This window comes from Lepus europaeus, chromosome 17, assembly GCF_033115175.1.
Source record: "Lepus europaeus isolate LE1 chromosome 17, mLepTim1.pri, whole genome shotgun sequence".
NCBI lineage: Eukaryota > Metazoa > Chordata > Mammalia > Lagomorpha > Leporidae > Lepus > Lepus europaeus.
The window spans coordinates 29,344,856-29,602,073 of record NC_084843.1 but is presented as its reverse complement, the minus strand read 5'-3'; the positions used below and the strand labels follow the sequence as shown (position 1 = coordinate 29,602,073).

Below are 257,218 nucleotides of genomic sequence, written 5' to 3'. Positions count from 1 at the left end.
CTCCCCAAATGGACACAACAGTTGGGACTGGCCAGATTGAAGCCAGGAGCTGAGAACTCCATCTGGGTCTCATACGGTGGGTGACAGGAGACCAAGTATCTTCTGCCACTTTCCCAGGTGCATTAGCAGGGAGCTGGATTAGAGATAGAACAGCTGGGACTTGAACCGGTGCTCATATAGGATGCCAACACTGCAAGTGGCGGCTTAACCTGTTATGCAACAATGCTGGCCCCTCCAATCATTATTTTATTGGCTCTTTCATGACACTGAATTTTTCCTGTTTGAAAATACTTTCCCTTCTTGGCATCCACATTACCATTTTTCCTTTTATTTCTCTTGTTACTTTTTCTTGGTGTCTTCTTACACTCCATGGGCAAAATTATCTCTTTCATTTCGGTTCTCCCTTGGGCAATTGCACCCACTTCCCCAGCTTCAACTAGTGGCATTTGGTTGTTGACTTTTTAGATTCCTGGAGTCATATCCCCAAGGGTTGTACCTTTTTCCTAAGCACTTGCCTTGTGTATCCAATTGCTTGTTATTGTTGTTGTTGTTGTTTTTCCTCAACTGCTTACTGAATTTCCCCATTATTTGGGCTGAGAATGGGAAATGGATCTCCTAGTTTCCAGAAGAAATACATAAAGATCAACCACAGGAGACAGGAAAAAGTAATCGCTGTTTATGCAACAGTCAGACGTTACTCACGATAAAATAGCCAATGTAAAAAGGCACCATGAAAACCAGGGTCAGCCGAATTACACACAGGTTCATTTTCCAGTGAACATAACGGGAGCTGCTATTCAATGCTCTTAACATTTCAAAGATGATGAGCTCAGACATGGTGCAGGAAAATGCAAGTGTGACAGAGAAGATCACCTGTACAACATACTGTCCCACCTCATAGTCTTTAAACACTTGGTGTATGAAGAAATGCCACCCAAATCCAAAAAAAAGTATCTGGGAGGTAATCATAATGTTGGAGTCGATCTAGAAACTCATGGCAAAGCGTAAGGAGGGCTCATGCCTCCACTTCCAACGCTCCAAGGCCACCGCACGCTGGGGTCATCGGTCCCCTCTCACAGGCAGCCTTTGCCTGGGGGCCGACACCTGGACAGAGCGGCTCTCCTGCCCGATGCCATCAAGCTGCACCCCAGGACTGTTTTAAAGCATTCTTGTGATGCTAGTTTGCAGAGTACAATTGGTTCACCCCCTGAATGCCCACAACAGCCAGGGCTGGGCCAGGCTGAAGCCAAGAGCCAGGAACCCCATCTGGGTCTCCCACGTGAGTGGCAGGGGCTCTGGTACTGGGGCCATCATGTGCTGCCACTCAGAGTGCATGAGGAGGAGGCTGGATCAGAAGCACGCAGCAGCTGGGACTCGAATGGGTGCTCTGACAGGGGAGTGGGCACCCCAAGCTGTGGCTTCCCCTGTGTAACACCTGCCCCAACTAAACTTTTTTTTTTTAATTTCATATTGTTTGAAAACACCATAAGTAAAATATTGACAAAATGCACGAAAGAATAAATAGTAAAATACTCCATTTTCACAGCTTTCCTTTCACTTTTTTTTTTTTAAGATTTTATTTATTTATTTGAGAGGTAGGGTTACAGTGAGAGGGAAAGACAGAAAGAAAGGTCTTCCCTCCTTTGGTTCACTCCCTGGATGACCGCAATGGCCAGAGCTGCACTGATCCGAAGCCAGGAGCCGGGAGCTTCCTCCCAGCCTTCCACATGGGTGCAGGGGCCCAAGGAGTTGGGCCATCCTCTACTGCTATCCCAGGCCACAGCAGAGAGCTGGATTGGAAGAGGAGCAGCCGGGACCAGAACCGGCGCACATATGGGATGCTGGCGACGCAGGCGGAGAATTAACCCCCACTTTTTTTTTTTTTTAAAGATTTATTTACTTATTTATTTGAAAGTCAGAGTTAACAGGGAGAGAGAACTTCCATCTGCTGGCTCACTGCCCCAAGTGGCTGAAACAGTAGGGGTTGTGCCAGGCTGAAACCAGGAGCTTCTGGGGTCTCCCACGTGGGTGCAGAGGACCAAGCACTTGGGCCATCCTCCCCTGCTTTCCCAGGCCATTAGCAGGGATCTGGATCTGAAGTGGAGCAGCCAGGACTCGAACCAGTGCTCATACGGGATGCCGGCACCACAGGTGGAGGCCCCGCTGCAAGTGAAGTTTATTCGGACACAGCCACGCCCCTTTGCTTCTATTATCTACTCCTGCTTCCCTGCTGCAGTGCAGAGCTGGGCAGTTGTGACAAACTGCACGGCCCCGTGTCTGAAATCCTTTACTTCTGACCCTTCACAAAAAAAGGTTTGCTGCCTCCTGCTGCACAGCCATCAGCGCAGTCTGGACCAGGTCGTGTTCCCATTCCCAGAAAGATCATCTGCCTCCAAACACCGTGGCCCCACACTCAGGAGAAACTGAATAGTGGTCCTCAAGCCGCGCCCTAATCCCCAGAACCTGTAACTGCCTCGTTCTCCGCTCTCCGGGGCGAAAAGGAGCCGCAGCTGTGAGTCAGTTAAGGCCCTCGAGCCGGGGGAGGAGCCTGGGTTGTCCAGGTGGGCCCAGTGCAGTCCTGATGAGGTCTGTATTTATTTATTTATTTATTATTTATTTATTGACAGAGTGGACAGTGAGAGAGAGAGACAGAGAGAAAGGTCTTCCTTTGCCGTTGGTTCACCCTCCAGTGGCCGCCGCGGCCGGCACACCGCGCTGATCCAGAGCCAGGAGCCAGGTGCCGGCGGGGATAGGCGGGGGATTAGCCTGTTGAGCCGCGGAGCCGGCCATGAGGTCTTTATAAGAGCGAGGCAGGAAGGCCGGAGCTAGGGCGGCGGTAGGAGGGCGGCCCCAGGGAGGCTCGGGAGGCGACGCTGCTGGCTTTGAGGTCCGGGAAAGGGCCTGCTGCCTCTGGAAGTCGGGGAGGCTGAGGACACGGCTCCTGCCCTGCGAGCCCCGGACTGCACGTCGCGGAGCTGCTGGTGCGCCTCGGACCTCGGTGCGCGTTGGAGCGCTGAGCCCGGAAAAGCAGCAGTGGCACAGAGCAGCTCCGAGCGGACGGTCGCCGGTCGCTGGCTGAAGTCTGATCCCTCCGAATCCTGCTACAGCCGGCGCTGGGGGAGACCAGGCGGCCTCCGGAGCCAGGTAGGAGTTGGCGGCGAGGCTCCTGGCTGGCCGCGCTCTGCCGTGCGACTCCCTTGGCCCGCTCGGCCTGCTCTCTCTGGGAGGTGACCTGTTCTGGGTCTCAGGTGTTGATTCCAGCAGTGGCCCACGGAGAATCTCTCAGTCGGCTGCCCTGAGCCCGCACCCGACGGTTGGCTGCCGTGGGGAGGCCTTGGGGTTTGGCTCGTTTTGGGTGGCTCCTAGGCGTCTAGGCCTGGCAGTGCACAAGCCTGGCTCTGAGCCATGGCCCTGCTGTGTCGCCGGAGTCCCGCAGGCCTGGGTGAACACGCTGCTGCTCCGCGGGCCCCCGGACGGTGACTTCCTTGGAGCAAGCACCCCTCTGTCTGAGGGCCGTCTCTGGAGGGGTGGGAAGGCTCGGTTTCCCTGGGTGTGCTTTGTGATAGGAAACATTGTTGACTTGAGCAAAATACTCCTCCCGCTCTTGACTGACAGCTGCAGAAAGCCGCTAGGGGGCGGTGTGAACCAAGGCAGGGGCTCAAGTTGGAGGTTACTGTGTGTCCTTGCTCTGTGTGTCCTGCCACACCAAACCGAGAAGAAACAGTACGAACTTTATCAACAGATGTGTGCCAGGGGTGGGTGTTTGGTGCGGTGGTTAAGATGGCGCTTCTTGGGACATCCGCATCCAACTACTGGGGTGTCTGGGTTCGAGTCCCGGCTCCACTTCCCATTGCAGTGTCTGGCTAATGTGCACCCTGGAAGACAGCAGTGATGGCAGAAGTACTTAGGTCTCTGAATTCGGGGCTCCTGGATCAGCCCCGCAGTTGGGGCCATTTGAGGAGCGGATCAGCAAATGGAAGATGCCTGTCTCTTTCAAATAAAATGAAAATAAATTTTTTTTGACAGGCAGAGTTAGAGAGAGAGAGACAGAGACAGAGAGAAAGGTCTTCCTTTTCCATTGGTTCACCCCTCAAACGGCGCTACGCTGCACCCATCCGAAGCCAGGAGCCAGGTACTTCCTCCTGGTCTCCCATGCGGGTGCAGGGCCTAAGCACTTGGGCCATCCTCCACTGCCTTCCTGGGCCACAGCAGAGAGCTGGACTGGAAGAGGAGCAACCGGGACAGAATCCGGCACCCCAACCAGGACTAGAACCCGGGAGTCGGCGCCACAGGCGGAGGATTAGCCTACTGAGCTGTGGCGCTGGCCGAAAATAAATAAAATTTGATAAGTGCTTAAAAACATGCTAATAGGTGAAAGTTTTTCATCCCATAAATGAGTTGTGTGGTGACTAGAGAGATTTAAAATAAAGTATTTAAATCTTGAAGTTTCTTCGTCCTAAAGCATGTTAAAGAGAATTTTTGCAAAGCCATGGTTTTGAGCACCTGCCCTAGGCTCCAGCAGACCCAATTAGTAGAGTGTAAGCATAGTAATTAACTCTGCTTTGTTGCAGGAGGCTCTGTAGCCAACTGAGCTCTGGCCAGTCAAGGTGGCCCAATCGGCTGGCTGACTAGACTATAGCCAGTTAAGCTGTAGCAACTGTAAAACTTCAGGTTTTCTGTAAATGCTTCAGATCTCATGGTTGAAGATCTCAGAATGTGGCTGTGGGTCTGGAAGCTGACCGGTGTGTACATGAGTCTTTGTGTTTTTCCTCTGCTCAAATGCACTGTTGGATTGATGGGTCTAAAGAATTTGCCTTTTAACAGGCCTGAGGTTCTGCAAGTGAAACACAGCTGTGTTCTGGGGCGTGTTGGTCTCCCTGACCCTGGCTTCAGAGTAGGAGCAGAGGGGCGCACAACTCAATCCTCGCGGAAACTTCAGACTTCCGAAAGTTTGCAGACATCACCTTGTTGGATTCTTAAGTAACTTCCAACAGGCCCTCAGGTCATGCAGAGGGTAATGCCGCTGGCCTGGAGACCACATGCTTTGGAGCAGCAGCTACAAGACATCTACTCATACCGGCATTCATCTCTTCACGAACATACAATTATCTCCCTTTTGCCAGTGGTCTGCTATTTCAATTTCTTTTCCTATACAGGATATCTCTTTCCCAAAGAAACCTTCTGAGGAATATAGACTTCATGTACTTCATAAGTACCTTAGGGCTCTAGTGATTCTTCACCATACCTGCTCTCCCACCCCTCTTCCTTCCTCTCCATTCCCAGTCCTATTCTCTATAAATATATTTTTCAATTTTATACCTAGAAGACCAATGCTACACTAAGAGTTCAACAATTTGCATGAAAAAACAAACTGTTCCTCAACAGTCGAGATGAAGGCTGTTCAAAGTCATTGCATCTTGAAGTTAAGTCTCTTTAATTTTTCTTTTCTTAAAGAAGCACCCAGGAATAATCTTTCTTGCGAGCACTAAGACATAACTATAAATTACGAGACCCAAGAATATCTTCCACTTAAACATTAAAACTGAAGGACTCTTATTAAGGAAGCACCTAAGAAAACAAGCAATGGAGTTGGACACTTAGGCATAACTAAAACTTGAGACACAAGATTACCTTCCACTAAATACATTAAAGAGAAATCTTCGAGAACAAGTTTTACTGTTCATTCTCATAAGACTCTGAGGACTTGGCCAGTGCCGCAGCTCACTTGGCTAATCCTCCGCCTGTGGCACTGGCACCCCGGGTTCTAGTCCCAGTTGGGGCGCCGGTTCTGTCCCAGTTGCCCCTCTTCCAGTCCAGCTTTCTGCTGTGGCCCGGGAGTGCAGTGGAGGATGGCCCAAGTGCTTGGGCCCTGTACCCGCATGGGAGACCAGGAGAAAGCACCTGGCTCCTGGCTTCGGATTGGCGCAGTGTGCCGGCCGTGGCAACCATTTAGCGGGGTGAACCAACGGAAGGAAGACCTTTCTGTCTCTCTCTCTCACCGTCTAACTCTGCTTGTCAAAAAAAAAAAAGACTCTGAGGACAGAGGTCCTGCATGGGGGGTGGGGGGGTTGGTGCACAGTGACTCCTGTTGTTAATTTAATAATTAACACTCCTATGTATGATGTCAGTGACCACCAAGGCTCTTGATGAGGGCTTCCTAGGCTATGGGAGCCTTCTGGGTCCACAAACTCCACCCATATTTAGACGAAGCCATAAGCAAAGTGGAAGTTTTCTCCTTCCTTCAGAGAAAAGTACCTCCTTATTTGATGACCACTTCTTTCCACTGGAGTGTCATCTAGGGGGTCTTCCATACAGGGACACTTTTTACGTGAGTACCCTGGATTTCCATGCCAGAAATGCTCTCATGGGCTTTCCAGCTAGACCAAAGTATCTTATGTGCTGACTCTGGTCAGAGTGCCACTTAAAGCGATTGTCATTTTATAAGTCTACTGTGTGGACTGCTTCCCATGTTGGAGTGTTCACTCCTTTTTAATTCTATTATCATTACCAAACACTTAATCCTATTTATGTGATCACTTTAACACTTAAAATTTATTTTTACCACCCAGCTTAGGGAGATTTGGGGTCCCATGGCAAGTTTTTACACTTAGAAGTAAGTCCATAGGCAGGTATGCAGAACTATACAGCTTTACTGTGACAAACTGCTTACACTTCATAATTACAACTTTAGGAACATTGTGATTCTTCCATTCAACCCACGCTTCCACCCCTCCTCTTCCTCCCTCTCTTATTTCCACTCTCATTTTTAATAAGATCTATTTTCAATTAAGTTAATTACATGTATATAAAGAGTTCAAAAGGTATTAAAAATGTTCAAAGTCATTGCTTCTCAAAGTGTCAATTTCACTTCTACAGATTGCCTTTTAGGTGCTATATTATTGCAGGGAGAACATATGGTATTTGTCCCTTTAGGACTGCCTTATTCACTAAGTATGATGTTTTCCAGATTCACCCATTTTGTTGAAAATGACCAGATTTCATTTTTTGCTGCTGAATACTGTGGTGTACATATCCCATAACTTCTTTATTTTTTTAAGGAATACAAGTTTCATAAGTACAACTTTAGGAATATAGTTATTCTTTCCACCATATCTACCTACCTACCCCTCCTTCTTCCTCTCCCCTTCCAAGTCCCGTTCTCCATTAAGATTCATTTTCAATTAACTTGATATACAGAAGACCAATTCTGTACTATAAAGATCTAACAATTCGTAGATGTGCGTACCCACACACAAACTGAGAACTAGTTTTACAGTTAACTTTCATAATACAGCTCACTGAGGACAGATATCCTACATGGGGAGTTAGTGCACAGTGACTCCTGTTAATTTAACAATTAACACTCTTATGTATGACATCGGTGACCACCCAAGGCTCTTGACATGAGCTGCCTAGGCTACGAAGCCTTTAGGGTCCACAAATTCCATCAGTATTTAGACAAGGCCATAAGCAAAGTGGAAGTTCTCTCTTCCCTTTAGAGAAAAGTACATCCTTCTTTGATGGCCACTTCTTCCCACTGGGGTCTCAGATCTTTCATGTAGAACATTTTTTCCACAGTATCTTGGCTTTCCATGCCTGAAAAACTCTTTTCAGCCACCAGGAAGACTTACGGGCTGATTTTTTTTTTTTTTTTGTTAAAGATTGATTTATTTTGAAAGAGTTACGCAGACAGAAGGAGAGGCAGAAAGAGGTCTTCAATTTGCTGTTTCACTCCCTAGATGGCCACAATGACTGGAGCTGCGCCAATCTGAAGCCAGCAGCTTCTTCTGGGTCTCCCACGTGGGTGCAGGGGCCAAGGACTTGGGCCATCTTCTGCTTTCCCAGGGCATAGCAGAGAAGAGGATCAGAAGAAGAGCATCTGGGATTCGAACTGAAGCCCATATGCGATGCCGGCACCAAAGGTGTCAGCTTTACCTGCTACACCACAGCGCCGCTCCAGGGCTGATTCTGAGGTCAGAGTGTTACTTAAAGCGATTGTTATTCTATGAATTTGCTGTGTGGACTGCTTCCCATTTTGGAATTTTCTCTCCTTTTTAATTCTATTATTACCAGGCACTTGATCCTATCTATATGTTCACTTTAACACTTAATATGATCACTTTAACAATTAGATGACATTTTTACCACCAAGCTTAATGGGACTTGGAGTCCCATGACAGGTTTTTAAACTCTACCCTTAGAAGTAAGTCTGGGGGCTGGCGTTGTGGTGCAGTGGGTTAATGCCCTGGCCTGAAGTGCTAGCATCCCATATGGGCACTGGTTTGAGACCCAGCTGCTCCACTTCCAATCCAGCTCTCTGCTGTGGCCTGGGAAGGCAGTAGAAGATGGCCCAAGTCCTTGGGCCCCTGCACCCACATGGGAGACTTGGAGGAAGCTCCTGGCTTCAGATTGGCACAGCTCCAGCCGAGTGGGGAGTGAACCATAGGATGGAAAACCTCCTTCCTTGCCTCTCTCTCTCTCTCTCTCTCTTTCTCTGCCTCTTTGTCTCTTTGCCTCTTTGCCTCTCTCTCTGCCTCTCCTCTGTGTAACTCTGACTTTCAAATAAATCTTAAAGAAGTCTGTAGGAATGTATGCAGAACTATACAGATTCACAATAACAAACTTCCTTCTCCTATTCCCATTATTTTTTTTTACAGAGATCCATCCTCAATTGACTTTATTCATAGGTTAACTCTGTTAAGAGTTCAACAAATAGTATAAGAAGAAAAAATGAAAAAACTGTTCCTCCACAGTCAAGACAAGAGCAGCTCAAGTCATCCCCTCTTGAAGTGTCAATTTCACTTCTACAGGTTTCATTTTAGGTGCTCTGTTATCACAGATCAGGGAGAACATATTGTATTTGTCCCTTTGGGACTGACTTATTTCACTAAGTGATGTTTCCAGATTCATCCATTTTGTTGCAAATGACTGGATTTCATTTTTTTAATGCTGTGTAGTATTCCATAGTGTACATATCACATAATTTCTTTATCCAGTCTTCGGTTTTTGAGCATTTAGGTTGATTCCATATCTTAGCTATTGTGAATTGAGCTGCAGTAAACATGGAGGTGCAGATAACTCTTGTCTACTGATTTCATTTCCCTTGGGTAAATTCCCAGGCGTGGGATGGTCATATGGTAGGTCTATATTCATATTTCTGAGTTATCCCCATATTGTCTTCCATAGTGGCTTTATCAGTTTACATTCCCACCAACAGTGGATTAGGGTAGCTTTTTCCCCATGTTCTCTCCAGCATTTGTTGTTTTTTCATTTCTGTATGAAAGTCATTCTAATGGGGGTGAAAAGTGAAAACTTCATTGTGGTTTTGATTTACATTTCCCTGACAGCAATTGATCCTGAGCAATTTTCTCATGTGTCTGTTAGCCATTTGGTTTCTTCTTTTGGAAAAAAAAAAAAAAAGTAAGTCCTTTGCCCATTTCCTAACTGGGTTGTTTATTTTGTTGTTGTTGATTTTCTTGATATCTATATATTCTGATTATTAATCCTTTATCAGTTGTATAGTTTGCAACTTCTCCCATTTTTGTCACTTGCCTCTTCACTTTGCTAAGTATTTCTTTTTCTCAATTTGATGTAATCCCAGTTGTCAAATTTGGCTTTTCCAAGAATTCTATGCCTATACCAATGTCTTACTGGGTTTCCCCAAGGTTCTCTATAACTTGGTTTCAGGTTGTAGATTTAAGTCTTTAATCCATTTTGAGCGGGCTTTTGTATAAGCTGTAAGGTAGGGTTCTTGCTTCATACTTCTGCATGTGGAGATCTAATTTTCCCAGCACCATTTGTTGAAGACTGCCCTTGCTCCAGGGATTGATTTTAGCTTCTTTGTCAAAGATAAGTTGGTTGTAGATGCTTGGATTGAATTTTGGCATTTCTTTTCTGTTTCATTGGTCTATACATCTCTTTTTGAACCAGTACCAGACTGTTTTGATTATAATTGCCCTGTAGTATGTCTTGAAATCCAGCACTGTGATGCCTCTGGCTTTATTTTTGTCATATAAGATTGCTTTAGCTATTCAGGGTCTCCTGTGTTTCCATATAAATTTCAGCATTATTTTTTTCTATATCTAAGAAGAATGTCCTTGGTATTTTGATTGGTATCACATTCAATCTGCAAATTGATTTTGGAAGTATGGACATTTTGATGACATTGATTCTTCCAATCCATGAACATGGGTGATTTTTCCTCTTTTTTGTATCTTCTATTTATTTGATGTCTTGTAATTCTCACTGTAGAGATCTTTGACATCCTTGGTTAAATGTATTCCAACATATTTGATTTTTTTGTAGCTATTGTGAATGACATTGGTCTTAGAATTTCTTTCTAGGCCATGGCATTGTCTGTATTCAAAGGCTGTAGATTTTTGTGTATTGATTTTATATCCTTCCACATTACCAACCTCTTTGAGTTCCAATAATCAGTCTCTCTTTTAAAGATTTATTTATTTATTTGAAAGGCAGAGTTACAGAGAGGCAGAGAGAGAGGTCTACCATCCGCTGGTTCACTTCCCAGATAGCCACAACAGCTGGAGCTGTGCTGATACAAAGCCAGGAGCTTCTGCGTCTTCCATGTGGGTTCAGGGGCCCAAGGACTTGGGCCATCTTCTGCTTTCCCAGGCCATAGCAGAGAACTGGATTGGAAGTAGAGCAGCTGAGACTCTAACCGATGCCCATATGGGATACTGGCACTGCAGGTGGTGGCTTTATCCACTGCGACACAATGCCTCCCCCCAATAGTCTCAGTGGAGTCTTTTGGATCCCCTTTGTATAGAATCACGTCACCTGCAAACAGGGATACTTTGACTTCCTCCTTCCCAATTTGTATCCCTTTGATTTCTTTTTTTTTTTTTTTTTTTTTTTTTTTACCTAGTGGCTCTGGCTAAAACTTCCAGGACTATATTGTTTTTTTTTTTAATTAATTAATTAATTAATTTTGACAGGCAGAGTGGACAGTGAGAGAGAGACAGAGAGAAAGGTCTTCCTTTGCCGTTGGTTCACCCTCCAATGGCCGCCGCGGCCACCGCGCTGCAGCCGGTGCACCGCACTGATCCGAAGCCAGGAGCCAGTTGCTTCTCCTGGTCTCCCATGCAGGTGCAGGGCCCAAGCACTTGGGCCATCCTCCACTGCCTTCCCTGGCCACAGCAGAGAGCTGGACTGGAAGAGGGGCAACCAGGACAGAATCCGGCACCTCGACCGGTTCTAGAACCCGGTGTGCCGGCGCCGCTAGGTGGAGGATTAGCCTATTGAGCCACGACACCGGCCATCCAGGACTATATTGAATAGCAATGGTGAGAGTGGGCATCCTTGGCTGGTTCCAGATCACAGTGGGAATGCTTCTAACTTTTCCCCATTCAGTAGGACATGGATGTGGGTTTGTCATAAATTGCCTTGATTGTGTTGAGGAATATTACTTCTATACCCAATTTGCTTAGAGTTTTCATCATGAAAGGGTATTGTTTTTATCAAATGCTTTCTCTGCTTCTATTGAGATAATCATATGGTTTTTGTCCTTCACTTTTTTAAAAAAGATTTATTTGAAAGTCAGAGTTACACAGAGAGAAGGAGAGGCAGAGAGAGGTCTTTCATCCACTGGTTCACTCCCCAATTGGCTGCACCGGCTGGAGCTGTGCCGACCTGAAGCTAGGAGCTTCTTCCAGGTCTCCCATGTGGGTGCAGGGGCCCAAGGACTTGGGCCATCTTCTGCTTTCCCAGGCCATAGCAGAGAGCTGGATCAGAAGTGGAGTAGCCAGATCTCAAACCAGCACCCACATGGGATGCCGGTGCTTCAGGCCAGGGCATTAACCCACTGCACCACAGTGCCAGCCCCTGTTCTTTGTTAATGTGATGTATCACATTGAATTGTGAATGTTGAGCCATTCCTGCATACCAGGGATAAATCCCACTTAGTCTGGGTGAGTGATCTATCTGATGTGTTGGATTCAATTGGCTGGAATTTTGTTGAGGATTTTTGCATCTGTGTTCATCAGGTGAATTGGCCTATAGTTCTCTTTGTTGTATCTTTTTCAGGTTTAGGAATTAAGGTGATGTTGGCTTCATAGAAGGAGTTTGGGAGGATTCCCTCCCTTTCAGTTGTTCTGAATATCTTGAGAAGAATTGAAGTTAGTTGTTCTCTAAATGTCTGGTAGAATTCAGCGGTGAAGCCATCCAGTCCTGGGCCTTTATTTGTTGGGAGGGTCTTTATTACTGATTCAATTTCCAACTTGGTTTTTGGTCTGTTTAGATTTTCTGTGTCTTCATGGCTCAACTTACCTAGGTTGTATGTGTCCTGGAATCTATCCATTCTTCTAGGTTTCCTGGTTTGTTGTCATACAGCTCTTTGTAGTGATTTCTAAAGATTCTTTTATTTCTGTGGTGTCCATTGTTAGATTGCTTTTTTCATCTCTAATTTTATCAGTTTGGGTGGTCTTCCTCCTTTTTGTGGTTAGTTGGGCCAATGGTGTGTTAATTTTGTGTATATTTAAAAAAAACAGCTCTTTGTTTTGCTGATCTTTTGTATTTTTTTGTTTAAATTTTGTTTTCTCTAATTTTAATTCATTTTGCCTATTAGTATTGGGTTTGGTTTGCTGTTTTTCTAGGTTCTTGAGATGCATTGATAGCTCACTTATTTGGTGCTTTTCCAGTTTCTTAATGTAGGCACCAATTGCCATAAACTTTCCTCTTAACTCTGCTTTTTGCTGTATCCCATAAGTTTTGATATGTTGTATTGCCACCCTCATTTGTTTCCAGAAATTTTATTTCTTCAGTGACCCACTGTCCATTCAGGAGCATGTTCGGTCTCCATGTGTTTGCATATGTTCTAGAGATTCCTGAGTTGCTGATTTCCAGCTTCATTCCATTGTAGTCCAAGATAATGCATGGTATGATTTTGACTTTTTTGAATTTGCTAAGACTTGCTTTATTGCCTAGCATGTGGTCAATCCTAGAAAACATTCCATGCACTGGTGAAAAGAATGTATATTCTGTGGCTGTAGGATGAAAAATTCTGTAGATGTCTGTTAGGTCCATTTGGTTTGTATTGTCAATTAACTCTGTTTCTTTGCTAATTTTCTGTCTGGTTGATCTGTCCATTGCTGAAAGTGGGGGTATTGAAGTCCCCCATTACTATTGTATTTGAGTCTGTTCCCTTTAGATCCCTTAACATTTCTTTTAAATAGCCAGGTACCCTGTAATTAGGTGCATATACTTTTATAATAGTTACATCTTCCTGTTGAATTGAGCCCTTAATCATTAGATAGTGCCCCTCTTGGTCTCTTAACAGTTTTTGTGTTAGTCTATTTTGCTGGATATTGGGATGGCTACACCTGATCTACTTTGGTTCCTGTTAACATGGAATATCTTTTTCCATCCTTTCACTTTCAGTCTGCCTGCATCTTTGTTGATGAGATATGTTTCTTGTAGGCAGCAAATGGGGGCCGGCACTGTAGCACACTAGGTTAACCCTCCACCTGCGGTGCCGGCATCCCATATGGACGCCGGTTCTAGTCCCAGTTGTTCTTCCAGTCCAGCTCTCTGCTGTGGCCTGGGAAAGCAGAGGAGGATGGCCCAAGTTCTTGGGCCCCTACACCCAGGTGGGAGACCAGGAAGAAGCTCCTGTCTCCTGGCTTCAGATCGGCACAGCTCCAGCCATAGCAGCCATTTGGGGAGTGAACCAACGGAAGGAGGACCTTTCTCTCTGTCTCTCCCACTGTCTGTAACTCTACCTGTCAAATAAATAAAAATCTTAAAAAAAAATCTTGTAGGCAGCAAATACATGAGTTTTGTTTATTAATGCATTCTGCCAATCTGTGTCTTTTAACTGGAGAGTGGAAGCCAATTACATGCAAGGTGACTATTGATAAGTAATGACTTGGACCTGCCGTTTTCTCGTAAATATTCCTATATATATATTTTTACTTTGGATTTCATTTATACTTCTACTGGGAGATTTTCTGCCTTCACTTTCTTTCATAGTGGTGACCACGTTTTTGTATGCTTAAGCATCTTTTGCAAGGCTGGATGAGTGGTGACAAATTCTTACAATTTCTACTTGTTATGGAAGGTCTTTATTTCATCTTCATAAATGTGAACTTTGCAGGGTATAGTATTCTGGGTTGACAGTTTTTTCTTGAGACTTGGAATATATCTTGCCATCCTCTCCTAGCCTGTAGGGCTTCTGATGAGAAGTCCACTATGAGTCTAATTGGAGATCTCTGAGAGTAATCTGGTGTTTCTCTCATGCACGTTTTAGAATCTTTTCTCTGGTTTTACTGTGCTGAGTTTGATTACAATGTGTCATGGTGAAGGTCTTTTCTAGTCATGCCTGTTAGATGTTCTATGTGTTTCTTGTATTTGGATATCTTTCTCCAAATGAGGGAAGTTTTCTATTTCGCTAAAAAGGACTTTTCGTTTTGTTTTGACAGGCAGAGTGGATAGTGAGAGAGAAAGGTCTTCCTTTACCATTGGTTCACCCTCCAATGGCCACTGCAGCTGGCACATCGTGCTGATCTGAAGCCAGGAGCCAGGTGCTTCTCCTGGTCTCCCATGGGGTGCAGGGCCCAAGAACTTGGGCCATCCTCCACTGCCTTCCCGGGCCACAGCAGAGAGCTGGCCTGGAAGAGGGGCAACCGGGACAGAATCCGGTGCCCCAACCAGGACTAGAACCCGGTGTGCCAGTGCTGCAAGGCAGGGGATTAGCCTATTGAGCCGCAGCGCTGGCCTCACTAAAAAGGACTTCTAATCTTTTCTCCTTTTGCACACCTTCAGGAACTTCTAGACTCCATATGTTGGGTTGTTTGATAGTATCCAGTAGATTCCCAATGGTGTTTATTTTTCTAATTTCTTCTTGATTTTGATCTGATTGTATAATTTCCTATGATTGTCTTCTAAGTCAGATTCTTTCTTCTGCTTCACCAATTCTGTTAAGGCTTTCCACTGCATTTTTTACATTCTGTTGAATTCTTCATTTCCAAGATTTTATTTTGATTTCTCTTTAAGATTTCAATTTTGTGGGAGAAATTCTTTCATGTCATGTACAGATTTCATTAGTTTGTTCCTTTGCTTCTGATTACTTCTAAATAATTCTATGATCAATTTTTTAAATTCTATTTCTGGCATTTCTTCAGTCTCTTAATTTTACAGATTGGTATTGAAGTGTTGTGTTCTTTTGGGGGTGTAATATTGTCTTCCTTATTCTTGTTTCTTGAGTTGTTGCATATATTATCTGGCATCTGTTTTTTTCCTTGTGGTGGCTCTTATCTTTGGACTATGCCTTTGTGGATCAGTGAATTGCCTGTTTTTTCAGTGAATATCTAAAGATGTGTGGTAGGTGTGACCAGGGAGCTCTCAGTGCCACAGGGTGAAGGGAGTGTCCAAGGCGACATTTGGGTTGGGTATGATAAATTTTTTTTTTTTTTTAATCATAGGGGAGGTTTGTTCTCTGTTGGCATAGTCTCAGATCATCTCTTATCAAAGGAGACCAGTGCCTGGGCACTCTAGCCCCAGTGGGTATAATATTTGTCTGTGCTCCCACAAGAACCACACAAAGGATCTGTGTAGTCCTTGGTGTAAGCACAGATTCCACAGCAATGACCCTCATCAGGGAATCAGGGATCCCTGAGCATGTTGAGCCTCCCACATTGACTGTCCAAAGCCTCAACCACACTGAGTGCCCCCACGCAGCCTCAGTGTTTTCACAGTCCTGGCACACAAGCTTCCCACAGTCATGAGCCACCAGGCTCCTGTCAGTTCTCCCCGTAAGACTTGCGTGGCTCCACTCCTCTGGTTGCTGGGTGCACAGACACCAGCTGGCACAGCTGTTAACTTATGTCCAAAATAGTGCATGCCTTCTATTGGGTTGTTATAGGGTGCTGTTGCAGGGTGATCAGGAAGAGAAGCATGTTGCCCCCCCCCCCCCTTTTCCTCCTCTAGTTTGGCAGGTACACTGTCTCCCACAGGGCTCCAAGCCAGACTCCCACCAGGCTCTTCCCCTAGCTTTATCGCCAGTGGCTTGGGCCGCTCCAGACTGGTCTCGCCTCACTCCGGAGCTAGCGCTGAGGTTCTTGGCTGCTGGGGTCCTGAGTTGTGTGTACACACCCTCCACAGTGTCCCTCTAATTTGTGTGGAGTTTCCTCTGCCATTTTCCTCCCTAACTCTTCCCTAAGACTGCACTCTCTCTACTTTTTAAAAATGATCTTCTCCTCGACTAGAGCAGTGAGCTTCCTCTCTATTCGGCCATCTTAATCTCTTATAGGATATTATTTTTTCCCATTCTCAATAAGTCTATGCCCAAGTAAATTAATCTTTAAAAAAAAAAAGATTTATTTATTTATTTGAAAGTCAGAGTTACACAGAAAGAGGAGAGGCAAAGAGAGAATAAGGTCTTCCATCCAGTGGTTCACTCCCCAATTGGTCACAATGGCCAGACCGTGATGATCTGAAGCCAGGAGCCAGGATCCTCTCTTGGGTCCCCCTCGGGTGCAGGGGTCCAAGGACCCGAACTATCCTCCACCGCCCTCCCAGGCCGCAGCAGAGAGCTGGATCGGAAGTGGAGTAAATTAATCTTATTTTCCCCGATAATCGGCTTTTCTTTCATTTGGATCTCTTCTCTCTGCATCATCTCATTGGCGTTCAGCTGTCCTGAAACAGGCATTCCCTTGGTCGACAGGGACTTCAGACCTCGACCATCAGACCTCAAGGCCTGGATTTGGCCTCCAGGGATCTCCAACCTTTTCATTCCTGCAGGTGTGCATCAGGCAATAGTCCAGCCTTCTTTGTTTTAATGAGCAAATTGTATGTTGTCTACAGCATGTTTTTTACAATTTATTTGAAAAGCAGAGTGATAGAAAGGCAGAGAGACAGAGACCTTTGTCCACTGGTTCACTCCCAAAGGACTGAAACAGCCAGGGCTGGTCCAGGCCAAAGCCAGAAGCCAGGAGTTTAATCTAGTTCTCCCATGTGGGTACAAGGGCTCATGCAGTGGCTTAACCCACTATGCTACAATAGTCCCTAACATGTCTGTCCTCTCTCTGATTTTATTTATTTGAAAGGGTTAGAAGGAGAAACAGAGAAAGATCTTCCATATGCTGCTGCAATCCACCAGATGGCCTCAACAGCCAGAGCTGGGCCAGGCCAAAGTCAGGAGCTTCATCCAGGTTTCCCTTAAGGATGGCAGTGGCCTAAACACTTGGGCCATCTCCCAGTGCTTTTCTCATACACATTAGCAGGGAGCTGCATCAGGAGTGGAGAAGCCAGGACACGAAGCAGTACCCATATGGGATGCCAGCATTGTAGGCAGTGGCTTTACCTGCTATAGAACTATGCCAGCCCTATGTTTTAAAATACGTGTGCGTTGTGGAATGCCTAGGGTGAGTTAATACATGTGCATTACCTCACATCCTGATGATTTTGGGGTAGTGGACACTTAAAGTTTTTGATTCAACATTTTTAAAAAAACTATTTGAGAGGTAGAGTTACAGACAGAGAGAAAGGTCTTCTATCTGCTGGTTCACTCCTCAAGTGGCTGCAATGGCCAGAGCTGGACCTGTCCAAAGCCAGGAGCTTCCTCCAGGTCTCCCATGTGGGTGCAGGGGCCCAAGCACTTAGGCCATCTTCTGCTTTCCTGGGCCAGAGCAGAAAGCAGGATCGGAAGAGGAGCAGCCAGGACTAGAACTGGTACCCATATGGGATGCTGGCACCGCAGGCAGAGGATTAACCTACTGCACCACAGCACTGGACCCCTCAACATTGTTAACTGTGGTCACCATGTGGTGCAATTGGCCTCTTGAACTTATTCCTCCTACGTCTTCTGTGACCCACATCTCCCCAACTCCTCCTTGCCTCTCCACCAGTCCCTGGTGTAATCACCCTTCCACTCTCCTCCTCCATGAATTCGACATTTTTAGGTGCAGAGATGTCGTCATGTGATTTTTTTGTTCTGTGTATGGCTTGTTTCACCTAGTGTGACATCCTGTAGGTTCAATCATGCTGTGGCAAATGACAGCGCCTTCTTTAAGGCTATGTGGTGTGTGTGTGTGTGTGTGTAAGAGAGAGAGAGAGAAAGAGAGAGAGAGAGAGAGAGAGAGAGGGAGATTTTAATCCATTCAATCTTTAGACTGTTCCCTTAGAAAACTTATTTAAAAGACAGAGTGGGCCGGCACTGTGGCACAGTGGGTTAACACCCTGGCCTGAAGTGCCGGCATCCCATATGGGCACCGGTTTGAGACCCAGCTGCTCCACTTCCAATCCAGCTCTCTGCTATGGCCTAGGAAAGCAGTAGAAGATGCCCAAGTCCTTGGACCCCTGCACCTCTGTTGGAGACTGGGAAGAAGCTCCTGGCTTCTGATCGTCACAGCTCCGGCCGTTGCAGCCAACTGGGGAGTGAAGCAGTGGATGGAAGACCTCCCTCTCTGCCCCTCCCCTCTCTCTCCCTCTCTGCCCCTCCTCTCTCTCTCTCTCTCTCTCTCTGCCCCTCCTCTCTCTCTGCGCCCCTCCTCTCTCTCTCTCTCTCTCTGCCCCTCCTCTCTCTCTCTCTCTCTGCCCCTCCTCTCTCTCTCTGCCCCTCCTCTCTCTCTCTCTGCCCCTCCTCTCTCCTTCTCTCTGCCCCTCCTCTCTCCCTCTCTCTGCCCCTCCTCCCTCTCTCTGCCCCTCCTCTCTCTCTCTGCCCCTCCTCTCTCTCTCTCTCTCCCCCTCTCTCTGCCCCTCCTCTCCCCCTCTCTCTGCCCCTCCTCTCTCCCTCTCTCTGCCCCTCCTCTCTCCTTCTCTCTGCCCCTCCTCTCTCTCTCTCTCTCTCTCTCTCTGCCCCCCCTCTCTGTGTAACTCTTTCAAATAAATAAATCTTAAAAAAAAAAAGACGAAGTGACTGACAGACATGGAGAGGGGAGGAGAGGAAGGAGAAGGAAAGGGAGAGATCTTCCAACCAGGGGTTCACTCCCCCAAGTAGCCACAACAGCTTGGATTGGGTCAGGCTGAAGCCAGGAGCCAGGACCTCGGGAAGCAGAGTATCCGGGTCTCTGCATGGTGCTCCAATATGCGATGCCGGCATCACAAGCAGCAGCTTGACCCACTGGACCAAAACGCTGGCCCTGAGATTGATCCCTTATCTCGACTATGAACAATGCTGACATAGGAGGAAAGATGTCTCTTCCTGTGCTGATTTCATTTCCTCTGGACAGGAGTATACCCAGTAGTAGGTCTCTTGGTCCATATGGTATTTAAGTTTTTAACAGATTCAATACAGTTCATAGATACAGTTCTTCTCCTCCTCCCACCCTCTCTCCCTCTCCTTTCATTTTTGAGATGACATTTTTGATATTTTTGATCTACATTATGGTCAAGGACTCAATGCTGTACCAAATAAAAGTTTACCAGTAAAAGCAAAAAGACCCTAGTTTAGCAGGAATGCAAGCAAAAGCTATAAACAATAGTCAAATGGAAAGATGACCATTTCACCCATATGTGGTAAATGTTAAAGTAATCACAGATTGTTAAAACTAGTAGTATATCGGGGCCAGTGCTGTGGCTCACTTGGTTAATCCTCTGCCTGCGGCGCTGGCATCCCATATGGGCACTGGGTTCTAGCCTTGGTTGCTCCTCTTCCAGTCCAGCTCTCTGCTGTGGCCTGGGAGGGCAGTGGAGGATGGCCCAAGTGCTTGGGCTTCTGCACCCACATGGGAGACCAGGAGGAAGCACCTGGCTCCTGGCTTCAGATCGGCACAGTGCCGGCCGTGGTGGCCATTTTGGGGGGTGAACCAATGGAAGGAAGACCTTTCTCTCTGTTCTCTCACTGTTTATAACTCTACCTGTCAAATTAAAAAAAAAAAACTAAAACTAATAGTATAACATTCTTAACCGTTGGTTTGACAAAGGTGTAAAACAAAGCTTGACAAAACTCTTTGCAGCAATTGTCGCGAGCGCCTACTGTCACGCAGCTCGACAGCAGCAAGTGCGACGTACGACTTGTCAGTCACGGGGAAGAAAGGAACACCAGGACATAAGACCGCTTTTCCAATGAGAGATTTTATTGCTTACACACCAGGGGTTTTTTTTTTTATCACACTACTCATCAGCATGCTCATTGAGGTCAATACACTTATCAGTACCAATATACTTATCGATCTAAACTATTTAATACACTTAATAAACTTACCATCACTACTTAATCATGACTTCTACTTAGCTACTTAGCTTAATGTAACTACTTAGCTTAACTACTTAAGTAATTATGTTAAGTTAGGTGATTAAGCTAACACATTTATCAATATCACTAATATCACTATCAATAATGTCAATAATATCACTTATCATAAATTATAGCTAAGTTAACACACTGAATCATTTAGCTTAACATAACTACTTATCATCTACTTAACTTACTTACTATAATACTTAACTTTCAGAGTAACACTATTTCCTTAATGACTAGAGGACTCAATATCGATAATACTACTTGAACTTATTCATTAATCCATAGATCACAGTATACAGTGTTAAAGTAATTTTAAGGGCTATCTAATTATAATAGTACATGTACATCAAGGTCTCCAGCATTATTTACAGATACCTTGCATAGGGTCAAAGCATAGTTATATTACACATGACTAACACTATTTGTAAAAGCTGCGTTTTCAAGGCTCGTATCACGGTCACAAAAAAGAGTGTCAGTGTTCAAGGTTCAGAGCTCCATGTCTCAGCAGAGACGGATCTCGGATCAGTCACTTACAGGCAGGGAGTCGTGGGAAGGCTGACACTCCAGGCAGTAGGCTCAAAGTTCCCAGGTGGACTGCCAGGCGAGAAGTTGGAGAGGTCCCCTGCTGAGAGGCCTGGTCTGGCTTCAGGGTCAGGTCTGGCAGCAGGCTGATAAGGACTCCAGGCAAGGCGGTGAGACGGCATCGTGGCTGGTCAGCTCCACTGGCCTCTTGATCCCGTCGTCGCCTTGTGCCGCGTACCAAAAGCTAGCAGGCCGGCTCTTCAAATGTGAGGAGATCCAGAGGTTTGCTCGCACTGGGCCATGCACACACACCCACACTCACACAGACAGTGGGGTTACAACTCAGGGACAGCTCTGCAGGTCGGCTTGTGCTGCTACCTGCTCCGTGCAGAGTAGCGGGCTGCCACTTCAGCTCCGGATGTGTGGAGATCCAGAGGTTCACACACACCGGGCCATGATCCCCGAGAGGACGAAGAGTGGTGCAAGGGCTCCCTTTTTATCCTCATTTTCGGCAGTTCTCCAGCTTGCCATCCTCCAACTTGTCCAATCAATGCTGTTTCCTCCTTGCTTATGTTTGAACTGTCCGGTCAGCGTGGGTAGGAGGGTATTGTCCACAGCACACTGTTATCTGGCTGACCAGAGGTGTCTGCTTGCTATGATTAGGAGCGTGTCCCTAACAGCCGTAGGCATTGCCTTAGCTCCTGACTTATAACTCCACTTTACTTTTATTTTGTGGCTAGTGGTACTTCTTAACTCAATGTTTTACTGTGTTTCCACAGTTCATCTCCTTTTCAGGTAAGCAGCGATCCGTGGCCCTTTTTGAGATTCCTGTGGGATTCCCTACAGCAATACTGATAGTTTTATGACTTTAAATTTTAGCTCCCACACAAGGGAAAGCATGCAATATTTCTTTGTGTCCAGCTTATTTCACTCAACATTATGTTCTCTAGTTGCGTCCATTTTGTTGCAAAAGGTAGAATTTTTTTTATCTAATTCCATTGTATATATACACTATATTTTCTTTCTTTCTTTTTTTTTTTTTGTAAGGCGAAGAGTTTATTGGGGGAAACCCGACAGACCAGAGGGAAGGGGTGGAGAAGGAAAAGGGGGAGAAGGAGAACATGAGAGACAGAGAGGTCAGGAGGAGAGAAACATGTTCAAGAGCAGGTCCTTTTAAAACTTTGCCGGGGGAAGGGGGGGCAGGCAGGGAAATAGGAGCAGTGAATCCCATTAGGATGGGGGTGGGACTGACACTGATGGTTGGGCCTTGGGCCACCTGGCTTCCAGCAATGGCGGCGTGGGTTAGAGCCTAGGATGGTGTCAGGGTGTAGATCGTACCATAGACAAGACTGTGCCTTCCATCCACTGGTTCACTCCCTAAATGACCACAATAGCCAGGGCTGTGCCAGGCTGAAGCCAGGACCTTCTTCTGGGTCTTTCATATGGGTGCAGGGGCCCAAAGACTTGGAGCAGTCAGGACTCAAACTGGTGCCCGTGTAGGTCCAGCATTGCAGAGGGCAACTTAATGCACTGTGCCACAATGCTGCCTCCTAATGTAAGCACTTACTGTTATAAACTTCCCTCTTAATACTGCTTTTGCTGCATCCTACAGGCTTTGATATGTTGTGTTTTCATTTTCATTTATTTCAAGAAAGTTTATTTCCTTTTTGATTTCTTCAATGAAATCACTTGATCACTCAGTTGATCACTCAGTTGCATGTTGGTTAATTTCCATTTATTTATGAATGTTCTATTGTTAACTTCTAGGTTTGTGTTTTAAGATACATTGTATGATTTCAATTTTCTTTAACTTTACTGAGACTTGATTTGTGGCATAATATGTGATCTATCCTGGAAAATGTTCCATGTGCTGATGAGAAGACTGTATTCTATAGCTGTTAGGTGGAATGTCTTGCAGGTGTCTGTTAGATCCATTTGCTCAACAGTATGTTTCAACTATGATGTTGCTTTATTGTTCTTTCTTTTCTGTCTGGATGATCTGTCCATTGATGAGAGTGGGGTGTTGAAGTCAACCACTAGTATTGTATTGGAGTCTCTCTCTCCTTTTAGATCTCCTATTTGCTGTATATGTCTGGATGGTATTGTGTTGTGTATATTATATATTTGGTTGCTATGTCTTCATGCTGAATTGAACCTTTTATCAATATATACTGGTTTTGTCTTTATTTAAAATCTGTTTTATCTGACATGAGGATACCTACTCCTGCTGGTTTCTTGGCTTCCATTTGCCTGGTGTACTTTTTGCAATCCTTCATTTTCAGTCTATGTATCTTTGTGAAGTGAGTTTCTTGTAGGCAGCATATTGGCTGAATGGATAAAAAAACTGAGTCTTTTACACTCAAGATTAGCATTGATAAGAAGTGACATCTGGCATTTTCTTGTTCGGATACTGATTCTACCTGCTCTGTTAGGGAATTAGGCGGTGTCATGCATTTTCATGTTTACTTCTAACGCAGAATGCCCGTCAGAATTTCTTAAGGCCAGTCTAGTGGTGGTGAATTCTCTGTTTTTGCTTATCTGGAAAATATCTTCTCTCTCCACTGTGGGTTATTTTAAGATTTATTTGAGAGACAGAGGTACATACAGAGGAACAGACAGAAGTCTTGCATCCACTGGTTCATCCCCCAAATGGCTGAGCCAAAGCCAGGAGCTTCTTCCCGGTCTCCCACACGGGTGCAGGGGCCTAAGCACTTAGGCCATCTTCCACTGTTTTTCCAAGCGATAGCAGAGAACAGGATCAGAAATGGAGCAGCCAAGACTTGAACCAGCACCCATATGGGATAACGGCACTGCGAGGCAGCTTTACCTGCTACGCCATGGCGCCAGCCCCTCTCCTTTACTTTTAAAGAATAGCTTCACTGAATATAATATTCTTGGTTGGAAGGTTTTTTCTTTTAAGACCTTGACTATGTCAGCCCCCTCTCTTCTGGCCTGTAGGGTTTCTGCTGAGAAGTCTAGTGTTGATCTACCTGGTTTCCCTTTACATGTAACTTGATGCTTTTCTCCCACTGCTCTTAGGATTCTCTCATCATCCTTCACTTGTGACAATTTGATGACAAAGTGCTTTGAGAAGATCTTTTTGGTTGAGTCAGCTTGGGATCTTGGAACTTCTGTATCTGGATGTCCATGTCCTTTTAAGACCTGGGAAATTGTAACTATTTCACTTAGCAGTTTCTCAATGCTTTTTTTCTGTCTCTTCTCCTTCAGGAATACCTATAATAAAATATTTGATCCTTTATTTATTTTTTTTTTAATTTTTTTTTTGACAGGCAGAGTGGACAGTAGAGGGAGACAGAGAGAAAGGTCTTCCTTTTTGCCGTTGGTTCACCCTCCAATGGCCGCCGCGGTAGGCGCGCTGCGGCCGGCGCACTGCGCTGATCCGATGGCAGGAGCCAGGTGCTTCTCCTGGTCTCCCATGGGGTGCAGGGCCCAAGCACTTGGGCCATCCTCCACTGCCCTCCTGGGCCATAGCAGAGAGCTGGCCTGGAAGAGGGGCAACTGGGACAGAATCCGACGCCCCGACCGGGACTAGAACCCTGGTGTGCTGGTGCTGCAAGGCGGAGGATTAGCCTGTTGAGCCACGGTGCCGGCCTAAAATATTTGATCCTTTAATGGTATTATATATTTCATGTAGACTTTTTAATTCCCCTTTATAGTTTGTCTGACTGGGTTATTTCAAGTCTTGTCCTTGAGGCCAGAAACTCTTTCCTCCACTTGGTCTGTTCTGCTGTTAAAATTCTCAATCATATTTATTTCACTAAGTGAAGATTTCATCTCCAAAGTTTCTATTTGGTTATTTTTTTTTTCTTTGACAGGCAGAGCGGACAGTGAGAGAGAGGCAGAGAGAAAGGTCTTCCTTTGCCGTTGGTTCACCCTCCAATGGCTGCCATGGCTGGCACACCACACTGATCCGAAGCCAGGAGCTTCTCCTGGTCTCCCATGCTGGTGCAGGGCTCAAGCACTTGGGCCATCCTCCACTGTACTCCCGGGCCACAGCAGAGAGCTGGACTGGAAGAGGGGCAACCGGGATAGAATCCAGCGCCCCAACCGGGACTAGAACCCAGTGTGCCGGTGCCGCAGGCAGAGGATTAGCCTAGTGAGTTGCGGCGCCGGCTTCTATTTGGTTCTTAATGATTTCTACCTCCTTCATGATATTTTCACTTATGTCACTCATTGATTTCCTCATGTCTTTAATCTGTTCTTCATTGCACTGAGTTTCCTTACAATCACTGTTTTACATCCATTCTGGCCTTTGCTAGATTCCCTTCAGTTCAAGATCTAGTTCTGGAGGACTACTGTGTTCTTTTAGGCATTGTGCTACCTCTGCTCATCTGGTGTAACTGTCCTTTCTCCTTTATGGAGTAGGTTTTATTGGAAGAGTGTATGGTTTTGCTGGAATGCAGGGTATCACTTTTGCTTGGGCAGCAGGTGAGCCGAGTGTGCTCTGAGTGATGTTTTAATCCCTGTCAGTTGCATTTATAAGTGACAGTGTTCTAATCTGCAGCTCTTAGGGGTAGAAGTGTGGCTTGGACATGCATGTGGGTTTCCTAGGTTCTGCATCTTCAGTCCATAGAGTTCAGTCCCCTGGGGATGGCCAGGACCTTGTTTTTGGTGCTGAGGGAGGTAAAGGTGGCTGTGCCTTTGCCCTACTGAGTGATGCGGAGGCTTGTGGCACCAACCGCCATGCCCCTGGGGCTGTACTATGTGGACGGGCCCTTCCTCAGGGCCTGCTAGGAGAGAGAAGCTGGAGCTGAGGTTTAGAAGAGCAGTCCCTAGTGCTGGGACTGGGGCGTGTGAGCCACACCCCGCTCCAGCCACACGGTGACAAGGTGTACAGGGCATTCGGCTCCGCAGATGTGAATCTCGAGAAGTGGAATACAGGCGGACTGTCCTCTACGCCCACCGGGCAGGTTCCAGTGGGACTGAGGGAGTTAGAACAATTGCTGTAGTCGTGGTGTTGCCAGGTACCGTAGGGTCATTACCCAGATCTTCCAGGTGGGAGTGGGCTTTTTCTAGGCTAATGCTGGTACTAGCCCCCAGAAGCTAAGGGGGAGCTCCCCTGGCTCACACAGAGGGAGTGAGAGAGCTCTAGGGTCGATGACCGATACCTCCCACAGATACAGGGTACAGGGGATCTGTCCCTGGCCCTACGAGGTGCTCTGACACGGCTGGATTCTGATAGCAGCAGAACAGGGGACTGCTGTGTGACCACAGCTGGGTCTGATGCCGTGGGGAGACGAGAGGGGTGGAAAGCAACATGGCCTCGCTTGGTTATATTGGAGTAAGGGCATGTTAACATTTTCCAACCTGTAAACATGGCCTGTTTCTCCGCGCGTGCGCGCGCGCGCGCGTGTGTGTGTGTGTGTGAGAGAGAGAGAGAGAGAGAGAGAGAGAGAGATCATCAATTTCCTTCATTCCTCTTTTGCAGGTTTCACCATAGAAATCTTTCACATTCAGGGTCACATTGATTCCAAAGTGTTTGCGTGGATTTTTTTTTTTTTATTGACATGCATTTGAAAGTCAGAGCTGGAGGCAGATCTGCTCTTCACTCCCCAGATGTCTGCAACAGCTGGAACCGAGCCAGGCCGAAGCCAGGAGCCTTTTCTAGGTCTCCCACGTGGGTGCAGGAGGTCCAAACACTTGGGCCATCTTCAACTGCTTTGCCCTGGCCATTAGCAGGGAGCTGGATGAAAAGTGGTGCAGCCGGGACTCAAACTGGCACCCATATGGGATGCTGGCACTGCAGGTGATGGCTTAACCTGCCACACCACAATGCCAGCTCATATGTAGCCTATTTTTGTAGCTAGGGTGAATGAGATGTTCTTTTAATTTCTTTCTTAGTTCATTTATCAGTGTGTTAATATGTTCCTAATTTTTAAAACCTTTTAAATGAGAAAGAGTGAGGGAGCTCTCCCACCGACTGATTCACTTCCAAATGCTGGAGATGACTAGAGAGGCTGACACTGCGAACCCAGGGTTTGGGGGGATAGAGTGCTGGGAGAGAGGGCAGGACAGGGGAGGGTGGGGGAATGGAGTGGGAGTGGGAGAGAGAGAGAGAAGGTAGGGAAGAGGGGAGGGCAGAGGGAGGGAAGGGGGGATGGGGAAGTGGGGGTGATGGGGAGAGGGACTTGGGGGATGAAGAGTGGAGAACATGGAGGGAGAGGCCGGGACAGAAAGGTGTAGACAGAGGAAGAAGCCTGCTTCATGGGATGAGGGACTCAGGGGCCCAGACGGGGAGACAGGGGTAGGACAGAAGGGTAAGGATGCAGAGAGAGGGAGGATGGTGGGACAGAGGGAGGGACAGGAGATACAAAAAGAAGGGTGACAGACGGGGTGAAAAAGGTGAGAAAAGGGTGAGATGGAAATGGACAGGGAAATGGACAGAGGGGGACAGAGGCGGAGAGAGAAGGTGGGGAAAGAGATGAGGGACAGAGGGAGTGGCCACAAAGGAAAGAGAAGGGGAAAGGGAGGCAGAGAGAGGGGAGCAGCGGAGGTGGGGAGAGCTTCCATGAGCTCACTTACTCTTAAGTGTTGGCAATAATGTGGGTTGGGCCAGGCTGGAGCCAGGAGCTCCTCCCAGGTGTCTCCTGGTAGGGAGCCAAGTACTGGGGCGTCAGCTGCTGCCTCCCAGGCGCCTTGGCAGGGAGCCGGATGGAATGCCTTCCACCCTCTGTCCTGCCCCAGTAACTCGGATATCTGCTCTTCTCTCGACGTCCTAAAGCTCTCCTCTTCCTCTTGGTTCTTTTTTTTCCTCCCCTGACTGTGTATTTTCAAGTAGTCTTGGAGGTCACTCATTCTTTCTTCTCTTTGTTCTATTCTGCTATTGATGCCTTCTAGCAAGTTTTAAATTTTGCCTAATATACTTCTCAGTACAGGATTTCTGCTGGATTTTTTTTTAATTTGACAGACAGAGAAAGGTCTTCCTTCCGTTGGGTCACCCCCTAAATGGCCGCTACGGCCAGTGCTACGCCGATCCGAAGCCAGGAGCCAGGTGCTTCTTCCTGGTCTCCCATGCAGGTGCAGGTGCCCATGCACTTGGGCCATCCTCCATTGCCTTCCCGGGCCACAGAGGAGAGCTGGACTGGAAGAGGAGCAACCGGGACTAGAACCCAGTGCCCATATGGGATGCCGGCGCTGCAGGTGGAGGATTAACCTAGTGCACCACAGCACCAGCCTCTGCTGGATTTTTAAAACATTACTTCCATGTCTCTAAGGTCTCTATGTTAGAATATCAAATTGTTTTCTTGGGATTTTGTTTTCTTAAAACAGCTCTTTTGAATTTCTCACCTGAGTATCTGTGCATGTCAATTGCCATCTGATTCTTTCTAGCACATTTATTTTTTTTTTAGGTAAGGCCATGTATACCTACAAAATTTTAAATACAATTTATTTGAAAGGCAGAGTGAGATACTGGGTTGGAGATCTCTAATCGCTCATCTGTTCACTCCTTAAACAGCCAGCTGGGACTGGGCCAGGTCAAAGCCCAGAGACCAGAGCCCAGGATTCCATCCAAGTGTCCCACGTGGCGGGGACCCAAGTACTTGAGCTACCACCTGCTGCATACCATTAGCAGGAAGCTAAAATTGAAATTGTGGTGCAGAGACTCAAACTTGGTCACTCGGATAATAGGCTGCATATCTTAACTGCTACGCCGAACATCACCCCTCCCTGAGCGTTCTCGATGGTTGTTGGAATCCGGTGTTGTCTGTGCTTTGAAATAGTAGGTGCTTTTTCCAGTCTGTGTAATCCGGCTTTGTGGGTTTCCTTCCCCAAATTCTTACTCTGCTTATTTTCTCCGAACCCGTGGACACGTCTGCTGTTGTAGCACTAGATGGCGCCCTAAATTGAGGTTTGCCGCAATTTGTTGCGGTATTGTTGCTGTTTCAGCACTAGAGGGCGCACCACAGGTGGGTCTCAAATCTGCAGTTGGTGGTGTTCAGAAAGTATCTAAAAAGGGTACTCCATCCCGGCAAACCTCTCCCCAGGGACTGAGGCGGCCCAGGCTGAGTCCTGTGGCCACCAGTGATGCAACGCTAGGTCACAGCTGCCAGCTGCCTCCTGGGGAATTCCCGTGGTGGTACTCAATCCTCTGAATTACTTCTTCTTTTTTTTTTTTTTTTTTTTAATGTGAAGAGAATATATTTCAAGTATTTCATAGATAAGATTCTAAGAATGATACTTCCCACCTTCCTCCTTTATTTCTTTGAATTTTTGCAATAATATAACTTCAATTTATTTTATAATCACGAGCTTAATACACCACTAAATATAGTGTTCAAGTAAAAAGTAGAAAGACTACTGTTCCACAGAAACATAGGAATCTAGGACTACAAACAATCATCAAATGATATCAGTTTTATTCTTACACATTGTTTTTTCTATCTGTATTCTATATATTAGCTATCAGAGACCACTAAACATGATCACCAGTTGCATCCATTTTGCAAAAGGCAAGATTTCATTTTTTATGGCTGAGCAGTATTCCGTAGTGTGTATATGCCACATTTTCTTTATCCAGTCATCAACTGATGGACATCTGGGTTGATTTCATTTCTTAGCTATTGTGGATTGAGCTGCTATAAACATGGGCGTGCAGATTAACTCTTTCCCATGCCAGTTTCATTTCCTTTAGGTAAATTCTCAGGAGTGGGGTAGCTGAGTCATATAGTATCTATCTACAAATTTCTGAGGCATCCCCATACTTTCATAACATTTGTACTAGTTTACATTCCCACCAGCAGTGTGTTAGGGTATCTCTCCACATCCTCTCCAGCATTTGTAACTTTTTAACTTTTGGATGATACTCATTCTAAGGGTGAGATGAAACCTCATTGTGGTTTTTATTTGCGTTTTCCCTGGTGGTTTTCATGTGTCTGTTGGCCATTTGAATTTCACCTTTTGAAAAATGCATGTTCATGTCCTTTGTCCATTTTTTAACTGGATTATTTGTTGAGTTTCTTCAGCTCTTCAGATTCTAGATATTAATCCTTTACCAAGTGATTAGTTGGCAAATATTTTATCCCATTGCTTTGGTTGCCTCTTCAGTCTGTTGACTGTTTGCTATGCAGAAGCTTCTTAGCTTGATATCATCTCATTTGTCTTTTTTGCTTCTATTGTCTGTGCTTCTGAGGCTTACCCGAGAAGTCTTTGTCAATGTCTTGAAGTATTTCCCCTATGTTTTCCTCTATTAATTTGATGATATCAGATCACAGATTTAGATGCTTGACCATTGTGAGTTGATTTTTGTATAGAATGTAAGGGGGGGATCTTGTTTCATACTTCTGCATATAGAGATTGAATTTTTCCGACACTGTTTGTTAAAGAGACTGTTCTTTTCCCAAGGAGTGGTTTGTAGCTCATTCACCAAAGATATTGGCTTAGGTGCTTGGATTTCTGGGGTTTCTATCTGTCCCACTGGCCCACGCGTCTGTTTTTGTGCCTGGCTGTGCTGATTCTAACTGCCCTGGAACCCACCTTTTGTTTTTGCTTTAGCTATTCAGGATCTCTTTTGTGTTTCCCTATGAATTTTAGAATCATTATTTTAAAGATTTATTTTATTTATTTTGAAAGAGTTACAGAGAGAGAGGTAGAGACAGGCTGCAACAAACAGAGCTGCGCCGATCCAAAGCCAGGAGCCAGGAGCTTCTTCCAGTCTCCCACGTGGGTGCAGGGGCCCAAGGACTTGGGCCATCTTCTGCTTTCCCAGGCCATAGCAGAGAGCTGGATGGGAAGTGGAGCAACCGGGTCGTGAACCGGTGCCCATATGGGATGCTGGCGCTTCAGGCCAGGGCTTTAACCTGCTGTGCCACAATGCCAGCCCCATAGAATAATTTTTTTCTAGATCTGAAAACAATGTCATTAGTATTTTGATTGGGATTTTGTTGAATCTGTAAATTGCTTTGGGTAGTGTGGACATTTTGATATTAATTCTTCCAATCCACAATCATGGAATATTTTTCCTTTTGTGTGTGTATTCTATTTCTTAATATTCTACAACTTTCATTGTAGAGAGATTTCATATCCTTGGTTAAATTTATTCCAAGGTATTAAGATTTTTTTTGTGTGTGGCTGTTGTGAATGGGATTGGTCTTATAAATCTCAGCCATGGCATCATTTATGTATTCAAAGGCTACTGATTTTTGTGTATTGATTTTTTTTTTATATCCTGCAACTTTGCCAAACTCTCCTATGCATTCCAATGGACTTTTAATGGAGTCTTTTGGTTCTCCTATATAAAAGATCAAGCCATCTGCAAACAGGGATAACTTAACTTCCTCCTTTCCAATTTGTAGCCCTTTGATTTCTTTTTCTTGATTAATGGCTCTGGCTAAAACTTCCAGAACCATATTGAATAGTAACAGTAAAGAGTGGCCATCCTTGGGGCCGGGGCTGTGGCACAGGAGGCTTCCTCCTGTGATGCCAGCATCCCATGTGGGCACCGGTTTGAGTCCCAGTGACTCCACTTCTGATCTAGCTCTCTGCTATGGCCTGGGAAAGCAGTGGAAGATGGCCCAGGTCTTTGGGCCCCTGCAACTACGTAGGAGACTGGGAAGGAGCCCTTGGCTTCAAATCTAGCTGTTGTGTGGCCCTTTGGGGAGTGAACCAATGGATGGAAGACCTCTCTTTCTCTTTCTGCTTCTGCTTCTCTGTAACTGCCTTTCAAATAAAAAATGCAAAAAAAAAAAAAAAACCCTCTTCATTTCATTGATCTTTTGTATAGTTTTTAAAATTTATTTCTTTTCTCCTAGTTTGGGATTTGATTTTTTTCTTGTTTTTCCAGGTCCTTGAGATGCATTGATAGCTCACTTATTTGGTGCCTTTCCAATTTCTTTTCTCTTATTTTTTTGACAGAGTTAGACAGTGAGAGAGAGACAGAGAGAAAGGTCTTCCTTTTCCGTTGGTTCACCCCCCAAGTGGCTGCTACGGCCAGCGCACTGCAGCTGGCGCCCTGTGCCGATCCGAAGCCAGGAGCCAGGTACTTCCTCCTGATCTCCCATGTGGGTGCAGGGGCCCAAGGACCTGGGCCATCCTCCACTGCACTTCTGGGCCACAGCAGAGAGCTAGACTGGAAGAGGAGCAACAGGGACAGAATCCAGTGCCCCAACTGGGACTAGAACCCGGGGTGCCGGCACTGCAGGTGGAGGATTAGCCTAGTGAGCTGCAGCACCGGCCTCCAATTTCTTGACTTAGGCACTAATTGCTATAAACTTTTGCTGTATCCCGTAAGTGTTGATATGTTGTATTGTTTTCATTTGTTTCCAGAAATTTATTTTCGTTTTGATTTCTTCTAGGATGCCCTATTCAGGAGAATGTTATTCAGTCTCTGTATGTCTGTATATTTTCTAGAGTTTTGTAGGCTGCTAATTTCCAGCCTTGTTCCATTGTGGTCAGCAAGGATGCAGGATATGATTTCAATTTTTGTTTTAACTTGTTGACTTGTTTTATGGCCTGACATGTGGTCTATCCTAGAGAATGTCCCATGCACTGATAAGAGGAATGCGTATTCAACCGTGAGATGAAACGGTCTGTAGGTATCGATTAGATCCATTGGATGATAGTATAGATTAGCTCTGTCTTTCTCTGTTGATTTTTGCCTAGTTAATTGTCCATTAATAAGGGGGTATTGAAGTCCCCCTTATTGGATATCGTGTCTCCCTTGAGATCCACTAACATTTGTTTTAAACAGCCGGGTGCTCGGGCCTGGCACTGTAGCATAGTGGGTAAAGTCGTCCCCTGCAGTGGCATCCCATATGGGTGCCGGTTCGAGTCCCGGCTGCTCCACTTCTGATCCAGCTCTCTGCTATGGCCTGGGAAAGCAGCAGAAGGCCATTGTGGCCACTTGGGGAGTGAACCAACGGATGGAAGACCTCCCCCCTCTGTCTTTCTTCTATGTAACTCTGACTTTCAAATAAATCTTTTAAAAAAATAAATAGCTGTGTCCTTCCATTGGGTGCATATCCACTTACTGTAGTCACATCTTCCTATTGAGTTAATCCTTTAATCACAATTAATGGGCTTCTTTCTCTTTCCAGTTTTTGTGTTATTTTATTTTTTTATTTTTATTTTTTGACAGGCAGAGTGGACAGTGAGAGAGAGACAGAGAGAAAGGTCTTCCTTTGCTGTTGGTTCACCCTCCAATGGCCACCGCACCGCGCTGATCCTAAGCCAGGAGCCAGGTGCTTCTCCTGGTCTCCCATGCGGGTGCAGGGCCCAAGCACTTGGTCCATCCTCCACAGCACTCCTGGGCCATAGCAGAGAGCTGGCCTGGAAGAGGGGCAACTGGGACAGAATCCGGCGCCCCAACCAGGACTAGTACCCGGTGTGCCGGCACCGCAGGCAGAGGATTAGCCAAGTGAGCCACAGCGCCAGCCCAGTTTTTGTGTTAAAGTCTACTTTGTCCGATATTAAGATCGCTCGTCATGGAATCTTTCTTGTTCTTTCACTTTCATTCTATGTGCATCTTTGTTGGTGAGGTGTGTTTCTTATAGGCAGCATATAGACGGGTCTTGTTTTTTTAATTCACTCAACCAACCTGTATCTTTTAATTAGAGAATTTGCTCCATTTACAGTCAAAATTATTATTAAGTAATGGTTTGGTCCTGCCACTTTCTTATGAGTATTCCTTTTGTTTTGGATCTACGTTGTACTTAGTTTTCCTGCCTTTACATTCTTTCATGATGCTAGTTATCTTTCTCTATTTCTGTGTATAGTACATCTTTTTTAAAGTTTTGCAAACCATATATTTTCTTTAAAATTTACTTATTTGAAAGGCAGAGTTACAGAGAGGCAGAGACAGAAAGAGAAAGGTCTTCAATCCACTGGTTCACTCCCCCAGACAGTCGCAACGGCCGGAGCTACACCAATCCAAAGCCAGGAGCCAGGAGCTTTTTCCGGTCTCCCACGAGGGTGCAGAGGCCCAAGGACTTGGGCCATCTTCTGCTTCCCCAGGCCATAGCAGAGAGCTGGCTTGGATGTGGAGCAACCAGGTCTCAAACCAGCGCCCATATGGGATGCCGGTGCTGCAAGGCAGTGGCTTTACCTGCTATGCCACAGTGCCAGCCTCATTTTTTTTTAAAAAGATTTATTTATTTATTTGAAAGGCAGAGTTACAGAGAGGCAGAAGCAGAAAGAAAGAGGTGCTCCACTTCTGATCCAGCTCCCTGCTAATGTGCCTGGAAAAGCAGAAGATGGCACAAGTGCTTGGACCCCTGCACCCACCTGGAGACCAGGATAAAGCTCCCGACTTTGCCCTGGTCCAGCCATGGCTGTGGTCACCATTTGGGGAGTGAACTAGTGGATAGAAGATCTTTCTTCCCCCTCTCCCTCTCCCCCCCCCCCGCCCCACCTCTCCCTCTCCCCCCCCCGCCCCGCCTCTCCCTCTCCCCCCCTGCCCCGCCTCTCCCTCTCCCCCCCTGCCCCGCCTCTCCCTCTCCCCCCCGCCTCTCCCTCTCCCCCCCCCGCCTCTTCCTCCCCCCCCGCCTCTTCCTCCCCCCCGCCTCTTCCTCCCCCCCCGCCTCTTCCTCCCCCCCCCGCCTCTTCCTCCCCCCCCCGCCTCTTCCTCCCTCCCCCGCCTCTCCCTCTCCCCCCCTTCCTCGCCTCTCCCTCTCTCCCCATCTCTGCCTTTCAAATAAGTCTTTACAAATATTTTCTTTAAGGACTTGGACTATATTTCTCCATTCTCTCCTAGACTGTACGGATTCTGATTGGAAATCTGTCGATCTAATTGGAGATCCTTTAAAGATAAATGACATTTCTCTTAGACATTTTAGAATCTTTTCTTTGTTTTACTTTTGACAGTTGGAGTACAGTGTGTCACAGTGAAGATCTTCTCTGGTCATGTCTATTCAGGGTTTTGTGCACTTCCTGTACTTGGATGTCTGTATCTTTTTTTTTTTTTTTTTTTTTTTGACAGGCAGAGTGGATAGTGAGAGAGAGAGAGAGAGAAAGGTCTTCCTTTTTGCCGTTGGTTCACCCTCCAATGGCCACTGCGGCCGGCACATTGCGCTGATCTGAAGCCAGGAGCCAGGTGCTTCTCCTGGTCTCCCATGCAGGTGCAGGGCCCAAGCACTTGGTCCATCCTCCACTGCACTCCCGGGCCATAGCAGAGAGCTGGCCTGGAAGAGGGGCAACTGGGACAGAATCCGGCGCCCCAACTGGGACTAGAACCCGGTGTGCTGGCGCCGCAAGGCGGAAGATTAGCCTGTTGAGCCACGGCGCCGGCCAGATGTGTGTATCTTCAAATCAGGGAAATTTGCTAATGTTTCACTAGATAAGTTTTCTAAGTCATTCTGTTTTTCCATTCCTTCAGGAACTCCTAAGACCCGTCTATTTTGTCATTTGATGGTACATCTGTGTCACTTGAATTTCCTTAATTCCTATAGTTGCCTCTCTGTGTCTTTGAGTAATCTCGCAGTCATTCTTTTGAGTTCCTCCTCAGGGACTTTGTCAGTCTCCTCATCTTCAGAGTCTAATGTTGAAGTGTCGTGTCCCTGTTGAGTCATAGTCTTGTTCATGCTTCTGCATTTCTATATCTATTTTTTTCTTTCTTTAAAGATTTATTTTTTACTTGAGAATCAGTTACACAGAGAGAGGAGAGGTGGGGGGGGCGGGGGAGAGGGAGGTCTTCACCTGTTGGTTCACTCCTCAGTTGGCCGGAACTGTGCGGATTCGAAGCCAGGAGCCAAGAGCTTCTTCTGGGTCTCCCACGCGGGTGCAGGGGCCCAAGGACTTGGGCCATCTTCTGCTATCCCAGGCCATACATAGCAGAGAGCTGGATCGGAAGTGGAGCAGCTGGGACTAGAACCAGCACCCATATGGATGCTGGGGCTTCAGGCCAGGGCGTTAACTTGCTGTGCCACAGCACTGGCCCCTTCTACATCTATTTTTATGCACCTGGGGAGACACTGGCTGGTATCTCCTCTGAAGGCTTTGTTCTAGGGAACGTCCTCTTTGGCTGGGGGAATGCCTTCAGCTTCCCTGCATATCCGTGGTGACGTGTGACCTCCAGTGCCACGGGCCAGCTGCACGGCCAGAGGAGCAGGCTAAGGGCCATCCCTCGCAGGGCAGCCCCTCGGGCGTCACCACCGTCTTGCTGCCTCTGTTCCCTCTGCCTCCAGCACAGCCCTGCAACCCGAAGGCTGACACGTCCACCTGCCACCGTGCCGGCCCAGGCCAGTGTGCACCCCAGCCATGGAAGGAGGCCGGGACGTGGACGCGTGGGTTCCTCCAGTGGCAGGCCTGGCAGGACTGGCCCTGCAGGCCAGCACAGGGTGTCTTCCTCAGGTGTCGGGCCTGCCAGGCTGCTGGTCCTGGGTCGTGGGCCTGAGGCCCCGCAGGCAGAAGCAGACCTGTTTGGGCTTCGGTGGGGGGAGAGGAGGTGTCTCTTCCCCCGGGACATGAGTGGATCACCTGAGGACAACTCGGGGCCCGCCTGTGCTTCGGGAGGCTCTGTGTTGGCTTGGGGCTGAGGTTGCCCAGCTGTCCCCTGTACATCTTGTGAAACTTTCTACGAGGTAGTAACATGTTTAGGTCTTGAAGAGCTCTGCACTCGCCTCTGTCCCCTGGGGTGTCCGTGCGAGACAGATCAGCCGTCCCGTATGTGCTCATCTGAACACACATGCCCTAACGACCCTTCTCTGGACCTGGAGGTTTAGGAGGGGGTGGGTAGGCCTGCAAGGCCCCCGGTCATGTGAGCCGGTGGCTGTGTGGCACAGGAACGTGCAGGGTTTGAAAAGGTCCTGTATCATGAAGAAAGCTCTGGCAAGAGGCCCTGCGAGACACACAGGCATGGGGATTGTGTGGTGTGCCTTTAAGATGGGTAGGGCCCATCCTACTGTAAAGGCCTGCCTAACGACCATGTTCCCCTATGCAGGGTCTCAAGGTCAAGGCCTCTAGCACTACTCTTCCAGGGCCTCGTAGCCCCAGTGGCCCAGGCCTGGACCCCAGACAGATGTCCCATTTCTGCCCAGCAGGAGGCCCCAGGGATGAGGGCCTGCCTGTGGTATGGGACCCTGCCTTCCAAGGTGTATATGCACACTTGCCCTGCCAGGGAGACACAGCCTGTCAGACCTGAACTTGAAGATAGGGAAGCACAGGTGGCCAAGCCCTCTGCCCACCCCCTCCTGGGGAGTTCCTGTGGTGGTCCTCGATCTGACTTCTTTGTCCATCAAGGTCCTGGGTCCAGTGTGCCTGCAAGAAGTTGGTCAGGCCTGAAGTGTGCCTTTAAGGACAGGCTCCAGTGCAGGCTCCCTACTGGTCTCGCCACCTTGCACCAAGTTTGTGGCCAAGTCCTGTCCAGGACCTGCCAGAGAGGCCTTGGTGGTGGGTGGCCTCCAGTGCTATGGGCCAGCTGCAGGGCCTCCAGAGTATTGGCAGAGATGAGTGAAACAGATTCTAGTCTGTGCAAGAAACAATTGAGGCTGGCGCCATGGCTTAACAGGCTAATCCTCCACCCTAGTGGCGCTGGCACACCGGGTTCTAGTCCCGGTTGGGGCACCGGATTCTATCCCGGTTGCCCCTCTTCCAGGCCAGCTCTCTGCTATGGCCCGGGAGTGCAGTGGAGGATGGCCCAAGTCCTTGGGCCCTGCACCTGCATGGGAGACCAGGAGAAGCACCTGGCTCCTGGCTTCGGATCAGCGCAATGAGCCAGCTGCAGTGGCCATTGGAGGGTGAACCAACGGCAAAAAGGAAGACCTTTGTCTCTCTCTCTCACTATCCACTCTGCCTGTCAAAAAACAAAACAAAACAAAAAAACAATTGGGATGTGAGATGCAGGAGTACTGGCCTCAAGGCAGCAAGGTTTGATAGCTGGGCATCTATTGGAATGGATGGGCACCTCTCAGGATGGAATCTTGGTGTCGGCCATTCAGGCTTGGGTAAGAAAGTCATGTAGTTTACTAAAGAGTAAACTATCAGGACGCCTGATAAGCCAGGTGGTTATCTCGAGACAGCACAGTCTGCATTCAGACTGGGATTTATAAAGGAATGGGGTCCAGCTCTTCCGCCGTTTCTCCTCCCCACCTCCCTCTGGTCAAAGGGTCTGCTGGGTGAGCAGGTGAAAACCCTCTCCCCACGGTTTGACTACCCATTGTTAACAGACTGGTAGCCCACTTGGTGTCGGGCACACTTCCCTGGGGTTGCCTGCCTTGGGAAGGCTGTGAAGGTTTTAGTGCCTGATGTTGCCAGGTTGGGCAGAGAGGATTCTCCAGTGGGACCTTTCTGGGGGGGGGAGGCTGGGATCAGCTGTAAAGTTACTGGGCTATGTACAAGACTACGTAGAGTGAAATGCTGGACCGTGTCCATGGTGTGCCTCCAAGATTGCTGCATTGCTTTCCTCTCTGTGGTGCCTGGTTTTCCTTCCGCCTCTCTCACACATGCTACTTTCTAACTTTCTACCTAACATTCCCTCCTCAAGAGAAGTTACCCATAATCATATGGGGTAGGCTGGGTGAAGGTCTCAATTTGATATAAGGACATAACAGGTGTTTATGGGTATTCTTCTATCTGCCCTATGGTGTTTGAAGGTGGCCTTGGAAAAGACTGTCTTCTAGTATCCAGAGGATTGTACTGTCTGACAGGCTAGACGTCCTGCCTCACAACCACCTGGAGCTGGATGGCTTTTATTCTGTTAGGGACAAAATGAGGGCATTAAAGACACGGTACAAAGAGAAGCAGCAAGAACTTGGAAGCTATAGTGCCAAGGAGGGCAACAGCCAGGATTTTCCATGATCATTATTTTTGTTTTTTAAGTAATTTATTTGAAAGAATTAGAGAGGGGAGGGGTCTTCCATCTGCTGCTTCACTCCCCACTTGACTGCAACAGCTGGAGCTGTTGGAAGCCAGGAGCTTCTTCTGGGTCTCCCACATGGGTGCAGGGGCCCAGATACTCAGGCCATCTTCCACTGCTTTCCCAGGTCATAGCAAAGAGCAAGACTGAAAGGGGAGCAGCCAGCACCTGAATCAGTGCCCATAGGGAATGCCAGCACTGCAGGCAGTGGCTTTACCCACAGCACCGGCACCTCCATGACCATTATGATCTGCCCAGGGTTGGGTTTTAGCAGCCCAGCATGGAGTTCTAATATGTAGTCCCTGACTCCCCAGCAGATGGAGAGCCTCATTCTCCACCCCTGCTGACTAGGGTTCTACATGTCAAAGGGGACTTCAAAAAGTCTGGAAAAATTAAGACTATCTTGGTACAGGAAAATTTGAGAATCCATGCCACTTTTTCATGCTACACCTTTCCCACAAGCTTTCTGAAGACGACTCATGTGTGGATCTCAAATTTTTTGTGCCAAAATAAGCTTTTAATTCCACGTCTCCATGAAATTCTGAAGTGTCCTTGTATTAACTCAGCTGATGCTGACAACGCCCTCAGGTGGCTGGGATGACTGTGTCGCTGTAGACACGGAGGAGACGGAAGCATAGGTGAGGTCAGGTGCCCAGGTCACAGAGCTATGTGGGAAGCCAGACGTTTGGGCTGCAGGGCACGCAGGCCCAAGTTTAAACTTGTAATTTGTCAAACTCAACGCAGGACTTGAGAGACACAATGTCTTTGGATTCCATTTTTTTCTAGCCCATAAAAAAAGAGTTGGCCAAGCTGACCTCAAAGTCTCTTTCCCAGTCTACCTAGTCACCCGTGTATTCTACTCCTTGACAGCACTGGGTGACTGCTTCACTGTCGCCCATCACTACTCCTGCCACCACTTCTCTTGCTCCAGCTTTGCCCACACTGCTGCTGTGACCTTGCTCATCTCCAGTGTGCATTTCCACATCGGCAGTATCGGGAGAAGACACATCCCTGAGGGATTTCAGCTGGAGACCTCAGGCCTTTGGTCTGGCACAAGATAGTGTAAAACAGAGAGGCAATCGCCTGCAGCATGGACCTCTGGAGTATCCAGAGATTCTGTTGAAACATTTGACATAGTGATTTTTTTTTAAGATTTATTCATTTGAATGGCAGTTAGATCTTCTATCCACCAGTTCCCTCCCCTAGATGGTTGCAACAGCCAGGGCTGGGCTAGGCCAAAGCCAGGAGCTTCTTTTGGGCCCAAGCACTTGGGCATCCTTCACTGCTTTCCCAGACCACTAGCAGAGAACTGGATCAAAAGTGGAGCAGCTGGGACTCAAACCAGTGCCCATATGGGATGCCAGTGTTGCAGACGGTGGCTTTACCCACTATGCCACAGTGCTGGCCCCAGATAAAATCAACTTTTGACCTGGTAGTCTTATTTGCTTCTCCCATTCTTCCAGAGTACAATTCCAAGAACAAATGTTCAGGCTAAACATGGAAATCAAGAACACATACTCGTGGCCATTAGAAGTGCATTTATTTATAAAATAGCTACTTAAATATAAACATCTCTAAGTAGAAACACTTCACAAAAGGTTGCTCTAGAGCCGTCTCCTGATGGTGACCATCAGACCTGTGGCCACAGTTTACAGATGGCTCCAAATTCGCCAGGGTTTGAAGGCCAAATGGGTACCTGGAGGAGCAGGGGCTTAAGGCTGTTCTCGATTCCCTTTCTGCAAAGACAAAACTCAGTTTCCAGTTCCAAGGCAGGCTTTGTGTCTGGGGAAGGCCTTAAGAATAAGGACCCTGCTAATCTTCGACTACGGGCAGGTCCTACTGGGTGCTCTCGCATCCAGCTCCCGAGCGTCACCTTGGCGTGGAAGGCAGTGGCCCAGGAGAAACTTCTTGGACTGCTTACCCAAATTCAAGTAAGTCACACGGGTCAAGTTCTCTGCATGTGTGGGGGTAACGAAATGGTAGTCATGACCCTGGATGAAGGAACTGATGTTGGGTTATTGTGGCACTGACACCAGCTGGAGGGCTGATCCTGTGGTTGCAGGAAGACCTGCTCCTGAGGCCTGAGAGGGCCAGGACCCCACCGAGGCAGCCTGAGGTTGGGATGACTGTCGGAAAAGTGTAGGTGGACCACACCTAGTGAGGGAACAGAACCTTTCAGATGAAGGGCAAAGGAAAATAAAGACCCTAAACACTCCTTAAAAAGAAAAAGTTGAAGGCTGCCTAACCTACGGGACTTCGAGTGTGCGTCTAAGGCTTCATAACACTGACAGATCCCCTGCCCCGCGCAGAAGCGCAGCCTCCAAGGCCTCTCGGAGCCTCATTCTTTACTTCACCCAGGGAGCTTCTGGTCAGCTGATCATGGAGTACGGGCCAGCCCACACTGTTTGGTTCCAACCGACGCCAACATTCCAAGAGTGACAGCTTGACTTCCTGCGTCCACAGAACACTGGCTTCCGGTTGGACAGCTCTCGACTTCAGAGCTGGAGCCCAGAACTTGCTTTTTTCTCATGGCCAGGGTCCATTTCCGATTCTAGAAATGCTAGTGAACATCAAGTTTTACAACCCAACCGAGGAGAACAAGACTCATCTTGTGTTGCACCAGGCCACAACTATGCAACGTGGCAGGGCCTGTCTCGGGGGCAGTGCCCCCTCTGTGGCCCACCAGAACCTTTCGGCAGGCTAACAGCAAGGCCGCATGGCAGGCAGGAGAGGCTCAGGTGTACTCGGTCTTGCGGATGTAACTGGAGGGCACGTAACCTTTCCTGCCATCGAGCTCAGCTAACCACCACTCTGTGTTTCCCGTGACGTCTTTGAACTCGAGGATCTTGAGTCTCTGATTGGCAGACACGCTCAGCTCATTTGGGTTTCGTGCCGTGAAAGTATAGACAGCAAAATAAACCTGGGTGAGGGAGAGAAAGTGAGTTAATGAGTGGGAAATGGCTCAGGGCACCACGGTCCAGCAGAACCTGGTACAGTGAGGGGTGTTCTGTTCTATATGCGCACTGCCCAGGACGGCAGCCCCTTGCCGCCTGCGGCTACTGAGCCCTTGAAACAGGGCCAGGAAGCCCGAGGATGGAGTTTTCAATCTTGTTTAACTTCTTCTAAAAGATTTTTGTATGTGAAAGAATGAGTGGGAGAGACAGAGTGAGCATCCATCTGCTGGTTCACTCCCCAAATGGCCACAACGACCAGGGCTGGGCAGGCCGAAGCCAGGAGCTTCATCTGCATCTCCCATGTGGGTGCAGAGAGCAAACACTTGGGCCATCTTCCACTGCCTTCCAGGTGCATTAGCAGGGGGCTGGATTGGAAGCAGACCAGCTGGGACTCAAACTGGCACCTGTGTGGGATGCTGGCACTCCAGGCAAGCAGTTCAAACCACTGTGCCACAGCACTGGCCCTATTGATCTTATTTAACTTAAATTTCAGTAGCTATATGTGCCTGGTGGCTACCACAACAGACGGGGCAGATCCAAACAAAACCAAAATTCACAACCTTGTCACTCAGAGTCCCCTTAAGGAAGTGTCAGTCAGTATGAAGACACATGAGACAGGATGGCCTAGCAGGGTGCACAGAAATTCTGAACTAAAACACACAGTCAACAAAGAGGGAAAATGTGCTGTGTCTTTGTGACACCAAGACAAAGTGAGAGGGGTGCTGGGCGATCAGGAGGGAAGCCAAGGGCCCAGGACAGACACCTTGGGGGCTGCGACCTTGTCACATGCAGGAGTTGAGGAGGCTAGAACCGGGCTCCTTGCTGAGCCTCAGAATCTGACAAAGTCCCATCTTCTCCCTCAGTGTGTCCGGGAACAGGCCCCTTGGTGGCTCCAGGCCTGGGCGGTCTGCTCTGGGCTGCGGGTACTAAGAGCAGCGCCAAAGCTGAGCGAGCCTGCACCAAGCTCAGCTGCAGCCCAGGGACTGGCTTGGGAAGCAGGCATCGGCAGGGCTGTGCTCTCCACGAAGTCTGGTGCCAAAGGTGAGCCACAGGGAGATGCACTGCTGCGGGAGAAAGCCAAGCAGCAGAGGCACGAGGCGATTCCTCGGCCGTGAACCTGAGAGTGGCCGTGGCCTGCAGGCCACGAGGCGTGAAGGGGAAGATGAAACTGAAATGGAGCCCAGATTTCATTTCTAAAATCTAATTTCTTATTTCATCTTTATCTTTGGATAAATGGTGGGTTACCCAGCTGCCCATGCTCACGACAGTGGGTGAGGTGGAAGAATGGCTAACGTTTTCACTGACACCTTTGACTGCCCAGGGCCACAAGGAGCCCACGGAGTGATGCTGTGGAAGGCACCGCTTCTCCCTCCTGCAGCGTGGAGTTCCCTGTGTGCGTCCTCTCGGCCCAGGTGAGCCGCTCTCGCCCCCATGGCGCAGGGCTGGGAGGGATGTGGGACTCACCTGGTTGCCTTCCGCCTCCATGCTTGACGGCTCCTCTTTTCTGTCTTCCAGGGCCTGGGCTGCCCTCGCACATCCTTTCGCAAGGTCTCGGCCCTGCCCGTTTCGCCCTGGCAGGGAGTGAGTCACCAGCTCGGGGTGCCCGGGGCTGCGGTAGCTCCTCAGGGTGGCAGCAGGCTGCCTTATGTCTCTGGCCGCCTCCACAGCATCCCCTATCCTGGGCAGGGAGGCAGCGTCTGGTTCTGACAGCCCACCCTCTGAGCCGGCCAGGCTTGGGGGTGCACTGCCAGTTCCTGGGTCCCCTTCCTTGGCCGCAGATGCGTCCTGAGGCTGCTTCTGGCAAGGCCCTGAAGTGAAGGCTACGGCCATGCTGCTGGGGTTGAGGGTCAAGGCACTGCCACTGTTCTGCCGGGCGGCCCGTGGGGAGGCGCTGCTGTGCTCCGACTCGGTGGAGGAGTGGCTGCCCACGGAGGCGTCCGAGTGGCTGCGGCGAGGGTTGTAGGGCTTCAGGAAGGAGCTGTACACGAAGCCTTTGGTGACTGCAGGAGGAAGCACAGCGAGAGCTCTCAGTGGGATGGAAGGGAGCCGGCAGGGCATCACCAGAGAACAAGCCCGGGTTAAAGGAGAGGCTGAGATGCCTGGTGACAGGAGGTGGCCTCCCCCCCATGTGCATCCTTTGGGGAACGTGGGGCCGTGCCCTGCAGCGAAGGGCTGGGCGTGACGTGAGGGTAGGGCCTCTTATGGCTTTTGCACGGGATTGGGTGCTGAGACAGTGAAGGAAATGGTCCCATGAACCTTAAGAAAAAAAGTACAGCATGTGACTGCCCTTTTTGGGGGAGGGGCAGTTTACTGTATCTGTAAGTAATTTTTTATTTATGGAATTGATGCTGGTTTTCCACTTGTGGGTCCACTTGTTTTTTCTCCCCTTAGCAATCACTCCATCAGACAGAGCTGCGTGTGGGAGTGTGACCCTGCTAGGAATCCCAGCGGCCAGGGCCAAGGGCTCCCGGGTGTGGACGAGGTGAGGGTGGGGCCAAGTCTGGATGTGAATTTGTCCTCCCTCCCCCGCTAGCAGTGTAACTGCTGTGTGACTGCAGAACGTGCACGGTGCTCGTGACCCAAGCAGGTAATCTATACTTCCACCTTGTTTGTTTTTTTAAAATCTCTCTGTGGTTTATAATGACTTATTTATTTTATGAAAGCTTATAAAAATGAAAAGATGATTTTGGTTCAAAAAAATCTGCAATCCAGGCACATAACTATCCAGGGACAGTGTATGTTATGAAAATACTACGCATGTTTGCACCCAAATTTCTCTTCCCTTTTCCCACAAGCTTTTAAGTAGAACTGTATTTTGACGCCTTTTTATTTCCTGCACGTGGTCAGCCCTCCATGAACAGGAGCCCCTGGGCACAAGGAATGGGCTGCAGTGTCCAGCACTGGGGCTTCACTTCCAACCTTCATCACGCTGGGTAAGCGGAAGTCTTAAAAAATCTCACAAGACGATTGTCAAGAAACCAAGCCATGTTCTAGGTTCCAGAAAGCGCTTAGGCTCGATGCTTTGGGGTAGGTGGCTATGCTGTTTCCTGACACCCCCCACAGGGTCTGGGGCAGCAAACGGCTCCATGGTAGAGCATGCGGCTCAGCACGCGTGGACTTCAAAATTTCCCTGTCTTCCCATGAACTCCGTAAAGTAGCCTCATTGAATCACAGCAAGAAAGGTAAATTACAATTATGTCTACTTTCATATCACTTAGTTCACATTTTGGCAAATGCAGCCCCCCCCCCCCCCGAGTTGGGAGCTGTTTTTAAAGTTGCTCTCTGAAGAGTTGGACAGTAAAACTGTGTATTGGAGTGGCAATTTTTTCAAAAAGCCCCCAGGTTTTTAATTCCCCCACACAAGACCAATTTGTAGAAACTGGAGGCTTGCTGGGACACAGGGCAAGAGCTTGCAAGGTGAGTACCTGAGTCTGCTCTGGAATTTGTCAAAACAGAAACACAAGCAAACCCTGGCTTTGTTTGCTAATCTGGGAATTACACCCTCTAGAGACAGAGAGAACTTCTAGGGCTTTAATCAAAGACTCTGTTGTGTATTTCTGGCCCAGACAGGATTCGGGTGCAGCCAGAGGCACTTCTTCCACATTCAGCCACATTCCTGCAATGTCTGAACTCTCACCTCCGCTGTCGATCAGCCAGCGGTTCTGACTGCCCATGGGGTCTTTCTTCTTGATCACGCCCACCAGGTCACCTTCCAGCAGCGAGACGTCCAGGTCCTGAGCAGCATTGAAGTTCCGCTCTGCTTGGAAGAGTTTCTCAGGGGGGTACCTGGCCAGGAGTGAGGCCCGGAGCTCTTCTGACTGCAGCACGTACCCGGGCTGGAAGGCGACCAGGACATGCCATCAGCAAAGCCCCGTGTGGCCACCAGCCCAGCCCAAGGTGACTCCCAGGGGCAGGCGGTCTCACCCCTCAACCAGGTAAGAATCATCAAGGCTGTCAGGCGCCTATGTAGCCACAAAGGAAAACTTCACACACAGCTGCTTGGTGACAAAAATGCGACTGAAACATTACCTAGAAATATACTTTTTGAGTTAATCTAGCGAAATGAGAATATCTAGTGAATCAAACAACTGAGACTTCCCCTAACTTGCCTTCTCCATTCGTATGGGGCAAAAATGCTGTAGGCTCCCTGACCGTGAACCTCTTTGATCTGGTGGATCTTAACTCATTTCTTCCCTATTTTAAAAGTTAGGAGCTAACAAAAATTGAAATAAAAGATGCTTTTGTTGCAAAAACTTTTGAAACCCACGCATACTTTTATAACATGTGTTTTCCATGGAATGTTCTAAAGATCTCATATATGCATGGATTTCAAAATTTCTGTACCAAAATGTAAACAGTTCATGGGAAACTGGAGTTAAAAGCACCCTTTCCCCATATGTAATGAAAATAGGGAGGCCTGGCAGAATTACGCTACCCTGTAATCAGCTCCTTTATTTAACAGGTCACTCTGCTGATTCTTTCACTGTGTGGCACCAACACCTACAGAGACTTCTCCCAGGGCAGCCTCAAGTGCATGACCGGCTGTCGGAGCCAGTGGGCACGTTGGGGCTGCTCAGCAAGCACTGCGGTGAGAGCCCTGTCACTCCTCTCCAGGGAGTCGGGAACGCTCAAGCTCCCATTAAACTGTTCACCTGCAGACACAGAGCGGGGCCGCTGGTGTGGCTGACAACACTATTCGCACATTGCTCACTGTGTGCCTGGTGGTTTCTTACCCTTCAGCTGTAGCTAATAGCAGACGAGGGTTAAGCGCTGGATGGGAGGTCTGGCTCCAAAGCATGAGGCTGCGCTACCCTTTCCTGGGTGCCACTCACCAGGCCCAGCAGGGGCTTCCGGGCAGACTGGCGGTCCACTGTTTTCCTCTCAAAGGGCCTCCTGGTGGCGGGCAGAGACTCCGGGAAGAAGGTGAAGACCTGCAGCTGCTGCAGCACCTTGCTGTGCTCCTCGTGGAAGATGGCGATGAGGTTCCCCTCTCTGCCGGAGACTTTGAGTAACTGGAGGCCAGGAGACGAGAAGAGAACACAGATAAAAGATCCCTGGGCCCAAAAACAGCTCCAGGAGAGGATCCCCGCCAGGCGTGACCTGATGCCACCCGACGCTCCCGCGCACTCACAGAGAGCAGAGGCTGCAGCTGCTCCAGCGCCTGCTGCACGAAGTCGCGGTGGGCTTCGGCGTAGCCGTGGATACAGTTAGCGAAGAGGCCCTGGGCACAGCGCTGGAAGCGGGGCAGCTCGTCCAGCAGCTGCGCGTTGAGCGCCTCGTAGTTGTTGCGGGCCGACTGCAGCTCCTCCAGCGTCTTCTTGTCCTTCAGCTTCTCGGCCCGCTCGGTGCAGTTGTAGAAGTCCAGCAGCTTGTCGAAGCGCTTCTGCACCAGCTTGTGGGGCCCCGTAAACATGCTCAGCAGCTGCGTCAGGGGCGCGATGACCAGGCGCTCCGTCCTCTCCTTCTGCAGCACGAGAAAGGCACGTGCTCGGCGGGACTCGCGCAGACGCTCAAGGCTGAGCCGGCTGTGTCCTACGCCACCTGTTTTGCTCCTGGTGCCCAAACTACAGCTCCTGCAGACCTCCCCACCCCAAGCGGTGCCCACTCATGTGGTCCACACAGCCTCTCAACATACTCTAAGCATTTTGGCCCAAGACTCCTCCTTTAAAGAAACTGCTCACCCCAGCTTGGCCCCTCGTGGATTGGTGCTAAGCTATGCACCCCCACATGGTAACATGTGCACATGTCTTGCATTTAACTTCAAATTCAGCTGTTACCAAAGCCTGGGGTAGAGCAAGTTCCACTGCCTCATGATACCTTTCCTAATTGATATTTACCCTCTCCTTCCTGGAAGGATTAGAGAGAGTATTAAAGAAGTACTGCCTAATAACACTTGCCTTTCTAATAGCTGTGAGCTCCCAAGTCTGCACAGTCACACCCCACCCCGTTCTGGTCACAGGTGAATGATCCCAGCTATATCGACTTAGGAAATTCTTTTTTTTTTTTTTTTGACAGGCAGAGTGGACAGTGAGAGAGAGACAGAGAGAAAGGTCTTCCTTTTGCCGTTGGTTCACCCTCCAATGGCCGCTGCACCGCGCTGGTCCGATGGCAGGAGCCAGGTGCTCATCCTGGTCTCCCATGGGGTGCAGGGCCCAAGGACTTGGGCCATCCTCCACTGTACTCCCTGGCCACAGCAGAGAGCTGGCCTGGAAGAGGGGCAACTGGGATAGAATCCAGCGCCCCAACCGGGACTAGAACCGGGTGTGCTGGCGCCGCAAGGCGGAGGATTAGCCTGTTAAGCCACGGCACCGGCCGATAATTCTTATAGTTATCAATGGTAATGCTGGATAAACTTCCCAATTTTCCTTTCCTAGTTTGTGATCAATTTAGTTTCAAACAGTCTGAATCCACGTAGGTCCTACCTGTGTCCTGAATAAAAGCCCTGCTGCTCCCAGCAGGGGGCTGAAGAAAGTACCTTAGGGGGGCCCGCACTGTGGTGTAGCAGGTAAAGCTGCCGCCTGCAATGCTGACATCCTGTATGGGTGCCGGTTCGAGTCCCGGCTGCTCCACTTCCGATCACGCTCTCTGCAGCTGTGGAGAATGGCCCAAGTCCTTGGGCACCTGCACTGGTGTGGGAGACTTGGAAGAAGCTCCTGGCTTCAGATCCGGACACTGTGGCCCTCTGGGGAGTGAACCAATGGACGGAAGACTCTCTAACTCTGCCTTTCAAATAAATGAATAATTTTTTTTTTTTGACAGGCAGAATGGACAGTGAGAGAGAGACAGAGAGAAAGGTCTTCCTTTCCCATTGGTTCACCCCACAATGGCCGCTGCACCACGCTGATCTGAAACCAGGAGTCAGGTGCCTCTCCTGGTCTCCCATGCGGGTGCAGGGCCCAAGCACTTGGGCCATCCTCCACTGCACTCCCGGGCCACAGCAGAGAGCTGGACTGGAAGAGGAGCAACCGGGACAGAATCCGGTGCCCCGACAGGGACTGGAACCTGGGGCGCCGCAGGCGGAGGATTAGCCTAGTGATCCACGGCACCGGCCATGAATAAATCTTTAAGAAAAACTTACGAAGTTTGTGAAGAGCTGGTCACTGATGTAGCGATGCACCTTCTCGAACTGCTCCAGGTCGCGGTGGCCCCTCTCCACGCACACATCCCACATGCTCACGGCAGCCACCACCTTCACACACGCCGATTCCTGGAGCCAGTTCGAAACAAGACACGACTAAGAACAAGCAGTACTTTCTGGCCTTCACTGCACGTTGCAGTCTGGGACAGGGTCCCTGTTACCCATGTGGGAGACCCAGATGGAGTTCCAGACTCCTGGATTTGGCCTGGCCCAGTCCCAGATGTTTTGGCCATCTGGGGAGTAAACCAGAATATGGAAAATCTCTCTCCTTTTCATAGAAATCTTAAAAAGTCTACAGGATTGTGGTGACAATGTCACCTTCAAAGACAACAGCTGTAACTGCCCTATGGACTGTCACAACCCCCCCTCCCCCCGCTCTGATGGTTTGTTCCAGTCCATCCAGGCAATAGTGCCCCGCACAGTGCATTGTGGTTCACCTGTGCTTATTTATCGTCTCCTCCTTCCACCCCAAAGGCAGAGATTTTGTGTCTGTTGTTACTCAGCTATTTACTGAATAACTGAGAGACCACCTGGTAACCTACTTATTAGTGACAGCTTTTTACTCCCAAGCTGGGATAATGCTGAACTTCTGCCTGCTCTAATCTCAGGGAAGGCCTACTATTTTGATAGTGACTCAAAACCTAATTTGTACTAAAAACTCCATTTGTATGTTCTAAAGGGAAAGAAGTTCCCTAAGCAAAATCGACGAGTGTCACGTCTGCTGGTTTGAGTGAGTCCTCTCTGCGTGAGCAGTCAGCTTTGTCAGAAGGAGAAGCTGGGGGAATCGGCTTCCTGTTGAGTGGGAGGACTAACGTGAACCACGATGTCCTACTTTCTTCAAGGAAATACTGCGACGTTCCAGAAGAGCCCCTGTGCCAAGGTAGGTGCCAAAAACTAGGACCACCATCCTTCGGCTTCATGTTCTCACTGGCTTGCTCTCTGATTTGCAAGCTGTTCAACAAGTTCTACTGTTGGCAATTGGAACCAAACAGACTCATTGATCAAATGGCTGTCAATGTTACATATATCATCACCTTAAAATACTATTATCCATTTCCATGGAGACCTGCTACACATCTAGGAGACGGGGTGAGAAACCACCTGAGGGCTATCAATTAGAGTTCTCACGTGGGAAAGAACTAAGGAACTACACTTGACAAGACTAGTATTGGGGCAACTGTCAAGTTTTTCACCTTAGTCAATGTTGTGTATGCATATGTTTTAGATTTATTTCCTTATTTGAAAGGCAGAGTTACAGAGAGGAAGAGACAGATCTTCCACCCACTGGTTCACTCCCCAGATGACTACAACAGCCGGTTCAGGGACATGCCAAAGCTAGGAGCTTCGTCCCAGTCTCCACATGGGTGCAAGGTTCTAGGTACCTGGGCCACCTTCCTCTGCTTTCCCAGGTACATTAGCAGGGAGCTGGCTTGGAAGTGGAACAGCCAGGACTTGAACCAGTGTCCAAATGGGATACTTGCATCACAGGAGGCAGCTTTGCCTTTTATGCCACAAGGCTGGCCTTTGTCAATGTTCTCCTGAGAAGCTATATAGTATTTGATATTTAGAAGAACTGAATTCTAGCTGAATCAATTATTTAAACTTAGAAAGAAAAATAATAGTAACATATGAGATGATAAAATTAGGTTTAGGGGACGGTAAAAATGTGACAGGGTGGGCGATGAAAACAAAGAACTAGGCAAGCTACTTTAAAACTACAACAGGTGCAGTGGGTTAAGCTGTCACTATGACACCAACCCATACTAGTTTGAGACCTGGCCACACTGCTTCTTGATCCAGCTTCTTGCTAATGCACCTGGGAAGGTAACAGAAAATGGCCCAAGTACTTGGTTCCCTGCCAGTCATGTGGGAGACCTGGATGGAGCTCCTGGCAGCCATTGGGGAGTGAATCACCAGATGGAAGATCTCTCTCTGCCATATTTCCTTTCAAATAAGTCATAAAACAATGATCAGTGGAAGGTATTTGGCCTAGCGGTTAAAACAGTTACATGTGCACGTCCCATCAGAATACCTGGTGCTCTGGCTTCTGATTCCAACTTCCTGCTAATGTGGACCCTAAGAGGCACTGGCGATGACCTATGTAACTGGGTTCCCAACAGCCACATGGGAGACTTGAACCGAGTATCAGACTTCAGCCCAGCCACTGCAGAAATTTGGTTGTGAACCGGTAGATGGGAGCTCTGTCTCTTCCTCAGATTAAAAACACTTTCACACATTGAAAAAATTACTATCATGATCTTCTAAATGTTGTTTAACTTTTAAATAATATGTAGGATCCCAATAAAAAATATATCGTGGTAAGATGGTCGTTAGAGTTCAGAGCACTGAGCGTTTGTTACGTAATATGCTACGTGAACAGGAAAACCGAATTGCACCGTACCTGACTCTACCTGGAGGAATGTCCGCACTCACCCGAATATGCTGGAGGTAGAGGGACAGGTCCCGGATAAAAGACTTAATCAATCTTTCCTGCATTCGGAAGTTCTTTTCTGTTTCTTCAAATGCTTCATCTTTTATCTGTTCACAACACGTAAGCGCTGTTAGCAAATCTGGACTCTCTATCTTATTGGCAGATTTTAACATCTTTCATTCAATGCTTAAAACTGCTGTTCCCCTGAGTCGTACTGAATTGGGTTCTAGCACCTCTGCGTGGCCCTGGGAGACCTCGGAGGCTCCTGATGGAAATCCTCAGCGGGAGTCAGGCTGCCTTCTCCACGGCTCCGGGCCAAACCTGTCCCCCGCCTTTAAGTTTCAGATGATCTCTGAAACCAGTACAAAGCTCACGCTCGCCTCTTATTTTCTAGCACCACAGCATTTACAGAACAAAATGCAAAATTTGGCAAATGAATATTTTGGGCTGCATTTTCCACTAAGCACATCGCGTGTATGTGGCAGAGCAGGAAGAAGTCTGGGGACTTCAGTTCTACTAGCATTGTCGCTAAACTGTTCTTCACATTCATTCTCTTACACTTTGCAGTTCCTTGTGGGTAACGTGAGGTGTCCAACTAGGTGATCTCCTCAATCCCTTCCAGCTTTATGTGTCTACAAATTTACTTTTGTCTCCCCAGATTACAAGCTCCTTAGAGGTGCTGAAAACCACAACAATCATGTCAACTGATCTGGCCCCTACTTCGCCTTTGTACGCAGTGGAAGCAGCTCGCCAAGGCACGGACAGTAGGCTGCATGGGAGTCACATAACCAGCAGCAGTGGAGCCGCATCCACCAGCTTGCAGAACCAAGAGGAGGCACAGGCAAGCTGCCCCGCAGAGCACCGGACGCTATCTACGGGGCACTGAGCCCTTGCGGGAGGGGCCTCACCTGAGGAGCAAAGCCAGTGAGGTGCTTCAGGTGACTGCTAACCCGGTTGGATTTCTTGATGATGGAGTGGATGTTCAGTTTGGAAATTTTCTCCATGAGGCTGTCTTCGTCACCCTTACGGTACTTGAGGACTAGAGAGAGAGTCCAGTGAGTCAAGCACTATCCCGAGCCAGTACAGTACCACATGAGCCACAGAACCAGACCAACAGCCGAACTGGAGCTAGCGCTTGTCACCAATGAGCTTATAACTGAGCAGACAAAACAGTCATCCAAGTGGCCACTTGTGTACACTCAATGAGGTCCCTGGAAAACAGAATGCAGGCAGCTGGGAGAAGGTCGAGACAGGGAGGAAAGCCAGCCAAGATACAATGAAAAGAACCCAAGGTTTGGAGTTGAGAAAATTTCTGTGTCCAACGCCTGGGTCTGTCAATTAAGGTACAACATTAATAAGTCATTAGACTTATTGGAAAGGAAAATGAGGCTTGAAGAAAATGTAAAAAGCAATAATACTGGCCTTATAGGACCATCTTACAGTAAAATGCGATTCAGAGGTTACATGATTAACTACTGTGCTGTACATCAGGTACAAGCTGCAGGAGAGCCTAGAGGCAACAGAAGGGTAGCACAGGGAAGGTAGGGTGGCAGCAAGGAGAGAGACTCTGTAGCTGTAGAAGACGAAGAGTGGGGTCAGCATTTGGTGCAGCAGTTGTCACTGCCTGGGATCCCGCATCCCACAGACTGCCTGGCTTGAGTGCTGGCTGCTCCCTTCCCATGCACCCTCCTCCTAGCTCAGGTGCACTCTGGACGGTGGCAGACAATGGCTTAAGTACTTGGGTCTCTGCCACCCACACGGGAGACCCAGACTGAATTGTGGGCTGCTGGCTTCAGCTTGGCCTAGCCCTGGCTGTTGCAAGTATTTGGGGAATGAACCAGCAGATGAAAGATCTCTCTCCATCTGTCTCTCTTCCTTTCAAATACAAGGAAATATTTAAAAACTTAATAAAAAAAATACTTAGACTATGTTACATTGGGAGATAAGAACCAAGAGAAAGGCCAGCTGGCAGAGTTTCAAAAGCCACCATCAAGTAGGCATTGTGGTACGGCTGCTTGTGATGCCAGCACCCATATCAGAGTGCTGGTTCCAGTCCTGACTCCCTGTCTCCCATCCATCACCCTCCTAATGCACCCAGGAAGCATCAGGTTATGGCTCAAGTACTCAGTCCCTGCCTACCCACATGGGGCTCCCAGGTTCTCGATTTCAGCCTGGCTCAGCCCCAGCTGTTGTGGGCAGTTGAGGTGTGAATCACTGGATGAGAGGTATCTGTTTCTGTCACTCTGCCTTTCAAATAAATAAATAGATCTTTAAAAAAAAAAGCCACAGTCAATACTGTATTTACTACATACTAATATAAGTGATGTGGTTGAAATAGAAGACAGGGAAAATGATTTTAGGTAACTATATATTTTGTCATTTTATTTCTGTAAAGTATGGAGAATAGAGAAAAAGGCAAAAAGCTTATACTATATTACAGGTTCTTTGAGGATACAAATAATAAATCAATGTAGCAGAGGCCGGCGCCGTGGCTTAACAGGCTAATCCTCTGCCCTGCGGCGCCGGCACACTGGGTTCTAGTCCCGGTTGGGGCGCCGGATTCTATCCCGGTTGCCCCTCTTCCAGGCCAGCTCTCTGCTATGGCCCGGGAAGGCAGTGGAGGATGGCCCAAGTCCTTGGGCCCTGCACCCACACAGAAGACCAGAAGCACCTGGCTCCTGGCTTCGGATCAGCGAGATGCGCCGGCCGCAGTGGCCATTGGAGGGTGAACCAACGGCAAAAAGGAAGACCTTTCTCTCACTATCCACTCTGCCTGTCAAAAAAAAAAAAAAAATCTTAAAAAAACCAAAAAACAACAATGTAGCAGAGCCAACATGCTATATTTATTTAGTGTTCAAGTTAGGACTTCAATAAGAAATTTGATGGAAGAGAAAAGGGTTCAGTCCATTCTGTATTGTAAAGGAGTAGGTATTCAGGCACCAGCATTAGGAGGGGAGAGAAGGTCGCTGGGTGTGGGTGGGAATGAAGAAACCCAGAGGGAGGGGCAGAACAGAGTTTTCTGGAGACAACCAATCAGACATGCAGGGACAATAAGGCTTCACACAGACGGAAAAGGCCTGCCTTCCTCAGGTGGGCGAGGCGGGAGTTTCCCGTGCTGGGAGAACTCTTCCAGCCCACCAGGCTCCTTTCTACCCTCACAGCTCCCAGGGAGACTCTGATCACAGATGCCTCTCTCCAATGTTCCAAATGGTGCTTTCACTGTTTACCCAGTTCTCCCATTTCCTCCCCACCCTGGGAAGGAAAGGCCTTCTCAAAGGGCCTCGCTTTCCTCACCCAGGTCCTTTCGCCGTTTGTATTCGTTGATGTTCACGTTGATCTCCTTGACGGCTAGGACGGCAGTGGTTAAAGGCACTTTATCTGGGTGGGATTCTGGCGTGGAATTCAGCAGCTCCATTAGCAGCAGTGGGTAACGCATCACCCTCTGGACCGGCTTGATGAGGAAGGAGCCCAGGTTAATGTAGTTTGTGCACCCCCTGTAGGAGAAGGGAGAGAAGACATCAATCAACTGTCAGCCAGAGTGCCTATGGGCGGCGTTTGCTGTTCCTAAACGTAGCTGTTCTTTTATTTTTCCTTCCAATTCCACGCATTCAACAAATACGAGCTGAGCACCAGTCTGGGTGCTGGAGATTTCACAGTGACCAAAACAAGTTCTTGGCTTGGTGAGAGGATAGGCAAGAAAGAAACCTGTAAATGATGGGTGTGTGGTGGGTGCTATCAAGAAAATATAGCAAGGAGAGTTTACTTCTAGGTTTCTACCAATAAAGGAAGAAAAAGTCAAGTCCATCTTTTAAAGGTTAGAAAACACACTGAAGAAAGGGGCTCACACACCAAGTACCAAGGGAACTTACCATTCATTGTACAGGCTCCTGCGGGGCAGCAGGCATGAAAAGAAGAAGAGAGCTCGTTAGCGAGATGCGGCTGGTCCCACATGCTTCTCAGAGCACACACACTTGCTGGGCAGGCAAGAATCTCACGGGATAGAAAGGAGGTAGCATCTACCTTCACTCTGATCTACTTACTCATCTGCCTTATTCTTGACCTCCACGGTCTTAAGGAGGCAAAGTAAAAATAGTGCTTGGTCTTCTTACCTACACTCTTGTTTATCTGGACCAAACTATCGTCCTGGTTGATCTTTACCTAAAAACGCTCACTTGATGCTTCGTATTTATAGATCAAAGTTTAAGCAGGAAGCCACTTAAAACAGGAGAAAGGCAGCTACATGGCAGGATCTATAGTAATGTATCATTTAAGTTCAAAATAGGATAGGCAGATGTCATAAAAGTCCAACTACAAGGGAGTGACTTCTGGGAGGGAACACGGGGGGTCAGTGACGGATGGGAAGTGGTCAGGATTCCTACTTCAGATCTGCCAAGGCGTCCTGAAGATGCCTCTGGATCTTCTCATCCTTCTCATAGACCTCCAGCAGAGAGATGGCCTCATCGTGGTTCTGGCAGTAGACCTTGTAGGTCCCCTCAAGGTCATCCCGCTGATCAAGGAACACAGGCCCTTTGGAACATACACACACACACAGAGGGCTTTGAGCAAAACTGCAGTATCATTAAATCATACATAAGAAATGATAAGACTACCATCAAATTATCAAGAAACTTCCATGACATAACCTAAGTCCATTATTTTTAAAGCTGACTGTTTAGAAGCCTGGTATCCATGTGTTTACTTTTCAGCACACATGCACAGTTTGTCCCTGAGACACAGCCTCCGGTCCCTTTCCAGGCAGGCGGAGCGAGGCAGCTGTCGGCACTCCCCAGGCGGGGAATGTGGTCAGAAGCCTGCAAGCATCCTCTTGCTCTCATCTTCAAGAAAATCTCCACAAGGGTGGAGAAATCTTCCCATGGCAGTAGTTTCTAACTTTGTGCATAAATTCAATACATAAGACTACAAATGAAACACTATTTTAAAATAATTATCATGTAAGACAAACAAGGGGCCGGTGCTGTGGTGCAGCGGGTTAATACCCTGGTCTGCAGAGCCGGCATCCCTCATGGACGCCGGTTTGAGACCCGGCTACTCCACTTCTGATCCAGCTCTCTGCTATGGCCTGGGAAAGCAGAAGATGGCCCAAGTCCTTGGGCTCCTGCACCTGCATGGGAGACCCGGAAGAAACTCCTGGTTCCTGGCTTTGGATCAGCGCAGCTCCGGCTGTTGTAGCCACTTGGAAAGTGAACCAGCAGATAGAAGACCGCCCCCTGCTCTCTGCCTCTCCTCTCTCTGTATATCTGATTTTCAAATACATAAATAAATCTTTAAAAACAAACAAACAAAACAAACCCACCCCATCTGTGATATGCATTTCTTTGTGAGGCCCTAAATAACAAGGTGAAGCAGTGAGTCTGGCCGAGGATGGTGACCGACATAAGAATCTGGTGACATTGGTGGCTTCTGCTTGAGTAGTGGTGAAATTTCAAGTTCTCTATAGCTCCCTAATGTGACAAACTCACAGGTGCTAAGACTTTGAGGCCCGAGGCAGGATGACAGAAGGACCTGAGTCTGAAGACCATCCCCATCGACTCCCTGCCATTGGGCAAATCACTTCCCCTCAGTCCATTTCCTCTTCTGTAGGAGAGGAGTGGGGGCAACCTTGTGGTGCAGCAGGTGGGGCTGCAGCCTGCAATGCTGACGTCCCATCTGGGCGCCAGTTCAATCCAGCTCCCTGCTAATAGGCCTGGGAAAGCAGCAGAAGGGGGCCCAAGTCCTTGTCCCCCTGCCACCTATGTGGGAGACCCAGATGGAGTTTCAGTCTCCTCATCTGGCCTGGTGTAGCCCCAGATATTGGCCATTTGGGGAGGGAACCAGAGGATGGAAGCTTTCTCTCCCTCTGTATAACTCTGCCTATCAAATAAATAATTTTTTTGAAGATTAAGAGTAACTAGACCTCACAGGGTTGTCGTAGGGAACCACTGAGATCCAGTCTGGCATACATGAGAGGGTGTGTGATGTACCACAAGCACTCAGGAAACATTAACAACCCTGCACCACCTGTTAACATCCACAGTCCGTTCCCCTTCCTTCCAGGGACAGAGCCCTAATTTTGTTCCTAGCTCCTTCTCTTCTAGCTAAGTCAGATACAGAGCCCGGTCTAAGCCAACACCAGGACCCCATGCCCCCTTCTAGTGATCAGTTTAGATGTACGCAGGTGACCCGATTCTGCCAATGAAAAATAAGGAGAAGTCGGATGGGGGAGCTCTGGAAGGCACATGCAGACTTAAAGCAACAAAGGGTTGCTTCTTCCTCGTGCTGGATGTTGTCAGGTGTGTGGCGAGACGGCTGGAGCCGTGGTGCCATCTTGTAACTATGATCGCAACGAAACAGCAAAGGCTAGGACATCCCCTCCCGCATTGCACCGGGCCGGCGGAAGTGATGATATGTCATTTCTGAGACCAAATCATAAAAGATACTGCGACTCCTGTCTCAGGCTTCCTCCCTTACCTGGATCACTGCTCTGGGTGGCTCCTGACTCAGCCATGTCGAGAGGAGAGGCTCAAATGGAAGGAAACGAGCCCTGAGGAGTTGGGTGAGCTTCCCTGGAAGCGGATCTCTGAGCCTCAGAGGACGGCCAAGAGCCAGACTGCAGCCTCACACAGGGCCTGACCTCCAGCTAAGCCACTTACAGGTTCCTGACTCACAGAAACTGTGGGATGTCTATTTTAAGCTGCTACGTTTCAGGGCGAGTGATTACACAGCAATAGATAACTAATAAATTCCCTTGTTTCTAAGAACTAGACGGGGTGGAGGCGGGACATTGTGGTACAGCGGGTTAAACTGCCACCTGTGATGCTGGCATCCCATATGAGCGCTGGTTCAAGCCCCAGCTGCTGGGCTTCCATTCTAGTTCCCTGCTGGTGTGTGCTGGAAAACAGTGGAAGATTGCTCAAGTGCTCAGGCCCCTGCAGCCTACTTTGGAGACCCAGATGTAATTTCTGGCTCCTGGCTTTGGCCTAGCCCAGCCCTTGTTATTTGTAGCAAACTAGTGGATGGAAGATGTCTATCTTTCCCTTTGTCTATGTGGCTCTGCCTTCCAAATAAATAAATAAATCTTTAAAAAAATGAATAAATAAACCTAGATGAATGTTTTCCAAACATTTTTGATAATGACCCACATAAATAAGTTTAAATCATAACTCTTTATACATACACATAAAATGGAAATAGTAGTTGCTACTTACGGTACAATTTGATATTTCTTTTATGTTTTAATGAAAAATATATACTAGGTACAATCTACTAAATGGATCTCATGACCCACTAGGGGTCTGCTACTACCAGTTTGAAAAACATTGTACCGTATGACATCTACAACTTCACCTGGAAGCAGGATGAGATAAAAGGAGAAGCAGGGGTCAAATAACCTCTGAACTAAGTAACTGAGACGTCATCTTCCTAACACAACTACTCAGTATCAGAACGGCCCGTGCCCCCTGCTGCCAGGAAGCTAAGGCAGGAGCGCGTACCTACAGCGTCGCTGATTTCCAGAGCAGCCAGCAATTGCTTTGAGACTTTGATCACCATCTGCATATTTCCAAAAAGTCCCTCAAAATCAATGTTTGGTACCTGAGAAAGGGAAACAAAACACGAAGATGAGTGGAGATGAAATCAGTAACATATCACTCATATTAGGGACATTCCTTCAAGAATTATACAAAAGCTACTCAAGGTCGCTTTCTTCATTCACTTTCATGAAGTTTCCGGAATAAAAACATGCAGCATTATCTTTAGTGTCACCCTTTAGTCTCAATTCACCTACCCTCTGCTCCTTCCTCCGCCACCTCAGTAAGGTGACTATGGGACCAATATAGTCAAAAATTATACTGGGACACAAATTCTCACCTGGCATCCAAACTGCTGGCCCGGCCCACTTCCTGTTGGTGTTTGGGTGTGAATGCCCTAAGAGTGCAACCCCAGGCCAAGCCCAGGGACCAAGCAACAAGAAATGAGGACTGGAAATCCTCGGGACATCATTCCCTTTTTCTTACTACCCACAACATCCACGCCAGTACTAACACAGTGTTCCTGGGATAAACTGTGTGGGCAGCTGTTACAGCCAGGTAACCCATCACGCCACACTTCGCTGCAGTCACACACCCTTCCCAGTGCAACCACGATTCAGGCTCCCTGGAACTGCTCTTAGGAGCCACAGAAACAGGAAATGTCCTGGGAGGCAGTGTGGTAAGCACGGCAGGTTAAGAACGGACCTGCTAAGCGACAGGATGCTGGAGGCTTCAGCGGACAACACGCCAGTACGTTCTGCCCTTGCATTGAGAGCAGCAGCAAAAGCTGCCGGAACCTCTACGGCAAACACGGTAATTCTCTGGGGTGAAAGCTCCCACTTCTCAGTGCTTCAGGCTCGGGGACCACTTTCAAGGTCAAGCTAACTCTCCCAAGGTCAAGCTAACTCTCCCAGAGCTCCCACCTGGGCTTGCTGCAGGGGTACCATGATGTGCTCAATGCACATTTCCAGATCACGGATGTAGTCTCTTTCTGTCTGAAGAAGTTCTTCTACCACCTTGGCTCGCTTCTCCAGCATCCGCTGCTCTGGGTTTTCAGTGGACACAGACGCAGCAGGGGCCACCAGTGAAGACTGGGAGGAGAGCAGTGTCATTTCTGGAGGAGAAGAGAGAAGTGCTCAGAGCTCTGCTGTCCAAGGGGGACTCTCACAGTCTGAGTTGAAAAGAACACACTGCTCGAGAACCAGAGGCCTGACTATTGTCAGTCACCAGGAAATCCAATTGCATGGTCAGTTCTAGACAGACCAGGCGCTCAGAGAGCCGTCTGTGCAGAACCATTTCAAGAATTATCCTGGGGCCGCTGCTATGGTGTACAAGGTTAAGCCTCCACCTGTGGCACTAGCATCCAAAATGGGTCCAGTTCGAGTCTCAGCTGCTCCTCTTCCAATCCAGCTCTCTGCTTATAGCCTGGGAAAGCAATGGAAGATGGCCCAAGTGCTTGGGCCCCTGCATGCACACGGGAGACCTGCAAGAAGCTCCTGGATCCTGGCTTTGGATCCCAGTTCCAACCCTTATGGCCATTTGGGGAATGAATCAGCAGATGGAAGACCTTTCTCTTTTTCTCTCCTCTCTAACTCTACTTCTCCAATTAAAAAAAAAAAAAAAAAAAAAAAGAATTGCCCTACATAGGGCCAGCACCGTGGCACAGTGGGTAAGGTAACCGCCTGCAATGCCAGCGTCCCACGTGGGCCCTGGTTCAAGTCTAGGCTGTTCCACATTGATCCAGCTCCTTGCTGATGGACTGGGAAAGCAACAGAAGATGGCCCAAGAGCTTGGGTCCCTGACACCCACGTGGGAGACCCCAGTGGAGCTCCTGGCTTTGGCCTGGCCTAGCCCCAGTTGTTGCAGTCATCCGGGGGCATGAACCAGCAGATGGAAGATCTCTGTGTGTGTGTGTGTGTGTCTCTGTAACTCTAAAATAATTAAATAAATTAAAAAAAAATACAAACAAAAAAGACTTGTCCTACAAAGGAGCAGCTGGCCACTTCAGGATACCACAGTGTGCGTGGGCTCCTCTAGGAAGAGGTTGGAGGGGTGCTCCGATTAACAGCTGCTTTCACTTCAGCAGACGGAAAACCTGTTGCAAGACCGCAGCAGCAGACAGGCCAAGCTGGGAATTAAACCATCGCCACCTCAACAAGAGGACCGTGGTGGCGGGCATAATCATGCTGGCTCGCCGAGGGGCAGGCAAAGATTGGGAAGGATCCATCTGATGCTGGGGGGCCTCCAGGACCTGCCACTTCCCAGCCCTTCCCAGTGGATCAAAGGGGGCCTCCAGGAAGTCCTTGGAAGAGGCGCAGCATCTTTTAGTTCCACTTCCCTTGGACTTGAGCTTTGTGCTGCTCCCTCGCATAGTTAAAGATGAGAAAAACAGATTCTCCCTGCCAACACATCCATCAGGAGTCACAGCAGGTCCGTCACTAGAAGGTACTCAAAGATAGCTACAAAATGTAAACATGAAGTTCTCTAATGGTATTTGCAATAAAACATCTGTACATTAGAGTGCATGACTCTAGAAATGAAAAGAAATATACACCTTGTATCATTAGCTTCTGTAATTACCTGTTACTTAGACACAAAGGATGAGCGAGTTATAAAGATCAGAAAGCATTTGTTCACTTAAAATGAACGTTACATAGGAAACATTCAGCAGTGGCACAATCTGCTTAGTGTCTTTCAGATTCCTTAAGATCCACTTAAACAATCATAAATCTACTAAGTAAATACACTAGTAACCCTGAGTGGGGTTAGAAGAATATGTTTACCCAGATCTAAGAAGCAAAAGCTCAAGTTTCCAAACTGTTTATGGAGAGGCAGGCTTTCAGAGCGGATCTCATGCTCCAAAATTGTTCCCACTGTTCTCACTCTAAGAATTTAGGAATTTTAATGTTTACAAAAACCCTTTTCAGTAAAAGGAAGTGGGAGTCTTTGGAGAGGTGGGCAATTCCAGGCCCGGAATGCGTGGATAAGGTATGCGCAAGCCTGAAAGTCTGCGGCAGAGGAAGGACCCGAGGGCCAGCTGCAAGAGGCTGCATCTGGCACAATCTGAGACTCAAAATACGTAAGCACTGCAATGGATTATAATCCACTGGGTGACGTAAGAATCCATATCACACTGACAGTATACAAATACATAAGTAGGGGAGAGAAGAAAGCTCCTTCTTATGGTAGAATGTCAACTCATAAATAGAAATGAGAGGGAGAAAATCATCCACTTCCCAACCACGAGGTGCAAATCACCAACAGGTGGTGATAAGAGTTTGACATGTGCTTTGCTGAATTACAACCAAGCAATCAAAATTAAACATCAACAAGAAGGAGCAAACAACCCCACATGCTTCTCAATGTCATGTCTCATGACACTGCCCCATACAGCTTCCCAGTCAAAAATAAATATAAAATGAGGGCCCCTGCACCCACGTGGGAGACCTGGAAGCTCTTGGCTCCTGGATTCAGATCGCCACAGCTCTGGCCATGGCGGCCATCTGGGGAGTGAACCAGCAGGTGGAAGACCTCTCTCTCTCTGCTTCTCCTCTCTGTATAACTGTGACTTTCAAGTAAAATAAATCTTTAAAAAAAGTATATATAAAATGAACCCTGAGGAAACATCAGACAAACCCAAACTGAGGATTTATAACCTTAAAAAGGTCAATGTCACACAAGACAAAAACACCCGAGGAGGAGTTCCCGAAGAAATATAACTGGACATCCTGTGTCACTGTGTCCTGGATCCCAGTTTAGAGGGAAATTTACTACAAAAAAATAAGGGCAGGGGCTGGCGTTGTGGTGTACTGGGTAAAGCTGCCACCTGCAGTGCCAGCATACCATATGTCCCAGCTGCTCCACTTCTGATGTAGCTCCCTGCTAATGTGCCTGGCAAAGCAGTGGAGGTTGAACCCAGTGCTTGGGACCCTGTACCCACGTGAGAGACCTGGAAGAAGCTCCTGGCTCCTGGCTCCAGTGGTTGCAGCCATCTGGGGAGTGAACCAAGTGGAAGATCTCCCTCCCTCCCACACTCTCTAACTCTGCCTTTCAACTGAACAAAATAAATCTTTAAAAAAAGAAAAGAAAAGAAAAAAGGGGCAAAACTGGAATCTATATTGCAACTCTTAAACATGTAAACACAACTTTGAACTTCCTGAACTGGCAAACAACCGTGCTCAGGCAAGAGAACACCCACGCTATACAAAATACACAGTGGCACTAAGGGGCTTGATACCTGCAGTATACTCTGAAGGTTCAGGGGAAGAAAACCTACACTCACACATGGTGGAAGAGGGAGAGAATGAAAATGAAAACATCAAAATTTAAACACCGGTGAATTCAAGGAAGACTTTTGAACTATTGCAATTTTCTGTAAATTTATAATTATTCCAAATAAAATTTAGGGAGGTATAATGGAAAAATCTTTCTTAAACTTTCTTTTTTGCTAGAATGAATGGCAAAATGTCAAGCATCACAGCGCTGAATTCTGACTCTAAATTACATTTGTGTGCTTTGTAAGGATGGCGCAAGTCCTGCAGGTCCACGCTCTTGTTTCCACACACTCCGATGGCTGGGCCATTACTAGGTGCTATGATCTCATGAGACTACTGCTGGGTACGTGGGGCCACTCCCACAAAATGCAGTCCATAACTGACCAAAATGTTGTTACATGGCAAGTGTGACCCATGTAAAATTTATTTTTCACTGCGGCACTGTTTTTAATTTCCTTTGCGACTGCAAAGCAATAGTATCAGTTGCGGTATGGGCTCATTGGTGGCAAGTTGAAAGAAACCTATTTATTGAATTCCCACCAAAAGCCACATACTTTCCATATTACATAGCTGAACTCCTTTAATGCACCACAACGTTGAAGCAGGTATTACCACTCATAATTAACAGATAAGAAAACCTAGGCTTTGAGAGGCTGCCTAACTTGTTTGAGGTTATACACCGAGTAAATTGGCAGCTCTCGAATTACAACCTACATATAAATACAAATCCCATGTACTTAATTCCGCACCATCAAATCTACTCCAAGTCTTAAAAGTTCCCTAGAAACCATTCTCTCCTGGGAACCAAAGTTCTATTAATTACAGCCGAGGAGGGCACGAAGTACTAGTAGGCATGCACTTACCAACCCGAAGCCAGCAGCCCACGCCAAGAATCCAATATGATCTTTTGTTTACGTTAGGGAGAAAGAAATGGTGAAACTCATTTTAAGCTGTCAGCCTTCCCTTTTTTGGCAGATGGGATTTATGAACTGTTGGAGAGCCTTTGAGAACCAAAGGCTTAGGTGTGATGAGAAACCCCTGTGGGGAGTGTGTCCAGGACACCACCTCTGAGATTGATTCAGCAAATCTAGGTGGGACCCAGGTAAATGCGATTTTAACAAAACCCCTGGAGTTTTGGAAGCTGCGGTTGACCTTTGGGCTCCACATATTAATTAACACTTAGAGAGTTTTCAAACATTAAGTCCAATAAAAAGTATCTGGCTTCAGGTACTAGTGCATTATCACCAGGCACATTTCCCAAAGTTCTAAGGAAGAGTCAGTTACCCCCACCCCACGCCCCTGCAACTCCAGCACACTCCAGAGCAGAGCTGAAAGGCAAAGCTGTGCCCTGCTCCCTCGGTGGTGTTTTGGCGGGTGTTCCTGCTCTCCACACTACCGATTAGGTCCTGAGCCACCCCAGGGCAGGGACCCAGAGGCTGCCCGCTCTGCCCCCCCCCCACAGCCCTGGAGGTACCTGCAGCCCCAGTCTGCAGCGGGCGGACGTGCGGGCCTGAGGGTCAGCACGCAGGGCATTAGCTTCCCAGAGCTCTGGAATGCTCCACAACCCCCTAAAATCCTTTGAATAGGGTCGGTATTTCCCCCAGGCTTCCCCTATTTGCATATGAATCGCCCCGAGTCACCCAGGCTATCGCCGCTGGGCTGGTTCCAAAGGATGGAGCTGGAATCCTCGAGTGCTGGACTGAGAGGCGCACACCCTCCTCTCCGCCTGTTTTCCTTCCCTTGTCCTAACACCCACAGTGGTCTCGATCTGAGATCATCGTCTTAATTTCTGTCCCCCTGCTAAGCTTCGTTGTTGTTGCTGCTGCTGTTGTTTTTGGGGGGTGGGGTGGGGGAAGATGCCCTTTTCAGGGAAGAATTGCCATGGCCAATCCACAAAGTGGCAGCACCCGCCCGCTCGGTCTGCGCCAGGCCAGGCCTCTTCCCGCAGTCCCTCTCCCTGGCCAGGTGCAGCTCTCCCTTTGCCAGAGGCTTTGCCAAAGGACCCAGGTTCCTGCCATGAAAGTCATCACAACACAGCAGATCTGACCCTCACTGGGCCTGGGAATCCCGCTCACAGCGTGCAAATATTTGCATTTTAAAGGAATCTGAGGAAAAGAAAGTTGTGCAACAATGAATCATTTTTGTAAGAAAATGAAGGGAAACAGAGGGAACATGACAGAAAGGAAAGCCTGCTAACAGCCATAAATGTTTCCACGCATGCAAGTGCTACGGCAGTGTGCAGAAAGGACTGGAAAGGGAATGAAACCACCTCATTAGGGTTTGCAAGGAAGGAGCTGGGATTTGGGGTGGGGTTGAGCCATCACCTGCTGCCTCCTAGGGGGCACATTAGTGGGATGCTGGCATGGGTGGCAGAGCTGGGGATTCAAAGCCAGGCAATCTGATTCAATATAGGGATGTCCCAAATAGCAACTTAAATAAAACAATTATTCATTTATTTTCATTTTATTTAAAAGGCAGGGACACACACACACACACACACAGATTCCTATCTGCTAATCCACTCTCCAAATGCCTACAATAGCAGGACAAAGCCAGGAATCCAGAATTCAATCCAGGTCTCCCAGGTGGTAGCAGGGATCCAAGTACCTGAGCCAGAACCTGCTGCTTCTCAGGGTACACATTAGTGGGGAGCTGGAACTGGGTGCAGAGCCAGGACTCAAACCAAGGTACTTCTATATCGTGTGCAGGTGCCCAACATCAACCCCAAAATGCATGTATTTTAAAAGGAAAAAGTGTTGAAGGAGATAGAAATAGTGTTTCTCTCCCCCTTTCTTTTCACTTATTCTCTAATATTTCTATGGTGAGCATGTAGTATTATATGACAAAGAATAATAAAGCGGAAAACCACACACTACAAAATGAGGATATTCTAACAGTCTGCTCTCACTTATCCTATAATCCATTTCAAACTCTTTCTTCACTCTTTAATGATCTGAGGCTTCCTTCAGGACCTAATCCCTTTAAAATGATGGGGGGAAAGAAAAAAACGGTAACAAACTACTGTTAAAATCATTTGCATAAAAAAAGAAAAGGAAGGGAAGAAGGAAGGGGAGGCAGAAACCCAACTTCCTGGGAGGCAATCGATCTGGAAGCCAGTTTTGCACAGCAGGCCCTGAGAGGAGGCAGTGTTTTTGTAAATTAGCCCATCTTCTCTCCAGACTGGCCTGAAGGAGCCATAAATCCTGGTTTTCCATATTCCCACAGGGATTTGGCCAGCCCTCCCTGCCCCCACTCCTCCCCTAGCACCTCCTCAAGTCCGAAGGGAAGGTTTATCCGGCTCCTCATGCTGGGGCACCCGCTTTCTTGCCTCGCTGCAGATTCCTGGATCACAAACCCCAGGGGTGAATGGCTAAGATTTAAAGGGCAAATGAAAAATCTCCCTTGGCTCAGGGCCACCTGCGCCTCCTGCAAGTGGCCTGGAGTAAAACCCCAGTGGGAAGGATTCCACCCAGGAGACCTACTGCTAAGCTTCCCACCAGCTTTCTTTCCCAGGTTCCCATCTAGGGGTCAGAAAACTCAAGTGCCCAAACCTAGAGGGGGCTTCAAAGCTTTGGTGAAAAAATGGAACTGGGGGCTGTAGTGCTGTGGTATAGCAATGCTGGCATCCCATATGAGCAAGAGTTGGTGTCCTGGTTTCTCCATCTCTGATCCAGCTCCGTGCTAACGGCCTGGGAAAAGCAGTGGAATATGGCCCAAGTGTTTGGGCCCAACACTCACATGGGAGACTTGGTTAGAGTTCCAGGCTCCTGGCTTCTGCGTAGCCCAGCTGTGGCTATTTGGGGAGTGACCAGTGGATGGAAGATTTCTGTCCCTTTCCCCTTTCTGTCGCTCTGCCTTCCAAATAAATAAACACACCTTTAAAGAGAAAAGAAAACCCAGCGGTAGCGCCTCCCCCATCTCCCTGTCCAGGTGTGCTCTGGGTAAGGTGAGCTCGACTACTTCCTAACAAAAGTACTATGGGAAGTTTCAAAACTTGCTTGTCTGCATGACTCTGGCTGTTTTTCCATCCTACTCTAGAAAACCAGATTTTACTTCAGTTTATGGTAGGTGGTTTACTTTTTATTCCTTCCACTTGCTCTCATCACATTTTAAAGTGTTTTCATTGACACATAACAGCTTCATATGCGTGGGGTGAGTGACAAAGGCATAATGATCAAATCAGGCAGTTAGCCCATCACCTCAAACATCGCTTCTTTGTGTCGGAAACATTCAAAATCCTTGCTTTAGCTATCCTGAAATATATAATAATTTAAAAAATTATTCTAAAGGCGAAGTAAAGAGAGAGAAGAGACAGAGAGATATCTTCCGCCCACTGGTTCACTGCCCAAATGGCTGCAAACACTGGGACTGGGCCAGGCTAAAGCCAGGAGCCAGGAACTCTATCCTGGCCTCCCATGTGGCGGCAGGGCCCAAGCACTCGGATCAGCACCTACTGCCTTCCCAGATGCATTAGCAGGAAGCTGGATCCGAAGTGGAGCAGCCTGGACTCAAACCTGCACTCTGACATGGGATGCCAGCCTTGCACTGGCCCCTCAACAATAATTTATTGTTAACTACAATCACCCTACTGTTCAGATAGCACCAGAACTTACTCCTCTCACCTACCTTTATTTTTGTACCTGGTAACTCTGTCCCATCAGCTGGGCCCTTTCCATTCCCAGGCTCCGGTCACACTCGCTCATAACATTTTATGGATTCTCTAGAACTGTTCACTTTCCACTGCAGGAGATGATCTGCATTAGAATCCTATTTTAAGTTTTAATTAGGGCCCGGCTTTGTGGCATAACAGTTTAAGCCGCTGCCTACAATGCCAGCAGCCCATATGGATACCAGTTCGAGTCCAGGCTGCTCCACTTCTGATCCAGCTCTCTGCTAATGGCCTGGGAAAGCAGAAGATGGCCCAAGTGCTTGGGCACCTGCACCCACATGGGAGACCCAAAAGAAGCTCCTGGTTCCTGGCTTTGGCTTGGTCCAGCCCAAGCTGTTGCAGCTACCTGGGGAGAGAAACAGCAGATAGAAGACCTATCTCTCCCTCTTTCTTTCTTCTCTCTGTAACTCTGCCTTTCAAATAAATACAGGGCACAGGATGGCCAAAGTCTCCCCTCAAAGCTGTTTTTGAGTCACAAGCAAGGCGTTTCACCTTCTTGGACTTTAGCAGCAGTAAAACAAATGGGATTAAACTAGATGGTCTTTAAAGTTACATGCATGGAGATGGCACTGTGGCGTGGTGGGTAAAGCTGCCGCCTGCAGTGCCAGCATCCATATGGGCACTGGTTCGAGTCCTGGCTGTTCCACTTCCTATCCAGCTCTCTGCTATGGCCTAAGAAAGCAGTAGAAGATGGCCCAAGTCCTTGGGCCCCTGCACTCGCATGGAGACATGGAAGAATCTCCTGGCTTCAGAACAGCGCAGCTCCAGTCATTGTGGCCAGCTGAGTAGTGGACCAGTGGATGGAAGACTCATTGCCTCTCCTCTCTCTGTGTAACTCTGACTTCCAAATAAATAAATAAATCTTTAAAAAAAATAAAGTTACATGCATGTGAATGAATGAATCTAGATAAATAAGCAAGAGATCAATCTATGAAACAAAACAAGAATACAAAACAAAATTAACTTAAGTAGTGTTTTGGTTATATTTAAATAAGTAGACCTACTCTCTCAAAATAAGGATATTCCCAAGTGGCAATCACTAATAATTTATTTATAATTATTTTATAAAAACTATTTTTTCCTGTTATTTTTCTTCCATTGCTGAAATCCTCTTGGGTAGGCTTGTGGCTCAATAGATTAAGCTGCTGCTTTTGAAGTCCACATCCAATATCAGAGTGCAGGTTCAATTCCCCACTATTCCACTTTCAATCCAGTATCCTACTAATGAGCCTGGGAAGGCAGATGGTGATGGCCCAAGTGGTTTTGCCACCCACATGGGAGACCTGGATGGAGTTCCAGGCTTCTGTCTGCAGCCTAGCCCAGCCTTAGCTGCTGTGAGCATGTGGGGAGTAAACCAGCAGAAAAGATTCTGTTTCTCTGTCTCTCCTGTCACTGTGCTTTTTAAATAAATAAGTCTATCTTAAAAACAATGACAACAAAAACCTTTTACGTGCATTTCCAAGTGAGACCCAATTATTTTGATGGTAAAATTTTATAAAACCTAGGATATAGGTGAAGTGACTTCATTTCCTGGCTCTGATTTCTGGGGCTACAGGTAGAGCTGCTGCCAGATCGTGAGAAGGCAGCAGGTGCAGTGAATAAACCACTTCAGGGGAGGGCACGTGGCCTAGTGGTTAAGATACCATTGAGACGTCCACACCCCATGTTGCAAGCCTAGGTTCAAGTTCCAGCTCTGTTCTAATTCTAGCTTTCTGCACCCTGGGAGGCAGCAGGTGATGGTTCAAGTGGTTGGGTCCCTGCCACCCACACAAACCTGGATCCTGGCTTGGTCCTGGTCCACCCTAATCATCGTAGGAATGGGCGGAGTGAATCAGCAGATAGGAGCTCTATCTGTCTCTGTCTCTCTCTCTGCTTCCCAGATAAATAAGGTTTTGTAAAAGAATAAAGCAAAAGATCTGAGCTCTCACCCTGCCTCCTTCGTACCTGTGTGATCTTGAACATCCTAGTTTGGGGACCAGAATGTGCGTATCAAAAGATAAATATTGGGGCCAGCACTGTGGCGCAGCAGGTTAAGCCACTTCGTGTGACACCAGCATCTCATACTGGAGCAACAATTCTGAGTCCCAGCTGCTCTGCTTCCAATCCAGCTCTCTGCTAATGCCACTGTTTTCATGAGTATTTAACAAAGTGGACCCCTTTGTTTACTTCCAGTTCTGAAATCCCAACCTTTGACTTCACTTTGTCCACTCAGTTTGGTATGAGTTATTAGCTGCTAACTGGTTCCACAGGGAGCATCACTTAGCAGGTGAGGCCCCTCTGGACTCACCAGCTCGTCATTTCCTCTCCGTAAGTCCAGAGAGCCATGCACTTGCTGCTCTTCTGAAACCAGAAACAGCACAGTTTAAAGCTCTGCTCCCTTGTCATTCCTTGAACATGACAAGCCCCACTGTCTCTGTGCCTTCCCATCCTTGCTGCCCACCTACTATCTTTTTCAAGATCTGGCTTCTCTGGTCCTTGGATTACTCTCTTCCTTTAAACTTCACTTCTTGACTGGCAACACAAAACAACCCTTGCTATTTACATTTTTTAAAAGAAATTATTTTATTTATTTGAGAGGCAGATTGACAGAGAGGGAGGGAGGGAGAGAGATCATCTATCTGCTGGTTCATTCCCCAAATGGCTGCAACCACTGGGGCTGAGCCAGGCCAAAGCCAGGAGCCAGGAACTCTATTCTGCTCTCCCACGTGGGTGGCAAGGATCCAAATACTTGGGTCATCGCCCACTGTTTTCCTGCGTGCATTAGCAGGGAGGTGGATTGGAAGTAGAGCAGCTGGGACTCCGACTGTTGCTCCAAAATGGGATGCTGACATCACAAGAAGTGATTTAACCTGCTGTGTCACAATGCTGGCCCTGCTATTTACCTTTTGATACACACATTCTGGTCCCCAAAATAGAATATTCTGCTTGAAACAAATAGTTTGAGCATCTGTTATATTGCCAAATACCACATTAGATTCTGGAAACTCTAACTGTCATCATGGAGCTTGAAGTTAACAGATCTGGCCCATATACCTAGTGTATCCCTAATCTATAGTTAGCACTATGACCGGCATTTGTTAATCGGCAGCAATTAGCATGTGATAGGAGACACTACATTAAAAATTTTTAAAGAATCATTAAATAATTCTAAGTTTTGTCTGCCTTAACTACTTAGCTGCCACATCTACTTGGAATTTTAGACCAATGCACTGGACTAAATCAGGATTTCCATCTAGGGGAGACAGGTAGGGGCTGGAGAACAAAGGAACCCGAGTTCCCTGTCCACAGCTCGCAGCGGAAGGAGCCAGAGCAGTGCCACAGTATTTTTTGACTAAGTATCGCTGTATGTCAGTGGTAATCCAAAACATCCCCACATTTCAACAGATTCTAAAATGCACATTTCTCCCTCATATCCTAACATCTCTGAAATTAACAGCATGTCCTAGTTTAATTAGCAATCCTTCTTCCCATGGTGCATAAAACCATACAGTGTTTTGGATTCAATGAAATGCAATGCACTTTACTGATCTGTTTCCTCTCAGTTTGTGATTAGAAGACGGGGTGTCTTATTATACCGGACTGCTGTGGAACCTAAGGATGTCTCTTCCCCGGGGGGTGACACACCTCTCTAGTCTGACTGCCTGATGTTTTTGCCATGGGCACTTCCTGGTTTCTCAGTAACCACTAGCTTGTAAAACCCTGAGGTACCAGGGTGGGTGTGTCAGGTTTCCGAGTTCCCACGGGGACACGCCATGACACTGCAAATCAGCTGCCGTAATTGATCTCTCCTCCACTGACCCCCTTGACCGCCTCAGGCCTGGAGGAAGAGCCCAGAAGACCACATCGTCCTGGCCAATGCCCTCTCAGCATCTCCCCTTCCTTTGATACTTCTTGCTTTTACAGGGACCTGGGAAAGCCCCGACCAGTGTTCCTCAGTGTGGGTGGAACACCATGCAAAAATAAGTAGAGAAGGAAAAAGGGAAAAGAGTACAACTCATGACCCCTAGAAGCAAGGTCCTTGGGTTGGATGAGAGTTGGCCAGGCTGGAGCATTCTAATCTCAGCAGGGGAATGCCTTGTGTCTCAAAAGCTTCAAGTACCTCCCAATGTGGAAGCAATACGGCCCTAAATTTACCACCTCTTGCCTCCTACCCACCTATTTATCTTCAAACACTGAAATCCTCTTTTAAATAAGCACGTGGAAGTGTGGTTCAGCTGTGTGCTCCCTTCGCCTATGTCAACTCTCTCCCACTTTGCACAAAAGGTACCAACAGTGGGTCCTGTGTCTGTCCTCTGTGACCTCATCCCCAGCTTTCCTCCTAAGTCTTTTGCAAGTAATTGTGTTCTTGCTCAGTCCACAGCCTCCTCAACAAATCCAATGGTATTATCCTTGATCTCTACCCCCGAGTCCAAAGTGTCGGCCACTCTGAACCCTCTCTCTCTCTCTCTCTCTCTCTCTCTCGACCTCCTCAAACGCTCTTGCCCTGTCTTCCTCCTCCTGCCCATAACAGTGGCCAACTCCCCAGCTCCGTTCTCAGCCGCCTGCTCTTTCCCTCAGGAAAGGCAGCTGCTCACAGTTCCCGTGCTTCCATCCAACGGGGTGACCCACCACGCCCAGGTCCAGCTCTGACTGCTCCAAACTCCCATCTGGTTTCTAAGACTTCAATGCTCTCATTCTCCCGCCAAAACTGTGCTCCTCGCCTCCTTCCACACTCCCCTGTGCCACCACAACTCTCTCTTTGCTCACACAGGTCCCCCAAACAGGAAAGCACCCCCCACCACACCCCCACTATTCCTTTAAGTTTCAGCCAAGTTCAAATATCTTCCTGAAAGTTCTTCTAATAATTCAAATAAAAACTGATTTTCCTCCCTTCTGATTGTTCATAGCACTTACTGCCTACGCTGTATACTTCCATACTTAATTGTTCATCTTTTACATTAATCTCATCACCTAATCTGTAAACCCTTGCACATGCAGGGAGAAGGAGTAGCCTTCTTTGTAGACCCCAATGCTTGGCATAGTACCAAGCAAGCATGGATCACTGGTTGAGAGACACCTGCTGAGATACAAGGAAAGGGGAGATGGGACCTACACACTGGTATAATGATAGTAAGCTTGAAGACAGACCATGGCCACTGAGACACCACGTCCACATGTTTGCAATGAAAGGAAACCTTGAATATCAGAGTCCTGAAAACTCTGAGCTGACAGTAACACTATCGGATGTGCCTTCAGACCCGTGTGGGCTTTGCTTTTCCTGGGAGAAAAACAACACAGAAGAGCTTGGATTGTGCGGCTCCACTGCAATCACCATGAGAACGTGTAAGGAACTGCTCGTATCCCTTCTCTCCAGACCCCTGCTCTGCGCCTCTGCGGCAGCAAATGCCAGCTCTCTCCTGGCTCCTAGGCCCTCTGCATCTCTGCTGTGTGCACCCTCTGCCGCTCCTGTCTGACTTCCCTAACACAACATGTTCTGCTCTTCTTGGTTCATTTATGTGGAATGAATCTCTGGCTGCGCTTCTGGCTTCAAGTGTGGCGATTCAGCAAAAGCACTGGTCTGGCATCAAGAGATCCAGATTCTATTCCTGACCTAACGCTTGGGTGAGTTACCCTGCACACACATTTCAACTTCTCTGAGCTCTGTCTTCATTTGTAAGACAAAGGGGTTGGATTTAAACTTTTTTTCTTTTTAACTGTAACCCATACTCTGCAGTGTAACACAGTACATTTGAGAGTACTTCAAAAAGTTTGTGGGGACCGGTGCTGTGGTGTAGTAGGTTAAGCATCTGTCTGCAGCACTGTCATCCCATATGGGCTCCGGTTCGAGTTCCGGCTGCTCCATTTCCAATCCAGCTCCCTGCTAATGTGCCTGAGAAAACATCAAAAGATGGCCCAAGTGCTTGGGCCCCTGCACCCATGTAGGAGACCAGGAAGAAGCTCCTGGATGCTGGCTTTGGATCGGCCCAGCTCCAAAGTGAGCCAGCAGATGAAGACCTCTCTCTCTCTGTCACTTCTATGTCTCTTTTTCTCTCTCTGTAACTATGCCTCCCAAGTAAATAAATAAATCGCTGTTGCAAAGTAGACAGCGAGAGACTTTTTTCTGGCAGGCAGGATTATCTCTCCCTTTAAAAAAAAGTTTGTGGCCGGTGCCGCGGCTCACTAGGCTAATCCTCCGCCTTGCGGCACCGGCACACCGGGTTCTAGTCCTGGTTGGGGCACCGGATTCTGTCCCGGTTGCCCCTCTTCCAGGCCAGCTCTCTGCTGTGGCCAGGGAGTGCAGTGGAGGATGGCCCAAGTGCTTGGGCCCTGCACCCCATGGGAGACCAGGAGAAACACCTGGCTCCTGCCATCGGATCAGCGTGGTGCACCGGCCGCAGCGCACCAGCCACGGCGGCCATTGGAGGGTGAACCAACGGCAGAAGGAAGACCTTTCTCTCTGTCTCTCTCTCTGTCCACTCTGCCTGTCAAAAATAAAAATAAAAAAGTTTGTGGTGGCTGGCGCCGTGGCTTAACAGGCTAATCCTCCGCCTTGCGGTGCTGGCACACAGGGTTCTAGTCCCGGTTGGGGCGCCGGATTCTATCCCGGTTGCCCCTCTTCCAGGCCAGCTCTCTGCTATGGCCTGGGAAGGCAGTGGAGGATGGCCCAAGTCCTTGGGCCCTGCACCCGCATGGGAGACCAGAAGCACCTGGCTCCTGGCTTCAGATCAGCGCGATGCGCCGGCCGCAGTGGCCATTGGAGGGTGAACCAACGACAAAAAGGAAGACCTTTCTCTCTGTCTCTCTCTCACTATCCATACTGCCTGTCCAAAAAAAAAAAAAAAAGTTTGTGGGAAAATGAAATGAAAAGATATGTCTATTTTGTGCACCTTCCCACCACAGTGATTCGTTATTAGCAAATGCAAAACCTTGGTGCCAACTCTTGGCACTACTTATATTGTAGTGACCTCCCTGCTGATAACTACAAACTGGGTAAGATCTTAAAACAGTAACTATATTCAGGTATTGGGAAGCAATCAAAACCAGGCAGAAACTGGAGAGGATATGACCCAAAACAAAAGAACCAAACTAGATAGGGTCCATATTTATCCAATTTCCCCCCAGGGCAACCAATCCCTTGTCCTCTGGCGTGCAGGGGAATAAGGCAAAAGGCAGCAGCCCACAAGGGGGCGATCTTACTGGGCTGTGGAGCCGAAGGTTTGAGTCTAGGGCTCTGAGGGGACTAGATATTGGGGAGATGTCCTGGGGAAGAAGATGCCACAGAGAGGAGAGCTCCAAAAACCTGTGCAGAAACTCCCCTCAAACCCTTGAACTGCGTGTGCCCGTGTTAAGCCTCCCAGGGGTCCAGCAGATGCTGAGCCCTGTCTGCTGCTGGAAGACGCCTCTGCAATCTGAGCCCCTCTAAGTTAGAAGGTTCAGTCAGCATTTCCAGTTTTCTATGAAACCTCAGAAGAGCCACACCTCAGGAGCAGGAGCCATCTCTGGGGAGTGGGGTCACACCCTAGGACTAAGGGCAAAACCATAACAGACCTGCCCTCATAAGACCTAAGATGGCAACCTCCAGAGGAGATCGACCTGATAAGAGTTGAAGGGGAGACAGCCTAGGAGAAAGGCTTGGTTTCTAGCCTGGGTGACAGGCAGGAGAGTTGCCACCATCAGGGTTTTGTTTGTTGGCTGGAGGAAGAGGAAGAGCAGGAGAGGGGGCAGAGAGAAAGGAATGAGGTGGGCCACTCGGATAATTAGCTCGAGGTGCTGGGAGGTCCAGGGGCAGACCTTGAATGGGGAGCAGTAGATAGCAGTCTGCACTGGGGATGGGGCATCACGGAGTTAGTTACAGCTTGGTGGCGCAACAGGGGAAGCGGGGAAGGGTTGAGAGGAAAAAACACAAAGTAATGGCTATTAGTGAGCACCTACAATGTCGCAGACATGTGATTCAGTATTTATACCTTCTCACTATGCAACACATACCACCATCTTCATTTTCCAACAGGGAATCTAAAGCTCAGAGAGGTTAAGTCATTTGTCTAAAGTGACATCTCTGGTGCATGGTAGAGCTGAGACTGTAACTCAAGGCAGCCAACTCCAACACTCGCGTCTTTTCTGGAATTACATGTTACCGTGACATCAGCCAGGACAGTGGCTCGTATCCTTATTGTGTGATGGCTAAAAGAGATGTCAAAGAAACAAAGATTTCTAGTAAAGACTAAGATTTAATACAAGTCAAGGAGGAAATCAGGAGTATTAAAGGGGTGCCAACTAACCTAATGCAAATCTACTTTCAATGCATCCGTTGAGACCGCAAATATAAACAAAGACAGTTGTAAAGTGAAAATGTTACTGGGTGGACCTGAGCTGGGTGCAGAGATCACAGGGCACAGGCTCGTTACAACACCCCAGGGAGAAGGGCCAGGCTGCTGTTAAGCCAAACAGAATAAACACACTTGGATTCCAGGTAGGAGGCTTAATACAATAAGGAACTAAAGATAGGAAACAAAGTTCACTGGAGAACAGGTGTGGGGGAAGGGAAGCCGAAAAACAAGACTGGAAGGAATTTAAAAGTCACTTAATCCTCGTGGTTTCAGAGAAAAGGCACCTTGGGGAAAAACACAGCTGAATACTTCAGCCTCCCAAATAAAGCTGGGTCTGGTTTCACTCTTATCTTGTGAGTGCAAGTGCAGAGCCAAAATGGTATCCTGGAGATCAGCGCTCAACTGGGCTCCGCTGGATGACCGCTGGGTGCCACTGCGGGCTCCGGGCTCCCAGCAGGGGCTGTTCAGGCTGGGACGGCCCCCAGCACAAATGTGAGCAGCCCCTGTTCTGAAGAGATCTCCGTGAGAAACCTGCCACGTAGGAGGAAGGGGCGCGAGATGGGTTTTCCCAGCCCCTTCCTGCTCCCTGACTCTCACCCTTATCCTCCCCCACGGATGGACTTGGACGGACGACCAGAACAAGGACTGTCGGGCATGAGGACAGCACACAACACTGAGCCCAGCGGTCATAAAACAGCCCGGCACAAATAAAGAAAGTTCACTACAGAGAATTACAAAGTGAAGACAACAACAGCAGGAAATAATCTCTTCATGACAAAAAGGCTCCTAATATTCCCATTTTACGGATAACTTAAAGCCCATTGAGATGAAGTGATCTGAATACCTACCATGTAACAAAGAACCATGCAGAACAGAAATAATCTGAATTCACAAGATTTTCCATATTCATTCCTTTAATGTCAAGGGATTGAAGGTCAAGGGATGAATAATCTATAGGCTGAGCCTTCCCCACCGATGACTAAAGAGTAAGGAGAGACAGCAAGGAGCACGCTAGGGAGGTCATCTTCTCGGATAATGAACTTGCCTCCCCCACAAGACGAAGAAGAATACTAAAACATGGAGAGATATCTGACATTAGAGAGAGAGCAGACAGAACGAGAGTTAAGGAAAGCTCCCATGAGAACGCTGTGTGCCTCTGAGAGCCAGTTACACATTTATACCATCATCCAGGCTCCCAGAGGAATCGGGTCTGCCAAGGAGTCCTCGCTCCAGCTACTCTGGATAAGGACTTCAGGCACCAGCTCCCTCACATACCCCAGTGCCCTTGCTACCCGGGTAACCTTTCTTTCAATCTATGCTCACGCTTTACCCTACCAGGGGGCTTGCTGGGTTCCTACCTTGAGGTTTCTTTCTGTTCTGCACAAACTCTGAGCGCCTAAGGGTGCTGGGTGCAGTGCGGCGGAAGCAGCTATTCCTTCTCCAACTCTCCGAGCCGTTTACAGTTCTCTCCGCCTCAAAGTGCCAGGTGTTCTCGAATGAAGGGCTCTGAGAAATCCCAGAATGATGTTCTCCTGGGTCTTCCCTAACAGATGTCTTCTGCAGACCACCTGCGCTGACCACTCTGCCCCCAAGTTCCATCACTCCTTTGTCAATGCCATTATACTCCAAATTCTCCTCTCTGTGGAGAGGATCTGCTCCTTTGTAATTAGATTTGTACTCAGAGTTTACAAGGAAAGCACCATAGCCTTTATTTTCTGTATCAAAATGATCCTGATCCATAGTACGAGTCTTTGCTATGGGATAGATTTTATCATTTTGATAAACATTTCTATCCCCTTCATAGGATTTGATGAATTCTTTGCCTTCATTGACACCACTCAAATCTGTAAAGTCCACAGAGTGACCATTAGAGTAACTCCCAGGAACATGACAGAAACCACTGAGCTCTCCACCATACAAAGGAGCTTCTTCACAACCCTCAAGATGAGCACTCAGATTCCTGTAGTCCAAATACCAGTTTTGAGGTCGACCCAGTGCATCATCCAAGCCCCCATAGCTAGTCCATTTTTCAGTTCTCTTCAGGTCCTTGGGATTATAATTCAGACCTTTACATTCGATGTAGCCATTAGTCCTCCCACAGCCGCCAGCTCTCCAGGGCACAGCTGGGCTTCCTGTAAACCAGTCACCCCTCCTCCCAGGGCTGGGACTCCTAGAGCCTACACTTTCTGGATTTCTGTAACCATCACCACTTCCTGGGAACACGCAGTCCTTTCCATGTCTGTAGTCTTCCCTGAGGTCCACATACCTTGGTTCACTCTGCTCAAAATCCCAGTATCCACAATCCCTTTTTCTGTAGGGCCGATTCCGCCCCTTGGCCCGGGATCTGGAATCCAAATCATTTTCTCCGTAAAGCCCATCCAGCTCTGTGAGTTTGCTTTTTCGTAGGCTCCTGTAGTCTGAATGCTCCCAGGTGGAGCCCCAGGGCCCTTTCTTTTCCACTTCTCTTTCTTTTCTAATCTCTTGGGTTTCACACATGTTCAATGTGCTTGAAGACAGCAGTTTCGCTTCTCTCTTCCATGGGCCTGGGCTGGGCTGAAATGCAGGCAGGTGCAGTCTAGCCTAAGGCTGGCTCACCCCTAAAGATGTCTCCCAAAGCACTCAGCCACTCCTCTTGTGGTTCTGCCCAGAGAGAGATGTGGAGCTATTTCCACCTTCGGATCCAATGAGTGAGCTACTCTACCTTTCCCCCAGAGGCCAGAGGATAATTAGTAACCAGAGTTCATGTGATTGGAGCTGGCAGCTCCGTTTGGTGCTTCCCAGGAGCTGGTCAGACTGGCTGGGCTGCTTTACCTGCTGAAGGGAGAAGCACTCTGCTTTTGCTGAAAAAGCAGTGTGAAAGAGAAAGTCCCCTTTAAGAGCGCGGGTAAGGTCCTGTTACCAGTCTCACCTGCTTTCTCCTGAAGCTCGGAGTGGTCCCTACCCCCACCCTCCAGGTCCAGCTTCCTAATCCATGGCCATCCTGAACTCTGGGGACTTCGCCCACTTTATGCAGAGGCATTTGAGTGCTTTGCTTTTATGGGATTTGAGTTGGCTGGGTCGCGAACGCTCAGTCATAAACCGTTCGAGCTCCACCTGTTGAGACGTTAGATTCCGCGCTGAGGGCAGCTCTGCCGTGCAGGTGACTGTATAGTAAAGACTTTCCCCGTAAGAACAGAGTTGCAACGCTTTCACACTTCCTACATACCTGGCATGCTAGGGAAGTATCGAAACCAGGCACTGCTAAATCTCTTCTTTAGCCAATTCATGCAGCATATTTCACAACTGGAGAAAGGCTAAAATCACAAAGGCTAGTAGAAAAATATCTATTTGAGGGGGCCGGCGCTGTGGTGCAGTGCTGGCATCCCATAACGCCACCGGTTTGAATCCTGGCTGCTCCACAACTGGGAAAGCAGTGGAAGATGACCCAAGTGCTTGGGCCCCTGCATCCATGTAGGAGCCCCGATGAAGCTCCTGGCTCCAGTCTGGCTCACCCCTGGTTGTTGTGGCCATTTGGGGAGTGAATCAACAGATGGAAAATCCCTCTCCTCTCTAACTCTGACTTTCAAATATATTTTTTAAAAATTCTATTTGAATTCAACAAAATGAGAGAGACAGCCATATATAAGGCATTGTGGAAGAGAAAAAGATAAGCAAATTAGTCCCTGCCTCCTGCAGCGCAGGGTAAGAGCAAGGGTGATCATTGCTTTCAAACAAACCTGGGTCATGGCAACCAGGGGCAGGCCTGGTGCGGCAAGAGGAGCTTTCCAGAACATGGTGCCTCTGCCACCTGTGTGGGAGACCCAGATAATCTCCTGGATCCTGACTTTGGCCTGGTCCAGTCTCTGCAGTTGCAGCCATCTGGGGAGTGAATTAGCTGCCTTTCAAATTAAAAAAAAAAAAAGAGTAAGCAGGGAGGGGCCGGTGTTGTGACATAGCAGCTTCCTATATGATTGCAAGTTGGAGTCTCAGCTATTTCCACTTCAGATCCAGCTCCCTGCTAATGCACCTGGGAAAGCAGCAGGAGATGGCCCAAGGGCTTGGGCTACTGCCACCCACGTGGGAGACCCAGATGGACTCTGGGATCCTGGCTTCAGCCTGGCCCAGCCCTGGCCCTTGTAGCCATTTGGCAGAGTGAACAAGCAGATGGGAAAATCTCTGTCTCTCTGTAACTCTGCCTTTCAATAAAGAAATAAATATGTGTGTGTGTGTGTGTGTGTGTGTGTGTATATATATATATATATATATATTTAAAGCAGGGCTCCAGAGACTTTCTACATAGGGAGAATTAAAAGAAATAAGTAATGGTTTGAAGGATACAATATGTGCGGAGAGTAATGATAGAAGGCTGATGGGCAGGTCCTAAGGTACCCGAGTGCCATTTATTTTATTCAATGGATGGAGAAGAGTCATTGGAGGGTTCTGAGGAGGGGACCAACATGATGAGACAGGCCTTAATCTGAGTACCACTTCAGCATCTGGTCATTGATTGGATGTGCAGAAATGATTCCTCCAATACTCATCCACTCTCCATTTATGAAATCGTATAAATACCCCGAGACCAGGATTGTATGTTTTGTCCATAATTATACATTTATTCCTGGACAAACAACTTATTTTCTCTGGGACTCAATCTACCCATCTATAAAATTGGGGCAGTTGGGCTCAATGACTTCTCTGCTTCCTCCAAGTTTAACAACCCATGATTTTATTTTTCCTTTTCTTCCTCGAACACCTAATGTGCTATCAAGTACCCTTAGGATTCTCTCCTAATAGTACTGAATGAACCTCTAGCTTGTCAAACTTCTGCTGTTCATGCAAGGGTTCTTGTCTCATCCTCTTCTCTGATACCTTCCAAATCAACAGCAGAAGCAGCCCCAGGAGCGTCTGTGTTTCTAGTGTGCATCACGTGCTATCGTCAGCACTAGCAAAACGACGTCAAGTTTCTTTCTGATCTTCACTGCTTTGCAAGGAGGGTACATATTATCCTTTATCTTTTACCCAGATAAAGAAAGCACTGAGAGTTTGAACAACTGGCCAAGATCACATAAGCTAGTACACGGCAGGGCCGCAATTCCTATCACACTTCACGGCACGAGACTAAGGGGACTATCTGAAAATAAAGCCTTCATCTCTGACCAACTGAACAAACAAGCTAACCCTATCATCCTAACTCCACTCTTGGATGGCCCAATTGCAACAGTGCTGCTCTCAACACCCAGCGTGGCCCAGGAACACACAGGCCTGCCCAGTGCCAACTGACTCAGCAGCTTCCCAAGATGACCTAGGCATTTGCACGGTGCTCTGGAAAACAGCAAGAGCTGCTACAAGGAGAGAGCCCTGAGGCAGAGCCTGGAAAGTGGGGGGAGTGGGGTGGCCCATCAGATGACTGGGATCCAGTTTACTCAGCCCACGGGAGGGTGACATCATTTGGGAGGACGTCTTGCACTGTGAGCTGTGACAGAGCTGAGCAATTGGGAGATGCAGAGAGGTTGCCAGGCTTCTAGAAGTGCGAAGGCTGCCACTAACAGCTGAAGCTGCTCTTACCCTCTGCCAGTGTGAAGCGAGGAAGCTGACGGTGCCTCTGCCACTCTACATCTAACATGCTTTGACCTCGCTTAAAAGGGAAGATTAATCTTCCTCAACTATTTTAGAAAACAAAGCTCTCTTGAGCAACTATCCTTGATAAAGCTAGCATGATAAGAAAGACAAATGAACCAAGAGAAGAGATACAAAGAGGACTAAATTATAGGTAAGAGAGACAATGGTCAGAAACTGAGCCAGAGACTGTGTGAGGCTAACTGAAATCCCTGCAGGAGTGGAGTGAGTGGCAGGTTCTAACCTGAGGCTCCTCCCACTTCTCCTTTTCTAAGTCCTAGTGCCTTTAGGGCCTTCAAGATGCAGTTGGCATAAAGACGGAAACTGTCTCCGTTTTACCTCCACACTGGAGGACCTGGAACTCACTACGGCCTTGACTGGGCTGCCAGCCTGACGGCTACTCCTCCTCAGGATCTGGGCTCTGCTCTGGGCCAGTCCCATCCTGTGCTCCTTGCCCCTGTGGCCTCATTGTACTTCTTATCTCCCTTTGTTACTGGAAAGCTTGCAGCTGCTTCAGGGTGAGGACCTCATCTACATACCTTCCCATCTCCAGCACAGCTCCATAGATGGCAAGCACAGTAGGTACACAGTAGGTACTTAAATGTTTAATGAATCAATGCTCGTACTATGGAGGGCATTCCCCTTCGAGGTTAAGAGCACAGAACTTGGCCTGCGCTGCGGCTCATTAGGCTAATCCTCTGCCTACGACACCAGCACCCTGGGTTCTAGTCCCGGTCGGGGCACTGGATTCTGTCCCAGTTGCTCCTCTTCCAGGCCAGCTCTCTGCTGTGGCCCGGGAGTGCAGTGGAGGATGGCCCAACTGCTTGGGCCCTGCACCCGCATGGGAGATCCGGAGAGGCACCTGGCTCCTACTTTGGATCAGCGCAGCACACCAGCCACAGCACACTGGCTGTAGAGGCCATTTGGGGGGTGAACCAACAGAAGGAAGACCTTTCTCTCTGTCTCTTTCTCTCTCTCTCTCTCTCTCTCTCTCTCTCTCTCTCTCTCTCTCTCTCGCACTAACTTTGCCTGTCAAAAAAAAAAAGAACTTGATTGTCCTGGGTTTGAATCCTGACCTTCCCACCCAGTAGCTCTATAATCTTGGAGAAAAGACTTAATCTCTCTAAGCTAATCTGAATGCTACCTTTATCTGTACCCATTTGCTCTGCCTCCTCCTTTTATCTGATCTGGAAGAAATGCCTCTGCTTTGATCCCAGACCAAGCTCTCTCTGGTTCACAGGACCCTTCCTCTTCCTGACCCTCGGAGGCCTTCCGCTTCACTTGAGCAGTAGGCCCCTCCCTTCTGCTTCTTCAATGTTGCAGTGGGCGGTCCCATGAGCTACGAACAAGTGTGTGGTTTCCCATCTCGCAGACAACTTCTGTGGGCCCGTCCATCCAAGGCCGCCTCCAGCTATCATGCTTTCTTTTATAGGAAAATGCTCTGAAAGACTTCCGAGCTCGCCAAACACCCAATGCCTGCTTCTTCTCATTCTCTCTTTCTTTTTAAAAGATTTATTCATTTATTTGAAAGTCAGAGTTACAGGTTGGGGTGGGGGGACTGGGAGAGAGAAAGGATCTTCCCTCTGCTGGTTCACTCCCCAGTGGCTGAAACGGCCGAGGCTGGGCCAGGCTGAAGCCAGGAGCTTCCTCCTGGACTCCCATGTGGATGCAGTGGCCAAAGCACTTGGGCCATCCTCTGCTGCTTTTCTAGGTGCAGTAGTAGGGAGCTGGATCAGAAGTGGAGCAGCCGAGACTGGAACTGGCACCCAAAAGGGGTGCTGGTCTTGCAGGCGGAGGCTAATCTACTGTGCCACAGCACTGCCCTCCCCTCTTAAGTTTTAGTTTATTTAGTTGAAAAGCAGAGTGATAGAGAAAGGGAGAGACACAGAGAGATCTTCCATCCACTGGTTCTCTCCAAATGGCTGCAACAGTCAGGTCTGGGCCAGCCCAAAGCCAGGTCTCCCATACGGGTGGCAGCGGCCCTAGGACTTGGACCATCTTCTGCTACTTTCCCAGGCACATCAGCAGGGAGCTGGATCAGAAGTAGAGCAGCCAGGACTCAAATCTGCACCCATGTAGGGTACTAGGTGCTGGCCCCTTCTCATCTCTCTTTAACCTGCTCCAATAGGACTTGCTTCCATCATCATCATCTTCACTTCATTGAAACAGCTCTTGACAGAGTTAGCAAATTCTATGGTCAAGGAATTCAATCTTCCTTGGATTCTCAGGGGCCTCTGACCCTGCCATTCTCTTTCCTTCTTGGGCTTGGCTCCTCCCGCTCCTTTGCAGGCTCACCTCCTCCATCTTCCACATTCCTGAACAGTGCCTTCACCATCTCGGTGAACGGCAACTCCAATCCTTCCAGCCGCTCAGCCGCAGGGTCTTTGCATCTCGTACCCACCGCAAGGCCCACTGGCTTGAACTCAAAATATCCTAGAGCTGAGCATGTGTCCTCTCCACTGCTGCTGTTCCTGGTGCACACAGCTGGCATCTCTTGACCGGATCACCATAGCTACCTCCTCCAGGGTCTCTTCCTCTGTGTCTCTTCTGTCCGCTTCCAACACCCAGCGCCTCTGTTAAATCCAAAGTCAGGATCTATTACTCAAAACCTTCACGTGGCTTCTCTCACTCTGCGTGGGGAACTACCATGCCTGTACCGCCGCTCTGGCTGATCTGGCCTCCATGCTACTCCTTGCACTCCATACCCTCTCTTGGACTTGGACTTGTCCTCCGATCTGCCAGGCACACTTGCCCTCTACTCCCCAGAATGGTGTGGTTGGCTCCCTACAATCTCACTCAGACATCACCTTGCAAGAGGTCTTCTCTGATTTCTCTGCCCCATAAATACCTTCGCCTTCCAACACACAAAATAATTATGGTTTTACTTATTGTCTCTTCCAAGGAGGGCAGAGAGCACTTCCTGCACCAGGGCCGAAGCTCAACAGTCCCGGCTGAATGATGGCTGCCCTGTCTTTTAGGGCTCGCTGCTGTTGGTGAAGTGGGTGTAGAAGGAGGTGGCACACTGGCACGCTTACGTAGGGGTGTGATGGCATGAACGGTTGCACAGAGGGTCTGAGGCTAACTGAAGAGAAGTTCTTTCACTGTGTGCTGTGAGGCCTCGGGGAGAAATGCGAAACCAACACGCGAAGTACCTGGATCTCTTCCAGCGTCTCCACCCCTGTGTCTGCAGCTGAGAGCGAAGAAGTGTTCCCAAAGCCACACCACAGACTGCTAAGAGGAGCGGCTCACGGGTCAGTTGTAACTGAGTGGACCTCACTCTAGGCTATGTTTCTCAACATACATGAAACTGTCTACCCTAAAAGCAGAAGCTAGTTTCTGTCCTGAATGAACAACAGACTACTGACAGGTTCTGATCAGAATTGCTGTTTTGCACCCAGATAAAATCCTTGAGAAGTAACTGAGCTAATCTGCGGAGAGCCAGCACCCTCCGCCAGAGGTCACCCACGTCGAGGACACTTGCTTTCTTCCCACATTCTGATGAACTGGAAAAGAAGATGATCCTTTCCTGCACATAAACTTCCATTATCTCTTACTAGTTTGGAAACAAGTCTGACACCGAGGCGCTCCAGGAAGTCTTCAGACAGACATCGTTTCTGTGCTTGGAAGAACTACGCTTTGGAACTGTAAACATCGGGGTATCGTGTATCACTTTAGGGGATGGGGCTATGTTCCAAATCCCCCAGCTTGTTACCCTGCTTGCTGTCTTTAGTGAGCCTTGGAGTCTTCCCAACATCTGTAGAAAACAGTACCTCCCTGAAAAACATGTTCTGATTTGAGGTCAACCCTCCTCTTGGCATTGTCCGAAAGGCTGGGGAAAGAAGCGCTTGGGAGCAAGGTTCCTAATGTGGGAGAAGCTGATTCACTCCACAGCACTGCACACTACACTGACTTACAACGGCTGGGTCCAAGCACTGACAGACTGCTGAATACCACGGCTGTGATTCACGGCAGCAGGACACACAGCACGATCAGCTACAGAGGCCAACATCAGCATGATCACCAGAGTTTCAAAAACACAAATATGAATCTGTTAGCACTCTTTATTAATCACTGGGTAGCTAGTGCATGGCTCATAGTATGTGCTCAGGAAACATCTGCTGAGTAGAGAAATGCACACCCCAACTACTTGTCGCACTCAGGCACTAGAGAACTCCTGAGGGGGAAAGGAAACTGGGTTAACCCTTGAGCACCGGCAGTGGGGGTCTGATACCAGTCACTGTAGCTATCAGGTACATTTACGCCTCAACAATGGTGTAAGTTGGACCTGGGCTGAGAACGACTGCTGTTTCTGTGTGCAAATTCCTTCTCAGCATTTCATGGGAAATGTATGTCTTTTCAAATCCTAAGAAAAATCAGCTGATAAATCTGGAAAACAAGAGAAAGTACTAGAATCCTCTCGTGAGAATAAAGCCTAACAACCACTGTAGAAATGTTCCAGATGTAAGGAACCTCCCCGTGGCAGGCTGCCAGCCAGAGTGGGGATACTGACCCACGGAGTAGAAGACCACAGTGGACATGACCAGCGACCAGGACAGGAGAGGGCAGGAGGCGGGCAGGGCGGAATCCGCTCGTCTTGCTCGCACTGTGGCCGTGCTGCCCATGTGTTTTTAACGATGTGTGCTCAAGGCCCTGTGCACTGCAGTGAGTCATTCTCTAAAACAAAGTAAATACTAAAAAGCCCACGTGCACAGCAGAACTTCCACAAATCCTATGGTGATGTCCAAGAACTATCACGTTTTGGAAGCAGTCGTTACATTGGCAATTCTGACATATGTTCTCTGCAGTGCTGCTGGGTCTCACCCACAGGTGGATGTTTCATTTTTTCAATACTTCTCAATGTTTGCCAAGCATTTTCCAATTCAATATTTGTTACAGGTTATGGTTCTCTGTAAATATTTTAACAGAAGAAATGCAAAGAGAAATATCCCTACACAATCAGAAACTTATCTAACATTTGATTAGCAAAAGCAATATAAATTTCGAAGACAAAATCAGCAAGAACAGAGAAAATACTTTCAGTGTTGGGGCCAGCATTGTGGTACAGCAGGTTAAGCAGCCACCTGCAACGCTGGCAGCTCATGTGAGTGCCGGTTCAACTCCTGGCTGCTCTACTTCTGATCCTGCTGCCTACTGATGCTCCCGGAAAAACAGGAACAGATGACCCTGCCACACACGTGGAGACCCAGACGAAATTCCAGGCTCCTGGCTTTGACCTGGCCCAGTCCCAGCCACTGTGGCCATTCGGGTAGTGAACCAGTAGATGGGAAGATCTTTCTCTGTAACTCTGCCTTTCAAAGAAATAAATCTTAAAATACTTTCATTCTTAAGAAAGAAAATGAGGGGTGAGCATTGAGCACAGAGGTTAAGTCACCACTTAGGACACCTGTGTCCCGTACTTGGAGTGCCTGATTCCAGTCCCAGCTCCCCTGCTTCCAATTCCAGCTTCCTGCTAATGTCCACCTTGAAAGGCAACAGGTGATGATGGCTCAAGTACTTGGGTTCCAGCCACCCATGTGGAAGACCTGGATTGAGTTTCAGGCCCCTGGCTTCAGCCTGGCCCAGCCCTGGTTGTTAGTATTTGGGGTATGAAGCAAAATGAAAACTTTTTTCTAGGCCTGGGATATCGGTCATGAAACAAAAATCAAAAACTATTAGGGCAACTGGTGTTTTTGAATTTAAAAATCTTATTTTAAGAATAATTTTTTAAAATATATATTTATTTGAAAGGCAGAGTACACAGAGAGAAAGATAGAAAGAGAGAGAGAATCTTTTATCCACTGATTCACTACCCAAATGGCCACAATGGCCAGGGCTGGGCCAGGTCTCCTATTTATGTGGATGGCAGGGATCTAAGCACTTGGGCCATCTTCCACTGCTTTCCTAGGCACATTAGCAGGAGCTGGATCAGAAGTGAAGCAGCTTGGACTGAAACTGATGCTCATATGGGCTACTGTTGTCACAGGCAGGAGTTCAACCCACTGTACTATAATGCTGGCCCCAAGAATAATTATTTTTTTCCAAGAATAATTTTAAAATACTCAATATTTGTGGTAATACCTTTTACTTTTTGAAATCTTTTTATTTGATATTTATTTTATAATAATGTTCTCATCTTTAGTCTTTTATAATATCAAATAACATTGTGGTGATTTTCTGAATTTGGTAAATATTCTATCGTTATATAAGATGTTAAGGTTGGGAAGGCTGAATGAATAGTATATGCAAGTTTTCTAAAAATTGAAAAAAAATTTTTTTTTGACAGGCAGAGTGGACAGTGAGAGAGAGAGAGAGAGAGAGAGAGAGAGAGAGACAGAGAGAAAGGTCTTCCTTTGCCGTTGGTTCACCCCCCAGTGGCTGCTGCGGCCGGCACACTGCGCCACGCCAATCCAAAGTCAGGAGCCAGGTGCTTCTCCTGGTCTCCCATGCGGGTGCAGGGCCCAAGCACTTGGGCCATCCTCCACTGCCTTCCCGGGCCACAGCAGAGAGCTGGACTGGAAGAGGAGCAACTGGGACAGAATCCGGTGCCCCAACAGAGACTAGAACCTGGTGTGCCGGCGCCACAGGCAGAGGATTAGCCCATTGAGCCACGGTGCCGGCCCAAAAATTATTTTAAAATAAAAATATTTCAAAAATGTTAAAAATGGGGAAAGCTGTGCATGTGCTATATGGAATTTCTCTCAGTTGTGCTGTAAACCTAAAATTGCTCTAAAAACATCAAGTCTTTAAATTAAAAAGTCTATTCTTATCAAGCAGAGAACATTTTAACCTGTTATTAAAAGATGTAATCATATCACAACATTTTAATTCACAATAAGAACAAACCAGGCACTTATTTCATACATATGTATATGTACGTATACATATGAGGGTACTTTGAAAAGTGTGTAGAAAAATGGAATTACAAGTATGTATGTTAAGTTTACAAGTATATAAACTACTAAATATTGACTAGCATTAGATATATGCTAAATTGAAAGTGCAGAAATATTTTGAAATCCTTGTCTTTTTGCCATAACACACATTTTCAGAAACTTTTTGAAGTACTCTCACATAAATCACTTTTGAAAACTTAAGTGTATTCCTATCACAGGATAATTACTCACTGTTGATTATGACAGTCACAACCTCTATTATTTAAGAGCAAGGCCAAGAAGCTTAATTTTTTTTTTTCTTTTCAATTTGAGTGGCTGAGAGACAGATTTAAGAGACTTCCTATCCACTGGTTCACTCCCCAAATGCCTACAATGGCCAGGACTGAGCCAGGGCTGCAGCCAGGAGCCAAGAACTCAGTCCAGGTCTCCCACGTGGGTGGCAGGGACACAATGATTTGAGCCATCATGGTGTTCAAACATGGAAACATCCCTACAACACGCGGGTCGCCTGTTACTGGGACTGGCAGTGTTGGGATACAGTACATAGTGTACTATTCCCTCATCACTTACCTCTGAGATGCTGGAGCTCCATATTCAAACTTTCAATGTTACTCTCGTAGAACTCGAGATTCTCAAGGGTCTCGGCCCTTAACGACTCGTCTTGCTTCTCCTGCAGCATTAAGGTGAGCTCCTCCTGAGCCCTGCTGTACATGTCCAAGTCCCGCTCCACTTCCTGGATTCTCACCAAGACGAAGGGGCACGGGGAGGTGGGGTCCAGACTCCCCTGCACATGTTCAGAGCGCTCCTCACCCAGGGTGTCACAGCTGGGATGGTGACAGGTCAGGAGCTTGGGGGACCCCGTGTTCGTCCTCTGCTGTGCTGAGGGAGGTAGGGGAGCTGGGCGAGAGGGTCGCATGGCCAAGGGAGGTGCGGGTGTCTGGCTCTGGTCAACGAGCAGATGGGGAGAAGTGGGTGCTGGGGTGCAGGGACGGGGTGGTGGTGGCCTTAGTGCCCTCCTCCTGTCCGGCAGCTCCTGTGGGGTGGCTGACTTGGAGGAGCCTCGGACGATATCCTTCTCAGAGTTAAAGTCCATGATGGAAAAGTGGCGGAAGATTCTATCTGGCCCAGTGCCAGGGCCTGCCAAACTCTTCTCAAACTCTATCAGCTGTTGGGTCAACTTAGAATCCAGGTCAATGCTGCCCTCGCCATGGGGAGGTGCTAGGACTTCCAGAGCGGGCCGTTTGCCTTGTGGATCACGCTTCAGCTCTGATCTCTCCAGCATGGAGTCAAAGCTGCGAGCATTTTCTTGGGATGCACGGTGCTTCTTAGCAGCCCTAGCCGGGCCCTGCAGCTGAGGACTCCAGGTACTGGGCCTGACTCCCCGGGAGGCTGGGAGGGAAGATCCTCTGTGCAGGGCAGGCAGTGGCGCTGGTCGAGTTCTCAGCTGAGAACCCGTTCTGCTGGGAGGTAGGCTGGAGTAGTCTCTAGTCCTGGCTGCCGGAGGAAGGTCAGAGTACCATGTTGAGCCCTGGGGGCCCCCTCCTGCTGTGGGATAACACTGGCTTCTCTGCAGTTTCGGGTGGAGAGGTCCCTGCGGTTGGGAGGAAAGGCCATTGACCACCCCTGCGGGACCTGCTGTGGGTGAGTCTCGGGCAGGAGGCCTCTCGTGCTCCCCAGCCGGGCTGCTCAGGGGCCCTCCCAAGGTGCCCTCATCCTGGTAAGATGTTTCATACTCAGAAGCCAGACTGTCGTGGGCAGAAGCGGATGTTTCAGAAACATCCCAGTTGGACTTCTCGGCTTCACACTCACGAGGTTCCCACCTTGGCTCCTCCACCGCTAAGGGATTCTCCAAAAAATCCGTGGAGCTCTCCGGGATCTTGGGATGGCCACCTTCCTGGGGCAGGGGCAGGGTCTCCTCCACCTGCCTGTCAGGATACAACTTCACGAACCGGTAAGGAAATATGCCTGTCCTGCCTTTCAGGGAGCCTTCTAGCCAGCCATCCTCCAAGGTGGCCAGAATTCGGATTTTATCCCCGACATCGAAATCCAGCTCATTTGGCTCCAGGGCCTGGAATCTGTAGAGTGCAATTCCGTAGGTCCCTGGCTGCTCCTCTTCCTCGCCTGGCCCGCTCTCCTCTTCTCCCACGGGAGCATCCACTTCACCGTTACCAATGCAGTCATCCTGATTTCCAGAACCTACCAACTCATCCACAGTCCTCAGCGGTCCCAGAAGCTCTACAAAGCCTTCGGGGAAGATGCCTCTTCGACCCTCCAACTCCCCTTCAAACCAGCCCGGTTCGGGAACTCCAACAATAGTAATCACATCCCCTTCCCTGAAGTCCAGTTCCTCATCCAGCTGGGCAGAGAGCCCCATTAGGGCCCGGGCTTGTCCCATGGAATATTCAGGAATCCGAAGCAGAGTGCTCTGTGAGTGCCACTGCCTGCTCTGTGAGGAGAGGCAGAGCTCGCGGACACATGAGGACGGGAAGAAGCCCCGGGCACCCCAGCAGCTTCGGCCCTGCAGCCAGCCTGCCACGGGAGCGCCGTCGAGAACCACCAGGTCACCTGGAAAGAAAGAAGCCAAGGTGAGGACCCACACATCACCCCAGCAGAGGACTACCGTAACCAACAGAGCAGCTCATCATTCCAGACATCCACCAAGTTCAAGGCAACGTGCCTGGAGTTTTAAGAGCAAGAATGCGTGTGACAATTTCCTGGCTTGAAACATTCCGGTAAACCTGTGGTTTTCACAGAGCCATCCACGGAACCCAGGCAGTGTGTTCCTGGGAGCCTTTGCCAGGCCCTTTTCACAGTTAACACTAAGATGTTATGGTCACTTTTTCACCTGCTGACACTTGCAACAGCTGTGCAAAAGCATCAGTGGGTGAAACTGCTAGTAACAAAAACCAAGGCAGTGGCACCAAATTACACAGACGGTCACTGTCTGCTCCTTGTAGTCTCTGCCATGCCAGACTGTTTTTTAAGGCTGCTTTCAGCTAAGAACATCTTTGATGAAGCAATACAAAGCATTTTGTTGCAGTAAGTCTCAACCCTTGGGAATACTTCTTTTGTAAAATCCTGAGCTATGATACAGGAATTACCCTGAAGTCTGGTTCCCGGTTGTTTCCAGGAAAAACACTCGAGTGATGGAATTACAAACTTGAACCAGCCACTCTTCTCCACAGTACATTGTTATATGTGAAATAACGATGGACAGACAACTCTGGTTATTCGGCGTGGGCTACTAGGCAGATGTTTTCTCCAAAATGAAAGAAGTCAGTCTGTAACTTCAAGGAAAGCAAGCAACAGCATGTGTTGCCAATGATAAATTTTCAACTTCCAAGCAAAAATTATAATTCTGAAAAATGAGACAGGCATTATGGCACAGCAGGTAAAGTCCTGGCTGCTCCACTTCCAATCCAGCTCCCTGCTACTGCTCCTGGGAAAGCAGCAGAGCATGACTCACGGGCTTGGGCCCCTGCACCCATGTGGGAGACAAAGAAGCTCCTGGCCTCAGTCTGGCCCAGCCCTTGCTGTTGTGGCCATTTGGGGAGTGAACCAGCAGGTGGAAGACTGCTCTGTCTCTCCCTCTCTGTAACTGTGCTTTTCAAACAAACAAAATAAATATTTAAAAATTGTTTTGGAAAACTTGTGTCTCCTACCATGAGCTTGATACCTTTCTCATGTTAATATTTTTCTAATGAGCTCACTAGAGATATTAACAAATGCCATTTTTTAATATTGTATGTCATTCAAATACTAATAAGTCCTGATCTATTTTTTTATACTATATAATGAAATGGTTAACATTTGGAAAAAATGGAATAACTCACTGAATCAGTGACCAGTGTATAATATTACAAGTTCATTCATGGCTAAAAGAGTTATTCCAAAATCAAGATAGACAATGGATTTCACTATAATAATATGAAAAGTTTACTGATATAGTTTCACATCCTATACTGGTGTTGTGGTGCAAGGGGTTAAGCCTCCACCTGCAACACCGGCATCCCATACTGGAGTGCCATTTGAGACCTAGGTGTGCCACCTCAGATCCAGCTCCTTGCTAATGCTCATAGGAAAGCAGTGGACCATGGCCCAAGTACTTATGCCCCTGCCACCCTCATGGGGACCCAGATGAAGTTCCTGGCTCCTGGCTTCAGCCTGGCCCAGCCAGCTCCATTTCAGCCATCTGGGTAATGAACTAGTAGATAAAAGATCTCTCTCTCTCTCAAAAGATAGATTTAATTAATTAATTAATTTGAAAGACAGCATTACAGAGAAGCAGAGGCAGAAAGAGAGAAAGAGAGAAAGAGAGGAGAGAGGGAGAGAGAGAAGGAGGCTTCCATGTGCTGGTTCACTCCCCAGATGGCTGCAGCAGCCAGGGCTGGGCTAGGCTGAAGTCAGAAGCCAGGAGCTTGTTCTGGGTCTCCTATGTGGTACAGGGAACCAAGCACTTGAGCCATCCTTCACTGCTTTCCCAGGCTATTAGCAGGGAGCTGGATCAGAAGTGGAGCTGCTGGGACTTGAACCAGTGCCCACATGGGATGATAGCACTGCGTGCAGAGGCTTAACTTTCTATGCCATAACACTAGCCCTAAAAGATCTCTTTCTGTTTCTCCCTCTCCTGTTACTCTGCCTTTCAAATAAGTAAACTTTTTACTTATTAAAAAAGAAACTACCACTTGTTGCATTTTGATCTTGGTATCAAAGAAGAATACACACTACTACCTGACAAGACTACTGAAACCCTCCTCCTGTATCTGCATGAGGCAGGACATTTTTCTTTTTTTCTTTTTGACAGGCAGAGTGGATAGTGAGAGAAAGAGACAGAGAGAAAGGTCTTCCTTTTTGCCATTGGTTCACCCTCCAATGGCCACTGCGGCCGGCGCATCTTGCTGATCCGAAGCCAGGAGCCAGGTGCTTCTCCTGGTCTCCTACGCGGGTGCAGGGCCGAAGGACTTGGGCCATCCTCCACTGCCTTCCCTGGCCATAGCAGAGAGCTGGCCTGGAAGAGGGGCAACCGGGATAGAATCCGGCGCCCCAACCGGGACTAGAACCCGGTGTGCCGGCGCCACAAGGCGGAGGATAGCCTTTTTTCATTACTTCAACCAAGACTACAGATTGAATACAGATGCAGATATGAGAATCCGGGTGTCTTCTATTAAGCCAAACATTTAAAAGACTTTATAAAATGTACAATGGGGCTGGCACTGTGGCACAGCAGGTAAAGCCACTGCCTGAAGTGCTGCTATCCCATATGGATGCTGGTTTGAGACCCGGCTGCTCCACTTCTGATCCAGATCTCTGCTATGGCCTGGGAAAGCAGTAGAAGATGGCCCAAGTCCTTGGGCCTCTGCACCCGCTTGGAAGACCTGGAAGAAGCTCCTGGCTCCTGGCTTCAGATCAGCTCAGCTCCAGCTGTTGTGGCCATTTGGGGAGTGATCCAGCAGATAGAAGACTTTTCTCTCTGTCTCTCGCTCTGTCTGTAACTGTACCTCTCAAATAAATAAAATCTTTAAAAAATAATAAAATGTACAATGGGAAAGCTATAGTTATTTTTCAGAAAAACATGTAATTCATGCTAAATATGTGATGAGTTTTTAAATGAATTGATATTTTTTCAAATTCCCAGTTTTAATAGTTAATATATCAACCAATATAGCCAAAAGCAGAAGCTCTCTCTGGGGTCTCAATAACTTCTCAGGACACACAGAGATCCTGAAATCCAACAGTTTAATACATAAGTGTTGGTATAAACAACGTTATTACAGCCCATGCTACTATAAGTGACCAAGGAGTATGTGAGGTCCAGTATAGATAGCCCTTTGGACAGGGCTCCCCATTGACCTAATTTCCCACACTACATCTCCTTCACCATCACAACTGCGCAGTAAGAAGTCTGCAGGAGCGGGCTCTTGGTTGGAAGCGCACAGTATGGGCAATACGCTCTTCCTTCATTTTCCCCAGAGGGCTTCTTGAACTATCCCTATCCTGAAAAGACATTATGAGATATTAAAGTCAGTTTCCAGAAATTAGAAATTTGGCCTTTGAAAATAACCAATAGCGCAGGCTTTCTTTACAAAATATAAGCTAACCAGGTAGCATCTGTCTTATGTTGAAGAAGCTGAGGTGAAGAAAGGTTAACGCTGGGGTGGCATTTGGTGTGGCGCTTGAGATGCTTGCGTACCATGTTGGGAAGCCTGGTTCAAGTTCCTGCTCCTCCACTTCTGCTCCAGCTTCCTGCTGATGGTGTGCCCTGGGAGACGACAGGTGATGGCTCAGGTACTTGGGTCCCTGCCACTTTCGTGGGAAACCTGGATTGAGTTCCAGGATCCTGACTTTGGCCTGACAGCCCTAGTTATTTGGGGAGTAAACAAGCAGATGGAAACTCTCTCTGCCTTTCAAACAAAAAAATACATTTTTAAGAAAGGATAAGAGCTGTTTCTAGGGGCTGGTGCTGTGGCTCTGCAGGAAGTAAGCAAGGAATAAGAGGACAGCAGCAGAAGAAAACTTAGGAGAGTGATATATATATATATATAAAAGCGGTGAAAGAGAAGTTCAACAAAGATTAGAAGTGAGCTATAGTTGTTTTACACTTTGTGCAGGAGCCAGCGCTGTAGCATATCAGGTAAAGCTGCCCCAGTGCTGGCATCCCATGTGGGTGCTGATTTGAGTCCTGGTTGCTCCACATTTTTTTTTTTTTAAGATTTATTTTATTTTACTTGAAAATCACAGTTAAACAGAGAGAGGAGAGGCGGAGAGAGGGAGAGAGAGGTCTTCCATCCACTGGTTCACTAACCAGATGGCTGCAACAGCTGGAGCTGCACTGATCCGAAGCCAGGAGCTTCTTCCTGGTCTCCCATGCAGGTGCAGGGGTCCAGGGACTCGGGCCATCTTCTACTGCTTTCTCAGGCCACAGCAGAGAACTGGATCGGAAGAGGAGCAGCTGGGACTCAAACCGGGGCCCATATGGGATGCCAGCACTGCAGGCCGAGGCTTTACCTGCTACGCCATAGCGCCGGCCCCTGTTCCATGTCTGATCCAGCTCACTGCTAATGCACCTGGGAAAGCCATGGAAGATGACCCAAGTCCTTAGGCCCCTGCACCCACGTGGGAGACCTGGATGAAGCTCCTGGCTTTGGCCTGGTCCAGCCCTGGCTGTTGCGGCCATTTGGGGAGTGAACCAGCAGATGGATCTCTTTCCGTGTCTTTCCTTCTCTCTCTTTCTATGTCTGCCTTTCAAGTAAATAAATAAATCATTAAAAATATATCTATTTCTGGGAAAATAAAATTAACATTCAATCTTATATGATTTTCCTCAATTGAAACATTATGATTGTGTATCTATTGTTTTATTTTTAAAACTGAATTATCTAATTACAGCCTATTCATTTTGTCCATCACCTACTTTAAGATTTTATTTATTTATTTGAAATTCAGAGTAACACAGAGAGAAAGAGAAGGCAGAGAGAGAGAGAGGTCTTTCATCTGCTGGTTTACTCCCCAGATGGCTGCAGCGGCCAGAGCTGTGCTGATCCAAAGCCAGGAGCCAGGAGCTTCCTCCAGGTCTCCCATGTGGGTGCAGGGGCCTACTGCTTTCCCAGGCCATAGCAGAGAGCTGGATCGGAAGAAGAGCAGCTGGGACTTGAACCAGTGCCCATATCCCTCATCTACTTTGACCTTATTTTTAACTTCTCACTTGGTACTGGAGTCAACTTTCCTCTCATGAGCAGAATTGTTCAGGGAATGCAACTAACCCAAGTGAAATGGATCAGAAGCAGCAAAACACCTAGCAAAATCATACGAGTCATTACAGTAAAGTGCATTGTAAATTTGGGCTTTTTTGCTCGATTTCCTAAAAAATTCTGTCCTATCTTTCCAAGTGGGTAATAGGTTCTTTAGTGGCAGAAACCACTTCTCTTGTGTTTCAACAGTTTGTAATGTCTTTTGCACAGCAAGCACTCAATGTCCTTTTTTTCTTTCTTTCTTTTTTTTTTTTTTAAGATTTCTCAGAGAAAGAGAGAACATGTGCTTCCATCTGCTGGTTCACTTCACAAATGGCTGCAACATCCGGGGCTGGGCCAGGCTGAAGCCAGGAGTCAGGAACATCATCTGGGTCTTTCTTAAAACCCTACAGGTCTCCCAGGTAGCAGGGGGCAAGTACTTGGGCCATCACCCTCTACCTTCTCAGGCACATTGACAGAAAGCTGGAGTGGAAGCGGAGCAGCCAGGACAGGAATGAGTGCTCTGATGAGGGATGTTGGCATCACAGGTAGTGGCTCCACCCAGTGTACCTTAACACCAGGCTCCAATAACCCTATTCTTATTACCCAGAATACATTAAAAAAATGTTTGCTTTGGACACTCTCAGAAGAAGTTTACTTACAAAGCTACCAAAAGGCTATTCCATTCTTCCCACCCCAATGCAAGCTGGCATGCATGATTATCCAGTCACAACTTCTCCTCTTCCCCAACTATCCCATGTGATCTATGACATGAGACCCTCTTCCACACAAGAACTTCTGTTGTGTCCCACATAAAGCCCTGTCATTATTCATTCCAAACGTTTACTCATGCTGTACTCTCTCTCCATCCAAAACCTTAGCATGCTTCTCTAAAAACCTTCAAAGCACACATTCACTTTGGCTATCTGCAGCCCAATGATCACTTTCTCCCTACTTCTGACACTCGTATTCTGTACACACTACACAACACTAATGCAGAGTTGTAGACTTACTGATAGGTACCCAATATATTTTCACTGACTTGGTATTATTTTGCTGAGATGTTCCTGAAAAATAGAGTCTTGGTCTTATGCTTCTATAATCCTTTCATTTACAGTTAAATATCCTGGGGTCAGTGCTTGAGACCCTGAGAATGATGGTGTTTTAAACTCTCCCTGCCCACAAGTCCTAACACAGGGAACTCCCTGGTGACTGACAGTTCAGACACAAGGGCCTCTTGCTGCACAGGAAGAATAAAGCATGCCTAACTCCCACACTACTGGCTTTGAAATGAACTGGCTTTCTTAAAGTTGCAGAATTATGGTATTTTCTTTGTTTGGCCAGATCTCCATGAACTCATACAAAAGGGCTTGTTTTCCTATCTATTTTCAGAGGGAGACTGTTTGATAAGTGTTATTACCTGGCAGTCGGTCATTCTTTGGTTATTTCCAATTAATAAAGTTGAATTTTTGAAAATCACAGCTTAAGCCCTAAAAAGCACTGTAGAGACTGTTTATCTCAAGACTTCATTTTATAATTTCTGACTGTTACTGAGTTTTCCCCATGAGTCCCACTGCCATCAGGATGAGGCACGTGAGCTGTTCCCGGGGAGCCCAGTGGATTCCTTAGGGACAGAGGTAACCTAGTGGTCACCCACAGATTTCTGAAACACAGTTTGAGGGGCTCCTGGAATAGCCAGGCCAGATTTTGAGAACAGAAATCAGGAACTGTGGTGACCCTGAGGGAGCCCTTGGCTCATGCAGTTGATCCTGGCAACAGTGCCGTCTCCTCTGGTGGGACAGGTTCTATTAGAACAGGAAGTGTGTTGGGAATAAAATCATAAGAATGAGTGCAGCCTGATATAAGCTGACCCTGCAGTATTTGGTTCCTCACTGATTCCTCCTGTGCCTCTCTGAACCCAGGAAACTATTTTATTTAGGTTTCCATTTGCGCCACATCAGAACTTGAATCCTGGGGCAGCACTGTGGCACACTGGGTTAACGCCCTGGCCTGAAGCACCAGCATCCCATATGGGCGCCAGTTCTAGTCCTGGCTGCTCCACTTCCCATCCAGCTCTCTGCTATGGTGGCCTGGGAAAGAAGTAGAAGATGGCCCACCCACGTGGGAGACCCGGAAGAAGCTCCTGGCTCCCGGCTTCGGATCAGTGCAGCTCCGACTGTTGCGGCCATCTGGGGAGTGAACCATCGGACAGAAGACCTCTCTCTCTCTGCCTCTTCTCTCTCTGTGTAACTCTGCCTTTCAAATAAATAAATAAATCTTTTTTTTTAAAAAAAAAAAAAAGAACTTTAATCCTGAGCTCTCACGTGCACGCACTGCAAATTTATGACACACGTGCTCTGACCGGTAAACACCATTTAACAACTTACTGATAAATCAACTTACCAACTTATTTGTTATTGGCCCTTTGTTTTGGAGCAGGGGGTTGTGGCCTAGACACAAGTTCTAGACGGGGCATAAGTATTCTGTGTTATGTGGGACAATTATTGTGATCCCTGTACAACACATTAATTCTGTCCATCTCTTCTTTCTCTGTCCTTTCCTTGTCATACTCTATTGTTTCTGCTTGTTGCTTTTGCCCCCCTGTCACTTTTCTTTTATTAGGTCAGTGGCATGACCACCTCTAGGGATCCTTCTTCCAGGAAGGTCCAAAACAACGGGTGGCTTTAGGAAAAGGAAGAAGGGTGACACCTGCTGGAAAAACCACTGGTGGTTCTGACTCCAGCTCGAATCCCCCTGGAAATATATATATATAAATATATATATGTATAATATATACACTATATATATTATACATATATATTATATACATATATATTATATATATGTATACACACACACATATATATATAATATATGTATACACACACACACATAACCTTCTCAGAATTATCGGGGAAACAATGTCCACAGAGTCCAACAAGGAACTCTGGAATCCTGGACAAGACCAGGAAAAACAACTAATGTTTACTGAGCGCTAACCTTTGCCACATGGTTTACAAGTGTTACCTCTGTTAAACCTCACAACTACTTTGAAATATGCATTATTACTCCAATTTTCAGACATGAAAATAGGCTTCAGCCCAAGGTCGTAACTATTTATAGGTGGCATTGTATTTAAATCTAGGGCTATCAGAATTCTTATCCCCTAAGCCATAATGCCTGCTCTTAAGATGAGGGTACTTCAAAAAACTCAAGGGATAATGGAATTAAAGATAAGATTATTTTGGGCCTGCGTTGTGGCTCACTTGGCTAATCCTCCACCTGCGGTGCTGGCACCCCGGGTTGTGGTCCCAGTTGGGGCGCCGGATTCTGTCCTGATTGTTCCTCTTCCAGTCCAGCTCTCTGCTGTGGCCAGGGAGTGGAGGATGGCTCAAGTGCCTGGGCCCTGTACCCGCATGGGAGACTGGGAGGAAGTACCTGGCTCCTGGCTTCGGATCGGCGCAGCGCCAGCCGTGGTGGCCATTAGGGGAGTGAATCAACGGAAAGAAGACCCCTCTCTCTCTCTCTCTGTCATTGTCTATAACTCTCTCTCTATCTGTCTCTCTCACTAACTCTGCCTGGCCAAAAAAAAAAAAAAGATAAGATTATTTTGGTGTAAAAAAATCTGAAAAAGAAAGGTCTTCAAAAAGTTCATGGAAAATGCACATTATAGAAACTAACTGTGGTGGATGTTCAGCCTAACAGTTAAGACCCCAGTTAGGAAGACTGCATCCCGTATCAGTGCCTGGATTCAAATCCCAGCTCCAGCTCTCCATTTCAATTTCCAGTTTCAGGCAGACCCTGGGAAGCAGCTGGTGATGGCTGAAGTGGCTGAGTCCCTGCCTCCCCCATAGGACACCTAAATGCAGTTCCTGACTTCTGGTTTTGGCCTGGTCCTGCCTCTCCCACCCACTGAGGGCATGTGGTGAGTGAACTAATGGAAGAGAGTGCTCTCTTGCTTTCTCTCAAACAGAAGGAAAGAAAGAGGGGCTGGCATAGTGGGTGAGGCCGCTGCCTGCAGTGCCGGCATTCCATATGGGCACTGGTTCGAATCCCAGCTGCTCCATTCCCGATGCAGCTCTCTGGTATGGCCTGGGAAAGCAGCAGAAGATGGTTCAAGAGCTTGGGCCCCGGCACCCGTGTGGGAGACCCCGAGGAAGCTCCTGGCTTCAGGTCAGCACAGCTCTAGCCATTGTGGCTGTCTGGGGAGTGAACTAGCAGATAGAAGACCTCTCACTCTCTCTGCCTCTGCCTCTCTGTAACTCTGCCTTTCAAGTGAATAAATAAATATTTTTAAAAAATAAAGAGAAAGGAAGGAAGCAAGGAAGGAAGAAACAAAGAGGCAGGCGTGGATATCAATTTTTTTCTACCAAAGTAAAATATATCTTTTAATTCCATTTTCCACAAACTTCTTAAAACATCCTCACACAAATGTATGTATGTATATAAATTATATTCATTTGTGTGTGTATAATTTTCCTCTTATGAACGCTAATTATATATCTTAAAGGTAAATATATAACAACTGATTAAAAAGGCGGTGTGGCAAACCAAACCGTAACAGATCTCAAACATTATCCCACAAACTCCTGAGGTTTCCAAATCCCTCCCTGACATCTTCCCAAAGTTGTTTACACAGAAGAGAAGCTACACTGAGGGTTACTAAGCAGAGATAAAGAAACAACAGGCATCAGGATTAACAGTGCTAGAGAACAGGAAGGAAGGAATGTATGCTACTCAGGAGTTGACATGCTGAGCTAATGGAAAAACACTTTTCAGTCTAATAAGCAAAAGCACAAGTTTAATAAACTATATGTGGTATAAAACAATATTTCCATTTTATAGTGATTTTGTTTTCAACTAAGAAAATTAATTAATGCCTGTTGAGGTGGCCTGCCATGTACAGAAAGAGGAATTAGAATTATTGCTGTGGCTCAAGCTAAGCTTCCCAGGAAAAAAGACAAACTATGTTGGCAAACCTAACTTGCCTCTCCTCAAAGGCCTGTGTTTTCAAATCAGAAGACACGCAGCCCTAGAAGACATAGGACAGGGCCGAGTGGCGTGTGTGCTTACCGGCAGTGCCAAGTATCACAGAGAAGAGAACAAGCCAACACCACCGACAGGCTCTGCTTCCTTACCTACGCCCCTGCTCCACATTGTCTCCTTGTGGACTCACACGTGGAAGCTTATTAGACTTAACTGGTTAACCAGTCATCCAGATGAGATCCATGGATTCGAGGACTCAGCCTGACCTTGAGTCAGTCTCGGCACAGGTGATGCACAGCTGAAAGGCTGATGCCAGGTGCTCCCTGAGAATTTCTCAGTTGACCCTGGGACGCCCCAGGTGAATTTGAACTTCAAAGCAAGCTAGGACAGATTACATTAGATCAGTCTTCCCAGGGCGGGCACTTGAGCCGTTGTCTGCTGCTTTCCCAGGCACGTTATTAGGGAGCTGGATTCGAAGTGGAGCAGCTGGGCCTCGAGCCAGCAGAGGCTTTTCCTGCTAAGCCATCGTGGTGACCCACACGTGCCCCTCCTCTATGTTACCTGGGGCCTCCTCATGTGGACTCCAGACCTCTGCTGGGAGAGCACAGGTCATAACAGGCCCAGCTATAGTCTCTGCTGCTGCCTCTGTCTGCCTTCTGTCACTGTTTGGCAAGGAGAATACAGAACACAGGCAGAGGTAAGCATAAAATGACACGCAAGAAAGCCTTTTATTTATTTTTTTATTTTTGACAGGCAGAGTGGACAGTGAGAGAGAGAGACAGAAAGGTCTTCCTTCGGCCGGCGCCGTGGCTCAACAGGCTAATCCTCCGCCTTGCAGCGCCGGCACACTGGGTTCTAGTCCCGGTCGGGGCACTGGATTCTGTCCCGGTTGCCCCTCTTCCAGTCCAGCTCTCTGCTGTGGCCAGGGAGTGCAGTGGAGGATGGCCCAAGTGCTTGGGCCCTGCACCCCATGGGAGACCTTTCTCTCTGTCTCTCTCTCTCTCTCCACTCTGCCTGTCAAAAAAAAGTAAAATAAAAGAAAGGTCTTCCTTTGCCTTTGGTTCACCCTCCAATGGCCGCCGCGGCCGACACGCTGCTGCTGGCACACCGCTCTGATCCGAAAGCAGGAGCCAGGTGCTTCTCCTGGTCTCCCATGCGGGTGCAGGGCCCAAGCACTTGGGCCATCCTCCACTGCACTCCCGGGCCATAGCAGAGAGCTGGCCTGGAAGAGGGGCAACCGGGACAGAATCCGGCGCCCCAACCGGGACTAGAACCCTGTGTGCCGGGCCACAAGATGGAGGATTAGCCTGTTGAGCCACGGCGCCGGCGCAAGAAATTCTCCAACTAGGTTTGGAGGATCAAGGTCAAAATACAGTATTCTTGTCTTCTCATTGACCAAGAGGTAAAGACGTTTGCTGTATTTTCTTGTACACGCACACACGAATGGGCATGGTTTAACAAATTAAGCCTCTCCCTTTAGTGCCACACTCTAAAGAGCAAACAACAGAGCTAACACAGGCCTCGGTCTGTGGAATACTACTGGTTTCTGTGAAAATGCACAGACTAGATCAAGTATACTTGTTAAGATGGTTTATCATTAGAAGTTCCAGTGGGGGCTAGCGCTATGGTGTAGCAGGTTAAGCTGCCGCTTGCGATCCCAGCGTCCCATACTGGAGCACTGGTCTAAATCCTGGTTACTTCAGCTTCCTGCTAATGCACCTGGGAAGGGTGTGGAAGATGGTCCAAGTACTTGAGCACCTGCCATTCATGTGGGAGACCTAGATGGAGTTCCTGGCTCCTGGCTTCAGCTTGACCCATACCTAGCTGTTTGCAGCCATTTAGGGAGTGAACCAGTGGATATTAGGTCTCTCTGTCTCTTTCACTCTGCCTTTCAAATAACTTAAAAAAAAGAAGAAGAAGAAGAAGAAGTCCCTATGTACACCAGCGGGCAAGAAGAAATACTTGGAACAGCACTGAGATATGGCTGTGATTACCAGTTTTCAGTCACTCCTTTTAAGCTTGTTCTGATAACTTTTACAACATGATCCAATAGCAGAGTAAGAAGATGGGGCTGCTTGTCTCTTAATTCCCAAATGCTCTGTCCCACCATTGTGGGTTTTTTTGTTTTTTTTTTTTTTTTTTTTTTTTTTTTTGATAGGCAGAGTGGACAGTGAGAGAGAGAGAGACAGAGAGAAAGGTCTTCCTTTGCTGTTGGTTCACCCTTCAATGGCCGCCACGGCCGGCGCACTGCGCTGATCTGAAGCCAGGAGCCAGGTGCTTCTCCTGGTCTCCCATGGGGTGCAGGGCCCAAGCACTTGGGCCATCCTCCACTGCCTTCCCAGGCCACAGCAGAGAACTGGCCTGGAAGAGGGGCAACCGGGACAGAATCTGGTGCCCTGACCGGGACTAGAACCCAGTGTGCCGGCACCGCAAGGCGGAGGATTAGCCTATTGAGCCATGGTGTCGGCCCCCACCATTGTGTATTAATAAACAATAATGTTGATGGCAAAGCCATATCCATTTTTATGGGAAAAAAATAGTCTGAAGAATGGCTACCACATGTGGGCAGTGGAAAGATAGTTCTAGACTTAGAATAAGATAAGTTCACATTGTGAGGCCAAAACTTCATATCTGCAGCTAATGGTCTCTAAATTGCTTTCATTGATAAAATCTAGTTTTAAAAATTTTGTTCATTTTCTTTCAAAGACAAAGATCTTCCATCCTCTGGTTCACTTCCCAAGTGCCTGCAATAGCCAGGGCTGGATCAGGCCAAAGCCAGGAGCCCAGGACTCAATCCAGGTCTCCCATGTAGCTAGCGGGGATCTGAGTACCTGAGCCATCATCTGCTACCTCCCAGGGTGCACACCAATAAGAATCTGGATCAGAATGGCTGGACTTGAACCAGCCATTCTGATATGGGATATGGGCCTCCCAAGTAGCATCCCATGTGCTGTGCCAATTGCCTGTCCCAACATGTGCTTAATGCCTACTCTGCTTTCTCCCAAGTCTGTACTGAAGATAAAATGAGATTATGTTTGTATGGAAATTGTAAAAGGCTACTAAAGCATGTCATTATTAGGGTCAGCACTATCCCTGGTATGGCTGAGGACAGTCCAGAGTTTAGTCACTCATAAAACTTTAAGATCTAGTGGTCCAAATACGCAGGCTTCTCCGATCTCACTTTCAAATGGCCTGCCCTTGGATGATGAGCTTACCTCGGTGGAGGGGAAGACTGTTTAGCTCTTGGGATGTAAATTCACTGATGCAGACAAACAGCCTCTCTCCTTCTTTTAGGCTTGGAATGGTTACAATTTCCACAAAACTGCTAGGGAACTGTCCTGAAAACAAAGCAAACACACGTTGATATTGAATTTTTCTCTTAATATTGAAATTTATTTTTCTGTCTATGAGCACGGACAAAAACTTGTTTCTGAGCCCATTCATAGGCCCTGAATTGAAAATGCACTCCGTATTTACGACCGGAGCCTCTATTATAGAAAAGGTACATACAGCACCCAAAGTAAGATGTGTGCAGAACCCAGAAAACACGATTCGATTCAGCAAGCATTCATCAGGCGCCACCCTATGCAAGACGCACTGCGAAGGGAGATGTGAATAAACAGTCTTCAGGCCAGCGCCGCGGCTCACTAGGCTAATCCTCCGCCTTGCGGCGCCGGCACACCGGGTTCTAGTCCCGGTCGGGGCACCAATCCTGTCCCGGTTGCCCCTCTTCCAGGCCAGCTCTCTGCTGTGGCCAGGGAGTGCAGTGGAGGATGGTCCAAGTGCTTGGGTCCTGCACCCCATGGGAGACCAGGATAAGCACCTGGCTCCTGCCATCGGATCAGCACGGTGCGCTGGCCGCAGCGCGCCTACCGCGGCGGCCATTGGAGGGTGAACCAACGGCAAAAGGAAGATCTTTCTCTCTGTCTCTCTCTCTGTCCACTCTGCCTGTCAAAAAATAAAATAAAATAAAATAAACAGTCTTCAAAGATGTGAAATCTAGTTCACACACACAGTCTGATTCAGAGAGAAGTAATTCAATCTTGAGATCTAGTGTCACAACACACGGACACAAGCTGCTACAGAAGATCAGAGAAGGCAGATAATAGGTCAGAAATAACATAAAAAATATATGAAAGAGACAGCATTTGAGTCTGAAGATGAGTAGGGTTTTAATGGGTGGTGGTAGAAAGGCAGGGCCTGCCAGTTGGAAAGAATAAGAAAGCCTGACTGAGTCTCCCTTCAAAACAACTTCTGTGTCTTTCTGTGTCTGTCCACTCATCCCCAGAGCTGCCCCTTGGTCCAAGCAAGCACCATCTCTCACCTGGACAACCGCATAAGCCCCTGGCCTGCACCCTGCCTTCAGCTCTGCCCCCTCCTCTGGTCCATCAGTCTGCAGCAGTGAGTGCTCTAAGACAAACTGGATGGTGCAGAAATCACTCTCTGAGTTTCTCACTTCCTTAACTTCTCAGCATGGCTTCCTCCCTCCATCTTCCACCATCAGCCTCTGCTCACCACCTCACGCATGCTCAATGACTTACTCAGCTTCCCTCAGCCCCTCCATGTTCTCTTCTGTTTCAGGGCCTTTGAACAAGGGATCCCCTGTGCCTGTCTTCCGCCTTGCCATCTAACTCCTACTCATCAGTTTTGTCTCAGCAGGGATGTCGTGGCTACTGGGAAGTGATCTAATTATCTCCTAACTGTGCTTGAGTGTCAGTGGAGTCTGCTCTCGGGGCTGTTTCACTTCCTCCAACCCAGACTGACATAAATATGTGCAAGTTAAGAACTGGCTTAATACAGCTGCATGAGGTGGCAACACTTACACCTTTCCCTAGGCCAACTGATGAAAGAAACCGATGTTAGCATATATTTTAATGAATGGAAGGCGGCTGGCACCGAGGCTCACTTGGCTAATCCTCCGCCTGTGGCGCCAGCACCCCGGGTTCTAGCCTCGGTTGGGGAGCCGGATTCTGTCCCGGTTGCCCCTCTTCCAGGCCAGCTCTCTGCTGTGGCCCGGGAGTGCAGTGGAGGATGGCCCAAGTCCTTGGGCCCTGCACCCCATGGGAGACCAGGAGGAAGCACCTGGCTCCTGGCTTCGGATGGGCGCGGCACGCTAGCTGCAGCACGCTGGCCATAGCGGCCATTTTGGGGGTGAACCAACAGAAAAGGAAGATTTTTCTCTCTGTCTCTCTCTAACTCTGCCTGTCAAAAAAAAAAAAAAAAAAAAAAAAGAATGGAAGGCAACTGGTGCATGGATGTGGGTAGGCAGGAAGCATATAAGAGTAAAGGGTGAACTGTGGACCTAGGAAGGAGTGACCAAGTTGGCTCCTGTTCCATTAAGAGTGAAAGGAAGGGAAGAAGACAGCTACAGATACAAGGTGGAGAGCACTTTCTGTTTCATAAATCAGAGCTAAGCCTGGTTGTGAAAAGCCAATAGTGGGGGCCAGCACTATGGCATAATGGGTAAAGCTGCCATCTGCAGTCTCAGCATCCCATATGGGCACCAGTTTGAGTCCCAGCTGCTTTACTTCCAATCCAACTCTCTGCTATGGCCTGGGAAAGCAGTGAAAGATGACCCAAGTTTTTGGACCGCTGCACCCACATGGAAGACTCAGAAGCTCCTGGTTCCTGACTTCAGATCAGCCCAGCTCTAGCCATTGCATCCATCTGGGGAGTGAACCAGCTGATGTTAATACCTCTCTCTCTCTCTCTCTCTCTCTCTCTCTGTGCCTCTCCTTTTCAAATAAATAAATCTTAAAAAAAAAAAAAAGCCAATGGTGAATGACAGAAGTCCTGAAGAAAAGAATAATGCATATTCTAAGAAGAGAATCAGCACTGAACATAAAGGACAAGGACCTAGGATGAGAAAGGGAAAGACATGGACAAGAGACTGGGCTGAGAGCAGCTGGTACCTAACCATTCAACCATCTGCAGGAGTTGGTAGGAGAGAGGGAATGAGAGAGACACTACAGTATGAGAAACTTACTGCCTTGGGCTTCTCATTTAACTTTTTTTTGTATAAGCTTTATTTATTTATTCGCTAGACAGAGTGATTAGACCAACAAACACATGCACACACCACACACACACACAGACAGACTACGATCTCACATTCACTCCCCCAAATGCCCACAACTGAGAGTGGGCCCCTTACCTGTAACATCCTCCTTCTTTCCTAGAAGCCAAAATTCATCCAGCACTGCCAGCACCTCAATGATATCTCCCACAAAGAGCGGAAGCTCTTCTGATACACTGGGGCAGAAGTCAAAGATGGCACGAACCACCGAACCAGCCTCCATGTCTTCCAACCTGGAAAGAGTGATCAAAAGAAACAGACAGCATCAATATCTAAGATAGTGACATATAGATCTATCTCTTTTAAAAAATTTTTTACCTTTTATTTTTCCTCTATTTCTTATATTTATTTGAAAGGCAGAGAGAAGGAAAGAGAGAGAGCAAGAGAGCGAGAGATTGAGCTCCCATTAGTTCATTTCCCAAACGTCCTTAACAACCAGGGCTGGGCCAGGTGAAAACCAGGAACGAGAACTCACCCGGGCTCAATCCCCACGTGGGTGGGCAGAGACCCAAACACCTGACCTATGGCCCACTGCTTCCCAGCAGGTGCATTAGCAGGCAGCTGGGCCAGGACTGGAACCCAGGCACTCCAATATGGGATGTGAGCACCCCAAGAGGCATCTTAACCACTGCACTAAACACCTCCCCCCAGATTTATTTCTCAAGAATCATAAATCTTAAGATATAGTTATTTACAGTGAAGTCAAATCTAAGGAAATGTCGGTACTTTACTTTCACGTTTATTTGCTTTAAAATGGTATTTTTCTCATATACTTTTCATTTGATTCTCAAAGTAAATCTGAAATTGAAAGACAAAAAGTGACCTACCTATGAGTGACAGGAAAGATTCAAGTAGGCAAATGTGGGTTTTCTAGAGTGCCTGCAGAGGGCAGTAAGGAGATGAATGTTTTTAAAGCCCCAGATAACATGGTAATTTAACATACAGTATTCAAAAAGCAGGGACTTTAAATATGGCATTTCGTTTATTCCTGATAACCATTTTAAATATTCAGAATACCAAGGCTTGGCAAGCGTTGAAAATTTAATTTGTCCAAGACCACAGAGCTCATAGGAGCAGGCCCAGGACTCGGACTGCGGGCCTTCTCACTCCTACATACTGTGTCTGCACAGAACTAACATGGAGGAGGTCAGGTAACAGGCACCACAATATAGACAGAAGACAAGTAGAGCGTTCTACAGCTCAGCAGGGCGACCATCGTTTATAACCATTCACACGTTTCATGAAAATGAGGAGAGAGGAGTTTGAATGTTCCCAACATCAGGAAATTATAAATGTTTAAGGAACTGGAAACGCCAATTACCTTGATTTGATCACTAGACACTGTATACATGCGTCAGATTATCACACGCTACCCCACAAATGTGTCCAATTATGTATCAACTTAAATTTAAAAATTATGTGGGGATGAGCATTTGGTGCAGTGGTTACGACACCACTTGAGATACACACATCCCGTTGTCCAAGTGCCTGGGTTTCAGTTCGGACTTCCGCTTCCATTTCCAGCTTCCTACTAATGCACACCCTGGGAGCAGCAGGTGATGGCTCAAGCATTTGGGTCTTTGCTCTCAAATGGGAGACCTGGATTCAGTTCTGGCTCCTGGCTTGAGCCTAGCCTCGCCCTGGCCATTGTGAACATTTGGGAAGTGAACCAGTGGATGGAAGATTCTCTCTCTTTCAATCTTGCCATCTCCTTGCCTTTCAAATAAAATAAATTAAATAAATAAATATTGAAAAATACAGTGTTGTGGCATAGAGGTAAAGCCACAGCCTATCACAATGGCATTCCATGTGGGTGCCAGTTTGTGTCCCAGCTGCTCCACTTCTAATCCAGATCCCTGCTAATGGCCTGGGAAAAGTAGTGGGAGATGGCCCAAGTGCTCGGGTTCCTGCCACTCATGTGAGAGACCTAGATGAAGCTCCTGACTCCTGGATTCAGCCTGGCCCAGCCCTGGCTGTTCACTTGGGGAGTGAGCCAACAGACGGAAGATTCTCTCTCTTTTTCTCAAATAAATCTTTGGGGAAAAAAAAACCAAAAGCAATGCAACCTAAAGAACAGCAGCAGGACTACACCTCAAAGGCCACAAAATTTAAGACACAGTGAAAAACAAAATCCATAAAGAGCCAGAAATGGCTAGGTAACCCAAACAGACTGAGTACCCGGTATCAGCTCAAGTATGTGTTTTCAGTTCAAAGGTCTGTGACCCGACCTTGGAGAGTGTTCTGCCCTGTTATGGTGTCTGCTATAAGGAGATGATGTGTCCATCACTGTGATGTGGGTAGCCAGAAGCCTAAGTTTACTTAGGTACTTCAAAAAGTTTACAGATGGGGCCAGCATTGTGGCACAGCACGTTAAGCCACTGCCTGCAGCGCTGACATCCCATATGGGCTCCAGTTCAACTCCCAGCTGCTCCACTTCCCATCCAGCTCTCTGCTAATGCTCCTGGGAAAGCAGTGGAAGATGGCCCAAGTGCTTGGGCCCCTGCACCTGTGTGGGAAATCCAGAAGAAGCTCCTGGCTCCTGGCTTTAGCCTGGACCAGCCCTGGCAGTTGCAGCCATTTGGGTAGTGAACCAGCAGATGAAAGACTTCTCTCTCTGCCTCTGCCTCTCCCTCTCTGTAACTCCACCTTTTGAATAAAGAAATAAATCTTAAAAAAAAAAAAAAAAGTTCATGGACAATGGAATTAAAAGATACTTTAGGGATGAGCATGTGGCACAGCAGCTGGGTCATCGCTTGGGTTGCCTAACTCCGTATCAGAGCGCTTGGTTTGAGTGCTGGATATTCTACTTCCACTCCAGCTTCCGGCTCATGTGCATCCTGTGAAGCTCGAGTGCTTGGGTCCTTCCTACATGGCCTGGCTCCACCCTGCTTATTTTGGGAGTGAAACAGAGGATAGAAGATCTCTCTCTCTCTCTCTCTCTTTGCCTTTCAAATGAAAAATGAATATAAACAAATACATTTTAAAAATTTATTTACTTGAGAGGCAGAGAAAGAGGGAGAGACAGAGAGAAAGGTCTTCCATCTGCTGGTTCATTCCCAAAATGGCCACAACAGCCAAAGCTGAGCAGATCTGAAGCCAGGAGCCAGGAGCTTCTTCTGGGTTTCCCATGCAGGTGCAAGGGCCCAAGCACTTGGGCCATCTTTTACTACCTTCCCAGACCACCAGCAGAGAGCTGGATCAGAAGTGGAGCAAAATAAATAAATAAATAAATAGATAGATAGATAGATAGAAGTGGAGCAGCCAGGACACGAATCGGTGCCCATATGGGATGCCAGTGCCACAGGCAGATGCTTAACCTACTGTGCCACAGTGCCAGCCCCACAAATACATTTTTTAAAAGACATTTATTTGGGTATAAAAATTTTGCATAGTTTTTTTACAATATGCATTTTTCATGAACCCCTTGAAGATCCCCATAGGTGTTTCAGCACTAGAAAGACAGGACGTGAGGAACGTGTCTGTGTCCGCCTGTAAACAGCCCCCATGAGAGCTCACAAGAGCTCCAGGACCCAGGTCTGTTTTTCTTTATTCACTTAAAGTACTCATTTGGTACTGTAGAAAGTGAAGATTCTAATCTCCAACTCACACACAGCTAAGTGAATCAAAAAGCATTAAGTGCCTAACTACAAAAAGAAAAGAAGATTGTAGCACTAAATAATCCAAGAAAATAATGATGTGGTTTAACATATTAGGCATTCAACAAATCAATCAGTATATTAATGTGGAAGATCTTATTTTTAAAAAAATGTTTGTTTATTTCATCTTCTTTAAAGGCAGAGAAAGAGCTATATTCTATCTGCTGATTTCACTCCTTAAACCTGCAACAGTAAGGGCTGGGCTAGGCCGGAAACCAGGAGCCAGAAACTCCATCCAGGTCTCACACATGGATGGCAGGAACCCAAGCACTTGAGCCATCATCTGTTTCCCAGAATGCACTATCAAGGAGCTGGACTGGAAGCAGAGCAGCTGGCTCTCAATCTGGAACTCTGATATGGCATTCAGGCATCTCTAAGGGAGGCTAACTCACTGCACCACAACATCTGCCACCACCTTACAAGATTTTAATAAGGGGCCAGTGTTGTGGCGCAGTGGGTTAAGCCTCTGCCTGTGACACCAGCATCCCATATGGATGCTGGTTCAAGTCCTGGCTACTCCACTTCTGATCCAGCTCCCTGCTGATGTGTCTAGGAAAGCAGCAGAGGGTTGCCCAAGTGCTTGGGCCCCTGCAGTCACTTGGGAGACCCATAGGAAGTTCTTGGCTCCTGGATTTGGTCTGGCCTGGCCTCGGCAGTTGCGGCCATTTGAGGAGTGAACCAGCGGAGGGAAGATATCTCTTTCTCCTTTCTCTGTGTCTTTCAAATAGCTAACTAGATTTTAAAATAAATAAATCTTTTAAAATATATTTAATAAGTCCTGTAATGCAATTAAACAATGCATATTTAATTTGTACTAGTGAGTATAAGTAGTTTATCTTTGTATCACTGGGACTTTTTTTCTATAATGAGATGACTTCGGCCACAACGGAAAAGAGAAGTGAACAGTTAAGAGTTCCCACATCCTGTCTTCTCCTACCACAGATTTTCTTTATGTATTCAAAACAACCCAATTATAAGTACATGCTGAGGCACATGTGAGTGCGAAGCACTTCTGGAGTCAGGGAGACCCAGGTCCGAATCCCAGCCCACTATTTATTAGCTATTAATCTTGGACATATTACTTAACTTCTCTGGGCTTCTGTTTCCTTGCCAGAAAAATGGAGATAATGATAATTTCTTAATGACCATCATGAAGATGATTACAATAATAAAAATAATTATAGAGGCAGGTGTTTGGCACAGTGGGACATCTACATCTTACATTGGAATGCCCGGGTTTGAGTACTTATGTCCTTGCCATCCACGTGGGAGAAGTGGTTCAGTTTCAGCTCTTCGCTTCAGCCTGATCCAGCCCTGGCTCATATGGGCAGCTGAGGAGTGAATCAGTGAGTGGGAGATCTCACTCCTTCTGCCTGAGTCTCTCTTTCTCTTTCAAATAAATAAATACAAACATCTCTAATATTTATTGAGTATTTACGATGTGCCATGCATTGTATTACATACTTCCCTCATTACAGCCTTATATATATATATATATATATATACTTTAAAGATTTTATTTATTTATTTGAAAGGCAGTGTGACAAAGAAAGAGGGAGAGAGGAAGAGCAAAGAGTGAGAGCGAGCGAGCTTCCACCTGCTGGTTCACTACCTGGAAGTCCTTGAGCCATTATCTGCTGCCTCCCGGTGCATTAGCAGGAAGCTGGATCAGAAGCACTGAGTAGCTCACACTCACACCAGGCACTCTGGTGCAGATGTGGGTTCCTCAGTAGTGCCTTCACCCTCTGTGCACAAAGCCTGTCCCCCATCAAATGTTACGGCCTCCACTTTTGCAGACGAGGACAGAGGCTCAGAGAGGTGGTGGATCTATCCAAAGTAACACAGTAAGTCAGAGATGGAATGGGAGCCCAGGTTTCTCCATCTCTAAAACCTTAACCAGTAGACTAACGGGGTGGGAGCACCACCTGCATAATCGATTACAGGCTCAAATCTGTGTCAGGGATATCGCATCACCAGAGAACTGATACTGTAGAGAAAGTGTAGTATTTCAGGTGTATAAACACTGTGGAACTCATTCAGCTTGTCAAAACTTGGTTAATTTTGACATTTAAAACTCAATACACTGGGGCCAGCGCTGTGGTGCAGTGGGTTAACACCCTGGCCTGAAGCGCCGGCATCCCATATGGGAGCTGGTTCGAGACCTGGCTGTTCCACTTCCCATCCAGCTCTCTGCTATGGCCTGGGAAAGCAGTAGAGGATGGCCCAAGTCCTTGGGCCCCTGCACCCATGTGGGAGACCCAGAAGAAGCTCCTGGCTCCTGGCTTCAGACCAGCACAGCTCCAGCCGTTGTGGCCAATTGGGGAGTGAGCCAGCAGATGGAAGACCTCTCTTTCTCTCTTTCTCATTCTCTCTGTGTAACTCTGACTTTCAAATAAATAAATCTTTAAAAAATAAAATAAAATGGGGCCTGTGCTGTGGCGCAGCAGGTTAACGCCCTGGCATTCCATATGGACACTGGTTCAAGTCCCAGCTGCTCCACTTCTGATCCGGCTCTCTGGTATGGCCTAGGATAGCAGAAGATGGCCCAAGTACTGGGGCCCCTGCACCCACGTGGGAGACCCGGAAGAAGCTCTTGGCTCCTGGCTTCGGACTGGTGCAGCTTTGGCTGTTGCAGCCAATTGGGGAGTGAACCAGTGGATTGAAGACCTCTGTGTGTGTGTGTGTGTGTGTAACTCTGACTTTTAGGTAAATAAATAAATTAAAAAAAAATAAGATAAAATAAATACACTGTGGGGCCAGTGTTGTGGTGCAGCAAGTTAAGCTGATGCCTGCAAGGCCAACATCCCACCTAAGCACCGGTTCAAGTCCCAGCTACTCCACTTACAATCCAGCTTCCTGTTAATGTGCCTGGAAAGGCAGCAGAGGATGGCCCAAGTACTTGTTCTTGCTACTCATGTGGGAGACCTGGATGGAGTTCCTGGCTTCTGGCTTCAGCCTATCCCATCCTCAGCCACTGTGACCATTTGGGGAGTGAACCAGCAGACAGAAGATCTCTGTCTCTTCCTCTAACTCTTTCAAATAAATAAATCTTTTTAAAAAAATTGGACACAGTACATACCTCCCTGCTTTCTTCAACAGAAGACCCTGAATTACGATTTACTCTGTGGCTGCCTGGGCCAAGCCCATTGTTCACATGTGTACTACTGTATGATGCTGTAACACATGATAACAGTACTGGGCAACTTTTAGGCCTTCTCTCTTGAGGTCAATCTATCCTCTGCTCCCAGGTCACTTCCTCATCGACATTCCCACCTCGTTGCTAGATTGCTGCTTACAACCTGCCTGCGTTGGGGGAACACACATACTCCACCAAAATTATTAGGAGTTCCCAAAACACAAAAGCAAACAAGTTCTTAATAAGATGCTAACAAGCTCTTCCGGGATGGTAAGAGACGTGCGTTAGTGCTACAGTTTTCCAAGTTACTTTCACATCCTCTGAGGCCTCCTTGTTTTCTGGCCGTCTTCCAGAAGGCTGAAATTGCCAGATGTCACATTTCTGCACAAGGGTGGCGCCTACATACGTTTTTAAAAAGCAAACAACACTTTACAAACCTCTTAGCCGTCTATGTTATTAAAACACCTCTTCAAGGTTGGTCAAGGTTACACTTTTATTGTTTGCCTTCTTATACTACATTTTCTCAAATGTCACTTCTCTATCAGACTAACCGTCCATGTTGTCACACAGAACAACAATGAGCAGAGGCCCAGGTGACTAGAGAGCAGCTCTCCCACATTCCGGGTAACCCCAGGGATCTCAAGAGTTACAGCTTCTGCCTGAGACCGTTACCGTTCGCTCTACCAGAGAATGACTCAGAGCAGAGGAGAATCTGGCACCATGAGCGCTTTTCCTGACCGACCTCCTACCCGGCTGGACGGAGCGTGTAATCGCTGCCAAGTCCACGCCCGCGGCGAGGCCAGACCAAGCCTCGCTGACCGACACCGCTCGCGTGTGCAGACGCCGTGCCGAGCGCCACCTCGGTCCTCCCGGCCCTGCACACCCCATGGACAGCAACTTCCATGACTCACGCGGGGCCTGCGTCAGGGGCCCGAGCAGAGGTTTGGAAACTGAATCAGAGACAGCTTCAGTGAGCTGCTCCACCAACTCCAGCTGGAAGTCAAAGGGACCGTCAGAACAAGGGGAGCGTTTGAGGGGAAACAGAGGAGATGACTGGCCGTGCAGCGTGACTTCCGGGACACCAGAAACGTCTCGGTGCCCTTTTCCCGTCAGGGGCCGGTGCTGCGCTCCCACCTGTAGAGTCACTCTGAATCTGAAGCGCAAAGACCATTCTTCAAACCCTTTTAGAACGCAAAGTCTGTGAGGAAAGAGATTTTTTGCCTGTTTCATTCACTGGTCTACAGCAGTGCCAGCACATACGATTTGTGGTGAACAAATGAATTCCTGAACTTCAGGAAAAAGGACGAGACTCTTCATATCTAAATCTCTAGTTCCATTCCCCTAAAACTAAACTAACCAGCTCTTCACACAGTGTTACCGTCCAGCTTTGTCTGTATACACGACGCTGATGGTGGTGTCCGACACACCTGCCCGGCCAAGCATTAAAACCTGGGACTTGATCCTCCACAGCCGACAGTCCACTAATCACAGCTACCGCCATCTGAGTATACCGTGTGCCAGACAGCGAGTGAAGAGCTGCAGCCAGTGCTTCCTGCACAGTGGATAGCAAGGTTCTAAAGCCAGGGTGCCTGGGGCCAAACCCAGACCATTGCCAGGCAATTTACTCAACCTATTTAGCAGAATCCACAGCTGCTTGACCCAATCAATGCCCATGTCATTCTTATTGCAAACCTTGCTTCCCTTAAATCTAGCTGGTTCTGCCTTTAAAATCTTCCAGATTTGTTTTCTTCTTTGATTCTCCAACATTTTACTAAGAAAATTTTAAAACAGTAAAGTTCAAAGAATTTTACACCCACTCCTAGATTCCACCATTACCATCTTACTGCACTTACTTTATCACATGGCATCCATCCCTTTACCCATTTCTCAATTTGTTATTTTTTATTCATTTCAAATATATATGTGTATGTACATATATATAATGTGTACATATATATGGAGAGAGAAAGCGAGTGACCTGATTCATTTCAAAACAAACCATTTCTTCCCAAACATTTTTTTTTTTTTTTTTAAGATTTATTTAGGGGCCAGTGCCATGGCTCACTTGGTTAATCCTCCGCCTGTGGTGCCGGCATCCCATATGGGCTCTGGGTTCTAGTCCCAGTTGCTCCTCTTCCAGTCCAGCTCTCTGCTGTGGCCCAGGAAGGCAGTGGAGGATGGCCCAGGTGCTTGGGCCCCTGCACCTGGGGAAACCAGGAGGAGGGAAACCAGGAGGAGGCACCTGGCTCCTGGCTTTGAATCCATGCCGGCCATAGCAGCCATTTGGGGGGTGAACCAACGGAAGGAAGACCTTTCTCTCTGTCTCTCTCACTGTCTAACTCTGCCTGTCAAAAAAAGAAAAGATTTATTTATTTATTTATTTATTTGAAAGAGTTCCAGAGAGGCAGAGAGGCAGAGAGAGAGGGAGGGAGGGAGAGAAGGAGAGAGGGAGGGAGGGAGAGACTTCCATCTGCTGATTCACTCCCCAGTTGGAGCTGCGCTAATCTGAAGCCAGGAGCCAGGAGCTTCTTCCGGGTCTCCCATGGCCATAGCAGAGAGCTGGATCAGAAGTGGAGCAGCTGGCCGGCACCGTGGCTTAACAGGCACACCGGGTTCTAGTCCTGGTTGGGGCGCTGGATTCTATCCCGGTTGCCCCTCTTCCAGGCCAGCTCTCTGCTATGGCCGGGGAAGGCAGTGGAGGATGGCCCAAGTGCTTGGGCCCTGCACCCGCATGGGAGACCAGGAGAAGCACCTGGCTCCTGCCTTCAGATCAGCAAGATGCGCCGGCCACAGCGGCCATTGGAGGGTGAACCAATGGCAAAAAGGAAGACCTTTCTCTCTGTCTCTCTCTCTCACTATCCACTCTGCCTGTTAAAAAAATAAAAAATAAAAAAAATAAGTGGAGCATCTGGGACTCAAAGCGGTGCCCATATGGGATGGCAGCACTGCTGGCACCAGCTCCTTTTCCCAAACTTTGACACATATCTATTTCTTATTTTTTTAAAAAAGATTTATTTATTTACTTGAGAGTGAGAGTTACAGAGAGAGAGAAGGAGAGGTAGAGAGACAGTTCTTCCATCCATTGGTTCACTCCCCAGTTGGCCGCAATAGCTGGAGCTGCGCTGATCTGAAGCCAGGAGCTTCTTCTGGGTCTCCCACATGGGTGCAGGGGCCCAAGGACTTGGGCCATCTTCCACTGCTTTCCCAGGCCATAGCAGAGCTGGATCGGAAGTGGGGAGCAGGGACTCAAACCAGCACCCATATGGGATGCTGGCACTGCGGGCAGCAGCTTACCCTCTACGTCACACTGCTGCCCCCCAGTATTTGTTTCAAGTACTTTTCTCCTCTCCTCTTGCCTAAATTTTTCTCCCCACTAAAATGTCAGTGAACCTAATTGATCACTTTTATGTATTGTTTAAGAATTCACAAGTTCTTCCTGATTTCTATAATTCATTCATATATTCAACACATATGTATCAAACCAAATGGAGTCAACCAAATTTCTATGTAGGATACAAATTTGGCTCTGCTGGGTAGACTAATAACCTGAGGGTTCTTTAATCCAACGCTCACGATATATTTATTTAAATATGTAATCCTGCTGGTGGCTGTGACAGTGCATTTAGACCCTCTCTGTTGTCCTGGACAATTCAACTCCTATCCCAGTTGATGGGAGTATGGAAGATAACCCGAGCACTAATCTCTGAAGGATATACTGAGTACTCAGGCTTACCCATCCAAGGAGAGGGGAGGGAGCAGGGAAAAAGGACGGGACTCTTAAGTCTGCAGTGATTTCTTAGTACCACAGGATATTTCAACACTTCCTAAGGGCTAATGCTTTCAACAATTACCTCTTAATCCAACATTGCTCTGATAATATTCCCAGGAACATTCAGTATGTTGTATGGGGAGATAAATTATATTTCCTGCCCTCAAAAACCTTAGCTTAGTCCCAACATTTCCCAGAATATGTTCTGAGGATACTCATCTTCAAGCTCCAAAACTGCACCATGGTTACTACAAACTCAAGGAAGGCTATGAACCCCTCCTCTTGGAGGGGCATAAAAAACACTGGCATACTAAAGACACAGGGCAATCTAGCCAAGAGTCCTTTTAATCCCATGTCTACAAACTTGTATGACCACAGCACACTTTTTCCAGGTCATCTCTTAGACTTTTTTTTAGATTTTTATTTATTTATTTATTTATTTGACAGGCAGAGTGGACAGTGAGAGAGAGAGACAGAGAGAAAGGTCTTCCTTTGCCGTTGGTTCACCCTCCAATGGCCACCGTGGCCGGCACACCACACTGATCCGATGGCAGGAGCCAGGTGCTTATCCTGGTCTCCCATGCGGGTGCAGGGCCCAAGCACTTGGGCCATCCTCCACTGCACTCCAGGCCATAGCAGAGAGCTGGCCTGGAAGAGGGGCAACCGGGACAGGATCCGGTGCCCCAACCAGGACTAGAACCCGGTGTGCCGGCGCTGCAAGGCAGAGGATTAGCCTATTGAGCCACGGTGCTGGCCTTAGACTTTTTTTTAACCTCACCCCTCCCATTTATTCATAAATGGGACTAGGTGCAGTCCTATCCAATCCTAATCACTGCTGCTCCCATGAAGCACTTTCTGCCCAGAGCTGGTTTCTTGGTTTACATGCTGCTTCCTTTATCCACAATGGATTCCCCCATCTTTCCTCACACTTCCATGCTTCCTGCTCCCTACTTCTTCCAAATGATGCCCCCTCTCCTGCTCAAGCCCACTCTACCTTTCATGCTTCAACTCCTATAGCCCTTGCTGTTCTATTTTCTTACAAATTGTGAGACATCAGATTGGACATGTACAAGTTAAAGGCATGAGAGTGACTGTATTAATGAAAACATCTTAAGAATACAATAAGATTTTATGTATATCATGCAACCCAAGTGTCCATAAATGGGAAGATAGGTAAGTAAAATGTGGCACATACATGCAATGGGATATTATTCAGCCTCCAGAAAGAAAAAAACTGTGATGCGTGTTACAACTTGCATAAATCCTGAAGACACTAGCTAGTGAAATAAGCCAAACACCAAACATAAAAGGTCAAATACTATATACTGTCATTTCTGTAAGGTACCCAGGGTGGTCAAATTCATAGAAAGCTGAATGGTGATGGCCAGGGGCTGAGTTGAAGGTAAGCAGGAACAAGGAGTTGGTATCGGATGGGTACAGCATTTCAGCTGGAGGTGGATGGCAGTGATGGCTGCAAAGCAATGTGAATTACTTAATGCTACAGAACTGCAGACTTAAAACAGTTAAAATGGTAAATGTGGAGCAGGCGGATGGCACAGCAAGTAGGATGCGCGTGGAACACCCACAGCCCATATCAGAGTGCCTTGGGTTTGAGTCTCCGCTCTGCTCCAAATTCAGCTTCCCTAGGATGCAGCACAGTTACTCAGGTAGTTGGTCGATGCCCATGTGGGAGACCCAGATTGAATTGCTGGCCTGGCTCAGCTCTAGCTGATCTGAGCCTTTCAGGAATTAATCAGATGAGAGATGTCTGTTCTCATTCTCTGTGTGTGTGTGCATGTGCACATACATGTGTGTATGTATGTATACACATGCCTTTCAAAACAAAAACCCTTACAGAATGGCTAAACTTTTTTACTTCAAAAAGTAGTACATTTTATGTATATTTACCATGATAAAAAATTTTTTTAAAAGTATGTCAGGGCCAGTGCCGTGGCGCAGTGGGTTAAGCCACAGCCTGCAGCACCAGCATCCCCTATGGGTGCTGGTTGGACTCCTGGCTGCTCCACTTCCAATCCCGCTCTTTGCAAATGTACCTGGGAAAGCGGTGGAGGTCAGCCCAAAGTGCTTGGGCCCCTGCACCCACATGGGAGATACAGGGAAGCTCCTGGATCCTGGCTTCCACCTGGTCCAGCCCCTGCCATTATGGCCATTTGGGGAGTAAGCCAGTAGATGGAAGACCTTCCTCTCTGTCTCTCCCTCTCTCTCTTTTTCTGTAATTCTGCCTTTCAAATAAATAAAATAAATCTTTTAAAAAAAATATGTAACAGGGCCAAAGCTGTGAAGCAATTGAAGCTGTCACCTGTACTGCCAGCATCCCATATGGGCACCAATTCACATCCCAGCTGCTCCACTTCCCATCTAGCTCCCTGCTCATGGCCTAAGAAAAGAAGCAGAAAATGGTTCAAGTACTTGGGCCCCTGCCATCCACATGAGAGACCCAGATGAAGTTTCAGGCTCTTCGCTTTGGCCTAGCTCAGCCCTGTTTCCGTCATTTAGGCAGTGAACCAGAGGATGGAAGCTCTTTCTCTGTGCCTCTGCCTCTCTCTCTGTACTCTGCCTTTCAAACACATAAAATAAAGTTTATGATTAAAAGAAACATGAGGCCATGCTGTGACTAGTAAGTTGAGCTGCCACCTGTGACACCAGTATCCCAACAGCACCAGTCCTATTTCTGGCTATCTTGCTTCCAATCCAGCTCCCTGCTAGTGCACCTGGGAAAGCAGCAAAAGATGGCCCCTCAGCCCACAGGGGAAACTGATAAGAAGCTCCTGGCTCCTGGCTTCAGCCTGGCCCAGCCCTAGCCATTGCAGCCATTTGGGGAGTGAACCAACAGATGGAAGATCTCTCCCTCTCTGCCTCTCTCTCTCTCTCTTTCAAATAAATAACATAAACCTTTAAAAATATATAAACAATAATTAGAAAAAGATTCATGCCCAGGTTCCCCCCACTCCCTGCCAAAGAAGCCAGTATATTCTTTCTTTCTTTCTCTCTTTTTTAAAAGATTGATTTATTTATTTGAAAGGCAGAGTTACTGAGAGGCAGAGGTAAAGACAGAAGTCTTCCCTCCGCTGGTTCACTCCTCAAATGGCCGCAACTGCTGATGCGAAGTCAGGAGCCAGGAGCTTCTTCCAGGTCCACCACCCGAGTGCAGGGGCCCAATTACTTGGGCCATCTTCTACTACTTTCCCAGGCCATAGAAGAGAGCTAGATTGAAGTGGAACAGCCAGGATTCGAACCGGTGCCCGTATGGGATGTTAGCACTGCAGGCAGCAGCTTTACCCACTACACCACAGTGCCGGCCCCAACCAGTATATTCTTTCAAAAGTAGGGGCTGGCACTGTGGCACAACGGGTCAGAGCCCCAGCCTGTGATGCTGGCATCCCATGTGGGCACCGGTTCGAGTCCTGGCTGCTCCACTTCCAGTCCAGCTCTCTGCTGTGGCCTGGGAAAGCAGTACAGGATGGCCCAAGTTCTTGGATCCCTGCACCCTTGTGGGAGACCCCAGAGGAGGCTCCTGGCTTCGAATCGGTTCAGCTCTGGCCACTGCAGTCATTTGGGGAGTGAACTAGTGGATGGAAGACCTCTCTCTCTCTATAACTCTTTCAAATAAATAAATCTTAAAAAAAAAAAAAAAAAAACACTGGTAGTATCTTCTCCATTCTTCCTAATATTGCCCAACCCATGATATAAATTTAAATTCTGGGCTCCCAGAACAGCATTTCTGAAGCATCTTCCTGAGCTGAGCGGAAACAGACTGTGACTTTTTTTCATTTGCTCCCTATCAAGGGAGGTCCTGTGTAGCACAGGTACTATCTGCCTACCTGGCAACTGCTGGAGATGCAGCATTTCTTTGTAGGGAACCTCTGAGATGGGTTCCTTCAAAAGAATATTCATCTGTGAACATCTGGAAATTTCCTTATGTCTTAGAGCTGAGCTCTCCAGGAAATATTACCTTTGGGGAATGACAAGGCATTTTAAAAATGTCAAGTCCCAGCGATAAGAAGCAAAAAAACTCAAAAGCAGTTGCAAGGTGCTGGCATCCTACATCAGAGCACCCACTCCAGCTCCTGACTCCAGCTCTCTGCTCACACAGACCCTGCTACCTGTATGGGAGACCTGGATAGCATTCCCAACTCCCAGCCTAGACCTTGGCTGTTGCGGGCAGGCGGCCAGGGAGTGAACAAGTGGCCAGCAGCATTCTTCCTCATTCCCCATTCTTCCAAATAAATAAATAGGTATTTAAAAAAAAAAAAAAGCAGTTGCACATTTCTCTTGTATTTGACAATAAAGGGTGAAAAGAATGGTTTTTTCCCCTTTGCGTGAAAGGATAAGAGGTGTCAGAAAACAGTCTAAATCTGCTTCAGGAAGGAAGGAAATGAGAGAAGCTAGGAAAGCAGTGTTTCCTCCTCTGGTATGTCACTGGAGCTGACTGTGGACAGAAGGCCCGCAGCGAGGCCAGCGAGTCTGCAGAGACAGCAACAGATGAACGGGGAACAGAATCCCAGGGCTGAGAGCGAGGCCTTGCCCTCTGCGCCCTCCTCAGCAGTGTGCCTCCTCCCTCCCCACCTGCTCTCCCAAGACCTCACGATGGGTCTTTCGCAGACTCGGGGATGCTGGGCTCTAAGAACCCAGAACAAATGGAAACCTTGCTCTGACTTGAGTGGGAGGATCACAGGGACTAGGGCAGAAAATAAAACCTGCTGCCATAAACAGTCTTCCAATTTAGACTGCAACACTGTGCTTACTTCACACTTGTCCCTAACTGGGAAGCAACACCACAGAAGGAATGGCACTGGTATGTCAGAGTTTGCACCCATCACGGAAGGGTCTTCTATTCTTCTTGGGACTTAACAAGCACACTTGTCACACTCAAGAACTTGTGTAAAATATGCTTAGACAGAGATGGGCATTGTGGGGTAGTGGGTTAAGCCACTGCCACTTGCAAGGCCAGCATCCAGTATAGGTACTAATTTGGGTTCCAGCTGCTGCACTTCCGATCCAGCTCCCTGCTAATGCACCTGGGAAAGCAGGTCCTTGGGCCCTTGCACCCACATGGGAGACCTGGATGAAGCTCTTGGCTTTGGCCTGGCCCAGCCCTGGCTGTTTCAGCCATTTGAGGAGTGAACTAGCAGATAGAGGATCTCTTTCTCTCTGTATCTCTCCTTTGTAACTCTGCCTTTTGAATAAATAAATTTTTAAAAATTATTTGGAAAAAATAATTTAAATTAATAAATCATCAGGACTGACTTGCATAGCACAGCAGTTTTAAATAATCTAAAGCTTCTATGACACCCCTATCACCTGATACTTTTCCCAGTTTGGTTTTTTTTTTTTTTTTTTTTTTTTTTTTTTTTTTTTTTAACTGGGGCTGGTATAGTGACATAGTGACAAAAACCACTACCTGCTCCAGCCATTGTGGCCATCTGGGGAGTGAACCAGCAGATGGGAGACCTCTCTCTCTCTCTGCCTCTGCCTCTCTGTAACTCTTTTAAATAAATCTTTAAAAAAAGAAAGAAAGAAAAGAAAAGAAACCGTTGCCTGTGATGCCACCATCCCATATGGGTGCCAGTTCAAGTTTTGGCTGTTCCTTCCAATCCAGCTCCCTGAGAGGCCTAGGAAGGCAGATAAAAATGCCCCAAGTTCTTGGACCTCTGCACCATATGGGAGACCCAGTAGTTCCTGGTTCCTGGCTTCAGCCTGGCCCAGCCCCAGCCATTGCAGCCATCCGGGGAATGAACCAGCGGATGGAAGATCGATCGATCGATCTCTCTCTCTCTCTCTCTCTCTCTCTCTCTCTCCCCCTACCCCCTTTTTCAAATACATAAATAAATCTTTTAAAAAATGCTTGTATATCTCTACACTAATTTTCTTTTTGATAAAGCTGTTCTGGTGGAGGAAGACTGCCTGATTAACAGGTCAGGACCTACAGAGTTTGAGGAAATGTAGGTTAAAGAAACATTTCAGGCCAGCGCCGTGGCTTAACAGGCTAATCCTCCACCTTGAGGTGCCGGCGCACCGGGTTCTAGTCCCGGTTGGGGCGCCGGACTCTCCCGGTTGCCCCTCTTCCAGGCCAGCTCTCTGCTATGGCCCGGGAAGGCAGTGGAGGATGGCCCAAGTGCTTGGGCCCTGCACCCGCATGGGAGACCAGGAGAAGCACCTGGCTCCTGGCTTCGGATCGGTGAGATGCACCGGCTGCAGCGGCCATTGGAGGGTGAACCAATGGCAAAAAGGAAGACCTTTCTCCTTGTCTCTCTCTCTCACTATCCACTCTGCCTGTCCAAAAAAAAAAAAAAAAAAGAAACATTTCAAACAGGTTAGCCAGGGAGTTCCTCCAGTATGCTCTCAGATTCACATTTCTTAAATCATGCATGGATCTCAATTATGGGTGGAAATGTAAGAACCACTGACTCATAACAAAATACACAGGACAAGTCTGAGCTGAGCAGCCTAGTGACACATAAAATTAAGAGCACTACCATGCTGTGTCCATGCACAGATGATACACACGATAGAATCTGCAGAGCTGCAGGTTCAGGTGAAGCTGCAAAGTGAAACCTTGGGGTGTGGCTGCCGATAAGGCATACAACAAACATGTGAAAACAGGGTTTTCAAGACAGTTTCCCTGCAATGCTAAGAAAACGTATTAACCCAGTATTCCAAGCTACAAAGACAGGCTACAGAGCTCTGCAAGACAGGCATCTTGTTTCTTTTCCTTATCTGTTTCAAGAACAAGCAGTCTTTCTGCTATAGAACGTTTTTAAAAAGGGAGGAATTTATCTGCCCTTTAACCTATTTTTAAAGAATAATTTGAAAGTTAGAGGACACAAAGAGAGAGACAGAGACAGAGCTCTTCTGTCTGCTGGTTCACTTTCCAAATGCTCACAAGAGCAGGCGCTGGGTCTGGCCACAGCCAAGAGCCTATAACTCATTCCGGGTCTCCAATGTGGGTGGTAGGGACCCAAATACTGAGCCATCACCTACAGCTTCCCAGGGCGTGCAATGCCGGGAAGCTCTTGGAACCAGAAGAAGAGCCAAGACTTGAACTCCAAGCAGCATCTTAACCACTGTACTAGGTGCCATTCCTAAAACAATCTTGCTATTTTTAGAAGAAAGAATCAGGAGCGGAATTAAGAAAACTAAAGATTCTGAGAAAGAAAAGTAGGCAGAAAACAGATTGTCCAACTGGAGTTAAAATAACTGAGATCATGCTTGGGGAAGGTGATTTTATTCTTTTTTTTTTTTAATGTTTAATTTTTTTTTTAATTTGAAAGGCAGAGAAATAGAGAGAAAAAGAGACAACAAGAGAGATCTTCCATTTGTTGGCTCACTTCCCAAATGGCCACAACAGCCTGGGTTGGGCCAGGCCAAAGCTTCTATCTGGGTTTCCCACATGGGTGAGAGGGACTCAGAACGTGAGCCGTCACCTGCTGCATCCCAGGCACATTAGCAGGAATCCAGATGGAAGTGAAGTAGCCATGGCCTGATTCCAGGCACTCTGACATGGGACGTGGGCATCCCAGAGGCATAACATATTGTGCCACACATAGTGCCCGACCCAGGGCAGGTGATTTTAAAGCAATTTAAGGAGCACTAACATCCAAGCACCACGGAAAAGAGGCTAGCTGCTTTATATAAACAAATGACAAAAACCATTACTTGCCTTTAATAGAAACTAGAGCCACTATATTAGAAAATGTATACATAGGGGGCCAGCGCTGTGGCACAGCAGGTTAAAGCTCTAGCCTGAAGTGCTGACATCCCATATGAGTGCAGGTTCTAGTCCCAGCTGCTCCTCTTCTGATACAGCTCTCTGCTATGGCCTGGGAAAGCAGTACAAGACGGCCCAAGTCCTTGGGCCCCTCCTGTACCCACGTGGGAGACCCGGAAGAAGCTCCTGGCTCCTGGCTTCAGACCGGCACAGCTCCAGCCATTGCAGCCATCTGGGGAGTGAACCAGCGATGGAAGACCTCTCTCTCTCTGTCTCTACCTCTAACTCTTTCAAATGAATAAAATAAATATTTTAAAAAATGTATACACAGAATCTTCTGGTAGCTTCTATTTAAGACAAATCAGAGAATATGCCAAGACACACCCAACTCAGTGAGTGGCTGAGTCCTTAGCTAGTGTCCCCAAGGATTTAATGTCCTAAAATAAGGACATTTAAATTCCATCTCCTGCCAAGCCAAAGGACACACACTTTTCTCAACCACTTGAGAAAGCACACAGAAATGTCAGTGAGTGAAGCTGATGTCATTTCAGGGAAAATCTTCAGCCACATTAATTTATTAAAATTCTGATTTAAAATTTTAGTAGTATAGCCCTTAGTAATAACAACACAACACAGAAGGGATCAACAGTACCACAATTATAGGCTATGGTAAAGGACAGTGACTTCTCATAGAAGCAAGGAAGACTACAGTTGGTGACAAATGTGCCAAGATGAATACTGTTATTTAAAGCTGAATTTTTGGGGTCAGGTGTATGGCACAGCAGTTAAGATACTACTTGGGGGGCCAGCACTGTGGCATAGCATATAAAGCCGCCACCTGCCATGCCGGCATCCCACATGGGCACCAGTTCAAGTCCTGGCTGCTCTACTTCCTATCCAGCTCTCTGCTATGGCCTGGGGAAGCAGAAGATGGCCCAAATGCTTGGGCCCCTGCACCCATGTGGGAGACCTAGAAGAAGCTCCGGGCTCCTGGCTTTGGATTGGCACAGCTCTAGCCACTGTGGCCAACTGGGGAGTGAACCAGAGAATCCTTTCTCTCTCTCTCTCTCTCTCTCTCTCTCTCTCTCTCTCTCTGTGTGTGTGTGTAACTCTGACTTTCAAACAAATAAATAAATCTTTAAAAAAAAAAAAGATACTACTTGAGATGTTCACATCCCATAGCCAAATGCCAGGGTTTGAGTCCTGGCTCCACTTCCAATCCAGCTTCCCGCTATTATGCATTCTGAGAAGCAGCAGGTAGCTCAAGTTAAGTTAGGACCCTGCTACTCAAAAAGGAGAACTGGATGCAGTTCTGAGCTCCTAGCTTCGGCTTGGCCCAGTTCTGGCTGTTGTGGGTAGTTAGGCAGAGAACCAGCAGATGAAAGATATCTCTGCCTTTCAAATAAAGAAAACTTAATAAAGAAAAAGAACAAATCCATGTGGAAGCTTATGAATCTGAAAGCAATACATTATGAAATGAAACTGGGAAAAGACTAAGGTAGAAACAGATGGAAGACATCAGATTTCACAAGAGCTAGAGAACAAAGAGGAGGTTTTAATACAAAACTGATACAGAAACAATAGTGTCTGGTAGCTGATATGAAATGGAATGCTGATTCCCTTTAAGAAAAAAAAAAGACTGAGCTGGCATTGTGGCACAGCAGGTTAAGCCACCAACTGTGATGCTGGCATCCCATAGGGGAGTGCTGGTTGGAATCCCGGCTGCTCCACTTCTAATCCAGTTCCCTGATAATGTGCCTGGGAAAACAGTAGAAGAGAGCCTAAGTGCTTGGCACCCTGCCACCCACGTGGGAGACCTAGATGGAGTTTCAGGCTCCTGGCTTCAGGGTGGCCCAGCCCCAGCTGTTGTAGCAATTTGGGAAGTGAACCAGTAGATGAAGAAGATCCCTACCCCCATCCCTCTCTCTAACTCTGCCTTTCAAATAAAAAAAGAGAGAGAATCTTCCATAGCTGATTTACCCTCTAAATGGCTCCAACAGTCAGAGTGTAGCAAGGCTAAAGCCAGGAGCCTGGAACTCCATTCTGATCTTCCACCTGGGTGGCAGAGGCCCAAGTACTTGAGCCAACTCACGCTGCTTTTCCCAGATGCATTAGCAGGGAAATGGATCAAAAGTAGGCAGTCAGGACTCAAACTAACACTGGCACTCCGCTTAACCCACTGTGCCACATGCTGGCCCCCTGGAATACTGATGTCCAACAAAAGAAAATGCATGTAATCACAAGCCAACAAATTCACCATGCCCTAGGGACGCCACAGCCTCATGCTGGACCTTGTAGGCAGCAAACCTCTCTGATCACGGTGATTCCTGCTTTGAGGAGTAGGGGGCAAAGTTCATGACTCTGCTCTAATTCTTTCTTTCTCTCTTTCTCTCTCTCTCTCTTTCTTTCTTTTTCTCTCTCTCTCTCTTTCCCCCTCTCTTTCTTTCTTCTTGTAAGATTGCTGTTCAATGCCTAAAAACACCCCCCTAGGGCAGGTGTTCAGCCTAGTTAAGACACCAGTTAGGACACCTGCGTTCTGTATCAGAGTCCCTCACTCCTGCTTGCTGGTCATGCAGATCGTGGGAGACAGCAGGCAATGGCTCAAGAAATTGGGTTCCTGTCACCAGAACGGGAGGCTCAGATTGAGTTTCCAGCTCCCATCATCGGCCCACCCCATTCTTGGCCCAGCAAACTGAAGCCCTCTGTCTTTCCCTCTGTCTCTGCCTTGCAAATAGATCAAACTATTTCTTTCAAAAAAGCCATTATTAAAAAAATTAAACAAAAGCCATCATCTAATATATTTTTTACAGTCTTGTAGTTCTTTACAATGAAAGTACCAATGCTCCTCAACTTACAATGGTTGTATTTCGATAAACCCATCATAAGTTGATATATATTTATTATACCTCACCTACCATCATAACTCAGCACAACAGTACACTGCAGAGAATCGGTTGTTAGTCCTCAAGACTGTGTGGCTGACATGAAGCTGTGGCTTCTTGCTGCTGCCCCAGTTGCAGGAGGGTAGCATACTGCATACCACTAGTGTTGGGGGGGGGGGTGTCAAAATTCAAGGTATAGTTTCTTCTGAATGCAAATAGCTTTCACACCATTGCAAAGCTGAAAAATCCTAAGTTGAACCATCAGGAACCAGTAGGAGACTGTCTGTGTAGGTCCAATACCAGTTACCATCACAGGCAGAGTATTTCATAGCATTTTTGATTTGCAAATGCTTCATAATATACTCCTCCGGTTTGTAGATCGCAACATGTCTTCGTTTAACTCTGTGAAACCTAAGTTTGTCTACGTGAATGGCAGGTTTTTCCACCATAAAATTAGGAGGCAGCCACCATGCCCTCAGACACAGCTCCTCCTCCAGTTTTCTGGCATCACGCAGACCCAAGGAAGAAAGGCTCCAGTGATGCCTAAAATTAAGTTTTCCAACAGCCGAGTGGAGGAGAGCTTAGAACACGTGAAATATGATTTAGATAAAGAAATATTTAATGCCTTGACACCATACTGTTGTGAATTAAAATTCATACTAGCAATACTGAACTACAACAAATCAAAGGCCAGTGAAGCGGAGGTACACCACAAGTTTGCCCCCACTCACAAGTTGCCCCCACTGCTCTAACAGGATCATGATGTGCCCTGGCAATTCTGAGCCATTCCTACACCATGTCTGCTCACTTCTGTATTCACAACTTGCTCAGCCATTTCTTGTGCTTATAATACATACTTTAGTACTGAACTGCTATTCAATATCTTTACTCTCTCATAATAAAATTATATACTGGCATTCTATGTGTGTAATGGTGCAGTGCCTCTCGCCATGGACAGACTATATTTCCCTGTCACATTCTGTGTGGACTCGGCTGCATGACTTGCTTGGACAATGGAGTATCAGCAGAGAAGACACAAGCCAAGACTTCCCACCATATTTTATCGTGTGGGCTGTCCTCCTGTGTGCTGGCGGCCTGCCATGAGAAGAGCATGACCTGGAAGGGCCCCAACCCTCCAGTCTGAACCCCAGAACGAAGACCAGGAAGAAGACTCCATCCCGGAGGGAAGCCTGTGGGGTCAGCCTGGCCCACTCTCCACCAGGCAAACTGCTGTGCAGTGACTTGTCTATGAAACACACATGTCCCTCTCCTCATCTGTGTAAACTATTATCTTTCAGAGTTAACACAAACGATCCCTCCTCCGTGAGGCCCAGGTCCCCATCTCCAGCTCTCCAGGCAAGGAGTCATCTTCTCTGTTTTATTCACTGATGTCCGACAAGCTCCCAGAGCACTGCCTGATACACGGGAGGTCCTCCAGAAACGTTTGCAGGTCAAATGACCTCCCCCACTGAACCACTTCACCTGATACTTCCCAACACACATTCACAGCCTCAGAGACTATGCAGCTCTTCCCGACCGAGCTGCGCACTCAGGAAGGATGGCTAGAACTGGGATTAGTTGAAAGTAATTGTACATGCCAAATAAAACAAAAGTGTGTGCACACGCACACAGTTTTTCATATGAAGACAAAGATATTCCAAGGAAAATCATTATTTTAAAAAATCATTTTTTAAAAAACATGTTTACTGAGAGACATAATTCACATAGTATACAATTTATCCACAAGTGTACCTGGGTTTTCAGCATATTCAGAGTTGTAACCATTAAAACAAACAATTGTAGAACATTTCAGTACCTCATGCCCACTGCTCCACAGCCCCTCTCCCCTCCAGCCCTAGGCAAACACTCACCTACTCTCTCAATAGTTGTACCAACTCTGGACATTCTAGATGAATGGAATCATTCACTCTGTGGTCTTTGGGATTGGATTCTTGGATTTAGCATAGTGTTTTCTAGATCTTCATATCCTTTTCAAATGAAAATATGATCACCTTAAAACATGTTACATACTTCAAAGCCGTCTACTCCCTGGATTTCCATCCTACCTCCATCCCTTATTAGTTACAAGACTGGGCCTGGGCCATAATTTCCTCACCATCCAGCTCCCTGTCAATGTGCCTGGGAAAACGGTGAAAGGTAGTCCAAGTCCTTGGGCTCCTGCCCACCCCTGTGGAAGACCGGAAGAAGCTCCTGGCTTCGGATAGGCCCAGTTCCAGCTGTTGCAGACATCTGAGGAGTGAACCGGCAAATGGAAGACCTCTCTCTCTCTCTTCTGCCTCTCTGTAACTATGCCTTTCAAATAAATAAATAAATCGTTAAAAAAATAAAAATGGGTTTAATAATAGAATCTACTCATGGGGTTGTAGTGAAATTTGAATTAATGTATGTGAAGTACCTCATAGTTGGAAGTACTACGCAGTTGTTATCTGCTTTAAAGAGAGGAGAGGGGCAGGCATGTGGCCCTGCAGTTTAGACAGACTGTGTCCCACATGTGAGTACCTGGGCTCTATGCCTGGTTCCTTCTCCTGAGTCCAGCTTGCTGCTACTGACAACCCTGGGAGGCAGTGGTGATGGCTGAAATGATCAGGTTCCTGCCACCCATGGAGAAAACCTAGATGTAATTCCTGCCTCCCACCTTCAGCCTCGTCCAGTTCCAGTCATTGTGGGCATTTGAGGAATAAATGAGTGAATGGGAATTGTTTGCCTCTCAAGTAAACAGTTTTTAGAAAGAAAGGAAATGGGGCTGGTGCTGTGGCATAGCAGGTAAAGCTGCCGCCTATACTACTGGCATCCCATATGGGCACTGGTTTGAGACCCGGCTGCTCCATTTCCGATCCAGCTCTCTGCTATGGCTTGGGAAAGCAGCAGAAGATGGCTCAAAATCTGGAAAACACCATGCTGAGTGAAATAAGCCAGTCCCAAAGGGATAAATATCACATGTTCTCCCTGATCTGTGACAACTGAGCACCTATAAGGAAACCTGTAGAAGTGAAACTGACACTGTGAGAAACAATGACTTGATCAGTCCTTGTCCTGACTGTTGAGGAACAGCTTACTATTTTATTCTTTTTAGTATTTTATTTTTCTACTTAATACCATTGGTTGAACTCTTTACTTAACACAGAACTATTCCTAGGTATTTAAATCCAATTGAAAATTGATCCCGGTTAAAAATAAGAGTGGGAAAGGCTGGCGCCACGGCTCACTAGGCTAATCCACCATCTGCGGCACCAGCACACCAGGTTCTAGTCCCAATTGGGACACCGGATTCTGTCCCGGTTGCTCCTCTTCCAGTCCAGCTCTCTGCTGTGGCCAGGGAAGGCAGTGGAGGATGGCCCAAGTGCTTGGCCCCTGCACCCACATGGGAGACCAGGAGGAAGCAACTGGCTCCTGGCTTCAGATCGGTGCAGTGCGCTGGCCATAGCGGCCATTTGTGGGGTGAACCAACGGAAGGAAGACCTTTTTTCCTGTCTCTCTGTCTAATTCTGCCTGTCAAAAAAATAAATAAATATGAGTGGGAATAAGAGAGAGAGGAGATGTACAGTTCTGTACACATTCCCTTGGACTTACCCCTAAGAGTAAAGCTAAAAACTTGCCATGGGACTCCAAATCCCATTAAGCTGGCAGGTACCAATGCCATCTTACTAGTTAATGTGGTCAGTTTAAGTTTATAACTGATCATTAAGATAGGATTAAGTGTCAAAGGGATTACATAAATAAGACCAAGTGTCTGCTAATAATAATTGATATAATTAAAAAGGAGAGAATGATCCAACATGGGAAGCAGGACACACAGCAGACTCATAGAATGACAAATGCCCTAAACAGCACTCTGGCCTCAGAATCAGCCCTTAAGGCATTCAAATCTGGCTAAAAAGCCCATTAGAGCATTTCAGGCATGGAAAGCCAAGACACTGTGGCAAAAAATGACCTACAGGAAAGATCTCTGCGAGTGAGATCCCAGTGGAAAGAGGGGCCATCAAAGAAGGAGGTACCTTTCTCTGAAGTGAGAAGAGAACTTCCACTTGGATTGTGGCTTTGTCTAAATAATGTCGAAGTTTGTGGACTCAAGAGGCTTCCAAAGCCTTGGCAGCTTATGACAAGAGCCTTGGGTGATCACTGACGTCATAAATAAGAGTGTCAATTGTTAAATCAACAACAGGAGTCACTGTGCACTTGCTCCCCATGTAGGACCTCTATCCTTAATGTGTTAATCTATGAGAATTAAAGGTTAAACTAGTCTCCAAGTGGTACTTTATACTTTCTGTGTCTGTGTGGGTGCAAACTGTTGGAATCTTTACTTAGTATAGAATTGATCTTCTGTATATAAAGATAATTAAAAATGAATCTTAATGAAGAATGGGATGGGAGAAGGAGTAGGGGTGGGATGGTTTGGGGGTGGGAGGGCGGGTATGGGAGGAAGAACCGCTACAGTCCAAAAGTTGTATTTATGAAATTTATATTATTAAATAAAAGCCTTCTATTAAAAAAAAAAAGAAGAAGAAGATGGCCCAAGTGCTTGGGCCCCTGCACCCATATGGGAGACCTGGAAGAAGCTCCTGGCTTCAGATTGGCCCAGCTCCAGCCATTGTGGCCTTTTAGGGAGGGAACCAGTGGGTGGACCTCTCTCCCTGCTCTGCCTCTGTCTCTCTGTAGGTCTGGCTTTCAAATAAATAAACAAATCTTTTTTAAAAAAGGGGAGAGAGAGAGGGAGAGGGGGAGAGTGAGGGAGAGAGAGAGAGAGAGATGCAGATAAATATTGAGGAAGCCTTTCCATAGCATTATGTGTTTGGTATTTAATGGGTTTAAGAATGACGGTCTCAGGAGTGCAGAGGGGGTTGACTACCAGTGGGTATGGAGTTTCTAGTGCAGGAAATGAAGACATCTTAGAATCAGTGGTGATGGTTGCACTGAAAACTACTCATACCTTTTAAATGGGTGAATTTTATGGTATGTGAATTATATCTCATTTTTTATAAATAAATGTTTCTCCCACCTTAGAAACATCTGTATTTCAGCAAAATAGTGAAGGCATATGTGAATACTATGCTTTCAGTGAGCTTCCCCATGCTGCCCACAACCCCCACTTCTGCCTATGAAGTTCTCCTCACACTTCATGTTTTAGTGGATATTCTAGACTTTTCTTTTACACCTGCTACAGAATGGGGTGGTGGGTAGGTAGCAAAGTGCTTGATTACATGAACTGACACTATAAAAGAACAAATGTAAAAAGAGAAATCATACTTGCTACAAAACTTGTATCAAATAACAACTACATACATAGTAGTTAAGAGTTCAGACTCTGAAGTCAGAATAGTAGTTTCAATTTCTGCTCTGCAGGTTGAAAAGCTATGTGACCTTGGGCAAATTACCTAAGCCTCTCTCAGCCTTAGTTTCATCTGTAAACTGAAAATAATAGTAATTTACCTCATAGGGTGTTAAAAGGATTAAATCTGATACAATGTGGGTAAAACATTTAATGGCAAATGGCAAGTACTCAGGAGGAAGAGGAGGAGAGGAGGAGGAAGGCTATTATCATTCAGGCCAATTCGGGGCCAACTTCTCAAAACTGCCACTGTCCTCTGGGGGAGGGGGGAGGGTGACTGTGACTGTGGCTGCAGGTCACAAGGACAAAGCAATTAACATGCCCCTCTCCTCTAAAGAGCTGTGTGTTCATAACAACCCACAACAATTTGGCAGTGTATGGATCCAAGGAAAGCTTTGCCAGATGCCTTCCAGGGATAGAAGAGGGATATGAAGTGAATTTATTCACTCTTCTAAAACATAGCCCATACTTCTAGGAAAAACATCGCCACTTTGGCTAAATCCTTTAAGTGCACCCATCTATGACTCTCTCCACCTGTTCTGTGGGACTACTCCTAAATGGTGATCTACTAGCCTCATCTTCTTCTGTCCTATAGTCAACACTGCAGCCAGGATTATCTATTTAAAACCAAAATCTTTGTAGCACACTGAATTAAGCTATCACTCAGGATGCCCACCTCCCATATCAAAGTGTTAACTGGAGTCCAGCTCTTTGGCATCCAATCCAGCTTCCTGCTAATGTGCCTGGAAAGGAAGAGGATGATGGCTCAGGTACCAGGAGACCCAGATGGAGTTTTTGGCTCCCAGCTTCAGCCTTGTCCAGTCCCAGACATTGCAGGCATTTGGGAATGAATACAAGCTCTCCCTCCCTCCCTCCCTCAGTCTGCCTTTGAAATAAATAAATAAATAAATAAATCTTTTTTAAAATAAAGGCGGGCCAGTGCCGTGGCTCACTAGGCTAATCCTCCGCCTGCTGCAGTGCCGGCACACCGGGTTCTAGTCCCAGTTGGGGCGCCGGATTCTCTCCCGGTTGCCCCTCTTCCAGACCAGATCTCTGCTGTGGCCTGGGAGTGCAGTGGAGGATGGCCCAAATGTTTGGGCCCTGCACCCCATGGGAGACCAGGAGAAGCACCTGGCTCCTGCCTTCGGATCAGTGCAGTGCGCCGGCCGCAGCGCACCAGCCGCAGTGGCCATTGGAGGGTGTACCAATGGCAAAGGAAGACCTTTCTCTCTCTCTCTCTCTCTCTCTCTCACTGTCCACTCTGCCTGTCAAAAAGTAAGTAAATAAATAAAATAAAATAAAATAAAATAAAATGGCAAAATCTCATAGTTCCCTACTCCTTGAAGTTCCCTACGGATTCCCCTGACACACTGCTTGTAGGAAGCATCTCAAACTCCTTTGCAGGTCATAAGTTCACCCTCCTGTCCTGACACGTCCTACCATACCATCACCCACTGCCCCTCCCTACCAAGCTCTAGTCTGACCACAACACTGACAAATCTCTGCAATGCCACATGTACCTTTGTACCTGTTCTTTCCTCTGCCCACAGGAAAAGCATCAAATCCAAAAGCAGAACTTTTACACACCAGGGCAATTGTTCCCACTAAGTATAAAGTACAATACCGCACTGCAACACACACTTCTACAATACAGTATGGTTACATCTACAGACTGCTTTTCAAATACATTATCTTTGTACACATAGGTACTACTGCCACCTGTGGTAGGTGTGAACAAGAAGTGCTTATTTTTATTGTTCACTGATTATTGCAAGGAAGAACAATTGGCAAACTAGCAAATCTCCTCTGATTAATGTTTTACTGTGAATAATAATTAATGTTTTGGCACCAATATTGTGGCACAATGGGTTAAGCCACTACCTGTGATGTTGGCATCCCCATGTGAGCACTCGTTAGAGTCTTGGCTGCCCCACTTTTGATCCAGATCCTTGCTAATGCATCTGGGAAAGCAGAAGATGGCACAAGTACCCATGTGGAAGACCCAGGTGGAGTTCCAGGGTCCTGGCTTCAGCCTGGCCCAATCCTGACTGTTGTGACCATTTAGGGAGTGAACCAGTGACAGAAGATTTCTGTATCTTCAACTCACTTTGTAACTTTTCCTTCTAAATAAATAAATCTTTTTAGAAATAATGATAATAGTAATGTTTTAATTTTTAAGATTGGAGTCACAAGAAGAGATTATTGACCAAATCTGAATCCCATCTATGGTATATGAGAATAAAGTTTGAACATACTGGTAAAATCCAACCTAAGGATTTTCATTAATTTACTGTTAACAAATTTTTTAAGGAATTCAATAACACATTAGATTCTCAGGGTAACAGTAAATGCATGATAACTAATACAACACAATTTTCATCAATTTGTTATGCTATTAATCAAAGAAAACTTCTTACTTAAAATAACCAACTAGCCTTTATAATAAAGTATAATTTATAGTAAATTTATTGCATGTCTTCTTCTTCTTCATTAGATTTTAGCTTTGGTTCATTAACCATTTGGCTTTAAAACTAGGTGAAAAAAACTGACATTGAGATTCTTTAGTCTAGCAACCTTCAAATCATTCAATAAATAAACCCAAACATAGCTTCATACTTTCAAAACTTTCATTCTTTTTACTTTATTATTGTCCAGTACCCTACAGAACTGTCAGTTCACTAACAGGTCAAGGAAGCAGAAAGAAGAGAAAAATAAAGCAAAGCTAGATTTCATGTCTAGAATGGTTCAGAAATTATAATTACTGAATGGAAAAAAGGATGGTGGTATTGTATTCCAGTCTCATGGGCACAGGACTGCAACAGGCACTCACAGAGCCTGGTTTTAAGGTAAAGCCACTCTCCTCTTCCTTGACCCCCTAGGGATTCCCTGATAAGCAGCTCTACAAGTAAGACAATAATATCCCAAGGCAGTTCTGGCACGGAGCCCCAGCAATCCTTAAAGCAACAGGCATGGCCTAAAGACAACAGCCCGGGTACTTAGTCCCAGCTCAGTTCTCACCCCTCCCTTCTGGGCTCCTGCCCCATACTCACTGAAGTCATCAAACTCCCCATTGAGGCAGCAGGCTTTTTAAAGAGATGGCTTTGTAGATAAGGCCTTTCCTGACCCCACCATGTTTGGGAAGACCCCTTGGAAATGGTCTTTTCCATCTATTCTAAGAGTGGAAGCCTGAAACACCTGGCCCCTCCCAGAGGGAACAACAGATCAAAGAGGGAGATAAGGCACTACATAGACAATGGGAAGGATATCTCAAAAGCCCTTTAGCAAACTAGAATGTATGAAACTCCACAGAACATGTGATCGTGATCGGATCGCTTTCTTCAGCAAACACACTGCAAATAAAATATCTCAACCTTAAGAGGGGAACTTATAAACGTAAAGCTACTTAAGAAAACACACTAAGAGGGGCCAGTATTGTGGCAGGTTGTGCTGCTGCCTGCACACCAACATCCGCTTTTGGAGCTCTGGTTTTGAGACCTGGCTGTTCCACTTCTGATCCAGCTCCCCATTAATGCATCTGGGAAGGCAGCAGAAGATGGTCCAAGTACTGGGGTCACTGCCACCCAAATGAGAGACAGGGATGGAGTTCCTGGTTGCCTTTCGCCTGGTCCAGCCCTGGCCATTGCAGCCATTCGAGGAGAGAACTAGCAGATGGAAGATGTCTGTCCCTCTCTCTCTGTGACTCTCCCTCTCTCTCTTTAATGCTACCTTTCAAATAAATAAAATATTTAAAAAACCACGTTAACTAAATGCAAGGTATGCTTTCCTTAGATTTTGATTCAGGCAAATTGATTAAAAAAAAAAAAAAATGAGGGGCCAGAGCTGTGGCGCAGCAGGTTACCGCCCTGGCCTGAAGAGCTGGCATTCCATATAGGCACTGGTTCGAGACCCAGTTGCTCCACTTCCAATCCAGCTCTCTGCTATGGCCTGGGAAAGCAGTGGAAGATGGCCCAAGTCCTTGGGCCCCTGCACCCATGTGGGAGACCTGAAGAAGCTCCTGGCTCCGGGCTTCAGATTGGCGCAGCTCCAGCCGTTGCGGCCAACTGGGGAGTGAACCATCGGATGGAAGACCTCTCTCCCTCTCCTCTCTGTGTAACTCTTTCAAATAAATAAATCTTAAAAAAAAAAAAAGAGAGAGAGAGAGAGAGCGAGGGGCCAGTGCTGTAGGGTTAAAGTCCTGGCCTATGGTGCCAGCAACCTATATGGGCACCGGTTCAAGTTCCTGCTGCTCCATTTCAGATCCAGCTTCTTGCTAGTGCTCCTGGGAAAGCAGCAGAGGATGGCCCACGTCCTTGGGCTCTTGTACCCACGTCGGAGACCATAAGAAGTTCCTGGCTTTGGGTCAGCTCAGCTTCGGCCTTTGTGGCCAGTTGGGGAGTGAACCAGAAGATGGAAAACCTCTCTTTCTGTCTCTACCTCTCTCTGTAACTCTTTCAAATAAATAAAATAAATCTTTATAAAATAATAAATATGTTTAAAATGAGACAAATGTGAAAGTTTGAACATTGACTAGATTCTTGATATTAAAGAATAACAGATTTTTTTTAGGTATTGATATTTATAATGATATTGTTCTCATCTGTAAATAGAAGGGAATCCTATTTTCTTTAAAAAATGCAGTAGGGGGGCTGGCATTGCAGTATAGTGGGTAAAGCTGCCTCTTGTGATTCAGGCACTCCATATGGGTGTTGGTTCATGACCCAGCTGCTCTACCTCTGATCTAGTTCCCTGCTAATGTGCCTTGGAAAAGCAACAGAGGATGGCCCAAGTGCTTGGGCTCCTGCATCCACCTGGTTCCTGGCTTCAGCCTGGACCACCCTTGGCCATTGTGGCCATCTGGGGAATGAACCAGTGGATGGAAGATCTCTGTCTCTCCCTCTGTCTCTCTGTAACTCTTTCAAAATACATAAATGTATCTTTAAGAAAAACAACAAAAATCCAATGGGACTGGAAGGTCTACAAAATGGTACAGAGAGGTAGACTACATAAACCAACCAGTTTTTTAAAAGATGCATTTATTTATTTATTTATTTTATTTATTTGGAAGGCAGGGTTAGAGAGAGGCAGAGAGACAGAGAAAGATCTTCCATCCACTGGTTCACTCCCCAAATGGCCACAACAGCCAGAGCTGTGCCGATCTGAAGACTGGAGCTTCTTCTGGGTCTCCCATGTGAGTTCAAAGGCCCAAGGACTTTTGCTGTTTTCCCAGGCACATTATCAGAGAGCTGGATTGGAAGTGGAGCAGCGGGGAATCGAACCACCACCCATATGGTATACCAGTACTTTAGGCAGTGGTTTTCCCCGCTATGCTATGGCGCTGGCCCCAACCAACCAGTTTTCTAAGTTTTAAACTGAGTGTTGGATACGTGGATGTTAATTTATTTCTTTATTCAGGTGTCCGACAGGGGTGGCAGGCAGGGGCCCAAGCACTTGGACTATCTTCCTCTTCTTTCCCAGGTTCATTAGCAGGGAGCTGGATTGGATGCATAGTAGCAAGGACTTGAACGAGCACTCTACTATGGAATGACAGCATTGTAGGCAGCAGCGTATCCCACTGAGCAACAATGCCAGCCCTAAGCTTTTCCCTTTCTGAGATGTCCTCCTAGTTTCTTTTCTTTCTTCTTTTTTTTTTTTTTTTTTTTTGACAGGCAGAGTGGACAGTGAGAGAGACAGACAGAGAGAAAGGTTTTCCTTTTCCGTTGGTTCACCCCGCAATGGCTGCTGTGGCTAGCGCACTGTGGCCGGCATACTGCGCTGATCTGAAGCCAGGAGCCAGGTGCTTCCTCCTGGTTTCCCATACGGGTGCAGGGCCCAAGGACTTGGGCCATCCTCCACTGCACTCCCGGGCCACAGCAGAGAGCTGGACTGGAAGAGGATCAACCAGGACAGAATCCAGCGTCCCGACCAGGACTAGAACCTGGTGTGCTGGTGCCGCAGGCAGAGGATTAGCCTATTGAGCCGCGGCGCCGGCCTCCCCCTAGTTTCTATGTGCAGCTGTCAGTGCAGAATCCAGGAAGGTGCCCCCAGAGCAGGTCCAGCTCCAGGCAAAACCTCCCATCCCGGCAACTACCAGTGTTGGTGAATTAGCCTAGCATAGTTGAACCAAGGACAATACCTGCTGGACTACAGTATGAGTCACTCAGTGTCTTCAGGCACCCAACCTTAGGCCCACAGCTGTTAAGAACAGGGGCTTTGAAGAGAGACAGACAAGAGTTTGAAGTCTAGTTCTATCACTTAGAGGATAGTCCCAGGGCAGTTACCCAAGCTTTACATCAATTTCTCCATGTGGGAAATGAGGATCATTATAGCACCTTGCTCAGAAAAATAATTTAATTTGGTACTTGGCTAATATATTAGTTGCTATTACTAGTTTATTGTTCCTATTATGCAGTCCTTTTCTTTCACTTGAATTCAGACTTAATCAAATCCAGTAAAATGAAAAGAAATATTTATAATTAATATACTATTATTGTTGTTGTAAGAAAGAAAAAGAAACTCATTTGACTAGAATAAAAAGTAGGAGGGGTAGGCATTTGGCCCAGCAGTTAATATGCCCATGTTCCATACAGGAGTACCTGGGTTCAATACCCACCTTCTGCTCCTGACTCCAGGTTCCTGCTAATGCAGACCCTGGGAGATAGTGGTACGGCTCAACTATCTGGGGCCTTGCCACCAATGTGGGAGACCCGGACTGAGTTCCAGGCACCTGGCTTCAGCCTTGGTCCAGACCCAGCTGTAACAGGCATTTGGGGAGCATGCCAGTGGATGAGAGATCTGTGTGTGTCTCTATCTCTGCCTTTCAAATACATTGATTAAAACAAAAGAAAGAAAGAAAAAATGAGGACACAGAAGTTAAGTAAATCGGCGCATATGAGCAGATTTGGCAGAGTTCGGGTCCTGCGGGGTGAGGTGGGGGCAACAACAGTGGAGGAACAAAGGAAAGGAGCACTTCAGGCAGACGAGGCCAGCAAGGCCTCTACAGAGCAGGCCAGGCCCGAGGCCGTGACCTCCAGCACGGCACCATGTGCATCTCTGGCAGTTTTTTCCACATCTTACACAGCGCTCTTCACGCGGCTCCGGGCTTTACTCCAGGAGAAAGTGACCAGGTGTCTGTGGCCTCAAGTTCACCACCACAGCTCTGAACCACATTCACAATACTTATTGTTCAGCGATGACAGAAAAGCCAAAAGAGTTTCTGCATTGCTGGGGATGACAGAAAAGAACAATCTAGAAAGGGGAGGACACAGGGCGTGAGGCTGGGGAGTTAAGCACACCTCGGCACATCCATTGCAACTTTTTCTGCTGATGGCACAGGCTCATTTATCCCAAGAGAATCACCTCGTGAAAACAATGGTGAGGGTGCACTGGGCCAGAGCCCACAGCCTGCAGGTCAGCACGATCATTCTCTCCCGCTCCATACTCCCACTACGGGTCTGTCAGCAGCACAGACACTCAGGCTCCACTCTCAGGAAGCGTCAGCACCCTGGGAGCGGCTGGGACAGACACAGAGGGATTAGCTCCCTGTCTGGGGTGTGCTGAATTCGTGCAGGGAAAGGAAGCTATGAGAACTTGCTTTCCTCGCTCTCTCCAAGGTGAGGACCACAGTGCTGCCTCCTGGTCAGCTGTTTCATTCTGTGGATCCACTTGTTGAGGGCTTGCTATGCCCTAGGCATGTTAGAGGTGCCTGGGGTGTCACCAGTAGACAAAACAAAGACTCCTCCCATTGCAGAAATTTTTAAAAAAGATTTATTTATTTGAAAGGTAGCATTACAGATAGAGAGAGGCAGAGGCAAAGAGGCAGAGGCAGAGAGACACAGAGATTTTTCCATCTGCTGGTTTACTCTCCAAATGGCCACAGCGGCCAGGGCTGGGCCAGACTGAAGCCAGGAGCCAAGAGCTTCTTGCGGATCTCCCACATGGTTGCAGGGGCCCAAGGACTTGAGCCATCTTTCGCTGTTTCCCCAGGCACACTAGCAGGGAGCTAGATCGGAAGTGGTGCAGCTGGGACTCAAAACAGGTGCCCATATGGGATGCAGATGCTGCAAGTGGTAGCTTAACTCACTGCACCACAGCACCAGCCCCCCTGGCAGGACTGACTTACAGACAACAGCATTCTAGAAAGTGATACACGTTGGGGGCCGGTGCCATGGTGCAGTGGGTTAAGCTGCTGTCTGCAATCCCATATGGGCACCAGTTTAAGATCCAGCTACTCACTTCCGATCCTCTCGCTGCTAATGCACCTGAGAAGGTAGCAGAGTCCTTGAGCCCCTGCACCCATGTGGAAGACCTGGAAGAAGCTCCTGGCACCTGGCCCAGACCCAGCCATTATGGCTATTTGTGAAGTGAACTAGCAGATGGAAGATGTTTCTGTCTCTCCTCTCTCCTTCTCTCTAACTCTGCCTTTCAAATAAATAAATAAATCTTAAAAAAAAAAAAAAGCAACAAAACAAGAAAGTGACACAGCAAAAAGAAAACACAGAGCAGGGTAGGTAAAGGGATGGGAGGAGGAGGGATGGCAACTGTGTGCTGAACCGAGCACTGGCACAGGATGTGAACTTGGGAATTTTGTCATTTCCTGTGATTTATTACCCCAGGCCCTCACCACCCCCTACACTGGCAAAAGGCGATCAGGGAAATGAAACGGTAGTGTTGGGTTTTATTTCAGAATCAAAAGAAAATAAATTACTATATTCTTCATTCTATTTATTTTCTGAAAGATCAAAGTAAGTTTGTTTCCCCCAGAAAAGACTAGAAAAAACGGAAATAACCAATACTTAACAGAGGCTGGAGCTAAAAGGTGGGATTATAGATTTGCTTTTTTATATTTTGCAAACTTTCTACAACATAGTGATTTAATTAGGAAAACAGCTAGTTTTTTTAAAAAAGGAAGAGATGGCTACAAAAATCATTTGTCTCCCACCCCAGCAGTCGCAGCTGCTGAAGAGTAACCCATGCCTTACCTGCGGATTATCTCACTATTTCTTGAGATGTACTTAAGAAAGATTTACACCTGGAGTACAGACTGAGCCACAGAGCAAGGACACTGTAATTTCACATATCTTATACTTACAATCATGCTGACGGATGCTGAATATAGCCCCTTCTCTCATTCTTCACCCCAGCTATTTAAATTCTGACTCTTAACAGCAGGAGGAAAAAGCTGACCTAATCATGAATTCAGCTTATATTGGGGTCTTAGCATGTTCGCTAAAAATTTATATATGTAGAGTTCAGAAATACTGAAGACTCTTCCTTACTTTAAAACAAAAACCAAAAAAAAAAAAAAAAAAAAAAAAAACAACCTCTGGTCCGCCACTGTGGCTTACTGGGTAAAGCAGCCCATCACCTGCAGTGCTGGCATCCCACATGGGTGCCAGTTCAAGTCCCAGCAGCTCCACTTCCAACACAGCTCTCTGTGTGGCCTAGGAAAGTAGAAGACGACCCAAGTCCTTGGACTCTTGCACCCATGTGGGAGACCTGGAAGAAGCTCCTGGCTCCTGACTTTGGATTGGCCCAGCTCTGGCCACTGTGGCCATTTGGGGAGTGAACCAGCAGATGGAAGACCTCTCTTTCTCTCTCTGCTTCTCTGTAACTCTGCCTTTCAAATAATAAATAAATAAATAAATATTTTAAAAGAGAGAAAGAAAGAAAGAGAGAAAGGAAGAAAGCAAGGAAGCAAGCAAGCTCAGGCTAGGGTTAGGATTTTGGAGCCTGCCGGATCCCACTTTATCTCAGAGGACAAATCTTGAAAAGGCTAAGGAGGCTTCACATCTGATGGAAACTCAGGAATCTAGAAATGGAGGAAGACACCTTATTTTGATAAATGTTTCTGTGCAAAACCTAAAACAAACATGATAGGAAATGGGAAATATTTAGACTCACTCTTTTTTCTTTTTTTTTTGACAGGCAGAGTGGACAGTGAGAGAGAGACAGGGAGAAAGGTCTTCCTTTACCGTTGGTTCACCCTCCAATGGCTGCTGCAGCCGGCGCACCACGCTGATCTGAAACCAGGAGCCAGGAGCTTCTCCTGGTCTCCCATGCAAGTGCAGGGCCCAAGCACTTGGGCCATCCTCCACTGCCTTCCCGGGCCACAGCAGAGAGCTGGACTGGAAAAGGGGAAACCAGGACAGAATCCAGTACCCAGACTGGGACTAGAACCCGGTGTGCTGGAGCCGCAGGTAGAGGATTAGCCTATTGAGCCGCGGCGCCAGCCTAGACTCACCCTTGAAGGTTGACAAGCCAAAGACGCCCACTAGCATGTCAACTGTTCTGACACAGTCCTTCAAAACTTGGTCAATGTGGTGAGAAAAAGACAAAAGAAGAAATTAGAGGTAAAGGATGGGAAAGAAGCCACAAAAGTGTCTCCATTTTCAAAGGATATGATTAACTACCTGGAAAAACACAACAACCTAAAGACTATTTGGAACTAATGGGACAAAGCTGTGGATATCAGATTAGCTTATAATAATCAGTATCATTTTTCCTGAACTACCAATAACCAACTAGAAAACAACAGTAAAAAGAAATGTGTTGCAGCAGGCATTCAGCCTAAAAGTTAAGATACCCTCATCCTATAGGGGAGCATCTGAGTTGGAAACCTGTTCTGGCTGCTGACCCAAGCATCCTAACGCAGACTCTTCAAAGCAGCAGCAGTGGCTCAAGGAATTGGGTTCCTGCCACCCACCTGGGAGATCTGGATTGTGGCCCTGGCTCCTGGCCTCAGGCCCAGCTGTTGCAGGCATTTGGAGAGTAAACCAGTGTATGTATGGGAGCTGTCTCTCTCTGTATACCTCTCTTCTTGCATGTGTGTGCATCTTTCAGATAAATTCTGAAAGGAAAAAGTAATATGATTCACAACCACAAATAAACTATGAAGTATTTACAGATGAATTCAACCAAGAATACCCTCTTTATGAAGAAAAACTTTAAAATTCTAATAAAGGACTTAAAAAATGAACTGCTTAAGTATTCAGAGGTTTTAAAAGGGCGTGATGTGTACGACTAACTCAATGGAGTCAGAGCAAAAGCATGCATAGAAATGTGGAGAGGAAGTAATAAAGCAAATATGGCAAAATGCTAACATTTGGAGATTTGGGGTAAAGGATATACAAGAGCTCTTTGTACTAATCTTAGAACTCTTCTGTTAGCTCCAAATTATTTCCAAATTTTACAAAATGCTAAAAAAATAAGCTGGATAAATGGAAAGACACATTGCTGCCGGCGCCGCGGCTCACTAGGCTAATCCTCCGCCTTGCGGCGCCGGCACACCGGGTTCTAGTCCCGGTCGGGGCACCGATCCTGTCCCGGTTGCCCCTCTTCCAGGCCAGCTCTCTGCTGTGGCCAGGGAGTGCAGTGGAGGATGGCCCAAGTGCTTGGGCCCTGCACCCCATGGGAGACCAGGAGAAGTACCTGGCTCCTGTCAACGGATCAGCGCGGTGCGCCGGCCGCAGCGCGCTACCGCGGCGGCCATTGGAGGGTGAACCAACGGCAAAAGGAAGACCTTTCTCTCTGTCTCTCTCTCACTGTCCACTCTGCCTGTCAAAAAAAAAAAAAAAAAAAAATTAAAAAAAAAAAAGACACATTGCATGCTCTTAGATGAAACATTAGCATCCCAAAGATGTCAAGCCTCCCCAAATAATTATAAATACAATCCCAATAAAAACCCTTCAACAATATAAATTTTGAGTAACTTAATAAACTTACTCCAAATTTTATATGAAAAAATAAAATTTGGTCAAAGAAGAGCTAAGTACAATTTAAAATGAATAACTTGCTGTGCCAGTTATTACAACATACCATAAGGTCACTGTAATAAAATCTCAGGAATAGAATTGGAGCAAGAACTGACAGACTAATGGAAGAAAACAGTGGCTTAGAGACAGATCAGCGTGTTTGTAGACACCGGAAATAGGGTACCGTAAGTCTATGGAGGAAAGTATGGATCTTTTCGAGATTCTATTAGAAAAACTGACTCACTGGGGCCAGGGTCCTGGCGCAGCAGTTAAGCTGCCTCTTGGGACACTAGCAACCCATACAGGAGAGCTGGTTCAAGTCCCGGTTGCTCCACTTTCAATCCAGCTCCCTTTTGGCTCTCAAGGGATTAAAGCCATAGATGTGACCCAGGGATCAGGAAGAACTTCTGAAACAAAACTCCCAAGGGTATACACCGTAAGTCAAAGAACTCAATCTTTTGATTACATCACAGTTAAGAATTTTTCTTGATCAAAAGCTGGCAAAGACAAAATTAACAGATGAACAAATGATAGGACATCTGCAAAGTCTAAATGTGATGAGGAGGGTCTATCAAAATCAGAAAATTACCTCCACAAGTCAACGGCAACAACAAAACGGCTATCAACTCTGACTGAAGATGGCAAAGATGAAGAAGTAACTTATACAGAAGCTGTGAGCATGGGAGATGCTCAGATTCATTAGTAAGCACAAAAGTACAAGTTAAAACAAAATACCACTTTGCGCTTACGAAATCAGAAAAAGCGGAGAGCTGGAAAAAGCCGAGTGTCAGTAGGACATGAGGACACAGGAGCCCTGTGGTAGAACGGGGTATGCAGCCCCTGTGGAGGGGATCCTCGCACTCCTTAACCCAATTCAGGCACTGCAGCAGCTCCTTCAGAGTACCTACCCCACAGACTACTCCCCACTCAGCCTCATAAGTGGGCATGATGAAGGTGTTCACTGAAACACGTGTGATGCTGGGGGGGATGGGGGGGGCACCTGAGGACCCGCCCACCACGCTGAGAGCAGACAAGCAGAACCACGGTGCACGCACACAGCACAGGTCTAACGCAGCACTCGGAAGCAAAGAATTAGACCCGTAGCTTCATGGGCAGATCTGAAAAACAGCGCTCAGAGAAAAAACAAGCAAAATGAATGAAAGCATCACAAATTAAAACACACACATAGATCCTACTCAGACAAAGAGAAACACATTACCAGCACTAGGATGAGCATGAGGTAAAGGGGAACTGAATGGGAGAATTAGAAATAAAAGAATCTTCCAGATTCCTTGCGTGTTATACAAGAATTCAAATGACCTACGATAAACACAAAATGATAATTGTTTCCTTCCCTACAGATCCCAACTTTCCTAACAACAAAAGCTCCTCCGGCTGCCAGCTCTGCTGATGAGTAACAGCTTTTCACCCCTCTTCAAGCAGGAAGGGAAGACGGAGGCCTCGGCACCTCGGGCCAGGGATGAGCAGAGGGATCCACGCCCCAGGCCGCCATCCTCACAGACTCATGGCCCGCCTGCCTGCGCAGACCCGAGTCTCGCGACCGACGTGGCCGATTCTGCTCCGGGGACTGCCGTCAAGTTTGCAGGCCATCTGAAGCTGTTTACTTTTGGGATCTCTTCCTACGCAACCCTCTGGCCTCCACGGAGAAATATTCCAGAGGCCTGGAAGCCTGAAATTCTTAAGCTACAGGGGTCCCAGTTATTCTACAGATGAGGAAATCAGGGCCCAGAGAATCATGGGTGAGGGTCACCCCACCCGTCTGAAAAGGCAGGCCTCCCTGATTCCACCCTTGCCCCCGCCTGGTCTCTTCAGGACTCTAATGACTGCCCCCTCACTCGGAGTCATGGGCAGAACCTGTACAATGGCCCACACTGATGCTCTCTCCCCTTCCCACAGCCTCTCACGCACGGCCACCATGGCCTCGCCATCTCTCAGACTGGTGAAACGTGTTCCTACTGCAGGCCTTGGAACTTTCTCCTTCCTCTGCCTCCTGCTCACTCCCTCAATTCCTGCAAGTCAAATGTGATCTTGGTGGCCTTCTCTGACCACTGTGTACAAGGAGTTAACCCTGCCCACCCAGCCCCCACTACCACACACACACACACACACACAGTCTCTCTCTCTCACTTCCCTACTCATGAGGCTTTGTGAGCATCTGATGTTCTATCCATTCACGTATCCACCTTCACCCCACTAGGATGTTAGTCCCATGAGGCCTTTGTCTGCTTTGCTCTCAGCTGTATAGCTGTATTTTCTCACAGCGGTTATAGGTGCTGTATCCCTATAACCATGCCCGACACATAAAAGTGCTCAATGAGGATTCGTTGTATGAATGAGCAAATCAGAACCAAAATCCATGTGTTCAGACTTCAGACTCCTAAAGCAATGCCCTACTTACTCCACTGTGACGGTTCAGTTCTTGGAGGGTGCACACTGCAGTCAGAAGGAAAGACTGGGGGGCCAGCACTGTGGCGCAGTGGGTTAAAACCCCCAGCCTGCAGCACCAGCATTCCATATGAGCACTGGTTCGAGTCCTGGCTGCTCCTCTTCCAATCCAGCTCTTTGCTGTGGCCTGGGGAAGCAGCAGCAGATGACCCAAGCCCTTGTGTCCCTCCACCTGCATGGGAGTCCCAAAAGAAGTTCCTGGCTTTTGGATCAGCTCAGCTCTGACCGTTGTGGCCATCCAGGGAGTGAACCAGTGGAATGGAAGACCTCTCTCTCTCTCTCTCTCCCCCTGGCTCTATCTCTCTCTCTGTAACTCTTTCAAGTAAATAAAATAATTCTTTAAGAAAATTAAAAAAAAAAAAAAAGGAAAGACTGGACTTGGCATCTGGCACACTTGGGAAGCCACATTTCACACAGGGTGCTTGGGTTTGAGTCCTGGCTCTGCTCATGATTCCAGCTTCCTGCTAATGCACACCCTGGAAGGCAGCAGGTGATGCTCGAGTAGCCGGGCTGCTGCCTCTCATATGGGAGACCCAGACTGAGTTCCTGGCTCCCAGCTTCAGCCTGGCCAAGTCCTGGTAGACGCAGGCATTTGGGAAATGATCCAGTAGATAGGAGAGAGATCTATCTATCTCTGTCTCTCTGCCTTACCTTTCTAATAAATAATTTAAAAAAAGACTTACAAATCCTAAGACAATACAGTTGCGTTGGTTAATGACAGACCGTGCACGATACAGTGGTGGTCCTATAACATTACGTCACCTCTGTCACGTCCATTCAAGGATGAAGTTACCTCAACACGTATTTCTCAGACTGCATCTCTGTCCTTACCAGATGCACAGCTCTAATACACTCTGTGTCTATCTTCCCACCCATGGCTGCCCTTTATAGCTTCGAGGACAAAACACCAAAAGTTAACACCTCGGTTTGTTTAGTGGCTTTCTCATTAAAGAGCCGTTCTGTGATCTGATTTTATGACTGCTGCTTTAGACCACGCTTCCTTTCCAGGCACAAGAATTGCATAATTAAATCCTAACCAACAGAACTAGGCTATCCATTCTTGTCTGTTTGTTCAGATGATTTCCTAAGCTGGGTACAATACAAAAGTATTTCATATGAAATGAGCTGATGTTGTGACAGGTTTGAGAAGTATGCTGAATAAATTTTAAGGATGTTTCAGCACAGGGGTGGGGAACCTTTTTTCTGCCAGACCATTTGGATTCTTATAACGTCATTCACAGGCCAAACAAAATTACCCACTTAAAAATCCACCTGCTATAGATCTAGTGAATTTCAAGTCCCACCCGTGGCTGCCTTGGCAGGGCCTTATATGGCCTGCAGCCTGGATGATCCCCACCTGAGCCCTGGCAGAAGAGCAAGCACACCTGAGAACTTCACAGCAGATAATCTCATTAGTGCCATGCAGTAGGTACATACTAGCTGACTTCAAACAATAGAATAAAAAAATCTAGAGAATATGCCAAGTCTTTTACCTGGCAATAGAAATGCCAGCCTCCAAATGCATTCTATTTCAATTGTTTCCATCATTTAAAAACATCCCCCCCCCCCCCAAATAAATTTAACATTGGAGTATCTGTAGTTTGGAAAATCACTTTTCACTTCCATTAGGCTAACACAGATAAAAATGACTCAGAGGGTAGGGAATTACAATGCATTTGAAGCCTTGATATGTAGTGTGCAGAAAGGGTTTCCTTCTGAGGCACAGATGAACGAGTTCCTGGCTCTGGAGGCTTCCTCACCTGTAGTTTTTTTTTTTTTTTTTTTAAGACTAGGTACCCCAGCCAGATGGTGGCACAGAATAGCAAGTTCACCACAGGGGCAGTTAGTCTTTTTTTTTTTTAAAGATTTATTTATTTTTATTTGAAATGTAGAGTTACAGAGAGGCATAGGCAGAGGCAGACAGAGAAAGAGAGAAAGAGAGAGAGAAACAGAAAAAGTATTCCATCTGCTGGTTCACTCCCCAGATGGCTGCAACAGCCGGAGCTGGGCCAATCCGAAGCCAGGAGCCAGGAGCTTCTTCTGGGTCTCCCACGTGGGTGCAGGGGCCCAAGGCCTTGGGCCATCTTCCTCTGCTTTCCCAGGCCATAGCAGAGAGCTGGATCGGATGTGGTGCAGCTAGGACTCAAATCGGCACCCATATAGGATGCCGGCACTGCAGGCGGCGGCTTTACCAGCTATGCCACAGTGCCAGCCCCTCACCTGTGGTCTTTAAGCACGGAGAAAATATAAATCTAACCCTGGACCACTGACCCCTTTCCCAGGACCAGAGCCTCTGGAAGGCTCACCATAACCTGCCCTTAGTGAACACCTACCCGGAGTTTTTAAGAGCTTTTAGTGACTTGAGAATGATGAGGATTTTGGGGCTGATACTGTGGCATAGCAGGCTATGCCTTCGCCTGCAACATCGGCATCCCATATGGGTGCCAGTGTGAGTCTCAGCTGCTCCTCTTCTATCCAGCTCTCTGCTTATGGCCTGGGAGAGCAGTGGAAGACGGTCCAAGCGTTTGGAGCCCTGCAGGCAAGTGGGAGACCTGGAAGAGGCTCCTCAGTCTTGGCTTCAGATCGGCTCAGCTCCAGCTGTTGTGGCCATTTGGGGAGTGAACCAGCAGATGGAAGATCTTTCTCTGTCTCTCCCTCTCTCCATCCGTAACTCTCTCAAATAAATAAAATAAAATCTTTAAACAAACAAAGAATGACGACGATTTCTCCCATCCTCTAAAAGAAAAAACAGGGCCAACGTTGTGGCAGAGCAGGTTAGGCAACAGCTTGTGACGCTGGCATCCCACATGAGCATCAGTTCACGTTCCGGCTGCTCTGCTTCGGATCCAGCTCCCTGCTAATACACCTGGAGGCAGCAGAGAATGGCCCAAGTACTTGGACCGCAGCCAACCATGTGGGAGACCTGGATGGAGTTCCAGCATCCTGGCTTTGGCTTGACCCAGCCCTGGCCATTGTTGCCATCTGGGGGATGAACCAGTGGATGGAAGACAACTCTCTCTCTCTCCATGTCTTTCCCTTTTTTTTTTTTTTAAGATTTATTTATTTATTTGAAAGTCAGAGTTACACAGAGAAAGGAGAGGCGCAGAGAGAGAGGTCTTCTATCCATTGGTTCACTCCACAATTGGCCACAACGGCCAGAGCTGGGCCAATCCAAAGCCAGGAGCTTCTTCTGGATCTCCCACGCAGGTGCAGGGGCCCACGGACTTGGGCCATCTTCTACTGCTTTCCCAGGCCAAAGCAGAGAGCTGGATTGGAAGTAGAGCAGCCAGGACTCGAACCGGTGCCCATAATGGGATGCCAGCACTGCAGGTGGTGGTTTTACCCACTACGCCACAGTGCCGGCCCCCCTGTATCTCTTTCAAATAAAATAAATCTTAAAAAAAAAAAAAAAAAAAGGTTGGGGGGGAGGCTGGCTGGTGTTGTGGCATAATGGGTTAAGCTGCTAGCTATAGTGCTGGCATCCCATAAGGGTACCGGTTCAAGTCCTCATTGCTCTACTTCCAATTCAGCTCCCTGCTAATGTGTGTGGGAAAGCAGCGGAGAATGGCCTAATGCTTGGGCCCCTGCCACCCCTGGGGGAGACCCTGATGAAACTCCTGGCTCTTGGCTTCAACCTGGCCCAGCCCTGGCTGTTGTGGCCATTTAGGGAGTGAACCCGAAGATGGAAGATCTCCCTCTGTCTCTTCTATCTGTGTTTGTGTGTGTGTGTGTGTGTAATTCTCCCTTTCAAATAAATGAATTAATCTTTAAAAAAAGAAAAGAAAAGAAAGAAAAAGCAGTGCGAGTTCCATCAGTCCTGCGGGCGGCTCTGAATGGCAACGAGGAATGTGAAGAGGGTCCCTACAGCTAAGAGGGCGCACAGAGAAGAAAGGAGCCAGAGAAAAGCAATGGGCAGAAGCAAGAGGAGTGAAAACTCTGCTCTGGGCTGCGAGACAAGTGCCTTGCACACATCTGGACGGAGTCTACAAAGATGAATCCGTCCCAGGCCACAATACACACAACCTGAATGTTGCATAAAAGTCACCTTATCACGTTTTCTGAGTCAGAACGTTCTCGGCTTATTGCACAAGCTACCGTGGCGCTGCACCGGCTCCATTCCAGGCTAGACTCCAGCTAGTCCCCACCACACACAAAGCATTCCCTTCCAGTCTCCGAGCCGACCTGACCTTAATACTGAGGTACCTGTAATTTGAAAAATCATTTCTCACTTATTTTAGCCCAACACTGACAGAAAGACTGGGTGAGCTGAGACTAATAACGAATCTGAAGACTCGCCATGGATAAAAAAAAACATGCATAATGTTTTTAACCTTTTTTCCTTTTTAAAGATGTATTTATTTATTTGAAAGGCAAAGTTATAGAGAGAGGAGAGACAGAGAGGTCTTCCATCCACTGGTTTACTCCCCAGATGGCCTCAATGGCCAGGGCTGGGCCACACTGAAGACAAGAGCTTCATCCGGGTCTCCCACGTGGAAGCAGGGGTCCAAGCACTTGAACCATCTTCCTCTGCTTTCCCAGGCCATTAGCAGGGAGCTGGATTGGAAGTGGAGCAGCTGAGTCTCCAGCTGGCGCCCACATGGAATGCCTGCGTCCCAGGTGGTAGCTTAACTAGCTATGCCTCAGCACCGACCCCTAACCTTTTTTTCTTAAAACTTTTTTTGTTGTTGCAATAAGTGACATGTGTTTCATGTTAACATATAAATTCAGAACTTCAGACACAGCCCTTAAAGATCCTTTAACTCCATATATTGGAGAAAATGCATGCAGAGGAATAAACTAACTTGCTCATCACCTCGAATCAGTTCATGCCGTGAAAGCAACAAATACAACACCCACTCTGACGAATCACCCTTATTTGCTCCCCAGGACTTCAGTCTTGCAACACATTAGCAGGGACTAACCAACCCTGCTCACTCCCTGTAACTCAGCTACGCAAACAAGCAGAGTTAAACCATGCTGGAACCCTAAAAATTAGTCTCGCCACTAGCCTGCCGCAATCCACAACAGCACTAATTATGACAAGAAAGAGTGTGGACACAAGATGTCCACATTACTGCGAAATAGACCTAAAGGGAGGACACCAGTATTTCAGAAGAATGTGAGCGCCGAAAACATCTACTTTCATTCCTGGCCTTTAAATGAAGCAGCCGGCAAAGGCCAAGGAGAGGCTGCATTTCAGGTTGTTAGGGTTTTGCCTCTGAGTTTAAAATTGACCTCTACCGCCCAGCATGCTTCCCGGCTCCTAATCTGCACCAGAGCCTGGCCAGCTTGGTGACTCCAACGCTGCTGTGTTCAACTGACAGCGCCAGCATCCTCGGGACACCCATGCCTGGGGGGCATCAGGCGGCGGGCGCAGCAGAAACACAGGTGCCCGAGGAACTACACGGCCCCACCACGGCCACGGCTGCGTGTCCAGCCGGGTCGCTCCTGGGAAACCTTGCCTCCCTGCCTCCCAGACAGGATCACGCACTCCCTTACCGACTGGATGCGTGGCTCCAGCATGTGTGACACCGAGGGGCCCGGCTAGGGCTGAATTCTTTTTCAAGCTTTCGAATTCCGCCCCATTGCCGGAGTGGCACCGCCCGGCGTCTGACACCATTTCAACGGCCCACGCCCGCAGCCCTCTCAGTGCCTCCCCAGCTCCCCGGGACCCCCGCCGAGCGCCCGGGCCGAGCCCCAGCACCGAACGACGAGGACCCGCAGCGCCCGCCGCCCTTCGAGGGCTCCGGGCCGGCCCGGCGCAGCGCCGCCGCGAGGAAGGGCTGAGGCCCGGCCGCGCAGCGCGTCCCCTCGGGGCGGGTGCCCTCGGGCCGGCCTGGGACCGCGACCCCGGCTGCCCGCCCGGCCCAGCCCCTGACCTGCTCTCCGCGGCCCGGCGGTCCCTCGGCGCGGCGGGCAGTGGCGGCCGCCCGTCCCGGGCCCGCTGTCACCTCTGCCCCTGCAAGCGGCGGGCGGGTCGATCCCGTGTGACTCAGCGCGCCGCCCCGCCTCCCGCCCAGGCTTCCGCCTCGTTCGGCTCGGCCCGCACGGCCCCCGGGGCGCCGCGCCGCGCTGCCCGCGCGCCCACTCCCCGGCGCCCGGCCCGCGCTCGCGCCCCCTGGCGGCCGGACGTGTCCCGCCCGCCTTGCGACGTCAGAGGGGGCGGTGCCCGGAGCGCCTCTCCCGGGGAAACTGAGGCACTAGGCCCCGCCCGCTGCGCCACGCGGGCTCCGCTTGTGCAGCCTGCGCCGCCGTGGTGCACCAGGCGCCTCTGACTGCGCGCAGCTCCGGCTAGGGGCGAGTTCGCGTCCCCCACTGGCTGTCCCCTCACCAGCCGCACCGCCCTCCGACCCAGAAAAGAGAACTCCTAGCCGCGGAGTCCCACCGCGCCCCACCGCGCCCCGTCGAGGCACGCAGCGCGCGCCGCTGGTCGCTCTGTCTGTCCCGTTGGTTTCTGAGGAAAGTCTCTCGAGAGCATGAGTGACGGAGTGCGAGCCCTGGGCGGAGCTGAGAGACCCGCTAAATCCTTCATGAACCCCGCAGGCTGTCCTTTGCGCACTGGAGACCGCACGGGCACCTGCCGGGCCGCGTCGCGTCAGCCGCTGGCGAGGGTCTCCGGTCTCCGGGCTGGGCCCCGGGCGATGCCGAGGAGGGCGAGCCAGTCCCTGGGCAGTGCAGAACGCAGAGGGACCTTCGGTTCCAAAGCCTCCTGGGGACACACACTTTCTCCTTTCCTTTGCCTTTTCTTGGATGCCAGAGCATTACTCTTTGAAGCGTTTTTTCAGTGCGCAGCTGGGTGGCCTTAAGCGCATTCCCAGGGCTGGGCCGCCACCCCAGCATCCCCTCATCCCCAACAGTTTTCATCTTCCCAGGCTGAAGCTCCGCACACCTCAGTGCCGAACTCGCTCCCCAGGCAATGGCAACCCCCATTCTGTCTTCTCTAGGGGTTGACTTCTCCGTGCGCCTCCTAGAAGCGGGATATACCGTGCAGGCTCATTTCCTCCAGCCTGATGTGCCCGAGGTTCTCCCGCCATGTAGCGGTACTAGAAATGGCTCAGTGGCGTCATCTTCACAAACAGCTTTGCCCCAGCACGGCCGTGACGTCGGGCCTCAGAAGCACCCAGGATAGCGAGTTCCAGAAACTCCAACGGAGGCTAATCTCAGCCTGCTGACAATTCCAGCCCTGGGATGGGTTGTGTCCCCGCCCTCTGACATCTAAAGCTCCACAACAGGTTTGCTTCTCCCCAGGAGCTGCCTTCAGCAAGACAAAAGTGCTGACCCCACACCTCTGAGTTTCTAGTTGTTTGTTTTTTAAGGTTTATTTATTGATTTGAAAGTTAGAAAGAGAGAGAGACAGATCTTCCATCTGTTGGTTCACTACCCAGATGGTTCCCAGGCTGAAGCTAGAAACCAGTAAATTCTTCCAGGTCTCCCACATGGGTGCAGGGGCCCGAGTACTTGGGGCCATCTTCCACTGCTTTTCCAGGTGTATTAGCAGGAAACTGGATCAGAAGTGGAGCAGCTGGGACACAACTGATGCCCATATGGGATGCCAGTGTTGCAGGAGGCAGCTTTACCCACTGTGCCACGACTCCAGCCCCTGAGTTTCTAGTTTTAGAATGAAAACAGAAAGACATCTATCCCACTCTGCCTTCCATGTAGGTGGCAGGGACCCAAAGTACTGGGCCATCATCTGCTGCTTTCCTAGGCACGTTAGCAGGTAGCATGATAGGAAGTGGAGCAGCCAGGGCTCAAACCTGCACTCATATGGGGCACTGCTGTCCCAGGCAAGTGTTCCACAATGCCTGCCCCCAGTGGTGGGTGGGTTCTTTAGGGAGCACACTGAAGTGTAAGAATCCCACCCTAGCATTGTGAAGGTTCTCAATCCCAAAACTAAAATATTTCACACATCAGAAGCAGCTCATTGTGCTTTTGTTAAGCAGCAGCTGTGCTAGGGGTTTGAGATTCAGCCTGAACAAACCACAAGCTCCTTGCCCTTGGAGCTCCCATTCTGGAGTGGCATGACAGACCGCAGGTAGATAAACACGATAAACCAGGTAATCACTGGGGTGTGGTGAGTGCCAAGAAGGACACAATGCCAGATGATAAGATAGGTCAGATTGAGAGAAGTCAACTCTAATGCCTTAGGCATCCATTGCATGTAAAGAGTTCTCCTCCCCCATGCATCAGTGCAAGCTGTGCGCAACCCCTGAGAACTGAGAAAACAATGGCTCAACACAGGCTCTATGATCTGTGGTTTAGAAGAGGAGCCTACGTGGTTAAAAGACAAAGTAAGGGTGGGAACCCTCTTTGAAGCTGGAGGTGGTGAGGGAAGTCCCCTCTGAGACCTGACTGCTGGGAAAGAATCAGCCAGGGGAACAGCCCAGGTAGGAGGAATGGCGGGGGCAAGGCCTTGAAGAGGAAAGTAACATGGTGAAGTTCAGGAACAGGAAAGAAGCAAATGACCCAGAATGATAATAAGATTTAAAAACAAATGAGTGTTGGGGTTGGTGCTGTGGCACAGTGGATTAAGCCACTGCCTGCAACGCCAGCATCCATAAGGCACCAGTTTAAGTCATGGCTGCTCCATTTCTGAACCAGCCCCCTGCTAATGTACCTGGGCAAGCAGCAGAAGATGGCCCAGGTGCTTGGGCCCCTGCCACCCACTTGGGAGACTCAGATGGAGTTCCAGGCTCCTGACTTTGTCCTGGCCCAGCCAGGGCCATTGCAACCATTTTGGGGAGTGACCTAGCGGATGGGACATCTGTGTGTGTGTGTATGTGTGTGTGTCCTTCTCGCTGTAAGTTTAAATAAAAAAAGTTAAATAAATAAATCTTAAACACACACACAAATGGGTAAAGATCTTTCCCTTTGATTTCACAGCTGAGCTCAAATCAAAACTGTCAGGCTATACTGCATCTAAAGTCCCATTGTCGCTGTGAACTGTATCATAAACTGACAGCTTGGCACGGCTTTGCTACACATCAAAGCCATCTCTCTGGCTTCCTGCTGCAATGTGCCCTGTTACCTGTCACACTATAAACAGTTGTTAACAATTATAAGCTCATGAGAGTAGCAAGCAAAGATCCCCCCACCCTCCTCCGCCGTGTGTCTGCACCTGTGGATCCCGGATCAGCCAGGGGCCCAGCTCCAGATATGGGAGCCCTGCAGATAAAATGTTCTTTGGGGGCAGGCATGTGGTTGAGACACCTGCCCCTCACAGTGGAGTGCCTGTTTCAACTCTTCCCACGTCTGCTTCTAACCCAGTATCCTGTTAATTCGCACCCTGGGAAGCAGTAGATGAACTCAAGTACTAAGGTCTCTGCCACCCACGTGGTAGACCTGGATGGAGTTCCAGGCTGCCAGCTCTGTCCTGGCCTAGGCCTGGCAGATGTAGGCACTGGGTAGGGAACCAGCAGTCAAGAGATCTGTCTCTCGGTCTCACTGCCCTTCAAATAAAATGAAAAAATTAAAATTAAAAATACACGCATGTTCTCATTTTTGTTATTAAAGAAGACATGGTAAAGTAGAAAGGATATACATTTGCCTTCTAAGATCTCAGGGAATGAAGAGGTATCCATGGAAATACTATTACTTAGTCATTAAAATGGTGGCAGAATGCACCTGGGAATCTTGGGTTCTGAAAGGAGAGGATGCAGGTTGGAGAGAGGTGGGCAGGGCGAGTCTGATGGTCTCATGGGGAAGAGAGGTGTCCAGGACAGTTTGACAGGCTAGGGGAACGGGGGGGGGGGGGGGGCGGGCATCCATTTGCAGGACTTGTGCTAGGACAAGGTCAATTCCTAGAAAACAACATAGGCCATTTGGTTCTACTTGGGAATAAACTTCAGTTGGCAAGAGGAAAGCCAACCCTTGTTTTATCTTTGCTGGAGGAGGAGAGACCCTGTGAGGAAGTTTCAGGTTCCACAAAAGACTCACATTTGGGTATATCTACTTCCAGGGCTGTTCTTACAGATGGACATGGCCTGAGGCCTACTCTTCTATTAAAAAACAAAACAAACAAACAAAAACCAGGGGCCAGTGCTGAGGTGCAGTGGTTAACGCCCTGGCCTGAGTGCCGGCATCCCATGTGGCCGCTGGTTCGAGTCCTGGCTGCTCCACTTCCGATCCAGCTCTTTGCTGTGGCCTGGGAAAGCAGTGGAAGATGGACCAAGTCCTTGGGCCCCTGCACCCAAGGGGAAACCCGAAAGAACCTCCTGACTTCTGGCTTCAGATCGGCTTAGCTCCGGCCATTGCAGTCAGTTGGGGAGTTAACCAGTGGATGGAAGACCTCTCTCTCTGTCTCTCTCTGCCTCTTCTCTCTCTGTGTAATTCTGACTTCCAAATAAATAAACAAAGCTTTATAAAAAAAAAACATGAAACTAGCCTGAGTTAGGACAAAAGAGGAACTTTGTCCTTGATGTATTTGGAGGATTTAAAGAAACTGATGAGAGAATAACTTTTTAAATTTTTTTTTCTGTTTTGGAGAATAACTTTTATATATATATATATATATATATATATATATATATATATATATATTTGCCAGTGCCAGCAGTCACTAGGCTAATCCTCCGCCTGTGTCGCCAGTACCCCGGGTTCTAGTCCTGGTTGGAGTGCCGGATTCTGTCCCGGTTGCTCCTCTTCCAGTCCAGCTCTCTGCTGTGGCCCGGGAAGGCAGTGGAGGATGGCCCAAGTCCTTGGGCCCTGCACCCCATGGGAGACCAGGAGGAAGCACCTGGCTCCTGGCTTCGGATCAGCATGGTGCACCGGCCGCGGCGGCCATTGGAGGGTGAACCAATGGCAAAGGAAGACCTTTCTCTCTGTCTCTCTCTCTCTCTCACTGTCCACTCTGCCTATCAAAAATTAAAAAAATAAAAAAAATATATATATTCATTTTTATTTGAAAGGCAGGGAGAGGGGGGAAAGGGAGAGAGTTCTTCCATATGCTAACTCACTGCCCAAATGCTTTCAACAGCTGAGAGTAGGCCAGGCTGAATCCAGGAGCCTGGTCTCCATCTCGGTCTCACGTGAGTGGCAGGGACACAGGCACTTGAGCCATCACAAACTGCCTCGCCTGCACGCATTAGCAGGAAGCTGGATCAAAAGCAGAGGAGCCAGGACTCAAAGCAGGCACTCTGAGATGAGATACAGGGTCCCAAGAGGCATCTTAACCACTGTGTCCAACGCCTGCCCCAAGAGTAACTGTCTCCTAAGTGATCTATTGCCCAGGGAGTGCATCATTCAGACAGTCCTGGTGAACACTGTGGGTACTGCTTATGCTTGTGCACCCGCACTTGGGGCAAAAGCTGATTTGTCCCTAAAGTATTACAGCGTAAAGCTGAGACTCAAGCCAGCGTCTGTCAGGTCTCAATGTCTTTTCATTAAGCAGTGTGGAGTCTCCACTCAGCCAGGTTAGACTCTGCTGCACGCTGGCCAGGTTTGCCTTCCTTTCCTAACGTGCTATCCCGGTGTGTTCACAAGGCTTCGTAGGGGCCAGTGCTGTGGCACAGGTTAAGTCTCCGCCTCCCATATGGGTGCCAGTTCAACTCCTGGCTGCTCCACTTCCAAACTAGCTCCCTGCTAATGCGCTTGGAAAAGCAGCAGAAGATGGCCCAGGTCCTTGGGCCCCTGCACCCACGTGGGAGATCCCGAGGAAGCCCTGGGCTTCCAACCAGCCCACCTCTGGCCGCTGCAACTATCTGGGGAATGACCCAGTGGATTGAAGATCTATCTCTCCCTCTCTACACCTGTAAACTCTGCCTTTCAAATAAATAAATATTTATTTACTTAATATTTATTTATTTATTTGAAAGGCAGAGTTACAAAGAGGCAGAGGCAAAGAGAGAAAGAGAGAGGTCTTTCATCCGATGGTTCACTCCGCAAGTGGCTGCAACAGCCGGAGCTGGGCTGATCCAAAGCCAGAAGCTTCTTCCAAGTCTCCCATGTAGGTGCAGAGGCCCAAGGAGAGAGCTGGATCAGAAGTGGAGCAGCCAGGGCTCAAACTGGAGCCCATATGGGATGCTGGCACTGTAGGCGGCAGCTTTACCCACTACGCCACAGCGCTGGCCCCAATAAATGTTTTTGAAATTTTATTGGTCCATAAAACAAGTATGCTATAAAATACTGTGTATGTAAACAGTGTATTTGGATATTGAAAAAATAAAGAAATGGTTACTTTATTTCTTGGTTTATTTATACTTTATCTGATTCCAGAAAGGATTGAAATAAGCTCATTGGGTGCCTTTGATCTCACGCCCAGCATGGCGTTCTCACTCCCAGGCCTCACGTGGAGCAAACTAACTGCAAGGCAGAGGGGCCTTTCCCCTCCTGTGGGGCGCACGCAGGGGCGAGGGCGGTTTGTTTTCTTCTGTCCCAGGACGGCACCAGGCGGCAGGCAGTGTGTCAGCAACAAGAAGCCAGAACCCGGGAGGCTGCTCCTCGCTCCTGGCCGCCCCGCCAGCAGCAGCGCCAGGCGCTGTGTGGCATCCACCTTGCAGGGTGGCCTGATGGGGCGTGGGCGCGGGGGTGGCGGGGAGCACGTGAGAAGCGGAGAGAAGGAAGGCAGGGGACAGACAGACAGACAGAGGGAAAAGGACCAGGGGACCACGGTTTAGCAGGAGGGGCGGGGCAGGAAGGGAAGGGGGAGGGCTGGCAGGGGAAGGGGCGCCGGACGTTCGCTTAGGGAACACTGGCTCCGGCTCACTAGCCTGCATGAACGGAGCCTTAGAGTAGAAAGGAAGCCGTGTTCCAGTCAGGAGATGGCGGGGGGGGGGGGGCGAGCATCTGAGACAAAGCACGTCCCGCATGGGTGGAGGCGATGCTCCAGACGCGCGGGGACCTTGGACTTCTCCAGTCCTGATGGCAGATTTGTCCCAGGCACGCTGTCCTACTTTCCAGATCCTTGTTTATGAGATGGTTGGTTGGGTTTAGGGGTGTTTTCTGTGGCCACGGAAAAAATGAATCTTATTGGCTCCCTTATGAATAGACTCAATGTGGTTTGGATGCTATGCCGCCTTGGATCTACTCTGAGTTAGACTTCTAGCGTGTTGAGATTGTAAATTAGGAAATGAAACACACACACACTCTTGTACCTAGGAGGTGCAGCTGCTAGAACCAGCCAGCCTCTTTCCTGCCACAGGGCTCCTGCGCTGGCTATTTCTTCTACCTGGAACTTTATTCCCCTTCCTGCTAAGCCTGCTTTCTTCTTTTTTAGGATTTTATTTTATTTGAGAGGTAGAGTTAGGGAGAGAGGGAGAGAGAGGGAGGGAGGGAGAGAGGAAGAGAAAGAGAAAGCTTCCATCAGCTGGTTCACTCCCCAAATGGCCACAACAGCCAGGGCTGAGCCAGGCTGAAGCCAGGAGCTTCTTCCAGGTCTCCCAAGTGGGTTCAGGGACCCAAGGACTTGGGCCATCCTCCACTACTATCCCAGATGCATTAGCAGGAAGCTGGATTGGAAGTGGAGCAGCCAGGAGTCGAACCAGTGCCCATATGGGATGGGGGCACTGCAGATGGTGGCTTAGCCAACTATGCAACAGCGCCGGGCCCACCTACTTTCTTCTTCTTTGCTTCTCAGCCCAAATACCTTTTGTTCAGAGACATCTTCCCTGATTGTCCTATCTCAAAATGCTCCTGGCAGCTCCTCTCTCAGCACCTCTTCTCAGGTAATAATTCTTTTTATCTATGAGGGAGTCTTCAAAACTCATGAAAAATTCACATTATGAAAAAACTATGCATGGCTTTCACACTTTATTTTGGCACCAAAATACACATATCCCTTAATTCTGTTTTCACAAACCTTTTTTAAGTCCCTTCGCATGGACATATTGTTTCATTCTTTGTCTTCTCCTCCAACCCCACAGAGGTGGGAACCCTGTCTCTCCATTTCCGCTGCCACCTCCACCAGGGGTACCCTGTGATTCGCCGGTTTTGCTACAGTCTCTTTCCCGCTCAGGATGCTTCGGACACTAAATGTGTGTCTTCGGCACCAGCGAGCAGTTCGCCAGCTCTGCAGACACCCCCTGAGCTCCTGGTAATACTACTCAACCCTGAGGCTGACTGCCGGGGTCACTGCCAAAGGGCTCATTCCCACAAAGCTGCACCCACGTCGAGTGCAGGCCTCCCTCACTGCCACCCGGCAGCTGGAGGTCACAGTTAATAGTGCTCCTTGGGTTTGACCGTTTGCTAGAACAGCTTACACAACTCAGGCAAGTGCCTTACGTACTACTGGCAGTCTACTATAAAGGACACAAGTGAATAGGCAGACGAAGCTGAGGTCTAGAGGAGGTCAGAGCCCAGGAGCCGTTGTTCCTGTGGAGCTGTGGCATGACACTCCTGGGGCCCATAGGCCTGTTCAATGACCCGGAAGCTCCCCCAACCCCTTTTTAAGAATTTTAGGGAGGCTCCATACTGTAGGCGTGAGTCATGGGATCCTTGGCCATGGATGTACTCAATCCCCTGGGAAAGGGTGAAAGGTTTAGCCCTCTAGACACACAGCTGGCTCCTTGGGCAGACAGCCCCATCCTGACATCCTGCCGCTGTCCAGAGCCTTCGGTCCCAGTCACCTCATTAACATGAACTCATTGCTATGATTTGCATAAGGTGCTCCCATACACCTGTCATTCAGAAAGTTACAAGGGTTGCAGAAGCGCTATGCTAGGAGACCCAGAGCAAACATCCATTTCTTAGTAGATCACAATACCACACTCTGCATTCTACTCGGCATCTTTGACAGAAATAAACCCGACACCACCGTATTGGGACCTCGTTGACTTAGGATATATTTTCAGATTGTGGAAAACTGCGCTTGGCTTTTCAAAAGGGCGCCCGCTCCACTGTTTCTCCGAAGTGTCCTGGAGCGGGGGAGCTGAGATGTTACACCAGGTCTATGGGCTTAACCACGGTGGGAAGGGGGCAGAGTCCACGTTTGCAGAAGCATAATCCCGTCTCCAGAGTGTGCGCACTCTACATTTTCTCTTGTTTTTGTATTTGTGCCAGTGGCGCATGTCACTATCCAGTAACAAGCAATTTGGTACAAATGATGGGAACCATTCGGGGCAAATAACAAGTCATTCAAAGACTGAAGTCCCTGCCATCAAAGACATTTTTAGAGAGAGATGTTGTCACAGTCACCGACTTGGTGAAGCAGACCACACCTGCCCCTTACCTAAACAGTGATGTGGGTTTTGTTCTACATATATTCACTCAACAAAGGAATATAGTAGCTATGCTACTCAACGTGGTGATAGCCATTGGCCATTTGGGTTTTATTTATTTATATTCTATCTAATTTATAAAACACTCGCGGTAGTTTATATGTAGCTTTCCATCCCAGTGTGACAGTTTAGCATCCCTTGAGAGGCTGGAAAGCGCACACCGGGATTGGCAGACCGTCTGGGCCCGCTGGAGTCCTGCTCGGGTCTCCAGGCTGCACCCCTGTGCTGACCCCAGCTCATCCAGATTATTGGCAAAATCCAGTTCCTCTGGCTGCACGCTGATGGTTCCTGTTCTCAGAGCGGGGGGCTGGGGGCCTCTCTCAGCTCCTACAGGACACTCTTTTCTGCAGTCTAGCTGTGTGCTCTTCTCTGAGGCCAGCCAGAAAAAAAATGCCCACTTGATTTGAAAGGGCTCACTTGATTAGGTCAGGCCCAACCAAAACAACCTCCGTTTTGCTCAAAATTGACTGATTTGGGACCTTGTTATACCGGCAAAAACCCTTTTGCCATACAATGTAGTCATAAAAGTGGTATCTCTTCATACTTACAGATTCTACCCACATGCAAGGAAAGGGTTTGGGTAAGGGTAACAGTTATCAGGAGTTATCTGAAAATGCTATCATGGTTTCTAGTTAAAAAAAAAAAAAAGACGCTCAAAACCATTCATACTATATGAAAGAAGAAAGATCATGAAAGGGGGAGAAGGAGAAAAAAGTGTGAACATAATCTTGGAACTCATCCAGTCAGCAAACGCACAGGATGTGTGTACATAATATGCCAGGCACAGTTCTGAGGGCCGAGCACACAGAGACAGAGACAGGGCGGGCACACTTACGGGAGCTGAAACCCAGGCGCAGGAACCCCCACAGGAAACAGTACCAGGTCCAAGGTCATTAGGCAGCTGGAAATTCTCCTGTCTCCACGCGTGAGGGGGAAGCGCCGTGTCCTGAAGCCTTCAGTTCGGGAGGAGAGGCACTGGCAAGGGGAAGGAACTAAGGGTGGAAGAAAGACAGGTGGGCTCGGTCCAGCCTCTTGGGAACAACGAGGTACGCCGGTCACATGGGCTGACAGCCGGCCTGCTGGCGGCCTCCCCTCCTGGTGGTTCTCTGAGAACATCACCTGTAACCCCCACAAACTCCCAGTGAGATAGACATCACTTTCCCTGTTTTTCAGATGAGTAAATTTGACTTGAAGAAGATAAATTATTTGCTCAGGGTCACCCCAAAAATAAGGAGCACAGCTAGGATTACAATCCAGGTCTGGGAGCTGGTGTTAGGGTGTGATGGGTTAAGCTTCTGCCTGCAACATCAGCATCATATAGTAGAGTGCTGGTTCAAGTCCCAGCTCCCAAGTTCAGATACAGCTCCCTGCTAATGCCCCTGGAAAAGTAGCAGAAGATGGCCCAAGTGCCTGGGCCCTGGCCACCCACATGGGAGACCCAGGATGAAGTTCTAGGCTCCTGGTTTTGGCCAGGCCCAGCCCTGGCTGTTGTGGTCATCTGGAGAGTGAATCCGCAGAGGGAAGACCTCCCTCCTCCCTCTCCCCGTCATTCTGCCTGTCAAATAAGTAAATAAATCTTTAAAAAAAAATACACACACAAAAAAAACAACAGAACAATACCTAGGTCTGTTAGAGCCTGTCTGATAACAAACTTAGGGAGGAATTTCCTAATTTACACTCAACAAACCCTTTTTCCTAGCAGAGGAGGAGGGGAAAGAGAAACCGGGACCTCTTTTCCTTTATCAGCCCAGTCTAAACAAAGACTGCGCACTCAGCTCTCTGCTGAGCCGCCCGCCTGGCCTGCCCACGTGTGTTCTCTCCACTCAACCATGTAACCTCAGTTTCCCCAGTCCGAGTGACTGGGCACTCTCTCTATCCCTCTGTTCTGACAGATGCCCTAGCCCCAATAAAACCTTGTTATTCCGCTCTCTGTCTCATGCCTGGATTCTTTCTTGTGTGAAGACAAGAACCCCACGACTTCTCTCCAGTGACCGTTCTACCCATTTAGGAACCACCACCTACCCGGCCTAGAAGATTCCCTCCTTAAAAAGACATCCTAATCCTGTGCCAGAGTCAGAGGACCTTCCTTCCTGCCCTTTCAGTTCTGAACCTTGCACCCGAGTGCAGACTTCACATCTCCCTGGGGCTGTTTTGTGTTGCTTCAACCCAATACTCTCAAAGAGGTTTATTTGGCTTAGGATTCTAGTGGCTGGAGAGGCCAAACCACACAGCACTGGTGTCCTGGCGAGGGCCCCCTGGCTGAGTCACAACCCGATACAGAAACAGAAAGGGCATCGGCCATGTGCAGATGGGGCCACGTGAGTGGGGCGGCCAGGCTTTGTCGCAATCCACTCTCAGGAGCACTAACTCACTCCGTGAGATCAGTGCTAATCCCTTCCAAGGGTGGTGCCCCGGTGACCTAATTATATCACACTGGGCCCCACCTCCTAGAGATTCCTTGTCAACAGCACCACACTGGGGACCAAGCTTCCCGCACACGAACCTGCGGGATCCGCGCAGACCCTATCCAGTCCGTAGCACCAGCCTTGCTCAGACTGCAGCAACTGTCTTCCATCTGGCCATGGCCAGACCCTGTCTTCTCCTCGTGGCATTCTGCAGATTGTCTGTACACTCACCCCTGGCTTGAGTGCATCTTACTCAGAGGCACTGAAAGCCTGCACCTCCTTTGTGCCTAAAAGCCTCGGGATGGCAGACAGGCGGGTCTGTCTGCAAGAGGCAGGAGCCGGGAGGACGTGCTCTGGAGCAGGGCGTTTCCCAGCACAGGCGCCCTCCCTGGCTCACGTGACCTCATCAGACTTTTCCTCATAGACCTTCAGGCAGCAACCCAGGCCATCATCCTAAATCAGATCCTGCAGTGTGGCCCTCGGCAGAACCTTTCAATGGCTCCTTGTGTTTTTCGAGACCAGTGCCAAGGTCTTTCAGGCTTTGGTCCCTCCCCTACCACCCCCCTCTCCCCGGCTTTGGCTTCCAGCACCTCACTTGGCTCCCACTACACTGAGTGTCTTGCAGTTCCCTTAACAAGAGCCCCGAGACCTCTGCACTTGTAGTCTTCTCAGTCTAACCACCGTCTCCCAGTTACCTCCCACCTGGCCAATGCCTCTTTATTTGACCTGATTATTTTTCACTTTAGATTTCATTAGCTTTAGGATCCTCTTCCTGACCATGCTCCAAACTGTAGCAGGCTGGCTCCTGCCCTCCACCCAAGTCTATGGAATCATAGTGGTTATTACAGCGCATTATGATCGGGCCATTTGTCTTCCCATCCCAACTCTGGCTGCACTGAGGTCATGGACCGTGTCTTATTCCTCTTTGTAGTCTCTGCTTATTGAGCAAGAGTGCTCCCTGCATGAATGAATGAAACTCTGTGGCTGGGCCAGGGAAAGCCCTGTGACCATGTTTTGCAAACATCAGCTCTGTCAAGTCACCTTATACCAAGGAATCCCAAGCCAAAGCAAGTGATATGCAGACAACCTGGACAAATCCAGAGCGTGTGGCAACCTCACGTGTCAAGTTTCACCGAAGTAGAACAGAGCCTGCAAGTAGCTGCTTCCTTAGAACAGCAAGAAGGGAAACCAAGAGCATGAGATGGAAACCGGGATGAAAAGGGAAAAAAAAAGTTAAAGAAAGGGTTGATCTCTTAACCTAAGGGGAGAATTCCCTCGGTTAGTGGGGAAGATACTTTTTCTTCTATGTTCCTTTGATTGCAGATTGAGAGATTGTTCAGCCACCAGAGAAGTAAAGGCTGTGTCAGTCCTAGCCCTGAACGCCCTGCAGAGCGTGGGCCGCCGCAGCAGCGCTGGGGGTGGGAGTCCTGTCTAGAGGAACCCAGCTGCTCCGTGTAAGAGAGCACGGGTCTCGGCGGGGGTGGAGCCCCGGTGGGGGAAACTGGCGCCTGCCTGGGCCGACAGAGGCTGAGCCCTGCACTGGGGCGCATCAGGGAGAACCCCCTCCCAACAAGGAGCCCGGTGAGAGTTCATGGACAGTGTGCTGTGACATGTGTGGTGAAAGATGACATGTCCCTTCAAAGCCCTGAGTAACATCTATGACGCCTTAGCACAAGTGGGATCGTCCCAGGAACTCAGTGAGGTGCAGAGTGCAGGGTACTGCTAGACACAGAGCCAGGACAGAGCTACCCGTACAAGTCCAGAAAACGCTTTAGAAGATGCATATTGTTGGGCCAGTGTTGTGGTGTAATGGGTTAAGCCTCTGCCTGCAACACTGGCATCCTATATGGACACTGGTTCAAGTCCTGGCTATACCACTTCTGATCCAACTCCCTGCTAATGGCCTGGGAAAGCAGCAGAAGATGGCCCAAGTCCTTGGGCTCCTGTACGCATGTGGGAGATCCAGAGGAGGCTCCTGGCTCCTAGGTTCAGCCTGTCTCAACCCCAGCTGTTGCAGCCATTTGGGGAATGAACCAGCAGATGGAAGATATCTTTCTCTCTCTCTCTCTCTGTAATTCTGCCTTTAAAATAATCAATCTTTAAAGAAAAAAAAGATGTATATTGTCTAAAATGCCCATAGATGAAGATGGGTAGCAGTGGGACTAGGTATTTGCCTGTCAAATCCTTTTCTGGAAAAGAAACTATTGGTCGTTGCTAAATGGTCCTCTGGGATTTCAGAATTGGCCACCTGGAGTCGCTACAGGCACAGTGTCAATGAGGGATCCGCTCCGCATTGCAGTCCTCATTCAGTCCTCACTGAGCACCTACCACAGCACAAGCTCCATGCAAGACGCGGGAGGCAGAGTGGCCAACCAGGCAGACCCAGGCCCCGCACGCACGCAGTGGGCCTGGCAGGGGGCCTAAAGCTGGCTCCCAGGATGGGGGAACCTCACCGAACACTACTGCATCCATTTCCAATGGACTCTGATTCTTTTAATCATGGCCTAGAGAGGCCTTAGCCCTGGAACAGACAGACCATTCCCAAGTGTTCTGAGCACGCTCATACTCGTGTTTAAATACGTCCCAGACAATAAACCCGGAAGCTGCTTCCTCCGCTCAGAGCGCAGGGAATGGCCGCTCTGCAGGGCCGGCGCGGGTTCTGTGGGCCTCACGCAGGGCCTCTCCGTGGCAGCTTCCCCTCCGTCTCCTTCCTTCTGGTTGTCCGGGGCTGCGCCTTCATTCTGCCCCTGTGGCCTCCGCTCGGGGTTCTCCTCCCGGAGCTTGCTTGAAGGATGCTTTTCTTGAGCTGGAAGTTAACCTGGAGGGGGACAGGGAGAAGCTGGGAGGTCAGCCTGGGCTGTGTGCAACCACAGCCTCCCGGTGCGAGGGAGGGACACAGGAGTGACCCTGGGGCAGCACACTGGCTGGGTCTACAGAGGCAGTGCCCCTCCATCCACGGGAGGGGCTGCCCACACCTCACACACACTTACTTCGTGAGCATTAGAAAAGCACTGTGTCTACACTGTAAACGGTGGTTTCCCCAGTTTTGCTGCTCAGGCCGAGAGCAAGGATTGATGGGACATAACCCCTTCATGCCACCTGCGTGAGTCACAGGCGCCGTGCTCAGTCCTCCTGCCACGCTGGTTGGCCATGCAGACACCACGGGAGGAAGCTGACCCAGACTGTTCCCTGGAGTCACAACTCCTGCCTCACCGCGCGCTTTCCTGCATCCTTCCCAGTGCTACACTGCCGCCCCTCTCGGGCCGCGGCAAGCAGAGGGAAAGACGCGTCTCCCTGACCAGTGTGGGGTGTCTGGGCCAGGAGGAGCCGTGGAACCGACCCAGGCCAGCCTCCCTGGCACGCCTGGCTTGCTGGCCCTCAGAGCAGCCTGCAGCAGGAGCCAGCTGGGAGGGAGAAAACCCGTCCATGGGGTTATTTCCTGCCCCCCCACAAAAACCCACAGCCAGGTTTTCTGCTAATTCCCCAACACCAGGGGGAATCAGAGCTTCCCAACACACACACAGACACCTAGGAAAGGGAAAGAGAGAGCACGGTGCGCCTGGGGAGGAGTGGGCGTCTTCCCGGTGATGGGGAGGAAACCGTCTTCTCTTCTCTTCTCCTGCCCCAGCCAGATGGATCTCTGCTCTGCCAGGGCAGGCGCCTCCACCGCGCCAGGCAGCAGGGGCTCAGTCGTTCTGTATCTGGGGATTGTCTCCAAGTGACAGGTCCCCACGTCTGAGCTCTAGCTGACACAGTGCTGAGCTGTGTGAATTTCTTTAGAGTACGCAGAAAAGGAGGTGAACTGCTCTGAGACGCAGTGCGTCGTGCGCACTTGGCATCGGGTAGATTTGTCTGTAACTCGAGACTTTGAAATCCATGCATGGCTTTTTCATACTACGCATTGTCCATGAACGTTTGGAAGACCCCTGTGTGTATGCAGCCACCTACTGGCCGTTTGATTTCAGCAGGTAACAAGAGAGGTGGACGGGATGCATGGGTTGGAAAATCAGGACCAGCTAACAGGCTGCAGGGGAAGGGTCACTGTGCTTCCTGCGTCGGAAGCAGAGGTAATTTACAATATGCTGGAGAAGGGAGTAGAGGGACTGGGGGGGGGGGCGATATAGAACTTTCAGAGGAATTCTCAAAGGGCATAAAGAGTAACTTTTTACCCTGATCTTGGTGTTAAAATAAGGGATTTCTAAACAGGTTGGGAGCCAAGCACAAGGCTGTAACACACTGGCTAAGGAGGCAGCCCCAGGGACTGACCTAGATTAGAATCTTGGCTCCCACCAGTTTTTCATTGTGTGAAATTGTACACAATTCTCTTATCTTCAGGGATGGTGTTGTGGAGTAGTGGGTAAAGCCGCAGCCTGCAATGCTGGAATCCCATAGGGGGGCCAGTTTGAATTCTGGCTGCTCCACTTCCTATACAGCTCCCTGCTAATGGCCTGGGAAAGCAGAGATGATGGCCCCAGTGCTTAGATGTCTGTACCCATGTGGGAGCCGGAGGAAGTCCTGACTCCCGGCATCCACCTGGCCCAGCCCTGGCCGTTGTGGCCATCTGGGGAGTGAACCAGCAGATGAAAGATCTCTCTCTGCCTCACCCTCTCTCTCTCTGTAACTCTGTCTTTCAAATAAATAAAATAAATCTTAAAAAAAAAAGTCTTCTTTAAATATTGGTTTCATCACACACAAATGGATACTTATATCTACTTTACAGGATTGCTGTGAAGGTTAAATGAGATACTTCTGGAAAGTATTATAGTGTCTCATACACAGTACCTGTTCAATAAATAGTACCTTTCACTATCTTGAAAAAGACAAGGGTTTCACTTGACCTGTTGTGTTGACAGGGAGAGAGAGCAGGAGGGTTCTAAGTTTTAGGGTTGTTTCCAGAAGGAAACAGTGAGGAGGCCTAGGAGAGCGCCAACTGGTGGGAAACAGGTTTCTAAGTAGAAGTTCATTAAACAGTACAGCCTCATTTGTAAATCTGAAGATTAGTGTCTGTGACCTCTGAGCTCTGAGATGCTGGTCTAATATGGTCAGAGGTGTAAATCAAAGGTGCTCTTTGCTTCTCATCCTATCTGAAAAGGAAGCTGTGCACGGCTGAATATTGCAGAGTAGCTGATCTTTACAGCAACCAGGGAGGAGCACCACTGCCTGGGCGTGGGGGCAGCAGAGGGCTGGTAGAGCGCCACCTGGTGGCCATCCTTGCTCTTGGTGCTGAAGAATGCAAACAGAAGGGGCCCAGGCGGCCGAAGCATAGGTGTCAGGGAGTTTAGAAACTGACATTTGCTGAGCATTTTCTATGTGGCAGTCACCGCACTAAATGCTTTCTGTATACTTTCTCACCTCAACCGCTTATGAAGGAGGCTCTGCCAGTACTAATTTGCAGAGAAAAAAAAAGAGATGAGATGAGAGGAATGAGGAGACAGGCCCAAGGTCAAGGGGTAAATAAGCTCCATTTAGAACCAGAAAGTACATTTAGTCACCCTGTGATGTGAAACAGAAGGAGGACGATCCAGGGCCGACAATGTGGCGCAGGAGGTGAAGCTGCCACCTGCGATGCAGACATCCTGTTATCAGAGTGCCGCTGCTCTGCCCCAATCCAGCTTCCTGCTAATGGGCCCAGGAAGGCAACAGAAGATGGCCCACGTACATGGGCCCCTACTACCTGCATGAGAGGCCCAGATGGTGTTCTAGGCTCCTGGCTTCGGCCTGGCCCAGCCCCAATCATCACAGTCATTTCGGGAGTGAACCTGTGGATGGAAGATCTTTCTATGCCTATCTCTCCTCTCTTTCTGTCACTCTGCCTTTCAAATAAATAAGATAAAGCTTAACAAAAATTTAAGGAAGAGGAGCCACCAGGAAGTGAGCAAGGAATAATAAGATAGTAGCAGAAGAAAATTTAAGAGAGCAATGGATTTAAAAAAATAAAAAATGGTGAGAAGAAAGTTCAGCAAAGATTAGAAGCAAGCCACAGTTGTTCAAGACTTTATGCAGGGGCTAGCGCTGTGGCATAGCAGATAAAGCTGCCACCTGCAGTGCCAGCATCCCATATGGGCGCCAGTTTGAGTCCCGGCTGCTCCATTTCCTGTCCAGCTCTTTGCTATGGTCTGGGAAAGCAGTGGAGGATGGCCCAAGTCCTTGAGCCCCTGCACATACATGGGAGACCCCGAAGAAGTTCCTGATCCATTTCACTTGGGTTAGTTGCATTCATTGAATAATTCTGCCACCTGGGGAGTGAACCAGTGGATGGAAGACCTCCCCTTCCCTCCACCTCTGCTCTCTGTAACTATGCCTTTTGAGTAAGCAAATAAATAAATAAATAAAATACTTTAAAAAAAAAGAAAAAGACATGCAGGCATTTGTCACAGGGTTCTGTGAAGTCCCACGCCACTCACCAGTGTCGGTTCTGCGGGACCCACGGTCACAGTCACCGTCTCTGGGTCAAACCCAGGCGCTGTGGCAGTGACGACATAGGTACCTGGAAGCAGCAGCCGGAAGTAATCCCCGTGCTCACCTGAAAGTCACAAGGACAGTCTGCTGATGGATGGTCATTGTGGCATGGCAGGTTAAGTCGCTGACAGGCAGAGTGATAGGGAAAAAAGGGAGACACAGAGAGAGGGAGAAAGGTCTTCCATCCACTGGTTCACAACCCACATGGTCACACCAGCAAGGTCTGGGGCAGGCTCAAGTCAGGAGCCAGGAACTCGATCTTGCTCTCTTACATGGGGGGCAAGGGCTCAAGTATGTGGGCCATCTTCACTGCCTTCTCAGGCACATTAGCAGGGCGCTGCATCAGAAGCAGAGCAACCAGGACTTGAACTGGCATTCCAATATGGGATGTCCGCGCCACAGGCAGTGGCTTAACACACTGTGCCACAGTACTGACACTGCAATTCTACTTCTGACCCAGCTTCCTGGATTCAGCCTGGCTCAGTCCCAGCTACTGAGCGCATCTGGGGAATGGGACAGTGATGGAAGATTTCTGTCTCTGTCTCTCCCCACTACCCTCTGCCTTTCAAATAAACAAGTGAATAATCTTTAAAGGAATTTCTTGAGGCTGCGCTGTGGCACAGTGGGTTAAGCTACTGCTGCTGATGCTGGCATCTCATATTTGAGCACCCACTCGAGTCCCCGATGTTCCACTGGTGAAGCAGTGGAAGATGGCTGAAGTCCTTGGGTCCCTGCTGCCCACCGGGGGATCCAGATGGAGTTCTAGAGTCCCACCTTCAACCTGGCTCAGTCCCAGCCATTGTAGCCATCTGAGGAGTGAACAAGTAAATAAAGATCTCTCTTTCCCTCTCGCTCTCCCTCGTTGTCTCCCCTCTTTTAAATAAATAAAGTAAATCTTTAGAAAGTTTTCTGCTGGGGCTGGTGCTGTGGCACAGTGGGTTAATCCTCCGCATGCAGTGCCAGCATCCCATATGGGTCCTGGTTCAAGTCCTGGCTGCTCCACTTCTGATCCAGCTCTCTGCTGTGGCCTGGGAAAGCAGTAGAAGATGGCCCAAGTCCTTGGGCCCCTGCATCCACGTGGGAGACCCGGAAGAAGAAGCTCCTGCCCTCCTGGCTTCAGATTGGCACAGCTCCAGCCATGGCGGCCATCTGGGGAGTGAGCCAGCAGAAGGAAGATCTTTCTCTCTGTCTCTTCCTCTCACTGTCTGTAACTCTACCTCTCAAATAAATAAATAAAATCTTATTTTAAAAAAAAGTTTTCTGATAAGGATACAGCAATGAATAATTCAAATAATAAGTATGATAAAGAATAAGACATAAAAATGAAAGTCCTGGCCGGCGCCGTGGCTTAACAGGCTAATCCTCCGCCTTGCGGCGCCGGCACACCGGGTTCTAGTCCCGGTTGGGGCACCGATCCTGTCCCGGTTGCCCCTCTTCCAGGCCAGCTCTCTGCTGTGGCCAGGGAGTGCAGTGGAGGATGGCCCAAGTGCTTGGGCCCTGCACCCCATGGGAGACCAGGAGAAGCACCTGGCTCCTGCCATCGGATCAGCGCGGTGCACCGGCCGCAGAGCGCCTACCGCGGCGGCCATTGGAGGGTGAACCAACGGCAAAAGGAAGACCTTTCTCTCTGTCTCCCTCTACTGTCCACTCTGTCAAAAAAAAAAAAAAAAAAAAGAAAGTCCTTTTTTCCTTCCCCTTATTATATGCCTGAATTTATTTGAAAATATTTTAGCAAAGGCAATGTGTTATTATGCATATGTTAGTTACAGAAGACTCCAGACCAGGCTATCTTTATCCCCAGTGCACACTAGTTAAGTAGCATAATGAATGTTAGCAATGGTGGTTTTCACTACTGAAATCAGTGATTTGCTTATTTAGCATAATGAATGTAACATGTGGGCATTTATTGGTTGAAAGTGTTCAATATTTGCTGATTGGATAGACTCTTTTACAGACAGTCTTCTGCTTAATTAGGATATAAGTGGGGCCAGCTCTGTGGAGTAGCGGGTAAAGCTGCCATCTCCCATATGGGCGCCGGTTCGAGTCCTGGCTGCTCCACTTTCGATCCAGCTCTCTGCTATGGCTTGGGAAAGCAGTAGAAGATGGTCCAAGTCCTTGGGCCCTTGCACCCGCGTGGGAGACATGGAAGAAGCTCCTGGCTCCTGGCTTCAGATCGATGCAGCTCTGGCCATTGCAGCCAATTGCGGAGTGAACCAGCGGATGGAAGACCTCTCTGTCTCTGCCTCTCCTTCTCTCTCTAGATCCAGCAATCAGGTATGTGGCACGATGGGTTAAGCCACTGCTTTTGACTCCCACATCTCAAATCGGAGGGAGTGCTGTTTCAAGTCCCAGCTACTCTACTTTCAACTCAGCTTCTTGTTATTACACCCAGGGAGGCAGCAGTTGATGGACCAAGTGCTTGGACTGCTGCCACCTATATGGGAGACTTGGATGGAGTTTTGGGCTCTGCCTTTGGCCTGGCCCAGCCCTGGCTGTTGGGGGAATTTGAGGAGTGAATCAGCAGAAGGAAGATCTCTTTCTCTCCAAGTAAATGAAAATTAAAAAAAAAAAAAAAAAAAAAAAAGGAATCTAGCAAGCTCTTAAGGTACCTAAGGTTGGTTCTCTAAAGAGTCCTGGGGGGCCGGCGCCGTGGCATAGTAGGCTAAGCCTCCACCTGAAGCACCGGCATCCCATATGGACTCCAGTTCTAGTCCCAGCTGCTCCTCTTCCAATCCAGCTCTCTGCTATGGCCTGGGAAAGCACTGAAAGATCGTCCTTGGGCCCCTGCACCCGCCTGGGAGACACTGAAGAAGCTCCTGGCTCCTGACTTTAGATTGGTCATTGTAGCCATTTGGGAAGTGAACCAGCAGACAAAAGGCCTTTCTCTCTGTGTCTTCCTCTCTGTAACTCTACCTCTCAAGTAAATAAATAAAATCTTTAAAAATAAATAGTTAAATAAATAAATAGTCCTGGGACCAGCCACTGGGCTGGAGGACTCAGGGTATCTAATGCCATAGGATTCTTCCTTTAGAATATTAATTTTCCTTGAATTAACCCTTGATTGATGACGTGCAGAGATCATCTTCAAGATCATAAACCAGGGATGCTCATTTGCCTGGGGTTAAGATGCCATGTCCCAACTTGGAGTGCCTGGCTTCAGGACCCGGCTCTGGCTGCTGGCTCCAGCTTCCTGCTAATGCAGACCCTGACAAGCAGCAGGGAATGGCTCAAGCAGTTGGGTTCCTGTCACCCATGCGGGAGGTCTGGATTGAATTCCCAGCTTTGTTCCAGCCCAGCCCCAGCTCTTGTGGGTATTTTGGGAGTGAATCGGCAGTTGGGAGTTCTCTCTCTGCCTCTCAAATAAATAATACTATTTTTTGAAATAAAAAAGAACATAAAGCGGAGGTTGCATCCAAAGTAGACTGCATTAACTGTAACATGCATTCTTGGTAATATGGTTAGTGTAGTAAAATTTGGTTGGTATAAAACTGTGGCTAGGTAGGCAAATCTCAGCTACTTCTACCCATTGGCAGCTACCGCTACATGTTAAAAACAAACAAACTGAAAACCTAAGACTTGTGCATGATCAAATTGGGCTGGGTCAGTTTGCAACACCATTCCACTATCAGACAATTCTACACCTTCCAGAGGTTCCAGGTAGCTCCAAGAAGGCTTGCCTCCACCATCAGTCCTGCCTCCACCATCAGTCCTGCCCTACAGCTAGCCTGTAGAACAAATCTTGCCACCTGTTCCCTGAACACATGGCAAAACGCCTGAGTCAGAATAAGACTAAACGTTAGTTTTACATCCCTTCTCTTCTTCTACCCGTTTCATACCAGTGTGTGAGCTATTAATAGTCCCACGGCCAGAAAATCCCCCAGTAAAGTTGTATATGGCAGTGACTCCTGAATGCAGGTAAGTTACACTGACACGCAACTCTTCCAGTCCTTGCTTCTCAGGGGTTGCTTGCTTCAGAAGCAAAAGTTTGTCTATTTACACATCTTGGCGCTTGACCTGGTCTCTTGATTTCCCGTCTTTATTTCTAGTTTCTCTGCCTTCCTTTAATCCCAGCTCCCGGCGTCTCTGCCATCTTTGTTAGCCTCACCGGCTTACAGGCTGGACCCTGACTCTGCTGAGGACGAGGCACCCACCTGAGGTGACATCATGGTTAATCCCGCCGACGGAAATGACAGCCCCTGTGACGTTATTGTAATTCTCATCAAGCACCATTCCCTTGATGCCCTGGTGAACCTGCGGAAAAAAGTTGATAGCAGGGAGCTACAACCATAAAATATTTGCACAGTATTTTAGCGTCTCAAAGCCCTTTTTCTTAGGCCTTCACATTTGATCTTCACAAGATTACAGTCATAACCCCATCACCAGTCACTTTGGCCCTCTCTCACCTCAATAATCTCTTTTCAACAGAACAGTTACAGTGGTCGATCCTGTTTTTTCAATTAAATTTTACTTACTGCATTACAGTCTGTGCAGGGTCGATCCCATTAAAACCCAAGTCGAATTATGTTGCTGATCTGCTTGAAACCCAAATCACTCAAAGCAAAAGCCAAGGTTTTTATGGCGGTCTGTAAAGCCCCGTCCCTGTCAGCCGTCTGATCCCATCTGCTACTCAATCCCTTCCTCCTGGGGTCATTTCAGCCACACTGATGTCCTGGCCCTGCCTTTCTTAAATTAAAACCTGTTTTCACTGAGATAGAATACATACACCATAATACGTATCACAGGAACCATTTTGTGCGTACAGTTCAGTGATAATGACTGCATTTCCAGCATTGGGCAGCCATCACCATCATCCATCTCAACTCTTTTCGTCTTGTAAAACTGAAAGTCTACACCCGTTAAACAATAACTCCTCATTCCTCCTCCTGACAGTTGCTGCAGCCCCCATTCTGCTTTCTGTCTCTGGTTTTGACTCCTGTAAGTACCTAATATAAATGGGATCATAAACCCTGGGCCGGGCTTTATCCATTGTATAGCATGTGTCAGGATGTCCTCCCTCCGTAAGGGTGAACAGTATTTCATTGCATGTATATGCTACCTTTCGTACATCCACTCTTCAGTGCATTCCTGGGTTTCCACTTTTTTGGCTGCTGTGAATGATCCTGCTAGGAACATGGATGTGCAAATATCTCTTTGAGACCCTGCGTTCAGTTATTTTGGTTATGTACCCAGAAGTAGTATTGCTGGGTCATACGGTAACTCCATTTTTAACTTTCTGAGGAATGCCATACTGTTTTCCATAGCACCATTTTGCATTTTACAAGGGTTTTGACTTTTCATATCCTTGTTAATATTTGTTAATTTCTATTTTTATTTATTTTTTATAGCAGTCATCCTAACAGATGTGAGGTGGTAACTCACTGTGATTTTGATTTGCATTTCTCTAATAGTTTGTGGTGTTCAGGGGTTTTCCACATGCTTGCTGCTGACATTCTATTTGCTGTTGTGTCCGTTTTGAAGGAATGCTTTTCTCCATAGGTTAAACAAGTATGTTACTGGGAAACACGTGCCTTTTTGTCATTGTGAACATTAAAAAAGATTTCACCTGTTCCAAGAATTGGATCAGGGCTTCCCGATTGCCCAGCCACTCCCTCTGTAACTCCTCTTGGTGGGGAAACTTGTTGCAGCTCAGTTCCAGAGTGATCTCAAAGCAGTTGGTATGGAGATAATTAAAGTCTTGCATTCCTGGGGGAAGAAGGCAGAGGTAGATTTATATGAGTGGTTTCCATCCGATGCCCCATCTCATCTCTTCAAGCACAATTTCTTCACCACCCATCATTTTCTTCACCGTTTTCTATTCCACCTCTTGACCTCCGTGTCTATTTCTCCCCCATAAATCCTTTCCCAAGTTCCCAGTCCACATGCCTTCCCTCTTTCAAGTCTTCTCACTTCACAAATGCCCAATTTGTCATCTCCATCCTTTCCACTTTTTTCCATTTTATGACTTCACTTCTTGTCCTCCTTACAATTTCCAAAGTCTACCTATTAGCTATGCCCTACTAGATGATGCAAATGTGCTGCTTTTGGAACACATTTTCTCTCTGAACTGTGTTCTTCAGACCCATGAGGTGAGAGATGAGATGAAGACCTGGCTTTTATATCCTCCTTCCACTTGAGAACAAACACTAAGCTGAAAACAGTTATCCCAGAAAAACAGACTCCTGGAAAAACAAAAGGTAGTTATAATTTGTTTTTTTCCTCCACTAAATGTTTGCCTGCTCTGGACCTCAATATAAACCTTAGAAATAATTGACTCAATTATTTCTAAGATGTTTCTTGTTATTAGAATGGCATGTATATTAATAATTCATTTGGGGGGCTGGCGCCGTGGAGCAATAGGTTAATCCTCTGCCTGCGGCACTGGCATCCCATATGGGCTCCAGTTCTAGTCCCGGCTGCGCCTCTTCCAATCCAGCTCTCTGCTGTGGCCTGGGAAAGCAGTACAAGATGGCCCAAGTCCTTGGGCCCCTGCACCTGCTTGGGAGACCAGGAAGAAGCACCTGGTTCCTGGCTCCAGATCGGCGCAGCTCCGGCCGTTGTGGCTATATGGGGAGTAAACCAACGGAAGGAAGACCTTTCTCTCTGTCTCTCCCTCTCACTGTCTATAACTCTACCTCTCAAATAAATAAATAAAATCTTTTTTAAAAAATAATTCATTTGGGTTAAAATATCTGCTTAAAAATATCTATACTAACCAAAGTCATCTGCAGATTCCCTATGAAAATTCCAATGACTTTTGCAGAAATAGAAAAATCTATCCTAACATTTATATAGACTCTCAAGGGACTCCAAATAACCAAAGCATCTTGAAAAGAAAGAACAAAGCTGGAAGACTCACATTTCCTGATTTCAAAGCTACCATATGAAAACAGTGTGGTAAAGGCATAAAGACAGCAAAGACAGATACACAGACTAATGGCATAGAACAGAGAATTCAGAGAGCCTCACAAATGCGGACAAATGATTTTTGACAAAGGTGCCAAGACACTCAACAGGGAAGAATGTTTTCAACAAATAGAATCGGGAAAACTGAATATCCCCATGGAAAAAAATAAAAATTGGACTCTTATAATAAAACACTATGAATAAAAATCAACTCAAAATGGAACAGAGACCCAAATAAAGGACCTCAAGCTTTACACAGAGTTTTACAACTGTCAGAACAATTAGAGCCAAAGCTTCACGACACTGAATTTGTCAACGATTTCTCAGATATGACACCAAGCACACAGGCAAGAAAACAAAAAAACAGGCAAATTGGCCTTCATGAAAACTGAAAAATATTGTGCCTCAAAAGGCAGTATCAGGAGCCAGCATTGTGGCACCGAGGGTTAAGCTGCCACGTGTGAGCAGCATCCATGCCTGTTGGAGTCCCAGATGCTCTGCTTCCAATCGAGCTCCCTGGCAATGTGCTTGGGAAGGCAGCAGAAGACGGTCAAGTACTTGGGACCCTGCCATCCACGTGAGAGAACCAGATGGAGTTTCAGGCTCCGATTTTGTCCTGGGCCTAGCCCTGGACGTTGTGGCCATTTGGGGAGTGAACTGCTGGATAGAAGCTCTCCTTCCATCTCTCCTTCTCTCTCAGTCACTCTGACTTCCAAATAATTAAAATAAATTTTGCACAACAACAACAAAAAGGACAATATCAGGGGCCAGCACTGTGGCACTGGGCTAGGCCACTGCTTGCAACACTGGTATCCCATATCAAAGTGCCAGTTCGAATCCTAGCTCTTCTGCTTCTGATCCAGTTTTTAGTCACTGCACCTGGGAGGGCAGCAGAAGATGGCCCAAGTACTTGGGCCCCTGCACTCACGTGGGAGATCAAGGTGGAGATCGTGGCTCCTGGCTTCAGCCATGACCAGACTGTCTTTTGTGGCTTTGTGGGGAATGAAGCAGCAGACGGAAGATTGATCTCTCTCTCTCTCTCTCTCTCTCTCTCTCTCTCTCTCTGCCTCTGCCTCTCTCTCTTTGGCTCTTTCAAATAAACAAATAAATCTTTTAAAAATAAAAATATTAACAGAGGAGGCAGATCCAAAATTGAAAAGAACATTTGCAAATCATATCTCTGATAAGGGATTAATACCCAGAATATACAGAAAACACCCAAAATCAACAACAGTAACAACACAAAACAACCCAATTTAAAAATGGGCCAAGGACTTAAACAGACATTTCTCCAAAGATATACAAATGGCCAATAAGCACATGAAAAGATGCTCAACATCTTTATTTACTAGGGAAATGTGAATCAAAGTAGCCTGAGTTACCACCTTGAATCTCTCATGATGGCTACTAACAAAAATGTAGAAATTAGCAAATGTCAGCAAAGACGTAGAGAAACTGGAGCCCTTGTTCACTGTAGGTGGGAATGTAAAATGGTATAGCCACCGTGGAAAAGTATGACAGTTCCTCGAAAAAGTTAAAAAACAACCATGTCATCCAGCAATTCCATTTGTTGGTATTTATCCCAAAGAACCAAAAGCAAGGTCTCAGAGAAATATATTCAGACTCACACTCATAGCAGCATTGTTTACAATAGCTAGAATGTGGGAGCAACCTGTGTCCACTGATGGTTCAATGTATAAACAAAAAAGCAGTATAGGGGCCAGCACCGTGGCACAGTAGGTTAATCCTCTGCCTGCGGCACCGGCATCCCATATGGGCGCCGGTTCGAGTCCCCACTGCTCCACTTCCAATCCAGCTCTCTGCTATGGCCTGGGAAAGCAGTGGAAGATGGCCCAGGTCCTTGGGCCCCTGCACCCATGTGGGAGACCTGGAAGAAGCTCCTGGCTCTGGATCGGCGCAGCTCCTCCTGTTGCAGTCATTTGGGGAGTGAACAAACAGAAGACGTTTCTCTGTCTCTCCTTCTCATTGTCTGTAACTCTACCTTTCAAATAAAGTAAATAAAAAAATCTTAAAAAAAAAAAAGCAGTATGTACATAGGATGAAATACTATTCAGCTTTAAAAGGAAGACAGTTCTGACACATGCTATAAAGTGGACGAGCCTTAAGGTATTATGCTAAGTGAAATAAACCAGTCACTAAAAGCCATATACTGTGTGATCCACTTAGAGTAGTGAAAATCAGAGATAGAAGAGACAGCGCCGGCTGTCAGACACTGGCGAGAGGTGGAACGGGAAGCACACAGAGTTTCAGGCTTACAAGACGGAAACAGCCCTGGAGACAGTAAAGGCACTGCTTGCACATTATGGATGTAATGAGTATTTAACTGTAGACTTAAAAATGGTAAGATGGGGCCGGCGCTGTGGGGCAGCGGGTTAACGCCTTGGCCTGAAGTGCCGGCATTCCATGTGGGCACCAGTTCTAGTCCCGGCTGCTCCTCTTCCAATCCAGCTCTCTGCCATGGCCTGGGAAAGCAGCAGAAGATGGCCCAGGTCCTTGGGCCCCTGCACCCATGTGGGAGACCTGGAAGAAGCTCCTGGCTCCTGGCTTCGGATTGGCGCAGCTCCGGCCGTTGCGGCCATCTAGGCCTCTCTTTCTCTGCCTCTCCTCTCTCTCTGTGTAACTCTGACTTTCAAATAAATAAATAAATCTTTTTAAAAAATGGTAAGATGGTCAGTTGTATGTTAGGTAGTTGTATCACAATAAAAATGGAAACAATTATCCATTTAATGAAATGTTCATTTGCTCTTTTTTTGGTAAAGATTTTATTTATTTACTTGACAGGTAAAGTTACAGAGAGAAGGAGACAGAGAGAAGTCTTCCATCTGCTGGTTCACCCCCTAAGTGGCTGCAATGGCTGGAGCTAGGCCGATCTGAAGCCAGGAGCCAAGAGCTTCCTTGGGGTCTCCCACGCCTGGTGCAGAGGCCCAAAGACTTGGGCCATCCTCCACTGCTTTTCCCAGGCCACAGCAGAGAGCCCTTTCCGGTATGTGGCAGTTCCTTCGCCTCGCCTCTCTGTACTCTCCACAGGACTGCCTTCCATTCAGCCCTCACCAGTCTGCTCCCTGGGATGAGGCCAGGCCAGATTTGAGAGGACGGAGAAAGACAGATGCTAAAAGCTGATCCCTAAAGAACCCGGCTGCTTGCATCAGCTCCTTCTCCTATCTCTAGGGAGGCCATCAACTGCAGGTTAACAAACAGCTTTGGTTTGACCCTCAGACATGGGCAAGGCCCGGAGAACAGAGAGAGAACCTCCTCACTGCTTACCAAAGCCCAGTGTCCATGGCAAACGACTGTTCCCGGGGAGATAGGCAGTCAGGACCCAGGGGAAACTGGTTGTGCCCAAGCCACCTCCTCTGCTCACCTGTTGCTCTGTGAGGCAAACCTCTGTGCTACTTTTTGAAAAGCTAACATGTAGAAGCTAGACATTTCTGAATGTTCATGTGTATTATTTAATACTCAATCATCAAAATTATAAGGAAGGTATTATCACTGTTTTATTATCACATGTAGTTTATTTAGACAAAGGTGTGTGTGTTTATTAACACTTTATAATTGTACATATTTATGGGGTACAACTGGGTGTTTCCATACATGTGTACCTAACTGTAGACGAAGAAACTAAAGCACAGGGGGCCAGCACTGTGGTGCATCGGGTAAATCTGCCACCTGTGATGCTGGCCTCTCAGATGTGTGCTGGTTCATGTCCCAGCTACTCCACTGCTGATCCAGCTCCCTGCTAATGGCCTGGGAAAGCAGCAGAAGATGGTCCAGGTCATGTGGGTGACCTGGATGAAGCTTCTGGCTCTTGGCTTTGACCTGGCCCAGCCTTGGCTGTTGCAGCCAACTGGGGAGTGAACCAGCACATGGTAGATCTCTTTCTCTCTCTCTCTCCCTCTATCTGTAAATCTGCCTTTCAAATAAATAAATAAATCTTAAAGAAAAAAAAAAAAGAAGAAGAAGAAGAAGAAACTGAAGCACAGAGAGGTTAAGTAATCAGTCTGAAGCCACAGGACTCATAATTGGATTTCATCCCAATTGACTCTCAGCCACACCCTAATCCTGTGGCTCCGTTGTTTTACATCCCGATACGTTCGTAAATCATCAGTTTAACAGGACCACAGGTGTCTCAACCTCAGTTTTAAAGAATCACAGAGTGACACTGAATGCCACCCTGAGACTTCTCCATTTTTTCAGATCTCTGCTTGTGTGTGAAATTCTATAGTATTCCCATTACTTCCCCCCAAAAACGGAAAACCTGGAAGGAGAAATAAGCACTATTCCACTTCAGCCTGAGCAGTGCCCAGGACTCTCCTTACCCTTGCTGAGAGAATACCAGGACGCCCCATTGGTGATGCCATCTGGGAAGTAATCCCCACAGTTCCAGCCTTGGTGCATCCATCCATGAGCGTAAGAGTAGACCTTGGCCAGCTAGGGGAACAGCAGGCAGAAAGTGACCTCAAGGGTTCCACACTCACATGGCAATGCTTGTACTCAGAACTAGGCCAAAGCCAAGAAGCCCCAGTAGGTATAAACAACGTATCGTATGCCTTGGTGAAAGGAATTATAATCAGGGGTAAAGCGACAGGGTGTGTGCACATGTGTGTAAAGTTAGGGATGTGACCAAGTGTGTGTGTGGTGGATCAGAGTTAGGAGAACGACATGCTGCTTTTTCTGTTGTCTTGGGGCTAAGTTTCTTCGTATGCCAAGTGTCGGGTGCACTGGATGATACAGTAGGTTGCTTTTAGGTGTACCATTTTCTAGTCAATTTGTGTAAAGGAAATCAAGGAACAGGTAAGGCAGGACTTCTCTGGGAAAGTACTGTGCACTGAGGATGAGGGATGCATGTGGAGGGGGTGGGGTCTATTTAGACGCTCTGTATCATTCCCCTTCATTACTATTCTGTAACAGTGGAGAAAGTGAGATTACTGAAGAAGAAAACATAACAATCTACTTGCTTTGGAAGGCAACAATTGGTGTTACTTTCTATATACATCATTAATTGATGGTTTATAATTAATATTCTTACTTATATTAGTATGACATTAATATACAGGTATATACTAAAGTAATATCAATATATTGATATAATATTAACATAATATCAGGATATTTCTGTATTAGTATCCAATATATTATTTTCAATTTAGTTTAGGAGCTAGCATTGTGGTGCAGCAGGTAAGCCACCACCTCCACACTGGCAGTCTGTATGAGTGCTAGTTCAGGTACTGGCTGCTCTACTTCTGAACCAGCTCACTGCTAATGCACCTGGGAATGAAGCAAAAGGTGGCCCAAATGCTTGGGCCCCTGTTACCCACATGGGAGACTCGAATGAAATTCCAGGCTCCTGTCTTTGGCCTGGACCAGCCCCAATTATTGTAGTAATTTGGGCAATGAACCACTGGATGGAAGACCTTTCTCTCTCTGTCACTCTCTGTAACTCTTTCAAATAAATAAATCTTAAAAAGATTAGTTTATATATTCTAAGAAAAATATAAATTTATTATACTACCAAATATATTCATATATTATATATAAAATACTGTATTAAGATTAATTATATTGTTTGAACTATTATTTAAAAGTTTTTCATATTCATGGTCTATTTTTCATTAAAATAGGCATATTATTGTAAAATTATAACTTAGATATCCCCAGATTCACATTTTTAAGTAATAACTAACATGTCCGGTTTTCAGTTGATGAACTATTTTTTATACGTGTTATCTAGTGTAAGCTTTATTCTTAGTCATTTGAAAGGCAAAGTGAGAGAGGGAAAGAGAGACAGAGATCTTCCATCTGCACAGCTAGGGCAGATCCAAATTTAATCCGGATCTGCCACATGGGTGGCAGGGACCCAAGTACTTATCCCATCACCTGCTGCCTCCCAGGGTGCTCACCAGCAGGAAGCTGGAACGGAAGTGGAGCCAGGACTCAAAAGCAGGAACTCCAACATGGAATGCAGGATCCCAAGCGGTAGCTTAACTGCTGCACCACAATATCCACTTCCTAAGATTCACACTTACTGTGATAATATTAGTGTTTTGACATATTTTTTGCTTGTCATTAGCTTAAGAACTTTTTTACACTGCAGTGATTATACTATAAAACTCCCTTTTTTCTCTGTGTTTTCATGAATTTATGGCATATTACTCAAAAAGAGTGTAACTTACTACAGTGTAAGTTGCTCACAAGCAGCCAGTGTGTAGCGTCACTGTCTGTGGACTCACACTCAGAGCCCTGTGTCACTGACCTGGAGACCAGTTTTTGAGCCTGTGGGACAAGCTGCCATCCTACATACCTTCTGGAAAAGCTTATCATCGGGAGTGGGCGTATTGGCAGTGGGGCGGAAATTTCGGACCCGGTGCTCAAGGGACTTGTCATACGGGTAATTGGCCACCACTGCCCCTCCATGGAGATTGGCCGAGAGAACAAAGTTGAAGGCGTGCATCCACTGGATTACGGCCTGGGTCTCAGGTTCCACCTGTGAGGAGGTGAGAGGTGGCAGGGAAGGCGTAATAAATAGGAGGTGCCAAACAGCCACTGGAACGCCTCTCTCAGGAATGGCTAGAGGAGACAGCAAGTCTGAATAACACAGAGCCCCCCAGAGATGAGAAGTGCACACGGGAAATTGTGGCATTTGGGCTGATGGCTTCAAAAAGCATAAGGAATCTTTTTTCAAATGAAACCTTATATGGAATTCCAGTATATAAAATAGATAGAGAGCATTTAGGACAGTGAAACTATTCTGCGTGATACTAGAATCTTGGATATAAATCATTATACATTTACCCAAACCCAAAGAACGTACAATACCAAAATGAGCACTAATGTAAGTTGTGGACTTTGAGGGTTACTGATGAAATCAAATGCAGATTCATGAACTACAACAAACATTACCCCCATCCCCCCACCCCGCCCCAGTATGTTAACAGCCCCTCCTAGACCAAGGGCCAGCTCTGAAGGCCCCATCGCTTCCAGCCCAAGAGACTGGGTGGTGAGGGCTGAGTCTCACATAATCAGAATGGACATCCTGTAAGACCGAGGGCACCGGTCCTGCTGTGTGACCAGGGCTCAGACCTTGGGAGCAGCCCTTCTTCATGTCCCAAGCCTCTACCTAGCAGAACAAGGCCAGCTTTCCACTGTTCCCTCAGGAACAAGAGAGACTTCTCATTGTCTTTGTTTCTTCTATGACTGAGACAGGGGATTCAATCTCACAGGAATATCACTGTTCTTGATTTAATTACCTCATTTTACTTACAGAAAAAAAGTTTAATAAATCGGAACATTCTGGGACAGGCGTTTGGCGTAACAGTTACGGCCACTGTGGTCACCACCATACGATGACCACGTTCCATGCTGGAATACCTGGTCTGAGTCCTGATTCTGCTCCCGATTCCAGCTTCCTGCTGTGCACACCCTGGGAGGCAGCAGGTGACAGCTCAAGTGTCCGGGTCTCTGCTGCTCATGTGGGAGACCCAGTGTGAGTTCCCAGCTCTTGGCTTTGGCTTTGGCCTGGCCCAGCCCTGGCTGTTTTGAACATTGGGAGGTGAACCAGCAGATGGCAGATTTCTCTCTCAAGTAAATTAAATAATTAAACAAACAAACAAACAAAAACATTGTTCTCACTGAGTATGCTGACTAGAACAAAGTTTTTTTAATTTATTATTTACTTGAGCCAAGGATAGTTGCAGAAATCTAACATGTCAGTGTAGATTTTGCTTCATTTTCAAGGGCAAAAAACCAGAAAGACTATTCCCTCTGGGAAACTCCCACTATAAAGGCTTGCACCTGCTTTCTTTTCTCTGCCCAGCCTCAAGGCTTAGAACTTCACAAATACATTTACAATTATTCCTTGTAACTGCTAGGCAGAGGTGGCAGTGGTGATGTTCTGAGGGTGACAGGGTCATCCCCAGGGCAGGCCTCCAAGCAGGAGAAAACCATGCACATTGCCAAGGGGCGGCACTGCAGGGCTCCTGGGGGGTGAGGCCTGGGAGCAGCGCACAAGATCCTCCTCGTCAGAGTAAAAGAAATGAGGCAGGAGGTGGTGCAGCAAACCGTGCTAGGGTCACGCACAAAGGGAAGAGGGAAAATATGAGAACTGGGCTCCCTGAGCCTGTCTATTTTCTCTTTCTCTCTCCCCTCTCCTCTCTCTCTCTCTCAAGATCTTATTTCAAAGGCAGAGTGAGGAAGGCAGAGAGAGAGAGAGAGAGAGAGAGAGAGAGAGAGAGAGAGAGAAAGAGAGAAAGAGAATCTTTCTTCTGCTGGTTCACTCTCCAAATGGCCACAATGACCGAAAATGGGCCAAGCCGAAGCTAGGAGCCTGGAACTCCACCCAGGTCTCCCATGTGGGCATCAAGTACTTGGGCCATCTTCTGCTGCTTTCCCAGGCACACTAGCAGGGAGTTAGATCAGTTTTTTTGGAGCAGCTGGGACTTGAAGTGGTATTCATATGGGATGCCAGTGTCACAGGCGGTGGCCTTGTCCACTGCACTGCCACGCCTGCCCCTCCCCGAACTTCTTTCTACAGGTAATTGTTGATGGACACACAGTCCATCACAGGCAAAACTGACTTCTCCACAGAACTGAGGTTTTCTGTTGACAGTCCAGTGTAGTGGAAAGTATGCTGGACTGAGTCACAAGGCCTGGGCTTTAACCCTGACTCAACCAGTTACTAGTTGTATGAATTTGAATTATTTGATCACGTGTAGTATCTATAAAGCGGAGGCAGACAACACTGCGTGATGTATTCGCCAAGCAGTATTACAATGGTCAACTGAAACTCCGCCTATCAAGAATTCTGTGAAAGTGTGAAGTACCGTGTGGCTGTATGACAGCGCCTTTACCAGCAGCGCTCACACCAAGCACTTGGCGAACACATGCTCCTCAGAGCGCTCTATCTTGGGGCAGGAGGGGTGCTAAACACGAAGAAGCCTGGACACAGGTACTGCTCTAAACACAGAGTCGAGGTGTAGCTTAATTCTTGCTTGTTTAAGGTGAAGAAGACAGCTTAGAAGTCTTTCAGCAAGAAATCCCAGATGCTGGTTTACTTGCTTCTGCTTGCGCATTTCATCTCCTACCTGACTTTTCCAGTTGTCCGGAAGGGGCAAGTGGTGGTTGGGGCCGCCGTACTTCTCGTTGTAGTAGATGTAGGTGTTGAGATCAGGGAAATTGCGGTTCAGGTCCACTCCATTTGCATTGTTCCTGCCAACCAGATAGCCAGACACATTTGGGCCCTGCGAGGGAAACGAGGGGTCAGAAAAATGAAACTTTCAAGCTGATTACCATACTTTAAGAACATCAGATGGCTGTTTCTGGATATTAGCTTAATATATCAAATGATGGAGCATTTTCTTTTTTTACTTATCCAAAGTGGCAGATGTTTCAGGATAATGGGAGATCCACTTTTTTTTTTTTTAATAAAAAAGCTTTATTCAGAGATAATTCACTCATTTTAAGTATACAATCCAGAGAACTTTGGTATCCTTGTAGCATTGCACACCATCACCACGAGCTAATTTTAGAGCATTTCTGCCCCTCTAGAAAGAAATTCCATTCCCATTTACAGTTGCTCATTTTTACTCCAGCCCCACGTGCTCATGTCATCTCTATAAACTTGCCTCTTCTGCACACATCGTGTATGCTGGGTCACACTTTCTGTGTTCTTTTGCGCTTGCTCCCTCCCACCCCACAGCTGGGAATAACGTTTTAAAAGCTCCCCCTTGCTGAAACACATATCAGTACTTCATTCCTTTCTATTGCTGAATGTGGACTTATCATGGTTTGTTTGTCCATTCATCAGCTGACAGACTGTAGGTTCCTGGGCTGCTGTAACAAAGTCCCACTAACCATGTGGCTTACGATGACAGAAACTATTCTCTCAGTTCTACAGCGCAGAAGTTCAAGGCACTCCCTCTTTGGTCTTTTCTAGCTCCTGGTGGCAGGAGGCAATTCTTGTCCGACAGAAGCTTCACTTGCGTTAAGACTTCCGTCTTTACAGGGTCTTCTCCCCAGGGAGTTTCTAGGCACAAAGTCCTTTCCTCTTATAAGGACACCAGTTATATTATATTTAAAGTGTACCCTAATATAGTATTACAGCCTGGGATAGGGCTTGGGAGTCTGTGTTACAAAAATCTTCACCTGTGAGCCCGAGGCACAGCCACAAGAGAAGATTTAGCCAAAGGACATTTTGAATTTATGTTAGGAAATAAAGGAAAAAGCCCAGAGAGAGTTTTCTCACCTGTCCGTTTGTCTTACCTACATATATAACTCCAGAATAAAGGATTGAAAGGTCCAGTTCTATTCTAGCAGAGGGAGAACTCTATAGAAAGGATACGAAATTGGCGCCACAGCCCCTGATCCTGGGGAAAGCCTGTACTTCTTGCTATGTTCCCTGCAAATGCAAATGGATGAGCAGAGAAGAGCGTTCAGGGGTCGAAGGTAGCAGTCGGGAAAGGAGGTATATTGTGCAACACCCCCTTCCATTTGCACTGTGTTTTCCAGTTTACAAAGTGTTGTCACGGAGAGTGCCACTTTGATCCCCACAAAGAAACCTGGAGGTCAGCTGAACAGGCGTGGCGGGAACTGCGGCCCCCAGAGAGCCCGCCCTCACTGCCTACGGAGCTAGAGCCGGAGCCTTCCTCACTACGATTTCTCTTGGCCGTTTTGTCTTTCGTTCCTGAGCGACATCTGCAGTAGGACGGTGAGGCCACATCGTGTTCTGGCTTCCCCGTTATTTCCCAAGGTGGCACACGTGTCCCCGGGGCTCCGTACCTGGGCAGCGGCCACCTCGTAGCCGTCGGGGTTCATGGACGGCAGGATGTGGATGCGCGTGTCCTGGACGAGCCGGGCGATGCGCTGGTTCCGGTTGCGGAACTCCTCGCACAGGAACTCGGACAGCTGCAGCAGCAGCTCTCGGCCCAGCACCTCGTTGCCGTGCATGTTCCCCACATACTTCACTTCCGGTTCCACTGCCAGCAGGCAAACGCGCATGCGGGAAGAGAAAAAAAAACAAAACCGGAAGTTTGGAAGTGCCTTTGACGCCTACCCTCGGAAAGGGAGGTTTTCTCTTTCAAAAGCGAATAGAAGAGAATTTCATGCTTCCGTTGGATCTCTTCTAATAGTCCCTGAGCTGCTTCCTAACCAAGTGCAATTATAAAAGCTGTTAAACCAATGCAATTATAAAAGTGGGCTCACAATGCCCACTCTCGGTGGAACCCATGGAGCACTAGCCACCTGGGTTCATGACTGCGTGGCATCACAGCAGACCTTAAAGCAGGCGACTAGCCTCGGGGTGCGGGAACTAGGGATGGAAGAGGGTAGGTGCCTGCCTAGCTAATGGACACAGGGAGGCCAGAGCCCAACAGGCATTTACAGTAGCGTGCTGCTGCTCAGAGATTCAGAGTAAGGATGGTGTTTCCCCAAAGCCTGCTCGCACAAAACACTCACATAATAGTTGCTGATCATCCCAGTTGAAAACTTAGCTTTCTGGCACCTGGGGAAGTAAAAGCTCTCCTCCTCGTCTGAGAAGGCCATATTTTGAGGCCCAAAAAAGGGATGGATCTGCTTATATCTCATTCCTTGGTCTTCTCTTGGGCCATGTTACCTGCTCCGTTGAGGTGAGAATTGAGGTTCTGAAAAGAGCCTGTAGAATCATTCTTGGGGCAGGCGTTTGGCACAGCAGTTACGATGCTTCGTGGGACACCTGAGTCTCATCTCTGACTGCCTGGGTTCACAGTCTTTGCTCCGCTTCTGATCCAGCTTCCTGTTAATGCACACCCTGAGAGGCAGCAGGGAGTAGTTGGATTCCTGTCACCCATGTGGGAGACCCAGTTAAGTTCCTGACTGCTAGTTTAAGTTGGCCCAGCCCTATCTGTTGCAGTCATTTAAGGAGTGAACCAGTGGGTGGAGGATCTCTCTGTGGCTGTCACTGTCTCTCTGCCTTTCAAATAAATAAGATAAACAAAATGCTTAAAGAAAATCGTTCTTTCTCCTTTTATAAGGTAGGATAAAAGCTTTTGCCCAGTGACTTCTCTACTCAACACTTGCCTGCCTCCATGACTTTCTCTGTTTGCAACTCTCTGCCTTCCATCCGTCCAGGCCCAGCTCAAAAGGCCTCTGCTCTGTGAAGCCACCCTGGGCTCTGCTGGCCGGCAGTGTGTCCCGTGCTCACTTCCCTTTTCTGATACTTATGCTTCCTACTCTGGATTTCCCTGTTTTTGCACTTGTCGTATTTCCTTCACCGGACTGGCCCTATCAACGTATGTGTTTAAGTTTCTTGAAGGCATAATCCATTATCATTAATCTCAATGTACCTTCTGAAGTCTTTTCCAAAAGAATGCTTAAAGCCCTCAAGGATCATGCAGCAAATGTTCCATTATGTGAGCTCTTTAGCCTCAGAGTAGTCCTTAATCCTGGACTGTATCTTTCTTACTTTTCTTGGTGTTGGAACGTCCACTCTCTGAGGAAAGAGTGGTGATAGCAGATGACAGGTAGTTTTCGTCACGCTCTTTTTTGGTAAAATAGAGTTTGGAAAATCTATTTCAACTCTTCCAAATCTCTCATTTAAGAAGACTTTTTTAAAACTTGTCTGTGAAGTTCAAAAGTCTGAACCACTGCCCCACAGAATCTAGCACAGTACCATGCTCTTAGTCAATGCTCAGTATCAAATGCTCTTGACTTTACTTTCTTTTCTTTTTTTTTTTTTTAAGATTTATTTTATTTATTTGAAAGAATTGCAGAGAGAAGTAGAGATGGAGAGACAGAGGTGTTCTATCCACTGGTTCACTCCTCAAATGGCTGAAACGGCTGGGACTGAGCCAATCTGAAGCCAGGAGCCAGGGGCTCCTCTGGGTCTCCAACCTGGGTGCAGGGGCCCAAGCACTTGGACCATCTTCCACTGCTTTCCCAGGCACATTAGCAGGGAGCTGGATCAGAAGTAGAGCAGCCAAGACACAAACTGGCACCCATATGGGATACTGGCCAGGGCCTTAACTGACCCTGGCTTTACTTTCAATACAGCCAGAATGCAACCAGTTCTCACGAAAGCCATTGTCACTTTCCTTGCACCCTTACCTGAATACCACAATTGCTTTAAATTGTGCTAGAAAGCTGGGATTTTTACAATAAACCTTTGCTGAGGTCTCCCCACATCTGCTCAGGTGCTGAGCCTGGGTTGGCAGCATTTTCTGTAAAGGGTAAGGAAGTGAGTACTTTTGGGCCACACTCTGTCATAGCTACTCAACTCCTCCAGCCAAACACAGCCACAGCTAATACAGAAACAAAGAGAGGCGACCATATGCCAGTACAACCTCATTTACCAACACAGGTGGCTGGCCCCGGGGCTGTAGCTTGCGACCTGCTCTAAGAGATCTTTGAAAAATTTCAGTCAGATCATGACCCTCTTCTGCTTAAAACCCCCCAGTGACTTCTCACTGTACTCAGAGTAGAAGCCAGACTCTTTGCAAAGGCCCATGAGCCCTCCATGATCGCCTGTTGTCCAGGGTCCTTGCCCAGCTGGCCCCAACCTCACCTCTTGCTCTCCCGCTCTCACTCTGCTGAAGCTGTAGCAGCCCCCCTGCTGTTCCTCACCTGTGACAAGCAGGCACCAGCTCAGGGAGCACTGCCTTCGCTCTTCCTCTGCCTGCCAGCCTCTCCTCCCAGCGGCAGCACAGCCTGCTCCCCCACATCCCTCAGATGTGCTCTGAGCCCACCCAGTGGAGAAGGCTTTCCCGGCACTCCCCGATGCCCCTGGGCATCCTTGTCTCTCACAGTGTGCTTTCTCTTTAGCACTATTTCCATCTGATACAACCTATATTTACTTAGTTACCCATTAATTGTCCATATTGCCCGCTAGAATTGTTGCTGTACTTTGAGAGCCTACAAAAATGCTTGCACATAGTAAGTGATGAGCAAACATTTGTGGAATGAATGAATGAAAGGAATTAATGGAGGAGCAGCTAATGTGCTTAAAAGAAAAGAGAGATTGGCGAGGCTAGTGTTATATGAAAAAAGGTTCAAGGGAGGCTTTGAATGCTAGAAAATACAGAGGTACCAAGAAGGGGACATGGAGTTGGGGGCTGACCCTGCAATGTCCATTACCACCCATGAGTTTCCACAATGAACATACAATCCGAACAGGCAAGGTGCCTGCCATGTGAGCGCAGCCTCAAAGCAAGGTTCCTGTCCTCCACATAGCCACATGGCACTCCTGGAGCCTCTCCTGTGTCATATTCTGAAGTTGTCACGACCAGAATCCACTAGGTGTGAGATTAGAAAGCAGGAGAGAGACAAGGTTACATCAGCATTTAGGAAAATTATTCTGGCATCTGAGTGCCAAATGGAGTTTTCAGAGAGTAGAAGCAGTCAGAGTTGAGAGACCAGTTAGGAGTTCAGTGCGACAACCTAGGAGGTTGTGAGGGAGCCTGGGTTAGACCTAGGGATGTGGAAATGGAAAGAAGAGATTTGAGGGTGACAATGTGAAGGAGGAACCGACATACCTTGAATGTCAGAATTGCTGTACAGCAGTGTGAAATCAGAAGCAACTGAAATGTCCATCTATACATGAGCAGCTAAGCAGAACCATACAATGGAATATTATACAGTCAAAAAATTGATGTTGTATCATTAGGTGTTGCTGTGCTTGCAATGCTGGCATCCCATATTAGCGTGCTGGGTTGAGTCCCAGTTGCTCTACTTCTGATCCAGCTTCCTGCAAATGTACCTGGGAAGCTGTAGGTGATGCCATCCATGCGGGAGACCAGGATGGAGTTCCTGGCTCCTGATTTGGAGTGGCCCAGTCCTGGCTGTTGCAGGCATTTGTGGAGCTAATCAGTGGGAGAACTCTCTCTCTTTCAAATAAAATAAAAATAAGTTTTCAAAATTTTAAAAAGACTGTGAGAAAAGAAATTACAGCATGATTCCACTTTTATAAACATAGTTACCTATGTGTGTGAGATGTAGGCTTAACTATGCATAGAAATCATACGGAGACATACATCAATATGTATAACAATGGTTATCTGTGCCGTGGGATTTTGGGTGGATACTGTTATTTTTTTTTCTTGTCTAAAATTTCTAATTTTTAACCCAAATATTGATTCCTTTTATGATAGAAACAAACTAACAAGAAAGAATCCAGTAATTAAAGCTAATACCCAAGCCCCCAAATTCTCTCTAGGGTTCCATGCTCTAGGAAGCCACCATTCCTGAGACATGCGGCCCTAAACCCTTCTACGTTTCTTGGATGAACGAGAAGGGCTAATTGCTTCTTCTTAAGTCTCCTGAGTCATTGGACCCTGAAAGACAGAATAATCACAAGGGAAAAAGAAGATAATAAGAGGGAAGGAGGCGGGGAGAGCAGGCAGAGTCATCCTTTACCATGAAGATCTGGAGCAGCAGAACTCGAAGGGAGGGAAGGGCAGGGGCCTAAAATGCCCCAGAGGCAGGGGCAACTGGTGGGTGAAGGTGGAGACACTTATCACAGGCTGAGGAAGAGGCGATGCTTTCGGGTGGCGGGGTCCCCAGCTGTCCCCAGCCACCACCCCACATATCCCAGGGACTGCCCAGGACTTACAGGGCTCGTGGATTCCGGGGTAGTCGCTGAATTCCAGCACGTAGAGGTGTCTCCCTTTCACACTGCGCCCGATGCTGTAGACCCGGGTGATGTGGGGGCACTGGTTGTGCACCTTGTACAGCGTCCGCACGAGGTCATCATAGCGGTTGTGGCGAAAGGTCACCGGGGCGATGAGCTTGAAGAGGAGGAGGAGGTGGAGGACGATTGCCAGCGGGGCTGACATCTTGCCAGGCTTCTTCGGGGAGAGCCACTGAAACACGCCCACCTCCCCAGGTAAAATGCAAGGGGCCAAGAAGCAGCTCTGCCCGGCCCCTCCCCGGGAGACACCCGTGTGACAGCAACTGGAAGGGAGCACGGAGTGGTCCTGCCTGATGCTGGAAATTATTTATGGAGCTCCGCAGGAGCCACGCAGCACCGCTCCCGCATTTTCTTTCTCTCTTAATCCAGGAAAACCTTTTGAAAAGCTTTCTGCACTTGCCCAGATTGGTAGTTTCACGATTCTGGTTTACTGATTAACTGGACTGTAAACAGGCTCCAGTAAATAGCTGCCTGGAACCCTTTAGCTCCCAGAGGACTTTAGGAAACCCGGTTTGTGTCTATTTCCTTTGTTATAACTTAGAAGAAGAGCTGGCTGTCCCCTTTGATCCTTCCCACGCGCCGCTGCCAGACTCCTTCTGAAGCACTGCTCTGTCTGCTCTTTTTTTCCTCCAAAATTTTCAAGCGATATGGTTAAGAAAATAACAATGTAAGCCACAGACTGGGAGGGAAAAATTTACATTCCATCCCCAATAAAAGAGTTATTGTACTGCAACAGTAAGAAGATAAATAATTTCAAAATGGGAAAAATATGGGGTGGGTGCTGCGGTGCGGTAGGTTACACTGCCGCACGGGACCCCTCATCCCATCCTGGAGTGCTGTTTCAGGTCCTGGCTGTTCTGCTTCCGGTTCACCTTCCTGCTAATGCATCCTGGGAGGCAGCAGAGAATGGCCAGAGTCAGGAGCCAGAGCCATGAAAGGGACCCGGCCACCCTGCTGTGGCGTGTGGGCATCTTGACCTCTAAGCTGCATGCTCACTCCTGGGGCAAAAGATTCAAATGGACATTTCACCCAAGGCGATATTCCAAGGGCCAGTAAGCACATGGGAAAATGTTCAGCATTCTTAGTCATTGTAGAAACATAGGCTAAAACCATGTGAGTCACCACTTCATCTATACTATTACAGCCCTAATAAAAAAGACAGATAATAACAATTATCTGTTAATAATTGGATAGAGAGAAGGTAGAACCCCCCTATATTGCTGATGGGAATGTACAATGGCGTAACCATTTTGGAAAATAGTGTGGCAGTTCCTTAAAAGATTAAATACGACCCAGCAATTTCACTCTACCCCAGAGAAATGGGAACAAAGCCACACACCCAAAAATGTGTCCATGAGTGTGCATAGCAGTATTGTTCATACAGACAAAAATGGAAACAACCCCAACGTCCATTCACTGCTGAGTGGAGAAACAAAATATGGAATAGCCACACAATGCGACATTTGAAATAAAATGGAGCAAAGGACTGACACACTGTCCAATGTGAAGCATCTTAAAGATCATGGCCAGGGAAAGAAGTCAGACACAAAAGACCACATATTGCAAGACGCATGTGAGGGTGCTTCAAAAAGACTGTGGAAAGTGGAATGAAAAGATATTTTGATAGATGGGCATTGTGACACAGTGGGCTAAGCTGCTGCCCGGGACGCCTGCATCCCACATTGGGGTGCCTGGGTCTGAGCCCCACCCCTCCTTCCCATCCAGCTTCCTACTAACGGGCACCCTGGGAGGCAGCAGATAAAGGCTCAAGTACCTGGTTGCTGCCACTCTCGTGGGAGACTTGGATGGAGTTCCTGGCTCCTGGCTTTGGCCCATCCAGCTCCAGCTGTTGACAGAATTTGGGGAGTGAATTAACAGGTTGAAGATGACTTTCTCTGTCACTCTGCCTTTCAAAGAAATATAAACAAATAATTGTTTAAATTGGAAGGACGCATTGGTCTGAAAAACAAGATATTTTGAAATCCATGCATACAAAGGGTCTTTAAAAAGTTATGAGAAAATGCAAATTATAAAAAATTATGCATAGACTTCAAAAATTTTGTGCCAAAATAAGCTATTTTTAAGGGGAATAGGAGAGGGAGGAAGAAGGGTGAGAGTGTAAGTGGAAGAATTTGTATTTATGAAATGCATGAAGTTTGTATACCTTAAATAAAAGGTTTCTGGGTAAAAAAATAATAAATAAGCTATCTTTGAATTCCATTTTTGTGCAAACTTTTTGATGGATCCATGTATGCAATGTTTAGAAAAGGCAAATGTGTAGAAATAGAAAAGTGAGTTAAAGGTGGCCTAGGGCTAGGAGTGAAAACATAAAGCAACAATAGATGGACAGCAAGTCTTCTCAGAGTGACAGAAATGTTCCAGAATCAGAGTGTGATGAGGGTGATGGTTATGCAATTCTATAAAGATACCAAAATTAATTAAGTTATATACTTTACTTTTTTTTTTTTTTTTTTTTTTGACAGGCAGAGTGGACAGTGAAAGAGAGAGACAGAGAGAAAGGTCTTCCTTTTGCCGTTGGTTCACCCTCCAATGGCCGCCGTGGCTGGCGTGCTGTGGCCTGCGCACCGCGCTGATCTGATGGCAGGAGCCAGGTGCTTCTCCTGGTCTCCCATGGGGTGCAGGTCCCAAGTACTTGGGCCATCCTCCACTGCACTCCCTGGTCACAGCAGAGAGCTGGCCTGGAAGAGGGGCAACCGGGACAGAATCCGGCTCCCCGACCGGGACTAGAACCTGGAGTGCCGGCGCCGCAAGGCGGAGGATTAGCCTATTGAGCCACGGCGCCAGCCTACTTTACTATTTTTTAAAGATTTATTTATTTTGTTTAAAAGGCGGAGTTACAGAAAGGGTGAGATCTACCATCCACTCTTTTCTACCCAAATGGCCGCGATGCCCTGAGACGGGCTGGGCTGAAGTCAGGAGCCTGGAGCTCCACTCAGGTCTCCCATGTGGGTGGTAGGAACGTTGCAGGCAATAGCTTAACCTGTTATGCCACCATGCTGACCTGGAGTTATACATTTTAAATCAATTAATTATATCTTTTTAAAATTATTTATTTACTTGAAAGTGACGAAGAAGAAGAAAAGAAGAAGCAGAGAGAGATCGACCTATCTTCCATTTCTGTTGGTTCACTTCCTAAATGGCTACAACAGCCAGGTCTAGGCCAGGCTGAAGCCAGGAGCCAGATCCTTCATCTGAGTCTCCCACATGGGTGGCAGGGGCTCGAGCACGTGGGCCATCTTCTGCTGCCTTTTCAAGCACATTAGCAGAAAACTGCATCTGAAGTTCAGCAGCTGGGACTTAAACCAGTATTCCAATATGGGATGCCAGCATTGCAAGTGGCTGCTTAACCCACTGTACCACAATATCCCACAAATGATATCTTAATAAATCTGATCTTAAAAAGGAAATAAACATAATTAAGTACAGCCTCTAAAAATTAATTATAAATTTATCATACTATCTAATAATCCCCCTCCTAGGTACCCACCAAGAGAACATAGACTGGCACACAAGATTGTTCATAGTAACATTATTCATAATAGACTCACACTCGCTGTGGTGCAGTGGGTTAAAGCTCTAGCTTGCAGTCCCAGCATCCCATATGGGTGCCCATTCAAGTACCAGCTGCTCCACTTCTGATCCAGCTCTCTGCTAATGAACCTGGGAAAGCAGCAGAAGATAGCCCAAGTCCTTGGGCCCCAGTACCCACGTGGGAGACCTAAAAGAAGCTCCTGGCTCCTGGCTGCAGATCGGTTGAGCTCTGGTCGTTGCTGCCATTTGGAGAGTGAACCAGTGGATGGAAGACCTTTCTCTCTCTCTCTCTGTTTCTATCTCTCTCTGTAACTCTTTCAAACAGATAAAAATAAATCTTAAAAAAAAGAAACATAATAGCCCCAAAGTGGAAATTACTCAAATGTTTGCCAATTGGTAGATAGATGAATAAAGTATGGTGTATCCATACAATGGAATGCTCTCCAGCAATAAAAAGGAATAAAGTACCAACACGTGCTACAATATGGAGGGACTTCAAAGACACTATGCTAAGTGAAAGCCACACACACACACACACACACACACACAACCACACATTGTCTGATTCTCTTTATATGAAATGTCCTGGAAAAGCAAAACTTCACAGGAAGTTTGTCTAACACGGTGTGCTGGAGTTGGGGGTGGGAAGGAGGGCTCACTATAGGCATGCAGAATCCTATTTTAAAATTGGATGATAAGGATGCCACACAGCTGGCTAAATTTACTGAAAACCAGGTAATAGCACACTTTAAAAGGTGAATTTTGTGGGCTGCAAATTAAATCTCAATAAAGTTCAGTGCCGCCCTGTCACTACTGTGCCACCATTGCCTGCTGTCCTGCTTTTGCCAGTGCTGTTTCCCTGGATGCTTCGACCCAACTCCAAATCCTTGGCCATCTTCTCCCCTTACAGTTGCCGCTACCATCAGTCTTCCCATCTCCAAGGCGACGATGCTGCCTGTTAAGCACCTGCGACCTGTGCCAAGTGTTGGGTGTTAGGACAGAGGGCATCCCTGCTGCCACACTGTTCCTGCCCCCAGCAGGGTCCTCACTGTCCAGCGCAGAGCCCGGCACAGGGGCTCAACACCTGTTGATGAATGAACAAAGCCATCACTTTCCCTTTGCATTATGTTGTTCTTTTTAAAAGATTTATGTATTTTTTGAAAATTAGAATTATGAGGGGGACAGAAAGGTGGGGGAGAGAGAGAGAGATCTACCATCCACTGATTCATGACCTAGATGGCTACAACAACCACCTCTGGGCCAGGCTGAAACCAGGAGCCTGCAGCTTTATCTGGGTCTCCCACATGGGAAGCAGAGGCCCAAACACTTCTACTACTTTTCCCATCTTCTACTTTTCCCAGGCCATTAGCAAGGAACTGGATCAGAAACGGAGCAGCTGAAACTTGAACCAGCACCCATATGGGATTCTGATGTTGCAGGCAGTGGCTTTACCTGCTGTGCCACAACCCTGGCCCCTGTTGCTCTGTCTTTAACAAACTTTTCTCTCTCCTTTTTTTAAAGATTTATTTATTTATTTGAAAGTCAGAGTTACACAGTGCGAGGAGAGGCAGAGAGAGAGAGAGAGAGAGAGAGAGGTCTTCCATCTGATGGTTCACTCCCCAATTGGCTGCAACGGCTGGAGCTGCGCCAATCCAAAGCCAGGAGCCAGGAGCTTCTTCCGGGACTCCCACATGGGTGCAGGGGCCCAAGGACTTGGGCCATCTTCTACTGCTTTCCCAGACCATAGCAGAGAGCTGGATCAGAAGTGGAGCAGCCGGGACTCAAACCAGCGCCCAGATGGGATGCTGGCACTTCAGGCCAGGGTATTTAACAAACTTTTCTAGAGAACTTATATGCAGTCTTAAACTGGCAGTAAAGGCAGCGATTCCCTCTCAGATTTATTGGGTGAACACCGTATAGCCAGGCAGGTCTGACCTACAGATGATCCAGTGTTCTAAATCGACGGGGCTGGGGCACTATGCCAACGGGTGAAATCCCATGATCTTCTGATGAGGTCCTGTTGCCCTAGGTGGTGAAGGCAGGGATACAGAGAGGGCAGGCGTTCTGGCTCCTGGGTTAAGCTACCACTTGGGACTCCACGTCCCACATCAACATGCTGGGCTGAATCCCGGCTACCCCACTTCTGCTCCAGCTCCCTGCTGTACATCCCATACGGGAGTGCCAGTTGGTTGAGTCATGGCCACTCACTTCTGATCCAACTTCCTGCTAATGTGCTTGGGAAAAGCAGTGGATGATGGTCCAAGTGTTTGGGGCCCTGCCACCCACACGGGAGACTCAGATGGAGTTCTTGGTTTCTGGCCTTGGCCTGGCCCAGTCCCAGCTCTTGTGGGCATATGGGAAGTGAACCAGTTGATAGAAGATTCATTCTCTCGGCTGGTGCCATGGCTCACTTGGCTAATCCTCTGCCTGTGGCGCCAGCACCCCAGGTTCTAGTTCTGGTCGGGATGCTGGATTCTGTCCCAGTTGCTCCTCTTCCAGTCCAGCTCTCTGCTGTGGCCCGGGAAGGCAGTGGAGGATGGCCCCAGTGCCATGGGAGACCAGGAGGACGCACCTGGCTCCTGGCTTCAGATCGGCGCAGCACGCCAGCCGTAGTGGCCATTTGGGGGGTGAACCAACGGAAGGAAGACCTTTTTCTCTGTCTCTCTCTCTCACTGTCCAACTCTGCCTGTCCAAAAAAAAGATTCATTCTCTATCTCTCCCTTTTTCTATCACTGTCATTTGAATATATATATATGTATATATATATATATATATATATATATATAAATCTTTTTTAAAAGAAAGAGAGAAGGCTGTCATACTAGTGCTGTCATACAGAAACACTTGATTTAGGACAATATCTACTGTCACTACTGAGAGCTTGGCTTACTGGCCCCCAGAGAATCCCAAATTGTTCCTCTGTAGGGAGATTTCCCACTGCACTGTCAAATGCACCTGTTTTTCTTTATGAGACCTCACGTCTGCTCAACAGCTGGCTCCCATTCTCTAGGGAAGGGTGCACCCTCCCAGCTGTTCGCACTGTGAGTTGCTGTAAACAGGGAGCATCACCTCGGGCTGAGGTTGAGCTGCCTTCTCTGGAGTTCCACAGGGGCCGGCTGAGGCCCGGAAGCCAGAAGGCAGACAATACTTCTCAAAGTAGCTGGAAGCAAAGCGTGTTCTGGGTGTCAGAAGGACATGATGGTTAAGTCCAAGTCCAACCTCCTCTTAGGCCATTTGACCACAGGTAAATGGTTTAACTTCTGGAAATTTTGTATCCTGCTGTATAGCATGGGGGAAAGAGAGCCCCTCCTTCAGTTTTGATGGCTGTAGGTCCTTTTGCAGTGCCTGGCTCCTAGCAAGGGCTCAATGAAAATGAGTGGAAGTGATAACAGTAGCAGCAACCCCCTCAAAGCATCCAGCAGCTGCTCCGTGCTAGTGACCAGGCTAGTGATGGAGAGACAATTCATTCACTCAACAAATATTAGATATGCCTTCACTACAGAAGGTCAAGAGCTTTATGAAAATACAGTACCTTTCTGATTTCCAGGAAACCCACCCAGATCTCTACCCAAGTGGTCCTTATGTTTTAGTGAAGAGACAAATAATCCAGAATGAACAAGTAGTCTCTCACCTCACAGGCAGACAAGAGACACGCCCAGTGCTGAGGGAAGAGAGGTGCACATAACCACAGGAGTTGCCTAGCGAGTTTACCTGACCTAGTTTTGGGGGTGTCAAGGATGGCTTGCTGCAGGCTCTGTGGGACTTACACCAGATTATGTGCACAGTCTCCCCCTGTGGGGGCGTAATATTGTCCCTGCCAAACAAGTCCACATTCCGATCCCTGGAGCCTGGGAAAAGGTTGTTATGTGGCAAGGGGGAATGGAGTCTGTAGATGAAATTAAGGTTGCTAATCAGCTGAACTTGAGATGGGGAGATTGTCGTGGATGGTAGAAATAGGCCCCGTGTAGTCAGAGCGGGCAGAGTGAGAGTGAGAGGGATGAACTAGCTGTGAGCAAGACTCGAGCAGTCACTGCTGACTTGGAAGGTGGAGGAAGGCGGCCGTGAGCCAGGGAACGTGAGCGGCCTCTACAGACTGGGAAAGGCAAGGAAGTGCAGTGCGGAACCGACACGGCTTGATTTTAGCCCAATGAGGCCCTTTCAGTTCTGCCCTCCAGAACTGTAAGGTAACAACTGTGTGCTGTTTTCAGCCACGACCTTTGTTCTGTTCTGTTCTGTGTTTGAGGAGCATAGGTGCAAGAGACAGACAGACAGAAAGGGCTCTCATCTGCTGGTTTACTCCCCAGATGCTCACAACAGCAGCCCCAAAGCTGGGGAACCGGGAACACAACACAGATCTCCCACATGGGGGCAGGAACTCAACTACTTGAGCCATCACCTGCTGCCTCCTGGGATCTGCATCGGCAGGAAACTGGAATTTCAGGAGCTGGAGCTGGGTCTTGAACCAGGTCCTCCATGTGGAATGCAGTTGTGCTAACCAGCATCTTAACCATTGAGCCAAACACCTGTTCTTGCAATCACTTTCTCCCATTGCAAGGGGGAACACATACAGAACCTGGGCTCTCGGGGGAGGCCCAAACAGAAATCTGAGTTGTCTGATATCCAAGTCTTGGGAAGCCAGGCCTGCAGATGGCTGTGTAGGCCCAGACAAGCTCTGGCATCTTCATTGTTCTATTTCTTTTCCTCACCCTGATTTTAGGCATTTCGTTTTTTCTGAGTTCCCAGTATCCTTACAGCTGTCCCTATCTGGACCAAGTCTCCACTGTGCCTTAGGCAACTACTAGTAATGCTCCACAATTCTATAGTACCTTGCAGGCTATCAACTATTTCTTTGCTTCCCCTCACGGTGGCTGGGGAGAAGGTACCGTAATTGCCATGTTAGAGGAGGAATTTTCCAGAGTGGAAGCAAGGAGTGAAGGGGAGCTAGACACAAGCCCTCTGGCACAGTTAGTTCAGTATCCTACTCACCTCATTCCGGTGAATACAGATGAGGAGCAGGGGCCAGAACCCACCAGAGAAATGTGAGAAAACTGGAAGGAGCTGGGAGGAAGCAGAGGGCTACTTACCCTCAAGAGGGGAGGGGCAAAGAAATCATCTTTTATTCTATCATGTTTTGTAAGACCCTAGGGAAAGAAGAGGGGAGGCAGGGGGGTAGACGGGGAGGGAGGGGGGCAGAGGGAGAGGGGGAGGGGCGGGAGAGGTCAGCCTTGGGTAGGCAAAGGCATCAGCCTTCACAACCTAGACTTCCAGTTAGCTTTAAAATTTCTTTATGTTCTCCAGCAGGAACTCTTCAGAGCAGTCTCAATGTAAATCAACCCTGCTCAACAAATGTTCGTTGACTGAACCTATATACGAATCAAGAATCCAGCTCAAGTCTAACTGCCAATCACTCTGAGAAATACTGGGGTAACAAGCATTATGAGAGCACAGAGCAAAGGGGACTTGGTCAAACCCGGAAAGAAAGGAAGCCAATCCTTTGGACAGGGCAAGCCCTTCCAATTCTCTCTGCCTACCAAGTTCTCCCAACTCATCTCATACTTCTGACCTTCATATAATGGTCAGTTGCACAGACCTTCTTCATCTCATCCAAAGTGGCCTTCCTTGGTCATGCTGTCTTGCCATCCTGTTGATTTCAGGGTATTTACTTACCACTGTAGTTACCTCTTGATTTGTTAACTTGAGTAGTGCTTATTGGCTGGATCTCCCAGTAGAAGATTAGCTCAGTGAAATGTCAGATTTATCCTACTGTTTACCACTTAATTCCAGCACAATGTACTGAATGAATTAGAAAACAAATGAAGCTATCTATGAACTGAGAAGGGAGATTTGAATGAGTAGATGCTAGCCAGATAAAAGGGGTGGAGATGTTTGGAGTGCAGTGGGGGAAGTCTTTGAGGCGGAAAAGCTTCTTGGTTCCCTTGGCCTACTGGGGTCAGCCAGAGTGGCTTTGAATTTCTTCTGTTTTCCTGCACCCATTCCTAGATGTCTCATCTACTAGTCCTGTACGCTGGTGGTTCTCCAGTTTATCTCCCTTGCTTCTCCTTCGCTGAGTTCCAGAAGTGTATTTCCAAGGGCTGCCCCACTTCTTCACTAGGACTGCGAACTGGCACCCATGACTAATGCCATCCACCTGCTCCTGGTCCCTGGAGTCAGAGCAGAGCCTTACGAACTGGAGAGACCATTTGACATGTGGAGCCACTAAAGTTCAAATGACCTCCCCAGGGCACACACTTCACATTTGGCCAATCTGGGGGTTACATCGGGGCTCAGACTGCAAAGCCTGCGAGCTTTCTGCAGCTTTCCCTCGGCTTTTCCATGACACGGTCTGTCATGTATATTCTCTGAATTCTGAATATTCTCCCTGCTTCCATGTTTTCGCCCCACCAGTTTTATTCTCTACAAATAGCAAGGACAAAAAACACAGATTACTTTCTAACAAAATATTGCAGTGATTCCGACCATAGCTGGAATAAAAACTTCTTACAACAACATAACGTTCCGGTAAGCAACAGTTCCAGTGTCCTTATTCCTATTCCTTGGACACGCCATGCTGATTTGTGCCCAAGGGCCTTTTCAGGTGCCATTTTCCCTGCCAGGGATGCTCGTCTACATTCTCCCACGATTTTTCCCTTCCTATTAGTTAAGCCCAAGCTCAAACATCACCACTTTCAAGCTGCTGGCCCCGATTTCCCTACCTAAACTAGTCCCTGGCACTACCCCTTGACTCAGTTCTCCTTTATCATACTTATCATGATCTGAAGGTAATGGAAAAGGCAGTAATTATTTCTTTTTAATGTTTGTCTGTATACCCCACTAACATGCAAGTTGCAGAAAAGCAAAAAGATGGTATGGTTTTTCCATGCTCTTCTCCCAATGCGTAGAACAATGAATGCCTGGCTCATAGTAGGTGCTCAATAAATGCTGAATGAATGACTCACCTGCCTCAGGAGTGGACAGCTGCTGCTGAGTGGGGAGCTTGGTGGACGGAAAACGCCTTGTGCCAGAGGCGAGCGTGCATACCATTTGCCTGGTGAGTTCAGGTTTTATTCCAAGAGTCATGGGAAAGCACTGGAGAGCTCTGAAGAGAGAATGCCCTAAGATTATCTCTCTTCTCCCAGAACCTCCCTTGCAATCTCATGTCTGCATTTATGTCGGTGACATCATTTTTGCATATTAAGAATTACAACATTCACATTAGTTCTGTGTCCATAATTCTCAGAATTGTTTAACTTTTATTTGTAAAATGATACATGCTTATTATCATTTTAAAAAACTAATTCTTTCCTTCCTTTCTCTGATTTTTTTTCCCCCAGAAGAGAAATTTATGGGACCGGTGCTGTGGCATAGCAGGTAAAGCCGCCGCCTGCAGTGCCGATATCCCCTATGGGAGCTGGTTTGATTCCTGGTTGCCCCACTTCTGATCCAGCTTTCTGCTATGGCCTAAGAAAGCAGTGGAAGATGCTCAGGTCCTTGGGCCTCTGCACCCACGTGGGAGACCTGGAAGAACTTCCTGACTCCTAACTTCGGAGCAGCTCAGCTCCAGCTGTTGTGGCCATTTGGGGGGTGAACCAGCGGATGGAAGACCTCTCTCTCTTTCTCTCTCTCTCTCTCTGCCTCTGCCTCTCTGTAACTCTGCCTTTCAAATAAATAAATAAATATTAAAAAAAGAAGAGAAACTTATTTTATTGTTTCTCATCCTTACATGTTAAGTAGAAAAACTGTAGAGGAGGAAAAAGAACCCCACAGAATATAATACAAATATGAACAAAAACCTTACAGGTTGATATTAGATTGATACCTTTCAAAGTGCATTTGTTGCCTTCAATGTAAGTTTTGTCCACTGGCCAAGCCTGTAATAAAAATCAAGGTTGTTGGGGTGGGTGATTAGCACAGCCTTTAAGCCTCTGCTTGGGATGTCCGCACCCCCTACTGGAGGGCACAGGTCTCAGCTCCAGCTCCACTCTCCATTCCAGCTTCCTGCTAACGTCCACCTTGAGAAGCAGCAGGTGATGGCTCAAGTAGCTGGGCCCCTGCCACTCACATCAGAGGCCTGGATTGCATTTCAGTTTCCTGGTTCAGCCTGGTCCAGCCCCAGCCGTTGCAAGCATTTGGGGAATGAACCAGTAGATGGAAGATCTCTCTCTCCCTCCCCCCCTCCCTCCCTCCCTCCCTCCTTCCCTCCCTCTCTCTCTCTCTCTCTCTTCCCCATCTCTGTCTCAAATAAAACAAAAACAACTTAAAAAATTTTTTTTAAACTTTTGTTTAGTAAATATAAATTTCCAAAGTACTGTTTATGGATTACAATGGCTTTTTCCCCCCCATAACTTCCCTCCCACCCGCAACCCTCCCATCTCCCGCTCCCTCTCCCATTCCATTCATATCAAGATTCATTTTCAATTCTCTTTATATACAGAAGATCAATTTAGTATATATTAAGTAAAGATTTCATCAGTTTGCACCCACTAAAAAATTTATTTGAAAGTCAGAGTTACACAGAGAGAGGAGAGGCAGAGAGAGAGAGAGAGAGAGAGAGAGAGATATCTTCCATCTGATGGTTCACTCCCCAGATGGCCGCAACGGCCAGAGCTGCGCCCATCTGAAGCCACAGCCAGAGGCTTCTTCTGGGTCTCCCACAAGGGTGCATGGGCCCAAGGACTTGGTCCATCTTCTACTGCTATCCCAGGCCATAGCAGAGAGCTGGACTGGAAGAGGAGCAGCCAGGACTAGAACTGGCGCCTATACGGGATACTGGCGCCACAGGCCAGGGCTCTAACCTGCTGTGCCACAGCACCGGCCCCAAAAACAATTTTAAATAAGTATTTTTTAAAGATATGTTTATTTATTTGAAAGAAAGGCAGAATTACAGATATATATATATATATAGAGAGAGAGAGAGAGAGAGAGAGAGAGAGGTCTTCTATTCGCTGGTTCACTCCTCAAATGGCCACAGTGGCTGGAGCAGCACTGATCTTATCCAGGAACCAGGAGTTTCTTCCAAGTTCCCACGCGGGTGCAGGGGCCCGAGGACTTGGGCCGTCTTCCACTGCTTTCCCAACCATAGCAGAGAGCTGGATCAGAAGTGGAGGAGCCAGGACTCAAACCAGCACCCATGTGAAATGCCAGCACTGCAGGTGGCAGCTTTACCTGCTATGCCACAGCATCAGCCCCCAAATAAGTATTTTTTAAAAATCAAAGTAGTTAGTGTCTCTGTTCTACTGGTCTTCACAGAACCTTTGAGGTCGTCAAGAAAAGCCAGTGAAATCAGTGTGTTGAGGCTGGCGGCGCGGCTCACTAGGCTAATCCTCTCCGCCTGTGGCGCTGGCACACCAGGTTCTAGTCCCAGTTGGGGCGCCGGATTCTATCCCGGTTGGCCCTCTTCCAGGCCAGCTCTCTGCTGTGGCCCGGGAAGGCAGTGGAGGATGGCCCAAGTGCTTGGGCCCTGCACCCCATGGGAGACCAGGAGAAGCACCTGGCTCCTGGCTTTGGATCAGTGCAATGTGCCAAGGAGGGTGAACCAACGGCAAAAAGGAAGACCTTCCTCTCTGTCTCTCTCTCACTGTCCACTCTGCCTGTCAAAAAAAAAAAAAAAAAAAAAGAAGTCAGTGTGTTGAACAGACATCTGCACTCCCATGTTCACTGCAGCACTAGTCACAACAGCAGATACATGGAAGCAAGCTAGGTATCCATCACCAACTGAAGAAACATAGCAAAATGCAGTATGCATTGCTGCGCTCACACATACAATAGAATACTATATGGCCTTAAAAAGAAGAAAATCCTGTTACAACAATGTGGATGCACCTGGACATTGTGATAAATGAAATAAACCAGGCATGGAAAGACAAATTCCCCCTGGTCTCACTTACATGTGGAAACCAAGTAAGTCAAATTCACAGAAGTAGAGAGTAGAAAGGTGACTGCCAGAAGCTAGGGTGGAAGTGTGATGTTGGCCAAAGTTTTAATTCGTATAAATAGGTGCAGTGTGAATTGTATCTCAATGAACCCATTTTTAAAAAGGCTATCTTCCTGGCCGGCGCCGTGGCTCAACAGGCTAATCCTCTGCCTAGTGGCGCCGGCACACAAGGTTCTAGTCCCGGTTGGGGCGCCGGTTCTGTCCCGGTTGCCCCTCTTCCAGGCCAGCTCTCTGCTGTGGCCAGGGAAGGCAGTGGAGGATGATGGCCCAAGTGCTTGGGCCCTACACCCCATGGGAGACCAGGAGAAGCACCTGGCTCCTGGTTTCGGATCAGCACAGTTCGCCGGCCGCGGCGGCCATTGGAGGGTGAACCAACGGCAAAGGAAGACCTTTCTCTCTGTCTCTCTCTCTCACTGTCCACTCTGCCTGTCAAAAAAAAAAAAAAAAAAAAAAGGCTATCTTCCCACAGTTTCCCATAGCACTTGCACGTCCCTCCTAGGGGCTAGCTCTTAATCGGCACTTGTATGGCCATGCCTATGTGTGTGGAAAACAGATAAGCATGGTCCTTTCCCAGACAACCATGGGCCCAGCTGAAAACCAGCGGTTCTATTCGGACACAGGGAACAGATGTTGCAGGACAGAGGCCGCCTCGGTCCCACCCTCAGTCATACCGCTGGCCGACTCTGCATGTTACAGAAGGGGAGCTCTCTCCCGGTGTCTGCACAGGGATGTGCCGGCTCTGGGTCTCACATATTTTGCATTCAAATTCACTTCATTTGGCCTCCTCTTTGGGTTCTTTTATTTTGCCTTCGGTTGAACTGGAATTTGTCAGAACAAATATTCTCCAACATATTTGCTTCTGAACACAGTCCTGTAAACTCCTGCTGGGGTTCCCAGTGCTCCCTGCAGACCATTTGCTCCTCCCCTCCAGATCAGCTCCCACGAGACCCTCCGAGTCCCCTCTCATGGTCTGCTCCCGTCATGCCTCACATTCAGTAAGTTCTGTTCAAGTGCAGAGTGCTGCGGCTATGCTAGCCGTGTCTCTTGTTTCCTTACTGCCCTCCTTCCCCGTTAGCCTGCTCCTCGGGCACCTGACCTGTGTGATCTAAACGCAGTGTCCCTTCCCCGACAGCTGCTCCTCTTGGGAAATGGCACCCCCTGTTGCCCAAGTCAGAAATGTGGGAGCCATTCCAAACCGCTCCTCACGCCTTCCCCTCACAGACTGCTCTCTGGTCCCAGGGGTCCCTGCTGTTCCCCTCAACTGTCATTGCCTCAGCTCTGCTCTCACCCACCCTGGCCCGGCTCAGGGCAGCTGCTCCCTGCCGCTGACTCCCCTGGCCTCTTCCGCTCAAGCCACACCTCGTGGCCCGCCCCTGCCTTCCGGTGCTTAGATCCTCTGTTGGTTCTGCATTCGCCTGGGTTAGGTCCAACCACCTGGGGAAGGCCCTGCACCACCCTCTGCTTCCTGCCCTCTGGCAGCACATCCCCTGCCCCTGGCCAGCACTCCCAGCCATTCCAGCAACCCGCAATCTTTCAAAAGCCTCTGAATTTTTGAACATCTCTCCCTCGTTTGGAATTTGGACACTACTGTGCTTCTACAACAGATCCCAGCATCGTTTTCTCTAAAACTTTCCTGTCACTAGCCCTGGTCTGATCTCCGTGTTCTCTTGGGTCTCCATAGAACTCTGAGAAGTCTCCTGTACAAGCATTGTATGATGCCATCCTTATTGTTTTGTTTTGCTTTCCCCTGATTAAAACACAAGGTTCTTAAGGCCAGGGACTCCATCCTGTTTCTGGATTCCCAGTCCGTAGCCTGCACCAGCATGGCCAGGCTTTCATGTTGAAAAGTAACAACAGTGAGCCAGATCTCTGCACTTCCATTTTGTTGGCTTTAGAGCAGGGCAGGAAATGACTTCCGCACATTCCTCGCAGACCCCGGCTAACTTTCCTTCCAACAGGGCACTCATTGCTTCAGCGACCTGCTGACCGGCAGCTTGTCCTCTAGCCGGGGGAAAAATAGGCCCAGGGTGGACTCTGAGTCCGTTCTGTGTACCAGCGTTGCCTAATTTGCAAATAGCCTGTACCTGTGTAATCCTCTTTGTCGTGAGTAAAGTGGTTCTTTCTGAGTCTGAAAAAAACTAAGGTGAGGTGTGTTTACCGATGGGACATCAGTGCGGGTATCGGGCAGAAGGTTAACCAGGAAAGAGCAGCCTGTCTCTAAACAATCTGCTCATTTGGGATGAGGGGCTACCTCACGTCGGACTTCTGAGCAGTGCTCTTAGCTGAGCCTGCAATGCGCTCTGGGTCAAAACACCGGCAGAGAGCACATGGTTGATTCTAAGTCGCTCTTTCTTTGATATTTGAATGTCTCAGAAACTGGCATGTGTCTTGAAATGGATAGTATCTTAAAATCAGAGAAATGTGATACTGTAATAAGACAGTATAAAAGAAACCCATCGTGTCACTATTTTATCAGAGAAATGTAATAACAAATTTTAATTAATTGAATAGTGACTAAGCCAGGAATTTTCCAAACGAAACTAGAAAACACTGTGGAAAACAAAAGTGGAAAAACACAATGAACGGTTCACAAAGAATGTCTAAAAGTTTGAATTTCCATTTAAGTCCCTCCAACTTTCTGGAGAAAATGCATATATTATTACTAATCCTTAATCTCCTAACCTTGGAGAATCGGTGTTGCTAAGCCCATTTTCAGATGAAGATCTGGACCTACCCAAGGTCACATGGATATGGTTAGAACAGCTTTATTCTACTTTATGCTCTCTCCCAAAGCAAACACTGACTCTGAAAATAAAAATACTTGTCTAAGACCGCACCCCCCCCCCTTTTTTTTCAGTTTGAGCAACTGGATCATCAGTGAAAATCAAACATATTCCTTCCACTGGAAACTAACAGACAGCTTCTTGTATTTGGCATAGAGCCCTGAGGTTGTAAACTCATGGGGGTCATCTCAGATGACTACAAATATGAAGGTGAGCTCAGCACCATCCAATTCAGACCCAGACTTAACCATCTAAATAGATTATAGATTATGCATCAAAGTATATAAAGGTGTTTGAGAGTTAAAATTTGTCATCACTAAGGCAAAAAGTACTTTGTAGTAAACCTTTCCACTTGATTTCAGATGTGCAGAAATACTCAATTATCAGACAGAACTGAAGCATGAAATTGAATCAGTCTCCCCATTCTTTCTCCTATATCAACATCAGCCTCAATCAAGCCTATGTTTGCCAAGCACTTGGAAAATGCAGAACGGATCGTTGACTTACCATAAGTGGCCCAATTCCCCTGTCCCAGCCTCGTTTGGTACTAGGATCTTCCTTCTTCCCCTTCTGGCTTGTACTGTTGATGTTCCAGCCTGCCTTCTGCTGGGACGGGTCTGGAACCAGAGTTTTGGCAGGTGCATGCCCTGAGATGGGATTCAGGAGATATCTGTAAACCAGTCATCATGTAGCTACTTAATCCTGACAGTTTTGCTAACTATTGTTCACCTATGCTTTTGTATATGTTCTTTTAAATAACAGCTTTATTGAGATATGAGGGGTCTTCAAAAAGTTCGTGGAAAATCCATATTATTAAAAAAAAAAAAACTAGGCATGAATTTCAGAATTTTTGGTGCCAAAAAAGCCTTATCTTTTAATTCCATTTTCAATGAATTTTTTACATACAGCAATAATTTATTCTGAAATGTCTTTTTAGTTTCTATTGAGAGACAATTCATGTCTCATTAATAAAAGAGCAGCCATCTCACTAAAGAACTTTTTGAAATTCCCTCATATAATTTGTACTATAAAATTCACCCATTTAAGTGTACAGTTCAGTGGTCTTTAGAACATACAGAGTTGTACAATCATTACTTCTAACTTTAGAATATTTTCATCCCCTCCTAAGAAAACCTTGTGCCTCTTGCAATCATTTTCTAGCCCTATGCATACACTAATTAATCCATTTTCCCTCTCTATGGGTTTGCCTATTTTAGACAATTCATACAAATGGAATCACACAACAATATGTGACTTTTGTGTTTGGCTTTTTAAAAAAGATTCACTTATTTGAAAGAGGGAGAGGGAAAAGAAGAGAGAGAGAGAGAGAGAGAGAGAGAGAGAGAGAGAGAGAGAGAAAGAGAGAGAGAAAGGATGAGTATCTTCCATCTATTAATTCTCTCCCTAAATGCCTGCAACAACTGAGGCTGAGCCAGGCCAAAACCAAGGGCCAGAAACTTCATCTGAGTCTCCCATGTGGATGGCAGAAACCTAAAACTTGGGTCATCATCCTCTGCCTTCAAGGCACATTAGCAGGAAGCTAAATCAGAAATGGAGGCAAGGATGCAAGTGCTGTGACTCAGGTTAAAGTCATAGCCTGCAACACCAGCATCCCATATGGGTGCTGGTTCTAGTCCCGGCTGCTCCACTTCTGATCCAGCTCCCTGCTAATGTGCCTGGGAAAGCAGCAGAGGATGGCCAAGTGCTTGGACCCCTGGACCCACATGGGAGACCCAGAAGAAGCTCCTGGCTCCTGGCTTCAGCCTGGCCCAGTCCTGGCTGTTGTGGCCATTTGGGAAGTGAACCAGCAGATGGAAGATCTTTCTCTCTTTGTCTCTCCTTCTGCCTCTCTGTAACTCTGCCTTTCAAACAAATAAATAAATCTAAAAAAAAAAAGAAGTTGTTGAGGCAGGACTCAAACCCAGGCACTCTGATAGTTGGGTGTGGAAGTCCCAAGTGGTGGTGTAACCTGCTGTACCATGGTGCCCATCCCTTGGCTCTTTCACTTAGCATGACGTTTTCAGGGTTCACTGTGTTGCAATGTGTATCAGCACTTTGTTCCTTTTTCTTGCTGAATAATATTCCACTATATGAATGAACTACATTTTATCTGTTCATCTGTTAATGGACATTTGTTTCCACTTTTATATTCTGATTTTTATTTATTTGAAATGCAGAGTGACAGAGAGAAGTATCTGGCTGGTTCATTTCCCAAATAGCAGCAATAGCTGGGATTCTGTCAAGCTGAAGCCAGCAGCCAGGAACTCTATCAGCGTCTCCATGTGGGCAGCAGGAGCCCCAGCAGCTGAGCCACCCTTCACTTCCTTCCCAAGCACATTAGCAGGGAGCTGGATCAGAAGTAGAGCAGCTGGGTCTCGAACTGGTGCTCAGACTTGGGATGCTGGCCTGTTTCCTCTTTTTGGTTAGTGTGAATAAGACTATTATGAGAATTCCTGTACATGTTTTTTCTTAATGACTTATTTTATTTATCTGGAAGGCAGAGTTACAGTAGAGAAAGAGAGAGATCTCCCATCTGCTGGTCCACTCCCCAGGTGGCTACAATAGCCAGGGCTGAGTCAGGCTGAAACCAGAAGCCAGTAACTTCATCTGGGTCTCCCACAAGGGACAGGGGCCCAATCTCCCACTGCTTTCCCAGGCACATTAGCAGGGAGCTGGACTTGAACAGATACCCTTATGGGATGCCATTATGGTAGGTGACAGCTTAACCTGCTATCCTACAATGCCAGCTGCACAAGTTTTTATATGCCAACAATGTTTCCATTTCTCTTGGTTAAGTGAGTAAAATTGCTGAGTCATGTGGTAGTTCTGTACTTATAATTTTAGGAACTGTCAAATTGTTTTAAAAAATAGGTGCACCATTTTACATTCCCACTAGAAATTTATGAAGATTTCAACTTCTCTACATTCTCACCAATACTTGTTCTTTTCTGTTTTTTTTTTTTTTAATATTAACTATCCTGGAGGGTGTGAAGTGGTATTTCATTGTAATTTTGATTTTCCTAGCCTTAATGATGAATGATCTTGAGAATCTTTTTCATGTGCTTATGGTCTACTTGTTCGTATTTTTATCTATTCAAAACTTTACTCATTTTATAATTAGGTTGTCTTTTTATTGCTGTTTTATAGGAGTTCTTTATATATCCTGGATACAAGTCTCTTTTCAGGGATATGATTTGCAAATGTTTTCTCCCATTCTGTGGGGTGTCTGTTCACTTTTTTTTTATTTTGTTTTTGGAGCACAAAAGTTTTAAATCTTGATAAAGTCCAATTTTTAAAAAAATTTTGTCACTTGTGCTTTTGGTGTCATTTTAAGAAACTGTTGCCTTATCCAAAAACATAAGGAATTATTCCCATGTTTTCTTCTAAGCATTTTATATTTTTAATGCTTACATTTAAGTCTATAATAAATTTACAGTTAATTTTTATTTATGATTTAAGGAAGAAGTTCCACTTCATTTTTTAAAAAATATTTATTTGAAAGTCACAGTTACAGAGAGAGAGAGAGAGAGAGAGGTCTTCCATCCACTGTTCACTCCCCAGTTGGCTGCAATGGCCGGAGTCATGCTGAACCGAAGCCAGGAGCCAGGAGCTTCCTCCGGGTCTCCCACGTGGGTGCAGGGGCCCAAGGACTTGGGCCATCTTCTGCTGTTTTCCCAGGCCATAGCAGAGAGCTGGATCAAAAGTGGAGCAGCTGGGACTTGAACTGGTGCCCATATGGGATGCTGGCATTGCAGGTGGCGGCTTTACCTGCTACACCACAGTACCAGCCCCTCACATAGCCTTAATTACTCTACTTTTATGACTTATTCTTTTTTTTAAGCTTGTTTTGGCTATTTGGGTCCCTTGTATTTTCCTAGCTTTAGGATCACTGTGTCTGTCTTCTTAACCTGGAGCAGATGTAACAAAAGACTTTCAGGAGTGCAGTGAGGACCAAAATTACTTAGAAGCCTTTATGTGGCCAGGGACATATTAGTGACCCTTTGGGTTTATAACTAGAAGCTCAACTCTACTCTTTTTAAATATGAGAGGAAATGGAGCCAATATTATTTTTGAGAAATTTTAAAGAAAAACTGAGCAGAAGACACAGATTTCCCACGCACTCCCCACTCCCACACATGTACAGCCTTCCCCACTATCAACACTCCATACTAGAATGGTGTATCTGCTTCTACTGATGCACCCACATGGACACATAACCACCCAAAGTCCATACTTTGCACTCCAGAGCTGCGAACCGTTTAATGAACACAATATAGATTTCAGCAACTGTACGAGATGGGTCCACGCGTGGAGCATTGTCCAGAGGATTTCCACTGCCTTCACAGCCCCTTGCCCTGCAGGCTCAGCCTTCACTCCATCGCAGTCCCCAACATCTTGCCTTTTCCAGACTGCCATACAGTGGGAACCAGACAGTGTGGAACCGTTCCGGACTGGCTTCTTTCACTCATTATTCATTTACATGTCCTCCATACCTTATCATGGCTTCATACCTCACTTCTTTTTAGTCCATTGTCTGGACGTCCCACAGTCTACTTACTCATTTATTTTGTTAAGAACATCTTGATTGACTTCAAGTGTTGGCAATTATGGACAAAACTGCTACAAACATCCATGTGTAAGTTTTTGTGTGAACATAAATTTCCAGCTCCTTTGTGTAAAGAGCAAAGAGCATGATTGCTGGGAGTCTGTTTGTTCTTGTAAGAAACTGCCAGACTGTCTTTGAAAGTGGTGGTACCATTTTTGCATTCCCACCAGCATCAAGAGAGAAGTCCTATTGCTCCACACTCTCACCTGTGTTTGGTATTTGCAGTGTTTTGGATTTTGATAGTTCTAATGTAGTGGTGTCTCACTGGTGTTTTAAACTTGCATTTCCCTGATGATGCACGATGTGGGGCATCTTTTCGTATACTTGTCATCTGTGTATCTTCTTTGGTGAGATAGTCAGGCCTTTGCCCTCCCCCCGCCCTTAGCGTTGAGTTTTGAGAGCTCTTTACCAGAAGTGTCCTTTGCAAATATGTTCTCCCAGTTTGTGGCTTGCCTTCTTCTTCTCTTGGCTCCGCTCTACTTGTGAAGCTCCTCCTCTCTCCTGGAGTTTGGACTGGCTGCCGGCACGTGGGCCACACTTTGCGCTGCTGCTCGCTGTACTCCTAGGGCCAAGGCTGGGGCAGCTGGCCCTGTTGTTTCCTTCCAGGCCTCTGTTCTCTGGGCAATGGGCAGTCTTTTCTTGCAACTCAATTCCACCCCTCACCACTTTCTAAATAGGACATAGCTGAATCCTAGCTGTGGCCGTGGTTTGCTTTCTTATCCAAGGGGGCTCCTTGTGCCACATGTAAATCAAGGCTGCACATAGATGGGGCTGGGGCCAGGAAAGACTTCGGATAAGAGGTTGTCACTTAATTTTATCAGCTTCGCACATCTAACTTGTAGAATACCCATAGCTCAAGGAGAGAGGTCTTTGAGACTTGAAATAAAGTTAAACATACTGGCCAGCGCTGTGGCTTAACAGGCTAATCCTCCACCTTGAGGTGCCGGCACACCAGGTTCTAGTCCCGGTTGGGGCGCCGGATTCTGTCCCGGTTGCCCCTCTTCCAGGCCAGCTCTCTGCTGTGGCCCGGGAGTGCAGTGGATAATGGCCCAAGTGCTTGGGCCCTGCACCCCATGGGAGACCAGGAGAAGCACCTGGCTCCTGGCTTCGGATCAGCACCATGCGCCGGCCGCAGTGGCCATTGGAGAGTGAACCAATGGCAAAAAGGAAGACCTTTCTCTCTGTCTCTCTCTCTCACTATCCACTCTGCCTGTCAAAAAAAAAAAAAAAAAAAAGTTAAACATACCAAGAAAACCTATTGTTGAAGTAAGTATTTATTTTGAGAAAGTGGCAGAAATCACATTAGGTGCTTTTAATCAGAAATAGAAAAATACACATAGGCCATTATATTAATTCCTCTATCTTAAAAAATTACAGAAAACTGGCCTATCTCCAAAGCCACAGAAGAGACAGGGCTTCACTGTGACTGTCCCTGATCACGGCGATCTGTGGGCCTGATCTTGGTTCTGCTTCAGCATGGCTTCTAAAGCACTGTAAAAGGTACAAAGACAGTGTGTGTGCCCTCGGAGTTTTCAGGATCCAGCTTCTTTATGTCAAGGAATTTGCAGATTTGAACAAATGTCTGTCTACTGTTTAGTGATTGGATTTCTGTTCTAGACAGTATTTAAAAGGAAGGGAGAGACTGTTTCTAGTGGGGAGGGAAGGCAACGATTTGAATGGTTACAGAGACAAGCTCTTCATTTATCTAGGAATAAGACACAGCTTGTAAACTGGGGGAATATTGAGAAACCCAGTAACAATGGGTTTGGTGTCTATCTCCTGTGGCTCCACCAGGGGCTTTAGGGAGAAGTTTTGCAGAATGGTGGTGAAGAAGAGGAACAGCTCCATGCGGGCCAGACCTTCTCCAACACAGACCCGTTTTCCTGGAAGGAGGAAACACTGCCATTAGTGCTCTTTCTGTTCAAATATGATGAACCCCTAAAAGCCAGTGACAGCACTGGTCAGAGAAAGAACTCCCTCAAGTACAGTCAGTTATTCTAGGGGAGTATCTGTCGATGTACATCGGAACACTAAAGGAAATTTCACTCTGCAGTATTTCTCCTTCTGGAGCCTTTTTTGCCTATGGGGATCCATTTGCATCATTAGTAATGACACTGACGAGATAGAAACCTAGGTATCTATCCACAATGGATTGATTGGTCAAGCAGGTCACTGTGCATTTTTCTTACAATGCCACCTAAAACACTCACTAGGAAAATTATTTAAAATCATAGGCTATGTTTTTTCACAATATACTAAATGAAATACTAGACAGTGTTTGATATATGCAACAAAACACTGATTATCTCTGTAAAAATTGCAGATGATTTTTATTTCCTTTTTTGTTTTTCTACATTATTCATTTTTATGTTGAACATTTATCATTGTAATTAGGAACAACATATTAAATGTTATTTTGGGAGGCCAGCATTGTAGTGTGGTAGGTTAAGCTGCAGCCTGGTTTGCCAGCATCCCATGTACACATGGGTTTGAGTCCTGGCTGCTCTGCTTCTGATCCAGCTCCCAGCTAATGTGCTTGGGAAAGCAGCAGATGGCCCAAGTGCTTAGCTCCCTGAACCCACTTGGCAGATTTAGATGAAGCTCTTGACTCCTGGCTTTAGCTTGTACCAGCCCCTGTTGTTACAGCCATTTGGGGAGTGAACCAGAGGATGGAACATATTCTCTCTCTCTCTTTCAAATTAATAAATAAATCTTTATAAAAAATAGTTATTTTTGAACATGCTAATCAATGAATACACAAGATAACAAGGAAGAATATGTGCTGATCAATCCTTAACTTGTCTGTATGGCCTTATGGAAATAGTAACTGAGAATCAAAGGCAAAGATGTGCATGTAGGGGTTCAAAATTTTCGAGGGGAAAAAGGGAAATGTAGTGACTAGGGTTCTTTGACAGCATCTGGCTCTAAAAGTCAGAAAATTAATAACAGCTAATGGTTTAAAGCAAATAAAGAACCCTGAACTTTTTTTTTTTGGGGGGGGGGGTCAATATTACAAAAGGAAAACAAAGAAAAGTATGCAAAAGTAGGTTCTTTTGTCATCATGCAATGTGTGACATCTCATTTGGGTTGACTTGCTTTGGTTTCTTTAAACACTGCTATTACCAAACAACAAAATAATCCCTGGGCGACTTACCTGATCTTACTGATATATAAACTTAAATGGCCCCACCCAGATTTGGGAGAGTGAATGATTTTGCTATCAACAGATTACTTACTTAGGCCACAGATTCAGCGGAGCTAAAAACTGTTCAAAACGTGCATGTGTGTTGTCTGATGGATTTACTTGTACTTACCAAGGGAAAAAGGCACAAAGTAGTCTGTTTTCCTAAAGCAGCCATTTTTGTCCAGAAAGTGTCCTGGGTCAAACTTCTCTGGGTTGGGAAACTCTTTGCCATCAAACAGGACTGAAGACAGCAATGGGAGTATAGTAGTGCCCTGAAAGGGAGAAGTGGAGGGTGCAGTGGCATTTTATCAAGCTCATCTTTGGTTCATAAACAAGTCACACACTCCTAGTTACAGTGGACTTAACAGGACTGGGCACTTTTAAGCTTGCAATAATCAATTGTAAGTGAAAAACTGGAATTTGCAACCCATGGTGTCTAAGTGTGAGCTTACTAGAATTGCCTCAAGTTGGAAGAGCTTGCTTATTTATTTATTTATTTATTTTACTATTTTTCTCTTTCTGGATTCAGGTGTGAATGGAAGAACATTAGATCTGGAATATCGAACCTACTGAATCAAACTCCACTTTCCTCACTTGTAAAATGGGGTGAGATAACAGCAGGCTTTCCTCCCGGCCTCATGAGATGTGTGGTTGACTTACATGACAAACTTTTAATGGTAATTCATTTATAGTGGACAGTTATAGCAAATAGTTTCACATTTGCCTGATGCTCATAGTTGTTTAAAAATCTCATTTAATTCTCAGATCCACTATATTTGGGAGATCCTTTTTGGGTTCTTATTGCACAGATGAAGAAATTAAGCTTCAGAAAGGAGAAATAATTTGTTGAGTTTATGTATTTGGCAAGTGGCAAGGTTAGAATTTGGACCAAGTTCTTCTTCTTTTTTTTTTTTTTTTTTTTTTTTTTTTGACAGGCAGAGTGGACAGTGAGAGAGACAGAGAGAAAGGTCTTCCTTTTGCCGTTGGTTCACCCTCCAATGGCCGCTGCAGCTGACGTGCTGCGGCCAGCGCACCACGCTGATCCGATGGCAGGAGCCAGGGGCTTATCCTGGTCTCCCATGGGGTGCAGGACCCAAGCACTTGGGCCATCCTCCACTGCACTCCCTGGCCACAGCAGAGAGCTGGCCTGGAAGAGGGGCAACCGGGACAGAATCTGGCACCCCGACCGGGACTAGAACCCGGTGTGCCGGCGCCACAAGGCGGAGGATTAGCCTAGTGAGCCGCGGCGCAGGCCGAGAATTTGGACCAAGTTCTATCTGACCATAAGCATCCCTGCTTAAGCAAGTTTCTTTTTTCCACTTTTACTTTATTTTGTATTTCCTTAAACATTACTTGTGTAACTACTGGAGTTGGTAATACATGTACATGCAATACCAAAACAATATATACATAAAAGGGTACAAAGTGAAAGTCACCTTCCCTTTTCTATCCTCATCACCTGCTTCCTTACTGATGTAATCACTATCATCAGTTTTCATGTATACCTCTTGGTAACTATTGCTTTGATTGTGCTTTGTCTTCAGGATCATACGATAAAGCCTTGTTTCATCTCCTGTTACAATTCTTGAAAGAAATGCTTCAGGACCTTGATCTCAGCTGTTTAAAATTCCCTTTGAAAGCGCTGCCCTTGAGGTGGGCGTTTGACACAGCAGTTGGGACATTACTTGGGATGCTCACTTCCCGTACTGGACTGCCATCAAGTTCCAGTTCTGCGCCTGATTCCAGCTTCATGTTAAGTGCACTTTAGGGAGGCAGCAGATGATGGCTCAGGTACTTGGGTCCATGCCATCCATGTGGGAAACTTGGGTTAAATTCCTGGCTACTGGGGATGGCATTGTGGCACAGTGAGTTAAGCCCACTGCTTGCAAAGTTGGCATCCCATATCAGAGCTCTGGTTCAAGTCCTGGCATCTCTGTTCCAATCCAGCTACTTGCTGGTGTGCCTGGAAAGAGTAGGAGATGGCCCAAGTACCTGGGTCCCTGCTACCCATGTGGGAGACCAGGTGGAATTCCTAGCTCCTGGCTTCAGCTTGAACCAGCATCTGCTCTTGCCACCATTTGGGGAGTGAACCAGAAAATGGAAGATTGATCAAAGTGTATCTGTATCTGTATCTGTCTGTCTCTCTGTTACTCTGCCTTTCAGATGATGATGATGATGATGATAATTCCTAATTCATGGCTTTGGCCTGGCCCTTGTTATTGTGGGTATTTGGACAGTAAATCAGCAGATGGGAGATTTCTTCCAAAATTTATTCCACTTTACTTTTTTTTTTTTTTTTGACAGGCAGAGTAGACAGTGAGAAAGAGAGACAGAGAGGAAGGTCTTCCTTTTGCCATTGGTTCACCCTACAATGGCCGCCGCGGCCGGCGCATCGCACTGATCCGAAACCAGGAGCCAGGTGCTTCTCCTGGTCTCCCATGGGGTGCAGGGCCCAAGCACTTGGGCCATCATCCTCCACTGCCTTCCCAGGCCATAGCAGAGAGCTGGCCTGGAAGAGGGGCAACTGGGACAGAATCCGACGCCCCGACTGGGACTAGAACCCAGTGTGCCGGCGCCACAAGGTGGAGGATTAGCCTGTTGAGCCATGGTGCCGGCCTCCTCTTTACCTTTTAAAAAAGATTTATTTATTTATTTGAAAGGCAGAGTTAGTGAGAGAGGAAGAGGCAGAGAGAGAGAGAGAGACAGACAGAGAGAGAGAGAGAGATACTGACACCTTCCATCTACTGGTTCACTCTTCAAATGGCTGAAACAGCAGGAGGTGGGCTGATCCAAAGCCAGGAGTGGAGCCAGGAGCTTCTTCCAGGTCTCCCACATGGGTGCAGGGCCCCAAGCACTTGGGCCATCTTCCACTCCTTCCCAGGCACATCAGCAGGGAGCTGGAGGGGAAATGGAGCAGCTGGGGCTTGAACCAGTGCCCATATGTGATGCTGGTGTCATAGGCGGAAGCTTTACCTGCTATGCCACAGCACTGGTCCCTCCACTTAACTTTTTCAGTCAGAATTGTGTAAGTGTAACCAGTTCAGATGTGTATGATGTTGACTTCTCTGCTCTCACTGCTACTCCAATCAGGTCATAAACAAAATTATTTTTTTTTTCTTAAAAACTGATGTGGATGGCCTGCAGCTGTGGGCTTCATATTCAACATTGGCTTGTTGCTTATTGAAACCAAGTTGTCCATTTATAAACTGCTGATTTCTTTGGCATTTTCCCCATAAGCTTTTTGTAAAGCATCGATAATCTCGGGGCTGGTGCTGTGGAGCAGAGGTTTAAGCAATGCCAGTACTCCGTATCAGACCTCCGGTTAGAATCCTAGCTGCTCTGTTTTCTATTCAGCTTCCTGCTAATGAGCCTGGGAAAGCAGTGGAACATGGGCCAAGTGATTGGGCCCCTGCCAACCTTGTGGGAGACATGGATGGAGTTCCAGGCTCCTGGTTTTGGCCTGGTTTAGCACTGGTGGTTGAAGCCATTTGGGGACTGAACAAGTAGATAGAAAATCTCTCTTTCTCTCCCTCTCTCTGTGTTGCTCTTCCTTTCAAATAAATAAAATAATCTTAAAAAAAAAAAAAAAAGAAAGCATCGGGGTTGACACTATGGCTGGCATAGCAGGTAAAGCTGCTGCTTATAGTGCTGTGACCCCACATGGGCATGGGTTCGAGTCCTGGATGCTCTGCTTCTGATCCAGCTCCCTGCTAGGTGTGCCTTGGAAAACGCAGAAGACAGTCCAAGTCCTTGGGCCCCTACACCTTCATGGGGGGCCTAGAAGAAGCTTCTGGCTCCTGGCTTTGGATCAGTCCAGCTCCAGCCATTGCAGCAATTTGGGGAGTGAACCAGCAGATGGAAGACCTCTCTCTCTTTCTGCCTCTGCCTCTCTCTAACTCTGCCCCTCAAATAAATAAATCTTTTCTTAAAAAAGACTTTTCATATTATAAATAAAAAAAGTTGCTTTGTAATTTTTAAATTTTTAATTATACCTGGCAAATACAGATTTATACATTTAAAATAATTTGTAATTATTTTAGTCAAATTTTGATTGTCTTGCTCTGCATCTGTCAGTTTTGGAGTTTTATATCTGACTATACGAGTACATTTTATTTTTTCAGGAATTCTTTTGCCCATGTACTATGCAAAATTTTCTTTCAATTTGCTTTTTTTTTTTTTTTTTTTTTGCAGGCAGAGTTAGTGAGAGAGAAAGACAGAGAGAAAGGACTTCCTTTCCGTTGGTTCACCCCCCAATTGGTTGTTACGGCTGGCGCACTGCGCCGATCCAAAGCCAGGAGCCAGGTGCTTCCTCCTGGTCTCCCATGCGGGTGCAGGGCCCAAGGACCTGGGCCATTGTCCACTGCACTCCCACAGCAGAGAGCTGGACTGAAAGAGGAGCAACCGGGACAGAATCCGGCACCCCAACTGGGACTAGAACCTGGGGTGCCGGCGCCGCAGGCAGAGGATTAGCCTAGTGAGCCACGGTACCAGCCTGCCATTTGGTTTTGACGTAGTCTCTTTTTCTAGGCATATTTTTTCTTATTTGCATGTAACCAAATTTATCAATTTATAAATGTAGGGGCCTCTTGTTTCCCTTTTCTTTGGTTAATACTAGAAAATGTTTTGTCACTCAGAAATTCTCAAAAAAAGCTATTGCTTTTATACCTAGTCTCTTTATAGCTTAATATTCTAAATGTCCATATTGAAGCCATAAAGAATAAATATTCATGGGGCCAGCACTGTGGCACAGGGGTTAATCCCCTGCCTGTGGCACCAGCATCCCATATGGGCGCCAGTTCTAGTCCTGGTTGCTCCACTTCCTATCCAGCTCTCCTATGGCCTGGGAAAGCAATAGAAGGTGGTCCAAGTTCTTGGGCCCCTGCACCCAAGTGGGAGACCCGGAAGAAGCTCCTGGCTCCTGGCTTCAGATCAGCCCAGCTCCAACCTGCGGCCAATTGGGGAGTGAACCAGCAGATGGAAGATCTTTCTCTCTGTCTCTCCCTCTCACTCTCTGTAACTCTACCTCTCAAACAAATAAATAAAATCTTTTAAAAAAAAAAAGAATAAATATTCATTTAAAGTGTGATCTACCACATTATTCCAACCCCTATAGAAGCTTTCTAACACCTTTTGAATAATTCATATTTTACCTTTACATCACAATTAAAAGCAAAAGGGCACCTATATCGTGTGCCGTACTAAGTTTTCAAAATAAATTTATATTTTAATTTCATCTTCCCATAAACTTTTCAAAGTACTTGAGTGCATAGTTTGTTACTATTTGTGGTTTCAGGCACCCACTAAGGGTCTTGAAACATATGCCTTAGGATACCCCGGGAAGCAACTACTATTATTCATTTTATTCCTAGAATGTATCAATTGTTCTATCTGCTTATTCAAGAAGCTTTTACATTGCTTTAATAACTAGCTTTATTTCTATATTTTAAAGGATTAGTCCCTGACTATTTTAATTTTTTTAAATTATTTATTGGAAGGAAGAGTTACAGAGAGGCAGAGGCAGAGAGGCAGAGAGAGAGAGGTCCTCCATCCTCTGGTTCACTCCCCAATGGCTGCAATGGCTGGAGCTGAGCCGATCCAAAGTCAGCATTTGGGCCATCTTCCACTGCCTTCCCATGCCATAGCAGAGAGCTGGATCAGAAGTGGAGCAGCTGGGATTCAAACCGGTGCCCATATGGGATGCCAGCACTTCAGGCTGAGGCTTTACCCGCTATACCACAGCGCCGGGCCCCTGCTGCCTATTCTTTATTTTTAACTTTTCTATATTGGATTTTTATTTTGGGGCTGGCTTTGTGGCACAACTGGTTAAGCTGCCACCTGCAATGCTGACATCCCATATGGGTGCCAGTTCCAGTCCCGGTTGCTCGACTTCCAATTCTTCTCCCTGCTAACACACGTGGGAAGGCAGCAGAGGATGGCCCAAGTCTTTGGACTCTGCATCCACATGGGAGACCTGGAAGAAGCTCCTGGCTCCTGGCGTCAGCCTGGCATGGCCCCGGCTATTGTGGCCATTTGGGAAGTGAATCAGTGGATGGGAGAATATGTTCAATCTCTAACTGTTCCTTTCAAATAAATAAAATAAAATCTTTTAAAAATTTTTTATTCTGTTTCATTTTGTTTGAAGACAGAGAAACAGAGAAAGCTCTCCCATCCCCTGGTCACTCTCCAAATGCCTGCGATAGCCAAGGCTAGGCCAGGCTGAAGTCAGGAGCTCAGAACTCGATCCAGATCTCCCACACGAGTGGCAGAGATTCAACATCTGCTGTCTCGCAGGATGCACATTAGCTGGAGGCTGAAATCAAAAGCAGAGCCAGGACTTAAGCCTAGGCACTCCGATATGGGAAGCAGGTGTCCTGGGGGCATTTTAACTGCTAGGCCAAATGCCCACTCCTAATATTCCATGTTTAATTTGAATCTGTTAGTTTAGTTCCAGAAAATCACTGGTTGATATTTTCATTAAGGTCTTACAAATGTATAGACTGATTCGGGGATATCTTCCTACCCAAACACAACTTGTCTGAATTTTTTGAAAAATTTATCTGTCGAGCCAGCGCCGCGGCTCAGTAGGCTAATCCTCCGCCTTGTGGCGCCAGCACACCGGGTTCTAGTCCCGGTCGGGGCACCGATCCTGTCCCGGTTGCCCCTCTTCCAGGCCAGCTCTCTGCTGTGGCCAGGGAGTGCAGTGGAGGATGGCCCAAGTTCTTGGGCCCTGCACCCCATGGGAGACCAGGAGAAGCACCTGGCTCCTGCCATCGGAACAGCGCGGTGCGCCGGCCGTAGCGCGCCAGCCGCGGCGGCCATTGGAGGGTGAACCAATGGCAAAAAGGAAGACCTTTCTCTCTGTCTCCCTCTACTGTCCACTCTGCCTGTCAAAAATTAAAAAAAAAAAAAGAAAGAAAAAAAAAGAAAAATTTATCTCTCATTAACATTTTAGGGTTTTTTTTTTTTAGATATTTAAGATCTTATTTAAAATATTTAACATCTTATTAATATTTAAAATTTTTTATTTAGTTTATTCCTAAGTATTCTACCTCTGTCAATTTTTCAGTGTATACTTTTTCATGCTATTTTAAAAAATAGTTTTCATTTTATATAGGGTACCAACTGATTTTTTAAAATGACAAATTTATACTCAACCACTGCATATTTCTTATATTGTGCAGTGGTACTGTAGTTTATTTACTTCTGTTTTCTAGTGCAATTCTATCACTTACAAATTTTGTCTTCATCTTCTAAATTTTTTTATCTTTTGTTACTTTTTTAAAATTCTAGTTTAATAATATTGTTATTAGTGGATAGCCACACTTATCTTTTGCTCCCAGTCTTTCATCAATAAGCAAGATTTGAGAGATACATTTTCTCTGACTACAAAGGTATTCAGATATTCCTATTTCACTAGGAGTTTAAATACCAAAGCTGAACGTTGAATATTGCTGAAAGTGTTTTCTGTACAAATGGCATCTCATACAATTCCCCTCCCCCGATTTTATTTATATACTGAATGTTCTTAAGATAGGAAGAAAAGGTTGTTGGGCCATCACTCTGTTCCCAATTACAGTCTTGTGTTAGTTGAGTGATATTTTTATTTAGATCTACGTGTCAATTTCATTTAGATCTGTGTCGATAGATTTTTGCATTCATATTTGTAAGTGATATTCATGGCTGCTCTATAGTATTTTGGTCAGGTTAGGCAACTTTTCTTCCTCTTCTATCCTCTGGAATTTAAATTTAAAGCTCACACATCCTTAATCCCTACAGAAGACTGACTACATCCCATTGAATGTAAACCTTTTGGCATGGGCTGAGCACTTCACAAATGTTAATCTGCAGTAGCAACAACACCCCCAGATCTCTGTGAGATTCAGGGAGGAGAAGCCAGGAATAAAGGGGGTGACACCTGATTACCCACATCCACAGGACCTTCCCATCCCTTTCCCTCCCTTTTCCATCTGTCATGAAAAATCAGACTTCTGTTCCCATCAGACTGTTAACAGTGGAATCACGCTTCACCTAACACATTTGATAGGCGAGCAGGAAGGGGCCTCGGAAAGGTCAGCCTCCCTCCTTCCAGGAAGGCCGACAAGGCCCCAGAGGTATTGGATTGGCCTGAGGGTGCTGTGTGTAGCAACAAGGGATCTGAAGCCAAGCTGTGCAATTCTGGTCTTGTATTCGCTCTGTGACTTTTACGCCTCTCATCCAGCAGCCGGCTGAGAAGCCTCTGCCAGCTCCCACCAAGGTCCCACAGCGCCCCTTCTCCAGCCAGCTTTCCCAAATGCAGCTAACCTTGGGGATGACGTATTGTCTGAATTTCGTGTCCTGGGCCACAGCATGGGGCAGATTGGAAGGAAGGAGCGTGATATATCTTTGGATCTCATGCAACACGGCCTCCGTATAGGGCAGCTTCATCTTGTCACTCATGCAGGGCATTTGGTGTCGTCCAATCACACGATCGATTTCTTCCTGAACTTTGGCTGCAGAGAAATGAACCATAAATACTACCTGTGGTTGGAGACCTAGAAATGCCCTGAAAATGCTTGCCTTGTGTGACAGGAAGTATTCTAGAAAAGGTTCCCAAGGTCAAAGACATGTTGCCAAGCGCCCCACTGTTCCCCCCTTGATGGAATTTCTGTTCTCTGTTTTGCAGCAAACACCAAAGAGTTCACTGCAAAACATAAAGGCTCATTAGGTATGTCCTCCGCCTCTTGCCTTAACTGGTTTGTTCTCCTGTACTGGTGAGGAGAGGACCTACGTGGCAGGGATTATGGCTTATTCCTCAACTCCCGCAAAAGCAGTTTGTGAGAGGAAAAAGCACTGTCGCTCAACCGTCAACACCTAAGACTTCTGTGACCAGTTCTGCCAGGGTTTTCCCCAACACACCAAATAAGCAATCAATTCTGTAGCAGTGGACACGAACTGGGCAGTCTCAATTCAGTCCAGTTCTGACACTGTCTACCTGGAGACAGTCTCAGATCCCACGGATTGAGGCCCCAGCACTCGCCCCTCCCACACATACCCTGTTCAGACGGCATTTGCAAGCCCAGGGTATTTTATCTATGTTTTTGATCGACTGGCTATAAATTAGGGTTCCCATAGCCCCTTCTTAGGTTGGATTAATTTGCTAGAGAGGCTCACAGAACTCAGGAAGACAATTTGCAAGTTCATCATAAGGACGTTACAAAGGATACAGATGAAGAGACCATGGGGCAAGGTCTGGGGAATGCGCCACCTCTAGAGCCCGCATGCCTGCTGTCACTCCGCAAGCACCTCCAGGAGTTCCCCTGGCCGGGTGCTCTCCAAACACTTCCTTGTCCTCTGCGGATTTCATGGAACCTTCATTACACAGGCAGGGTCCATTAAATCCTTGGCCACTGGTGATCAACTCACCCTTCAACTCTGTTAGAACCTTTTAGATCACTGAGGCCTGATAGAACCCATCAGGTCACTGGACCCTAATCCCCAGGATCAATGAAACGGGGCGCAGGCAATCTAAAGCTAGAGGAACGCTTGTTGTACCTGGGGCAGCAAACTACAAAGCCGATACAGTGCAAACCTCACTGAGGAGCCTCTCCACACACGCACCACCCCCACCCTATCAGCGGCCATGCTGCGCTCTGCACCGCCCCCAGCAGGCTGCTTAAGAAGGGACTCTGCCTGCTGCTCAAACAGAATAAGCCTGGCTGCAAACCCTGACTCTCTTTACCACCACCTCCTCCCATGATGCCCCCCCCAGTAAAGTCTTCTCCATTTTAACTAGTGGCCTCCTTGCTTTCTTCCAACCCTAAAACCTTAACACACCTCTCCCCCCTCCCTGGAGGATGAGGGGTGGGGATCTAATCCTGTCTGGATCTTTTCAGTGATCAGTCCCTGTTCTGCAGCTGCCTAAGAGCTGCCAGCCGTCAGCCGACTGACTGGCACACGAGCAGACGCTCCTGGGAAGATCCCGAGGATTTCCGGAGTTGTAGACCAGAAAAAGGAGACAAAGACCAAATATACACTTCACAATACCACATCTGTGTTGGGCAAATATTTAATCCCCACTCTAGTGGGAGACTCATGGCAGCTTCACCCATCCTCCTACACGTTTGGTGGGTGTGGCAAGCATCACCTTATTGTGCTATAGGAAAGCTGGCTTCCTGTGGCCTGTATTTAAGATTACTCAGCTACTACAACTCAATTTTTAAATTTTAATTCAAAATTATATTGAAACTAAAAGTTCCCTTTGGGAGTTTGGTCCCTTTTTTTTTTTTTAATTTTATTTATTTTTATTTTTTGGACAGGCAGAGTGGACAGTGAGAAAGACAGAGAGGAAGGTCTTCCTTGTCCGTTGGTTCACCCCCCAATGGCCATCCTCCACTGCATTCCTGGGCCATAGCAGAGAGCTGGACTGCAAGAGGAGCAACCGGGACAAATCCGGCGCCCCGACCGGGACTAGAACCCAGTGTGCTGGTGCCGCAGGCAGAGGATTAGCCTATTGAGCTATGGCGGCGCCGGCCTTGGTCCCCTTTCAAAGAGGGAAAACAGAAGTCTGAAAGATGAAAAGCACTTGTTTCAGGCCACACAGTCAGGAACTCACAGGCCCAGAAGAGAATCCAGCAGAGAGCCACATGCCCCTCATCCAGTAGAGGCCTAGTTTTTGGCAATGTATTTTATATGTGAGATTTGGCATGCAGAATCTCCCATCTGTTTTTAAACACAGATGAAGGTCTTTGTGTTCTTAAATGTCTCTTTTCCGAATCAGCATCATTAGACATAATTCTGACCCACAAAACTAAAACCACAACGAAGGGTCCTTTGCACAGTAAAAGCAAAGCAATCCAGAAGCAGCAGCACAAACCCCACCCTCCTCCGGGCCACGAGCTATTCTTTCATTTGGTCACCAGGATATTTACTGTACCTTGCACTTCTGGGTATTTCATGAGGAGCAAGAGCCCAAATCTCAGGGTGGAACTGGTTGTTTCTGTTCCCGCTGTAAACAGATTTGATCCACAGACTACCAAGTTCTCCAAGTCAAATTCAGTCCCTGGGTTACGTTTCTCCTACAAAGGATAGAGTTAATGGCTCATGAGGGGAAGAGAAGACAACGGCTTATCAGAATTCCATCACACCCCTCACTATTAATCAGATTCATTCTGTACTGGAGTGTAGGGGATAAAAAAAACCACACACACACATAGAACCAAATTTCTGGGTTCACATTCCAGGGTAGCCAATGCACAGATGTGTGTCCCTGGTAGGTGACTTGATTTTCTTACTCAGTTTCACCACCTGTGAAATTGGGACTAAGAAATAGTGAAGTAACACCTTGATCAGTAGGGACTCCATTTTGGAGCACTTGAGACTCCATTCTGGGAAGGTGCCCTCCCCTCCCCCACCGCGAGACTCTGGTCTGAAACTATGATCTAAAACAGTTGAACAATAGCAGTCCACTACATCACACGTGGCAGAGCATAGAAACCCCCTAGCATGATCGCTCAAGCTTGGAAGTGGATAGGCTGCACCTGGGTTAATTTGTCTATGTCCTACATATGATTAAAACCAATACCTGGATTAATGTCAAGATTATAATTGGAATTGTTAAGATCGTAACTGGTATTGTCAAGATTATAACTGATACTAGTATTGCATAGGTTTTAGGTCAGCTTGACCCCAGTAACCATGTATTCCCCCCTGTTCCTAACAACCATGAATTCCCCTCCCAATTTTGTGTTTTTTGCCTTTATAAACCCTGTTGCTTTGGGCTTCAGGGTCGAGAGTTCTTTAGGGCATGAGCCCACTCTCCACTGCCGGCAATAAAGGACCATCAAATTTTATCAATGCGTGGTGCTCCTTTGTTTACACTTGCTCAAGTACAACAATAGAACATATCCTATGAGGCTATTACAACAAAACAGTCAATGGATACTCTTGGAACAATGCTTCACGCCCACAAATACTCAATGAATGGTATGTTCTAGTTATATTTAATGAAAAAGACTAGAATAGATCATTGGTTCACGGTCAGTTCCCTTCACTTACACAGACTTGTACACTCCCAGCTCCACCTGTTCTCATACAATATGCACTATTACTAATAGCACTTCTAGTAGTAAGACTGAATTTCTAAGTGGGACACTTTGCATCATAATTTTTACATGGGATCTAACATTTAGAATATAAATGTTTATCCAGGGCCTAAAAGTTGTAAGGTTTTTATTTTAAAATTACTTTACTAAAATGAAATTAAGTCATCTTTGCTGTATGCCCAACACCACCCACCCCAAGTCCCAGCACAAAAATTGGCATCTAGAATTTGTTGGATAATTGAATGTTTAATGATATGAAACTAATTAAGCCAATAACAATTTTCCAAATTTAACAGTACTAAAATTCCATTGCTGAGTCTTTTGGTAGGCTTTTAAACTTGAGAGGAAAGTATTTAAAGTACTTGTCTTAAAAATTAACTTCAGGGGCTGGCATTGTGATACAGTGGGTTAAGCCACCACCTGTGGCACTGGCATTCCACATGAGTATCAGTTGGAATCCTGGCTGCTCCACTTCTCATCATGCTCCCTGCTGATGTGCCTGGGAAAGCAGTGGAAGATGATCCCAATGCTTGGGTCCCTGCACCCACACTGAAGATGGATGGAGTTACAGGCTCCTGGCTTTGGCCTGACACAGTTCTGGTCATTACAGCCATGTGAGGAATGGACCAGCAGATGGAAGATTCTCTCTGTCTCTCACTTGCTCTCCTCTTTCTGTAAACTCTGTTTTTCAAATAAATAAATCTTTTAAAAAATTAACCTCGTTTTTAAAGCCCTGAATCGAGTTTTTCTTTTGTAGCTTTGTTTCATTCTTTCTGTTCACTTCAAAATGGAATGACTTCTAAAATGATAATTATATATTAGTTTGAAAGAAAAAATAAAATTAGGTGAGAAGTGCAAATTTTTTTGCACATTTTTATTTCCTACCTAGAGTCCTTACTGCCTTTATCTGGAGTCAAGAATATTAAGCATTTAAATAATTCCCTCATAACAAAAAGCCCGATTATAAAAATCTTTGATGATGAAAATATTTGAGAAAATGTCAAAATATTTTTCATTTATGTTCTAACTATGATTTAAGTAGTAGGTAGTCTACCATTATCTTCATTTTTTAAAAAAAATATTTGAGCTGACGCTGTGGCTCAGAGGGTTAAGCTGCTGTCTGTAATACCGGCATCCTTATGGGTGCTGGTTCGAGTCCTGGCAGCTCCACTTCTGATCCAGCTCCCTGCCAATGTGCCTGGGAAGGCAGTGGAGGATGACTTAAGTGCTTGGGTCCCTGCACCCATGTGAGAGACCCAGTAGACGCTCCTGGCTCATGGCTTCGGCCTGGCCGAAGCTGTTGGCAGCCACTTGGGGAGTGAACCAGCGGGGGGGCGGGGGGGATTGATTTTTGCATCCACGGCTTCACTCCCTAAATGGCTGCAATGTTCTAGGCTAGGCCAGGCTAAAGCCAGAAGCCAGAAGCTCTACCTGGGCCTACGTGTGAGTGACAGAGGCCCTTTTTACTTGGCTCATCTCTGCTTTCCCAGGCACATTAGCAGGGAGCTAGATCAGAAGCGGAGCACCTGGAGCTGAACTGGTGCTCTGATATGGATGCCAGTGCAGTGGTTTAACTCGCTCCACAGTGTCAGGCCCTAAATAAACACTTTTAAATGATTGGAGTAATAGCCTGGCTATGTTTCTCCCACCCTGAAAAACATCTGGTCTTAGTATAGAGCAGAATGAATAGTGTCTCAGTACACCTCCTTGGAAAGTGGAATGCGTCTAAATGCCTCTCTTTCCTTAGACATGTTTTCTAAGAAAATCAGGCTAAGCTATCCAAATCAGCCCTTCCTGAATGTAAGGAGACCACACAGGTTATCATTCATCAAATGTGTGCATATTTATGTCATAGCTGAGTGGCATTTTTCTTTCATTCATATATATTTGGGAAACTGCTATATAAATAGTGTTAATTTTATAGGGCTTTAAGAATAATATTCAGATTTTGAATTGTTACATGTCTTTATTCATTTCAATATGCTTTTCTCATCATGCTGCTGTTTGTGTTCAGTGGCATTCTGAGGATGGGTGGCTATGCCACACTTGTTCAGTATATTTAATAAAACCTACAGTCAATGCATACTGTATTTGCTTTAGGATCCTTCATCTAGCGCCATTTTTTTTTTTTTTTTGAGAGTCAGAGTGGACAGTGTGAGAGAGAGAGAGAGAGACAAAGAGAAAGGTCCTCCTTCCGTTGGTTCACCCCCCAATGGCAGCTGCAGCCGGCGCACCACACTGATCCAAAGCCAGGAGTCAGGTGCTTCCTCCTGGTCTCCCATGGGGTGCAGGGCCCAAGGACTTGGGCCATCCTCCACTGCACTCCCGGGCCACAGCAGAGAGCTGGACTGGAAGAGGAGCAACCAGCACAGAATCCAGTGTCCCGACTGGGACTAGAACCCAGGGTACTGGCGCCACAGGCGGAGGATTAGCCTATTGAGCCATGGCGCCGGCCATCTAGCGCCAATTTTAAAAAGCAAAATTGTTCCTACGTCAAAATACAGCTTCTTTAAAGAATGGCTTCCACTCTTTTTTTAAAAAAAGAATTCATTTTTATTTTTTAAAAGGCAGAGCCACATACACACACACACACGTATACACACATATAGATCTGCCACCTGCTGGTTCATTCCTCTAAATGCCCATAACAGCTGGGGTGGGGCCGGACAGAAGCCAGGAGGCCAGAATCCAATCAAGGTCTCCCAGCTGGGTGGCAGGTACTTGAGGTGTGAACTGCTGCCTCCTAGGGCAATGGAATGGTGAGCGGGGCTGGGACCTGAACCCAGGCAGTCTCACGTGGGATGCAGGTGTTCTAAGCAGCATTTTAACCAGTATGCCGATGCCCACTCCACAGTCAGTTTTTCTAATGTGTTGGTCTATGACATGCTATCAGGAAAGGCACTGTGGCAAAAATGTCTGACTTTGTAAGTGTAAATGATCTGTAGAGAAAATGTTTTGTCCATCCCAAGATACGTATGTGTTCAGAACTATCTATATATGTACATGTTACATAGCTCATTTTAAATATTTATTAAGAACATTTAAATCCTCATGTCTAAGTGCAGGAGGTCATAGAGGAAAAAGAGGGCCTTTTGAATGATTTAAAAATTTCCCTTATTAATGATAACAGAGTGCTCCATTGTCTCAAGCCATGCAAATATCAAGAATTACATATGGGGCCATCGCTGTGGCACAGTGGGTTATCCCATGTGGGCGCTGGTTCAAGACCCGGCTGCTCCAAGTCCTGTCCAGCTCTCTGCTGTGGCCCGGAAAAGCAGTAGAAGATGGCCCAAGTCCTTGGGCTCCTGCATCTACGTGGGAGACCAGGAAGAAGCTCCTGGCTCCTGGCTTTGGATCAGCACAGCTCCGGCCATTGCAGCCATCTGGGGAGTGAACCAACTATCGGATGGAAGACCTCTCTTTCTCTCTCTTTCTCTCTGCCTCTCCTCTCTGTGTAACTCTGACTTCCAAATAAATAAATAAATCTTTAAAAAAAAAAATACTTACATGCACGGTGTGATTATGTACTCATGTATTTCCGTGGAGCAAAAAAACAGCACCAGGGAAAGTCACCACAGTACCTGCTCCATTCTGCTGAGGAAACAGTCAATATAATCCCGAGGGTTATTATGATCCAAGGAGTCTTGATGTTCCTTTATTTTGTCCAGAACAAAGTATTTAACGTCATTAATTCTTTCTGAGAATTCTTTGTGTTTTCCAGGGAAATACCTCATGAGTGCTGGCCAGAGATTATAAATCTGAAAAAATGGAAGCAAATACAGCAGTGCTGCAGCCTGTGAGGAGACAGCAGAGTTTCCAAGCACAGCGCCCACGCAGAAGAGAGAGGGAGTGAGCGTCCCACAGAGAAGAGCAGCCCCTTCCCATCTCCTTGCTCTTCCCACCTTTGGTCAAACCCACAGTCATAGAGGGGCCCGGCAGGGAACATAAGCCACCGGGATGCTCTGTCTTCTTTTGCATGGGAAACCCACAGGGGCAAGCTGAGGCCAAGCTTCAGTGGATGCTGGCCTAAGTGACTTTGTTGCCATTCATTCAACCCACATGGAGGGGAGGAGCCCTTGACTTTGCCTACAGGCTACCCGCGGGCCAAGGAGAACCACCACAAACACAGATCCAACCGTGGGTTTACCTGGCACCATCGGGAGTTGATTTGTTTAAAATTTTCCTTTAAGGACTCCATGAGGAAGAGGAACGTCTTGTCCTCATACTGGAAACGCTCATTGAAGAGGATGGAGCAGATCACGTTGCAGGGAGCGCAAGAGAGGATGAAGGTGGGGTCAAAGGGCTGAGCTGACGGGGAAAGAGAGTTCTGACACAGAGACTCTTAATCATCCTGCGTTAGGATCTCAAGAACTGGGCTGCCCTCCCGTCAGATTTATACACACACTTTATGTTCCTCCAAAATTCCCCAAATTGGGATATAAGCATCTTGTAATGCTACTAATTACAATTTATATGTTAGTGTTATTATAGCATATGACCCCATACGCCATGTAGTATTATATTGTACTGATAATACATATTGTTATTATGTATGTACTATAATAGTAGTAATAGCAGCAAGTAGTATTATAAGCATTTATGATATGTTGGATCCTGTGTAAATGTTTTGTTACTCTCTTTAATCTTTATTCTGAGGCTTGGTTTTTGGCCTCATTTTCGCAATAAGGAAAAAATGCATCTTAAGCCTTCAGGAGGGGACCTCATAGCTCTGGAGTTGTTTCCTTCCCTTGGCTTTACCCCAAGCCCACTCCCCGAGGAGAGCGCAGATCTTGGGCCACACAGTGACTCCCACGGGAGGCGTGTGGAGGACGTCCCAGCGCCCCCCCAGGGGCATGGCCAGGGATTCACCTTCCGTTTTCCTGAACTCCTCCACCAGGCAGCGGGCTTCCTCCTGGACCCTCTCCTCGATGCTCCTCTTCCCCATGCCAAAGTTCCTCAGGGTCATCAAGGTGAAGCGACGCATGTGCTTCCACCTCTCTCCGTGACTGAAAATGATTCCTGGGAAGAGCAGGAAAAGTGGGCATCACAGAGCAACCTTCCCTAAAGCTGTTAGCTTGTGTCTGCCTTCACCAGGTTTCTACTGCCTCCCATCAGGGACTGAGAGCTGGCAACGTACACACGTGCTCTGGAGTTCAGCTGAAAGGTATGTCACATAGAGAAAATAAAAGCCAAGCTCTGATCAGCAAGAGGCAGAAAGGGTGGAACCGGACCAAGGGAGCCACAGACAGGTGGAGAATACTCCCCGGTGTGGAAGGGTTCTCCATCTGGTTTTGTTAAAAATACATACATACATACATACATACATACATGTTCTCACAAACCTATTTCTTGGGTTTCTGGTTTTACCCTTAATCTTTACCTTGTGCTTTAGTTCTATATGTGATTTTCTCAATTACAGGGTAAGAAACTTCAAAGCACACCACTACAGGATTTACGCTTCTGTTCTCCTCAAAATTTACTATAGCTAATGTTATTCTAATCTGAACACAAAGAAGCAAAGGAATGCATATGTTCTGCACCAATGGTTTCTTATTTCTTCCTCTGGACAAAGCCAGTTACGGATCATGAGTCCCCTATTTTTCTTAATGCACCATCAGTTTCTAGTGCTCCAAAATCCAGATCCCGGGTGCATCTTCACGTCGCGTCCTTCCTGATCCTTCCCTACATTTGCGAAACCCTGTTGATTCCTTCTTTATACCGTCTTTCTCATCTTGCCAAGCCATGTCATGCCGCCATACTTCAGGTTATGACATTTTTAGGAATCTAAAAAGTTATAACCATCTTCAAACTAGTTTCCTCTCTCACTGCTCTGAATCTTCAGCTGCCAGATTACTCAAAATCAAATTACAAGGACAACACTGATAATCATTTAAATATTCATTTCACATCCATCAAATTAGCCAGCATTAAAAAATTATAGGGCAGCCGGTGCCACGGCTCAATAGGCTAATCCTCCGCCTGCGGCGCCAGCACACCATGTTCTAGTCCTGGTCAGGGCGCCGGATTCTGTCCCAGTTGCCCCTCTTCCAGGCCAGCTCTCTGCTCTGGCCCCGGAGTGCAGTGGAGGATGGCCCAAGTGCTTGGGCCCTGCACCCCCATGGGAGACCAGGAGAAGCACCTGACTCCTGGCTTCGGATCAGCGTGGTGCGCTGGCCGCAGCACGCCAGTCGTGGCAGCCATTGGAGGGTGAACCAACGGCAAAAGGAAGACCTTTCTCTCTGTCTCTCTCTCTCACTGTCCACTCTGCCTGTCAAAAAAAAAAAAAAATTATAGAGCAATCAAGCCTGTGGCAAAGGTGGCACATTTATTTGGTCCCTTTGCACATTACAACATACTTTGGAAATTAATGCAATACAGCAAAAACTATTAAAATTTGTTTGATCTATTGATTACTCTCTGAAAAATTTATACAAAGAATTCAACATATGATGTATACTACAATATTATATTAAGGAATTTGCAAACAATCTCAATCCTAATAATAGGATAGGAGTTTACACAATCTTAGTTAACCAGTCTTAGGGTAAAGTAAGCAACTGTGAAAATGGTGATTATGAAAACTATGTGGAGGGGCCGGCACTGTGGTACAGTGGGTTAGAGTCACAGCCTGCAGTGCTGGCATCCCATATGGGCGCTGGTTCAAGTCCCAGCTGCTCCACTTCTGATCCAGCTCCCTGCTAAAGTGCCTGAGAAAGCAGCAGAGAATGGCTCATGTTCTTGGGCCCGTATACCCATGTGGGAGACATGGGAAATCTCCTGGTTCCTGGCTTTAGATTGGCTCAGCTCCAGCCCTCTCAGCTATTTGGGGAGAGAACCAGTAGATGGAAGACCTCTCTCTCTGTCTCTACCTTTCTCTGTAACTCTTTCAAATAAATAAAATAAATCTTAAAAAAAAAAAAACTATGTGAAAATATCAGATGTGTTAATATTTTAGAAGACAGCAGTATACAAACATTTCTGAATCATATAATCACAACTGTTAAAATGTGCACATGTATAGGCAACATCTGAGAGCACGGGACAAAAGTGAGTTGGGGCAGCGTGCTTAGTAGTCAGGGGCTCTAGAACTAAGCACACTCCATGAAAATCTCTGCTCCACATTTTCTAGTTTTGGCAAGTTATTAACTTCTCTGTGTCAACAACTTCATCTGAAGAATGGAAACCCAAAAATAGTATTTTCTGCATGTGATCATGGTGTTGAATAAATATCATAATATTTGTAAAATACTTAGCAGAGTATTCAGCACATAAAAAGTATTCACAAATATTAGCTTTTATAACTGCTATTATTATCTATGATTTTAGAAGTATTCTATCTTTTCAAAAAATTTTAATGCTGTCTTTCCATCACTTTTAAATCAAAAAGCAAGTATACATTTGGTCAAATTACTTATTTAATCTTCAAAGTAGGTATTTGGATATATCCAGGTTTTTGCTATTCATTCTACTTAATAAATATTAAGTGATCTCCTTCTATACATCAGGTAGGATTCTAAAAATATTACCACTGTGAACATTCTTGTTCATAACTTATACATCAATCTTTGATAACTTCTCAAGTTAGGTTCCTAAAGGACGTGATTCAGTCATCAGCATTGTCCCTTTAGAGAAGCGAGAGAAACACAGGACAGTAACTGAGGGGGTGTGGCCAGGCAGCAGCGGCGAGATCCATTTCAGAGGAAAGTTGGATTTACCTTCTATTACTCGATCCTCAAATTCAGGTGCTTTGGGGGGGACCTAATGTGTTCATAAAACCCAGGTTTTGAACAGCTGATGACCATCATCTTTATGCAGTGAATTTTCATACATGTTCATATAAAAGAAATACCTGCCCAACCAGCCACACAAAGAAACCCTAGCAATGGCTACACCACTGGTTTGGTTAATTTCATCTTAGTTATTGAATTTGTGGACATAGAATCATTGGTAATATTTCTATATTCTTCTTCTTCTTTTTTTTTTTTTAAATTTTTTTGACAGGCAGAGTGGACAGTAGAGGGAGACAGAGAGAAAGGTCTTCCTTTTTGCCATTGGTTCACCCTCCAATGGCCGCCACGGTAGGTGCGCTGCGGCCGGCGCACCACGCTGATCCGATGGCAGGAGCCAGGTGCTTCTCCTGGTCTCCCATGGGGTGCAGGGCCCAAGAACTTGGGCCATCCTCCACTGCACTCCCTGGCCACAGCAGAGAGCTGGCCTGGAAGAGGGGCAACCGGGACAGGATCGGTGCCCCGACCGGGACTGGAACCCGGTGTGCCGGTGCCACAAGGAGGAGGATTAGCCTACTGAGCCGCGGCGCCGGCTCTATATTATTCTTCTAATGTTTGTGGGGTCAACAGTGGTATTTCTGCTTTCATTTCTGATATCAATAACTTGAGTTTTCTTTCTGTCTTTCCCTTCCTCATCTCCTATCTCTCTTTGGCTTTCCTAGAGGTTTATCAATTGTATTGATCTTGTCAAAGGACCAGTCTTCAGTTTTAGGATTTTTCTGTTTTTACTGTTTCAATTTCATTGACTTCTATTCTTATTTTCTTCCTTCTACTTGTTTTAGGTTTAACTTGCTTTTCTTTCTCTAGTCTCTTAGGAGGAAAGTTAGGTTATTATTTTAAATCATTCTTTTTAAGTATATGAATATAATGCTATATTATCATATACTAGAGAATTTTCATTTAATATTTTAATTTCCACAAGCCCTCTTTTTAAATCCACAGTTACTTAAAAGAGTATTTTTTAACTTCTAAATATCAGATGATTTTCCTGGCAGCTTCCTTTCATTTATTTCAATTTTTGTTGTACTATAATCTGATAATATAGTTTATAGGACTTCTACTCTTTACAATTTGTTAAGAATTTTTTTTCAACAGGGTGGGAAGGAGAGGGAGAAGGAGAAAAGAAGTAGGAGGGGCTGGGAGACAGGAGGAGGAAGAGGGAGAGGAAACTGGGGGAGGGAGGAGGGAAGGAAGGAGGAGAGAGAAAGAGGCATCCCGTCCACTCGCCTGCAACCGCAGGGCTAGGCCAGGGCTGAAGCTGGGAGACGACAACGCCATCCAGTCTCCCATGTGGGAGGAACCCAGTTACTTGAGCCATCATTGCTGCCTACCAGGATCTGCACTGTCAGGGGCCGGAGCCAGGAACTGAATCAAGGGACTCCAACATGGGACACAGGCTTTTTAACTGCCAAGTTCACGCCTACTACCTGTTAAGGTTTTCTATGACCCAGAATATGGTCTGCCCTTGTGAATTTCCACTTACACTTGAGAAGAGTGTCTCCTTCTGTTGTACCTTTGGTTTGGGGGTTTAGTTAACCCAGCCCATAGCTAGTCTGGGTTCGAAATTTGCTACTGTGGCTACTCTCAGTGCAATACCTCAGTTTCCTGTAAGGAGACCTTGCTAGTATCTCTCCAGCTGGCTCTGGGTTTTCCCTGCACACATCTTCCTAGAGAGAGGTGGTCTTCTGCAGCTCTAACAGCTCTATTACGCTGCTGCTTTTTCTCTGGGCTTTTTTAGAGTAGTGGGTCCAGAGGAAGGGCATTGGATTAGTCTGTTTTCTGGGGCTTAACAAAAGACCGGAAGCTTGCTGCTTTCTAAAGAAAAGAGGGTGACTTAGCTCACAGTTTTGGAGGTTGAAAAGCAAGGCGTTAGCTCAGGAAACAGTAGCTGTGGCTGTGTCATGTCACACTTCCTGGTGGATGCGAGACGGAGGCTTCCATCCATGGGTTCACTCCCCAAATGCACTTGCTGACAAGATCTCCTATCCCTCATGTTCTTCCACAGTGTGACCGTTTCCCCATCCAGAGGGAAAGCTGTCACCTCCCCTGGGGACTTGGGCTGGTTGTTGGCAACTGCTCATAGTGGCGAGAATGTGGCCCTATGTGTGGACGCCTGGTCTGAAGTTGCTATGCAGCTTCTGCCTCGGGCCCCACGAAGCTCCCTCTGGATTCCAAGAACCAAGCCGTGAGAGGCCCAAGCCATGTGGAGAGTCTCTTGTTGCTGCCCCTGGCCTTGGGTCATGCCCCCCCCCCCCCCCAGAAGCCAGATTCCTAAGTGAAGAAGACTCCACAGGATTTCAGCTCTCAGCCATTTCAATGACTGGCAGCTGTTCAGTCTGTAAAAATAATGGGTGTGTGGCCAGGCCGCAAAGCCATTTGCACTGTGTCTTGTTCAAATTCCTGACCCACAGAGCTCATAAGCATTAAAAACAAAACCTCCCAAATCATGAGAAAAAGTCACCAAATTTCTGTTGTCATAAAGCCTCCCCAAATTTTTGTTATGGCAGCCCTAAGAAACTAATACAAAAAGAAAACTAAGCCGGCGCTGCGGCTCACTAGGCTAATCCTCCGCCTTGTGGCGCCGGCACACCGGGTTCTAGTCCCGGTCGGGGCACCGATCCTGTCCCGGTTGCCCCTCTTCCAGGCCAGCTCTCTGCTGTGGCCAGGGAGTGCAGTGGAGGATGGCCCAAGTCCTTGGGCCCTGCACCCCATGGGAGACCAGGAGAAGCACCTGGCTCCTGCCATCGGATCAGCGCGGTGCACCGGCCGCAGCGCGCTACCGCGGCGGCCATTGGAGGGTGAACCAACGGCAAAAGGAAGACCTTTCTCTCTGTCTCTCTCTCACTGTCCACTCTGCCTGTCAAAAATTAAAAAAAAAAAAAAGAAAGAAAGAAAGAAAGAAAGAAAACTAAAATATCAATGAGTGGTTCTTTTCTGTTACTTTCCAGAATAGGAAAGTTAGGGGAAGAAAGAGCAAATTATTGGTTCCTATTACATGGAAATAAGAGTAGTTAAGAATTTCATAGTGGGGGCTGGTGTTGTGGTGCAGCGTTTAAGCCACTGCCTACAAAAACAGCATCCCACATGAGTGCCAGTGAGTCCTGGCTGCTCCACTTCCGATTCAGCTCCCTACTAATGCGATCAGGAAAGCAGCAGATGGCCTAAGTAGTTGGGGTCCTGCAATCCACGTGGCAGACCCAGATGAAGCTCCTGGTTCCTGACTTTGGCCTGGCCCAGACCAGGCCATTGCAGCCATTCAGGGAGTAAAACAGCAGATGGAAGATCAATTTTTCTCTGTTTCTCCCTCTCTAACTCTGCCTTTCAAATAAAAAAAAATCTTTAAAAAAATAAAAAAGACTATGTATAAAAAGAATTTCATAGGAAGCTTTGAAACCAATTTTCTCACAGTTGCAAAAACTATTAAGCTTTATATCAGTTACTTCTCTGATAGCTCCATGCAGCCCAGCAGTCTCATCTCCACTTAAAAATGAATTGACATTGAGGCCAATGTTGTGGTGTAGTGGGTAAAGTCACCACCTGTGACAACGACATCCCACATGGGCACTGATTCAAGTCCTAGCTGCTCCACTTTCAATCCAGCTCCCTGCTAATGGCCTGAGAAAGCAGCAAATGATGGCCCAAGTCCTTGGGTGCCTGCCACCCACATGGGAGACTCAGATGAAGCTCCTGACTCCTGGTTTTGGCCTGGCCTAGCCTTGGGCTGCTGTGGCCATTTGGGGAGTGAACCAGCAGATGGAAGATTTCTCGCTCTCTTTCTGTGTGTGTGCGTGTGTGTGCTCTCTCTGTAACTTTCAAACAAATAAAATCTTTATAAAAATTAACTGAAACACACACACACAGCTAATGTAACCAACTTGTTTAGCAAAAAAGTAGTTAGTAGAAGGAAGGCTTGTTTCTTTAGTTGAACAAATATATACTTTGACCTTAGGTGAGAAAGATCAAAAATCACTTCTCTTGTTGCACTTGGTATATTATGTTATATTTAGTGATTCATTAATATGCTTTGAAAAGATTTAGTTTTGTAATTTTCAGTGGTTTAGGGGAGACTTTCAGGCTATCCTAAAATTTTTATGATATATTTATACGTATAAAGGAATATATGTTACACATATCTAACTTCCAAGTGTCTTCTCAGCTCCCTGTGCAGTACCTCCTGGATCTTACCCTCCATCTTCTTCCATCCTCCACAAACTAGGCTGTAGTTTCTATATCTGGTTATTTGTTTGTGGTAGCTGGCACTGTACCACCATATCCTTTGTACCACACCCCAGAGCATGAAACTACATCCCAAAGCCTGGCTTTTCCATCTCCCTAAACCCCTAGCTAATGATTTTTATTTCAAAAGGTTCTCACATTGTTTTTATCTCAATGATATTTACGGAATTAACTTACAGGGAATTTGGAGTCTGGTTTTGATGTTCATCTCAGCAGAGCTTTCAGAGTGTCTATTATGTAATCAGAGTTTGTCTGATCTTTGACCCTAGCCTGTGGGAGATCCTAAGACCTTAGAATTGCTCAAGTATTCCTGGTAGATCCCTGGAACACACTTGCATGCATGTCAACGAAATGAGGAGCCCCTAGAGAGTTTGTTTAGAGGGTTGAGCCAGGTGCTATAAGCCTGACCTTCTGAGCTGGGGTGGAGAGGGGATGGAAACTGAGTTCAATCACATGGGCAATTTCACACATGGAAAGAAATTTCTGCCGAAACCTGGGACACCAAGGCTCAGGTAAGCTTCCTGGCTGGTGACCATGTGGATGTGCCAAGAGGGTAACACATCATAATTCTCAGCAACAGGATACAGAACTCTGCTTCGGAACCCTCTCAGACCTTGCTCTGTGTCTCTCTGCATTTCTATCCTTAATGTAATAAAACTGTGATGGTGAGCACACACCTTCCTGAGTTCTGTGAGTCATCCTACAGATGACTGAACCTGAGGGAGACACGGGAACCCCTGAGTTTTCAGTCTGCTGGTCAGAAGAGTGGGTGACATGGGGACCCTTGAACTGGGAGCTGGCATCAGAAGTGGGGGCAGTCTTACTGGGGACTGTGCCCTTAGCCTGGCAACTCTGGGTAGGTAGTGCCAGACTGCATTGTAGTATTGTAGCATCTAGTCAGCTGCTTACTATAGAAAGGATCTTTTTTCACAATTTATCAGGTTTTCTCCCAAATATTCAGGTGTTAATTAACCTGTATTTTTATTTGAAACATACCGTATCCTTTCAGGGTATCATCAATAATAGGAAAACGTCCTCTGTCCTGAAATTCATCACCCTGGTTGATCAGAGCTTCCTTCACCGCGTCATAGCCATGCAAGACCACGGTACGCCAGGGTCCAAGGTACAGGGTGTAAACAGGACCATACTCTTTGGCCAACTGGAAAGAGATGCAAGCAGTTGCATAAGCTGTATTGTGAAATCTGTTGGAGGTACAGGTGCAAATAATTTCACAGGTGACTTAGCCTCTGCTCCATCAGTTCCATCTCAGGAATCTCACCCTGACGTATCCCCAGGGAGTCATACACTCCTTCATTTTTACATGCAACCACTCAGCAAGTATTTTACTAAGCATTTATACTGTGTCAAACTTTGTGTATAGCTGAAATCCACATATTTATACTGTTACAAGAGGAAAAATAAACCAGTAAAATAGCCAACAATTGGAGGTTGATTTTCAAACTTATTTTATATCCATCCCATTGAACTTAAAGCAACCATTTGAAATTAGTCTTATGAGGATATGTAATGGTATATGAGAAGGTTCATCTTCGAAATAAATTACAAATTATATTTAAAAATCCATTTGCATATTAATTTGATCCCTATTTTTTATGATGCTTACTTCTAAGAGAAAATAGTTAATAAAATCACCACTTAGTGTTTCTCTTCTGGCTCCCTGAGTTTTCTCTTTCGTTCGCCTCCTCATTTCCCACCCCCTTCCCCTTCCTTTTCCTTTCTGCATTTTCTTTTCTGTCACTTTCCCCATAAATGGTAGAGAACGTTGTCATATTTTACTCTTTTCTATGTCCCAGAAAACAAAACTTGCTTCCTTTGTTCCTCTGAATACTCTGTATTTTGGAGCACAAACTGCTAGGACCTCTTCTTTTAACTTGAACCTCACAATAATCTTTTTCCAGAGATAACAGAAATAATTGGAAATGTACACAATTTTCTATTAGAGACTGTCTATGCTCAAGAAAAGAAGCCAACTCCCCAGTTTGTGCATTGGGTTTCATTCCCTTCTATTTACTGTGGCATGGCGCTCCTCTTCATAGCTAAACTGTTTGAAAAGATCATCTAGGGGGTGGCGCTGTGGCTTAGCGAGTAAAGCTGCCGCCTGCAGTGCTGACATCCTATATGGGTGCCAGTTTGAGGCCCAGCTGCTCCACTTCCAGTCCAGCCTCTGCTATGATCTGGGAAAGCAGTGGAAGATGGCCCAAGTCCCTGGGCCCCTGCACCTGTGTGGGAGACCCAGAAGAAGCTCCTTGGCTCCTGGCTTCATATCGGCAAAGCTCCAGCCGTTGTGGCCATCTGGGGAGTGAACCAATCATGATGGAAGACCTCCTCTCTGTCTCTCTCTCTCTCTGTAACTCTTTCAAATAAATAAATACATCAGCTAAAAATTATCTATATCTGCTATTTCCAATTTCTTTATTCTCTTTTTAAATCACACTAATCAAGATATTGGTCATACCACTCCACTGAAAACTGTTTTTATACAGATGACTAAAAACCTTTACTTGGCCGAATCTCATTTTCTTTTACCAATCATTGGTTAGGCCTGATCAAAGCGCTCCTTGAGATAGGTCCTTCCTGTGGACTGCGTGACGCCACGCTCTCCTGGCATTCTTCCCACTTCCGACGGCTCAGGCCCAGGCTCCACGTGTGCTCCCCTACTATCTCACAGACACTTAAGTGTTGGGGTGCCCTGGGTTCTGGTTTAGTCCACCCATTCCCTCCGTGATCCCATCCAATCTTGTGGTTTTAAATACATTCTATATTCTGTCTTCCAAATTTATATATGTAGTTTCCCCTGAACTGTAGCCTAGTATATCCAACAGCCTACTCACATCTCCAGATAGTTAGTAGGATTTTGAAACAATTTGTTTGAGATGGAGCTGTCTACATCTTTTGCTTACATCGCTTCTATCAGACAAACAGATAACTCCAATAATCCCCCCCATCTTAATTAGCGGCACCATCACTTCTTGGCCTTTTGGCTAAGATCAAGTGTGTGGTGGCACCACTCAGTCAAAAACTCAGAAACCATTCTTGACTCTTCCCTTATTTTACATCCCACATTCATTCTATCATCATTCGATTCCATCTTCCAGATGTATCTAGATTTTAGCCACTTTACACCACCCTCTCTGTTTCTACACTGGTCCAAGATACCATCAGCTCTCCTTAGATCAGTGTTGTGCAGAACACCTGCTTCTCTTAGCTCCTTTATGATCTACTCTTAATTCTTAAGTCTCCAGAGTTACCTGGTTAAACATAAACCATACCATGCTGTTATTATTATTAAAACACACCACAACACCCGCATGGAGACCAGGAAGAAGCACCTGGCTCCTGGCTTCGGATTGGCGTAGTTCTGGACATACCGGCCATTTTGGGGGTGAACCAAAGGAAGGAAGACTTTCTCTCTGTCTCTCTCTCACTGTCTAACTCTGTCAAATAAAAAAAAAATTAAAAATTAAAAAAAAACACACACACAAAGTTCTAAGTGATCCAACGCTCTTCCTCAACATTATGCCCTACTCCTGCCCCTTCTCTCCCTTTTTGTTATCTGTGCTGACTGCTTGCTTTGGCTTGAGTATACCATACACCTTCTGTGACAGAGTTTTAGACCTTGTTCTCTCTGCATGGAATGTTTTAGTCTCAGATTAATCGCATGGCTTTCTCCGTCACCTCCTTGAAGTCTTTGTTCAAAGATTACCTTTTTGATGAAGTTTTCCCCAGATACCCTATTTAAAGTTTAAACCTCTGGACTTGGGTTTCTGGTTTGGAATGTAACAAACTTGGAAGTTATCATTCTGTCCTAATGTGAAAAACAGAACAAAGTGAAAAATCAACAACTTTCTTAGGCCTGTCAGATAAGTAAGACCCTAAGACAAACTTCTGTCCCCAGTATTAGAGAAACCTATAGGCAGACACAGAGAATAACAAGTGGGAGCAGATCTGCCCCAGGGAACCAACACCAGGGCAGGAAAAGCTGAACTGTAATTGTCAAATTGTTGGTGCTTCCAATGTGGACATGTCCAAGACTTAACTACTCTAGTGGAGGGTCTGACCTGGGAAGGGGGGTACACTTGTGAGTTCTGCCTCCATGAGTGCTACCAGGTTCTCACAGTGAATATTCTAGAAAAATCCCCTTGTGCTTCTGGAAGAGGGAAAACAACTATTTGAGATACATATACCAAAGCATTCTAATCTTATCAAGATTTACCTTCCAGAAAAAATATTTTACCAGAGCCTAACCAATGTGGGGGAAGGGAAACACAGAGCTTCAGTCCTTTGTAACCTTCCCTACAGGAGAGAAAAAAATGCCCAATTTCAGCCCTCTTCATCCAGCCTATCCTATCTGAGATGCAGGGAACCGAGAAGCACTTGCAAAGTGCACAGTCCAGGGCATGGGCCACTAAAAGACTGAGACAGAATCATAGAGCCAAAAAATAGTTCCTCCCCCGACCGCTGCCCCCAAACACACATACTTTATCACCCCATCATTAACACCAGTTTACCAGAGTTCCTTTGATCTGACATATACTTGTAATATCTGGCTTTCAACAAAAATTACAAGACATACTAAAAGGCAAAAAACGTAGCTTGAAGAGACAGAAAAAAAAAAAAAAAACCACCAGAACAGTACTCAGATAAGGCAGGGATATTGGGTTTATCAGACCATAAATTTAAAACAACTATGATTACTATGTCAAGGGCTCTAATGGAAAATGTAGACAACATGCAATGAAAACAGAAATAGAAATCCCAAGAAAGAATTAAAAAAAAAAAAAGAAACAATAAGGATCAAAAAGGCTAACAGAAATGAAGGATGTCTTTGATGGGCTTCTTAGTTGACTGGACATGACTGAAGAAAAAAGCTCTAAGTTTCAGGATATGTCAGTAGAAATTCATGAAACAGAAAAGCAGGGATTTAAAAAAAAACCTCGAAAGTAGAAGGGAACATCATATCAACAAGTGAAAAAGTAAGATCACTTGATTGTATCAGTAGACATAAAAAATCTCTCAGCCGGCGCCGCGGCTCACTAGGCTAATCCTCCGCCTTGCGGTGCCGGCACACCGGGTTCTAATCCCGGTGGGGCACCGATCCTGTCCCGGCTGCCCCTCTTCCAGGCCAGCTCTCTGCTGTGGCCCGGGAGTGCAGTGGATGATGGCCCAAGTGCTTGGGCCCTGCACCCCATGGGAGACCAGGAGAAGCACCTGGCTCCTGGCTTCGGATCAGCACCATGCGCCGGCCGCAGCACGCTGGCTGCGGTGGCCATTGGAGGGTGAACCAACGGCAAAAGGAAGACCTTTCTCTCTGTCTCTCTCTCTCTCACTGTCCACTCTGCCTGTCAAAAAAAAAAAAAATCTCTTGATCAACTCCAACATCTTTTTATGACAAGAACTCACAATAAAAGATAAAATAAGAATATATGAGAATTTCCTCAGCTTGATAAAGGCTAATCCCAAAAACCCTATAATTAATATCATACTTAATCATGAAAAACTAGAAGCTTTCCTGATAGAGTTAAGAACAGGGTGAGAATATGCCCTTGCACAACTGGTTTTCAACATATAGAAGTCCTAGCTAATACAGTAAGAAGAGAAAATAAAATAAATGGTATATACATTAAGAAACAAATAAGGGCCAGTGCTGTAGCATAGCGGGTAAAGCTGCTGCCTGTAGTGCTGGCATTCCATTCGGGTGCCAGGTCGAGTCCCGGCTACTACTTTTCTGATCCAGCTCTCTGCTATGGCCTATCTAGCCACTGCTATGGGAAGGCAGTGGAAAATGGCCCAAGTCCTTGGGCCCCTGTGCCTGTATGGGAGACTTGGAAGAAGCTCCTGTCTCCTGGCTTCAGATCGGCCCAGCTCCAGCTATTGTGGCCATTTGGGGAGTGAACCAGCAGATGGAACACCTCTCTCTCTGCCTCTGCCTCTCTGTAACTATGCCTTTCAAATAAATAAATTTAAAAAAAAAAAAAAAAAAGAAAGAAAACTATCTTTGCTCACATATGACATGATTGTCTATCTAGAAAATTTGAAAGAATCAACAACAGGCCGGCGCCGTGTCTCAATAGGCTATTCCTCCGCCTTGCAGTGCCAGCACACCGGGTTCTAGTCCCAGTCGGGGAGCTGGATTCTGTCCCGGTTGCCCGTCTTCCAGGCCAGCTCTCTGCTCTGGCCAGGGAGTGCAGTGGAGGATGGTCCAGGTGCTTGGGCCCTGCACCCGCATGGGAGACCAGGAGAAGCACCTGGCTCCTGGCTTCAGATCAGCGCAGTGCACTGGCCATAGCGGCCATTGGAGGGAGGGTGAACCAACGGCAAAGGAAGACCTTTCTCTCTGTCTCTCTCTCTCACTGTCCACTCTGCCTGTCAAAAAATAAAAAAATAAAATAAATTAAAAATAATTAAAAAAAAGAATCAACAATAACAAGAAAACCTCCTAGAACTAATAGGTAATTGTAGCAAGGTTACAAGATACATGGCTAGTATATACAAGTCAGTCAATTTCCTAAATACCAGTAAAATTAAAAACACAGTATCATTTACAGTAGCACCCACAAAAATTATGTACAGTCAAGTCACTTGAAGATAAGGAAACAGCCTGAGAAATGCATTGTCAGATTATTTTGTTATTGTTTCCACATCATAGAGTGCACTTAGACAAACTAAGATGACTATGATATCACTAAGCAATAATCTTATGAGACCACCATTATAAATGTCACTCTGAAGTGCATGATTGTGTGTGTGTGTGTATGTGTATCTATCTATATATGCACACAAATTTAAAATATGTAAAAATATATTTATGAGGGGGGCTGGCATTGTGGCACAGCAGGCTGAGCTACTGCCTGTGAAACTGACATCCCATATGAGTGCTGGTTCAAGTCCTGGCTGCTCCACTACTGCTCCGGCTCCCTGCTAATGTGCCTGGGGAAGCAATGGTAGGTGGCCAGCGAATCTGGGCCCCTACTATTCATGTGGGAGACCTGGATGGATTTCCAAGTTCCTGGCTTTGGCCTGACCTAGCACTGGCTGTTACAGCCATTTGGGAGTGAATTAACGTATGGAAGATATTCTCTCTGTCTGTCTCTCTTTCTCTCCTCTTCTCCCCATCTCCAACTCTGCCTTTCACATAAATAAATCTTTATTTGAAAAATAATGAGTTATTTATTTGATAGGCAGTTAGAGAGAGAGAGAGAGAGAGAGAGAGAGAGAGAGAGAAAGAAAGAAAGAAAGAAAGAAAGAAAGAAAGAAAGAAAGAGAGAAAGAGAGAAAACGCTGTTCCATCCACTGGTTCACTCCCTAAATGGCCACCACGGTCAGAGTTGCACTGATCTGGAGCTAGGAAATTCTTCCAGGTCTCCCACGTGGGTGCAGGCCCAAGCAGTTGGGCCATGTTCTGTTGCCTTCCCAGGAGCATTAGCGGGGAGCTGGATCTGAAGTGGAACAGTGGGGACTTGAACTGGCGCCCATATGGGATGCTGGTGCCGCAGTTGGCGGCTTTACTTGCTATGCCACAGTGCTGGCCCCAACAAATAATTTTGTTAAAAAAGATATAAATATGAGGAAAACTAAAAAAATATGATGAAAGGAACTGAAGAACTAAATACATTGAGAAATAGTATATATTCAAAGACAAGAAGTTCAAAATTGCCGACATCAAATCTTCCTAACTTGATCTTTAGTGTCAATGTAATTCCAGTCAATTTGTTAGCAACTTATTTTGCAGATACTGACAACTGGTTATAAAGTCTATATAGACAGACAACAAATACAAACTAGTTAATTGACACTACTCAACTTAAGACTTACTATAAAGCTACGGAGCTACAGTATGCCAAAGAGTGAGGTATGGGGGAAAAAAAGACAAACGTATCAATGGAACAGACTAGAAAGCCCCAAAACGGATCCATATAAATATAGTCGACTGATTTTTGACAAAAGAGTAAAGGCCATAAAATGGAAAAAGCAGTCTTTTTCTTTTCAACAAATGATAGTAGGACTAGAAGTCTCCATAAAAAGCATAAAAAATTAACACAGATCTTACACTTTTCACAATTATTAACTCAAAATGGATCACAGGCTTGATTATAAAATGCAAAATTATAAAACTCATGGAAGATAACATAAGAGAAAACCTAGATGACCTTGGTTATGGCAATGACTTTTCAGATGTAATATCAGGGGAATGATCCATGAAAGAGATAACTGATAAACTGGACTTTAAAAACTTCTGCCTTGTGAAATTCACCACAAAGAGGATGAAAAGACCACAATCTGGGAGATAATATTTGCAAAAGACATTTCTGATAAAGTACTCATCCAATTTTTACAAAGAACCCTTAGAACTTAACAATCAGAATACAAACAACTGGATTAAAAAATAGGCCAAAGACCTGAATATGTATCTCATCAAGTAAGTTATACAGATGTCAAATGCATATATGAGAGGATGTTCCTCATCACATATTATTAAGGAACTACAAATTAAAACAACAAAGAGACATTACTACACAGCTATCAGAAGGTCCAAAATGCAAAACACAGACAACATCAAATGTCATAAGGATGTGGGACAACAGGAACTTTCATTCCTTGCCAGCAGGAATGCAAAAAAGGGTACAGCCACCCTGAGACAGTGTGGCAGTTTCTCACCAAACTAAGCATATCCTCACCATTCCATCTGGCAGCTGCACCTCTTTGTACTTACCCAGTGGAGCTGAAAACTTATGTCCACACAAAAATCTTCACGTGGATGTTTACAGCAGCTTTACTCACAACTGCCAAAACCAGGAAGGCAATAGAGATGTCCTCTAGCAGGAGAATAAACTGCTGTACCTCCAGACAAGAATATGTTACTCAGCACTAACAAGAAACGAGCTATCAAGTCGCGAGAAGACATGGAAAATATTAAATGCATATTACTAAGCAAAAGGAGCAAAGTGAAAATCTTACAACTGTATGAAAACCCAGAAAAGGCAAAATTACAAATGCAACAAGAAGATCAGTGTTTGCCAAGAGGTTGGAGGTGCACAGTGTGGGGGAGAAGAGATGAACAGGCAGAGCATAGAGGATTTCAGGGAGGTATAGTGGTTTTTTTGGATGCTATAATGGCGGAAAGAGTTCCACTAGACATTTGTCCAAACCCATAGAAGGTAGAACACCAAGAGTGAATCTTAATGTAAGCAATGGAGCCTGTAGACTCCTCAGTTTTAACAAAAGTACGACCCTGGTGTGGAACGTCAATGATGGAGGGGGCTGTGCACGTTGGGGGAAGGCACGAGAACTGTATTTTCTGCTCAATTTTGCTGTGAACCTATAATGGCTCTTAAAAAATAGCTATTAAAAATCACCTCTGCTACCATTCTCTATATTTTTTCTCCATAGCATTTATAATATGGGAGATATACAGAATACAAATACTTGATTCATTTTTATTTTTGTCTGGCTCCCCCTACCAGGATGCAAGTTATGCAAAGGCAAGGTTTTTATCCTCTTTTGTTCACTGTAATATTCCCAGAGTCTAAAAGACATCTTGCAAACAGGAGGGGCACATTACATGTGTAACTAATTAATGACTTAGTGCTAGGGCTCACAATCTGAGAAATCTCTTGTGCTGTTTCCTGTGTCTTGGAGAATGTTTTTGCACAATGAGCTCATGGAGGCAGAATGTCTCCAGCTGTAAAAGCCAGGGTAGCTGAGCTGGGCTGCACTGGAGCAGGGTGTAGGGGAGGGAGGCAGGGGTCATTCTCAGGAAGCTGACAAAGCCCCCTATAAATCATGTAGTGTATAACAATAACAGCAACAACAACATAAAAGGACATTTAGCACATGGTTAATTTGCTGGCTTGCCTTTTGATGTTATATGAAGATACTTTCAAAAATTGTGAAAAACAGAATTAAAAATAGGCTTCTTTGGGTATAAAATATGAAATCCACACATACAAGAGATCAAAAAGTTCATGGGGAGGGCTGGCGCTGTGGCGCAGCGGGTTAACACCCTGGCCTGAAGCACCGGCATCCCATATGGCCGCCGGTTCTAGTCCTGGCTGCTCCTCTTCTGATCCAGCTCTCTGCTATGGCCTGGGAAAGCAGAAGATGGCTCAAGTCCTTGGGACCCTGCACCCACATGGGAGACCCGGAAGAAGCTCGTGGCTTCAGATCAGCAAAGCTCTGGCCGTTGCAGCCATCTGGGGAGTGAACCAGTGGATGGAAGACCTCTCTTTGTGTCTCTACCTCTCTCTGTAACTCCGTCTTTCAAATAAATAAAATAAATCTTTAAAAAAAAAAGTTCATGGAAAACATGAATTATCGAAAAAAAGAGCCTGTGTGGACTTGAAACTCTTTCATATCAAAATCAACTTATTTTTAAAATGCTATTTTTCTATGAACTTTTTCAAGGGGACTAGAAACCTATAAATTAAAATACGCTCGAATCCCTCAGTTTTCTCAGATATTAGAACTCAACCAGTACATCAAGTCAGCTCTAACCCCCCTTACTACCCACTCTAAATGTGATCCTATCCTGAAAAAAAAGAGAACTCTGTACATCTATTAATACAAAAACAACACTCCAATGCTCATGTGATGAGAAGACCTGCGAGTCACCCCATAGTGCTGTGAGAAGCAGAACCTGGAGATGAACAGCCCAGAACCAAAGCTCCTTACCCGGGAGAGAGATGCAGGGATATCGCGCAGGTTGAGCTGCAGCATATTCCCAATGAAAGGAAGGGGAGTTGGGCCAGGGGGAAGCCTTCCCCCTCTGTGACTTTTCTTCCACACAAAAAGGAAAATCAGGCAAGTAACACAAACCAAAAGAGCAGGAGAGATTGCCAGCAGTCCCATTTTAGCTCCTGGATGTTAGCAACTGTCTGGGTGACCTGTTAGCAAGCAAAGGTTTGTGCAGAGTGTGTGCCCTGCTGGGCAAAGGCTGTCTGAGCTCTTGGACTTGGGGGAAGGAAAAAAAAAAAAGGGAACAGGTTTTTGATGTGTTTACTTTTTTTGAAGTTCAAGAATGGTTCATTTCTTGCCTGTCATTCAGAAAATCTGTAGCTTTAGTGCTTTGATTTTCTAAGCATCTCCATTCTTCTCAGCACTGATTTATTACATATATAACTTCATTTTATCTTTTAGAGCTTTGTAAAACTACTGAAATTATTGACTTACAAATTATCGGAAAAATATTCTGAGATCTGGCTTGGAAAAACACAGCTGTCAGAGCTGTCCTCCTCAAACATCATTTTTATCACGTCTCTTAGTAGTTCAAAGTCTTTCATATTCACTAACAGATGGATAAGCAAAGTGTGGTATGTACAATAGCATTTTATTCATCCTGAAGAAAGGTTGAAATTCGAATATGCACTACAACATGAACTTTGAAAATTTTTAAGTGAAATAAGCCAGACAGATGATAAATATGTCATGATTCTACTTATGTGAGTTATCTCCAATAGGCAAATTCATGGGCACAAAGTGGAAGAGAGGTAGGTTATTAGGAGTTGCGAAGAAGAGGAAAAGGGGGAGTTACTATTTGGTATGCTGAAAAACTTCTGGATATGGATAATGGTGATGGTTCCACAATACTCTGAATGGTCTTAATGCTACTGAAACTTGGTTAAGATAGTAAATTTTATGGCATTTATATTTCACTACAACAAACACAAAGAAACCATTTAGTAACTTAGTAGTCTAAAAATATTACCTCGTTTTTATTTGCATTTAAAATATCTAATGCTTGAGATGGTGTTTGACACAGCAGGTAAGACAGCACTCGGGACACCCACATCCCATAGTGGAGTGCCTGGGTTCGAGTTCCAGCTCCACTTCCGATTCCAGCCATTGTGAATGCACACCTGGGAGGCAACGGACGACAGTTGTTAGCTGGCTCCCTGCCACCCATGTGCAAGATCTGGATTGTGTTCTGGGCTCCTGGCTTTGGCCTGGCCAAGCCATGGCTGTTGTAGAGATTTGGGGAGTACATCACCAGACGGAAAATCTCTCTTTGCTTTTCAAGTAACGTGCAAATAAAAATTTAAAAAAAACCCAAAAACTAATGATCTTATTCTTTGAGACAAGTCTTATTAATGTCTCATGATCTATACACTATTTCATGGGGGATTTAATTAGTATTATGATAAAGTTAATTAAAATATTCTCCAAAATCTACTGTGGTTTCCTAGTATTACTTCCTATATATTATTTCCTATAGCCACATTAAAAATCTATGTAGCAGTAAAATTAACTGGTTTTGTTACTTTTCTCATTTCAGGGACATCTTTTTGTGTTTCTCATGGCAGATTGCTTACTTGCATTAAACAAACTTGCTCATTAGCTTCCATTCATGAAAGCATTTTTTAAAAAAAGATTTTATTTCTTTGAGGTAGTTACAGAGAGAGAGAGAGAGGAGGGGGGAGGGACAGAGAAAGGTTTTCCATAGCTGGTTTGCTCCTCAAATGGCCACAACGACCAGAACTGGGCAACCCGAAGCCAGGAGTTTCCGGTTCTGGATCTCCCACATGAGTGCAGGGGCTCAAGCACTTGGGTCGTCTTCCACTGCTTCCCCAGGCCATAAGCAGAGTTGGATGGAAGAGGAGCAGCTGGGACACGGACTGGCAGCATCGCAGGCAAAGGCTTAGACTACTGTATCACAGCTGGGCCCCATGAAAGTCTCTGCACAGTGGTCAGGAGGAATTTTAGGGCTTTGCGTTCAGTTAAGGTAGAAGGGGGCCAAAGCCAGAGACAGGCTTGTTAATGGAGAATCAAGGTACAGTTAATCAGCCTGGGAATTTCATGTGCTTTTCTGTATTCGTTCCAGTACCTTCTGTGGAACCAGTGTTCCTGATGTTTTTGTTGCTTGTTGACTTTCAAATATTGTGAAAAGTTAGAAATTTAATGTGGATTTGGATGTTGCAAGCAGGCGAATAGTGCACTAGTAAACATGTTGGGAAAGGGCAGTTTTAAAACCAGCTAACCCTGTCAATCCCTGCTTCAAACTCTTGAAAGGTCTCCAGCCTTTGGAAAAAGTCAGAGATGTGTAACAAGGCTTACAAGGCCAGCCACAACAAACTTCTCCAGTCTCATTTTTGGGTGCCCACAACCCCACTAATTACATTGTGCCTATACAGTTTTTTTTCTCCCCTTCCTGGAGGGTTCTTGAACTTTTTTTTTTTTTTACTATCAGCTTGAGATATACTTGTAATTCATATGCTATATACAATTCATTCTTGTCAAAGTATTCAATTCAGTAGTTTTTAGTATATTTAGTGGTGCAACAAACTGCCAAAATAAAATTTCAGAATCTTTTCATTATCCCAAAAAGAAACCCCATATTCATCGGCTTTCTTCATTTCCTCCTCCTCCAGCCTCGGTCAGCACCAGTGTACTTTCTGTCCTTGTGCATCTGCCCATTCTGAACATCTGATGTGAACAGAATTTTGCACTATGTAGCCTTCTGTGTCTGGCGTCTTTCACTTAGCAGGCTTCCAAGGTTCATCCATATTGCAGAATTCACCAGTACTTCACTCCTCTTTATGGAATAATAATCCATGGTTGGATATACTGTTCTATTTATTCATTCATCAGTTGATAGTATTTGGTTTGTTTCTATCTTTTGGCTACTATGACATTCAGGTGCTATTGTTTGTGTGGACCTGTTTCAACTCTGGGCATATGCCTAGGAGTGGAATTTCTGGGCCTTAAGGATAATTCCATTTAACGTTTTGAGAAACTACCAAAATGTATTCCAATGTGGCTGCATCATTTTACATTCCTAGTTGCAACATATGAGGAGTCCAATTTCTTCACATCTTTGCCAACATATATTTTTTTCCCATTATAGCCCTTCCAGTGGGTATGCAGTGGTATTTCATCACATACCTCTAAAAACGTGTTGAGGCTGGCGCCGTGGCTCACTTGGCTAATCCTCCGCCTGTGGCAGCGGCACCCCAGGTTCTAGTCCCGGTTGCTCCTCTTCTAGTCTAGCTCTCTGCTGTGGCCCGGGAGGGCAGAGGAGGATGGCCCAAGTGCTTGGGCCCTGCACCCACATGGGAGACCAGGAGGAAGCACCTGGCTCCTGGCTTCGGATCGGTGCAGCACACCGTCCGTGGCGGCCATCTGGGGGGTGAACCGACGGAAGGAAGACCTTTCTGTCTCTCTCTCACTGTCTAACTCTACCTAGCAAAAAATAAAAAACAAAAAAACTGTGTTGAACAACTTTCATGTTCTTAATGGCCATTTGCACATCCGCTCTCGTGAAATGTCTATCAGAATAATTTGTTCATTTTAAAATTGTTTTTAACTTCAAAAAAATCTGAAAAGAGGAGAGAAAAAATTATGAACCTCCTGTCAAATGCCTATAACTCCAACAGCTAAGGCTGGGCAAGGCTAAAGCCAGGAACTGAGGTCAACCTAGGTCTTCCATGTGGATGGCAGGGATTCGAGTATTTGAGCTCTCACCTGCTGTCTCCCAGGGTATGTTGGAATGGGAAGTTGGAGGAAGCTGGAATGGGAGGTGGAGCCAGCAGTTGAATCTGGGTGCTCCAAACATGGGGTGAGC

General features: G+C 47.0%; 3 protein-coding genes across 6 annotated transcripts; all 3 read right to left on the bottom strand.

Moving 5' to 3' along the window:
- Nucleotides 1–40,028: 40,028 nt before the first annotated feature.
- DNMBP (dynamin binding protein) lies at nucleotides 40,029–153,775 on the bottom strand. 3 transcript variants are annotated; one of them, XM_062215185.1, is made up of 17 exons: nucleotides 153,715–153,775; nucleotides 107,179–107,333; nucleotides 104,240–104,362; nucleotides 88,882–90,876; nucleotides 59,498–59,688; nucleotides 58,539–58,638; nucleotides 55,428–55,575; nucleotides 54,918–54,935; nucleotides 54,343–54,542; nucleotides 51,957–52,087; nucleotides 51,051–51,155; nucleotides 48,558–48,686; nucleotides 46,611–46,943; nucleotides 46,312–46,491; nucleotides 45,117–45,315; nucleotides 42,944–43,479; nucleotides 40,030–41,445 (listed from the first exon to the last, which is right to left on the bottom strand). In XM_062215185.1, exons 2-17 carry the CDS (start codon nucleotides 107,321–107,323, stop codon nucleotides 41,260–41,262), a joined length of 4,719 nt encoding a protein of 1,572 aa, XP_062071169.1. In that variant the 5' UTR covers nucleotides 107,324–107,333; nucleotides 153,715–153,775; the 3' UTR covers nucleotides 40,030–41,259. The 3 variants fall into 3 exon arrangements, with proteins under 3 accessions (XP_062071171.1, XP_062071169.1, XP_062071170.1); XM_062215186.1 differs by lacking the exon at nucleotides 153,715–153,775 and adding an exon at nucleotides 130,144–130,227; XM_062215187.1 differs by lacking the exons at nucleotides 88,882–90,876; nucleotides 104,240–104,362; nucleotides 107,179–107,333; nucleotides 153,715–153,775 and adding an exon at nucleotides 77,182–78,400 and having other exon boundaries at nucleotides 40,029–41,445.
- A 14,148-nt stretch (nucleotides 153,776–167,923) lies between these two features.
- CPN1 (carboxypeptidase N subunit 1) lies at nucleotides 167,924–194,870 on the bottom strand. Of its 2 annotated transcripts, XM_062214211.1 has the most exons (10): nucleotides 194,407–194,870; nucleotides 189,606–189,802; nucleotides 187,913–188,068; nucleotides 185,134–185,316; nucleotides 183,152–183,263; nucleotides 177,475–177,614; nucleotides 176,063–176,162; nucleotides 171,857–171,975; nucleotides 171,127–171,211; nucleotides 168,192–168,270 (listed from the first exon to the last, which is right to left on the bottom strand). In XM_062214211.1, exons 1-9 carry the CDS (start codon nucleotides 194,627–194,629, stop codon nucleotides 171,152–171,154), a joined length of 1,290 nt encoding a protein of 429 aa, XP_062070195.1. In that variant the 5' UTR covers nucleotides 194,630–194,870; the 3' UTR covers nucleotides 168,192–168,270; nucleotides 171,127–171,151. The 2 variants fall into 2 exon arrangements, with proteins under 2 accessions (XP_062070194.1, XP_062070195.1); XM_062214210.1 differs by lacking the exon at nucleotides 171,127–171,211 and having other exon boundaries at nucleotides 167,924–168,270; nucleotides 194,407–194,868.
- Nucleotides 194,871–216,612: 21,742 nt separating this feature from the next.
- On the bottom strand, nucleotides 216,613–253,587 carry LOC133775679 (cytochrome P450 2C23-like). The gene is made up of 9 exons (XM_062214139.1): nucleotides 253,333–253,587; nucleotides 243,640–243,802; nucleotides 235,490–235,639; nucleotides 234,768–234,928; nucleotides 234,202–234,378; nucleotides 229,453–229,594; nucleotides 226,842–227,029; nucleotides 218,671–218,812; nucleotides 216,613–217,239 (listed from the first exon to the last, which is right to left on the bottom strand). Exons 1-9 carry the CDS (start codon nucleotides 253,507–253,509, stop codon nucleotides 217,058–217,060), a joined length of 1,482 nt encoding a protein of 493 aa, XP_062070123.1. The 5' UTR covers nucleotides 253,510–253,587; the 3' UTR covers nucleotides 216,613–217,057.
- Nucleotides 253,588–257,218: the final 3,631 nt, after the last annotated feature.

Bases quoted from the DNA above. Each gene is read 5' to 3' on its own strand.
- DNMBP (XM_062215185.1), bottom strand. From the start codon at position 107,323: ATGGAGGCTGGTTCGGTGGTTCGTGCCATCTTTGACTTCTGCCCCAGT. The intron at 58,639-59,497 runs GTGGGAGCTCTG...TCCCTTTCTCAG, and splicing joins TACCCCTGCAGCAAGCCCAG to GTACCAAACATTGATTTTGA. The intron at 55,576-58,538 runs GTACGCGCTCCT...TATGTTCCAAAG, and splicing joins GGAAATCAGCGACGCTGTAG to GGCCTGTGTTCCTTGATCAG.
- LOC133775679 (XM_062214139.1), bottom strand. From the start codon at position 253,509: ATGGGACTGCTGGCAATCTCTCCTGCTCTTTTGGTTTGTGTTACTTGC. The intron at 243,803-253,332 runs GTAAGGAGCTTT...ATCTCTTTCCAG, and splicing joins TCCCTGCATCTCTCTCCCGG to TTGGCCAAAGAGTATGGTCC. The intron at 229,595-234,201 runs GTACTGTGGTGA...TATCCTTTGTAG, and splicing joins TCCTCAGCAGAATGGAGCAG to GAGAAACGTAACCCAGGGAC.
- CPN1 (XM_062214210.1), bottom strand. From the start codon at position 194,629: ATGTCAGCCCCGCTGGCAATCGTCCTCCACCTCCTCCTCCTCTTCAAG. The intron at 185,317-187,912 runs GTAGGAGATGAA...ACCTCCTCACAG, and splicing joins CGGACAACTGGAAAAGTCAG to GTGGAACCTGAGACCCAGGC. The intron at 168,271-171,856 runs GTGAGTGGCGTG...GTCCCCCTCCAG, and splicing joins GTCCCGCAGAACCGACACTG to GTTAACTTCCAGCTCAAGAA.